General features: G+C 40.5%; 10 protein-coding genes, 1 long non-coding RNA gene and 1 pseudogene across 37 annotated transcripts in view; 6 read left to right on the top strand and 6 right to left on the bottom strand.

Moving 5' to 3' along the window:
* The window catches only part of LOC137137841 (Fc receptor-like protein 5), a 38,710-nt gene extending 27,320 nt beyond the window's left edge, over positions 1 to 11,390 (bottom strand). Inside the window, exons 1-6 of one of the 2 annotated variants that reach the window (XM_067524595.1) lie at positions 11,133 to 11,390; positions 9,217 to 9,252; positions 8,127 to 8,390; positions 7,802 to 8,047; positions 4,947 to 5,108; positions 4,399 to 4,665 (exon numbers count right to left, since the gene is read on the bottom strand). In XM_067524595.1, the coding sequence (XP_067380696.1) occupies positions 4,658 to 4,665; positions 4,947 to 5,108; positions 7,802 to 8,047; positions 8,127 to 8,390; positions 9,217 to 9,252; positions 11,133 to 11,163 (747 nt within the window). In that variant the 5' untranslated portion in view covers positions 11,164 to 11,390 and the 3' untranslated portion in view covers positions 4,399 to 4,657. Of the gene's footprint in view, positions 1 to 4,398; positions 4,666 to 4,946; positions 5,109 to 7,801; positions 8,048 to 8,126; positions 8,391 to 9,216; positions 9,253 to 11,132 lie in introns of those variants that run through there. The other variant, XM_067524593.1, reaches the window with a different exon arrangement.
* Positions 11,391 to 12,303: 913 nt separating this feature from the next.
* LOC137138207 (sodium channel regulatory subunit beta-3-like) lies at positions 12,304 to 21,043 on the bottom strand. 4 transcript variants are annotated; one of them, XR_010915909.1, is made up of 4 exons: positions 16,099 to 20,858; positions 15,611 to 15,692; positions 15,357 to 15,518; positions 12,304 to 15,098 (listed from the first exon to the last, which is right to left on the bottom strand). XR_010915909.1 is itself a non-coding variant. In XM_067525239.1 (3 exons), exons 1-3 carry the CDS (start codon positions 20,936 to 20,938, stop codon positions 14,812 to 14,814), a joined length of 522 nt encoding a protein of 173 aa, XP_067381340.1. In that variant the 5' UTR covers positions 20,939 to 21,043; the 3' UTR covers positions 12,304 to 14,811. The 4 variants fall into 4 exon arrangements, 2 of the variants coding, with proteins under 2 accessions (XP_067381340.1, XP_067381339.1); XR_010915908.1 differs by having other exon boundaries at positions 15,357 to 15,692; XM_067525239.1 differs by lacking the exons at positions 15,611 to 15,692; positions 16,099 to 20,858 and adding an exon at positions 20,866 to 21,043.
* A 7,265-nt stretch (positions 21,044 to 28,308) lies between these two features.
* On the top strand, positions 28,309 to 35,959 carry LOC137137817 (low affinity immunoglobulin gamma Fc region receptor II-like). Its single transcript, XM_067524512.1, has 9 exons — positions 28,309 to 28,418; positions 30,070 to 30,105; positions 32,691 to 32,954; positions 33,034 to 33,279; positions 33,353 to 33,406; positions 33,580 to 33,723; positions 34,615 to 34,695; positions 35,065 to 35,154; positions 35,549 to 35,959. Exons 1-9 carry the CDS (start codon positions 28,388 to 28,390, stop codon positions 35,626 to 35,628), a joined length of 1,026 nt encoding a protein of 341 aa, XP_067380613.1. The 5' UTR covers positions 28,309 to 28,387; the 3' UTR covers positions 35,629 to 35,959.
* An 8,444-nt stretch (positions 35,960 to 44,403) lies between these two features.
* Positions 44,404 to 48,117, top strand: LOC137137855 (coxsackievirus and adenovirus receptor homolog). The gene is made up of 3 exons (XM_067524637.1): positions 44,404 to 44,751; positions 46,153 to 46,479; positions 46,738 to 48,117. The coding sequence occupies exons 1-3, from the start codon at positions 44,679 to 44,681 to the stop codon at positions 46,950 to 46,952; spliced, it is 615 nt and encodes a 204-aa protein (XP_067380738.1). The 5' UTR covers positions 44,404 to 44,678; the 3' UTR covers positions 46,953 to 48,117.
* Positions 48,118 to 55,426: 7,309 nt separating this feature from the next.
* Positions 55,427 to 69,100, top strand: LOC137137815 (polymeric immunoglobulin receptor-like). 5 transcript variants are annotated; one of them, XR_010915779.1, is made up of 7 exons: positions 55,427 to 55,638; positions 59,839 to 60,171; positions 60,304 to 60,636; positions 60,879 to 60,926; positions 66,084 to 66,119; positions 66,931 to 67,248; positions 67,342 to 69,099. XR_010915779.1 is itself a non-coding variant. In XM_067524505.1 (6 exons), exons 1-6 carry the CDS (start codon positions 55,524 to 55,526, stop codon positions 67,017 to 67,019), a joined length of 954 nt encoding a protein of 317 aa, XP_067380606.1. In that variant the 5' UTR covers positions 55,427 to 55,523; the 3' UTR covers positions 67,020 to 69,100. The 5 variants fall into 5 exon arrangements, 3 of the variants coding, with proteins under 3 accessions (XP_067380606.1, XP_067380605.1, XP_067380608.1); XR_010915780.1 differs by lacking the exon at positions 67,342 to 69,099 and adding an exon at positions 62,938 to 63,039 and having other exon boundaries at positions 55,428 to 55,638; positions 66,931 to 67,005; XM_067524505.1 differs by having other exon boundaries at positions 66,931 to 69,100.
* A 5,785-nt stretch (positions 69,101 to 74,885) lies between these two features.
* On the top strand, positions 74,886 to 87,090 carry LOC137137808 (coxsackievirus and adenovirus receptor-like). Of its 2 annotated transcripts, XR_010915778.1 has the most exons (7): positions 74,886 to 75,142; positions 79,584 to 79,916; positions 80,049 to 80,381; positions 80,699 to 81,025; positions 81,272 to 84,443; positions 85,407 to 85,442; positions 86,502 to 87,090. XR_010915778.1 is itself a non-coding variant. In XM_067524476.1 (5 exons), the coding sequence occupies exons 1-5, from the start codon at positions 75,028 to 75,030 to the stop codon at positions 81,454 to 81,456; spliced, it is 1,293 nt and encodes a 430-aa protein (XP_067380577.1). In that variant the 5' UTR covers positions 74,886 to 75,027; the 3' UTR covers positions 81,457 to 87,090. The 2 variants fall into 2 exon arrangements, 1 of the variants encoding a protein (XP_067380577.1); XM_067524476.1 differs by having other exon boundaries at positions 81,272 to 87,090.
* Positions 87,091 to 87,731: 641 nt separating this feature from the next.
* Positions 87,732 to 90,495, top strand: LOC137137818 (Fc receptor-like A). The gene is made up of 5 exons (XM_067524513.1): positions 87,732 to 88,143; positions 88,472 to 88,507; positions 88,776 to 89,039; positions 89,119 to 89,364; positions 89,877 to 90,495. The coding sequence occupies exons 1-5, from the start codon at positions 88,113 to 88,115 to the stop codon at positions 90,302 to 90,304; spliced, it is 1,005 nt and encodes a 334-aa protein (XP_067380614.1). The 5' UTR covers positions 87,732 to 88,112; the 3' UTR covers positions 90,305 to 90,495.
* Positions 90,496 to 93,209: 2,714 nt separating this feature from the next.
* LOC137137805 (carcinoembryonic antigen-related cell adhesion molecule 1-like) lies at positions 93,210 to 109,100 on the bottom strand (annotated as a pseudogene).
* Positions 109,101 to 113,544: 4,444 nt separating this feature from the next.
* LOC137137844 (uncharacterized) lies at positions 113,545 to 249,466 on the bottom strand. Of its 6 annotated transcripts, none has more exons than XR_010915794.1 (9): positions 249,300 to 249,466; positions 235,204 to 235,530; positions 232,507 to 234,961; positions 232,007 to 232,042; positions 230,806 to 231,394; positions 230,573 to 230,731; positions 230,354 to 230,484; positions 114,546 to 114,632; positions 114,228 to 114,258 (listed from the first exon to the last, which is right to left on the bottom strand). XR_010915794.1 is itself a non-coding variant. In XM_067524604.1 (6 exons), exons 1-6 carry the CDS (start codon positions 117,642 to 117,644, stop codon positions 114,191 to 114,193), a joined length of 675 nt encoding a protein of 224 aa, XP_067380705.1. In that variant the 5' UTR covers positions 117,645 to 117,745; the 3' UTR covers positions 113,545 to 114,190. The 6 variants fall into 6 exon arrangements, 1 of the variants encoding a protein (XP_067380705.1); XR_010915795.1 differs by lacking the exon at positions 249,300 to 249,466 and adding an exon at positions 237,837 to 238,006; XR_010915793.1 differs by lacking the exons at positions 114,228 to 114,258; positions 114,546 to 114,632; positions 249,300 to 249,466 and adding exons at positions 229,498 to 229,672; positions 237,846 to 238,006 and having other exon boundaries at positions 230,319 to 230,484.
* Positions 123,845 to 137,704, bottom strand: LOC137137867 (programmed cell death 1 ligand 1-like). 4 transcript variants are annotated; one of them, XM_067524659.1, is made up of 4 exons: positions 127,441 to 128,330; positions 124,818 to 125,144; positions 124,382 to 124,546; positions 123,845 to 124,338 (listed from the first exon to the last, which is right to left on the bottom strand). In XM_067524659.1, the coding sequence occupies exons 1-3, from the start codon at positions 127,526 to 127,528 to the stop codon at positions 124,401 to 124,403; spliced, it is 561 nt and encodes a 186-aa protein (XP_067380760.1). In that variant the 5' UTR covers positions 127,529 to 128,330; the 3' UTR covers positions 123,845 to 124,338; positions 124,382 to 124,400. The 4 variants fall into 4 exon arrangements, with proteins under 4 accessions (XP_067380760.1, XP_067380762.1, XP_067380758.1 ...); XM_067524661.1 differs by lacking the exon at positions 127,441 to 128,330 and adding an exon at positions 137,519 to 137,704 and having other exon boundaries at positions 123,845 to 124,546; XM_067524657.1 differs by having other exon boundaries at positions 123,845 to 124,546; positions 127,441 to 128,327.
* Positions 166,896 to 178,445, bottom strand: LOC137137846 (uncharacterized). 10 transcript variants are annotated; one of them, XM_067524609.1, is made up of 8 exons: positions 171,468 to 171,611; positions 170,982 to 171,017; positions 169,781 to 170,369; positions 169,662 to 169,706; positions 169,373 to 169,528; positions 168,511 to 168,621; positions 167,750 to 167,836; positions 166,896 to 167,401 (listed from the first exon to the last, which is right to left on the bottom strand). In XM_067524609.1, exons 3-8 carry the CDS (start codon positions 169,986 to 169,988, stop codon positions 167,334 to 167,336), a joined length of 675 nt encoding a protein of 224 aa, XP_067380710.1. In that variant the 5' UTR covers positions 169,989 to 170,369; positions 170,982 to 171,017; positions 171,468 to 171,611; the 3' UTR covers positions 166,896 to 167,333. The 10 variants fall into 10 exon arrangements, 7 of the variants coding, with proteins under 7 accessions (XP_067380710.1, XP_067380712.1, XP_067380708.1 ...); XM_067524611.1 differs by having other exon boundaries at positions 169,781 to 170,344; XM_067524607.1 differs by having other exon boundaries at positions 170,982 to 171,608.
* LOC137137888 (uncharacterized) lies at positions 226,755 to 261,651 on the top strand. Its single transcript, XR_010915846.1, has 2 exons — positions 226,755 to 227,019; positions 260,713 to 261,651. It is a non-coding gene; the product is annotated as an uncharacterized lncRNA (long non-coding RNA).
* Positions 261,652 to 288,358: the final 26,707 nt, after the last annotated feature.

The raw sequence follows: 288,358 nt of genomic DNA, 5'->3' as shown, positions 1-288,358 counted from the left end.
CTTTATTGAGGACAAATACATTTTCACATACATGTTACAGTGACATCAAACCATTAGCTGTGGCCACCACAGGGTGGCTCCCTTCACTGTATTGCACAAGGACCCACCTAGTGGGGAGCATGTGATTTGATCCTGCAGACTTCTGCATGTCACCCTATGCTCTGCTCACTGAGCAACCAGGCCACTTAGTTTTCACTATGAGCAGATCAACAGGTTACATGCTTAAAATCACATGCTGTCATTATCATTCACTGAATGATGGTATCACACAAAGTTCAATAAACCCACTGAAAGAGCAAAGCATGCTAGAACACACAGTGCTGAATGTCACATTTGTTTAAGCTGGTATCAGCTTCTGCAAATCGTGCTCATACATGTCTTCAAGTTTCAAGGTGAACTGAGAAAAAACAATTTCTGATATGGGGCAGACTTTAATCATTCAAGAGGCCTTGTTGAGGCATTTTTATCAAGTTCAAATCTGAGAGCAGAGACTTAGCACAATGTTATTCCCAATATCACCACTGAGTGGCTCTAAAGTGAATCAAATAATTCCACACATAAAGGCTTTAATCTCCTTAACACCATTATGTTTGAATTTAGATTTAAACTTATTTAACATGTTTTCCTTCTCTCTTTTCTGGAGCCAAAGACCTGATTATATCTGACATTTGCAAAGGTCAAAAGCTCATACTCTCACTCCGCCCACCTCATGTTCGATCCTCCTGTTCTTTCTGTTAATCTTCATGTTTAGGTTTTTCTACTTTTTGATGTTTAAACCTCAATACTTCACTCAGCCTGGTTTATATTGTTGCTGTTTTTATGTTCAGCCTCTTTATTTCATCCAGAAACACCATGTACATATAAAAAGTGGAATTCCTTGGTTCTATTTTGAAAATATAACCCAAACTAGTAGCAGCTGTCAACGTGTTGGCTGCAGGCAGGCAAACACATGCAGGCTATTGTTCTCTGCCATGCTGTGTGCAAGAGGTTTGCAAGACGGAAACTGACTGCACCAACCTGCAAACAGAGGCTGGAGGTGTAAACCACAAATGTACACGTACAAAATGAAGTTTGCTGGTACAATGCCAACAGTGACATAAAGAGATAAACACTAAGAACAAATATAAACTCTGTTTACATGCAGCTTTTTGAATGATAGTTGGTAAGTTTAGAGATGTTTGCATGAATCTGTAGAGTATGTACATTAACTAATCTGTTCGTGTGTGTGTGACCCTGGTCCTTTTGTGTGGAGGAGACCCAGTGGAAGGGTGGTAACTCAGGAACACAGGAGCTGGGTTCAAATTGTTCTACTGTGGTGTGGATAGGAAGAGAAATGGTGTTGGATGATTTTGAAGGAAGAGTATAGTAAGAGTGTATTGGAAGTTAAGACTGTCTAATAGAATCACAAGTGTGAAACTGGAAATCAGAGGAGTAATGATAAGTGTCAGTGCATGTGCCCTGCAGGTTGGTTGTGAGATGGAGGAGAAAAGAGATTTTTGGAGCAAGTTAGATGAAGTGGTTGAGGGCACTGCCAAGTGATTAGAGTGGACTACAACTGACATGTTGGTGAAGGGAACAGAGGTGATGAGGAGGTGATGGGTAGGCTTGGTGTCAAGGAGAGTAATGTGGAAGGGCAGATGGTGAATACATATGTTAAGAAGAAGGAGGAGCACAGGGTGACCTACAAGAGTGGAGGAAGACGCACATGTGGTATGAGGAAAGAGACAGGATGAAAAGAATTGTGATAGTAAGCAAAATGAGCAAAGTAGACAAGTATACAAGGAGATGTGAAGCAAAGTGAAGACAGAGGTGAGTGAAGGCAAAGGAAAAGGGATATGATGAGATGTTCTGTATATAACGCTGAACATTAAAGAAGGAGAAGAGGACTTGTATAGTCAGGTACCAAGCTGGCAGGAAAGTGATGCAGGTTAGGGTGGTAAAATATGCAGATGGAAATGTGCTGACAAGCCAGGAGAGTGTGTTAAGAAGGTGGAGAGAGAACGTTGATGATGGTCACGGGTGCAAGGTGCTCACCTGAATCACTGGGAGCAACTTGTGGTTTAGTGCCTTGCCCATGGACACTTTGACATATAGCCAGGAGGGTGTCGTGCGTTGAACCACTGACCCTGTTGTGGAAAACTGCCTTACCATCTGAGTTACAGTCACCATGTTGGCCCTGAGATAGACTGGTGATTTGCCCAGAGTTTAACCGGCCTCTTGCCCTATGACAGCTGGATGAGGCTCCAGCTCCCGAGACCCTAAACGGTGTAAGCGGCTACAGATAATGTCTGGATTGATGGAGATGGCAGTAGAGTGGTTAAGCAGATTGTTTAACAAAATTCTGCATAGTGAAAGGATGTTCAGGGAGTAGACGTGTACTACGATTTTCAACAACAACTGAGATTTACATTGAAGAAAAGTGTGGGGCGATGCTAACTTAACCTTATAATAATAAGGCACATTCAACTAGTACAAAAATGTCCAACGAGTGTATAAAAAACATAAAGTAAAATAATGAAAATTGTAATGGTGCAAAGGTTTGCACTGCCCTTGACAAATTAAAATATAATTGAATGAATTTCGGAAGAAGAAATATTTGTACTAGCTATTGTAATTGTGCATTAAATGCTATGTTGATGAAAGGAAAATGTCTCTTTACTCTATTTTCCATTTCAAAGTTAATGCGTTCTAAAGCTTTTGCAGGTTACCAACCATTATACAGACGACTACCAAGTTGAAAAATACTGTTGCTGCTATGCAGAGACACCTCCTCCTTGATGAGGCCTTGGACCAGCTACACATGAAGGTAAGATAAGTAAACAAATGGAGGTGATGTGGGACCGACTTCAGGTGCTTGATAAACACTGTAAAAGGTATAAAGTTAGACTGACAGGTTAGAAAGAGAACACGGCTGAAGTATTATCTGGCATTATTCATCCAAATCAGGTGTGGTTTATGAAAAATAGATCCTCCTCTGACAGCATTAGCAAATTACTGCTTCTCATGTGGTTGAGTCACATATAACTGTCCCAAAAAGTGCCATCTGTTTGGATGTTGAAAAGGCATTTGATAAGGTGGAATGGGTATTTTTTTTCATCTTCTCTTTTCATCCTGTAGCACTTAGATTTGGTCCTTACTTTTCCAAATGGGTTAAGATACCATACAAGTAACAGCTAAACCCTTTGTTAATAACATTCATTAAAACATTAGCATTATCATATTAACATTATCCATATCAAATGATAAAGGGTTTAAAGTGGGTGGTAAAGAACACAGTAATTACAGACCCTCTGACATCTCTGCCTCATCTGATAAGTACTATTGAAACATCTTCAAGATTATTTGGTTGTACTATGACCCCTCCCCTTTAGCCCTTCCTGCCTGCATTTTCTCTGCAGAAGACTGTTGTTTAGCTCATACTGTGAAACCTGTATCTCTCTCAATCATTCTCTCTCTCGTAGGAACAACACTTCCAAGTTTTGCTTTATTTTTATTTTTTCCTCATTTGACAAGTAACACACATCATACATTTCATCTTTCAGTCATCCTGCTTACACTACTGAGAGTCCCATACCACACACTCAATAAATGATAGTTTTTTTCATGGTTTGATTGTTTCCCCTTCTTTGTTAAAAGCTTTGAGCCAGTTTGTGACATTATTAACTGGAAGTCAGATGAAGTCAGATGAAGTCAGAGGCCATACCACTTTCAGATTCCTAAGGGCATTAAGTACTACAAAAAATGAAAGCAAACATACATACATACATATTGGTGAAGGATGCAATTTGTTCTTCCTATTAACATTTTAAAGAAGATACTTGGATTAAATATGCCCAGTACTAGTTAGAACTTGTGACTCAGTGTTGGTGTAATTCATATATCACCATTAGGTCACTAGGTCAAATAATAATACCTGCTCACAATGACAATACTAAGATTCTAATGTTTACCAGGTGCATTGTCACAGATTAGCATGTAGCAGTAAACACATTTGTCATTAGTTTACAAGCATGAATCAAAGTATAAGTCACATTAAAAGTCAGAGGATAACCACATTTATTACAATTTATTCTGTGGGGAACCTGATTTGAAGTATGCTAACCTGCATCAAGGTAGTGGAAGAAGAGGTGGACATTGCTCTAGGTCCACATCAACAAATAAGAAAAATACACATGCAAAGCTCTGCATTTACTCCATTATCACTTTAATTTCCTTTTTACTGATTAACAGGAAAACAACAATAAAGTACAAACAGCTATTTTGTACAGCATTTTTTATACATGATTGCTATTAAAGGTGCTTCACCTCAGCATATAAACACATTAATCAATACTGTAAAATAATTTCAAAAATAAGACAAATCCCTCACTTGAAGTCAAGTGAAAGTGGAGCAGTTGTTGGTTCACCACAGCCTCATTTCTGTAACATTATGTAAGAACAACACAAAACCCATATGATGGAATTCATAGTAAACTTATAAAGACATTAATGTATAGTTTTAATACACATTACATAATACATACATCTACTGTATATTAATAATGTGCACTGTCATGAATGTCATGAATAGCTCCATGTAAAACTTATGTTCAGTGGTGAATGCCACTTTACCAGCATCATCCTCAGCCAATCCTTCTGCTGGGTTTTAGGAAACTATTTATAAGACTGAAAGAGAGAAAAAGGATGATTTTCTTCTAATATCTACTTGTTTTGCAGACCTTGGGCGTGTTTATTGATTACATATAGTAATTGATCTGTAACAGTTAGAACATGGAACAGTAGTTAAAAAGGTAAAATAAAAATTCTTTTTAGTAAATGGATTTTAATATTTTCAACATCACCCAGCTTCAAGTTAAATGATTTGGAACAACTGTGTTGGAGTGTTACAGAACCTTTAAGTGGCTTTTTGATCAGGTGATTGATTAATGAGTATTTGTGAGTGTTACCTGTGGGTCTGTGTCTATACAAAGACACCATGAGGAGAGTGGAGATGAAGTATGGACAGAACACCACCAAGTGGAGGACAGGTCTAAACCCAAGCTGGAAGGAGGTGAAGACAGAGGGTGGGGCTGCAGAGGTTGGTGGAACTGCTGGGACTGATGGTTTTTCTGTTAAGAAAAATTTGGTCAGGTCAAAATCTGGATCAGTGTAACCCCCCACTCAAAACAACTGCACCCATTCAGCCCTCTACATCTCAGCTGGGTGGTTTTTGCCAAATTTTTAGGCAAGTTAGGTATTAGTGGTTTCTGCTTGCAGCGTATGTGGATGTTTCTGTTTACCTGCTCTGTGCATCTGCTCTCTTTAGTGTTTCAGGGAGTCTAGAAAAATTACATGCACCTGACAAATCAGTGGCAGCTGGTCCCCCTACAGAAGACCTTTCCTCAATGTGTCTCTGTGACTAAGCAGCATTGTTTTCTCTTTGCTCTGAACCTTTGACCCTAAGTACTTAAAGTCCTGCACCTTCTTCACCTCTGCTCCCTGTAACCTCACTGTTCCACCTGGGTCCCTCTCATTGACACACATGTATTCTGTCTTACTGCGGCTAAGCTTCATTCCTCTGTTTTCCAGAGCAGACCTCCACCTATCTAGATTTTCCTCCACCTGCTCCCTGCTCTCACTACAAATCACAATGTCATCTGCAAACATCATAGTCCATGGAGATTCCTGTCTAACCTCATCTGTCAGCCTGTCCATCACCAGAGCAAACAAGAAGGGGATCAGAGCTGATCCTTGATGCAGACCCACCTCCACCTTGAACTCCTCTGTCACACCTACAGCACCTCACCACTGTCTTACAGCTCTCATACATGTCCTGCACCACTCTAACATACTTCTCTGCCGCTCCAGACGTCCTCATACAATACCACAGCTCCTCTCTCGGCACCCTGTCATACGCTTTTTCTAAATCTACGAAGACACAATGCAACTCCCTCTGACCTTCTCTGTACTTCTCCATCAGCATCCTCAAAGCAAATACTGCATCTGTTGTTCTCTTTCTAGGCATGAAACCATATTGCTGCTCACAAATGTTCACCTCTGCCCTTAGCCGAGCTTCCACTACTCTTTCCCACAACTTCATTGTTTGGCTCATCAGCTTTATTCCTCTGTAGTTGCCACAGCTCTGCACATCTCCCTTGTTCTTAAAAATGGGCACCAGTACACTTCTCTTCCAGTCCTCAGCATCCTCTCACTCTCCAAGATCTTGTTAAACAAACTAGTCAGAAACTCTACTGCCACCTCTCCTAGACACTTCCATACCTCCACAGGTATGTCATCAGGACCAACTGCCTTTCCACTCTTCAATTCAATACGCTACAATTTAAATTATTTTTTTCAACTCATAAATCTACACTCAGTACCCCATAATGACAAAGTGGAAACAGAATATTAGAAATGTCTATACATTTATTTAACGGGAAAAGAAATTATTAAAAAATGTTTAAAAAGTGAAATTTCCCATGTACATTAGTATTCAGCGCTTTGCTGAATACTGAATAATTGCTGAATGATTTTGTAACGACTCTTGAAATTTAGCTCAGCTGCCTCCCATTTCCCTTGATCGTTCTTGAGATGTTTTTACACCTTGACTGGAGTCCACCTGCTATAAATCAAGATGATTGGACATGATTTGGAAAGTTCAAACATCTCTCTATAGAAGGCCTGCTGACAATGCTCACTGTACTGTAACAAAAACCTTGAGGTCAGCGAGACTGCCTGCAGAGCTCAGAGACAAGATTATTGAAAGGCACAGATTTGAGAAAGTCTAAAAGAAATTGGCAACACAGTGGCCTCCATAATTCTCATATGGAAGAAGTTTGGCACAATCAGGACACTTCCAAGAGCTGGTTGCTCGGCCAAACTGAGCAATCAGGGGAGAAGAGCCTTAGGATAGGTGACCGAGTATCTGATGGTTACTCTGACTTAAATCCAGAGTTCCTTTGTCGAGGTGGGACAAAGTTCATGAAGGACAACCAATACTGCAGCCCTCCTCTGATCTGGGCTTTATAGTAGATTGGCATTATACTTTTTGGCCTCACAACTAAACATTATGTGTGGAGGAAACTAGGCACCGCTCATCAACTGCACATTACCATCCCTACAGTGAAGCATGGTGGTGGCAGCATCATGCTGTGGGGTTGTTTTTTAGCAGCAAGGAGTGGGAGACTGGTCAGGGTTAAGGGAAAGATGAATGGAATAAAAAGTACAGAGATATCCTCAATGAAGACCTAGTCCACAGTGCTCAGGACCTCAGACTGGATTGAAGGTTTATATTGGAATATGACAACAATCCTAAGCACAGCCAAGACAACACAGGAGTGGCTTAGGGAAAACTCTGTCAATGTCCTAGAGTGGCCCAGCCACAGCCCTGATTTGAACCATATTGAACATCTCTGGAAAGACCTGCAAATTGTGTCCACCAACGGTCCCCTTCCATCCTGACTGAGCTTGAGAGGATTTTTAAAGAAGAATGGCAGAAAATCCTCCAATCCAGGTGTATAAAGCTTTTTGTGTCATATCTAAGAAGACTCATGGTTGTAATTGCTGTCAAAGGTGCTTTAACAAAGTAGTGAACCATGGGTCTGAATCCATACATGTGATATTTCAGTTGTTTGTTTTAAATAAAATTAAAGACATTTCTACTCTCTGTTTTCACTTTATCATAATGGGGAACTGAATGTAGATTAATGAGAAAAAAATTATCAGGCTGCAACATAACAAAACTTAAAAAAGCAAAGGGGGTCTTTCCTATTGCGCTGTATGATAGATGGAAAAGGTGGATAAAATTAATGAAGCTCCTGACCTGTGACGTAGATCCAGCTGGGTGGAGACTCTCCATGACTGCTGATGTGACACTTGTAGAGGCCTTCATCAGACTTGGTAACATGGTGGATGGTCATGTGACCTGTAGGCTCAGTCCCAATAAAGACATCATCTTTAAAGAATTTAGCTGGGAGCTTGGAGGGAGGCCTCTTTGTTTGACAGCGCAGAGAGACATTATGTCCCTCCATCACAGGGAGGACAGGACTCTGCAGGATCACTGCTCCACCTCAACACAGAGACAAACTACAGCATTTCATCCATTTCCACACAGCTTCATCAACACTAACTCCACAGTCTGATCTTACCAGTGACAGTGATGGTGATGCTGTTACTGGTTGATCCCTCTCTGGACTCACACCAGTAAACTCCACTCTCCAGTGGGTCCATGTAACTGATGTTACAGGCTGAACCACCTACTTTTCCCCAACCGTCTCCACACTGAGACATCTGTTGTCTGGTTGTGGTCCGCCTCACTGTCCAACCAGCAGAGCTGTCATCCTCCTCACAGCTCAGAGAGACAAAATCATCTTCAAACAGCTGAGAGAAGCTGGGAATCATAGTCAGACGAGCTGTGGGGGGAAATTGGAGGATACAAAGCATATACATGCATTTGGTGGACTTTACAAAATGTCAAGAAATATGTTGGAAAATGAGCTTCATTTTGAGTGTAATGCTGTATGTTTGTTCTGAGGCATGAAGTTTAGGCTACACTTGTCTGAGAATCATCATGTTTTCAAGTTTCCTTAGTTAATACAAGGAAATCAGTGAGTTTTCTGTATGTCCAATGGTACAAAACAAAAACTGTCAATAGCTAATTTGGCATATTTAATGTTTCAAAATGTAAATATAGGTTAAAAATTAGGCCAAGTTAAAGCCCACAGTGCAATGTTGCGGAACTAACACAGCACAAAAGTAAAGACATTTACCAATTAATATTTAATAATTTCTTTAAAGTTTAATTAATTTGTCGCTATCTGAGATAAAAATGGCATCATGGTTTGGATAACATAATTTAATTCTCAATTTTAAATAGGCCATTTGAAGATTTACTGAATATAATAATAAATATCAATTTACTTGTTTCATTTTCAACATAATGTTTTGGAAAATGTTACATTAAACGTTTTTACTTGTGTGACCAACTTCTACAGGAAACAGGAAACGTCGTGCTGCTGTTGATACAGAGTCACACTGTGAGCTACAAGTTGAACATCGTTTATAGCCTATTTATTCACATTTTGGAAAACTAAGTCCACTCAATTAGCTATCGACAATTCTGTTTGATTTTAGACTTTCAGAGGGTAATAACTCAAAGTCATAATTATGAGATCCATATCTCAAAATCACGAGATCCATCAATCAGTGAGTTTAACAGTGTGATATAAGGTCACTAACCTTGGTTTGTTGTGCAGCACAGCAGTGAGGTCACAGCTAAAGAGAAATGACACAAATGTTCGTTTGAGATTTTACATAAAATAAGACAGTGTGAACACAGTGACACAGCAAAGAAGCAAAGAAGTATTTTATAAAGCAAAAAGTCCTAAGAGGGAGGTGGATGGGGTGGTAGGATGATACAAGAGAGAGGACCTTCACACAGTTGACCGGGCATCAACTCCAGCGTGAGATGTTGTGCACTTAAATGATAATTGTTGCACGTTACCTTCAATTCAATTCAACTTTATTTATATAGCGCCAATTTACAACAAAGTCATCTCAACTACACAAGTTTGTGGAGGCAACCCAACAATTCCCCCTTGAACAAGCCCTGGGCAACAATAGAGAGGAAAAACTCCATTTAATGGAAGAAACCTCCAGCAGAACCAGGCTCAGGGTGGGCAGCCATCTGCCTTGACTGGTTGGGGTGAGTGGAAAGTGAAGAGAGAAAAAAAAAGCAACAAAACATCGGGCAGGTTGGTAGGACCAGTAGCTGCACACTAGATAACACACAGCTCTAAAGCCAGGGACACCTGCAGAAAGGGACAGAGAGAGAGACAGAGGGGGAGAAGCACAACTACGGGAGAGAGAAGACACAAAATTAACAGCATACAGTGATGACAAATAAATGTATAGAGAGAAAGAGGAGGGGAGCTCATTGCACTTGCAGGAGTCCCAACACTCTAAACCTATAGCATCTTAAGTAGGAGCTAGTTCAGGCTGACTGAGCAGTTTTAACTATAAGCTTTATCAAAAAGGAAGGTTTTAAGCCTAGTTTTCAAAGTAGAGAGGGTGTCTGCCCCCGAATCTTCATGCTGATTATAGTAAGGAAATATGTGTCATGTTGTACCTGCATGTTGGTATTTACCATTTAGATTTTATGTTTTGTTAACTTGATGTTACCCTGAACTTGTTTTCCCTAACCCAGTAGTGTGTGTCCACTGTGATGCCCAAAGCATGTGATGCACTGGGTTACAGGAAGCTAGTTCAGACATCCCACTCCACAAAACATTTTACAGCTCCTCTGACAGGATCCAGGGCAATACTACTATCCTATAGGTCCTTTTCAATGTTACAACAATGGTTGTAACATTGTAACATGTAACAAAACACATTTTTTTTAAGCACAGAAACAATGGCCAAGGCAAATTTGCATGTTAAAAAACTGCAATAACTGCCTGCTTCTCTCACACCAGCTTGATGGAGTTGATTGTGATCCATCTGGCCAAGACATAACCAAGACTATTCCAGCAGCTATTTTTTTCTCAGATAGTTCTTACACAACCAGGGAGAATGGTTGGGGTCATTGTCTTGCTGCAAAATGAAGTTATCCCCAATAAGTCGTTGCGCAGAGGGAATGATATGACATGCAGTGTTAGGCAGGTATCTATCATCTCTTCATGAGCTCTGTGTTCTTTGATTGGATTCATCTTAAATCCACTGTTCGTTCATATAGGCCCAGTACAACTTTTTCTTCTGATTTGTCAAGTACGTTTTATTTTCTTTGGCAACTCTGCCCATGAGACCAGCTGAGCTGTCTCCTACGTACAGTGTCTGTTCACACTGCTTTCTCTCTTATTTATTCAATGATGCAGCCAATTTAGGAGCAGTGAGACATTTCTTGGATATATCTCATAGAGAATTGACTTCTTTTCTCAAGACGTATTGACTGATGATTTTCTAATGATTGTTGTTTTCGTTTGGTCGTTTTTAGTTGTACTTTACTCTGAAAATGACAGGTCACTTTAACAATGGAAGAAAAGCTAAATATAAACTTATGTTATTGGTTTAATGAACAATTAACTGAGTTTCTGGTAAAACTGATCAGTGTTATATTATTGCGAAACTTCAGACATAAACACACTGAGTGTACTTACAAAGCAGCCACAGTAGAGTTGTTTCCTTCATCCTTCTATTTCACATCAAGTTAAACAGTCCACTGTGGTTGGAGCCGTCAATGTTGTGGTTCTGCAGATGCAATTTTAAAAAAATCCTTTGTTCAGTTGCAATGATGCAGAAAAACTAAGTGAATTGAATCAGAAACAAATTCCAGGAATTTAAAAGCAAAGCAACTACATCAGAATCTAAACGTGGCCGTGTGATGCCTTCTCTAACAGTCAACTTACACTGAATAGCACAGGTGTGGGTTGCTCAGTCTTCCGGTTAACATTTCTTTGTCAGTCTGTTGCTTTTCGAGCTGAACTGTGCTTAGAAAAAGATTTAAATGCTCTGTGTATCTATCAGTAAGCTAGACAGCAGTTTCACCATTTTCAGACTTTGGATAGGTGAGAATCTTATGTCCAGTGTTCAGAATGATTGAACTTTATCTATGTGTATCTGTACAAGTCTCTCACAATGAGAAGTATTTCTCAATTTATTATTCTACGCTTGGTTCAAGAGGCGCACATGGTAAAGATGCTCTATTCATGGTAATGTGGTTTTGTATGAACACTAGCCTGAGAGATTTTGGCTGGAAAACATGTTTTCATTTCAAAAGTTGTATGTCCTTTTATTTTTTGTAGTTTTCATGGTGTCTAATGAGAAGAGAGAGAGTGAGGTGCTCTGTCAATGTAACATTTGGCATTTTTACTACTTGAAATGTGGATTGAGTTCACAGTGAAACCCATGAAAGAGGAACCACAAGTTCGGCAAACATTTAGTTTGACATTGAGCACATAACACTTTTATTATGAACACACAATAACAGAAAACCTTTTTAATATAATGTCATTTTACACACAGCAAACTACAAAAACACACATAGAATAAAATGACAAGCTGAGCAGTAACACGAAGCAGCCAGCAGGTGGCAGGACATCATGACCAGAGTATGGGATCAGTAATGAAAACATGAAGCAGGAAGAGTCTTTTTATTACAGGACGTCTTATATTCGACTTTTTCACACACTCCTGGAATGAACAAACTAATCTCACATGATTATATGAAAAGATAAAGTGAGATGTCACTGTGCTAAAAAATGAACATTTAAAATTTTGTCAGACGTCACTCTGACACTTTATACGGGACTGATCTTGTTATGATCAATCCTGTTACAAACCCTACATAATATTTGTGCCCAGACTTTTTTTTTTTCTTTCAAACTGTGACTGTCTGGTTAAACTGCACTGCTTTAACCTGGAGCTTCATGTTGTATTAAATTATTTTAGTCTATTAAAATAACAAATATTCTTCTCTCACTTGGCCACAATAACTCCACAGATGAAACAACCATCTAAGCCACAGGAGTTTAGAGTTGATTCCTGCAGCATTAGAAGCACATCCACCAAATGTAAAACACATCTGAACTGTCTTCACAATCACGCAGCCTGTTTATGTAGAACAGAATCACACAGCAGCTGTATAAACCGATGGATTCAGACATTTTGTTTCCATCTTCCTGGGTGTTGTTTGGGTTTTGTTTCCTTTTGGTTTTATTCTTTATATTATTTTTTCCTTTCATACACTCAACACACCACTGATGTCAGTGACTTAAATAGTTATTTACCGTGTGTTAAGTTTAAGAAAAGTTTAAAAGTCCTGTGTGGTCGTCTCTTCATTGTCTTTTGTCATCGCCTCGATCCAGCACCTGCCATCTCCTGCTGACACCTTTTGTTTTTTTTGTTCAGACTTTTTTGTTTGACTAAAGCTGGACAGAGGCGACACAAACAGTCCCAAAGAAAATGTCCCCAAAGCAGCTGAGAGACTTCAGATCAGTAACTTCACTGGAGATGAAGATATTTGAGAAACTGATCAGGACTCAGCTGCTCTGAAACACCTTGACACAGGGTAACACAGTAGTAGATGATACAAATGTAACTTTATTCAACTGAGCATCATCTTAAAAAAAAGTATTTATCCTATTTTTTATATAGAAGTTTATATTTGTATTTAATAGAACTAATCACTTATTTTATGTCTTACAATGCTTTTTAAATTGTGATGCCCATGTTGTCAGATGGACTGTAGACTGTTTTTTCTTTTAGACCAACACTGAGCAGAGATTTTACACAGATTTTGGGAAAAATTCAGCCTGTTTTCATTCCCAAGACGTCTATGTGTTGCAGTATTGTTCTACATTTTTATCAAAACTGTGTTTATTTTACAATGGAGATCTTTGCAGCAAAAGAGCATAGAAAATATGATTTACTACAATTCGAACTTCATTACAGCTGAAATGAAACAAAAACAGGCTTGTTCTTGTCCTGTTTTGTTAAAATGATCACACAGACTTGTTCTTACACAATCACTTTCTTATATGGAACATTTCCAAAACTAAAGACATGTTGATGCAGGGAGTGGTAGCAAACAGCAAAGAGACGTAGTTATTATATATTTATACTGATCAGAAACTGAGCTTAAGAGTTTTTCAGCTGCTACTTTAAGTCAGTTATTAAAATATGGTAGTTTTATTTGTATCTTGGCCACACACTGAGCTGGCTGATCGTAAATGGTTTTACAAAAAGTTAACAACCAAAATCTGAACTCCAGATGTGTGTCTGAGTCCAGGATCCAGATCAAACTGTTCAGTCATGACCTGTGAGGGAAACTAAAGCAGTGAAGGCGACAACATTGGCTCTGTAGTTTGACTGCTCAGCAAAAATAGTAGTTTAAAAAAAATTGCTTCAAATAACATGTTCACATCAAGAGAAATTCCCTGCATCCCATCACTTTCACTTTTGATTTCTATGAGAGCAACTGAACTTGGCACAGAGTCTTTGTCCTGAGGCATCAGGAAACTTGTAGGGTGAATGGAGAAATACAGTAGATATTCTTACTGTTTATCAGCTTTTTCTCTCTGTGTGTGTTTTGCCTGGATTTCCTATTCAAAACAGTGTCATCATCAGGTTACAGGAGCAGCAGGTTTTATTCTGCTGCAGCTGCTCACACAGATCTGAGAGATTCAGTGAACAGATTAAAACCTCTTTTCAACAAGTCATAAAACTCCAGATTCTAGTCTTGTTTATGTTTGATAAAAAATACAGTCAGTTTTTTAAAACAAGTGTTGACAGTGAGAAAAAACACATGTTGACGAGGCCTTAAACAGCCTTAGATTCTCAAAGAACTTGTCTTGCTCAGGACACTGACTCATTTAAAGCGTGGACATTTCTTACTTTGTCCTCTGTGAAATGCTCCTGTCTTCAGTTAACACACTACAAACTCTGCAGGACTGTTCACATGAGGCAGAAGAAAAACCACCAGGTGGAAACTTAAACACCTCAGCAGCTTCTTAAATCAAATGAACAGGGAATAAATGTGAGTCTGTCCAAACATTCAAGGTAAAGTCTGGTTTTCATTGTTACAAGTGTAACAGTCAGAGATTCTGAGCTGCTCAAGTTCAGTTTCTTCCTCAGCTTTTCTCACTTTTCCTTCTTCCTTCATTTGAGTTTTCTGTGAGTCCTAAGTTCTTTATAGATCAGAAAACAAACAGCAAACACTGACAGACCGACATTAACATCTGTGTCTCCTCCATCCTCAGTTTGTCCAGCTGCATCTGCTGTCGGAACAGAACCAGATGTGAAGTTTTTCTCTTCAAACTCCTGCTCTGAGAAATCCACTCATGTCTCCACTGGGGGTTCCACCTCGTCCTCCTCCTCCTCCTCTTTCTCCTTCTTCTCTTCTTCCTTCAGTTTCTTTGAAGGTTCAGGATTTAAATCTTGAAGCTCATGATCAGCTGCTTCATCAACAGGAGGTTGGTGATTCTGCTGACTGGGTCTTCTGTACATCTTAAATCTAACACCAAAAACAACAACAACAAGAAATGCTATACCAACTAACAGACCCACTCTCAGTCTACCTTGTCCACCCTTGTCTCCTCTATCCTCAGTGTGTCTCGCTGCATACCCTGTGAGAAGAGAATGAGATGTGAGGTGTCAGGTAGGTGATGAATCCATTTCCTCTTCAAACTCCTGTCAGACATTATCTACTGCACTTTGATCCCATCACTCATAGCAGCTGTTTGCTACAAAGTCTCATCAGCAACATCTTTAGAAAACACAAACATCTGATCTGTGATGGTTCACTCTCACATCAACAACCAGGAAGCAGCTTCACCTCTGATCCACACACACACACACACACACACACACACACACACACTCACCTGAGTCTTTGATTATCAGGTTTGTGGTGTTGAGGAACTGAGGTTTGCTTCCTTTGTTTCCAACATAACACTCATATGTTCCAGTGTCATTGATGGTGATGTTCTTTAGAATCACAGAAACGTCTCCGTCCTTCATCTGTGGATCTCTCAGCTCCAATCGACCTTCAAAAGATGGATGCTGTAAGTCTTTTTGTATCTGATTGTCTTTGAACAAGAAAACGCTGCCCTCTGACTTCAGGTCTGGTCTTATCCACCTTAAGATCACAGTGTCAATGTCAACATCTCTGGGACCTTGACACTGAAGAGTGACATTCTCTCCAGGCTTTGCGTTTATCTCTACCAGAGAAAAACAGAAAGTAAATATCATTGAAAATATTTTACTTTAATCAATTTATATTCAAACAACTCTACAGACTAAACACTGAATAGTGTTTAAATATTTGCGATTCTAAATGTGAAATTAAACTTACAAGATTAAGGCTGCAATTTTTACACAGGCACACACACACACACACAATACAGGACATACTTAGGAGCAGAAACATCCCCAATACTGATCCACAGTTTAAATTAATCTCCATCAACTACATAATTTCCTCCTGTGTGATTAAAAACTACAGTCAGCTGTTTAAAACAACTGTTGACAGTAAGAAAAATACAGAAAAAAAAAAACACATGATGAGGAAGAGTAACATTATACAACAGCAAATATTAGAAATAATTAATACAACGCTTAACTAACCATCCACTGTGGATACAGACCGCTGTCAATCATATCCTGGCAACATGAAATGTCCCACTCAGCCTTCAGAGAAAGACCTCACACCACACAATTCTTATCTTCCTTCCCCTGAAAATCTGCTGTAACTTTTCTAGAAAAGTAGAACCTATGGTGTCAGGTGAGTGACGTTAAAACCTTAGATGATCTGCGGGAGTTTAAACATCGGCTCCCTGACAAAATTGTGATTTAATTTAAATTCAACTTTATTTATATAGCGCCAATTCACCACAAAGTCATCTCAGGGCACTTTACAGAATAAAGTCAAGATTATAAAGATGTATAAAGAGAAACCAACAATTCCCACTGGAGCAAGCTATAGGCAACAGTGGAGAGGAAAAACTCCCTTTAACGGAAGAAACCCCGAGCAGAACCAGGCTCAGGGTGAACGACCATCTGCTTTGACCGGTTGAGGTGAGTGGAAAGTGGAGACAGAAAAGAACAGAACAACAAAAAGCAACAACAAAACATCAGGCAGGTTGGTAGGACCAGTAGCTGCACGCTGGAAGACACACAGCTTCAAAGCCGGGGGACACCTGCAGAAAGGGACAGAGAGAGGGGGACAGAGAACGACAAAGACAACTACGGGAGAAAACAGACAGAGTTAATGTCATACAGTGGTGACAATTGTGGGGTGAGAGGAGAGAGGGACAAGAAGAGGAAAGGAGCTCAGTGCATCGGGGGGGTGGGTCCCCCAGCAGTCTAAGCCTTTAGCACCATAATTGTAACTAACTATAAGCTTTATTAAAGAGGAAGGTTTTAAGCCTAGACTTAAAAGTAGAGAGGGTGTCTGCTTCCCGAATCTGAACTGGGAGCTGGTTCCACAGCAGAGGAGCTTGATAGCTAAAGGCTCTACCTCCCATTCTACCTTTGGAAATTCTGGGAACCACAAGTAGGCCGGCATTCTGAGAGCGAAGTGGTCTACTGGGATGATATGGAGCTATGAGGTCTTCTATATATGATGGAGCCTGACCATTCAGAGCTTTATATGTAAGAAGCAGGGTTTTAAATTCTATTCTACATTTAATGGGAAGCCAATGGAGAGAAGCTAGTGAAGGTGAAATATGATCTCTCTTGCTAGTTCCAGTCAGCACTCTTGCTGCAGCATTTTGGATTAATTGCAGGCTCTTTAGGGAGTTACTGGGACATCCTGAAAGTAGGGAATTACAGTAGTCCAACCTAGAGGTAACAAATGCATGGACCAGTTTTTCTGCATCCCTTTGAGACAGGATGCTCCTAATTTTGGCAATGTTCTGTAGGTGGAAGAAGGCTGTTCTAGAGATTTGTTTTATATGTGAGGTAAAGGACAAATCCTGGTCAAAAATAACTCCAAGGTTCCTTGCAGTAGTACTGGAGGCCAGACTTATGCCATCTAGTGTAACAATATGGTTGGACATCATATCTCTGAGATTTTTGGGCCCAAATACTTTGACTTCAGTTTTGTCTGAGTTTAAAAGTAAAAAATTGTGGGACATCCAGGCCTTTATGTCTTGTAGGCTTGAAGCTTTATTAACTGATTATTTTCATCTGGTTCCATAGATAAATATAGTGTTTATAGTGTTTTCTAATTATGTTGCCTAAAGGAGACATATATAAAGTAAAAAGTATTGGTCCTAAAACAGAGCCTTGTGGAACTCCATAGCTAACCTTTGTGTGCATGGAGGATTCATCATTAACATGAACAAATTGAAATCTATCAGACAGATAAGATTTAAACCAACCTAGTGCAGTTCCTGTAATTCCAATTTCATGTTCCAGTCTCTGTAATAAAATGTTATGATCAATGGTATCAAATGCAGCACTAAGATCTAACAGAACAAGTATAGAGATGAGTCCATTATCTGAGGCCATGAGAAGATCGTTGGTGACTTTTACCAGTGCTGTTTCTGTACTATGATGAACTCTAAATCCTGACTGAAAGTCTTCATACAAATTATTCCTATGAAGGTGATCACATAATTGTTTTGCAACTACTTTTTCAATTATTTTAGAAATAAAGGGGAGATTAGATATTGGTCTGTAATTGGCTAAAACACCTGGGTCAAGACAGGGTTTTTTAAGTAATGGTTTAATTACAGCTACCTTATAGGCCTGTGGTACATAGCCTGTTTCTAAAGATAGATTGATGATATCTAATATGAACATATCTATTAAGGGTAAAGCTTCCTTGAGCAGCTTAGTTGGAATAGGGTCTAGCAGACAGGTTGTTGGTTTAGATGAGGTAATAATTGAAGTTAGCTCAGAGAGATCTATGGGTAAAAAGCAGTCTAACAGGGATTTGGGGCCTTATCCATGATTCTAGCACTGCTCTACATGGAGATCTATCTGTAATATTTGGGGGGAGGATCTGGTGAATTCTTTCTCTAATAGCTACATTTTTATTCATAAAGAAAGTCATGAAGTCATTGCTGCTCAAAGTTAAGGGAAAACTAGGCTCAACAGAACTATGGCTCTTAGTCAGCCTGGCTACAGTGCTGAACAGAAACCGGGGGTTGTTCTTGTTTTCTTCTATTAATGATGAATAATATGCTGTTCTGGCATCACTGAGAGCTTTTTTGTACATTTTACACTATTTTTCCAGGCTAAATGAGATTCTTCTAAATTTCTGAAACGCCACTTCCTTTCTAACTTTCGTGTTTCCTGTTTTAAGTTGCGTGTTTGTGAACTATACCATGGAGATCACCTCTGCTGGTTTACTGCCTTCTTTTTCAGAGGGGCAACACTATCGAGTATTGTAAGTAGTGAGGCTGCAGAATTGTCAACAAGATAATCTACTTGTGCAGGAGTAACATTAAGGAGACTACTTTCCATGGTATTAACATATGGTGAAGCAAATGATGAAAGAATAATTTCTTTAAATTTGTTGACAGCTTTTTTACTTAAGCATCTGCTATAGTGGAATTTTTCCCTAACTGCTGTATAGTCCGTTATTGTAAATTCAAATGTTATTAGAAAATGGTCAGACAGAAGAGAGTTGTGAGGAAATATGGTTAAATTATCCGCTTCAATTCCATACGTAAGGACAAGGTCTAACATGTGACTAAAACAGTGAGTGGGTTTATTTACTTTTTGGGAAAAACCAGTTGAATCTAATAATGAATTAAACACAGTTACTGTCAGCATCTACATGAATGTTAAAGTCACCCACTATAATGACTTTATCTGTACTAAGCACTAAATCAGATAGAAGATCAGAAAATTCAATCAAAAACTCTGAATAAGGGACTGGAGGACGGTACACGATAACAAATAATAGTGGTTTTTGAGTTTTCCAGTTTGGGTGTGAAAGGCTAAGAGTAAGACTCTCAAATGAGTTATAACTATGTTTAGGTCTAAGATTTATTGATAAGCTACAATGGAACTTTGCTGCAACTCCTCCACCTCAGTCTGTGCTTCTAGGAACATGATAATTAATATGACTCATTTAAACTGACATATTCTTCCTGCAGCAACCAAGTCTCAGTGAGACAGAATAAATCGAATTGATGATTGTTTATTAAGTCATTTACTAACAGAGATTTAGAAGAGAGAGATCTGATATTTAATAATCCACATTTAATAGTTTTGGGGTTTTGTTCTGTAAGAGGAGTAGTCTTAATTTTTATTAGGTTATTATGATTAACTCCTCTTGTTGTCATATTTACTTTATGTAATTTAGGTCGGGGAACAGACACAGTCTCTATAGGTATGTGGGAGTTGTGGGGGGGTGACGGTTGTAAGGACACTGGAGAGAGACGTGTAGGACTGGATCTCTGCATCCTAGGCTCAACTCTGGATTGTCATACTTTTGGTTGTCTAATAAAACCAGCCATATTTCTGGATAAGAAAGCTGCAGCATCTAAAGTAGGATGGATGCCATCTCTCCTAAATCAGCCCAAAAACGTTTCCAATTGTCTATGTAGCCCACATCGTTTGCTGGACACCACCTAGACAGCCAGCGGTTGAATGACGACATGCGGGTGTACATGTCGTCACTGGTCAGATTTGGCAGGGGACCAGAGAAAATTACGGAGTCCGACATTGTTTTTGCAAAGTTACACACCGATTCAACATTCATTTTAGCGACCTCCGATTTACGTAATCGGGCGTCATTAACTCCCACGTGAATAATAATATTACTATATTTACGTTTATCCTTAGCCAGGAGTTTCAAATATGATTCAACGTCGCCCGCTCTGGCCCCAGGAAGACATTTGACTACGGCCGCTGGAGTCTCTAACTTCACGTTTCTGACTATGGAGCTGCCAATTACCAGAGTTGGTTTCTCAGCGTCTGTGTCGCTGAGTGGGGAAAATCGATTAGAAACATGAACCGACTGGTGGTGAACCTCGGGCGTCTGTTTAGCATTAGATCTCTTACGAACCGTCACCCAGCCGGACTGGCTTCCCGGCTGCTCGGGAACTGCCGGGGGACAGCTAGCAGGGGCTACGCTAGGTCGGCCCGCACCAGCTACCGGGGCCTGACTAGCGGAGTTGTTTTCCATGGTGCGGAGCCGTGCTTCCAATTCCGTGAGCCTCGACTCCAAAGCTGCAAAAACCTTACACTTATTACATAAACCATTATCACTAAAGGAGGCAGAGGAAAAACTGAACATGAGACACACCGAGCAAGTGAGAGAAGGAGAGACAGAGGGAGACAGAGAAGCCATTGCTAGCGGACATTTAAAGTTCGTTTTTTTTTTTTGCTCCTTTTTAGTAAGTAGTTCTATAAGTCCTCCCACAACCAGCTTACCTTCAGAGCCAGAACATTTCAGGAAACATGTGATCAGACACACAAATACGATCCATTTTGAAGCACACATCATTTCTTCTTTTTCTTCTACTATTTAATGACTGTTACATTCAGAACAAACTCCTTTTGCTGAAGAAGGCTGAGGTGTATTTGAAAACCAGTTTCATTTTCTGTTTACACGTCATAAAACTGTGGGAGGGCAGGTCATGTGATTACAGTGAAGTATAGGCAGCTTATCTGAAAAGAGAAGCAGCAGCAGTATGAATCAGGAAGAAACAACAGAATATAATTTATGCATCATTACTGCAGTGACACAGTAGCTATTCAAATATTCAGCCCTCTATCAGAGAGTATGACGATGCAGTGAAGATCACGTCTCTTCAGTTAAGCAGCTGATGCTCCTCAACCTTCTTCTTCATCAAGTCTCACAATCTGGATTCTTACTCACTTCCTCACTATGTGAAGTCATGTTGTATGAGACACAGTCCAGGTCAAAAATGAGGTAAAAAAAAGAAAGTTGTACACATACATACAATTTCACAATCACACTAAATTAACACACCGATTGTTGAAGTGAACTACAGAGGTGATCACCTCATTAACAATCTCTGATCTCTGCACAAAGTAACACAAAGTAGCTAAGCAGCAAAGAAAACCCTGCAAATGCCTGATCAAACATGTTTCATTACTGACAGCAGAACAATCAGATCACTGCGCTGTTGAGTCTCAGGTTACAGAGTGAAAATGCTTCAGTCCACTGTAGAGTTGTGTTTTATTGAACATGAACATTAATCTAGACATAAAACTTTCATATACATTCAGCTGCTCTGCTGTGAGGGAATAATGCAGCTTACAAGAAAGAACAAAAATCAAACTATTGTACTAATATTTGAGCTATGTAAAATTTGTTCAATACTGCTGTTATGACCGCTGTCATTATTATATTATCATTATTATAATTATTATTCGGGATTTCTTTTTTGTCGTCTCTCTCTTTTCTTCCTTGGGTTCTTGGTGTGGGTGTGTCTAAGGGATGGGCCACAGGTGCTGTCCATGGATTGGCCCATTGGAATAATCGTGGACACCTGATTGGACAAGGAGGTACTACACACCTTCATATACACCAGATGACAGCAGCTCTGCCACTTCCAACCGCCAAAGCATTCTGTTACTGACTGTGAGAAGGACTTGTGATTCATGTAGATATGTCTGTTAAACATGTAAAGAAGTTTGTATATAATTCACTGTAAATATTGAGCACCAGGTAGCCACAGTAAGAGTAAGAAGCCCTTTTATTTTACTCATGTTTCTCCTGTTTTGGGTTAGTAGTTTAAGTTATTCATCCTTATGTCTGGTATGTTGTGGTTTAGTTTAGCTGGGTAACGTAGGGTGGGTGTTAGAGCTTTCTAGAGCTTGTTGTTTTGGGCACTGCTCACCTCTGAAGTTAATGAATTGCTACCAATTGGGATCTGGAACAGTGGGAGAGCACGTTCTGTTATGTCTAGGTTCCTCTAGACCAGGGTCATAACACTGCAATAGAAAATCTTTTGCGTTTACAAACACCTCCCTTCAAGTTCTGTCAAATATTGCATAAGCATACTGGAAAAAATAAAACAATTGTAGAATTTGCACCTATGCAGTTCACTTCAGATTCTATAAAACATTACTAAAAATATGTAATTGTAAAACAAAACCAATGCAAATGTAAAAGCCCACAATTTCCAGGAAACAAACACTACAATTAAAGCAATTCTGATGATGATGGACTGCGGAAAATTTCAGCAGCCTAAATGTTGCAGTGATCTGGTTTTCTTTGTATTCACATTTACCTCACGTTGTCTGACCAAAAACATCAGCCTGTCAACAACATCACATGTTAAAACATTTCCTCTAGTGCTGGAAACTCTCTGAAAGGTTGGTTGAAGGGAAACAGGTAATGTTTTGCAAGTTTCCTCATTCTAGGAGAATTTAGACTTACATCACTGTCCACATCAAGTAGCTCTTAATCTCTTTTTCAGTCACATTGTGCAGACCTGCAGACACTTTCTCTAAATTATTAATAACTGCAAAATACTTTTTTTGTCTTTTCTGCTGCCTCTCTTGAGCTTTGGGGTGAATTGGGTGATGGGTCAGCAGGCAGGAGGGAAAGTGAGTGTAACATGACTAAATCTCCTGCAGGTAACCAGAGAACAGAAGCAGGTAGAATATCTTACTGTGACTTGTTTGTCCTGGAATACTATCTCTTTATGTGATTCTTCAAAAAAATCCTTAATTTCAGATGAGCTGACTGAGCAGTGACAAGAAATTGCCAGCAGGAGGCAGCACATCACCTCTTCAGCACCAGCAGAGCAATTCAATGTCTGAACATTACAGCTGGGAGCCAATTTTTAATTCCCCCCTCCGCCCAATATTTTGACAAAAACATTTCATGAAAGAACATTTGTACCAACTGAATGTATACAAAACTAATTAGTTTACATTAATTATAACTGCAAATACATTGTTAATTGTAGGGAATACAGGGCCTAGTGAAAAGGGAAGAGAGGGACATTTTTAACATGGATCTGATCCAAAATGATGTGAGGAAATTCTTTACATACAATGGCTGTTTTGGAAAGTTTAGAAACTGTCATCTGCCAACAGCTGACTGATGGTTCATCTGTGTGATTATGTTAAAATAAATGGGGCCTTTCTTACCAACTGCTGGAGAAAAAAACAACAACACACTAACATACCAGAAATAGGAAGTGGAATTAACTTCTGCACCGGTGACCACGCGTGTTGGTCTCATGTCATATCAAGTTGTACAATGGACCAAACATGCCTATAGCTGCTGCTCTGTAAGTACAATTTGTACTCTTAAATATTTTATAGAATATCAGCTCAGTTGTAGAAAAGTGGTAAATAGTCATGATAAATAGGACAATGGAAGATGATAAATCAAATGAGATTTGAAATAAGATTATATTGATCAGCACTGAGAAATCAGGCAACAAAAATACAGTAAACTTCATCACTAACATGTAACAATAACTAATACATACAAGCTCAGTGAGTCTCTTTTATCTAATATACAGTTTCACAATGTTGTGTCAACACTCAGAATAACCTGGTTGTCATTTCTCATCAGTTGTGTGCTCGCTGCTGTGCTGCTCAACAAACCAAGGTCAGTAAACTTATAATGTTCATGGCAGAAGAAAAGTTCAAGATGATCAGAAAGAAACAGTTTCCAAATGAGGTTGTGTTAAAATGGATGTTGCTGAAGAAAATGCAGCCAAACAAACACAGTGCAAATATTTAGCAGGACCACTGGTTTGCTGCAGAGCTCTTGGTCAGTGTAAAAGTGTAGATACAGTATGTACATCTATACACCCAGAGGCTTTTAGTCATTTAGCAGACGCTTTTATCCAAAGGTACAAAAAGTGTTCACATTTCACAGAGATGCAAGTGCAAGAAATAGCAGAATTTTTGCAAAGGAAGATGCGGAAGAGTTTTTTGAATATTGGGAGAGAGTCAGCTGAGCGTGCACAGTTTGGTAGCTCGTTCCACCATCGTGGGATCATTGAGCTGAAGAGTTTTGCTTGGTGTCTTCTATGCGGTGCTGGGACCACCAGACGTCGTTCGTTGGCAGACCACAGCGGGCGAGAAGGATTGCATTTTGGATCATCTGCAAGGGTTTGATTGTGGATATCGGTAACCCCATCAACAAAGCGTTGCAGTAATCAAGACGAGATGTGACCAGCGCCTGTATAGTGAGTTGGGTTGTATATTCCGTGATGTAGGGTCTGATCTTCCTGATGTTGGACAGACCAAATCTGCTGCCCTAGAGACGGAGGAGATGTGGTCCTTAAAGCTCAGTTGGTCATTGATGATGACCCCCAGATTTCTGGCCGATTTAGTAGATCACTGTAGATCCAATGTTGATGCTGATGTTACGTTGTGTCGAAGGTCTGGCTGGGAAGACAAGGACTTTGGTCTTGGAGAGGTTGAGTTGAAGATGTCTCTCACTCATCCAGGCTGAGATGTCTGAGAGACAGGCAGAAATGCGCGATGAGACAGTGGAGTCATCCGGTGGAAAGGACAGGAAGAGCTGTGTGTCATCAGCATAGCAGTGATAGGAAAGACCATGTGAGTGAATGATGGCACCACAAGTCTGCAAACATGTTAGGGTCATGTTTTTTGACTTCTAAAGTGTTTATTGCCAACAAATTGGACTGAGCTAAGAACATTGAAGCCGACTATAAGAAGAGCCAGAGCCTCTATTTTCTGAACCATGCTGAGGATGGTTTATGAGTCTGTGGCTGCCATTGTGATTCTGTTTGCTGTTGTTCTAGGGCAGTGGACTGCAGCTGCAAACACTAACAGACTCAATAAACTGATCAGAAGGGCCTGTGACATTGTCGGGATTGAGCTGAACAGTATAACAACAGTGTCAAGCAGAAAGATTCTTTCCAAGCTGCGAGTGATAATGGAGAATGGTTCCCATCCTCTGCATGACATGCTGGTAATGCATAGGAGCATCTTTAGTGCAAGACTGAAAAGGCTCAGTGCAATACAACTCCTCCCTCTGAGATCAGATACTACATTTTTAACTTTTAATTTTAATTTTCTTATCATTTCATATTTATATGTGAAGTTCTTAAGCACAATTTCCTACTCTTGCATGGAGCATCTGGGAAGAAGGCAATTTTCCCTTTGGGATTAATAAAGTATTTCTGATTCTATTTCTATATCTGAAATAATAGGCAGACATGGCATATAAGTACGATATAATTGTTAGCAGTTATCATTATTACAGAACTGCCTCTGGTATCACAAAGTTTCTTTTATTTACTTTGACCTTTAACATGAGCTAACTTGACTAACTAACTTAGCAGAGCAGCGTTATGTGTCCACCTTTGCTTGAGTCAACAAAAGTCCACTTGTTAGCTTAGCTAGCAAGCTGTAGTAAACTGATGACAGCTGTGTTCGACTAAGCTAACTGTCGAGTTATGGATGCTAAGTTATGAAATTTAGATACAAAGAAACTTGGACATGTGAACTATAAATCACTATGTTGTATTACTGTAATTTATTTTGCTATGTGCAGTGTGGTGCGGTGTGTATTTCATTATATTGTCCATATCTTAAGCATATTGATTTTAGGATGCATATATTTATGCCTAAGGGCCCCGACAGACTTTAGGATCACCACTGGGTAGGACGGCATAATTTATTCAAATAAAAACCTTCAGTAAATGAAACGCTACAATTTGTTCCACTTTTTTTTTTTTTCAGCTATGGAAACCGAGCATGAAATAGTCTGTAGATCATGCAAGTTGTAGCTGTTGGTATCACGTTTTGTATTAAGGCGGAATTGAAGAGACTGAGAGGGAGTAAACTTATAAACCACTTTATTATAATGAGAGAAACTCAAGGGTTAACAAAAAGTTCTCCTAAGAGGACAATTTAAAAAAGGCATATGACAGGCTAAACACAGACTATAAACAGGATACAAAGGTGAGGAAGCACAACGTGGAAGTGGGAAAACAGTGAAATAGTGTTACCTTTATTTTGAAATTTTTCTCACAACCGTAAACTTAAATTAACACTAAGAAATCTTAGCTACTAACAGAAACACCAAATTAACACTCGGGGAAAAAGACTAAAGAGAACACAAATACACCCAGCCTCAGACCAAAGTGGACGGAAAACTGAGTCCACTTAGACACTTTTTAGAAGCTGAAGGATAGAAGGGTTGTTGTGGCTGAGTTCAGGAGGTGTGGTGACTAACCACCCACTTGTGATGGGGTATGGCACCTGGGTCCCCGCGGGAGACCTCGTCACCTGTCTCATTTTAATTATCCTGGGCTACTTCCTATGCTGTCCACCCACTTATAGTTCCTCTCTGCAATGTTGCACCACCCTCCAGCCCACCTGCTCTTACGACCTCACCTAACTACTGCTGCCCTCTGCGGCTTCCAGAATGCATCTCTTCATCTCCACCTCTCCAATCCCCATCTTACCCATCCCTTGGTAGCATCAATCCTAACTACAGCTGACTTGGCCAACATCAACTACGCCCACAACACTGGCCTCACCTCAGCTCTGAGTAGCAAAGCTTATTTGCAGCTGAATAGTGCAGTGAGATGAACTGATGTAAAGTTATGGTTGTGATGTTTCTTTTGCTGACTGGCTGTATCATAACAAGCAAATACAGCCAATGAGAAACCACCAATAAAAGTAGCTGGGTACTGGCTGATCATGGATTTGTGTTAACCACAGTGAGTTTGTCTAATCACTAACTGTCTGTTTGTTCATCATTTAGTCTGATTTGTCACATAACCTAACAACTGAACAATAACTGGTGGAGTCTATTAGCAGCCTCCACACTAAACATGGGTTCACACCCTCAAACAAACTTTGTGTCATTGTGTTTCACTTTTCACTGTTGGGATATTTGGTGTCCGTGTTAAACTATGTCGAGGTTTAGTTTGTTGATGTGAACTTATGTTAAAATGGCTGCTATAAAGAAACATCCCAGGTGTCAGTCCACCATTTTACCAACGGTGAGAACAGTTTATTCTACAATACATGATTGATGTACATGATCAACTGTATTGATGAAATAAAAATGAATGAAACCATAACAGCTGACCCAAAGAATATAGTCTGATGATGATAATTATTGTTATTATTCATATAACTTTTGCTGCTCATTTTATAAATGATTGTAAACTCCAGAATATTCTTTAAATCTTAACAAAATATTACCTCAGAGAGAAAAGAAGAAGAACAGGAACAGACGGTTTATCATATAAATCCTACACATGACTTTCCCAGCAGATGGCTCCACTTCTATTGGAGTCGTTTGACAGCATGTGAGTCAGTGCACTTTGAGTTTACAGTAAGTCAACGTTTGATGACTTTAACCCCCAAACTTTATAAAGACTTACCAAATGAACTATAAGCTGTATAGAAATGAAAGCACTTGGTGTTAAACTCCTTTGAGTACTGTGTGACACAATGCAGAAACACTAGTTATCTTTTTAGCAGTGTGCATTGGAAGGAGGCAGCGAAGAAGTGAGAAGAAGTTAGATTGTCCACCCAGTGAAGCAGACACAAAGAAGGAGGCGTGCGGGGGTTATGATGATGTATGTTATAATGAGGGGGGTGAAAGTTCACGTCACCCCAGCATGTCCAACCCTGAGTCAGCCTCTCTACCTCCTTCCAACACCAACATTAAGCATCAACATTAAGATGACTAACGTGTTTTTAAAGACCAAAAGCATTTTTGTTCAGGTGAATGTTTTCACTGGTGGCATTCAGTCAAATTTGAGATCAAGGTTTGGCAGAACTCTCCATATATTCTGTCTAGGCTTTGAGAAAATATTGACTCTTCTGTGAGATGACATTTAACCTAATAAGGTCTTTCTCACCAACCACTATAAAGCAGATAACACACCAACAAACTCACCTACAAAGAGGAAGGAAGTGAAGCTGTGAACAAACAGTTTTTCAGCTCATATCACCAACTGCTACAATGGATGAAACATCTCTGCAGTGGCTGCTCTGTAAGTACAATCTCTAATTCAAATCATTACAATCATAGTTTGTCATATTTATACTATGAGCTGTAAAAGAACGGTGGTGAGATAAACATTGATAAATGATTAAGAGGTCAAATTAGAATAAGATTATTGATTAGAATTAAAAAAGATGATATAAAGTAAAACAAGCCAATTGTTATTTAAAGATCATAAGGTATAAAGTTACATTTTAAACTTATTATTCTTCTCTTCAAATTAAAAGAAGACAAAGTTAAAACCATAAAGCAGGAAACGTACAAGAGGTTTCAGAGACTGAAAGTTAGTGTTAGTGTAAAATGTTGTTTATTTGGAAAAGTGAAACTTTTGCTGTTTGAATAAAAATTACAAAATAATGCTTAGAATATTTTAGAACCAAATTAATTGTAATTGCTTTAAAAAAACGATTTCATACAGCAGTTTAGCTGTGACACACATAAGAACATTTCCTGTAGCACTTTACATTAACAGCTCAGTAACAATAAAGTAATGAGGTAACATTTTGATAATAACAAGCTAATGTAGGAAACACTTTACTATTTCCTATGTAGCATAATAACAGTGAAACATTGTCCTACTCAAAATCATGGTAATATCACATTAAATCAAACACCAAGAGCTACAGCAAATGTATATTTTAAAACAGTCCTGATAGTTTCTGTGTAATAACCACACACTAAATGTAGATGAGTGATGTGACAGCTTCCCAGAAGTGAAGCCACCTTAAGTCACAGTAACAGTAAAGTAAAGGTAATAAACCCTGCTACCTGCACATGACACAAATACATTAATAAATAAAATACATTTTAAAAAATCCAACAAACACATAAAATAATTCATTTAAATAAGACTTTTAGACAATATAATAAGAATTCAGTAGCAGGTTTTTTATGTAGGAACTTTTGTAGCTGAATGTGTATTAAACATTATGTTGAGTAAAGTATTTGTTTTGCTTTTTCATTATTTCAGAATAAAGGTCTGCAAACTTTAGCATGTAACATACACACAGAGGTGTGTGTCTTGTATTCTTCTGTCTCTGCTGGTAGAGTGAGAGCTGCAGGTTTAGTGTGGAGGCTGCTAATAGACCAGAACTTGTGCAGTTATTAAGTTATGTGACAAATCAGGTTCAATGATTAGTGTAACAGACAGACAGCTGGTTTACTATAAAGACATGTTGAAGTGTCCTCGGGCTGAAGTTTGTCCCGGTGGGACAGGTGAGCACCTTGTGTGACAGTCACCATAGTGAGTGTGTCTGAGTGGATGAATCATATAAGCACTGTGAGCAGAGCTGACGTTACTGTTTCTCCTTTATACTTGTTTGAATAGTGTTTTAATGAACTACTTTTATTGGCTTTTTACCAGGTGAGATGTATTTGCATGTGTTATATAATAATAATATGATATTAGGAGCTGCCCCACTCTCTGTTAGACACAGTGGAAACACTACAACTTTAACATCTGATACATCTTCAAGCCCAAGTTCACAATCAGTCAGCATTAATACTCAGACACACTCACACAGGTGAAGCAACAGGTCACCAAAACAGGAGCCACATTCATGGTGTTAAAAGGAATTAGTGTTAACGCTGGCAGTAATATTAAAGCCAATAATTACAGACTGGATATGATCTCTCTTTAGTTGTGACGTCTCTGCTGTGCTGCTCAACAAATCAAGGTTAGTAAACTTGTCCTCTTCTTATCTAAAGCAGGTAAAGGGACACTGTGCTGCTTCTGATTTTTGCTCCTCAGCCTTCATTCCGTTTGGATAATATCTGTTGTGAAAAACTGAAAAAAGATGCTTAGTTCTCATCAGGGTTGAGCCTGTGTTTTAACTGTAGAACAGCAGTTTATGACACATGGACTTATGGACACACTTGTGTGTTTTTTTGTGTTATTTGTAGGTTTTATTCAATCAAATGGTTGTAAATGGGTCATAAAACACAAAAAATAACTATTTATTTTTAAGCATATTTCAGCACTGAATAATGGTCAAATCGAATTTGCATGTGTTTCATTAACAATATCAGCCCTTGAAACAATCACTGCCTGATAAGTCTTTGTTACATAAACCTTTTTATGTATTGTTTTTTCCTTGGAAACTGTTCTCATGAGTCCACCTGACCTGAGTTTCCTACTTAAAGTGTCTGTGCACACTGGTTTCTCTCTTTTTTTGTGCAACAATTCAGGTGCAGAGAGTCGTCTATTTCTCAAGGAGGACATAAATAGTAAATAGTTGTCTTCCCGGGCAGATGCACTTTGACCTTTCACTGTACCTTCTGTCCTGATTGGATCCAGTGGCAGCATGTCTGTGGAGACTATAGTTTACATCTTTTAAACCAAATCTTTAATTACTTGGTGTGACCTCGAATATCCTGAGATACTCAGTCAAGATTAAATGTATAAATTAAGCACAGAGGCTTCAATAAAGAGGCCACAACAGTCAGTGTGGGTCAACTGCTGTAACAGATATTTAATAAAAACAAAACAACAATATTAAATCTTAAAATCAAGGAAAAGAAGAAGACAGTCATACTACAGCTGGGAGACCAAGCACCAACTGGCAGGGGGCTGGAAATATCCTAAATGTGAAGTAACCACACAACAAACCATACAAACACTGAACCTGCAGTATAACAGTGAGTGAACTCCCAATGTACCAACCACACCCATGGGTGGAGGCCCCAACCCACCACAGTACAAGAAACAAGAGAAGGATTAAAACTCAACCAAACCACAAACCACAATGTACAACAATACTAAAATAAATGACAGTCAGTGCTCTGCCTGCAAACAAGCAAAGCACTGTTACAATATGTGTAAGGAAATAAACACATTGTATATTTTTATATAAAATCAAACACCAGACCTTAAACCAGGTGATAAGACTGCTCCACTCGTTAATCTCTAAAAGTTATGACAGACCCACTTCAAATATTGTGCCTTTCTAGGTTATGTAACGATGTCAGATGTGAAGCAATAAAACCCTTTTATTGCAGCTTCTTGTAGATCTTGTGACCCCAGGACCCACTATCTACTACAAAGTCCATTGTTTTGGGCCTGATCTTAAACAGTCCTCTAAACATGACCCAACCTGTGACTTCTTGTCCTCTTCAATAAGCCTGTTTTGGTTGACTGTTTGCTAATTATCTAACCATATGATTAAATGTGCTCTATTCCCCCACACTACCTGCCACAATGGCCACATCTCGTAGAGACTTTCCTTCATTTCTCAAGATAAGTAAAGTTTCTAAGCAAATCTGTTTTTGTTTGGTCAGTACATGTACAACTATCCGATTGGATAAAACCATCAAAACATCATAACACATGAACATATTTTCAAAATATAATTAATTTCTGTATTCTGTCCAGAAATTGGCATAAATGAAAGTTCCCCAAAGTCAGTACTGGTGTAGAAAGTTTGCTACTTGGACTCAGAGACTTGCTACATGACTGGGACACTTTCTCATTTTATATCTCTGCCACTGGTGATAAAACTCTTGTGTTACTGACAGTAACCTAATAGAACTTGTGTAATAAAATGAAATGGTTATCAGACCATTGCAACCCTAACTACCAGCTTTTCTTGTAAAATGAGTCAAAAACACGTATAAATGATTATTTACTTTGTAATTCCACAAACAACACATGTATCTTTGTGCAGAACAAAAACGTTCAGGTTTCATTTTACAGTTACTAACTTTAGAACGACTAACCAATCCTGATACAGTACATGAATAGAGTAACAAATGATGATAATGCAGCTCTGAAGTCCTTGGATGCAGTGTTGTAAACAGTCTGGATATCATGGGACAAATGTGAGAACACTTGTTACAACCATAATGCACCTGAGACTTGACTTGGACTTGGTTTCATCCACAGAATCTGATTTGACAAAGGGGCTTTGTACAATGTTGGCACAACAGCATAATGTAACACAAAAATAAATATTAAAATATTTTTTAATGTCACATAAAAATATTAAAACTTGTTTTCTGTTTTGTCCCTTTCAATTATGTTTAAAAATGGACTAATTGCAGCTGTGTTCTACAGAGACATATTCATTCCTATAGATGATATTTGTGTTGATTCAGGAAAGCAGAACCCTATGATTTCTATGTTAATTAGAGAGGAAGATCATTTATTTCATTGTAGACAGAATTTAATTCAGCTGAGAGGTAAAATAAGTAAATAAATAATATGTCTGGGATTGTTGAGTTTTATTTGTAACATGATGTTAACTACATGCTGAATTCCTCACAGCTCGTCTGACTGTGAGTCCCAACTTCTCTCAGCTGTTTGAAGAAGAATCTGTCTCTCTGAGCTGTGAGGAGGACGACAACTCTGCTGGATGGACAGTGAGGAGGAACACAAGCAAAAGACAGATGAGTCAGTGTGGAGATGGTTGGGGAACATTATCTGGATCTCTGTGTGATTTCAGCTACATTGACCCATTGGACAGTGGAGTTTACTGGTGTGAGTCCAGAGAGGGATCAACCAGTAACAGCATCACCATCACTGTCACTGGTAAGATCAGACTGTGGAGTTAGTGTTGATGAAGCTGTGTGGAAATGGATGAAATGCTGTAGTTTGTCTCTGTGTTGAGGTGGAGCAGTGATCCTGCAGAGTCCTGTCCTCCCTGTGATGGAGGGACATGATGTCTCTCTGCACTGTCAAACAAAGAGGCCTCCCTCCAAGCTCCCAGCTGATTTCTATAAAGATGGCTCCCTCATCAGGACTGAGCCTACAGGTCACATGACCATCCACCATGTTACCAAGTCTGATGAAGGCCTCTACAAGTGTCACATCAGCAGTCATGGAGAGTCTCCACCCAGCTGGATCTACGTCACAGGTCAGGAGCTTCACTTTGATTTCAACACTTATTTCATCCACATGTTCACCTGAACAGGTGATTCTCTCTACAGAAAAATCTACAACACCTTCTTCACACAGTTGGATCTCTGTCAAGCACCAGGAAGGTAAAGAAAATCAGTTTTATGTTTCCTGTATTGATGTTGTCAACTTTCTGCAATATTAAGTATTCACAGTAAAAAATAATAATTATTTTTAATTAAATTTTACAACTTTCAAAATGTAAACCAGGTAGATATAGTTTTTAGTAAATTGCGTCATTATTTCTGCTTCATTTTAGAGAAACCCACCATCTCACCATTACCAACATCCCAATCGTCTCCACATCTCTATGTGTTGTTGTCTGTTCTATCTGTCTTGGGTCTGGTTCTACTGGTGATACTGGTTCTACTGATGAGACGATGTGTTCAGAGGAAACTTAAAGGTGAGACACAAACATCTGGTTCTTACGCTGTTTTCTGTTTGAAAAGGTGGAAACTTTCCTTTCTGATGACGTCTACATTCACAAAAATTGCAAGTTGCCATCAATTCTCTTAAATTATCAATTAAGTTACTATAAATTCTCTTCGTAAAAATATGCTCAATAACTTATCTTCATATGGAGCAGTGTGGTCAGCACAGAGCAACACTGACAGCTTTTAGAGTGAGCTTCACCTTTCTAACCAGTCAGAGAAGGATAAAACCTTGGGCATCACATACAAGGCTACCTTGTGTATGTACTGTACTGTTTTACAGATGAGTCTAACAATATTACAGTGAATAACACTTTACTGTAAGTGAACAAACCTCTACAATACACTGCATTCATATCTGATATATTACATTTTTTCAAAGCAACAACAAATTTCTTCTTTATTTCATAAATAAATAATCACCACATCATAGTCTGATGTGTTTTAGGTTTATTCTTTTTTTGTTCTGCTTAACGTGTCAGTTTGTTCTGTTCTCTGTGTTGAATCTGCTAATGGACGCTAACAGCTCTGTGGTTGTTTCAGTTTCCTGTTATAAAAATACTTCAGCTAAATTTGAAGTGCAGATGTTTCACTGCAGGACGGTTCATGAAAAGAAAGAGTTGAAATATATCACAACATGTACAGGACATTTCTGCATCTCTGGACTATACACACAATGTATTTTACCAGAAATATGGAAACTGTTTTAGTGTTTGTTTAATGTGGTTAAAAACTGCATTATATTTCTGCACTATTACACAGTTTTTCTTTTTAACTTTAACTGCAGTATTTGTAGCAGTAGTTTTACTTAATGGTGTCAGTACTAGTATTTAGACTAAAGTGATCTGTATGTGATTTTACAGACTGTGGTCCAGCAGCAGTGACAACAGAAGATGTCAGTTATGGACAAATAGTCATCAAATCAACACCCAGACGCTCAGCAGGTCTTTGTTATAATCATTATTAAATTATTAATACAGAGTCAACAAAGCATTAGAAGCATTTCACTGTTGGAGCTGCTTGAGGTGGTGATAGTTTTATTTTACAGGTATTTAGTTTAGACCAGATCAATCTGAGGGGTTGTTTATTTGGTCTTTGGGTATTAAACTTTCTGCTGTTTTTAACATCCCTAATAAATCTCCATATAATTATATATATTTTATATGAAAGACACTGAAATTATTTGACATAGCAATGGTAGCAATAACTGTGGTACTGCTGCTTTTAGAAGTAGTAGTAACACTATCAGTACAAATTGTAGAATTACTGGTATCAGTTGTTGTAGTAAGTTTATCTGTATGTGTTTTATTCAGCAGAAACTGATCCAGCTGCAGTTTATTCAGCGGTGAGATCAGAAGACGTCAGTTATGGACAAATAGTCATCAGACCAAACAGGAGCAGAGGTACATTTACCCTTTACTTTTTGAATATTGGACATTGGACAGGGAAAAAGGACATCTGGGCTGCTTTGCTTAACCCTCATCTGTGCCCTGAATAAGCTGCATTACAGAGTAAAATTAATATAGTTCAACAGAGGAAAGAGATTTTTGAACCTTCAGTCATATTTGGTTGAATTATGGAGGCACATATGCTTTGTACTGATGAACAGAATGAAGGTCATCACTCTGGACAAACCTGAGAGACAGCCATGCTAGTCCAGCTACCTCATGTTGGTTTTATTACCACTTCCTGTACTTCCTGTTTCTCTGCGTGAACCTGAGAACTTATTTAGATTTAACAAACCTTTCTTTCCAACATTGTCTCATCTTTTTTTGAATTGTGTGTGTTTGTGTTCAGACTTTCCTCCAGAACCAGAGGTCGTCTACTCTTCACTGAGGTCGAACTTCACACCTTCACTGCTCCAGTCAAACCACTGACAATACACTTCCTATTATTTGTAAGTTTCTCATAGTCCATGTCAGTGTTCAGTGCCACAAGAAAAGACAAGGTTCATTACTTTGTAGACAGCAATGTCCATATTCTGGACAGAGAAGATTGTTACTCTAAAGTGAAGAAGCCTTTCTGATGAGGTGAAACATTTTAAGGAACTACAATCAAGTTTGTTTGCCACTGAACAGCACTTCTGGGATGACTATTACCTGGATGACCAAGAATCTTCACACATAAGATTTATGAAGTTTTGGATCCTGCTTTTGTAGCAGTCCTCGTGTTTCTTTGAGGGTTTATTAAACTTTAGTTTCAATTGTTGTTTGTGGTTTCACTAAGTTGTCAGATGGAAAATTTGACATGTTCTGGTTTGGTTGTGGGTAACTAATAACATGTAGAGAACAAATGTTCAGAAACCGCAGCTGCAAACTAAACAGCATGGACGTCATTCAGCAGTGGGAAACTAGGCCCTTGGTGACACCACTCAGCCTTGTTGCTAATTTACTGTGCTCAGAGAGCTGCAATGGAAGAAAAAAAAAAGTGGCCTACAAACCAATAGACCCTGTACACAGGGTCTATTAAATTAAAGAAAAGGCTGTAAACTGTCTGAGTTTAAAAAGTGTGAACCTTTAATTACATAAACGTTTAGACAATTTAGACTTTAAAGTTTTTTTTATCTCTCAGTTAAAAAGCTTCTTAAACCCCACACATCACATACACAACACAATAAAATGTTAATGTTTAGGCTAATAGAGTTACAGTATGTTAGAGTAACATTAAAGTATTTAAAGTTCACCTACCATTTCAAATTCCCACATGGTGATACCAGTAACAACATAAATTCTTCTGTAGCAGCAGAGCACACTTCATGACCAGAGCAATATTTAGGTCGATTTTATTGATACAAACTAACCACATTCATTACCATTTATACATATTTCTCAAATTTCTCTATCACCATCACTGTGGAACATGCAGAATACTGAAATGTAACATACCAGAACACATTTTTGACGTTCAGACAAGCTGAAACTGGGTCTCACATTTTCAGTCTTGAGCATTTGTGGCGTAGTGTGACCAGGTCTGAAAAATGCTGAAGGACGCTGAACGTCATCCTAGAGTTGAATGCACATATTAAATTCATGTTCATCTGACTTTTACTGTAATTTATAAACTCACTGGCCGCACAAGTTATACTGAAGTGTATTTTCTTATTCTGCCACCTGCTGGACAGTTTGTGAGCAGTGATTAATTTTACCCAGTTACATGATGCTGCATTAGGGTCCCTGTGTGTGTGGGACCTCCAGTTGAAAATGGTGACTTAATATAATTCCAGGACGTGGAGGAGGATTTTACTACTATTTTTGCATGCAGTTTTGTTTGGACAACACTGTCCATATCTAAACCTTCCCCACAGAATCACACTGATTTGTAGGTCAACAGGTCAACACTGTTGGTGATGATGTGAGGAAAAAGACATGTTTAAGTCCAACAGTTGGCTATATAAACAGAAAGTACAAGGGTACAGCAGTAAATATATATCATCACTCAAGCTCATTCTTAATTACTTTTGCCAGTAACATGTAAAAGAAATGTCAGTAATATTATAGTTACTCCCTCCAAAAACAACTCGTTATGTTACTTTTGTTGTCACCACCACACCGATTCATTTGAAATCTGACATTTAAGTTTGTATTTATCGTGTTTGCACATGTCACTACTAGCAGCACCATAAGCAGTGAGTGGATGTGGTAGATAACTAAGTTATTTTGATTTCATCAGGACAAAAAGTGATAAAAACATTACTGTAACATCTAAAATATGTGCAGCTAACTAGACGCTTTCCACTTTAATAAACTCAACATCAAAATATTTTAAAAGTCTTATTAGCACAGCACAACTATGTGAAAGTCATGGAGATGCACACCAACAAAATGAGCCCTCTGCTGTAGCCCTTCACAGACTAAACTAAAACTGGATTTAAATCACTGACAGCAGCTACAACAAATAAAAAGGACTAATGAAACTTCTGGCTGAAACTGTGATGGCTGTACTATTTACCCTGTCTTTTCCACCCTTTTGAAAAGTAATGTAATCGCAAGGCAACACAAGCCAGTGTCTTCTTGTGCCAGTCCAAAGTCTGGATAAATGCAGAGGGTTATGACAGGAAGTGCATCCGACGTAAAACACATGGCAAATGAAAACATGCAAATCATGAATTTTACTCCGAATCTGAATTCCATACCGGATTGGTCAGGGCCCAGGTTAACAATGACCGCCACTGGTGATGTTGACCTACAGGGTGCGGGTGGAAATTGGGGTACTGTTGGTCAAAGAAGGAGAGGAGGAAGGTGTGTTTGTAGGCAGAGAGAGAAGAGGAAAGCTAAGAATGTAGGACTGACAGTAGGGACTTTGAATGTTGAGATTAGAAGCAGGGTTCAAGTTGTTCTACCATGGGTCAGATAGGAAGAGAAATGGAGTAGGAGTTATACTGAAAGAGGAGTTGGTGAGGAATGTTCTAGAGGTGAAAAGAGTATCAGACATGTTGATGAGTCTGAAGCTGGAAATTGAAGGGGTGATGTTCAATGTTGTTAGTGGTTATGTCCCCCAAGTAGGATGTGAGTTAGAAGAGAAGGAGAAATTCTGGAGTGAGTTAGATAAAGTGATGCAGAGCATCCCCAGAGGTGAGAGAGTGGTCATTGGTGCAGATTTCAATGGACATGTAGGTGAAGGGAACAGAGGTGATGAGACTGTTATGGGCAGGTTTGGTGTTCAGGACAGGAACACAGAAGGACAGATGGTGGTAGAATCTGCAAAGAGGATGGAAATGGTTGTAGTGAACACTTGGTAACATATAAGAGAGGAGGTAGAAGCTCTCAGGTGGACGACATCTTGTGTAGACGTTGTAATCTGAAAGAGATCAGTGACTGTAAAGTGTTGGTAGGGGAGAGTGTAGCCAGACAACACAGGATGGTGGTGTGTAAAATTAGTCTGGTGGTGAGGAAGATGAAGAGGACAAAGGCAGAGCAGAGGATTAAGTGCTGGATGTTGAAAAAGGAGCTGAGATAGACTCTGGGTGGTCAGGAGGTGCTTTCAGATGTCTGGACCTCTACAGCTAATGTGATCAATGAGACAGGTAGGAGGATACTCGGGGTGTCATCTGGACAGAGGAAAGTTCAGGAGTGTATACAGAGAAAGAGGTTAGCTAAGAAGAAGTGGGACACTGAGAGGACTGAAGAGAGTAGACAGGAGTACAAGGAGATACAGCGTAAGGTGAAGATAGAGGTGGCAAAGGCCAAACAAAGAGCATATGAGGACTTGTATGCTAGGTTGGACACTAAAGAGGGAGAGGTGGATTTGTACAGGTTGGCCAGACAAAGAGATAGAGATGGGAAGGATGTGCAGCAGGTTAGTGTGATTAAAGATAAGGATGGAAATGTATTGACAGGTGCCAGGAGTGTGATGGGAAGATGGAAGGAGAACTTCCATCTTCCAACTTGATGAACGAGGAAAATGAAAGGGAACAAAGAGTAGAAGAGGTGACTGGTGTGGAGCAGGAAGTAGCAAAGATTAGTAAGAGTGAGGTGAGGAGGACGTTGAAGAGGATGAGGAGTGGAAAAGCAGTTGGACCTGATGACATACCACATCCACGTCTGCATCAAGGATCAGCTCTGATCCCCTTCTTGTTTGCTCTGGTGATGAACAGGCTGACAGATGAGGTTAGACAGTAATCTCCATGGACTATGATGTTTGCAGATGACATTGTTATTTGTAGTGAGAGCAGGGAGCAGGTGGAGGAAAATCTAGAGAGGTGGAGGTCTGCTCTGAAAAACAGAGGAATGAAGCTTAGCAAGACAGAATACATGTGTGTCAATGAGAGGGACCCAGGTGGAACAGTGAGGTTACAGGGAGCAGAGGTGAAGAAGGTGCAGGACTTTAAGTACTTAGGGTCAACGGTTTAGAGCAACGGTGAGTGTGGAAAAGAGGTGAAGAGGCGAGTGCAGGCAGGTTGGAACGGGTGGAGAAAAGTGTCAGGTGTGTTGTGTGATAAAAGAGTATCAGCGAGAATGAAAGGAAAGGTGTTCAAGACGGTGGTGAGACCAGAGATGTTGTTCGGCTTAGAGACAGTGGCACTGAAGAAAAGACAGGAGACAGAGCTGGAGGTAGCAGAGCTTAAGATGTTGAGGTTCTCTTTGGGAGTGACGAGGATGGACAGGATCCGGAATGAGGACATCAGAGGGACAGTGTCACGGTTTTGGTTAGAGGATGGACCCAAAAGAGGAGACGGTGTGAGTGTTAGAAAACAACTAGTGGCTTTTATTGACAGAGACTTGAAAATGGCAAAACAGAAATCGCTCCTAACAGGAGGGTACAGAAAACAGGCTCAGACAAAAGTAACCAGAGGCCCAGAGCGTGAGGGGAGTTAACTCAGTAAAAGATAAGATAATAATAACTAATAAACAGGATAGATAAACTAAAACCAAATGACATGGTATTACAGTAACTGATGAACACAAGGGATACGGTAGGACATTCACAGGAACACACCAAAAGACTAAATAGGATGCTGGTAAAAAACAAACTGCTAAACAAAAATTAACCCACCTGGTAACTACGTAGGGTAAAACGGAACATGAACCAAACACCCTGGAAGAAAAGGATAACCAAATTAACAGAGTCGGGGGGAGCACGGAAACTAACACAGGAGACTTAAGGGGAGGCAGACACGAATAAACTGAACATAAAGGCCCTGATAAACTAAAGAATGCAAAGCATACCAAAAACACAAAACCCAGGACCAGACTAGCAGAGAAAACTGGAGATTAAACCTACACACAGAAATCAACAGTAGGCAAACCTAAAACACAAAAACCCGAGAGCAACAGCCAGGGAAAACAGGACTAAAACAAGAAACACTGATTGAGAACCAAAAGCAAACCTCAGACCAAAGGGGAAAGCTGCACAGGGTCCAGAATACAAGAGTCCAAAAAGAAACAAGAGTCCATGAAACACATTCAGCTTTACCTAGAGTCCAAAGTCCACTGGGGGGGTTGGTGAGGGTAATAATGACAGCAATGACAACGGTAACGACGAGCATCTGGCAGGGAAGACTGAACTTAAATAGAGGAGGGAACTGGTGCAAACCATCAGGGACAAACGAAGGCAAAGCTGGGGAAAAGAACCAAGGCACAGGAAGTAGGGAGAAGGGCCACAAAATAAAAGTCCAGGAACAGGAAGTGCACTGAGATCCTGACAGACAGTTCATGTTAGATGTTTCGAGATAAAGTCAGAGAGGCCAGATTGAGGTGGTTTGGACATGTTCAGAGGAGAAACTGTGAATATATCGGTAGAAGGATGCTGAGGTTGGAGCTGCCAGGCAGGAGGTCTAGAGGAAGAACAAAGAGGAGATTTATGGATGTAGTGAGGGAGGACATGAAGTTAGTTGGTGTGAGAGAAGAGGATGCAGAGGACAGAGTTAGATGGAGGCACATGATTCGCTGTGGAGACTCCTGAAAAGGGAACAGCTGAAAGTAAAAGAAGAAGAAGATCCTTTGGCAAAGTAATATAAAGGGTAATGCAAGTTATCTATCTATAGATGAATATTTTACTGGGTTTGGGACCAACACACTGGACAGGGGGGTTTGGGTCTTACACCACAGGCCCCATGGTCAGTATGTGGATACTCTACCAACTCGGCCACATGATATGTTAAGAGTTATTAGAATTATTGAGAACAAATACATTTTCACACACATGTTACAGTGGGATTAAACCATCAGCTGTGGCCACCACACGGTGGCTCCCTTCACTTACTTGCTCAAGGACCCACCTAGTGGGGAGCATGTGATTTGATCCTGCAGACTTCTGCATCTCACTCTGTGCTCTACCCACTGTGCAACCAGGCCACTTAGAATAGTTGGGTTTTAGGTTTTCCAGCCCTAATTGCTTCCTCCCTGCCTCTTCGTTCCTCTTGTCCGTCTAATGTTTTTCATGTTCGATTCTTCTGTTCTCTCTGTCAACTTTCATGTTTTTTGTCTAGTTTACTCTCTTCTAATTTCAAAATACAAGTTGCTGGTAAACAGTGAAACGTAAATGGTAAAATGTTGCTGTTAAAACTGATGTTAGACCAGGAGATAGTGTGTAGGCAGGCATGCACACATATGCAGGCCATTGTTCTGTGCCATGCAGTGTGCAAGAGGTTTGTAATACGGAAATTGACTGCACAAAGCTGCCAAACAGAGGCTGGAGGCCTAAACAAATGTACACGTACAAAAGTTTACTGGTAAACCCAACTGTGATGTAAATGCTAAGAACAGATACAAACTCTGATTACAAGCAGCTTTTTGAATGATAGTTTGTAAGTTTAGAGATTTATGCATGAATGTATCTGTATATACTTTAACCAATTTCTGGGTGTGTGTGTTCAGATCGGTCCTGGATCTGAAGACCATGTCAGTGAGGTAGATGAGGTCAGAAGTAAAGTCCAGGATGAAAGAGAAGATCACTTAGTCCGTCTGCAGCTCCTCAAAACACGCCCTGAAACACACACCCTGTTTAGACAAATATACCGACAATCAGGTTATGAATCAACACAGTTTCATGTGCAGTTTTCGTCTGTGACCTACTTTCCAATAACAACTCCCTTGTCCTGCTCCTTGACTGCACCTGGCTCCTCCTCCATGTTTTGTAGAGAAATGTTGAGCAGGGTTGATCTGGAAGTGGGTTGAGTGACCAGTGGTGCAACTTTAGCAATAGAGGGTTTGTTTCTCTGATTCTCTCAGAAAACAGACTAAAACCTCAACAGAAACTAAAACAACATCTATCTTGTGTAGAAAGGACAACTTTGGTCATTTTCTAAAACTGTAGTATTGTCCACGATCACCATACAGATGCTAACACCAAAACTTAATCTTCTCCACTCACACTGGGTCAGTTGTCAGTCTGCAGGCTGGATTTACTTGTTGTTGATCCCATAGGCCTCCAAACTATTAGAAACACATCGGCCTGACTCACCACACCTCTGAGCGACATATTTTTTATTCCGACCTTTGTAAATATTGTCCCACACTCTTTGGAGTTTTTGAAATTCAATCGTAAATTCTGTGTATGTGTAGTTAGTTTACACCTGTTTTGGACACAACATGCCGCCATGGAGGACTGGGAGTTGAACCAGTGACCTTACCCACTGAGTTGCAGCTGCCCTACTTTAGCTACATCCTCCCAAAATGGGCTGTTAAATTTCCATCAGTTAGCTGAAACACTGTGATCATTCACAGAAATAAATGTTGTTCTGAATATGTATGAGAGGATGTGAGCAGTCTGTTTAAAGGTTGGACATTAGTAACGAGGATAACACCACTGATAACTGGGGGCATGACATGAGAATTACCATTTCAGAGGTGCTAAGTACCTGTCAACAGTGGTTAGGAGGAACAAACCACACATTGCTATATGTAGCTAGACCTGCTGGACTGCTGCAGTACAACTGCTCAGTGTCTTGCACAGAAAAGGCTGGATCTGATTCACCTGATGACATCCTTGGGAGAGTCAGGTAAGGTTTTTACTACTGCATTAAGTCGGCTTAAACTGACTTTATGGAAAACCTGAGGGGTAACAGGAAGGTGTCATGAAGGCCTCTCTGCTCAGTCAAATTAATGTCTAAGCTTTGCCTTTAGTTTTTCAGACAATTAGAAAATCTCACACAAATGTTCTAACCATAGCTTTAGTAACTTTTGGCTAAATGTCAGTGGAAAAAATGGTCAGGGATTCAAACTGGGGACCTTCTGGCTGTGAGACAGCCCTAAACACTCCACCCCCATGCTGCTTCTCCAGCTTATATTCTTTGGTATAGGATCTTAGCTGTAGCAGCGTTCTGAAATTGGCTGTAATTTAAATTGTTTTAAAATCTCATCTCGTGCTACACTGACTAATGTCCAATAGATCATTTTCCTTATTAATTAAAATAGGTTATTTGGAAACAGTGTTTGCTAATTTACTAATTCTTCATGTAATGCATTAAGTAGATGTTAATATTACTCAGAAAACCTTATATTTTATACATGTTTCTTTTCTCTCAAATCAAAATAAAACAATTTGAGTATTGGTTGATCGGTATCTCAGACACTTGATTTGCCTTTATTGTAAAAGTCACATGACATCATTAGACTTACTGTGGCTGCTACACTAAAAGGATTCACAATTAAATATTATAAATGGTTAAAAAAACTTTTAACTCAGAATGGTAAAAATAAAGCGCTTTACACTGCTTCTTATTCACCCACTCACACTCACAAATACACACACACTTCGATGGGGGAGCTGCTATGCAGCTGGCCAACACTCACAGGGAGCAACCAAGTTGGGGTTCAGTGTCTTGCTCAAGGACACTTTGACATGTGACTGGATGGGCCGGAGATTGACCCAGCTGCGGGATTGGTGGACTGCTCTACCTCCTGCACTACAGTCACCCCAGAATGAAATAGCACATGAAGTAAATTTAAATTTGCCAAAATAAAACTTTTATTAAAGTTTGTTGCTTTCAAATATTTGTTTATGGCAAATACTTTTATATTAGTGTGACACAAAAAGGAGCTAAATTCCTCTTAAATATTAACATGTTTTTCTCTGGAGCCTATTTATAATTATTTTTAATATTTTGATTGATTGTTTTTTACCTTATTGTGTTTTGTCTTTTTGTGGTTGTGGATTATTCCATGGTGTGAATATTTCTATAGGCATTGTATTACTGTTGTAATGATACATATAATATGTTCAGTCATATTCTTCCAGTCTCATGTTTCAGTTTGGATCTTCAGAAGCTGCGTATCAGACTTGACGCTGCATGTTTTCTCTTCAGGTGTGTTTCCTGGATTGTTACTGTAAATCACATGACCTGTCCTCCCGCCCTCACACAGGTTGACTTCAGGTACACAGAGAGTGAAACTGGTGGTAGTTTTCGAATACACCTCTTAGCTTTCTTCAGGAAATGGAGTTTGTTCTGGATGGTAACAGTCATTAAATAGTAGAAGAAAACAAGAAAATGATGTCTGCTTTGAAAAGGACCATATTTGTGTGTCTGCTCGCATGTTTCCTGAAATGTTCTGTCTCTGAAGGTGAGCTGGGTGTGGGAGGACATACAGTACTAGACGTGTTTCATTCATTCATTTTCATAGGAGTAAATAGGTTAAATAAGATCTTTCCCCTAACAGTGGGTTTAGGTAGGACATTACATGCAGCCTTGATGTTATTGTTGTTTTTCATCTTTTGGTTTAATGGCTTATGACCATTACTCCATTAGGGCACTGTAGACCTGCCACTGGGATGTGAGGCAGAGTTAGTTAGTTGTTAGTTTTACTGAATGTACTGCAGTGGATGAATTATGTTGTGATACAGTGAAGAAAAAATGGGATCCTACCTAAAAAAAGTTAGGAAAAATAATAATAATAAATACATGAAGAGTTTTGCACTGTCTCTGTGTCTCTATCAGCTTATTTGAGTAATTCTGTACTCACAGAGGTAAAGCAGTACTCCTCTACTGTCAATTGTCCAAATGTGCTTATTATGTGAAGTTGCATAAACTTTCTCTACAAAACACATTTGCGGTTGTTATGTAAATGTTTGTCTTTTAGTTTGTTTGTTTTTTTTGTTGGTGTTTATTGTCTTCTTCCCCACTGGAAACAGTCTGGGGTAAAAATGTATTATTAATATTTGTACCACAGCTCTTTAACTCTTCCCAACCAGCATCTGGACCTTTATGTCAATCACTGTCATTTTCAATAAATGTGAGTTAATCTCAACATGTTAAAACCATATTAGAAGCAGGTGTTTTATATACTATCCCATTCAGATAAATTAAATAAATTGCTGTGATTGAGTTTCTTCGCCTGATCAGAAAGGAATCATGCCACTCAATGAACCATTATCAGCTGTATCCTTATAGAATATATGGTTTAATATGGTTTAGGATATTGTTTCCCCATGTCCCCACCTAGAGGGGAAGTAGAGGGAAGTTAAACAGACATTTACATCATAACTGCATGTTCAACATAGGTAAACAATGTTCTCATCAATGTTCAATGTTCTCATTTAAAGCAAATCTGAGATTTTAACACATTTAGAGTGTAACTGACAAATGTGGACATTTCACTAATAATGTTTTTTAATTAAATTATTAAATAATTTATGTTTTTTCAGATCATGGGATGTTCTACGGTCAATTTAAATACAATAATAAAATCACAAACTTTTAAACATAATTTAGTGTTTAGTCTGTAAAACTGTTTGAATATACAAAGTCAACACTGATGATACTGGAACATATCAGTGTTATGTTAAAAATGGAAGCAGCTCTGAGCTCATCAACACCATCACCCTGAAAGTCACAAAATCAGGTGTCTAAACATACAGTATTTTAGTGTTTAGTTGGTAAAACTGTTTGAATATAAAATGTTTAAAATCATATTTTTTCTAAAGAACTTTTTTTTTACTAATTTTTACATTCTGTTTTTCTCTAGAAGAGAAAAACGTGAAGACTGGAGATAATGTCATTCTTCAGTGTCAAGGTCCCAGAGATGCTGACACTGTAATGTTAAAGTGGATCAGACCGGATCTAAAGTCAGACGGTTATGTCTTGTACTTCAGTGACCATCAGGAACAGAAGCAACACCAACATTTTCATGGTCGAGTGGAGCTGATAGACCCACAGATGAAGGACGGAGACTTTTCTGTGATTCTGAAGAACGTCAACATCAACGACACTGGAACATACGAGTGTCGTGTTGGATACAAAGGAAGCAAACCTCAGACCATCAGCACCACCAAGCTGACAGTTATTACCTCAGGTGAGAGAGTGTGTGTGTGTGTGTGTGTGTGTGTGTGTGTGGATCAGAGGTGAAGCTGCTTCCTGGTTGTTGATGTGAGAGTGAACCATCACAGATCAGATGTTGGTGTTTTATAAAGATGTTGCTGATGAGACTTTGTAGCAAACAGCTGCTATGAGTGATGGGATCAAAGTGCAGTAGATAATGTCTGACAGGAGTTTGAAGAGGAAATGGATTCATCACCTACCTGACACCTCACATCTCATTCTCTTCTCACAGGTGCTGATGAGCATGGAGGAGACAAGGATGGAGGAGACAAGGGCGGAGGAGACAGGGATGGACATGTTGGACTGATAGTGGGTCTGTCAGTTGTTGTTGTTCTTGTTGTTGTTGCTGGTTTTATGATCTATGGAAGATGCAGAAGACTCAAGCAGAATCAACTTCCTGCTGAAGCAGCTGATCATGAGCTTCAATATTTAAATCAAAGAAACTGAAGGAGGAAGAGGAGAAGGAGGAAGAGGAGGAACCCCCAGTGGAGACATGAGTGGATGTCTCAGAGCAGTCGTTTGAAGAGGAAAACTTCACATCTGGTTGTGTTCTGATGCAGCTGGACAAACTGAGGACGGAGGAGACACAGATGTTAATGTCGGTCTGTCAGTGTTTGCTGTTTGTTTTCTGATCTATAAAGAACTTAGGACTCACAGAAAACTCAAATGAAAGAAGAAGGAAAAGTGAGAAAAGCTGAGGAAGAAACTGAACTTGAGCAGCTCAGAATCTCTGACTGTTACACTGGTAACAATGAAAACCAGACTTTACCTTGAATGTTTGGACAGACTCACATTTATTCCCTGTTCATTTGATTTAAGAAGCTGCTGAGGTGTTTTAGTTTCCACCTGGTGCTTTTTCTATTGCCTCATGTGAACAGTCCTGCAGAGTTTGTAGTATGTAGGACAAAGTAAGAAATGTCCACGCTTTAAATGATTCACTGTCCTGAGCAAGACAAGCTCTTTGAGAATCTAATGGTGTTTAAGGCCTCGTCAACATGTGTTTTTTATCACTGTCAAAACTTGTTTTAAAAAACTGACTGTAGTTTTTAATCAAACAGGAGGAAATAGAACTAATTTAACTATTAATCCACATTAGGTCTTGAATCAGACACTCAGTTTAACTTAAGACACAAATAGGTTCTTTTCAGTTGCAAAGTTAAATATTTTTTCTCTGACTCTAAACTACAGTAAGAAATGGTGCTAATTTAATTTTAATCAGTATTTTTATATACAAACAGATCCAGCAGCTCAGTCCTGTAGCATTAATCTCATATTTAATGTTTGATCTACTTTAACTTTCAAACTGATGCGACTCAACTTTCTTCTGCTGATTGTTATTTCAGGTTAAATGAAGAATTTAACACAGACACAGAGTTGATTTTGTTTTTTAATTACATTGACAGTTTCAAATTTCTCTGCTGTGCAGAGTTTTCCAAGTATAAACACTGAACATGTTTCTGTATTTCTGATCCAGTATTTGTATAAATGTAGATGTTGAACAAGCTCCACATTTGGTTTGTTCCTGTAAGTTGTTAACCAGAACTTGTCTGACCTGTTGAACAGGTTGATTCAGACCTGATCTGATGTGAATAATAAACAAACCACAACATGATGAGGTTTGATCACTGTATAAGTCCAGACTCATATTTATCTAATGAAACCAGTTAATGAAAAAGTCAGAGTTCAGCTGTTTCTATCAAACTGAACTAAACTCAGCCCTCTACACCCTCCATGATACATATTTTGGTTTTTGACTTTCCGTAGATCACAGGACACAGAGGTCATCAAATAAAACTGTTAAGATGATGATCTGTCAATGAAAATCAATAAAACTGGAGACAATAGACAGTAAATTTACAATTGAATTAGATCTTAATCTCTGGTTTTAAAATAGTTCAGTCAAACATTGTCTTCTACTGTCATATTCTGAGTGTAGTCACTGCATCATAAATCCATATTACATAGTGATTTTAATCAGACCTTCAGTCTGCAGTTTGTTTTCAGGTGGGAGTTCAGGCCTCAAATAACTGTGGGAATAAATGAAGTCACAAGTGAAGTCAAACAGTTTCTACACTGAAATCAGTTAGAAAACACTGATCATAAGAGTTGAGTTTTATTTCCACCTGAACCAAACTGCTGCAGCTCAAACTGATATTTATCACTGACAAACCTGATAATGATGTAAGTCAGCAGATGATGCTCAGAGGAAACATTAAAGAGAAAAGGAGGAAAATGGAAAGAATTTTTACAAACGTGGTAAATTTCTTTGCTTGTCGTTATTTTATCTTCCTGATGAGCAGAATGATCAGTATCCAGCACAGTGAAAACATCTACAACATAATGGCCTCTGCTTCACATAATATGCTGCCTGGAGCCAATAGGGTGCAGGTTTCGTCAGACTCCTGTCTCTGTATTTATACATAACATTTATACATAAAAGTAGCATCAAACATAAACAAGACTAGAATCTGGAGTTTTATAATTAGTTGAAAAGAGATTTTAATCTGTTCACTTAATCTCTCAGATCTGTGTGAGCAGCTGCAGCAGAATAAAACCTGCTGCTCCTGTAACCTGATGATGACACTGTTTTGAATATCAAATCCAGGCAAAACACACACAGAGAGAAAAACCTGATAAACAGTAAGAATATCTACTGTATTTCTCCATTCACCCTAGAAGTTTCCTGATGCCTCAGGACAAAGACTCTGTGCCAAGTTCAGTTGCTCTCATAGAAATCAAAAGTGAAAGTGATGGGATGCAGGGAATTTCTCTTGATGTTAACATGTTATTTGAAGAAATTTTTTTTAAACTACTATTTTTACTGAGCAGTTAAACTACAGAGCCAATGTTGTCGCCTTCACTGCTTTAGTTTCCCTCACAGGTCATGACTGAACAGTTTGATCTGGATCCTGGACTCAGACACACATCTGGAGTTCAGATTTTGGTTGTTAACTTTTTGTAAAACCATTTACGATCAGCCAGCTCAGTGTGTGGCCAAGATACAAATAAAACTACCATATTTTAATAACTGACTTAAAGTAGCAGCTGAAAAACTCTTAAGCTCAGTTTCTGATCAGCATAAATATCTAATAACTACGTCTCTTTGCTGTTTGCTACCACTCTCTAAACAACATGTGTTTAGTTTTGGAAATGTTCCATATAAGAAAGTGATTGTGTAAGAACAAGTCTGTGTGATCATTTTAACAAAACAGGACAAGAACAAGCCTGTTTTTGTTTCACTTCAGCTGTAATGAATTTTGAATTGTAGTAAATCATATTTTCTATGCTCTTTTGCTGCAAAGATCTCCATTGTAAAATAAACACAGTTTTGATAAAAATGTAGAACAATACTGCAACACATAGACGTCTTGGGAATGAAAACAGACTGAATTTTTCCAAATATCTGTGTAAAATCTCTGCTCAGTGTTGGTCTAAAAGAAAAAACAGTCTACAGTCCATCTGACAACATGGACATAACAATTTAAAAAGCATTGTAAGACATAAAATAAGTGATTAGTTCTATTAAATACAAATATAAACTTCTATATAAAAAAATAAGATAAATACTTTTTTTTAAGATGATGCTCAGTTGAATAAAGTTACATTTGTATCATCTACTACTGTGTTACCCTGTGTCAAGGTGTTTCAGAGCAGCTGAGTCCTGATCAGTTTCTCAAATATCTTCATCTCCAGTGAAGTTACTGATCTGAAGTCTCTCAGCTGCTTTGGGGACATTGTCCAGCTTTAGTCAAACGAGTAACAAATGTGTGGCAGTGTGTAAATGGCCTGATGAGGATAAAAAGTCTGAACAAAAAAAACCAAAAGGTGTCAGCAGGAGATGGCAGGTGCTGGATCGAGGTGATGACAAAAGACAATGAGGAGACGACCACACAGGACTTTTAAACATTTCTTAAACTTAACACACGCTAAATAACTATTTAAGTCACTGACATCAGTGGTGTGTTGAGTGTATGAAAGGAAAAAATAATATAAAGAATAAAAACAAAAGGAAACAAAACCCAACCAACACCCAGGAAGATGGAGACAAGTTCATCTGGTTATACAGCTGCTGTGTGATTCTGTTCTACATAAACAGGCTGCGTGATTGTGAAGACAGTTCAGATGTGTTTTACATTTGGTGGATGTTCTTCTAACGCTGCAGGAATCAACTCTAAACTCCTGTGGCTTAGATGCTTGTTTCAACTGTGGAGTTATTGTGGCCAAGTGAGAGAAAAAAGCAGTGCAGTCTAACCAGAAACTCACAGTTTGAAAAAAAAAAAAAAGTCTGTACGTTTGTAACATATAAAGTGTCAGTCAGAGTGACGTCTGACAAAATTTTAAATGTTAATTTTTTAGCACAGTGACATCTCACTTTATCTTTTCATATAATCATGTGACAGACGAAACATTAGTTTGTTCATTCCAGGAGTGTGTGAAAAAGTCTAATATAAGACGTCCTGTAATAAAAAGGCTCTTCCTGCTTCATGTTTTCATTATTGATCCCATACTCTGGTCATGATGTCCTGCCATCTGCTGGCTGCTTTGTGTTACTGCTCAGCTTGTCATTTTATTCTATGTGTGTTTTTGTAGTTTGCTGTGTGTAAAATGACATTATATTAAAAAGGTTTTCTGTTATTGTGTGTTCATAATAAAAGTGTTATGTGTTCAATGTCAAACTAAATGTTTGCCGAACCAGTGGTTCCTCTTTCATGGGTTTCACTGTGAATTCAATCTACATTTCAAGTAGTAAAAATGCCAAATGTTACAATGACAGGTAAGTGTCACAGGTAAATAAAGTGGACGACTCCAACATGAGGTCAGGAGTCAGTAATGACACTATTGGAAAAGTTCAAGTTACTGGAGCCACAGATGATACGATGTGAAGGGCAAAGAGAGAATCTTTGTTAGGTGAGTACAGGTATCAGCAAACAGGTGAGCGAGGCAGAGAACAGGCAGAAGGTGAAGTCAGTGCAGAATGAAAGAACAGGAAACAGGACAAATACACACCTGACTGTAAAGAGACTGAGAGTCTAAATAAGTCAGGGAGGTGGAGACAGGTGTGTTTATGTGTGTGTGAGGCAGCTGACTGGCAGAGAGGCCAGAAAACACTAACAGACTGATGATGTGCAGCTACACACTGTAGTCACTTCCTGACTGCATTTCACTGGTTAAAGCAAAAGTTTTCAGACATGCAGATGCAACATCACCTGCAGCTCATTTCCTTAAGTTACAGGACATTTAACATGATTTCTAAAGTCAGTGTTTTGGGATTTTTATCAATCGTTTATTATGAAGCTGTAAATTATTTAAAGTTAAGTTCTCAGTCCTGATGTTCTTCTGTAGCTTCTACATCATGGTCTGGTCTGTGGCTACTGCCTGTTGTCTGCAGTGTCTGGTTTTAAAACATGAACACTTTTACGTTGCTGCATCTAAAGTAGGTTTTTCTGCTGCAGAAGAAACCACAACAATACAAAAAGCAGGAGGCGTCTTGATTTGAGTAAAACCTGATGAAACTATAGATAAACTGTATTATCACCAAGTGTCAACATGGATGAAGTGTCTTTACTGTGGCTGCTCTGTGAGTACATCTGCTTTTAGATCTCAGCAGGGATTTGATTTGATTTACCCACAAATCCATTTTTTATATCTGTCACAGGAAATAATTAGCAGGTTTAGCTTTCAAGAATCTTCCTCAATCACTTATGATGTTTTGATGATGTTTATGTTTTTACAAAGATTCTACAAAGGTTTTTTTTTCTCTTTCAACTACATTGACACTTTATAAAGGGTCATTCCACCTATTTATTCATCTGTTGCTTCCTAACACAAAGATGCAAAAATATGTCAACAACGTTTATGTCAACGAGCAGCATGATAATTAGTAAAATGATGTTTGTAGAACTAAAGGTTCAGGATGTGAAGTGAGTAAATGTCAGAATTTAGAAAAAAAGTTAAATTATACTTAATGAAAGTCAACAAGTGGTTGTAAAATACTGAGAACATCTGGTTTGAAGCACAAGAGAAAGTGCTGTTTCCTGCTCCTTCAGCACAGCACAGTGTTTTCTCTGTTGTCTTATTTGCTGAGTGTGAATCCACAAACTAACTTGTCTTTCTCTTTAGCTGTGACGTCAGTGCTGTGCTGCTCAAAAGACCAAGGTTAGTAAACTTCCTCTGTTACACTGTGAAACCCTCTGATTGCGTCTGAGAAATCACTTGTTTCCTCACTGAAAACTCAGCTTCTCTTATTAACTTCACCATCGTTGCTAAATGATTCTTTATTAACGTTTTCTTGGTCCTAAACAAGAATCATATGCAGTGAAGAACACAACAGTGAGCAGCCACACAAAGAGATGTTTATAATAATGAATTATTGATATGTCAAATGACAGATCTGCCAAAATAAAGTATATATAGTGTAAAAAGAATCGGTAAAATGAGCCTTACTTTCAATACAAGATAGTGATAAAAGCATCAAATGTGAATAACAAACCATGTGGTTAAAATTTAAAAAGAGTAATTTGTCTAAAAATTTAATTAAAAGGATTCACACATTACTTTAAGTCGTTTCTGCTTTTATTTCAGACCAAGCTGTGTAGTGGTGTAAAGACTGTGTTAAAATCAAAGTGTTTTCTACAGATTTCCAACACGTTCTCATCTCACAGTGTCAGATATTGACGCTTCCTAAGGCATCAAATTGTGCTGCTTTGGCATGAAATATGGAAGCACCGGGGTTTCTTATTAACTACACTGAAGGCTCCGAGCGTCCATGGGCACCTTCAGCCTCAGCATGAGGCACAGAAGGTCTTGACAAATTGATGCTTTTTAATGCATCAGGAATGAGAATGGACTGAGTTTTGTTACTGATTCTAACTTCATGCTTTTCTCTGATTTTTTTCTGTTTATATATAAACCACAAGACATAAAAACAAAACCAGGAGAAGACGTCACCCTTCAGTGTCAGGGCCCTGGAGATACTGACATTACTGTGTTAAAGTGGACCAGATGATTACGTCTTCATCTACAGAGAGAAGTGCTCCTATGAAAACTACCAGTATGAGTCTTTTCACATTTGAGTGGAACTGAGAGATCCAGAGATGAAGGACGGAGACTTTTCTGTGATTCTGAAGAGCGTCACCATCAATGACAATGGAACTTATGAGTGTTATGTTGGAATCCCAGGAAGTTACCCAAAGGTCTTCAGCATCACCCACCTGAAGGTTGATTCATGTGAGTTTGAAGTGCAGCTGCTTCCTGATTGTGAATGTGAGATTTGGGTCAACCAGGTCACATTACAATGTTCCAGATTTCAGATTCTGGTCCTTCTGACACAGCTCAGTAAAGATCATTGTCTTCTCTTTGACAGTCCCTCACTCTGCTCTGTTTTTTCTCTCTTCTTCAGTCCAGATGAACATCACAGCTGAACCTGGACACACTGTCACTCTGCCATGTCAAGTTCCAAAACACAAAAACATCAAAGTTGCAGAGTGGATCAGACCAGATCTGATGCCAGATTATGTGTTTTGGTATTAAAATGGACGATCTGATCCAGACTTCCAGCATCAATCTTTTAAGAACAAGGTGGACAGAGACGCCTCTGTTATTGTGAAGAATGTAAAGACTGATGACACTGGGACATATAAATGTGGGGTCGTCCAGAGAGAAACAAACCAATGGACGAGCATCATCAACCTAACTGTTCATCCACCAAGTGAGAGTGTTTGTGTGTGTGTGTGTGTGTGTGTGTGTGTGTGTTTCCTGGAGCTGTTACAATAAGTGCATCCAGAAAGTAAAGGTGTACTTATTAAATAATTACATGATGGGTTTGAATACTTATGGTCTAATTACTGTGTAGCTACAGTTAAGAAGAGGTTGAGAGGCTCCACTTTAACCCTTATCCGGCCGGTGTGATCAAGTCACACGCAAAGCGCCAAAGATGCTCGATCACATTTGTTCAATTTCCCAAATTAGGACACATCTAGCAATGCTTTGTGTGTCGAATGTTCTTGAATTTAGTTTTTTTTTTTTTTTTTTGCTGAAAAAAGTCCACCCTCTGGTGAATCTGCTGATGTCAAACTCAGCAGGAAGAACGTTTCTTGTGTGGTCGTAGATCCAGTGTGTTATTACAGTATTTCAAAATGGAAAAAATGTTCTGCTGAAACAAATGACATGGTGAAAATAAATGTGAAATATAAAGGTAAAAGTATTCAGAAACCACCAGATATATCCTAGAGTTCTGAGGGTTGAATTTGTTGTACCTACTGTATAACAACAGGTAACAAACAGGTTTAGATATATTCATTTTTGAGAAAATAAATAGCAATTATGCTTTTATTTTTATTACATGTAAAAGCATTTTAAATCAGTTGAACTTTAGTTTAGTATTTTAAACAACTTATTGATAATAATAATTAAATATCACATGATAGCAGTGTGTTAGCACTGCTGCCTCTTTTTTTCCAAAATTAAATCTAAACCCCTTTGTTACCTGTAGTTACACAGTAAGTATTCACAGCTATTATGTAATTATTTTATAAGTACTTTTAACTACAAAATACTCAGACTGTAGGTATTATCTTATTCTCGGCTTGTTATCCTGTCATCCACACAGTTTGCTTATTGTTATCAAGCAACAACAAATAGATACTGTGGAGGTTTACTGTTGTTACTAATAGGTACGTTTGCTGTACTCACCCTGTAAGTCACGAGCTGTGATCTAAAGCGTTACCCAGATTTTCTCTGTTGTTGATTCAGTGTTGATCTCACTTCAACCTCCTTCTTGCAAAGTCCTGGTTTACTAATACATCATGTCGGACAGGTCTGGATCATCAGGGGCTTCTTAACAGACAGGATTCTACATCTTTTTACAGCTCAGGTGCTTATGCAAAGTAAATTCTCACAATTTCCTGTTGCGTGTGTGTTTTATCACGTGGCTCTATTTCCGTCATAGAGTTTGAGTGCAAAGACAGACAGGAAAAAGGTTCTTCACAGGACAAGATCATCTCAACCCTTCACCAACAAATGAAGCTGGATTATCTAAAGTTTTTCAAAGAGCAGAAGGAGAAGATGGCTACTTTGAAATGGACGCTATTTCTGTGTCTGCTCATATGTTTCTTTACCAACGGCCTGACTGAGGGTAAGCTGCACACGCAGATACCGGAAATCTGAGTTTGTTCACCGAGCTGAGAGAAACTGTTTTTTCTGTGATAATGTCCAGGTCCAGGTTCTGGGAAACTGCATGTTTCTGGTAGTGAAGTGTATTGCAAGAAAACTAAATCCTGCTTGATGATTTTAACTTAACAACCTTGTCGTCTCTTCGCGTCTACCGACCACGAGGCAGCTCCTCCATTTCCTCAAAGCTAAAGTCGATACAAAATGTAAATGTACTTTTAGAGTTTTTGAGATTTAAGGAGGCCAGAATCCTCAGAAGAGATTAAATTATTTCCTGAACTAACTACTGTGCTGCTGGGTTCTGTTTGAATCAAACACCAATGTGTGTTCGTGTAATGGCGGAAAAGTGGTTGTTTTCATTCGTTGGTTTAATGGTGGACTTCCCCTCATTGAGTGGCGGTGCAGCCAGAATAGCGCTGGTCCTTACTCACTGTAGTCCACTTCAATTTAACATCTATGATGTCAGATTGGTAGTACAAACGTGTTATTTACGAGTCAAAATGATTTTGGAAATATTTAGCTGAACTTTCCGTGAACAGCTCTACTTCCTGAATCTTTGTGTAAGAGAGAACAATGTGGTGTAGTTTAAATCACATATTGTGGTGTGTATGTGTGTACAGGTGGTGGGAGTCACAGTACAGCTTTAGTTAGTTTGAGTTTCAGTCAAAGAAAGTGAACCTACATCTACATTGAGCTGAGTATTTTACCATCGACACTGGGACATGGGTTCGTTCTAGTCGTAATGAGTTTGTGTAGCAGCCTCAGAAAACCAGCAAAGAAGAAACGTTATATTGTCTCTGGTTCCGCATTATTTATGTGAAGCAGGTAGAAAGAATTTTATAAGTTTTGGCCTTTCAAAGAAAAAAAAGTCTTAACATTTCACTTATATATTATTCCACTTTTCTACAATTTGGACTCAGATGTTGGTTTGGGGAATTTAGGGACTGTCTTTTAAACACGGGCTGTATGTTGTGCTATTAGGCTCAGAGTGCTGTTCTCCAAGAGACATTTAATGACTAGGAAATGTTCTTGTCTCCGTCCTCTGACAATCATCTCTTCACAGAGTTGGCTGGAGTGTTGTTTTGTCTTCATGCTGTGGATTTTGTCCAGGATGCTGATTCACCAGTACCTGGACCTTCCAGATACATGTGTATTTATACTACAAGCCTTTAAAAACAGTCACAGTCAGCTGATCTCCAGTTAACTCACTGGGGGACTTTTTTGTCAAAAAGCTAAATTAAATCAAACTTGAATCGGTTTTGTAATAAAAGGTGTCACATAAGTAAAACCCTCTTTCTTCCTCACTGACAGTGATGTAGGTTCCTCTGCTGCAACAATTATAAAAATGTTTCTTTGCTCAGTTGCACCAAAGAGAAATTATGAAACTCAAAAGCACAACTGCATATTGGATGTGTTTGCAGTTTTAGGTATTTCTAAACCTGAAATTGTTCAGACAGTTTCATAAAAAAAACAAATTACCTTCAAACACAGATTTTAGAAATCATTTTAAAAAGCTGTATCTTAAGGAAGTGGTTGTGGTTTAGTTTACAGGATGTTAGACACCTGTCTTTCTCCTGCACACTTTGTGTCTGCAGGAAGTGGATTTTAAATGAATTTATTCAAGTGTCAGACACAACATCGTCTCTGTGGATGTGAACAACATGCTATTGTTAGTGAGCCCAAATATTCAAACTCAACATCTCATACACACAGTGAAGGCAGAGACAGGACCCAACCCCAGACAAGGAGGTACAGTGGAACAGTTGTTAAGTTTAAAATGGTGCAGAAACAGGTTTCCATAAAGTCCAGGTAAACAGGGACAAAATGCAGAGGTCAAAACCAGCAGGCAGATCAAAACCTGAGCATAGACACAGAATTGTGGGGAGTTTGATGTATTTGTGACAGGTTTCAGCACTGGTGTCCTCATCAGTGGTGGGGACTCAAAAGACATGAGTGTAAATTACATTAACTGCATCATAATGTCTGATATATATTATAATTATAGAATAGTCAGAAAGTCATGATGTTGCGGGCAGTTTGGGTGATTTTCAGTTCAGGTGTTGTTTAAATGGTTCCCAGTGTTTCTTAAAATGCCTGACTCCTCTATTCTACAGTGTGTGTGGGTGTGATGTGAGACAGGAAGAGACAATGCAGCCACCTGAAGTTATCTGAAGTCATTTTCTGAATTTAAACTTAATCTCACAGTCTCAAGTTTGTCCAGGAAGCAAAAAGCCTTCAAAAAAGCAGGAAAAGAAGGAGAAGAAAACGTCTTCAAGAAGGATCTTGTTTGTTCATTCCTTAAAAAGACTCATGAGCAAAAGTGACCAAGGTCGTACATTTGTTGGGGGTGAAATTAGCCTGAGTCAGACCTGGTGGCAGGGTTACTGGGAAAAGGGGGCATTTGATTTAGGGAGGTGGACACAATAATTTGGTGTTTTGAATTGCTCTTTGAAACCCAGTCCTACAATTGGGCCTATAGTCTTACAGATATACAGCCTAAAGGTCTTAATAGTTCTTCGAGGCTCCGTGTGTAGTTTTAAGGATAGTATGGTTTGACTGACATGAAGTTGTCCACACACTGTATGAGAAGTTTCTCCTTCTAAAGACAGCAGGGAACATGTGCCAGAGTGGGCAGCAATTCTGTGCGACCACTCAGCATGTTTACCTATATTCAGACAAGACAATGTGTTCATGAAGCCCACTGCATCACATTGGTGGGCATGGGGGGCACAAAGGCTCTGAATTGAGCCAGAAAAACTTTGGTTTTACATTAAAACAAGTTTACCAAGTTTACCATCACCATACTATTACAATCAGTGTATAGCAGGTAAAGCCATTTCTGGAATCTTTTGCCAAAACCTAGATGGGATAGAAAACCCTTTACATATAGATGACTTATGCTGCCAAATGCTTTCTCCAGATCTTGCCCCATGATACTAAGTGGGATGCTACACTCCTGACAATAAAGGAAACTTTGGTTAAACAACACATGCAACAGTATTGATAGTAATAAATATCAAGCAGATAAATAAATGATCAGCCATTACTTTTTCTTGTGACTGCGTGTGGATGACCTGGACTATGAAGCACTTAGTGTGTAAAGGGTGTGCGGTGGCTTATCAAGTCTGAAGCCTTTATGTGGTTTGACTGAACTTAAGTGATAAAACCTGTTTTGAAATCTAAATATAGTTAAAATGAAAATGTAATTGTATTTTCAACAATCCCTATACAGACACAAAAACCAACATTTAATTCTCTACTCATGTTTAGTGTCTCACCATTAACATGTTCATATACTTGATGGTGGTTAACAGAGCAGAGGTCACATGCACAGTTACTATCTTAGAGAAACACAGGATGCTTCCTCACAGCTTTTGAGGCTCTTTAAAAAAAAAATGCTACATCTAAATTTTATTTTAGGCAGAAACATGTGACCCTCTGAAGTACTGTGGCTCACTGACATGTTTTGAACTGTTTTTGTTAATGGAGCTCTGTGACACTGACAAAAGAGCTAAGTCAGGTTCAGGAGTCGTACAAGGTACATGGTCAGTGGACTTATAGTTTGTTATAGTCTCTGTGTGGGGATTAGTCACAGTAACACAAATATAGAAAGTTTCTTTAAAAGTCCCACAGCACGTTAACTGGAGATCAGCTGAGTGCAGTGACTGTGTTTTAACAAATTGTAGTATAAATGCACAAGTATCTGGAAGGTCCAGGTACTGGTGAATCAGTATCCTGGATAAAATCAGCAGCATGAAGACAAAACAACAATTCAACCAACTGTGTGAAGAGATGATTGTCAGAGGATGGAGACAAGAACAGACTTGAGTCTGCGACTTGGACTTAAGTTGCACACAGGCAGACTTGTCTTCAAATGACTTGGGACATTGACACACACAAGAAAATGTGCGAAATGCTGAGTCATTATTATTAGTATTGTAAATAAATTGACACATGTATAAATCTGCCTAAAGCAGACTGTCCTCAAAAAGTGAGTGACCACAGGAAAAACAACACAGAGAGGACACCAAGACACAGGACTCCTCTGAAGGACTTCCTGTATAAAAAAGTATTTAGTCTGTACAACCATTTGAAATTGCTCAAAAGAAAAGTGTTTCCTAAAGACCTGTAACACTGAATATTTTGTTTTTTATCTTTTTTTCAGAGATTCAAGCTAAATCTGGAGACGATGTCATTCTACACTGTCGTGATCCCAGCAATGCCAACATTTTAGTACTAAGGTGGATCAGACCTGACCTGAAAGCAAAGGGCTACGTCTACTTCTTCAGAGAGAGTCGGTCGTATGAACAGTACCAGTATCCATCTTTTCATGGTCGAGTAAAGCTGAGAGATCCGCAGATAAAGGACGGAGACTTTTCCGTGATTCTGAATCATTTTAGTATCAACGATACTGGAACATATGAGTGTTATGTTGGAAGGAACAACACAGGAAGTGACCCTGAGATCATTAACATCATTCATTTGAAGGTTAAAGCAGGTGAGTTTGAAGTGTGCTTGTGTTTTGGTTATTGATGTGAAAGTTTGGAGGAGTTAACAAATCTAATGTGCTACCCTGGAGGTGTGGAGATCTAAAACTCGCCAACTCTCTGCTGTGTGTTTTCTTCTTCAGATCAAGAAGACATCACAGCTAAGTCTGGAGACCATGTGACTTTGCCGTGTCATGTTCCCCAAAACACCCAAATCTTAGTTGTAGAGTGGATCAGACCTGATCTGGAGCCAGAATATGTATTTTTATATAAGAACGGCCAGTCAGATCCAGACCACCAGCATCCATCTTTTAAGAACAGGGTGGAGCTGAAGGACAGTGGGATGAAAGATGGAAACCTGTCTGTGATTCTGAAGAATGTGACGATTAATGACACTGGAACATACGAGTGTCACATCTACCAGAGTCAGAGAAACCACACGATGAGCATCATCAACCTGGATGTTCATCAACCAGGTTAGTGTGTGTTTGTGTGTGTGTGGATCAGAGGTGCAGCTGCTTCCTGGTTGTTGATGTGAGAGTGAACCATCACAGATCAGATGTTTGTGTTTTCTAAAGATGTTGCTGATGAGACTTTGTAGCAAACAGCTGCTATGAGTGATGGGATCAAAGTGCAGTAGATAATGTCTGACAGGAGTTTGAAGAGGAAATGGATTCATCACCTACCTGACACCTCACATCTCATTCTCTTCTTACAGGTGAGGCAGCTGGACACAGTGAGGATGGAGGAGACAAGGGTAAACAAGGTAGACTGAGAGTGGGTCTGTTAGTTGGTATAGCATTTCTTGTTGTTGTTTTTGTTTTTGGTGTTAGATTTAAGATTTATAGAAGACCCAGTCAGCAGAATCACCAACCTCCTGCTGATGAAGCAGCTGATCATGAGCTTCAAGATTTAAATCCTGAACCTTCAAAGAAACTGAAGGAGGAAGAGGAGGAACCCCCAGTGGAGACATGAGTGTCTCAGAGCAGGAGTTTAAAGAGAAAAACTTCACATCTGGTTCTGTTCTGTTCTGATGCAGCTGGACAAACTGAGGATGGAGGAGACACAGATGTTAATGTCGGTCTGTCAGTGTTTGCTGTTTGTTTTCTGATCTATAAAGAACTTAGGACTCACAGAAAACTCAAATGAAGGAAGAAGGAAAAGTGAGAAAAGCTGAGGAAGAAACTGAACTTGAGCAGCTCAGAATCTCTGACTGTTACACTGGTAACAATGAAAACCAGACTTTACCTTGAATGTTTGGACAGACTCACATTTATTCCCTGTTCATTTGATTTAAGAAGCTGCTGAGGTGTTTTAGTTTCCACCTGGTGCTTTTTCTTCTGCCTCATGTGAACAGTCCTGCAGAGTTTGTAGTGTGTTAACTGAAGACAGGAGCATTTCTCCAGCTGCTGACAGCTGCACAGAGGACAAAGTAAGAAATGTCCACGCTTTAAATGATTCAGTGTCCTGAGCAAGACAAGTTCTTTGAGAATCTAATGCTGTTTAAGGCCTCGTCAACATGTGTTTTTTCTCACTGTCAACACTTGTTTTAAAAAACTGACTGTAGTTTTTAATCAAACAGGAGGAAATAGAACTAATTTAAAATATTAATCCACATTAGGTTTTTAATTAGACACTCAGTTTATCTAAAGACACAAATAGGTTATTTTTAGTTGCAAAGTCAAATATTTTTTATATCAGTATTTTTATATACAAATAGCAGCTCAGTCCTGTAGCATTAATCTCATATTTAATGTTTGATCTACTTTACTTTCAAACTGATGAGACTCAACTTTCTTCTGCTGATTGTTATTTCAGTTAAATGAAGAATTTAACACAGACAACCAAACTGCTGCAATTCTAATTAGTTAACATTACTTAAAAAAAGCATGCAAAGCATTTGCCTTGAAAAAGCAAAGTAAACTGGAACAGGGCTTGTATTTTGTACTTACAAATACTTATCAAGTGTGGTAAACTCACAATTTAGTGTACACAACTAACAAAAAAGTGTACAGCACTTGGAACTTCACTTAACTACTAACTCAGCATGGAGGACTCCAAATGACTATTTCAAACAACAAAATCATTTCAAGTTAAATGTGCTGTGGACTGTATTACAAAGTTGCAGTTACTTGATTTACTTGGTAAAACCATGCAAACTGATTAAAAAAAACAGTAAGTGGTACTTGTGTAGCTTCAGTCCTTCAAACATCCATTTTATGCTAATGAGAAACAAGTTCCATTTTCCTAAAATACATCTACACATGACATATTAAGGTAATGACACAGTTCAACTCTGATTTCTTTTTATTTTATTTTTAACCTTAAACTGACATTAAACTTTAAAAGTAATTTTCATAACAACTGGCATGGAGACCCGTGTGGATGTTAATACCGTTGGTTTTACTGACGTGACTTCGGTTATTTGTCCTTCACTCAGTTTTGAAAGAAGAAAATATATAAATATAACATTACACTCATTGTGTAAAATATGCAATTTCACTGCTTAATAACAACAAAACTAATTCACTATTAACACACTCTCTTGCCAGACTTCAACATGGTTCTCTATGAATGCTATGGCCTTTATAATAGATTTTATAAACGGGAATAATCCGTATGGTCATGTGTTGCTGCTAACCAGAATTTTTTTATTGCACATTTCCCAACTGGGCTACTTATGCCAACTTTGGGAAAACAGAAAAGTATGAACCTTTTAAAACCAGGACTTCTAGCATTTGTTTAAAACTGTTTGAATATGTTCTATCATGATTCAGGAGGACGGAAGGTGGTGGGAGGAAAGTTTACCGTCAGCAGCATGGTATGTTTACCGTCTAAACATACCTGAAGACGTTTTGCCAAAGAAATACAAGGCAGTGGTAGGTAGCTAACATTAGCTCTGCAAGATTAGAAATGACAGTGCTGTTTACCAAACATCATTTACGCTAGATACTATATGCTCAATCAGAAAAAAATTCAAACATAAAATAAATTGTTGTTACTTGATTACTTATCTTATTATCCTCCAAAAAGCAGCCAGAGACTTCATGTAAGAGTCAAAATCCCAGCTGTCTGTCCTTCTCCCCCCAACCATGTATTCGGACTCCGCGCCAAATCCGTTAAACGTTAAACCACGCAACTTGAGCAAGCACGTGCAAAGGTTACTGAACATTGGCTACTGCACATGCGCAGAATTTCTTCTGCCTTCTTTAAACTATTAACAATTTTAGTGCATTTCTGTTTCCTACTGGTGAAGAATTGTCATTGCGTGCTTCACTCAAAAACTTAAATCGTTTCATCACCCTGTAATTAACTCTCACTAAATAAATCCTAGTGAAAAGTGCATATTGTTGATGACTGAGTAAAGTTAACAAATTTTTCTGAGTTAGGAAAGCTGAATTTACAGTGAAGGAAACATTAAGGACAAAAGGAGGAAAATGGAAAGAATTTTTACAAAGGTGGTAAATTCTTTTGCTTGTAGTTATTTTATCTTCCTGATGAGCAGAATGATCAGTATCCAGCATAGTGAAAACATCTACAACATAATGACTTCTGCTACTGATCTGAAGTCACTCAGCTTTTTTGGGGACATTGTCCAGCTTTAGCAAACGAGTAACAAATGTGTGGATGTGTGTCAATGGCCTGATGAGGTTAAAAAGTCTGAACAAAAAAAACAAAAGTTGTCAGCAGGAGATGGCAGGTGCTGGATCGAGAAGATGACAAAACACAATGAGGAGACGACCACACAGGACTTTTAAACATTTCTTAAACTTAACACACGGTAAATAACAAAACTCTGAACTATTTAAGAAAAATATATTACAAAGAACAAAACCAAAGGGAAACAAAACCCAAACAACACCCAGGAAGATGGAGACAAAATGTCTGAGTCCATCGGGTTGTACAGCTGCTGAGTGATTGTGAAAACAGGTCAGATGTGTTTTACATTTGGTGGATGTTCTTCTAACGCTGAAGGAATCAGCTCTAAACTCCTGTGGCTTAGATGGTTGTTACATCTGTGGAGTTATTGTGGCCAAGTGAGAGAAGACGTTAACACAACGTGAAGCTCTAGGTTAAGAAGTGCAGTTTAACCAGACAGTCACAGGTAGATGGTTATGGGATTTTAAAAAAAATCTTAGCACAAATATTCAGTAGGAAGTAACAGGACTGACGATAAAAAGTGGTGTCAGTCAGAGTCACATCTGACAAAATTTTAAATGTCAATATTAAAAATGGTTAACCTGTACAGAAAAATACAGATTATTCAAATAACAATGCATCAAATTCAGCTTTCATTTACATTTTTCAGGTCACAGAAATACAACACAGTTTTTCCCCACAGCCGTACTCAGTTAACAACCTGGGGGTCAAGTTCAACCAGTTTAATCCCCGGCTCCTCCGGTCACATGTTGAAGTGTCCTTAAGCAAGACACTGAACCCCACCTTAGTTGCTCCCGGTGAGTGTTGGCCAGCTACATAGCAGCTCCACCATCAGAGTGTGAGCGTGTGTGTGATTGTGAGTGTGAATGGGTGAATAAGAAGCAGTGTGAAGTGCTTTGAGTCCCAATGGGTAGAAAAGTGCTATATAGGTGATGTGCAGACCATTTACCATTTACGACTCCAACAAAACGTCAGGAGTCAGTAATGATACTATTGGAAAAGTTCAAGTTACTGGAGCCACAGATGATACGATGTGAAGGGCAAAGAGAGAATCTTTGTTAGGTGAGTATCAGCAAACAGGTGAGCGAGGCAGAGAACAGGCAGAAGGTGAAGTCAGTGCAGAATGAAAGAACAGGAAACAGGACAAATACACACCTGACTGTAAAGAGACTGAGAGTCTAAATAAGTCAGGGAGGTGGAGACAGGTGTGTTTATGTGTGTGTGAGGCAGCTGACTGGCAGAGAGGCCAGAAAACACTAACAGACTGATGATGTGCAGCTACACACTGTAGTCACTTCCTGACTGCATTTCACTGGTTAAAGCAAAAGTTTTCAGACATGCAGATGCAACATCACCTGCAGCTCATTTCCTTAAGTTACAGGACATTTAACATGATTTCTAAAGTCAGTGTTTTGGGATTTTTATCAATCGTTTATTATGAAGCTGTAAATTATTTAAAGTTAAGTTCTCAGTCCTGATGTTCTTCTGTAGCTTCTACATCATGGTCTGGTCTGTGGCTACTGCCTGTTGTCTGCAGTGTCTGGTTTTAAAACATGAACACTTTTACGTTGCTGCATCTAAAGTAGGTTTTTCTGCTGCAGAAGAAACCACAACAATACAGGAAGCAGATTTGATTTGAGTAAAACCTGATGAAACTATAGATAAACTGTATTATCACCAAGTGTCAACATGGATGAAGAGTCTTTACTGTGGCTGCTCTGTGAGTACATCTGCTTTTAGATCTCAGCAGGGATTTGATTTGATTTACCCACAAATCCATTTTTTATATCTGTCACAGGAAATAATTAGCAGGTTTAGCTTTCAAGAATCTTCCTCAATCACTTATGATGTTTTGATGATGTTTATGTTTTTACAAAGATTCTACAAAGGTTTTTTTTTCTCTTTCAACTACATTGACACTTTATAAAGGGTCATTCCACCTATTTATTCATCTGTTGCTTCCTAACACAAAGATGCAAAAATATGTCAACAACGTTTATGTCAACGAGCAGCATGATAATTAGTAAAATGATGTTTGTAGAACTAAAGGTTCAGGATGTGAAGTGAGTAAACGTCAGCATTTAGAAAGAAAAGTTAAATTATACTTAATGAAAGTCAACAAGTGGTTGTAAAATACTGAGAACATCTGGTTTGAAGCACAAGAGAAAGTGCTGTTTCCTGCTCCTTCAGCACAGCACAGTGTTTTCTCTGTTGTCTTATTTGCTGAGTGTCAATCCACAAACTAACTTGTCTTTCTCTTTAGCTGTGACGTCAGTGCTGTGCTGCTCAAAAGACCAAGGTTAGTAAACTTCCTCTGTTACACTGTGAAACCCTCTGATTGCGTCTGAGAAACACTGACAGACACATTAGTGTGAGCAGAAATCATAAATGCTAAACTCTGATCAATTGTTTCCTCACTGAAAACTCAGCTTCTCTTATTAACTTCACCATCGTTGCTAAATGATTCTTTATTAACGTTTTCTTGGTCCTAAACAAGAATCATATGCAGTGAAGAACACAACAACAGTGAGCAGCCACACAAAGAGATGTTTATAAAAATGAATTATTGATATGTCAAATGACAGATCTGCCAAAATAAAGTATATATAGTGTAAAAAGAATCTGTAAAATGAGCCTTACTTTCAATATAAGATGGTGATAAAAGCATCACATGTGAATAACAAACCATGTGGTTCAAATTTAAAAAGAGTAATTTGTCTAAAAATGTAATTAAACGGATTCACACATTACTTTAAGTCGTTTCTGCTTTTATTTCAGACCAGGCTGTGTAGTGGTGTAAAGACTGTGTTAAAATCAAAGTGTTTTCTATACATTTCCAACACGTTCTCATCCCACAGTGTCAGATATTGACGCTTCTTAAGGCATCAAATTGTGCTGCTTTGGCATGAAATATGGAAGCACCGGGGTTTCTTATTAACTACACTGAAGGCTCCGAGCGTCCATGGGCACCTTCAGCCTCAGCATGAGGCACAGAAGGTCTTGACAAATTGATGCTTTTTAATGCATCAGGAATGAGAATGGACTGAGTTTTGTTACTGATTCTAACTTCATGCTTTTCTCTGATTTTCTGTTTATATATAAACCACAAGACATAAAAACAAAACCAGGAGAAGAAGTCACCCTTCAGTGTCAGGGCCCTGGAGATACTGACATTACTGTGTTAAAGTGGACCAGATGATTACGTCTTCTTCTACAGAGAGAAGTGCTCCTATGAAAACTACCAGCATGAGTCTTTTCACATTTGAGTGGAACTGAGAGATCCAGAGATGAAGGACGGAGAATTTTCTGTGATTCTGAAGAGCGTCACCATTAATGACAATGGAACTTAAGAGTGTTATGTTGGAATCCCAGGAAGTTACTCAAAGGTCTTCAGAAGTGCAGCTGCTTCCTGATTGTGAATGTGAGATGTGGGTCAACCAGGTCACACTACAATGTGCCAGATTTCAGATTCTGGTCCTTCTGACACAGCTCAGTAAAGATCATTGTCTTCTCTTTGACAGTCCCTCACTCTGCTCTTCAGTCCAGATGAACATCACAGCTGAACCTGGACACACTGTCACTCTGCCAGTGGAGTAGATAATGTCTGACGGGAGTTTGAAGAGGAAATGGATTCATCACCTACCTCACATCTCACATCTCATTCTCTTCTCAAAGGTGCTGATGAGCTTGGAGGAGAAAAGAATGGACATGTTGGACTGATAGTGGGTCTGTCAGTTGTTGTTGTTGTTAGTTTTATGATCTATAGAAGATGCAGTAGACTCAATCAGCAGAATCACCAATGTCCTGCTGATGAAGCAGCTGATCATCAGCTCCAAGAACGGAATCCTGAACCTTCAGAAAAACTGAAGAAGGAGGAGGAACCCAAAGTTGATGTCTTACACTCTTGAACAACAACAGCGTCATCATATAATCATCAAAATTTAAAGAAATAACACTTGAAATATATCAATCTGTGTGGAATGAATTTACACATTATACAAGTTTCATTTCTTGAATAGAATTAGTGACATACATCAACTTTGTGTAGATATTCTAATTATTTGACCAGCACCTGTACATGCTTTGTCTTGAAGTGTTTGCAGAACTGCTCCAAGGTCAGTTATTGTCTAACAGCAGACCATCCCACACTGTAGTGACCCAGAGTCACTTCATGCTCACAGCTGCTTATCAAAGTGCTGGAAAGGGAAAAGATTTCCAGAAAAGGAGAAAAGTGCTGGGAGCAGTAGCCTGAGTGTGGAAAATGTTCTGCCCAGCAACAGAAAGTTATAAAACTAATGTGTGATGTATGAAGTTTAGAACTGCATAGGATGGAGAACTGAAACTCTTTCGATGTTCTTCTCTCTTGCAAGATAATAAAACCCTATAAGACGTCCTGGATGTTGAAGCTTCTTTACTGATTAGACTTGAGGTGTCTAAGACCAGATATTGTCACTTTTGCCATGACACCATTTGGTTTAATGTATTAGTTTATATACAAATATTTAAATTATATGAATGCACATTGTGATTTTTCACTCAAATAAAATCAAAACAATATTTAAAAAATTCTGCACCATACGAGGCTGTAATTCACAGTAAAATCTGTGTAACTTGAGTAAAAAATATCCTTGTCTTGGGGTTAAACCATGACCTGTAGAGAATATGTGTAAATTTGTTATCACACACTACTACCACCAATTCTATTAGTTTTCCATCTAGCTGGCAGAATGGAGTTTAGCTGTGTGGACAATTGTCAAATTAATACCTACCCCAATGTTATTTGGTAAATACTTACTCCATCTACCAACAGTTCACATGTCCTGGCTACCAAACAGGAAGTGGGAGGTCTGGAAGGTTTTTATAGTAGGGGGGAAATTAGATTGTACCATCCTGGGGTAAAATAGAGGGGAGTTTTGTAATTTTATGAGAAAAGTGTCTTAAAAGTGTCCTTAATAACATTTATTTTCAACCTTCCCAGGTAAGATAAATTAGGCTTCAGGTCTATAAGGCCTGGAGTAGAAGTCAGTGATGGGATAATTGAGGCTTTCGGAAGCTTTGAACCAGTTAAAATAATTGACTCAGAAAATGATTCGGTGTTTTGAAACATTTGAATCACCAATTTGGCGACATCTGCTGGGGTAATGTGTGTAGATCTCATGGAAACATGGTGATTAAAACATTTAGAGAACATACTATCTTTAAAGACTCTGTACATTTTTTAATTTTGCAAAAAAAAAAAAAGTGTGGTGCTTTCAGTCATTTGTAAATAAACTAAATGAGCTACCAAACTCTGCCCCCTCAGCCACCTCTCTCCTACTAGATAAACTAATCATAAGTAGCTCATCGAAACCTCAGATCAAATGTTCCTGTGTGCTAAACTCAATGCTGTGCCCCCGCGCTGCAGTTGTGCGCGCCCGTTATTCTCAATGAAACAGGCGCATTTCACTGAGAACAGGAGGCCACTGCCATTTACAGAGTTACACGAACTATACATCCCTGAAACCGTTACTTCATTGGCTGCGGAATGTTACGTCATCACATGAAACTAACAGGATTGGTTAGCCCGAAATCGTCTTTGCCTACGTAAACTGCATCATTCACTGTTCGGGACTATGATTGGTTTATAGGTCCCCTGAAGGGCCAATCCGTGTCGCAGAAACATAGATGTGGGCTTGTTTGAATCCAGAAAGTTCGCCCATTTCAAAATGGTGGCAGTTGAGACGTTTACTTTTCATATGCACCCAAAATAAAGAAAAATAACTATTTCTGACAACGACTGAACAGTGAAGAACTGGGTTTAAGGCTTTATTTCTCTTGGACATCATAGTTTTTGGACTTAAAGCTTGGTGCCGTTTTATTCTTTGGAGTCTCGCGGAGACAATGGTTTGCAGCCCGTGAGGATTCAATAACGTTGTGTCCCTGCAAACCTCATAAAAATTAAGCGACGGCAATACGCAACTTATGAAGTCTTGTTACTTTCTGAGAAACTGTTGTTGCGGTGCTTCTTTAATCTTAGATCGCTTTATATCACTGGACTCGTGAGGTTTTCTCCTTCCTTATAGTTTGTGGAGTTGTGTTTGGGACAGACCGGGGACCCCGGGAAATATCTTAGCTGGTTGGGTCTTTGTACTGCGGGCGACCCAGGTGGCGCTCAACACGGTTTTAATTCCAAATGTAAATGTGGATGTAACAATTGTGAGTCATATTGATATTTGATTGCAAGGCATTGTTATTTTTATGCACGTGATACTTTGATTTGGGAATGAACTAAACATTTTAGTGGAAGAAATCTATATTAAGTGGCCTCAGATTGTGGAATGAGATGCTCATGTGACTGGGGACATATAGACAGATGAGGAAAAAGTTGTTCTTAGGAGTTTTGATAGAGAAAAATAATTAGTTTTAATATTTTTCGGATTCTTACTTCTTTTGCTTCTCTCACAGGGAACAGGTGTTGCAGGGATAGAGAGATATTTATTGTAAGTTTATACAAATCCATAATGATGCATTTTAGTAAACTGGATTGCACAAAAAAAAACTTGAAAATGAAGCTTGATGCATCGTTTCATTTCCGCTCATCACTGGTAGAAGCTCCTCCAGAGATTTTGTTTTGCTTCAGGTCAGAGGTCGACCTGCTGCTAGCTGCCCAGTAGCAATGGGCCTAGCTTAGTTTTTCCTTCTGTAGAGTTCATTTTTCTTATTTAGTTTGGACCAGTCTTAGGTTTATTTTGTTGTAGTTTTTTTTGTCTGGATCACTGTAAATAAAGTCAAGTATACTCCTGCCTCCCTGTGTTTGTGTGTGTGTGTGTGTGGGGGGGGTCTTCACCACTCTGCCAAACCTTACAATCCATATTAAGATCTTACAGCCCACATTTGGTTTAGAACGACGGCCCTAAACTCTCCTTGGTCTGTCATTCAGGAACAGCACCACATCTGAACCTCAACTTGGTCATCAGTGAGCCAATATTTTCTGACCTGTCAAAAGTGCTCCCTGCCTCTCGCAGGTAAAGCTCCAGCCTTCCCCCAAACATTAGCCGGATTTTAGTTTCATGTTCATCACATGTGATCATAAAATCACTACACTGTAAATAAATCTGCTATTGTGGCTTTGATCTGTTACTGAATTTGACGGCTTCTGATATTGGTAATATCTTAACATAGACATTTGTGTTTACCTAAAGTCTAAAACTATTGACTAAATGATAAATTAAAACAATGTAGTTTTTTCATATCCTTGAACCTGTTCAGCATCCAGGTAAGTTTAAGCCCTGCATCAGAAAGTCCCCGTGGTTCCTCATATTTGCATTACAAGGAAAGACAATTGACATGAGACAAGCATCTTCTGTGATAACAAACATACACGAGAATGTCTTTGCTGTTAAAGAAACATGTTTTATGCAAATTACAAACTGAGATGAGGCTTTATTTATTCCACCCTTAAAAAAAGGCATTTTTAACATTGTATTATTAAAATATAATTAATCACTCAAAGTGCTTTACACTGCTTCTTATTCACCCATTCACATTCACAATCACACACACATTCACACACTGAATGAGCTGAAGGACGGAGACGCATCTGTTATTCTGAAGAATGTAAAGACTGATGACACTGGAACATATTAGTGCCAGGTCGTCCAGAGAAGAACAAACCAATGAATCCACCTGACTGTTCATCCACCAGGTGTGTGTGTGTATTTGTGTGTGTTTTTCTTGGAGCTGTTACAATAAGTGCATTTGAATTGCTTTTCTTTTCCACATTTTGTCCTTTTACAGCCTTATTCTAAAATTTATTAAATTCATTCTTTTCCTTAAAATTCTACAAACAATGCACCAAAATGACAATGTGAAGGAAGTTTGTTTGAATTCTTAGCAACTGTATTAAATATAAACAAAAAAAAATCACGTCTATATATTCACTGCTGCTTCAATAGTTTGTTGAAGGAGCTGATCGCCAGTTACAGCCTCAAGTCTTTTTGAGTATGATGCTCCAAGCTTAGCACCTATTTTTGGGCAGTTTCTCCCACTCTTCATTGCAGTGCCTGTCATGGCAAAAATGACAATATCTGGTAGAACGTCAAGTGTACTCAGTAAAGAAGCTTCGACATCCAGGATGTTGAAAATAATACAGTGTAGGTATTTTGTAGTAAAGGGGTACTTATTACATAATTACATGATGGGTACGAATACTTAAGATCTAATTACTGTGTAGCTACAGATAAGAAGAGGTTGAGAGGCTCCACTTTAACATTTATCTGGCCGGCGTGATCAAGTCCCACGCAAAGCGCTACAGATGCTGGATTCTTTTTGGCGTGTCGAAAGTGCAGATATCAAACCTTATGGCAGTTTTTGAATGGTGCCGATAGATTTAAGATTCAAAGTGCTGTCATGTGCACAGACAGAAAGCATGTTTCCCTGCACAATGAAATTCTTACTTTGCCGTCCACAATAAATGCCGTCTGTATAAAAAATAAGGATAACTAATGGTAACAAAAAATAGTAATAGTAAAGTAAAATAAAATAGAAAAATATAAGAGCAATAAAGGCAATAAAAGTGAGGTAGTGCAGTTCTGATAAATAATGGATGTGCAAAAGAAAAAATGTAAAGCAATGTAAACAGTTATGTCCATGGTTGCAAACTCCTGTCAGCTGTTTAGGAGTCTGATGGCAGAGGGGAAGAAAGAGTTCTTCAGTCTTGAGGTTCTGCATTTCACACTTCTGTACCTCCGTCCTGAGGGTAGAAGTGTGAACAGTCCATTCTGGGGGTGCGAGGGGTCTTTACATTTACATTTACATTTAGTCATTTAGCAGACGCTTTTATCCAAAGCGACTTACAAGTGAGGTACAAGGCAGCAAAAATCTAAGTCAAGGAGAAAACGTCAAAGCAAAGTCCTGAAAAGTGTTCACAGATCAGGAGATGCAAGTGCAAGAGAGCAGAAATTTTTTTTTTTTTTTTTTTTTTTTTTAGAGATTTAAGTGCATAGGAAGATGTGGAAGAATTCAGTTTTCAGCAGTTTTTTGAATGAGAATGAGAATCAGCTGAGCGTGCAGAGTTTGGTAGCTCGTTCAACCATCGTGGGATCATTGCGCTGAACAGTTTTGCTTGGTGTCTTCTATGCGGTGCTGGGACCACCAGACATCGTTCGTTGGCAGACCGCAGCGGGCGACGTCTGGTGGGTCTTTGAGTATGGACGCAGCTCTCCTGTGGACTCTGCTGTGGTAGATGTGGTGGACCATATAGTGATGCAGTTGGTCAGGACACTCTCAATGACGCAGCTGTAGAAGTTGAGCTGAGGATCTTAGGCGACATGTCAAACTTCCTCAGCCTCCTCAGAAAATGCAGCCGTTGTTGGGTCTTCTTAACCAGCTGCGTGACGTGAGGTGTCCAAGTGAGGTCCTCACTGATGTGGACACCCAGGTATGTAAAGCTGCTCACCTTCTCCACTTCAAGCTCCCGGATGAACAGTGGCTGATGAGTTCTCCTCTCCTTTCGCATGTCCACTATCATCTCCTTCGTCTTGTCCGTGTTGAGGGTGAGGTTGTTGTCTCCACACCATGACACCAGACTGGCCACCTCCCTCCTGTAGGCTGCCTCTTCACCGCCAGCAATGCGTCCTATCACTGCGGTGTCGTCCACAAACCTCAGGATGATGTTGTTCTTGTGGGAGGCGACACAGTCGTAGGTGAACAGGATGTAGAGGATGAGGCTGAGTACACAACCCTGTGTAGGTTTGTGATGATACTGGCTGAAGTCCTGTTACCAATCCTTACAGACTGAGGCCTGCCAGTCAAGACGTCTAGAAACCAGTCACAGAGGGTGGGGTGTAGACCAAGTGTGGACAGTTTGTGGGTGAGTTTGTGGGGAATGACCGTGTTGAAGGCGGAAGTCAATGATAGACCATGGAAAACCAGAGTTATGGTAGATGATTCACATTTGTTCAATTTCCAAATTAGGAAGCATCTAGCAATGCTTTGTCTCAATTGTTCTTGACTCTTTTTTTTTTCAGCATGAATCTGCTGATATCAAACTCAGCAGGAAGAACATTTCTTGTGTGGTCGTAGATCCAATGTGTTATTACAGTATTTCAAAATGGAAAAAAATGTCTCACATATGTGAGGTTCTGCTGAAACAAATGACATGGTGAAAATAAATGTGAAATATAAAGGTAAAAGTATTCAGAAACCACCAGATATATCCTAGAGTTCTGAGGGTTGAATTTGTTGTACCTACTGTATTACAACAGGTAACAAACAGGTTTAGATATATTCATTTTTGAGAAAATAAATAGCAATTATGCTTTTATTTTTATTACATGTAAAAGCATTTTAAATCAGTTGAACTTTAGTTTAGTATTTTAAACAACTTATTGATAATAATAATTAAATATCACATGATAGCAGTGTGTTAGCACTGCTGCCTCTTTTTTTCCAAAATTAATATATCTAAACCCTTTTGTTACCTGTAGTTACACAGTAAGTATTCACAGCTATTATGTAATTATTTTATAAGTACTTTTAACTACAAAATACTCAGACTGTAGGTATTATCTTATTCTCGGCTTGTTACCCTGTCATCCACACAGTTTGCTTATTGTTATCAAGCAACAACAAATAGATACTGTGGAGGTTTACTGTTGTTACTAATAGGTACGTTTGCTGTACTCACCCTGTAAGTCACGAGCTGTGATCTAAAGCGTTACCCAGATTTTCTCTGTTGTTGATTCAGTGTTGTTACATTGTTGATCTCACTTCAACCTCCTTCTTGCAAAGTCCTGGTTTACTAATACATCATGTCAGACAGGTCTGGATCATCAGGGGCTTCTTAACAAACACGATTCTACATCTTTTTACAGCTCAGGTGCTTATGCAAAGTAAATTCTCACAGTTTCCTGTGTGTGTGTTTTATCACGTGGCTCTATTTCCGTCATAGAGTTTGAGTGCAAAGACAGACAGGAAGAAGGTTCTTCACAGGACAAGATCATCTCAACCCTTCACCAACAAATGAAGCTGGATCATCAGAGGCTTCTTAACAGACATGATTCTACATCTTTTTACAGCTCAGGTGCTTATGTACAGTAAATTCTCACAGTTTCCTGTGTGTGTTTTATCACGTGACTGTACTTTTGTCAGAGTTTGAGTGCAAGTATAAAGACAGACAGGAAGAAAGTTCTTCACAGGACAATATCATCTCAACCCTTCACCAACAAATGAAGCTGGATCATCTAAAGTTTTTCAAAGAGCAGAAAGAGAAGATGGCTACTTTGAAAAGGACCCTATTTCTGTGTCTGCTCATATGTTTCTTTACCAACGGCCTGACTGAGGGTAAGCTGCACACGCAGATACCGGAAATCTGAGTTTGTTCACCGAGCTAAGAGACACTGCATTTTCTGTGATAATGTCCAGGTCCAGGTTCTGGGAAACTGCATGTTTCCCAACACATATTTCCGGTAGTGAAGTGTATTGGAAGAAAACTAAATCCTGCTTGATGATTTTAACTTAACAACCTTATCGTCTCTTCGCGTCTACCGACCACGAGGCAGCTCTTCCATTTCCTCATAGCTACAGTCGATACAAAATGTAAATGTACTTTTAGAGTTTTTGAGATTTAAGGAGCCCAGAATCCTCAGAAGAGATTAAATTATTTCCTGGACTAACTACTGTGCTGCTGGGTTCTGGTTGAATCAAACACCAATGTGTGTTCGTGTAATAGCGGAAAAGTGGTTGTTTTCATTCGTTGGTTTAATGGTGGACGTTCCCCTCATTGAGTGGCGGTGCAGTCAGAGTAGTGCCGGTCCTTACTTACTGTAGTCCACTTCAATTTAACATCTATGATGTCAGATTGGTAGTACAAACGTGTTATTTACGAGTCAAAATGATTTTGGAAATATTTAGCTGAACTTTCCGTGAACAGCTCTACTTCCTGAATCTTTGTGTAAGAGAGAACAATGTGGTGTAGTTTAGATCACGTATTGTGGTGTATATGTGTGTTTACAGGTGGTAGGAGTCACAGTACAGCTTTAGTTAGTTTGAGTTTCAGTCAAAGATAGTGAACCTACATCTACATTTAGCTGAGTATTTTACCATCGACACTGGGAAATGGGTTCGTTCTCGTCGTAATGAGTTTGTGTATTAGCCTCAGAAAACCAGTGAAGAAGAAACGTTATATTGTTTATGGTTCCACATTATTTATGTGAAGCAGACAGAAACACTTCCTCAATTATATATTAATCAACTTTTCTACAATTTGGACTCAGACGTTGGTTTGGGGAATTTAGGGACTGTCTTTTAAACATGGGCTGTATGTTGTGCTATTAGGCTCAGAGTGCTGTTCTCCAAGAGACATTTAATGACTAGGAAATGTTCTTGTCTCCATCGTCTGACAATCATCTCTTCACACAGTTGGTTTAATTGTTTTTTTGTCTTCATGCTGTGGATTTTGTCCAGGATACTGATTCACCAGTACCTGGACCTTCAAGATACATGTGTATTTATACTACAATCCTTTAAAAACAGTCATTGCACTCAGCTGATCTCCAGTTAACTCACTGGGGGACTTTTTTGTCAAAAAGATAAATTAAATCAAACTTGAATCGGTTTTGTAATAAAAGGTGTCACATAAGTAAAACGCTCTTTCTTCCTTACTGACAGTGACGTAGTTTTACTCTGCTGCAACAATTACAAAAAATGTTTCTTTGCTCAGTTGCACCAAAGAGAAATTATTATGTGTTTGCAGTAGTAAAGTATTTCTAAACTTGAAATTGTTCAAACAGTTTCATAAAAAAAACAAAAAAAATTACCTTCAAACACAGATTTTAGAAATCATTTTAAAAAGCTGTATCTTAAGGAAGTGGTTGTGGTTTAGTTTACAGGATGTTAGATGTTGCTGGTTTGCCATCAGCAGACGTCTGTCTGTCTGCTGCACACTTTGTGTCTGCAGGAAGTGGATTATAAATGAATTTATTCAAGCGTCAAACACAACATCGTCTCTATTGATGTGAACAACATGCTATTGTTAGTGAGCCCAAATATTCAAACTCAACATCTCATACACACAGTGAAGGCAGAGACAGGACCCAACCCCAGACAAGGAGGTACAGTGGAACAGTTGTGAACTTTAAAATGGTGCAGAAACAGGTTTCCATAAAGTCCAGGTAAACAGGGACAAAATGCAGAGGTCCAAACCAGCAGGCAGATCAAAACCTGATCATAGACACAGAATTGTGGGGAGTTTGATGTATTTGTGACAGGTTTCAGCACTGGTGTCCTCATCAGTGGTGGAGGACTCAAAAGACATGAGTGTAAATTACATTAACTGCATCATAATGTCTGATATATATTATAATTATAGAATAGTCAGAAAGTCATGATGTTGCAGGCAGTTTGGGTGATTTTCAGTTCAGTTGTTGTTTAAATGCTTCCCAGTGTTTCTTAAAATGCTTGACTCCTCTATTCTACAGTGTGTGTGGGTGTGATGTGAGACAGGAAGAGACAATGCAGCTACCTGAAGTTATCTGAAGTCATTTTCTGAATTTAAACTTAATCTCACAGTCTCAAGTTTGTCAAGGAAGCTAAAAGCCTTCAAAAAAGCAGGAAAAGAAGGAGAAGAAAACGTCTTCAAGAAGGATCTTGTTTGTTCATTCCTTAAAAAGACTCATGAGCAAAAGTGACCAAGGTCGTACATTTGTTGGGGGTGAAATTAGCCTGAGTCAGACCTGGTGGCAGGGTTACTGGGAAAAGGGGGCATTTGATTTAGGGAGGTGGACACAATAATTTGGTGTTTTGAATTGCTCTTTGAAACCCAGTCCTACAATTGGGCCTATAGTCTTACAGATATACAGCCTAAAGGTCTTAATAGTTCTTAGAGGCTCCTGTGTGTAGTTTTAAGGATAGTATGGTTTGACTGACATGAAGTTGTCCACACACTGAATGAGAAGTTTCTCCTTCTAAAGACAGCAGGGAACATGTGCCAGAGTGGGCAGCAATTCTGTGCGACCACTCAGCATGTTTACCTATATTCAGACAAGACAATGTGTTCATGAAGCCCACTGCATCGCATTGGTGGGCATGGGGGGCACAAAGGCTCTGAATTGAGCCAGAAAAACTTTGGTTTTACATTAAAACAAGTTTACCATCACCATACTATTACAATCAGTGCTGGGGCGGCTGTAGGTCAGTTGGTAAGGCAGTCGTCCACGGACCACAGTGTAAGTGGTAAGTGGTTCGATCCCTGGCCCTGGCTATATGTCAAAGTGTCCCTGGGCAAGACACTGAACCCCTAACAGCCCATTCCCTCTCCAGCTGTGCAGTGCTGGTCCAAGCCCGGTAGAAATTGGGGAGGGTTGCGTCAGGAAGGCGTAAAAACTGTGCCAAATCAACATGCGGACAATGATCCGTTGTGGCGACACTGAACTCACGGGATAAACCAAAAGGACAAAAAAAAAAAAAATACCATTACAATCAGTGTATATTCCATTTCTGGAATCTTTTGCCAAAACCTAGATGGGATAGAAAACCCTTTACATATAGATGACTTATGCTGCCAAATGCTTTCTCCAGATCTTGCCCCATGATACTAAGTGGGATGCTACACTCCTGACAATAAAGGAAACTTTGGTTAAACAACACATGCAACAGTATTGATAGTAATAAATATCAAGCAGATAAATAAATGATCAGCCATTACTTTTTGTTGTGACTGCGTGTGGATGACCTGGACTATGAAGCACTTAGTGTGTAAAGGGTGTGCGGTGGCTTATCAAGTCTGAAGCCTTTATGTGGTTTGACTGAAATTAAGTGATAAAACCTGTTTTGAAATCTAAATATAGTTAAAATGAAAATGTAATTGTATTTTCAACAATCCCCATACAGACACAAAAACCAACATTTAATTCTCTACTCATGTTTAGTGTCTCACCATTAACCTATTGATATACTTGATGGTGGTTAACAGAGCAGAGGTCACATGCACAGTTACTATCTTAGAGAAACACATTCACATTCATACATTTAAATTTTATTTTAGGCAGAAACATGTGACCCTCTGAAGTACTGTGGCTCACTGATATGTTTTGAACTGTTTTTGTTAATGGAGCTCTGTGACACTGACAAAAGAGCTAAGTCAGGTTCAGGATTCATACAAGGTACATGGTCAGTGGACTTATAGTTCGTTATAGTCTCTGTGTGGGGATTAGTCACAGTAACACAAATATAGAAAGTTTCTTTAAAAGTCCCACAGCACGTTAACTGGAGATCAGCTGAGTGCAGTGACTGTGTTTTAACAAATTGTAGTATAAATACACAAGTATCTGGAAGGTCCAGGTACTGGTGAATCAGTATCCTGGATAAAATCAGCAGCATGAAGACAAAAAAACAATGCAACCAACTGTGTGAAGAGATGATTGTCAGACGATGGAGACAAGAACAGACTTGAGTCTGCGACTTGGACTTAAGTTGCACACAGGCAAACTTGTCCTCAAAAGACTTGGGACATTGACACACACAAGAAAATGTGCGAAATGCTGAGTCATTATTATTAGTATCGTAAATAAATTGACACATGTATAAATCTGCCTAGAGCAGACTGTCCTCAAAAAGTGAGTGACCACAGGAAAAACAACACAGAGAGGACACCAAGACACAGGACTCGTCTGAAGGACTTCCTGTATAAAAAAGTATTTAGTCTGTTTGAAAATTGCTCAAAAGAAAAGTGTTTCCTAAAGACCTGTAACACTGAATATTTTGGTTTTTATCTTTTTTTTTTCAGAGATTCAAGCTAAATCTGGAGACGATGTCATTCTACACTGTCGTGATCCCAGCAATGCCAACATTTTAGTACTAAGGTGGATCAGACCTGACCTGAAAGCAAAGGGCTACGTCTACTTCTTCAGAGAGAGTCGCTCGTATGAACAGTATCAGTATCCATCTTTTCATGGTCGAGTAAAGCTGAGAGATCCGCAGATGAAGGACGGAGACTTTTCTGTGATTCTGAATCATTTTAGTATCAACGATACTGGAACATATGAGTGTTATGTTGGAAGGAACAACACAGGAAGTGACCCTGAGATCATTAACATCATTCATTTGAAGGTTAAAGCAGGTGAGTTTGAAGTGTGCTTGTGTTTTGGTTGTTGATGTGAAAGTTTGGACGAGTTAACAAATCTAATGTGCTACCCTGGAGGTGTGGAGATCTAAAACTCCTCAACTCTCTGCTGTGTGTTTTCTTCTTCAGATCAAGAAGACATCACAGCTAAGTCTGGAGACCATGTGACTTTGCCGTGTCATGTTCCCCAAAACACCCAAATCTTAGTTGTAGAGTGGATCAGACCTGATCTGGAGCCAGAATATGTATTTTTATATAAGAACGGCCAGTCACATCCAGACCACCAGCATCCATCTTTTAGGAACAGGGTGGAGCTGAAGGACAGTGGGATGAAAGATGGAAACCTGTCTGTGATTCTGAAGAATGTGACGATTACTGACACTGGAACATACGAGTGTCACATCTACCAGAGTCAGAGAAACCACACGATGAGCATCATCAACCTGGATGTTCATCAACCAGGTTAGTGTGTGTGTGTGTGTGTGTGTGTGTGGATCAGAGGTGAAGCTGCTTTCTGGTTGTTGATGAAGTTGTTTACATGTTGGACACACAACATTACGTGTCAGCATGTGAATAGAACAAATCAATCACAGATCCTTTGTAAACTTCATGTCTGCTGTTTGAATGTAGTTTTATGTGGAGAGAACTTTGGTTTAAATACAGTATGTTTCAGTGTTTAGTCTGTTTGAATATTAACTGCTCTCAATTTTTCCTGTTTTTATCTATTTCACTGATCTTGCTTCCTGCTCTTTTCTTAATTTTTCCCTGTTTTTGTTTAGATCTAAAAGTTGAAGGGAAACCTGGAGATAATGTCACTCTTCAGTGTCAGGGGACAGAAGATTTTACTAAATTTAAGTGGAAAAAAACAGACCTGAAGTCAGAGTATTATGTCTGCTTCTTTAGCGATAAGGAGTTACATAAACGGTACCAGCATGAATCCTTTCAAGATCGTGTTGAGCTTAAAGATCCAAACATGAAGAACAGAGACGCATCAGTGATTCTGAAGAACATCAACATCAATGATGCTGGAACATATGAGTGTTATGTTGGATATGGAGGCAGGTCTGAGCTAATCACCACCATCACCTTGAAAGTCATAGACTCAGGTGAGTGTGTGTGTGTGTGTGTGTGTGTGGATCAGAGGTGAAGCTGCTTCCTGGTAGTTGATGTGAGAGTGAACCATCACAGATCAGATGTTTGTGTTTTCTAAAGATGTTGCTGATGAGACTTTGTAGCAAACAGCTGCTATGAGTGATGGGATCAAAGTGCAGTAGATAATGTCTGACAGGAGTTTGAAGAGGAAATGGATTCATCACCTACCTGACACCTCACATCTCATTCTCTTCTTACAGGTGCTGATGAGCGTGGAGGAGACAAGGATGGACATGTTGGACTGATAGTGGGTCTGTCAGTTGTTGTTGTTCTTGTTGTTGTCGCTGGTTTTATGATCTATGGAAGATGCAGAAGACTCAAGCAGAATCAACTTCCTGCTGAAGCAGCTGATCATGAGCTTCAAGATTTAAATCAAAGAAACTGAAGGAGGAAGAGGAGAAGGAGGAAGAGGAGGAACCCCCAGTGGAGACTCATGTCTCCACTGGGATGTCTCAGAGCAGTCGTTTGAAGAGGAAAACTTCACATCTGGTTGGGTTCTGATGCAGCTGGACAAACTGAGGATGGAGGAGACACAGATGTTAATGTCGGTCTGTCAGTGTTTGCTGTTTGTTTTCTGATCTATAAAGAACTTAGGACTCACAGAAAACTCAAATGAAGGAAGAAGGAAAAGTGACAAAAGCTGAGGAAGAAACTGAACTTTATCAGCTCAGAATCTCTGACTGTTACACTGGTAACAATGAAAACCAGACTTTACCTTGAATGTTTGGACAGACTCACATTTATTCCCTGTTCATTTGATTTAAGAAGCTGCTGAGATGTTTTAGTTTCCACCTGGTGCTTTTTCTTCTGCCTCATGTGAACAGTCCTGCAGAGTTTGTAGTGTGTTAACTGAAGACAGGAGCATTTCTCCAGCTGCTGACAGCTGCACAGAGGACAAAGTAAGAAATGTCCACGCTTTAAATGATTCAGTGTCCTGAGCAAGACAAGTTCTTTGAGAATGTTCTGCCCTCTGTTTGAGTGCATTTATAACTGCTAAAAACCCTTTACATAGCTTTGTGTATAGCATTTTGTGATCAGCAGTGCCCCCCTGAGTAGTAGGTTTATAGCCTGGATTCCCCTGAGAGTTACTGAAGCTAGTGATGGGAAGTTCGGCTCTTTTCTTCTCTTTCGACTCCTGAACGGCTCTTAATTTAGGATTTTTTTATAGGCCTTTATTTTACCATAACTTTGCAAAACCTCATGGTTTGTTTGTTGAAAACCCTTTCATGTGCAGTGTTTTTATGAGAATCCTTATAATTGCCTAATTTTGTGCATTTATTCTGTTACAAAACCATTTTTTTGTTTAATATTTAATCAAACATTTTATTGCACAAATTAACAACAAAACAGCAAATAAATCCACAGAGCACAGTTGCTCACACAGCACCACTTTGTCCTCTACTTGACACTCTTACTAGCTCCTCTGCCAGGTTTTCTGCAGTGTGTCTGTCTGTGAATTCAACGCAGTCCAGAAGGAAAGATGTCATCTTGAAATTTTCAATGAAATGCCAAGTGACAGCCATGAAAGAGCAGGTTGTTCTGGAGGTCCAGCAGTCAGTTGTCAGGCAAACTGATGGAGCTTTTTTCACCCTTTCTTGCCATAATGCGCGTTCTGTGTCACCAACATTATCTGGACTTTATCCTGCAAGCCCCCTAGTACAATGTCCATATTATGTGTGAGCCCATGTGTCCAGCACACTGCTTGGCTCTGATCTGCTGTAAACAGAACTGTTTCCCACAGCCTAAACTTTTCCACCATGTGGTGCCTCCTGTACACTGTGCACTGGAATCAAGCGTGAGGACGCTTCTCACTCGGGCTGTGTCCCACTGTGTGTTACATGCTTTATTTGTGGCAGAGAGTCAACAAGGTACTGAAAACTGTCCTTAGAGATATGATACCATCATGCAGTTGCTGTAGATTTGGCGGCTGCACGTGCATAATGTGAATCTCCCATTGCACTACATCCCAAAGGTGCCAGAGGTGCTGTACTGGATTAAGGCCTGATGACTGTGGAGGCCATTTCAGTGCACACTGTTTCCACCACACTATTAAACCATCAGCAAAGCAGGATGGATCCATATTTTCATGTTGTTGACACCAAAATCTGACCCAATCCTCTGAATGTAGCCTCAGTTTCCCTTTCTTAGCTGTCTATCGGCACTTGGTGTGGTCTTTTGCTGCCTTGGACCTTCTGCTTGAAGGTTGGACATGTTGTGTGTTCTGCACACCTTGGTTTTAATGAGTTACTTTTGCCTTTTTATCAGCTCAGTCCAGCCATTATCCTCTGAACACTGGCATCAACAAGGCATTTTTACACATAGACATGCTGAGAACTGGATATTTTTTCAGTTTGACACCATTTTCTGTGAACCCTAGAGATGGCTGTGCATGAAAATCTGACAAATCTAAGAGTTTGTGAAAACGATATAAAAGGAGGAAACTGAAATTCTACCAAAAATATCTAATCAGACATTTTAGGCTACGTTTCTTTTAAATTAGTCAATTGGAGCAACTCACTTTACCTTTCTGTTACACATTTTGCATCTCATTTAAAAATGGTAAGAGAAGAAAGATTCTTTTAAATCAGCATAATAATTAAAGCACATTAAACTAGTGTGCTCCTTTACCAGAAATTAATTTTTGATTAGTTTATCGAGGGGGACGCAAACTGTTGTGCTGATATGATTCATTACTTTTCTATAACTTTTTTATGAACTCCTTGATCAATTTTCTTACTTCTGATGATGAATAAACATTTGTACTTCCTAAATATGCATTAACATTATGTTAGAGTTAAGTCTGCATCACCTCACAAAATGTTGCACTATACTGTATGTTGTCTATAGACAAGTCACACACATATGCAGCCAGCAGGTGGCAGCACATCATCACAACAATAGTGGAGCAGTAAAAAACATGAATAATAATTACTGGATGTCACTGTCTGATTGTTTTGGATCAGACACCAAGAATGAACAAATCATGACTTCACTGCATCGTGTTGTATTGTTCACTATGTAACAGCTTCCTAACAACTCTCAGGTTGTCTCTGTTAGTATGAGCTGACAACAACGATCTGATGTATTATTGCAGCTGATGTTCAGTTTGTAGGGCTGAGCAGGGTCATACATTCATACAAACTAACTGGATAAACCTCCTTTGGCAATAATAACCTCAAACTGCCTCCTGTATCTGTGGATTGGACTTACACAACTTTCAGTTTGTCCTGCTTTAGCGTCTTCTGAGCTCCACTGCAGCAGGCCAACAGAGGAAACAGTGGCTTTGCACCTCTGAGTCTTTTTTTGTTTGTTTGTTAGGTGTCATGTCACAAAGTGGTATAATGGGACTAACATGTCTTCAGTCACTGATCTGTAAGTAAAACATGTTCTGTTTCAACAATAACAAGCTTAGCACACGTGCTGTGATGAAGAGTCATGAAGATGAGATCGTTTAGGCTGAAAGAATTGACAGAGGTGTTGACCAGACAGGATGATCACTGCATGAAAATCATTTTACCGTAACAAGGTTTTAAAGCAGGAAATGCTTTAAACACTTTGACTACATCATAGCATTATTGTAACAAAGTCCACATTATGAAGTCACAAATGACCAATATGTGATCAAGAATATGTCTCAGTGGCTTTATTTCAGATACTGTATCAAAACATTTACCATTTGAAAAAAAAAAGGTTTTTTTCTTTTTCTTCAAGGTTTTTTAACTTTATAACAGGACAAATGTAATGAGTGACTTTGCAAATAAATTTTATTAGTGTTAAATTATTCATAAAGGACAAGGATTCAGACAATATGCAGTATTTACTTTTATGTATATATTATTTAAGTATATTAAACCACTAATATGTGACATGTCCACATGCAGCAGAAAATAACCAACTGCAGCTTCCTTAGAAGAGCAACCAGTACTTCCTGTCCAAAAGTTGTCTTTTTCAGTTAGCATGTGATAACTGGATTCGATACTTTGAGAACACGGACCAGCTACTGTTCTTCCACTGCAGACAATCATCACTATGCACTTACAGGAAACAGAAAAACAGAGAATTCAATTGCAGCATCACGTTGCCATTGTCATGTTGGTGTTAACCACTGAGCTGCCACGTCAGCCTTTTTTGCTACACATGCAAGTGAGACCACAGCATCACATATTTAATGTCTCTGATTTCAATTATCAATCAATTGACTTGCCAATGAATTTATAATTTATTCGATAATTCATTACTTCATTTAGAAAGCAAATATTATTACAGTTTACAATACAATTTTTTGTACTTGTGTTTTTGTCACCAAAGCCTCAAATCAATCCCATTTCTCTCTAGCTGTGTTTTCCCTGCTGAGCTGTGCCACAAACCAAGGTTAGTAAACGTCTTCTATCATAGTCCGAAATTCACCGACCGTTCATTTTATTTCAGTTTCATTTATATAACACCAACCAAAACCATCTCAAGGCACTTTAGATAAGACTTACCAGACTTTACAGGATTAAAGAGAGAACGCCAACAAACCCCCCTCGAGCGAGCACTAGGCACCAGCAGACAGGAAAAACTCCCTTGTGTCTGATAAACACTAAGAGACAAATTTGTGCAGAGGAAATGAAACATTACATTATGTCGTCCTTTGTGTAAAGGTACCAGGATCAGGTCATTCAGACAGATTGGTAACTGGACACACGTTGTAGCCTGATGCATTTTGATTTTAATTGTAAATCTACACTGTTGTTTGGACATAATGATAGATCACTTTGGTCCAGTATCAAGGCTCTTGGTTGACCTGTTGACATCCCTGAGGTAGACTGGCCCTGTGTCCTAAGTTCAGCTTTCGCTCCTTTTCTCCCCTTCCTCACTGCTTCTCTCTAGCCTCACGGCAACAGATGATCTACATCATTAGGGCTCATCCCTCCACCAACTGCCAGATCACAGCTTGACTTTGTGTCACCTGTACAATGTTGTGCCCATAGACATCTGCTCCAATGATTTCTTTAATTTCACCTCCATCAGACTCTTTGTTCTTGTTTAAACCTTGTAGGAATCTTCTGTTCTTGTCTTTAACTATCCCTTTTTTGGGCGTCTTCATGTTCGGTCCTTTGCTTGTTTACTTTACATCCCTCCTGGTCTCGTCTTGAATTTGGATCCAAACAGTAAAACTATTGCAGACAAAGAAAGTTCTTTAAAAACCCACTTTACTCAACTGTTAGCTTGCTCACCTTGCTCGAGTCCACGTTAAAAAAACTGAGCTAAAAATGAAACAGATGCCTGGAGTTATTATATTGCTTTGGCTAAACTAGCAAGTTCACCCCAATAAATGTTTTCTACTAGAACTGCAAATGTTACTCCTATTGTCAGGCGACTCCTAGAATATGTTAGTGGCTTCAGTTTTAGGAGTTTAAACCTTCTCTGAACCTCTTGCCCCACTAGCTCTTCTGACTTTGAGTCCAAGCAGCTCTCAGGTATTTGAAGGACAGTCTGTGTCTCTGATCTGTGAGGAGGACGACAGCTCTGCTGAATGGACAGTGAGGAGGAACACAACTAAAGAAACCAGAGCTGAATGTGGACCTGGTTGGGGAGAACGATTTGTTTCTTCGTGTAAAATCAGTTACGTTGACCCATTGGACAGTGGAGTTTACTGGTGTGAGTCCAGAGAGGGATCAACCAGTAACAGCATCACCATCACTGTCACTGGTAAGATCAGACTGTGGAGTTAGTGTTGATGAAGCTGTGTGGAAATGGATGAAATGCTGTAGTTTGTCTCTGTGTTGAGGTGGAGCAGTGATCCTGCAGAGTCCTGTCCTCCCTGTGATGGAGGGACATGATGTCTCTCTGCACTGTCAAACAAAGAGGCCTCCCTCCAAGCTCCCAGCTGATTTCTATAAAGATGGCTCCCTCATCAGGACTGAGCCTACAGGTCACATGACCATCCACCATGTTACCAAGTCTGATGAAGGCCTCTACAAGTGTCACATCAGCAGTCATGGAGAGTCTCCACCCAGCTGGATCTACGTCACAGGTCAGGAGCTTCACTTTGATTTCAACACTTATTTCATCCACATTTTTAACTGAACCTGTGGATTCTCTCTACAGAAAAACCTAAAACCACATCTCCAGCTTCCCCTGCCTCCTATTCCCTCCATCTTGTGTACATACTGGTCCTCCACCTTGTGGTGTTTTTTCCATATTTTATCTCCACTGTCCTCGTGGTGTCTTTATATCAACACAGATCCACAGGTAACACTTTGAATCATTCAGTGACCTACAAAAAACTCATCAATCAGTTATTTCCCCTTTTTCAATACTGTCTGTGAACTCCATCTAAATGTTATGACAAACTCCTCTCACAGGAAATGATTTACCCATCTCAATGGAAATAGCAGCTGCCACCCAGAACATGGATGAGGCTGTGGTCATCACCACTGAGCATCACTTCTGAGCTGAACAGATCAGAGACCATAGAGTTTACTGTTATGTTTATGTGGTGCCGATTAAAATCAACCTTAACATAAAATTATTGTTTGGTGTTTAAATTGTTTCTTTACTACTTAGACTTGTGGTTTGGTTGTAGCCCATAATGCACTAGTTTTCAACTTCGTATCTGATGCTACAGTATTTACCCAGGTTTTGTAGAACCTTTGCCTTATGTATCTGTTAGTGTGGCTTGATAAGTGACTTAATTCAATTGACAGGGACAAATATTACACATTATAAAACAACAAGTTCCATCATCTGTTATAGATACCGTCTGTAAATGGAAATAAAATTAATACTCCAAGGTGTAAATTGTATAAAATGAGATCATAGTAGTAGAAAATACTGTTGATTTTTAATCCAGGTTGCAGACTGATAGACATTCCCCCATAAATTGGGGGTTTTAGTGATGGTTGGGGATTGTTGAAGGCGTTATTCATTTAGTAAACCAAGGGCCTCTTTTAACACCGAGACACATGGAGAAGTGTAAGTATCTGCTTCTCTTTTATTTGGTATCTGTCTGAAAAGCGGACATTGGGGACTGCAGCAATTTCTGGCGTTCACACAATGGGACAAACACGTCTTCGGTGTCTGATCTGTAAGTAAAACATGTTTTGTATAATGTTCAATAATTACAACCAATGAATAAAAATACCCATTTTATATAGCAGTAAAAAGAATGAAATGACAAACAAATGGACTTTTTTGGGATCCACCCAGTGACATGAAGTATAATGTTGTGTCTCGAGGGATCTGTTTAGTAACTGGTGTTAGATTTATGAATAGAACCCCATGAAATTAAGTTTGGTAATCTTGAAGTAATTCTGATTTAATCTGTTTGATGTTTTCGTTCTGATCACTGCTTCTCCCTTTCCACAACACACCAGTCACTGTCGCTTCAAATAACACGTGTTCTTTCTCTTTAGTTGTGACTTCACTGCTGTGCTGCACATCAGAGCAAGGTTGGTACCTCCTCTAGCACAGATTAGCATTAAACTGGGAGGTGACATGCTTGTATTGTTTTCATTTTTATTAAATTGCAAGAGTCATGAATCACTTTATATTATTGTGAGTATATTCGGTTTTGTTCAGTATATTCAGCAATTTGTAGAGCTGCATCACCTTCTGAAGGCGAAAATAAATTACAAAGTCCACATTATGTTAAAAAAATATGACTAAATACAGAAAAATGAACAATGTTTTTACCTCTTATATATCTTTTCCTTTCAGCTCATCTAATTGTAAGTCCGAACAGCTCTCAGCTGTTTGAAGGACAGTTTGTCTCTCTGATCTGTGAGGAGGACGACAGCTCTGCTGGATGGACACTGAGGAGGAACACAACTAAAGAAACCAGAGCTGAATGTGGACCTGGTTGGGGAGAACGATTTGTTTCTTCGTGTAAAATCAGTTACGTTGACCCATTGGACAGTGGAGTTTACTGGTGTGAGTCCAGAGAGGGATCAACCAGTAACAGCATCACCATCACTGTCACTGGTAAGATCAGACTGTGGAGTTAGTGTTGATGAAGCTGTGTGGAAATGGATGAAATGCTGTAGTTTGTCTCTGTGTTGAGGTGGAGCAGTGATCCTGCAGAGTCCTGTCCTCCCTGTGATGGAGGGACATGATGTCTCTCTGCACTGTCAAACAAAGAGGCCTCCCTCCAAGCTCCCAGCTGATTTCTATAAAGATGGCTCCCTCATCAGGACTGAGCCTACAGGTCACATGACCATCCACCATGTTACCAAGTCTGATGAAGGCCTCTACAAGTGTCACATCAGCAGTCATGGAGAGTCTCCACCCAGCTGGATCTATGTCACAGGTCAGGAGGTCACATGTTTTCTCTACCCTAGACTGGAGACTTTGAAACTGTGAAGAGTCTCAGCAGCTGTTGTGTAGTAAAGTTAAAAGAAGTGAGACATGAGGTGAAGATTCAGGTGGAGGTCAAAGGCATTTTAAACACAAACACATGTTAGCTGTTGTAGTTTGGCTGTTGATCTGAGCAGTCACTAACAGACTGTCCAAGACACAGACCACAGAGGTAAACAGAAACTTAAAAACACTTGGTGATATCATATTAAATACTTAGACTTGGAATCATCATTATTCCCAATCTTCTAATACATATGAATGTCCATAAATCCAGTTTTCACAGTAATATAGTGCTACTTTGCATCTGTGGTGCAAACTTTACATAAGGATGGTTGACAGAAAGTAAAAAGGTTAGAAAATTCTCCTATGATCCTATGGAGATAAGAAAACAGCTGTGAAACAGTCTGATGGAGGGTTTCAGTGAACCCTGATCCACACATTCAAGTAACTTTTTCTCTACAGGTCAGTCTGCTTCTTCAAACACACCCACCTCTGCATCTGCACCACCGACAACACCCCTGCCCACCTCTGGAGCCTCACCATCTACAACACCCTTACCCATCGCTGCACCCCTGTCATTTACAACACCTCTGCCCACCATTGTATCCCCATCCCATGCAACACACCTGTCTACTGCTGGACCCCCACCACCAATAACACCACTGCCCACCTCTGGAGCTTCACCATCTACAACACCATTGCCCACCATTGTATCCCCATCCCATGCAACACACCTGTCTACTGCTGGACCCCCACCACCGACAACACCCCTGCCCACCTCTGGAGCCCTGCAATCTGCCTCATACTCTCTCCAGTTTACAATTGTCTGCCACCTAGTGGTGTCTGGTCTGTACTCCACTCTCCTCACAGACCTACAATTAAGACTCTGAACTAAACATTCACCCTTTCAAATACTGAACAAACAATCCATCTGACCACAGTTGGAAAGTAAGTGAGTTGTGCAATAATAAAAATTTGTATGAGCCCATAAATGTAATGTACTGATCATTTTTTTACATTTTCAACACGTCCCTGTTAAGTTGTTGTTTCTGAAACATTAAAGGCTGATTACTACACCCTATTATCTATTATTTGATATTTTTATCTGGTAAGGTGGTAACAAAAAACAAATTAGAGACAACTGTTCCTTTGTCTATATCAATGGGCAGAAACACAGAAACCAATCATGATAATTCTGAGAAGCACAGTGAGTTTTGCAGAAAGGATTATGTAACACGCACATTTCCCTAGAAGCGAATTTCCAAAGACAAATCCACATCTGTTTTTAAACCAAAAGAAGAACTAATGAGTAAAAAGAAGAACTGATAAACAGCTTTTGCCACATGAGTATAGTCACACACTTTTCAAACTGCCAATGTTTCTCTTCAACACTCTATTTTCTATTGTTCCTGCTGTAACGGCTCTATAACACAAACAGCAGGGAAAAAGATACAAATTGTGACCTGTTTGGCTTTCGAAGGTGATGTTTGTCCAGACATGAGACTAACTCTAATTTTGGCCATTTGTTTGAGATGATAAAACGCTGATTTAGTTAATGACATTGATGTGGCTGCTGAAGCTCTGAGCACTGTTGGGCTTATTACCAAAACTCTGTTACTCTGTTCAAAGTTAATATTATTACTGTACCTCTAATTCCCTGACATAAGTAACTCATTATAATACTTGTTTCAAGAGGTCATGGTTTGAAGGATGGACAGAGAGTCAATAGTGGAAATGAACATTTTATTCATCACATATGCAACCATAAGCTTTGTTAGTTCTTTGTTGCTTGATGCAGCTGCTATTGTTAATTCAAATCCAGTTTTAGTAAACCTGAGTGACGTCAGCATAACCGTGAGAATAAGTTATAGGCATGAATGACTTGACTTTGAGGGAACAAGTTGAACAGGACTTTTACCCATAAGGTTGAGTTGAAAATAACCGAACATGTGTACTATTTGTGTAACTAAGTGATGGGTCAAATATGAGTCAACATCTAGTCCACATATACCACATGTCTTTTAAGTGTAAAATGTATGAATGTACTTCCCCCAGTGCCCAGTGAAACGTCAAAAAGACCTAAAAACTGAAAGCACTACAGCGAACTTTGAAACTTGTTTATGTAATGTTAAAACACAAGTTGTAGTTAATGGACTCACCTATGAATATTGTTCTGATCCTTTCACTGTTTGTCTTAACAGGCCTCCAAAAATAACTTTATACTCCATATACTGTAGTAAATAGAGACAAAAACAGCATATTTTTAGTGAACAGTAAGAGAAACAATCTCACTTCATTCAGATCAATTCAGATCATAAATCTTCAAAACAGGAAATACAACAATACTATGAAATTGTTAAATGTAAAACATTAACACCATTAGGTGCTTTTATGACTGATTGATGTAAAAGGGGCTGTGGACAAGATTCAGCATATGTGCTGACCAATCTATTCAAGTTACAAACCCATGCTACTTTCATGTAGGTCCAATGTCACTGTAGGGGTTTAGAGATTTCAGCCTCTCCCAGGTATTTCACCAGGTTGGTCCCAAAAGACTGTATTTAATGTACTGGCTGCTTTTAATGTACTAAAACTACACATCTATACGCATGTATATATATACGCTGTATATGGCCTTGTAGTCACAAAATCCAGAGTCCAAACGTGACATACAGTTGACACATTGTAACTAGGGGTTTGTGATATCATCATTAAAATCTCCAGATCTTATTTTTTGTCAATAAGTACACAATATTAACAAAATGTGAAACATTATGCATTGCAGGACCCAAAACCCAACCTTTTTTAGAGAGGCACGGCAGAGTAAAACATCAGGGTACTTGTTCTTCGCCGATGTGAATATGTGAACGCGGGACCAAAACAAAACACATGTGGCTGTGGATTGGACGGTAGAGTGAGTTGTCTACTAATTGAAGGGCTGATGATTTGGTCTTTGGTTCCTCTTTGTATGTTTTAGTTTTCCTCTGGAACCTAACTGAAGCCCAGTTTTCCCCCAGTCAGTGGGCCACTAGTTGTAAAGTGGTGACAATAGTGTCCGCAAGTAAAATTTCTTACAGAAATGTATTGTATGATAATGTGAAGTACAATAAAGTGAAAACAGTTTCATGTTTAATGTGGATCTGACATGTGGTTTTACTTCATTCTGTGTCACAAGACTCATTGTTTCGGCTACAGTGTGTTTACGGATATAGAAAATGAAGTGTCACTTTCAAGAGAAAGGGGAATTTGAACTGAGCACATTCTTATCATTGATAGACAATCTTTTACACTTTTTGTGTGACTTTGAAAGGAAATGAAAAATAAATGTACATGTTGTAACACGACTTTCAACAAACCACAAACATATGAATAAGTAACAATAACGTCAGTCTGATTTTTGTTTTACAGGATGCTCTGAAATTAGACCCAGTCAGCTTCTTCTGTCTGCAGGATGAATGAGTGGCTCAATGTTTTCTGTGCAGAATTCATAGTATTTCTACACACATTGATGTAAAAATACATCATACAGTCAAATTATGTCACGGTTTACATTCATCCTGTCAAACCCTTCATCCCATTTACTTCAGAAATGATCAAATGTGTCCATATTAGTTAAGACCAAGGGTTTTGGTTATAAAAGCCAAAAGTTTACCTTATAAGTCTCAATTTAAAGAAATACTGAGGTTCATAATGTTAAAATCAGTATAAAATCAGTTCATCTTAACTAAGAGTGTCATACAAGTGCAAGGTCATACATTCAATGTGCAATTTCTCTTGTTCCAGCAGTTTTCTGTAGCAATATCTGAGTAATCTTGGCAACAAGTGTGAAGAAGAAACATCTTAAAGGTGGAACAGATCTGACCACAAATGGTCTCAAAGTGGCTCAAGCGTACGGAACTTATGCCGATTTTACACTTCAGACATTTTGTTCTGTAACAGCACCAGGGAACAACCATTCAGAAGTTAACAGAGCTGAGGCGTTTGACAAATGTTGAGCTTCACTGTCTTCATAAGTTTCTGAGAGATCACTAAACTAAGAAAATGCGATACATTTTTATTTCACTATTTTGTCTCATTCACCACCCTGACACAAAAACTCACTAAAGACTTGGTTTGATAAAATCTACAAACTAGGTGTTTTACTAAAATTGTTTGAAAAACTGAAACTAGGCCAATCAGGTTTACTTTTTTTCACATTTTATCATATGATGTAGCCACATGCTGTTGGTTACAGTCCACCAACCTGTTCAGGTGATGTGGCTGCTTTTGATTCCAGCTTAAATTCCACTGAAAAGCTTGTAGAGAGAAACCAAACATGAATCTTGCTCACATTGTCAGTACAGATAGAAAATAAATTAATAATAATTTTGTGTTTTCAAAAAACTGTTAGACTGTACATGTCAAAAAAGAAAAAGAAATATCACACAAACTGTCATGATCAGGCCCTTTAGTTTCACTTCCTGTCCCGGACTTTTATTTTGCAGCCATTGTCCCACTTCCTCATCCCAGTTTATTTTTCTTACCACTCATTGTTTTCACCTGTTCCACTGGCTATTTAAACCCAGCTCTTGCCACATTTCCCTGCCAGAGCATCTCTCTGTATGACCTCAGTGAGCCTTTTTGGCCAGTCGCTACATTTGTGGTAATCTGTCCACAATCACCTGTCTGAAGTATGAAAATAGAATACTAGCAAAATTATTTGTATGTGTACATACAAATCTGTAACTGTAAATAATATTTGTGTGTATGTAAATAATAAAATGTAAATGTATAACTTGTCTAAAATGTCTAAATTTCTGGCTTTCAGCAATCACACTAACTAGAATGGACATTTCCTACAGAAAATGCGTGTGATTGCTGAAAGCCAGCTGCTGCAGCCATCGCCAAATCTGCAGCTCTGAACATTGTAGAAGTGACAGCACTCGAACAAAACAATAAGAATCATTTACAGTATGTCCAGCGGAGCAATAGAGGCAACACTGTAACATGTGAAGCATTTCATCATGGGACAGCTGTCAACAACGTTTCATCACATTAGCATGTGTAGTTTTTGAGATATTGCTGTATGATGCTGTGAGATTGGAAAGTCTGACCCACTTAGAAGTGACAGCACATGAAACAATGAAGAAGTTTTCAATTGCTATTCACCAACTCTCCAGCAGATGGCAGCGTGTCCAAAGGAATCAACTTATGCCATCTTGCCCACTCAACACAAATGAAGTTCTGAAGATAAGATGACAAAATAAAAGCGCCCCCAATGGAGAAAAGACGTATTCAGGGCAGTGTTCTGCACGTATGTGTAAAGTTTCATTGCATTAGCTTTAAAAAAAGGATCAAAAAAGTGGCAGTACCACGAACGTGGTAGTACTAAAGACATTGTACGATACACAATTGAAATCAGTAAAAATATTACAAAACGAGTTATATAACTGACCACACGGTTTGGCTATTACCTGTCTGTCATTTGCCTACCTGCTAAGTGGCTGCCTACTGTCTGTCTGTCTGTCTGATCAGTCTGCCTGCTTACTCATCACGTTGCTGGCCTGTAACCCGTCCTTCCAAACTCCACCCGGACTCCTACCCCATGTACTCTGTGTTGTAAGTCCCCACGACTTAATACTTCTGGATAAAATATTTGGACAGTATTGGATTGTATGTGTTGTTTTGGCCTAGATTAGAATTATTGTTCTTACTGTTTTGGATGAAATGAATGACTATTACAATCACTTTGGACCAAGTTTAATTTTGCTGATGTGGACTTTGGACCCTGTTACCCTGTGTGTGTCTTAACTCCCTTGCTCACTACTCACCTTCCATCCCTAAACCACCCCCTGTGTGCCTCCTTCCTGGTCCCCCCATTTTGTCTGTCTCCCAACTTACTCACCTGTCCCTCCAACTGCACTCAGTATTCTTTTCCATGTCCTGCTGACGCCACCAACAAGTAAAGCCCCTTTGTGGTTATCTGCATCTTTCCCCCTGAAGAAATATATTATACTCTTCTCTCTCTTGTTCTCGGTGCTCAGTCTGATGGAGTCAACTTAAAATAACACTTTACTAAAAACATTTCAAAAAATATTTAGAGATCAATGAGCTTTGAACTGAGAACCAGAGAGACTGGGGACATCTGAAATGTTAGGACATTGACACATTTTTGACAAATGTACTGTAGCATAGAAAGACAGAAGACTAAATTCTCCTGCTGTTCTTCCTGCATTGTTGGTTCTGGTCTGGTTTTTTCTCCATGTTGAACTGGTCACTGACTGGTCAAGACATTCAGGCAACATTTTACACCCGATAGATGTCTTTTTTTTTATTTTATTAGGAGCTATAGTTGTGCATTTTGAGTCTTTTTCCATTTTGTATACTTCACAAAACCAAAACCACCAACAACTACTATCACACCAACTATCACAGTGACTGTCAGTCCAACATGTCCATCCTTGTCTCCTCCGTGTTCATCATGACCTGTGAGAAAAGAATGAGATGTGAGGTGTGAGGTAGGTGATGAATCCATTTCCTCTTCAAACTCCTGTCAGACATTATCTACTGCACTTTGATCCCATCACTCATAGCAGCTGTTTGCTACAAAGTCTCATCAGCAACATCTTTAGAAAACACAAACATCTGATCTGTGATGGTTCACTCTCACATCAACTACCAGGAAGCAGCTTCACCTCTGATCCACACACACACACACACACACACACTCACCTGAGTCTATGACTTTCAAGGTGATGGTGGTGATTAGCTCAGACCTGCCTCCATATCCAACATAACACTCATATGTTCCAGCATCATTGATGTTGATGTTCTTCAGAATCACTGATGCGTCTCTGTTCTTCATGTTTGGATCTTTAAGCTCAACACGATCTTGAAAGGATTCATGCTGGTACCGTTTATGTAACTCCTTATCGCTAAAGAAGCAGACATAATACTCTGACTTCAGGTCTGTTTTTTTCCACTTAAATTTAGTAAAATCTTCTGTCCCCTGACACTGAAGAGTGACATTATCTCCAGGTTTCCCTTCAACTTTTAGATCTAAACAAAAACAGGGAAAAATTAAGAAAAGAGCAGGAAGCAAGATCAGTGAAATAGATAAAAACAGGAAAAATTGAGAGCAGTTAATATTCAAACAGACTAAACACTGAAACATACTGTATTTAAACCAAAGTTCTCTCCACATAAAACTACATTCAAACAGCAGACATGAAGTTTACAAAGGATCTGTGATTGATTTGTTCTATTCACATGCTGACACGTAATGTTGTGTGTCCAACATGTAAACAACTTCATCAACAACCAGAAAGCAGCTTCACCTCTGATCCACACACACACACACACACACACACACTAACCTGGTTGATGAACATCCAGGTTGATGATGCTCATCGTGTGGTTTCTCTGACTCTGGTAGATGTGACACTCGTATGTTCCAGTGTCAGTAATCGTCACATTCTTCAGAATCACAGACAGGTTTCCATCTTTCATCCCACTGTCCTTCAGCTCCACCCTGTTCCTAAAAGATGGATGCTGGTGGTCTGGATGTGACTGGCCGTTCTTATATAAAAATACATATTCTGGCTCCAGATCAGGTCTGATCCACTCTACAACTAAGATTTGGGTGTTTTGGGGAACATGACACGGCAAAGTCACATGGTCTCCAGACTTAGCTGTGATGTCTTCTTGATCTGAAGAAGAAAACACACAGCAGAGAGTTGAGGAGTTTTAGATCTCCACACCTCCAGGGTAGCACATTAGATTTGTTAACTCGTCCAAACTTTCACATCAACAACCAAAACACAAGCACACTTCAAACTCACCTGCTTTAACCTTCAAATGAATGATGTTAATGATCTCAGGGTCACTTCCTGTGTTGTTCCTTCCAACATAACACTCATATGTTCCAGTATCGTTGATACTAAAATGATTCAGAATCACAGAAAAGTCTCCGTCCTTCATCTGCGGATCTCTCAGCTTTACTCGACCATGAAAAGATGGATACTGATACTGTTCATACGAGCGACTCTCTCTGAAGAAGTAGACGTAGCCCTTTGCTTTCAGGTCAGGTCTGATCCACCTTAGTACTAAAATGTTGGCATTGCTGGGATCACGACAGTGTAGAATGACATCGTCTCCAGATTTAGCTTGAATCTCTGAACAAAAAAGGTTAAAAAACAAAATATTCAGTGTTACAGGTCTTTAGGAAACACTTTTCTTTTGAGCAATTTTCAAACGGTTGTACAGACTAAATACTTTTTTGACAGGAAGTCCTTCAGAGGAGTCCTGTGTCTTGGTGTCCTCTCTGTGTTGTTTTTCCTGTGGTCACTCAATTTTTGAGGACAGTCTGCTCTAGGCAGATTTATACATGTGTCAATTTATTTACGATACTAATAATAATGACTCAGCATTTCGCACATTTTCTTGTGTGTGTCAAAGTCCCAAGTCTTTTGAGGACAAGTTTGCCTGTGTGCAACTTAAGTCCAAGTCGCAGACTCAAGTCTGTTCTTGTCTCCATCCTCTGACAATCATCTCTTCACACAGTTGGTTGCATTGTTTTTTTGTCTTCATGCTGCTGATTTTATCCAGGATACTGATTCACCAGTACCTGGACCTTCCAGATACTTGTGTATTTATACTACAATTTGTTAAAACACAGTCACTGCACTCAGCTGATCTCCAGTTAACTCACTGTGGGACTTTTACAGAAACTTTCTATATTTGTGTTACTGTGACTAATCCCCACACACAGAAAAAAAATGGTTCTTAAACGGTTCTTCAGAAGCCTGGATGGTTCTTTGAAAATCCATGCAGGCTTAAAGAACCATTTTTGTTGGTCAGTGGTTCTTTGGCTCTTACAAATGGTTCTTTGAAGGAGTAAAGGTTCTTCATTCTTAGCTATTTGGGTTATTTTATGGTGGACAATGGTATAAACATTCATTGAACGTTTAATACTTTATCTAGCTACCTAAAAGTGGAATTTAACACTAAAAATAAAAAAAAAAACTCCTTGGAAAACAATCCTTGGAAATTCATAGGCCATCCAGCAGTATTTAAAGTAATAATCAGCTTATCTCTATCATTACCAGCTGACATATTAATGAATCAATAATGTTATTCCAATAAAACAACATTCATTTATGTGATGTCTAATGTCACAAAAGTAGTTTGAGCTAATAATATTGTACTTTTACTTAAGTAGCATTTTGAATGCAGGACTTTTCCTTATAGTATTTATATACTGTGGTATTACTACTTTTAATAAAGTAAATGATCTGAGCGCATCTCCAGCCACTAATTCATTATTAAGTGTACTGCCAGAGAGAGAGAGAGGGATTACGTCATACCCAGGCTGCCACAGCTACCCGGGCTGCGCACGCGATAAAAAAGAAGAGGTGCGCACACGCAAACTGTCAGCGAGTTACGAGAACTTTCTTCCAAATTAAATTTCTTGGTGACGGCAGTTACTGTCATCGGTATTTGTACTGCGGTTTTTCCACTGGTACGTGTTGTTGTTTGTTAGCGTTCAATGTAATACGTTTGCTAAGCTTCCTGTAGTGTTAGCTGCTAAATGCTGCTACAAGTAACTTTAACGTTACATATTTGGAAAGTAACGTTAATGTCAACACATCAAATGGCACCTGAAGTTGTTTTTGTAATAACTATATTTCAAAGACTGTCGCTGTGTTGTTTGCTTATAGGTGACCTGTTGTCAATATTCTAAAAAAAATCGCACCAGGAGCCTTTTTTTCATTAGTAACACTGCTGCATTGTTTTTATTCAGGTGCCTCGTAGGAAAATTCCGTAGAGCAGGTTTTGAATACTGGAATACAGCAATGCACTGACTACAGCAGATTATGTGCTTTTTAGAATAATACAAGTATTTTGAATAGCTAAGATTCATTGGTTCTTAACCCTGGTCCTATTTTCTAGTTTCTGATTGACATAAAACACCAATGATGCCCTTCCTGACACAACCCTCCCCAATTTCTTCTGAGCTTGGACCGGCTCTGCACAGCTGGGGAGTGGAATGGGCTGTTAGGGGTTTAGTGTCTTGCCCAGAGACAACATATAGCTGGGACCGGGGATCGAACCAGTGACCCTGTGCTCAGACAGTACTAGGGTCAACAAACACAAAGGCATTACATGATTGAGTTTTTGCATAAATAATAATTGATGTTTGAAATTATGTTTTTTTAATTTTTGGTACTATTTTGCTACTGCATGATATTATGGTAGAATCCTAATATATTGTTTTCATTTTAGGTTCTTGAAGAGGCATCAACTTTGCCTAAAACGGCTGTGGACAAAACAGTCAGAGGATTCAGTAAGCTGGCAAACAAGCTTGTGTCCATAGCACCAAACAGTGAACTCAGTCGTCTCTGCCTACAGTCAGTTGACAACAGCCAAACAGACACAGAAAGAAATGATAAGCAAACATGTTAATAACATCCTAGAATGATTTTTCAGCTTCATCCCAAATGCCACTTTTTACGGCTCTGACATGAACATCTGATAGGAAATGTCTTTTAATTTGCCAGCCCCAAGGCCTCTTAATCTTGATCTGTAACAGGAAGTTGACAGGCTAACATTAAGCTTTTGGATTGTTTTTCCCAAATTCTGGACTTTAAACCTATTGAAATAATGTTGATCATGCTTAAGAATCAGGTCTGTGCCACAAAAGCAACACATTTTATTTAGCTCTACCAAAAGAAGAGTTGTTAAATATCTAACCAGAGTTCTACCACAAGCTTGGTTATGGCTACATATTAAACATGTTTGTTGTATAACTCATCTTCATAGCATAACTCTTCAAAGAAATAATTTAAATCCTAATGTTGTCATGACAGTCATGCCCATGATGAGTGTATGTAAACTTTCATTCACTACTGTTTACAGTATCCAAAATGTGTAAAGGCTCTTCTCCTGCCCTGTGATCTCTACATTGGTTCATTTTTAGGTCAGATGGTGAACACAGCGATACTTTTATAAAATTATATTGTATGGAGCTATGAGTGTGATTTGTCATTTATTGTTTCAGGATCCACTCACCCACAATTGTCCTGAGCCCCAGAATGACAGCACTGAGCTCAATGTCCAGATGGATGGACACAAAATGATATTGGACATTGGGGAAGTAAACATTTCTCTGGCTCTGAGTATTGCGTTGTCCCTTTTACTATGTCTACAATGTTGCCTATCCAGGTCCGCTGAAAAATACTATTTGGAAGTATTTGTTCTGAAGCTTGAAACTTTGACGACAACTGCACCAATAGCTGTGCAAAGACTGGCAAATGCACTTAATGTGTCCTAGTCTCCTAGTTCCAGCAAATTTTAAGAAGAGCCTTGCATTGTCCTGAAATGGACTAATCTTGAACAATAATTCAAACATGAAAGTCTTAAAACAGAAAAGCTGTGATATATAATTAATTGATTGGTAAGTTCATCTTTAGATAATAATTCTGCAACTGTTTTAATTTTCATATTAAAGTTGATGTTTAAATTTTCATGCAAAATGAAATTTTATATTTTGCTGTTTCTTAAACTGTTTTTTTAACAAAAGAAAATATTTGTGGAGGCCACATTAGATTCCAGGATGTATTTTTTGTTAATTTATTTATTGTTAAAAGGTGCTAGATAGATCAACCTAAAATATAAATTCTTGTTTTAGTACTAAATAAGTTTTATATTATACTCATGAGATCTTACTTTATTTGTATGTGGTGCATTTTAAAAAATATATATATAAAAGGGTTTGCATATAAAAAAAACAGTGCAAGCCAAAGTTGAAAATGTGTTCTGTCATGTTTTACTGTGAATTTATGAATTCCCTGTATATGACAGCTTGGACTGCCAATATGTTAATAGCTGTGCTGAGGGTGGAAATTGTTTTATTGTTTCTGTGTATGCTAAGTATGATCAGTAAACTTTTTACATCAATGTTCTTGTACTTATTTTACCTAACACATCAATTCATGATATATTTTATTTTGAAAGGTTTCTTAAAATTGGTTCTTCAAAGAACCATTTTTAGAAAAGTTATTTAAGCAACCATATAAAGTTCCTTAAAGAACCTGTTTTTGGTAGTTCTTTGAGGCACCTTTAGGGGTTCTTTGAAGAACCATCTTCTGAAAGGTTCTTAATGGCACCATTTATGGTGCCTCATAGAACTATTGTTGGATGGTTCTTTGAGGCACTTTTAAGGGTTCTTCAGTGAACCACTGATAAAAATGGTTTTTCAAAGAACCATTTTCTAAAAGGTTCTTTGTGGGACCAAAAATGGTTCTTCTATGGCATCAGTCTCAAGAACTATTTTTGGTTCCAGTTAGCACCTTTATTTTTCTGTGTGCACACAGAGACAATAACGAATTATAAGTCCACTGACCATGTACCTTGTATGACTCCTAAACCTGACTTAGCTCTTTTGTCAGTGTCACAGAGCTCCATTAACAAAAACAGTTCAAAACATATCAGTGAGCCACAGTACTTCAGAGGGTCACATGTTTCTGCCTAAAATAAAATTTAAATGTATGAATGTGAATGTGTTTCTCTAAGATAGTAACTGTGCATGTGACCTCTGCTCTGTTAACCACCATCAAGTATATGAACAGGTTAATGGTGAGACACTAAACATGAGTAGAGAATTAAATGTTGGTTTTTGTGTCTGTATGGGGATTGTTGAAAATACAATTACATTTTCATTTTAACTATATTTTAGATTAGATTTCAAAACAGGTTTTATCACTTAATTTCAGTCAAACCACATAAAGGCTTCAGACTTGATAAGCCACCGCACACCCTTTACACACTAAGTGCTTCATAGTCCAGGTCATCCACACGCAGTCACAAGAAAAAGTAATGGCTGATCATTTATTTATCTGCTTGATATTTATTACTATCAATACTGTTCCATGTGTTGTTTAACCAAAGTTTCCTTTATTGTCAGGAGTGTAGCATCCCACTTAGTATCATGGGGCAAGATCTGGAGAAAGCATTTGGCAGCATAAGTCATCTATATGTAAAGGGTTTTCTATCCCATCTAGGTTTTGGCAAAAGATTCCAGAAATGGCTTTACCTGCTATACACTGATTGTAATAGTATGGTGATGGTAAACTTGGTAAACTTGTTTTAATGTAAAACCAAAGTTTTTCTGGCTCAATTCAGAGCCTTTGTGCCCCCCATGCCCACCAATGTGATGCAGTGGGCTTCATGAACACATTGTCTTGTCTGAATATAGGTAAACATGCTGAGTGGTCGCACAGAATTGCTGCCCACTCTGGCACATGTTCCCTGCTGTCTTTAGAAGGAGAAACTTCTCATACAGTGTGTGGACAACTTCATGTCAGTCAAACCATACTATCCTTAAAACTACACACAGGACCCTCTAAGAACTATTAAGACCTTTAGGCTGTATATCTGTAAGACTATAGGCCCAATTGTAGGACTGGGTTTCAAAGAGCAATTCAAAACACCAAATTATTGTGTCCACCTCCCTAAATCAAATGCCCCCTTTTCCCAGTAACCCTGCCACCAGGTCTGACTCAGGCTAATTTCACCCCCAACAAATGTACGACCTTGGTCACTTTTGCTCATGAGTCTTTTTAAGGAATGAACAAACAAGATCCTTCTTGAAGACGTTTTCTTCTCCTTCTTTTCCTGCTTTTTTGAAGGCTTTTAGCTTCCTTGACAAACTTGAGACTGTGAGATTAAGTTTAAATTCAGAAAATGACTTCAGATAACTTCAGGTAGCTGCATTGTCTCTTCCTGTCTCACATCACACCCACACACACTGTAGAATAGAGGAGTCAAGCATTTTAAGAAACACTGGGAAGCATTTAAACAACAACTGAACTGAAAATCACCCAAACTGCCTGCAACATCATGACTTTCTGACTATTCTATAATTATAATATATATCAGACATTATGATGCAGTTAATGTAATTTACACTAATGTCTTTTGAGTCCCCACCACTGATGAGGACACCAGTGCTGAAACCTGTCACAAATACATCAAACTCCCCACAATTCTGTGTCTATGCTCAGGTTTTGATCTGCCTGCTGGTTTTGACCTCTGCATTTTGTCCCTGTTTACCTGGACTTTATGGAAACCTGTTTCTGCACCATTTTAAACTTAACAACTGTTCCACTGTACCTCCTTGTCTGGGGTTGGGTCCTGTCTCTGCCTTCACTGTGTGTATGAGATGTTGAGTTTGAATATTTGGGCTCACTAACAATAGCATGTTGTTCACATCCACAGACACGATGTTGTGTTTGACACTTGAATAAATTCATTTATAATCCACTTCCTGCAGACACAAAGTGTGCAGCAGACAGACAGACGTCTGCCGATGGCAAACCAGCAACATCTAACATCCTGTAAACTAAACCACAACCACTTCCTTAAGATACAGCTTTTTAAAATGATTTCTAAAATCTGTGTTTGAAGGTAATTTGTTTTTTTTATGAAACTGTCTGAACAATTTCAGGTTTAGAAATACCTAAAACTGCAAACACATCCAATATGCAGTTGTGCTTTTGAGTTTCATAATTTCTCTTTGGTGCAACTGAGCAAAGAAACATTTTTATAATTGTTGCAGCAGAGAAAACTACATCACTGTCAGTGAGGAAGAAAGAGGGTTTTACTTATGTGACACCTTTTATTACAAAACCGATTCAAGTTTGATTTAATTTAGCTTTTTGACAAAAAAGTCCCCCAGTGAGTTAACTGGAGATCAGCTGACTGTGACTGTTTTTAAAGGCTTGTAGTATAAATACACATGTATCTGGAAGGTCCAGGTACTGGTGAATCAGCATCCTGGACAAAATCCACAGCATGAAGACAAAACAAATATTCAACCAACTCTGTGAAGAGATGATTGTCAGAGGACGGAGACAAGAACATTTCCTAGTCATTAAATGTCTCTTGGAGAACAGCACTCTGAGCCTAATAGCACAACATACAGCCCATGTTTAGAAGACAGTCCCTAAATTCCCCAAACCAAAGTCTGAGTCCAAATTGTAGAAAAGTGGATTAATATATAAGTGAAATGTTAAGACTTTTTTTTCTTTGAAAGGCCAAAACTTATAAAATTCTTTCTACCTGCTTCACATAAATAATGCGGAACCAGAGACAATATAACGTTTCTTCTTCACTGGTTTTCTGAGGCTGCTACACAAACTCATTACGACTAGAACGAACCCATGTCCCAGTGTCGATGGTAAAATACTCAGCTCAATGTAGATGTAGGTTCACTTTCTTTGACTGAAACTCAAACTAACTAAAGCTGTACTGTGACTCCTACCACCTGTACACACATACACACCACAATATGTGATTTAAACTACACCACATTGTTCTCTCTTACACAAAGATTCAGGAAGTAGAGCTGTTCACGGAAAGTTCAGCTAAATATTTCCAAAATCATTTTGACTCGTAAATAACACGTTTGTACTACCAATCTGACATCATAGATGTTAAATTGAAGTGGACTACAGTGAGTAAGGACCGGCGCTATTCTGGCTGCACCGCCACTCAATGAGGGGAACGTCCACCATTAAACCAACGAATGAAAACAACCACTTTTCCGCCATTACACGAACACACATTGGTGTTTGATTCAACCAGAACCCAGAAGCACAGTAGTTAGTTCAGGAAATAATTTAATCTCTTCTGAGGATTCTGGCCTCCTTAAATCTCAAAAACTCTAAAAGTACATTTACATTTTGTATCGACTTTAGCTTTGAGGAAATGGAAGAGCTGCCTCGTGGTCAGTAGACGCGACCAGACGATAAGGTTGTTAAGTTAAAGTCATCAAGCAGGATTTAGTTTTCTTGCAATACACTTCACTACCGGAAACATGCAGTTTCCCAGAACCTGGATCTGGACATTATCACAGAAAATCCAGTTTCTCTCAGCTCGGTGAACAAACTCAGATTTCCAGTATCTGCGTATGCAGCTTACCCTCAGTCAGACCGTTGGTAAAGAAACATATGAGCAGACACAGAAATAGCGTCCATTTCAAAGTAGCCATCTTCTCCTTCTGCTCTTTGAAAAACTTTAGATAATCCAGCTTCATTTGTTGGTGAAGGGTTGAGATGATCTTGTCCTGTGAAGAACCTTTTTCCTGTCTGTCTTTGCACTCAAACTCTATGACGGAAATAGAGCCACGTGATAAAACACACACGCAACAGGAAATTGTGAGAATTTACTTTGCATAAGCACCTGAGCTGTAAAAAGATGTAGAATCCTGTCTGTTAAGAAGCCCCTGATGATCCAGACCTGTCCGACATGATGTATTAGTAAACCAGGACTTTGCAAGAAGGAGGTTGAAGTGAGATCAACACTGAATCAACAACAGAGAAAATCTGGGTAACGCTTTAGATCACAGCTCGTGACTTACAGGGTGAGTACAGCAAACGTACCTATTAGTAACAACAGTAAACCTCCACAGTATCTATTTGTTGTTGCTTGATAACAATAAGCAAACTGTGTGGATGACAGGGTAACAAGCCGAGAATAAGATAATACCTACAGTCTGAGTATTTTGTAGTTAAAAGTACTTATAAAATAATTACATAATAGCTGTGAATACTTACTGTGTAACTACAGGTAACAAAGGGGTTTAGATTTAATTTTGGAAAAAAAGAGGCAGCAGTGCTAACACACTGCTATCATGTGATATTTAATTATTATTATCAATAAGTTGTTTAAAATACTAAACTAAAGTTCAACTGATTTAAAATGCTTTTACATGTAATAAAAATAAAAGCATAATTGCTATTTATTTTCTCAAAAATGAATATATCTAAACCTGTTTGTTACCTGTTGTTATACAGTAGGTACAACAAATTCAACCCTCAGAACTCTAGGATATATCTGGTGGTTTCTGAATACTTTTACCTTTATATTTCACATTTATTTTCACCATGTCATTTGTTTCAGCAGAACGTCACATTTGTGAGACATTTTTTTCCATTTTGAAATACTGTAATAACACACTGGATCTACGACCACACAAGAAACGTTCTTCCTGCTGAGTTTGACATCAGCAGATTCACCAGAGGGTGGACTTCGTTTTTCAGCAAAAAAAAAAAAAAAAAACTAAATTCAAGAACATTCGACACACAAAGCATTGCTAGATGTGTCCTAATTTGGGAAATTGAACAAATGTGATCGAGCATCTGTAGCGCTTTGAGTGTGACTTGATCACACCGGCCGGATAAGGGTTAAAGTGGAGCCTCTCAACCTCTTCTTAACTGTAGCTACACAGTAATTAGACCATAAGTATTCAAACCCATCATGTAATTATTTAATAAGTACACCTTTACTTTCTGGATGCACTTATTGTAACAGCTCCAGGAAACACACACACACACACACACACACACACACACACAAACACTCTCACCTGGTGGATGAACAGTTAGGTTGATGATGCTCGTCCATTGGTTTGTTTCTCTCTGGACGACCCCACATTTATATGTCCCAGTGTCATCAGTCTTTACATTCTTCACAATAACAGAGGCGTCTCTGTCCACCTTGTTCTTAAAAGATTGATGCTGGAAGTCTGGATCAGATCGTCCATTTTAATACCAAAACACATAATCTGGCATCAGATCTGGTCTGATCCACTCTGCAACTTTGATGTTCTTGTGTTTTGGAACTTGACATGGCAGAGTGACAGTGTGTCCAGGTTCAGCTGTGATGTTCATCTGGACTGAAGAAGAGAGAAAAAACAGAGCAGAGTGAGGAACTGTCAAAGAGAAGACAATGATCTTTACTGAGCTGTGTCAGAAGGACCAGAATCTGAAATCTGGAACATTGTAATGTGACCTGGTTGACCCAAATCTCACATTCACAATCAAGAAGCAGCTGCACTTCAAACTCACATGAATCAACCTTCAGGTGGGTGATGCTGAAGACCTTTGGGTAACTTCCTGGGATTCCAACATAACACTCATAAGTTCCATTGTCATTGATGGTGACGCTCTTCAGAATCACAGAAAAGTCTCTGTCCTTCATCTCTGGATCTCTCAGTTCCACTCAAATGTGAAAAGACTCATGCTGGTAGTTTTCATAGGAGCACTTCTCTCTGTAGAAGAAGACGTAATCATCTGGTCCACTTTAACACAGTAATGTCAGTATCTCCAGGGCCCTGACACTGAAGGGTGACGTCTTCTCCTGGTTTTGTTTTTATGTCTTGTGGTTTATATATAAACAGAAAAAAATCAGAGAAAAGCATGAAGTTAGAATCAGTAACAAAACTCAGTCCATTCTCATTCCTGATGCATTAAAAAGCATCAATTTGTCAAGACCTTCTGTGCCTCATGCTGAGGCTGAAGGTGCCCATGGACGCTCGGAGCCTTCAGTGTAGTTAATAAGAAACCCCGGTGCTTCCATATTTCATGCCAAAGCAGCACAATTTGATGCCTTAAGAAGCATCAATATCTGACACTGTGGGATGAGAACGTGTTGGAAATCTGTAGAAAACACTTTGATTTTAACACAGTCTTTACACCACTACACAGCTTGGTCTGAAATAAAAGCAGAAACGACTTAAAGTAATGTGTGAATCCTTTTAATTAAATTTTTAGACAAATTACTCTTTTTAAATTTTAACCACATGGTTTGTTATTCACATTTGATGCTTTTATCACTATCTTGTATTGAAAGTAAGGCTCATTTTACAGATTCTTTTTACACTATATATACTTTATTTTGGCAGATCTGTCATTTGACATATCAATAATTCATTATTATAAACATCTCTTTGTGTGGCTGCTCACTGTTGTGTTCTTCACTGCATATGATTCTTGTTTAGGACCAAGAAAACGTTAATAAAGAATCATTTAGCAACGATGGTGAAGTTAATAAGAGAAGCTGAGTTTTCAGTGAGGAAACAATTGATCAGAGTTTAGCATTTATGATTTCTGCTCACACTAATGTGTCTGTCAGTGTTTCTCAGACGCAATCAGAGGGTTTCACAGTGTAACAGAGGAAGTTTACTAACCTTGGTCTTTTGAGCAGCACAGCACTGACGTCACAGCTAAAGAGAAAGACAAGTTAGTTTGTGGATTCACACTCAGCAAATAAGACAACAGAGAAAACACTGTGCTGTGCTGAAGGAGCAGGAAACAGCACTTTCTCTTGTGCTTCAAACCAGATGTTCTCAGTATTTTACAACCACTTGTTGACTTTCATTAAGTATAATTTAACTTTTCTTTCTAAATGCTGATATTTACTCACTTCACATCCTGAACCTTTAGTTCTACAAACATCATTTTACTAATTATCATGCTGCTCGTGGACATAAACGTTTTTGACATATTTTTGCATCTTTGTGTTAGGAGGCAACAGATGAATAAATAAGTGGAATGTCCTTTTATAAAGCAACAATGTTTCACAGTGTCAATGTAGTTGAAAGTTTGTAAAGACAAAAGATCAAAACATCATAAGTGATTGAGGAAGATTCTTGAAAGCTAAACCTGCTAATTATTTCCTGTGACAGATATAAAAAATGGATTTGTGGGTAAATCAAATCAAATCCCTGCTGAGATCTAAAAGCAGATGTACTCACAGAGCAGCCACAGTAAAGACTCTTCATCCATGTTGACACTTGGTGATAATACAGTTTATCTATAGTTTCATCAGGTTTTACTCAAATCAAGACGCCTCCTGCTTTTTGTATTGTTGTGGTTTCTTCTGCAGCAGAAAAAACTACTTTAGATGCAGCAACGTAAAACTGTTAATGTTTTAAAACCAGACACTGAAGACAACAGGCAGCAGCCACAGACCAGACCATGATGTAGAAGCTACAGAAGAACATCAGGACCTGCTTGGTGTGTTCACTGATCATCACTCAGTGTTTGTGGACTGAGACCTTAACTTTAAATAATTTACAGCTTCATAATAAACGATTAATAAAAATCCTAAAGCACCGACTTTAGAAATCATGTTAAATGTCCTGTAACTTAAGGAAATGAGCTGCAGGTGATGTTGCATCTGCATGTCTGAAAACTTTTGCTTTAACCAGTGAAATGCAGTCAGGAAGTGACTACAGTGTGTAGCTGCACATCATCAGTCTGTTAGTGTTTTCTGGCCTCTCTGCCAGTCAGCTGCCTCACACACACATAAACACACCTGTCTCCACCTCCCTGACTTATTTAGACTCTCAGTCTCTTTACAGTCAGGTCTGTTTTTGTCCTGTTTCCTGTTCTTTCATTCTGCACTGACTTCACCTTCTGCCTGTTCTCTGCCTCGCTCACCTGTTTGCTGATACTCACCTAACAAAGATTCTCTCTTTGCCCTTCACATCGTATCATCTGTGGCTCCAGTAACTTGAACTTTTCCAATAGTATCATTACTGACTCCTGAGCTTTTGTTGGAGTCATACATGGTAAATGGTCTGCACATCACCTATATAGCACTTTTCTACCCATTGGCACTCAAAGCACTTTACACTGCTTCTTATTCACCCATTCACACTCACAATCACACACACACTCACACTCACACACCGATGGGGGAGCTGCTATGCAGCTGGCCAACACTCACCGGGAGCAACTAAGTTGGGGTTCAGTGTCTTGCTCAAGGACACTTCGACATGTGACCGGAGGAGCCGGCGATTAAACTGGTTGAACTTGACCCCCAGGTTGTTAACTGAAAACTGTGTTGTATTTCTGTGACCTGAAAAATGTAAATGAAAGCTGAATTTGATGCATTGTTATTTGAATAATCTGTATTTTTCTGTACAGGTTAACCATTTTCAATATTGACATTTAAAATTTTGTCAGACGTGACTCTGACTGACACCACTTTTTATCGTCAGTCCTGTTACTTCCTACTGAATATTTGTGCTAAGATTTTTTTTTTAAATCCCATAACCATCTACCTGTGAGTGTCTGGTTAAACTGCACTTCTTAACCTAGAGCTTCATGTTGTGTTAAATTATTTTAGTCTATTAAAATAACAAATATTCTACTCTCACTTGACCACAATAACTCCACAGATGTAACAACCATCTAAGCCACAGGAGTTTAGAGCTGATTCCTTCAGCGTTAGAAGCACATCCACCAAATGTAAAACATATCTGACCTGTTTTCACAATCACACAGCAGCAGTCTGATAGAAACAGCTGAACTCAGAGTTTTTCCTGAAACTGGTTTAGTCTGGACTGTTACAGTGAACAAAAATCATCATGTTGTGGTTTGTATTTTGACCAGATCAGATCAGATCAGATCAGACCTGAATCAACCTGTTCAACAGGTCAGTCAAGTTCTGGTGAACAAGTTACAGCAACAAACCAAATGTGGAGCTTGTTCAATATTTACATTTATACAAACCCTGGATCAGAAATACAGAAACATGTTCAGTGTTTATACTTGGAAAACTTAAAAAAAGAGAACAGCAGAGAACTTTAAAAAAAATTCATTAGCACCATTTCTTACTGTAGTTTAGAGTCAGAAAAATATCTGACTTTGCAACTGAAAAGAACCTATTTGTGTCTTTAGTTAAACATCGTAACATTTTGTAGATTTGAGACAAATCTCTACAGAGGTTTGTTTGGTTTTAACTTGGTGAGGAATAAATCTCCACTGAACAAATCAGGTGACAATATTACTACAGTCACTTCATCTGTATGTAGTATGTTTACTGTATATTACAATAGATTAGTTCCACAGTCTTAATAAAACATGAGAGTGGTGATACTTTACATTTTACTGAGTGTCTGATTAAAAACTACAGTCAGTTGTTTAAAACAAGTGTTGACAGTGAGAAAAAACACATGTTGACGAGGCCTTAAACAGCATTAGATTCTCTATACTGTCCTCACAAAGAGTGGAACTTGTTCTATGCTAGACAGTTAGCTAACATGGTGAGTGTGAAGTCCTCCAATAAGCACAAGGCCTAACTTTTCTTGAATGTTTTTAATGAAGGCTCACTCTTCGTTTCTCTTGCTTTATTTTACTCACTTATTCACTGTAAAACTGAACACAAACAACAATAGAAATGAAAACAACATAACTTACATCTTACAGGCACAATCCAAGGTTTCAAACATTGAAACAAAAAAATGCTGAGTCACAACAGCAATGAGCACCACAATTTACCATATAGCTCCAAATAACGATTTTAAAGCAAAATAATAATGCAGCAACCACAGTATGTTTACAGCATAAAAAAGGGTAATAAACAAAATACTTACGGACAAATAATGTCCAAGGCTACAACGTTATAAAGAAATTTAGCGGCAGGCGATCAGTCACGCTCTCTGCTCTACTGTGCTTCAGTTAGTGATGTGTCATGAGCAAAAGATGCAGCTCTGAGAGCCGATGATTTGTAGTGAATCAGAAGAGCCGGCTCTCTGAAAAGAGCCGAACTTCCCATCACTACGAGCTGCATCACTGGGTGGTTATGGGGCCTGCAACACTTCCTGCCGGAAGACTCTACAACGCATAGCGAGAGCAGCTGAGAAGATCATTGGTGTCTGTCTCCCCTCCCTGCAGGACATTTATGGAACCCGTCTCACCCGCAAAGCCCTCTGCATTGCGGGTGATCACACTCACCCGTCACACAGCTTCTTCAGCCTGCTGCCATCAGGGAGGAGACTGCGGAACCTACAGGCCAGGACCAGCAGGTTGAAGGACAGCTTCATCCATCAGGCTGTCAGGAAGCTGAACTCGCTCCGGAACTTGCCCCCCTTCCCTCTTCTGCCTCAGGCACAGAACTATAACCCCCTACTACCTCACATGTAAACTTAATTTAAAGAACTGCTCTTGAGCCCTCTGCACTTTTACCAGTCTGAATAAGCCATTTTTTTTGCACTAATTCTGTTACTTGCACTGATGTACACTTTACTAGTTTGCACTCCATGTGCTTTGCGCTGCTTTTACTTTTACTTTATTTTACTTTTTATTGTACTTTTATTAGTATACTCACCAATGCCCTTATTGTATAGTTGAATTGTATAGTGTATTTTATATTTTTATATTTATGTGATCTAGATCTTAGGCTCCACTGTTAGAACTACCTGTTAGCACCATGGATCCGAGAGAAATGCAATTTCAGTTCCCTGTATGTATGTATGTACTGTACATGTGGAAGAACTGACAATAAAGCTTGACTTGACTTGAGTTTCACATTTTATTCAGTACATTTTAAATTTGAGTTCTGTGACCAGCAGGTGGCAGAAGATGCTGCTCGTCTGCACAGGACACAGCAGAAGAGCAGGTTCAGGCTTTGCTTGGTCTGTATTAACACTTCTTGCACATACTTGCAGTATCACTGTGGAGCCAAGTTGCTACTTGTCACATTTTTCTACGAGCTGCCAAGTTGCTGTTATGACCTCAAGTGAGTGAAAGTTCATCAAAGGTCACTGGGCTGCAATCGCTAATGTGATGTTGATTATTTCCTTTCATTAGTTTCTTTGTGAGACAGTTGGTTCTAACTTGTCTCTCTGGTGCCACAGTGTTCACTGAAACATGACTAATGTTTGACAGGTTTCGGTGCAGAAATGCTGCAAAGGAAGAATAGATGTTGTGGTTTGGAGCTCGCCAACGATTCACCTCACAAACTGACCATGTGTCACTGCTGCTGTATTTCTGTATTTGATGGTTTAGTTTTGTGATGAGTTGATTCTTTAATTCCAGAAACAGAACTTTACACCAGCACCTGAGTCATAAATATATTTAAATAAATGACTCTGCTGAAATGGTTACTCCACTTTTTTTAAATAACCTAATGTCCTAATTCATTTTTTGAGGCGTGTTTTTACCTACAGTAATAAAGCATTTTGGTAAAAATCAGAGATATCAAGCCCCTTAGTCCTAAAATGTATCATATATAACATTATCTGACTGATGTGAGTTTCATCATGCAAGGTGGGGGTGACACTTTATATTACACCTACAAGCTGGTGTGAATATTTTGTGCGTTAGAAGAAGTACAGGAAACTGCTGTTACAAAGCTAAGACATGTGCATTTGGGGGTCAGCATGTGAGATTGTACTTTTTAGATGTTATTGTACATAATTACAAAGTACAAATAGAGTAACTGCTCTTTAATAACAGTTACAATGTGATATGAAATAAAACCAAACGACTGTACATGTGGTTCCATGTTGATTAAATGAAACAACATACTAAACATGTAGCTTGTACTTGAGTGAGTTAGTATTTTACTGACTGACTGTTTAGTATTTTAAACATGTCCTGTAAAACTAAACTACTTTATAGTTACAGCTATAAAGACACGTTCTTCTTCTAAATCTTCCAGCAACAACCACAATGTAGAACAGCAAACTATATTAGAATAAATAATAATTACAATTATTTCATTTGTTAGAAACACTTTATTCCTGCCTGAATGGTGTAATGAAACATGATTAGTATCAATCATAAACAATTTTACACATGCAGTTATTAAATGAGTAGTAAACAGGTATTAAAAGTAAAAATGAAATAAAAAATATTTATATAAAATTGCAGTTTATTTATAGATGTTCACACCAATACTCCCATTGCTGCAGCTCATCTACAAACCAACAACAGCCTGAGGGTTAATAAAAGTACAGGAAATAAAAAAAATTAACACAAAATGGCGGAAAGAACTTAATCAAATTGGTTAAGTCGAGTTATTAGAGATTTAAAAATGGAATAATGATATAAAATTATGAGAACAACCAACCAAACATGTAAATAGTTTGAAAGAATATATGTGTCTGGTGGGAGGAGCTGTGTGAACCAGTAGCAGGCAGCAGGTCTGTGTCAGTGATCAGACTAAAGGTGTGAAGGTGTCGATGTTGACCTCACTGAAGAGTAGACAACATCTGCTTCTAGAGACAACTCTGAACACACACACACACACACACACACACACACACACACACACACAGAACCCAACAGGAAGTGTTTGTGAGACCAACAAACAACCCAACAGTGTCAGACTAACGTCTCTTTCTGCTTTGTAGAACATGCAGTGTGTCGTATTATCTGTTGCCTAAATCAAGACAGTATTAATAAAAGTGCTGCTAAAAACATAAATGGTGCAATAAGTACATTTTATTATGGGACTATTTACTAAGTGGTGAGTCCTGATTCTGATAGGAATATTAAAACTAAATAGCAGCTTTACCTCTGCTCCTGTTTGGTCTGATGACTATTTGTCCGTAAGTGACGTCTTCTGTTCTCACTGTTGAGTAAACTGCAGCTGGATCAGTCTCTGCAAAATAAGATACAGATCACATTACTTTAAGTACTACAGCTGATACCAGTACTGTTAGTTCATTTACTGCTCTGCTACATTAGGATTCATTTTCTTATAGAGATTCGAAAAGTTCAAGTTTTTTCTTTTTTAACACCTCTGATGTGCTTGACAGTCTATAATAAAACTGGAGAGCTGCACGACATTTTGTTACAAGCATTTGACACATTTAACCACATTACAAACAAACTCAATGCAAAGTGTCATCAGCTGAAGCAGAACATGCAGTGAGAAACCAAACCAGCTTCAGGTCAGAGCTCACTTCAAGCAGCAGGAGGAAGTAAAAAACTAAATAACTATAATGTTAAAGTTTGAGATTCGAGGTGCAGAAAGCACAAAGCCTTGGATCTGTCTTTGTCCAAAACCAACTAAACACACATCAGTGAGCCCTATTTGTACTGGATCACATGTTCCTGTATCACCATGAACACACACCCTTGTTCTATTCACTCAGTTCCACATTCACAGTCCTGCTGATCGATCGGCTGCTGAAAATAGTTCTGTGGAAACTCTCAACTTCCTCCTGTTTGATACAATCTGCAGTAGCTGTTTTAGGAAATTGCTGAGAGAATGTTGAAGTCAAACACATTTGAAGAGCGACGAACACATTTTAAGATTAAAAGAGACGTGATTAGCCGCAGGATGAATTAACATTTACAGACTAGCTCTTTGACACGTACGTTCAGGTGGTAGTTAAGGTTGGTAGGCAGCTTCTCTACCAACAAAGACTGTCTGTACTTCATATGTTACTCAACAATCATGTTGCTTTTGGTCACTTCAGTGAAGTTAAGTGTCTATAAGAAAAGTAGTGAATGGTACAAACTACTGTTAGTGCCGTGTTCCACTGTAGTGATGATTATAATAATAGTATTAAAACAACGGGAACATATTATAAAAATAAGAGATGCACAACACCAGTGACATAATAGTCGTCATGGTAGCAGCACATCTGAATCCCAAAGTTCACATTTAGTAGCAGCATGGAGTCACTGCACAAACATTGGACCAATGGAGAAACAGTTTTATTACTGTGCAAATTTCTCCAATTTGCAGATTAGCTTGAGTGACATCCAGGAGAAAGATTCTTCCTACAGTCAAAGAACAGGAGCTACATTCTACTTTACATCAGTTTGGACAGGGAGAGACAGTGTCTGAAAGCTGCAATGTTCAAGACATGTCACATGATAAAGAGACACTGTTGATCTGGAGCAATGTAATGGGGAAGTGCAGAGTGAGCTACAGCTAATTTTAACAGCTATGAAAACAGTTTCTGGACAAGACACTGAACCACTAACAGCCCATTCCCATCCCCAGCTGTGCAGTGCTGGTCCAAGCCCGGTAGAAATTGGGGAGGGTTGTGTCAAGAAGGGCATCAGGTGTAAAAACTGTGCCAAATAAACATGTGGACAATGATCCACTGAGGCAACACTGAACTCACTCTTAAAAATAAATAAATAAAAAATTAAAGAAGCTTCATGACCACATCAGAAAACACATAAAAAAACATCACCTTTGCTTCGTCTGCTGGACTTTTGTTGGTGATGTTTATGACGCCGTATTTTGACGTCACTGTATGTGATGTCATCTGTGATGGTCTCTGCTCCGACTGTCATTTCATCAGCTGCAATGAATCAAAGTATAATTTACTAACATTGTTATCAGACACTTTATGAAAGTCAAATGGCATTTTGACCCTTTGGGGATGTTTAGAAGCCCCCTGGCTGCTGTGTTGGAGGTCTCTCTAGAAAATGAGAGGGTCTCTGAGACAGAGACTCTGACTACACTTGAACGCACTAAAAAGCAGCTTTTGCCTTCTACAAATCTATGAATAATAATATTTTTACTAAGACTAACCATGTAGTTCTGGGCCTAAACCTCACAAAGTTGACTTTATCCCTCAATGTAATAATAATCTAGAGTTCATGATGACACAGAGGGTCCAGTGTAGCAGCCACCAGAGAAACCTCTTATATAGAGACACTGTTTGATCCTATTGAAAAGAACTCTGGCAGCTATAATGGGTTTGCTATTTCAGCAGATTCCTACTATGCTGCTATGGGTTGAATGAGAGGCTTGGGACAAACAACCATTATAAGCATTTAGTTTCTGACTTGATGGATGTTAAGATGCAGGTGGAGGGAGAAGGACATCTGTTTGAGGGGGAGACTGACAAGACGATCAGTGTAACATCAATAGAAGAAGTAGCCATTGTACCAGACCACTGTGGTACCTGTCTCCACAAGAGCAGGAAAAGATGGAATCAATAGTCAATTGGAGCTTTTGATTTAATTAAGAGAAATAGAATTTCCACTCTAAAACAAAACTAAATGTAAAATCAGGATTTTTGTGTATCACCTTTCTGTTTTCTCTGAACATGTTGTCTCACCAGTAGAACCAGTAATGTCAGTAGAATCAGACCACAAACAGGTGCTACACAATACGACACATAGAGAAGGTTCAATTTGGTTGATGAAGTGGAAGTAACGTTGGATGCTGTGGTGGAGGAGTTTTCTAAAATGGACCAAAAGAAAAATAAAATCTAATTGGCAAATATTTCATTTTCACTTATGACCAGATAATGCAGAAACTTGCTGAGCTCAATACAGAAAACTCCAGAGAGTCAGTTGATTTTTCTCTTGCTCACCTGTGACGTAGATCGAGCTGGGTGGAGATGTGGTTGTAGGTTTTTCTGTAGAGAGAATCACCTGTTCAGGTGAACATGTGGATAAAATCAGTGTTGAAATCAAAGTGAAGCTCCTGACCTGTGACGTAGATCCAGCTGGGTGGAGACTCTCCATGACTGCTGATGTGACACTTGTAGAGGCCTTCATCAGACTTGGTAACATGGTGGATGGTCATGTGACCTGTAGGCTCAGTCCTGATGAGGGAGCCATCTTTATAGAAATCAGCTGGGAGCTTGGAGGGAGGCCTCTTTGTTTGACAGTGCAGAGAGACATCATGTCCCTCCATCACAGGGAGGACAGGACTCTGCAGGATCACTGCTCCACCTCAACACAGAGACAAACTACAGCATTTCATCCATTTCCACACAGCTTCATCAACACTAACTCCACAGTCTGATCTTACCAGTGACAGTGATGGTGATGCTGTTACTGGTTGATCCCTCTGTGGACTCACACCAGTAAACTCCAATCCAACACCAATTCGACAACGTTGCTGATTATACAGAAAAACCTATTTGATTTTCCCCAACCACCTCCACACTGTAGCATGGTGTCTATAGTTGTGTTCCTCCTCACTGTCCAATTAGCAGAGCTGTTGATGTCCTCACAGGTCAGATTAAAGGACTGATCCTCAAAGAACTGAGCACTGTTGGGACTCACAGTCAGATGAACTGTGAGAGTTTCAGTGCATTTGAGGAAAAATGGTAGAAAGTAACAATAATCAGACCAACAACAATGTCATACAGTAGTATTAGCAGTATAAATAAAGTATTTGGTCTTAAGTGTCCACTGAGTAACAGTCCATGAAGATACTTTCTTTAGTTTTCATTAACTTATAAAGAGGAAGTTTAGCAGTGTTTCAGATTCAAGTTACTTTAAAAAACAACATGTTTTCATTATGTGTATTGACTCCATTCATTTTAACTAGTTCATTAAAAGTTAGCATCTGTTCTACATGTGCAGAGTGAACTTAAGCTGCATCTTTAGTCTTTTTGTTTACAATAATACCCAAGTGTCTTCATGAACTCTTGGTTTATAGCCAATATTTAGCTTGTTTTCTCCAATGCAACCGCAAGGGGGCACAAGCCAGTGTCTTCTTGTGCCAGTCCCAAGTCTGGATAAATGCAGAGGGTTGTGGCAGGAAGGGCATCCGACGTAAAACACATGCCAAACCAAACATGCGAATCGTGACAAAGACTTCCATACCGGATCGGTCGGGGCCCGGGTTAACAACGACCGCCACCGGTGCTGTTGACCTACAGGGTACCGGTGGAAATTGGACTACTGTTGGTCGAAGACGAAGAAGAAGAGGAGGAAGGTGTGTTCGTAGGCAGAGAGAGAAGAGGAAAGCTAAGAATGTAGGACTGACAGTGGGGACTTTGAATGTTGGTACTATGACAGGGAAGGCTAGAGAGTTGATCGACATGATGCAGAGAAGGAAGGTGGACATACTGTGTGTCCAGGAGACCAGGTGGAAAGGTAGCAAGGCTAGAAGCTTAGGAGCAGGGTTTAAGTTGTTTTACCATGGGTCAGATAGGAAGAGAAATGGAGTTGGAGTTATATTGAAAGAGGATTTTGTGAGGAATGTTCTAGAGGTGAAAAGAGTATCAGACAGGTTGATGAGTCTGAAGATGGAAGTTGAAGGGGTGATGTTCAATGTTGTGAGTGGTTATGCCCCACAGGTAGGATGTGAGTTAGAAGAGAAGGAGAAATTCTGGAGTGAGTTAGATGAAGTGATGCAGAGCATCCCCAGAGGTGAGAGAGTTGTCATTGGTGCAGATTTCAATGGACATGTAGGTGAAGGGAACAGAGGTGATGAGACAGTTATGGGCAGGTTTGGTGTTCAGGACAGGAACGCAGAAGGTCAGATGGTGGTTGACTTTGCAAAGAGGATGGAAATGGCTGTAGTGAACACTTTCTTTCAGAAGAGGCAGGAACATAGGGTGACGTACAAGAGCGGAGGGAGAAGCACTCAGGTAGACTACATCTTGTGTAGACGCTGTAATCTGAAAGAGATCAGTGACTGTAAAGCATTGGTAGGGGAGAGTGTAGCCAGACAACACAGGATGGTGGTGTGTAAAATGATACTGGTGGTGAGGAAGATAAGGAGGACTAAGGCAGAGCAGAGGACAAAGTGGTGGAAGTTGAAAAAGGAAGAATGTCGTTTAGTTTTCAGAGAGGAGCTGAGACAGACTCTGGGTGGTTTGGAGGTGCTTCCAGATGACTGGACTACTACAGCTAATTTGATCAGGGAGACAGGTAGGAGGGTACTCGGTGTGTCATCTGGAAAGAGGAAAGCGGACAAGGAGACTTGGTGGTGGAACGAGGAAGTTCAGGAGTGTATACAGAGAAAGAGGTTAGCTAAGAAGAAGTGGGACACTGAGAGGACTGAAGAGAGTAGACAGGAGTACAGGGAGATACAGCGTAAGGTGAAGATAGAGGTGGCAAAGGCCAAACAAAGAGCATATGAGGACTTGTATGCTAGGTTGGACACTAAAGAGGGAGAGGTGGATTTGTACAGGTTGGCCAGACAAAGAGATAGAGATGGAAAGGATGTGCAGCAGGTTAGGGTGATTAAAGATAAGGATGGAAATGTATTGACAGGTGCCAGGAGTGTGATGGGAAGATGGAAGGAGTACTTTGAAGAGTTGATGAACGAGGAAAATGAAAGGGAACGAAGAGTAGAAGAGGTGACTGGTGTGGAGCAGGAAGTAGCAAAGATTAGTAAGAGTGAAGTGAGGAGGACGTTGAAGAGGATGAAGAGCGGAAAGGCAGTTGGTCCTGATGACAAACCTGTGGAGGTATGGAAGTGTCTAGGAGAGGTGGCAGTAGAGTTTTTGACTAGTTTGTTTAACAAGATCTTGGAGAGTGAGAGGATGCCACAGGACTGGAGGAAAAGTGTACTGGTACCAATTTTTAAGAACAAGGGAGATGTGCAGAGCTGTGGCAACTACAGAGGAATAAAGCTGATGAGTCACACAATGAAGTTGTGGGAAAGAGTAGTGGAAGCTCGGCTAAGGGCAGAGGTGAACATTTGCGAGCAGCAATATGGTTTTATGCCTAGAAAGAGTACAACAGATGCAGTATTTGCTTTGAGGACGCTGATGGAGAAGTACAGAGAGGGTCATAGGGAGTTGCATTGTGTCTTCGTAGATTTAGAAAAAGCGTATGACAGGGTGCCGAGAGAGGAGCTGTGGTATTGTATGAGGACGTCTGGAGTGGCAGAGAAGTATGTTAGAGTGGTGCAGGACATGTATGAGAGCTGTAAGACAGTGGTGAGGTGCTGTAGGTGTGACAGAGGAGTTCAAGGTGGAGGTGGGTCTGCATCAAGGATCAGCTCTGAGCCCCTTCTTGTTTGCTCTGGTGATGGACAGACTGACATATGAGGTTAGACAAGAATCTCCCTGGACTATGATGTTTGCAGATGACATTGTGATTTGTAGTGAGAGCAGGGAGCAGGTGGAGGAAAATCTAGAGAGGTGGAGGTCTGCTCTGGAAAACAGAGGAATGAAGCTTAGCCGCAGCAAGACAGAATACATGTGTGTCAATGAGAGGGACCCAGGGGGAACAGTGAGGTTACAGGGAGCAGAGGTGAAGAAGGTGCCGGACTTTAAGTACTTAGGGTCAACGGTTCAGAGCAACGGTGAGTGTGGAAAAGAGGTGAAGAGACGAGGCAGGTTGGAACGGGTGGAGAAAAGTGTCAGGTGTGTTGTGTGATAAAAGAGTATCAGCGAGAATGAAAGGAAAGGTGTTCAAGACGGTGGTGAGACCAGCAATGTTGTTCGGCTTAGAGACAGTGGCACTGAAGAAAATACAGGAGGCAGAGCTGGAGGTAGCAGAGCTTAAGATGTTGAGGTTCTCTTTGGGAGTGACGAGGATGGACAGGATCAGGAATGAGTACATCAGAGGGACAGCTCATGTTAGATGTTTTGGAGATAAAGTCAGAGAGGCCAGATTGAGGTGGTTTGGACACGTTCAGAGGAGAAACTGTGAATATATCGGTAGAAGGATGCTGAGGTTGGAGCTGCCAGGCAGGAGGTCTAGAGGAAGACCAAAGAGGAGATTTATGGATGTAGTGAGGGAGGACATGAAGTTAGTTGGTGTGAGTGAAGAGGATGCAGAGGATAGAGTTAGATGGAGGCACATGATTCGCTGTGGCGACTCCTGAAAGGGAGCAGCCGAAAGGAAAAGAAGAAGATTTAGCTTGTTTTCTCCACCACAGCCAGAGAACATCATACAACAGTTTTTCCCAGGGTGAGGAGGACTGAGCAGGACCAGTACATTATTCTTCATGTGTAAAATCAGCAGTTTGACCATTTAACAGCTGATGAATATTGGATGACAAATGTACCAACCTTGGTTTGTTGAGCCCCACAGCAGTGAAGTCACAACTACACAAACACAAAGAGAAAAGACAGTCGGCTAATTTGGAGATTTGCATGTAGAGTATTTACTTACAGTAACATTTCATTAAATATGGATGTGGATGTAAAAAGTGGGTTTACAGACAATAGGGTGAATATTTATATGATTGTTTGAGACGCATTAAAATGAAATCTGGTTCTTAGTTTCAAACACCTTCGTTTCAAGATTGTACTGATCCAAATAATAGAAGTACTCGTTCAGATACGTTACAATACACAGTTGCTGATATGGATATTTGAATTTCTGTGTTTTTATTTTTACAAATGATACATTTATAATTATTATATTTCATCTATACTGCATATAAATTCTATTTGTTTAAATATGGTCATGATGCTGCTCTGGATCATTTTATTTTAAATCTCATTTCATGTTTGATACCATAACCTTTTCTGTCATGTTGTGCTGTATCTCATCACCACTACTTTTATGAAGTTCAGCATAGATTTAACAAATACAGACTGTACTTACAGAGTAGCAGCTGGATACATCGTTGGTCCATTGTACAACTTGATGAGACGTCTGCACTTAGTTTGGTAACAGCTGCTTTACCCGCTTCCTTCCTTTTAGTCGGCAAGAAGTTGATGTGATGTCTCCAGCAGACGACAGTAAAGAACCACCCCAGACATACTGACATCACTACTTATATAAACCAATCAGGTAAAACATTATGACCAGCTGTGCAGTCTGATACAGTGGCTCTGCCATGAGTTCTACTTTTACAAGCTTATGATTTCTCAGTTTTTAGGTTAAAACTGTCAGAAAGGTGATAATTATTGAGGTCAAAGTGGGTCGTGGAGTTCTACTGCAGTGCATGATAAGAAGAGGTGGTTCTAATGTTTTAACGCCACATTCATTTTAAATAGTTTGGCCAGAACATAGTTTAAGAATAACAATAAAAACAAAAGCATACGTGTCTAAAATAAACTAAAACAACTGACAGTTCACTATTATTCAATATTAATTAATTACGAGTGAAACAAGATGGAATAGAAGCATTAATGGCATCATTCATTCTGTACAAAATGTTTGTCTTGTGTTCCAAATTAAAATGGAAACACAGAAAAGATTGTTTCCATATTGTCTGACAGAGTTGCAGAGACGTTATATGAAGAGTTGATAAATGAGGCCCCTGAACTGAACCAAACCACCCATGGAACTGTTCCCTGTGTCAACCAGCAGGTGGCAGAACTGGATAATAACAGTTCTATGTGAGTTCAGCTGATAGCAGCTGTCTTCATCTGTTTCCTGCACATACAGGACAAATTTGTTGGTACAAACCATGTTTTTCTAAAATAACATTAAACCCACTAAATCCAGAAAGTAGAATTCTTTTTATCAAAGAAATCAAACTCTGACTTTGCTTTTGATTTTTAATTGATAAACAACCACAGTACAGGGTCAGAGGCCTGGACCGGACAGCTGTGCCAAATGAAAGAACATCTGTCTGCACCTAACTGGATAGAAAAACAAGGTCCAGCCTCTTACCACTAAACAATTTCTCAAAAGGACGTCAAAACTAGTGCCCACACAAAAGCACATGGCCAAGATGGCAGCAAACAAAAGAAAGCCTCCAGACCAGGCCTGCAACTTTTCCAACTGTCTTCAAACAGTGGTGGCCCTGAACACACATCTGTCCTCTTCACAAAGCCAGAGCCCCTCACACACAGTCTCTCAACCTTTTATAGACTCTGGATGCTGATTGGCTCCCATCAATACAAACGAGCCAAAATGGTGGAATCCTGCTAAAGTACACTGCCCCCTATGTCCCTGACACGAAACAATGATCACATTACAATAAAGAGGATTGTTACAAAAGTTACTAATAAAGGAGAAATTGTTTGCGTCTCACTCAAAAACCTTTAGAACTGACTGTCTCTGCACTGCTGCCATGTTTAGTGTGTCTGGGTCACAGGACAATTTGCCAGCATCTCTACACATTCAGTTATGAAAAACACACAAATCTCTTGTTTCACACTGATGAAAACTGTTCGGGAGATTTGATTATCAACATCAACAACACATTTAAAATCACCAAATACAGTGAGGCTCCCGTTCATGTTCAGTTGTGGGAAAGTTTAATTCAGAAAATGTCAAGAATAGAAGCAGGTTTTCACAAGGAATCATTCAGGACACAGACAAGTTCTTCTTTGCTTTACACTCAATATAGAAGCTGCTTTAATTAATATACTCATATCAATTTTTAGCATATTTGTAGCCATTCTAATGATGAAAGGAATATGTAATATGTATTTTGCATTGAATCAAACCCACTTTTGCACCATGTACGTCCAAAGTCATTCAGATGAAGACTGTGATTCTAAAGTTAGTGTCTTTTCTTCATGTGCTTCCTCATTTGAACTAAAACATTCAGAAACATCCATAGATACTGTGTTTTAATAGTGTAGTGTTTTAAATTACTGATTAATAAGTGCACTTAGTAAGTCACATATAATTATAATAAGACTGATTCTGATCTTAGAAACTTCTGCTAAAGTAACGACTAATTGAGTTTACAGGTATTTGTACAGTGTTTATGTATCACATGCTACATTGGCTGTAAGAGATCTGAGACATTTTACAGCTACATCTGTCATTCACCTGCACTTTCAGCAGGTTAGTATGAATTCTGCTCTGTGGATCTTTTTCTAAAGATCAGAAAAGCAACAACACCAACAGCAACAAGAATCACACCAACAACTGACAAACCCACTGCCAGTCCAACATGTCCTCTGTTGTTTCCATCTGATTCTGTTTCATCACCTGTGAGAAGAGAATGAGATGTGAGGTGTGAGGTGTCAGGTAGGTGATGAATCCATTTCCTCTTCAAACTCCTGTCAGACATTATCTACTGCACTTTGATCCCATCACTCATAGCAGCTGTTTGCTACAAAGTCTCATCAGCAACATCTTTAGAAAACACAAACATCTGATCTGTGATGGTTCACTCTCACATCAACAACCAGGAAGCAGCTTCACCTCTGATCCACACACACACACACACACACACAAACACACACACACACACACTCACCTGGTTGATGAACTGTCAAAGTGACTCTGTTGATGAGTTTAAAACGGCCTCCTTCTCCAACATAACACTCATATGTTCCAGCATCATTGATGTTGATGTTCTTCAGAATCACTGATGCGTCTCTGTTCTTCATGTTTGGATCTTTAAGCTCAACCCGATCTTGAAAGGATTCATGCTGGTACTGTTTACGTACCTCCTTATCACTAATAAAGTAAACATAATACTCTGACTTCAGATCAGGTTTGTTCCACTTTAAAGTTGTAAACTCTTCTGTCCCCTGACACTGCAGAGTGACATTATCTCCAGGTTTCCCTTCAACTGTTAGATCTGAACAAAAACAGGGAAAAATCCAGAGAAAAGCAGGAAGCAAGATCAGTCAAACACTTCTTTAGGAAACATTGAGAGCAGTTAATATTCAAACAGACTAAACACTGAAACATACTGTATTTAAACCAAAGCTCTCTCCACATAAAACTACATTCAAACAGCAGACATGACGTTTACAAAGGATCTGTGATTGATTTGTTCTATTCACATATTGACACGTAAGGTTTTGTGTCCAACATGTAAACAACTTCAAATGTCCTGTACAAAGGTGAATATATGTTTTTTTCTTAATATATTGACTGAATAATTGTCTTTGTGCGTTGGTCCTGAGAAAGACTGGAGACCTGTCCAGGGTGGACCCTGCCTCTCAGCCAATGACAGCTGGACACTGAACAGAATAAGTGGTTAAGACAATATATGGATACTTCACCTGCATGACTTTGTATGCTTAGTTAGTGTGATTGCTGAAAGCAAGCTATTATTATTATTATTATTATTATTATTATTATTGTTGTTATTATTCCGTATTCTTCTGCCCGTTTTTCGGCGTGCTGTAAGTCCTAAATGCTAACAGCTGCAAACATGGTTCCAACTGTAATATGTTAAACATGGTAGGGAGAGGTGTGCTCACTACCCTGTGTGCTGACAGCTAATGTACTGTAATTATTATGAATATTAATACATTTTTTTTGAATGGAAAGTCTATGGGAGTGATGTTTAAACTGCAATATCTCAAAAACTACACATGGTAGCATGATGAAGCTTTGTGTACTGCTGTCCCAGATGAAGTGCTTCACATGTTACAGCGTGGGCTCTATAGCGCCACCGTGTGGTCATTAATATAACTCGTCTTTTAACTCCTAAATTTTTTTTTTTTTCTGATTTCACTTCTATATTGTACAGTGCATTTAGTACTAGCGGCCGTTCACAGTACTGCGGCTTTTTTAATCTTTTTTTTAAGCTAATGCAATGACTGACTTGAATGAAACTTTACAAATATGTGCAGGACACTGCACTGTTAAACGTTTCTCCATTGGGGGGCGCTATTGTGGGTGCTTTTATTTTTGGTATTTTATCCTCAAAACTTCATTAGTGTTGAGAGGGCAAGATGGCAACAGTTGATTCCTTTGGACAGGCTGCCATCTGCTGGAGAGTTGGTGAATAGCACTTGAAAACTTCTTCATTGTTTCATGTGCTGTCGCTTCTAAGTAGTTCAATTTCTCAAAAACTACACAAGCTAACGTGATGAAACTTTGTGGACATCTGCCCCGTGATGAAATGCTTCACATGTTACAGTGTTGCTCGACTGCTTTGTTCGACTGCTGTCGCTTCTACAATGTTCAGAGCTGCAGATTCAGCGATGGCTGCAGCAGCTGGCTTTCAGCAGTCACACGCATTTTCTGTAGGAAATGCCCATTCTAGTTCATTTTACTCTGCTGCTTTCAGGAAATGTGCTGAAACAAGATGAACTACAGATGGGATCAAATCACTTTTTTCTGAGCTTTCTGTGCTTTTTCTTGAGTCGCAGTTGTTCACTTTGAGTAAATAATGTGTCCAGTCTTTACAATTAAAGACTCATTCATATCATTGAAACTTTGTACAATTTACAGTAAGTCCTCTCAAATGAGACTGAAAGGACGTATGCTGAATCCAAAGCTTAATTTGACCCTATCATTTGTAATCACCTACACATTTATCGTTCTATTCCTCTTTATATCCCGGATAAATAAGACAATAAGTACAAATATCTAGTAGTTCTCAAGCAATAGTCAAATAATCAACAAACAGGAAGACAGCTTTTCAATAATCAATTTGTTCCTCCTAGATACAAAGTCATGTTATATTACATTCTCGTACTTCAGCACGATATTTTTAAACATCTTCTTAAACCATAAGAGTGTCACATGTTTTTAATTCATCCTCAAGTTTGTTCCATAAATTCAGCGTTTGCGTTTGTAGCGTCTGCATGTAGGTGACTACTGAACGTGTCCCTGAGAGTCAGCAATGATCCCCAGCAAAACCCTTGTATGTGTTAGCATACTTGGCCAATGAAGCTAATTCTCTTCCTTTCTGTTTGTACCTGTCCACTCACGTCTTCCGCTTTCTGTTCGTTTCACGCAGGTTCAGAACGTTCATGCTTATACTTGGTGTTTCTCTGTGTCCAATTGTCCCTTTTCAGTCTAGACGAAGCAGTAGTTTCTTTACCGTCGGTTTGATGTGTCAACGGCCTAAATTAGCTTCAATCTGATCAACCCACAGCAGATTTGTGTTTCCAGTATATAGTTTAAGCACTTACACAACCTACCTGCTGAGGCAGAATGGATCAGCCAACACGAGCAAAGAAGGCACACGAACAAAATCCACCTTAAAGTGACGTTAGACATGTTTAGTTTGACATTCGTCTTCGTCGTATGCTCCTGTCTTTTGTTTCTCTATCAACAGCGCTCAGACTACGCAACAAGATGGTGAACGTTAAACGTCCACAATGTTATTTTTACCCGGAAGTTGGTTTTACTGGAAAGCGACTAGGTACTATGATCTTTACCGGTAGGTTCCCACAGCTAATCGCTTGGATGGTAAGATTTGGAAAAGCCCAACTGTCGAACACTGCACGAGTTTGTTTTATGGTTGATCTTCTGCTAAGGTCCACTACTTCCCGCCGACGTCACCAGTTCGTCATCGTTCTGCGACGACAAGGGAGTGAAAAAAAACTTTTCCAGAGATCCGATCCATTTCCATCCATCCATTATCTGTAACCGCTTTCTCCCCAGCTTTGCAGGGGGTCTGGAGCCTATCTCAGCTGTTATGAGGCAAGAGGTCCAGGGTCCACCCTGGATAGGTTTATGTCAGGGTCAACACAGAGGGACATACACAGACAAACAACCCTATGTATAACATATTCACACTCAGACTCATCAATTAATCTAACATGTATGTCTTTGGACTGTGGAAGGAAACTGGAGGAAACCCACACAAACATAGGTAGAACAATCAAACTCCACACAGAAAGGCCACGGTCGGTCAGGGACGCAAATTCACATCTTTCTAGCTGTGAGGTGATAGAGTTAACCAGATCACCATGTTGCCCCGATCCGTTTTAAATATTAAATAACATGTCACCAGAAAGCTCCACAGGTGATCTCTGTGCGCTTCCTGTCACAACCCTCCCATTTTCTTTTTTTTTTTTTGTCTGGGCTCAGCACCAAGGTGACCCTTGGTGGGATTTGAGCCCACTGCCTTCTGCATCCAAACCCAACATTCTACCACTGATCCACCACTGATCCACTTGATACATAACTACATTTTTATTATTTTATTGTTTTATTTTATTAACGTCAAATATGTGCACTCTTAGGTCTTCACATCTGTGCAGACTACTTTAAAAATATTTACATCCGGGTTAAAGAACTAATGCTGACAGAGAAAGTTTTGACTTTAATGAACTGTAGCCTGTAATCATCAAAATAAAAGCAAAAAAGCCATTAACTTTACATGTAATGAATATAAATGTATTACCACTTTTAATACATCTACAGGACCAGTATAAACAGTAAAATGCACTTTTCATTTTGACAAATAATGATTAAATAAAATATGGTTTTGAAGTTCTGCAATAGTATGTTGGAGGGCAATTTGTATCTAAATAGAACAGGATTGTAAATCTAAATGTAGGATGAAATAGGTTTTAAAGGACAGGGACCAGAATCCAAACCAAATCATAGGGAGAGGTGTACTGACATCACTACCACTGTATTAAATGTATGGAGTATTACTTTTAAAAATAATGTCTCTACCAACAGGGGTTTTCTCTGTGTGGACATTGTGTCTTGGAAGTATAGGTAAATTAAGTGTATGTATAAGTGTATAGATAACATCACTAATGACGTCACAAGTTAAACGTTAAAAAATGGCCTTTGAAATTTGCCTAACAGTTGTCAAGGAAAAGATGTTTGTTTTGGACAGTGTATAAATGAACTGGAAGAGCAACAAGGTAGTAGTGGAAAGTTGAGTGTGTGTAGCTGTGGAGGTACACGGTTTCTTACTGTGTTCTGTGGAATTATTTTGTGGAACTTGTTTTGTGGACTTTTTTGGTTTTCATCTCAGTGTTTTTCTGTGGAACTACTTTGTTATCAGCTCAATTGTGGAATGTAGAATTTAATAAATGGTCAGTGTTTGTCATACAATGATCTCTGAAGTGGATAATTGTTGGACCTCCGGACACGAGAAAGTCTGCCTCCACATTAGTAAGAAACCATCTCTGCTTGGATTAAACACGTGGATTAACATTCGGTGAATAATGGAAGGGGAAGCTGATCCAGCCATAGTGGCAAAAACAGACAAACCCAACTCTCAAGGTCATTGACAGTTCTTTGCAAAGTTGGATAAATGCTAGAAAGGCCAAGTTGGAAGCTGATGGAAAAAAAGAACAAGACACTTTGTTTAATGGATGATGATTACTGCGTGGAGGAGGTGAACCCAAGACTCTTCATCAGAGCATTTGACCATGGGGTGGAGAGTAAACCAGAGAATGACTGAATGAATTTTTCTGTCCTTTCGGCTTATCCTTGACTCTATTTTTCAGAGCAGTATACAAGTGAGCAACCTAGAGAGAAGAGTGCAACGTTGTTTTCACATGGAACTGGACCAAGGATACAAAAAGCCAAAGAGACTTATAGCAATGAATATAAGATCTCTGTAGCCTACATGGATAAGACCTTAGGTTGGCAAACACTTAAATATGGTGATAGTGAGGCGCTCAACTCATGATTGAAAACTCAAGAAATAGGACTGTTAATTGGAAGTAATCTTGCAAAAGCTATGGAACCAGTACAGTTCATACCCAGAATCAACAATGATCCTTCTTCAGTTTGAACTATGCTGGGATGGACAGTGAATGGGCCACTGAAAGAAAGTGGCTGCAACAGAACCAAAAATGAAGTAGCATAGGCTGTGTCAAATCATATATCTGTAGCCAAGCTAGAGGATCTGTGGAGTCAGCAGTTCAATATGACTTTCCTGAGGGTGGTCAAGAGGAGGAGCAGGAGATGTCTAAGGCTGATCGTTTGTTTTTGGTTAAGTTACACAATCTGCTAGAATGGTAACTGGACACTACTGCATTAGTCTTCCATTAAAGGACATGGATGTTAAAATGCTAATCAATCGTGCCATGACAGTACATGTGGACAGAATGCTAAGGAAGGAACTGCAGCTACCACTGGATGTCTCCATATATTGGACTGATAGTACATCAGTGCTAAAATACATTAGCTACAGTCATGGCCAAAAATATCGGCATCCTTGCAATTCTTTCAGAAAACGCAACTCTTCTCTCAGAAAATTGTTCCAATTGCAAATGTCTTGGTTTTTACATGTGTTGTTTTTGTTTGCACTGGAACAACACGAAAAAAAACTGAGAAAAAAATTCAAACATGATCAAAATTCACCCAGAACTCAAAATTATTGGCACCTTGTCAAAATTGTAAGAAATAATTGTTTTTCAAGTATGTGATGCTCCTGTAACTGCTCCTGTGGCAACAAACAGCTGTGGGCAATATAGTAATCACACTTGCAGTCAGTTAAAATGGAGAAAAGTTGACTTTGGGTTGTGTGTCACACTGAGCATAGAGAAAAGAAAGAAGTGTAAACAGGTGTCTGTGGATTTGAGAGAAACAATTATGGAAATACATGGACAATCTCAAGGCTACAAGTCCATCTCCAGAGATCTTAATGTTCCTGTGTCCACTGTGCACAATATCATCTGTCACAGCACCCGCTCTCCCATCCTCCACTCTCCCTGTCTGTTTTGTGTGTTCGTGTGTTTGTTTCCCCCTAGTGCACCTGGACTGAAGCGGCAGCCACACCTGCAGGCAATCATTCGCCCTAATGACAGCAGCTCATATACGAGTCTCCTTCACATCACAAGTCGCCAGATCGTCGCAGTAACATCCATGATACTCGAGTGCACCAGGCTCTTTAAAACCCACCAGTATAGTATTACTAACCTGCTCTCTTTGTCTCCCTGCCCCAGAACCTCCGGCTGCCCTGCTTCGTCCAGAAATCCCCTTCGACTCCTCGTCTCCACGGCACCTAATCCCACGGTCACCATTTGTCCTTCTCCCGTGACTCCCCGCTCCATCGCTTCCCCCCTGCACCGGGTTTTAAGCTCCTTTGATCAGGCTCTCCTTCCCCGGACATCGCTCTCCGTCAGCGCCCCCTTTCCCCCGTTTCTACCCATGGTACCTATCCCCAAATAAACCATTCTAACCTTTCTAACAATCTGGTTCCGTCTCTCTTTCTGGGTCCACTAATATTGACAGCACTTCGTAAGTGTGACAGAACAATATGGCCACTAAATGCACCCAGCAGACACGAACCACAACACGTGGTCTCCAGCCAGGGTGCTCTTCTGTGCCAGCATGACCAGCAGTTGCGGCGAATCGAGGAAGGGGTGGATCGTTATACCCAGCAGCTCTCACAGGTGACTGACACACTTAATGCTCTGTGCTCTCATGTAACCATCTCTGCTGCCTCCCCCGAGCCTCCACCACCCCCGCAGCCGCCCGCTGCTCCCGCGATCTGCGAATCTTACGTGCCTCCCCCCGAGCCCTTCTCTGGCGACTTGGACAAGTGTCTTTCGGCGGATTTCTCAGTGGAGTTCCGGGTGCTTGCTACAGAGGCCCGATGGGACAACGCTGCTCTGCGGGCGGTTTTTCGCCATGGTTTGACCGACCTGGTGAAAGATGAGCTGGCACGCAGGAATCCTCCTGATTCCCTGGACAAGCTAATTAATCTAGCCATCCGTGTGGACAACCACATCCGAGAGAGAGGACAGAAACCAGCGCCCCCCCCAGGACCTGTGCACTCCCCCTCCTCCCAAGAGCCCCGTTTCCCCTGGGTTCAGCTCTATGGATCTATGCCTTCTGCATCCAAACCCAACATTCTACCACTGATCCACCACTGATCCACTTGATACATAACTACATTTTTATTATTTTATTGTTTTATTTTATTAACGTCAAATATGTGCACTCTTAGGTCTTCACATCTGTGCAGACTACTTTAAAAATATTTACATCCGGGTTAAAGAACTAATGCTGACAGAGAAAGTTTTGACTTTAATGAACTGTAGCCTGACAGAAACCAGCGCCCCCCCCAGGACCTGTGCACTCCCCCTCCTCCCAAGAGCCCCGTTTCCCCTGGGTTCAGCTCTATGGATCTGGCTCGTGCTCTCCTGTCCCCCACTGAGCAACAACGCTGGTTTCGAGCTGGTGAGTGCATTTATTGTGGTTCCTCCAGACACTTTATCGCCCTATGTCCCTTACGGCCAAAAAGGAGGGCCTCATCAGGGAGTCTGGGGGTCCTGATGAGCGGAGCAACTTCTACCGACAGTCCCCAGACCCGACTGACAGTCACCACAACCCTGTCTCACCCGTCAGTGTCCCTCCCCCTACAGGCCCTGGTTGACTCTGCTGCTGAACATAACCTGCTCGACAACTCTTTAGCTAAACAGTGGTCACCCCCCCTTATTCCGCTGGACCAGCCCCTAAAAGTCAGAACTCTAGATGGATCAGTAGTCACAGAGATTACACATAAGACGGCCCCTCTGCACCTGTTAGTTTCTGGGAACCATCACGAAAACACATCATTTTTCCTTATGCATTCACCTGACAATCCCATGGTTCCCTACATACATGACTCCCCACTTTGCTTCACCTAGTTTGAAATCAATGTCTAGCTTATCTGGTGTCATAATAGCACACCACCTAAAAGCTCCTCCTACCCCTGCTTGCAGGCTCCTCCCACTTGACCTTTCAGTTTTTATTTTATTTTATATTATTGGTTGGGTTTTCCCATGATGCATTTAATTTCTGGTTTCTGTTAAGCCTGCATGTCAAAAACAACAACCATATAACTTGCTCCCATGGTTCTGGGCTACTCCTGGCTAAGGAAACACAATCCCCACATTGACTGGTCCTGCAATAAAATAATCGGCAGGAGAACATCTTGCCACAACTCTTGTCTCCTCTCACCTCCTTTCCCCGATTGCCGCTCTCCTCCCGCGGACACCTCTCCCACACCGGACATGTCTCTCATTCCCCAGCCTATCATGACCTCGCCCCAGTCTTCAATAAAGAGCCCTGTCACTCCCTCCCCATCGCCCATTCGATTGTGCTATCGAACTCCAGCCTGGAGCGCCATTACCCACAGGTCACCTTTACAACCTCTCTCGCCCCGAAAGGGAGGCCATGGAGAAATACATAAGGGAGTCTTTACAGGCCGGCCTCATCCGCCCATCTTCCTCCCCTGTCGCCGCTGGTTTTTTCTTTGTTAGTAAGAAGGATAAGACCCTCCGTCCATGCATAGATTACCGGAGGTTAAACAACATAACTGTCAAGAACAAATACCCTCTCCCTCTGCTTAACTCTGCCTTTGAGTCTCTACAGGATGCAGCCATATTCACTAAGCTAGACCTCCACAGCGCCTACCATCTGGTCCGAATCCGCGAGGGGGATGAGTGAAAGACAGCGTTCAACACACCACTGGGTCAGTTCGAGTATCTGGTAATGGCTGTCGGTCTGACTAATGCTCAAGCGGTTTTTCAGTGCCTAAGCAACAGTGAGCTTCGTGACTTCATCAACAGGTTTGTTTTTGTTTACTTGGATGACATACTAATTGTCTCATGCAATCTCCACGAACACCAACAGCATGTCCGGCAGGTTTTAAAGAGGCTACTGGAAAACAGACTCTTTGTCTCATGTTTCATGTCAAAACTGTGTCATTCTTAGGATTCTTATTGGTGAGGGAGAGGTGAGGCCCGACCCCGAGAAGACACGCCATCACGGAATGGCCAAGACCTGGAACCAGGAAACAGCTGCAACACTTCCTGGGGTTCGCCAACTTCTATCTATTCATTAAAAACTAAAGCACGGTCGCCACCCCCCTGACCAAACTAACATTCCTAGTCGCCCCGTTCCACTGGACTGAGAAAGCAGAAGGCGCTTTCACCCGAACTGTTCGCCTCTCAGCCCATCCTGTCTCAGCCCGACACCTCTCGCCAGTTCGTAGTCGAGGTGGATGCCTCAGAAGTCGGCGTGGGCGACGTTCTCTCCCAGCGCAGTGAGGGTGACCAGAGGCTGCCTTGTGCCTTCTTCTCACGCCAATTATCCCCTGCAGAGCGGAACTATTCTGTTTGTAATCGCATGCTCCTGGCGATCAAGCTGGCACTGGAGGAGTGGCGCCATTAGCTAGAGGGGGCGCTGCAACCATTTATCATCTGGACCGACCATAAAAATCTCGCTCACCTCAGGACTGCCAAACGACTCAACTCCCACGGCCGAGCAGCAGGAGCCCGATCCCGGCACCGGACCCCCTGGTCTCCTATTTGTCCCACCTCGGGTTCGCTCCCAGGGGAAGGAGTCTCCATCCCCAGCAGTTCTCTTCTCTGGTCTCTGTAACTCTGACCCCACTGCAAAAGCCGCAGGTCATTATTCTGTCTTAACTCTTGACTTGTTTGTTTGCTTGCTTTGTACCTGCCTTGTGCTGTCATATGACTAAAAGTTAAAATGTAAATGTAATCTACTATGTTTGCACAGTTCTAATCCTGTATTTTGGAATGTTTAGAGCAAAATAATGCATGAAGCTGTCCACTGTTTTGGTGCCATTGTAAGCAACAGTATCCATCATTTTATTGCACTGCACTAAATGGTCCATGGTTTTTGTTAACAAATTAAACACTGCTTTCGATTTCTAATCAATAGTTAGTTATTTTAATCAATAAGGAGACAATCGAGCCTTAGGGCCTCGAGCCTGCTAGGCCATAAGAGAAGTGTGGGTCTTCACTATCAAAGTCAGATGTTCACAACAGATTATGAGCTATGAGGAATCAGCAAACTCATCAGTGTGTAGGAAATAACAAAATGCATTTCTCATCCTTTTCCTCTTTACTAATCATTCAAAGCTTACTGACCCTTCAGTAACACCTGACCTTTAGTATTTTTAGGACTCTAATGCAGAGCCAAAAGTGTCAACAAGTGGTTGAGAAGTGATACATTTTTCAGAATTCCGTGAAGTGCTGTTGCATTTAGCTTAAATAAAGTTAGCCAGCAACATTCCCCTGTAGAAGACACTAAAATTACAACCTACTCCTTGATCAGTTGGTTTCTTTTATAACTAAGCTCAAATCCCCCACAAAATCAACCTCTTACCTTCGCTGTTTATGAAGAGACAGGTGAATGAAGGGAAAATGTTCCATTTGCAAACAAAAACTTATATAAAATTGTTTTTAAAAAAAAAAAGCAGGCAAAAGGCTGAGCAGAAAAAGATCCTCATGACCAGAACTCTAGGATCAAAGATACTGAGTCTGGTTTCTGTCTTTTCCACCAGTATCCATGAAAATACAGACCCTATAACAAAGTGCCCAGTAGGAACAAAAGACGTGTCTCTGAAAATATCATACACCTCTTTAGAGGGTGTGTGTGTGTGTGTGTGTGAGAGAGAGAGAGAGAGAGTGATGGTGTGTATGTGCGTATAAGACAACAGTGTGTATTAAACTTCAACATTGACACACATCTCTGTCTTGGACATGAACAGAATGTAGCAAAGGAAGAATAATCATTACTAATCGTGTATTAAGGTTATATATTTAAAATACTAAATAAATAACCTTTTAAACTTTATTTATGCCTTCAGTCCAATGTTTCCACACTTCCCCTTTATCAGCAGACATTGTAAGAGGCCCCTTTAACAGGAAACAAAACGACAAACACACATCCTTCCCAACTGAACACATGTAAATTAAGTCTAACGGTTCTTCAACAGAGACTAACAACAGACTTCATCTTAAATTTATCTCACAAGTTTTATTAATCTTTCTCTTTGATGAGACATAATGAATCCAACACAGCACAGGTTTGTGAAAGTGTGTCATGGCTGCATCCAAAGAGGTTTTAGAAGACAATAAACCAAGAACAGCTGTTGGTGCTCACCAGCATTACAAAAGTATTTTTAAGGAGTCTGGACTCCAACTATCAGGCAGGTCTTGTACACATGGAGAACATTTATCACTGTTACACTGCTCAGGAGCAGGCGACCAACAAACATCACAGCAAGAACAAAGTGTGTAGTAGCCAGGAAGGTCACAAGGAACCCAAAGTACACAGTGATGCTTTTCTTCAGCAGGGTTGGGGAAGCTGGTCAGAGTTAATAGGAAGATGGATGGAGTCAAATAAAGATCAATCTTAGAAGAAAACCTGTTAGAGTCTGCAAAAGACTTGAGACTGGGGAGGAGATTCACCTTCCAGCAGGACAACAACCCTAAACATACAGCCAGAATCCAGACCTAAATCCAATGAGAATCTGTGGCTGTTCACAGATGCTCTCCATCCTATCTGACTGAGTCTGAGCTATTTTGCAAAGAAGAAGGCAAAGTATTGACTCACAGGCTGAATACAATAGCAAACATTTGCAGTCTCTTTAGCAACAGCAGCGCTGCCTGTAGGAATAGCTGGAGGCAATGTGCCAGGCTGCCCCTGTTGCTGGGCAACGGGTTTGACTGACAGGCCAGGCACACAGCACACAAAACATGATATGAAATAATGCATGGAGCAGCAATAAAGGACAAAATCAAGTGATGAAATCGCGACTTCTAAGAGAAAGAAAGTATGAACCCGTGTTTACTTTGAGTATAGCTTCTTTAATGATCTTGACTTTTCATTATTCGAGTTCTGCACTCATTATCAGTTCATTGTTCAAGCTGCCATTTTGTCCAAATTGGCTTGTTATTCAATGCAATATGTAAAATAATATACAAGTGCTTTTTTTTATAAATACAGATATTTATTATGGGTTTGTTTTTTTCTAAATGAACAAACCAGTAACACAAAAAGAAACCATTCAAGTACCATTCTGCACCCGTTTAAACAAAGGAAATGAATAATTATGTTTGATTTAAATGGTCTGCAGTTGTTGACAAGACAGGGACTGCTAGCAAGGTAAATATTGGATCTGTTATATTATTTACATATTTTTCTCCTGTATAGTTTATGAAAACTCTTTATGACCAATAACATGGAATCACAAGGACACATTTTGCAACTGTACTTCCGCTTTTTCCATTCATCACAGAATAAATGTGACATTTTCGCACTGTCGATCTCATTTTACCTTTGAAACTAACCCTCGTGTCCAACATGGGCCCTGTTTAGTCCAATGACATTTTAATTTTCTTGTGGCACAAACGTCTTGCTCACAAATTCTACGACATGAGATGCATGAGACAAACACAAAGAACAAAAAGTAGCTGACAGCAACAGGACATAGAGACACCAAATAGTTAAAGTTAGAGAAAGTCAAAGCCATCAGATAAGGAACTCTACCTGATTCCAGAGCGTGTTGAAGTTTAACGAGTAGTGCTGCATGTCTGGTACTCACCATAGGGACACAGAAACTCTTTAAAATGCCAAAGAGTTAGAAATTCTGAAAAACTCAACACTCCATGAATGAATGAATTTTCCAAAGGTGAAAAGCGTTTTCTTATCTGTCCAAGCAGAACAACTTAACACCTCCTTTCAACAGTTTCCCTAACAGACACCAGTAAAAACGTCAGTTGGTAGGAGGAAGTTGAGTTTCTTTTTTTCTTTTTTTTCTTAAGTGCAGTGGTTTAATGTAAAATGGTTGGGTTAGATTTACCAACTAAGATTTTAGTTTAAAAAGTTTGTCTCTTTGTCAAGTCCCTTCTGCGTTACATGCTGATGCTTAGGTTACAACTTCAAGTCGGTGATTGACACTCTGAGCTTTAAGTTTAGTTAAATGAAAACACTAAAAGCAACAATGAGTCGTCTCTGCTCTGTGTTACTGTTTGTCTGCAGCATGGATTAGTTCACCTGCAGTGCTGTGAATACTTATGTACATGTCATTTGTTTCATTTTGTATTTTTAAGACATTTGCAAAGATTTTAAACAAACTTCTTTCACATTGTCATTATGGGCTATTGTTTGTAGAACTTTGAGGAAAATAATGAATTTGATCCATTTTGGAATAAGGCTGTAACATAACAAAAGGGGGAAAACGTTCTGGAGGCACTGTCTGCTGTAGACTTTCATTATTGTCCAGAAACTATTAAAAACACACCAACCAGACCCACTGCTTCACTGGGTGACATGTTTCTCCATTTCAAAACCCACTGTGTAAAATAAAACAACAACTATAGAAAGTTTTAGTGTAAATCATCCTTTAATGATTGACCTCAAGCTGCTTCTTCCACAGCCACAGAATTCCCACATTCACAACCAGCTCAGAACCAGGTGAATTGTTGGCCAGCTTGGTAACAGCAACTCAAGGTGCACACAGCTAGGTGTCAACTGACCCGGAAACAGGAACAGGATCAGTCCCAGAACCAGACGAGGCGTCAGTTTCTTTTTTCGGCTTCTAAAAGATTAAAGGCAGTCAGGTTCTATCCCAGCTCACATTGGATAAGAGACCATGTACAAACTTAACAAGTGACAATTCTATCACAGGGTAGAGACAGAGATGAGCACTAATACTCACTAATTAACAATATGTAGCTTCCAGTTAATCTGGTCTGCAGATCTTTGCATCTCCAAGCACCTGAAGACCAACACAGACACTGGGAGAACATGCAAACTCATAAGTCACCTGTGTAAAGTTGTGTCTGACTTTGTGCTGATATATATGAATTTGTGTGTGGTCCTCTACCTCCTGTTATCTGACATGTATAAAAAACTGCATATCAATACAATGTCTAACTATATATTTGCACTAAAGATATTTCTGTTCAGCATAGATACTGTAACAAGACTGACTTGTTGGTCAGTCTCCATTTGTGGACATGGCCTTTACATACATCATACCTGCTTTTAAAATCTTGACTGCAACAAAATTTACTTTTTATAGGTGGAACAGAGGAGCCCAGTTTGTAAACCTCATGTACCCTAATCCATTAAATAACACAGAAGCAACACAAATTACTGCAGCACAATAGTGAACTGAGGATTTAGGTTGGGCCCCTTTTCTTAAGTCAAGTCCCATTAGAAGTGTGTTTCACACTATCAGTAAGATTGTAGGAGGTAGAGAAGAACAAGGACTTTGCATGGCAGCCACTGCCATTGGTGTGTGAGTGTGTGTGTGAATGGGAATCATCATTGTAAAGTGCTTTGGATAAAAGTATTATATAAGTGGTCATTTACCGACGAGTGTTCATCACTGAAGCCTGTTCTGCCTCCTGCTGCTGAGGGCAGGTAATGTGTAACTGACAGAATAAAATTCAGAAGCTGTTAAACAAAGGAGATTAGATCACTTAAGATCAACAAGTCAACAGGACAAACCCACATATAGAGGCCGGGGTCATGTGCTTGTTTTTTATGTTTAAACCAGGTAAAACTAAAACGTCCACCACACTGATCAGTTGTGTTGTGTAGTTGTTTCTTATTAGAATTGACTTAAAGTTCTTTGCTGTAACAAGTCAAATAAAAATAAGAATAATAATTTGGCCACTGGACGTCGTCATTTTGACTTTATCACATGGTTTGAGCCACTGAAATGTTATTTTTATTTATGTGATTTAGTGCTTTAGAAACTAGTTTCACCATCACTGACAGTGTCTTTCATTGTTACCTCAGTCTCTCCAGGCCTCCCAGAGCTAACTACTTATGTTTGTTTGTACCTTGTTGGGGAATATAGGACCAAATATAGGACCACAATGCAACAACACCATCTAGTGTTACTTCTAGAAAACTGCAGTAAATTACAGTGAACAGCCATGAATTACAAGATCAGCATAGGAGTGTACAGGACTAATTTAAATGGTAAATCAGAGTTCAATTTAAACATGTTTCAATTTTTTGTCAGCTGACTTCCTGATTTTGATTCAAAGCCTCCTCTTATATTTCACACAAACTACAAAGTACTGGTGAGATTTGCAGTACTTGCAAAAATATAATTTAAATGTACTTTGTTTTGCAGAGAATCATCCAGCTCAGAAAGTGTGTTGTCCTCAGTCACATTTAATGTTGAGTGATGTCTACAGTCAGATCTGGTTAGAACAGCTGCTAATGCTCCTACAAGTTCCCTCAAAGGCAGCACCAGCAGATGGAGGTTCGATAGAAACTGATTTAAAGAACTAGAAGAACTCTGCTCCTCTGTAACTGATCCAGAATATATAATGGAAAAGTTTCAACACTTTTAGCTTTTCCCTTAACAGGTCACCACAGTGGAACATGTGCCGCACGTTCCACAAGGTCGCCCTTGGTGGCTGGGTGGGGTGGGATTTGGACCTGCTGCCTTCTGCATCCCAAACCAATGCTTTACCACTGAGCCACCACATACATTTACTAATTAATCTCCATTATCATCGGTTTTGCACCGACCTAAAAACAATGATGATTTAAAGGAGCTGTCCCCCCGCAGCTGATTCTACCTGAATCATCCAGCAGGTGGCAGCACATCATCATATTCACATGGTCTGATTCCAATATTGGAGGAAAAGTGTGAATCAGATCTGCCTGTTTAGTTTCTGTCTGTTTCTCTGCTCATGTTATTTTCTGTTTTCTCTCTGTGTGAAAACCACTGTGGTTCTGACTGTGACTTGAAGACTGTAACTGAACGATGACGACTGATTAGAGCAGAGTGAATCATTATTCAGGTAGTTGTGGATTTCTCTTCTGACATTGTTGTTAAAATGTGATGAAGCTGATCAGATGGAAGAATGAGACATGGTTTTGTATTAAAGTGCACACTCAGCATTAACCACACACAGGTGCTGTACATCAATGCAGAGAAGTGTTTTCTCCTCACTGTCAGAATCACTGGGACAACTGTGGACTGAAACTTGGCAAACACTCAATTACAATAAGTTTAAAGCATATTTCCGTCGTATAGCAGATTTACGTTAAGCTAACAAAGACAAATGAGCAACTTAACACAGAAATGTAAATGTCTTACAAATTTATATAAATCATAAAACCAACCTTGTTGCCACTTTCAACTGGAGCTAAACACAAAAAGACACTGTCCGTAACCGTCTCCTTAATGTCTTTAGTCTCGTTTTATTTGTCTGTCTGTTACCTTTTACCATCTTCTACCGTTGTTAAGTTTTGCTTTTATTACGTGTTGGCTGTCCTTTCAAAATAAAACACTTGGCGTCTTACAGGAAATTATAAAAATAAAAGCCACAAAACAAATCACAAAGGTTTGAACTGAGCACATTAGCAGGAGAAAAACAACATTGTGAGGACGTTACACTCCCACCAAATCATGGGTGTTTGATTACCAGTGAACATAAAACACTTTATAATAATATACTCAGCAACAAGAATATTTAACTATAACTATGTTTAAGCAGACCCTAATAACAGAACTAGCTTATGAACTGGACGTTCCTCCACGGATACTTTGCTGGGCGGGAGCCTTTTTTAATTCAGATTTTTATCTCCTAGAACAATCTTGACTCTCCTGACTAGTCCATCTTTATCTGTTACAGTCTCTGTAACTCTTCCTAGTCTCCACTCTGCTCTTGGTGAGACTTCATCTGTGTCTCTAACTACATCACCTACTTGAATGTTTTTCTTAGGTGTGTGCCATCGCTGTCTGACAGTAATGCTGTGGAGGTACTCCTTCCTCCAGCGACTCCAAAACTGCTCTGTCATGTGTTGCACTTGTCGCCATCTTTTTTGTCCATACAGATCCTCTTTAACAAAGTTGCCTGGAGGAGGTAGTGCTGGTGTGGATTTCATGGTAATGAGGTGATTAGGAGTGAGCAGTTCCAGGCTGTTTGGATCATTCAGATTGTCCACAGTCAGTGGGCGGCTGTTGACTATTGCCATCGTTTCATACAGTTCGGTCCGTAGAGAGGCATCATGGAGTCTACCAGAGGAGAGTGAGAGAGTGAAGCTGAGGATATTTCTTACAGTTTTAATCTGTCGCTCCCAAACTCCACCTGCTTGACTTGCATGGGCTGCATTCATTACAAAGTCACATTGCTTTGAAGCCAGGAAGGTTATCAGCCTCTTTGCATCAACTTCCTGTAAAGCTTTGCTGAGTTCATTTTTGGCACCAACAAAATTAGTCCCTTGGTCAGACTTAATTTGTCTCACTGAGCCTCTCAATGCAATAAAGCATCGCAGACCATTGACGGATGCATCAGTTGACAGATCCTCCAGCATCTCTATGTGATGGCCCTGGAGCAAAAACAAGTAAAGAGCAGAACATGTCGTGTTCTTTTCTACCTTCTTTGGTCATAAAAGGCCCAAAACAGTCCATGTCACAGTATGTGAAAGGCGGAGATGGTTCCATTCGTTCTGTAGGTAGATCACACATTCTTTGTCCTTCCACAGGTCTCCTTAATCTCCAGCAAATCACACACTGGTGAATGTAGGATGTAACAGCTCTACTCATACGTTGGATCCAATAACTTATCTATTTTCTATCTTATTTCATTGAGGGTGAATCCCTTTCCCTGATGTCCAACCCTTCCATGGTAGTATGCAATTATCAGTTTTTTTGCACCTTAAGAACACGATCTTGGTCAAGAAAGACATCAAGCTGATGCTGCCAATTGTTGCTTGGCAGCTGATTTCTCTTACTTGTTGTTCTTATTTCTTCCTCGTATGTCTTCTTCTGGAGGTCTTTGATTATGATGCTCTCTGCATGATTCTTTTCCCACATATCACATAGGGGGTGGAAACAAGGCTAGAGCCCTGCTGAATGTAAAAAGGTCACTTTCAACATTCCAGTGAATCCTAATGCTCTCTCTATTTGCATGCCATCAAAGGCAAGGTTCTTTTTTGTAATGTCTGTTGCATGTTCTGATGTGGGTTTACTTTGCAGAACAGCACTGTTGTTTGACACAAACTTGTGTAGACGTAGACCCTTAGCACATATTTCACATGCCTCCTTTGCCAGTTCTATGGCCTTGAAAACACTCTCGGTACTTGTAACTCCATTATCCAAAAAACAAAAACAAAACAATGAACTTGACTCCTGATGGACATAAGAGACTGTTTTCTTTGGCTAGATGTTTCAGCCCATAGTTTGCCATAGCTTTGTCTGGCCATATCGTTAGTCAAGTTTGTTCCAGGCATCTTGGTACAACTCTCCATCATTTCTGTAGAAGGTCCCTTCAAGGCATTTACAAGCTGGGCCACTAACATATGTTTTGAGGTAATACAACTTATCAGCAGGAGAAATGCCTTTTCGATCTATAAGTGACATGAAACAGGTTTTCCATTCAGTGAAGGGGATTAGCTCACCAGTGAAGCAGCTCACGGAGGCGACATCTTTCCCTTTCTGCATCAAAGTCTCCATCAATGCCAGTTAGTCTTTCATTTGGGATTTTAATTGTGTCACTGGTCACTGCCTCACATGAATCTACCTTTCGTCTTAAAATCGGTTGTTGGTGTTATATAATCTCTAATTTCAGCGTAGAGTTTCATGATGTCGTCCTTCTCTTTCTCTAAAATGTCTGCAATTGTTGTGCGTTTCAGTGATGTCTGACTTTAGTTCTTAATTTCTTCCCTTTTGTAAGTGGCCATGCTTTCACCTCCTCCACGCAGTAATCATCATCTATTAAACAAAAGATCTTGTTCTTTTTTCCATCATCTTCCAACTTGGCCTTTCTTGCATTTAACCAACTTTGCAAAGCACTTTCCATGACCTTAAGAGTTGGCTTTGCCTGTTTTTTTTCCTTTCCATTATTCACTGTCACAATTTTGGTTAAGGGTGGACCCAAGTAAGGAGATTGCAGATAACAAAGGGCTTTTCATGACAGAGACTTAAATGGTGAACAGAAGTCGCTCCTAACAGGATGATACTAGAAACTGGATTCAGAACAGATACAGACTAAGACAACTAACCACAGGACCAGCACACAAGGGGAGTTAACTTAATAGAATCTAAGATGACAACAGGGTGGACGCTGAAATCAAGAGGGGAACAGAATTTACCAAAATAAACACAGCTAAGGCTCAGGGACAAGTTAGGCGAGGAAATTAAAGAACAAACACTAAACAATCACTCAGGAGAAAACAAAGGCTACTAAATAAATAAAGTACAGATAAACGTTAAACTACTAAAGCAGGTAAACACAAGGAGAAGACTAAGGAGACTAACAGGAATGAAAAAAGGACACAAACTACTGAACAAATGAACACACGTAGTAATGACTAAAGTAAAACAGAGCACGACTTAAAAAACACAGTGGAAGGGAAAGATACCAAAGTAACACAGGAACTAAGGGGAGGCAGACACGAACAAACTGAACATAAAGAACCGGCAAACTGAAGAACACAGGCGCAGATCTAAACACGAAAAAACCAGGATCAAAACAAGCGGAAAAAACTGGACACTGAATTCAACAGAAGGCAAACCTCAGACCAAAAACAACACAAAAGCACAGAGTCCAGGATTAAAGAGTCCATGAAGCCAAGAAGGTCTAAGAAAAACAAATTCAGGTTTTTCCAAAAGTCCAGAGTCTACTGTGGGGTTGGTGAGGTAACAACGACAGCAATGACTAAGAGGATCTGGCAGGGGAGTGAAGGGAAGACTGAACTTCAATAGAGGAGGGAACAGGTGCAAACAATGAGGGACAACGAGGGTAAAGCTGGGCAAAAGAACCAGGGACAGGAAGTAGGGAGAAGGGGCCACAAAATAAAAGTCCAAAACCAGGAAGTACACTGTGACCATGACATTCACTGAATATTAATCTACGTGTTTAATCCAAGTAGAGATGGTTTCTCACTAATGTGGAGGCAGGTTTTCTCATGTCCGGAGGTCCAACAATTATCCACTCCAGAGATCATTGTATGACAAACACTGACCATTTATTAAATTCTACATTCCACAATTGAGCTGATAAAGTAATTTCACAGAAAAATACTGAGATGACCAAAAAAGTCCGAGTTCTACTAAATAATCACAAAGAACACGGTATGAAACCATGTACCTCCACAGCTACGCACACTCAACTTTCCACTACTACCTTGTTGCTCTTCCAGTTCATTTATAACACAAATGAAATCACAATTTAAAAACTTCATCGTGTATTTACTTGGATTATATGTGTGTAAAAAAATAAGAAAATCAGAAAGGGGCAAATACTTTATAACAGCACTGTGTAAAAACTTTCTACATGAAAAGGTTTTTATTCTGTACTGTTTAATTATTGTTCCATACATCACCTGTTGTGTAGAGGTTTGGGGAGATGCTTGTAAAACTCAGTAAATGTATATTTGTACAGCAGAGAGCTGTAAGAATTATCAGTAGATGTTCTTATCAAGGACCTCAAACCATCTGTTTCTCAAAGCAGTGTTAATGACATTTGATAATAGACTTTAAAATTGCAAATTGTTCAGATATAATCTACAAAGGAAGTAAAAAATTGCTACCAAAGAACATAGAAAATATATTTCAAGAGAGAGTATGTTTAGGAAAGTCAGAGCCAGTACAAATTTGAAAAGCACATGTGTTTCACTCAGAATGGTGAATTTATGGAACAAACTTGAGGATGAATTAAAAACATGTGACAATCAAATGGTTTAAGAAGATGTTTAAAAATATTGTGTTGAAGTACGAGAATGTAATATAACATGACTTTGTATCTAGGAGGAACAAATTGGTTATTGAAAAGCTGTCTTCCTGTTTGTTGATTATTTGACTATTGCTTGAGAACTACTAGATATTTGTACTTATTGTCTTATTTATCCGGGATATAAAGAGGAATAGAACGATAAATGTGTAGGTGATTACAAATGGTAGGGTTATAATTAAGCTTTGGATTCAGCATACGTCCTTTCAGTCTCATTTGAGAGGACTTACTGTAAATTGTACAAAGTTTCAATGATATGAATGAGTCTTTAATTGTAAAGACTGGACACATTATTTACTCAAAGTGAACAACTGCGACTCAAGAAAAAGCACAGAAAGCTCAGAAAAAAGTGATTTGATCCCATCTGTAGTTCATCTTGTTTCAGCACATTTCCTGAAAGCAGCAGAGTCAAATGAATGACAGTAAAGAGCAGCAGTAAGTGACATGTCTGAGCATCTGAGAACAAATCTGCAGCTTCTTCTAAATCACATAATAATGATATGATCATAAAAAATAACTAAGCATACAAAGTCATGCAGGTGAAGTATCCATCTATTGTCTTAACCACTTATTCTGTTCAGGGTCCAGCTGTCATTGGCTGAGAGGCAGGGTCCACCCTGGACAGGTCTCCAGTCTTTCTCAGGGCCAACGCACAAAGACAATTATTCAGTCAATATATTGTAGTGATATTTATATTAATAATGACTAAGAAAAAAACATATATTCACCTTTGTACAGGACATTTGAAGTTGTTTACATGTTGCACACAAAACCTTACGTGTCAGTATGTGAATAGAACAAATCAATCACAGATCCTTTGTAAACGTCATATCTGCTGTTCAAATGTAGTTTTATGTGGAGAGAGCTTTGGTTTAAATACAGTATGTTTCAGTGTTTAGTCTGTTTGAATATTAACTGCTCTCAATGTTTCATAAAGAAGTGTTTGACTGATCTTGTTCCTGCTTTTCTCTGGATTTTTCCCTGTTTTTGTTCAGATCTAAAAGTTGAAGGGAAACCTGGAGATGATGTCACTCTTCAGTGTCAGGGGACAGAAGAGTTTACAACTTTAAAGTGGAACAAACCTGATCTGAAGTCAAAGTATTATGTTTACTTTATTAGTGATAAGGAGGTACGTAAACAGTACCAGCATGAATCATTTCAAGATCGGGTTGAGCTTAAAGATCCAAACATGAAGAACAGAGACGCATCAGTGATTCTGAAGAACATCAACATCAATGATGCTGGAACATATGAGTGTTATGTTGGAGAAGGAGGCCGTTTTAAACTCATCAACAGAGTCACTTTGACAGTTCATCAACCAGGTGAGTGTGTGTGTGTGTGTGTGTGTGGATCAGAGGTGAAGCTGCTTCCTGGTTGTTGATGTGAGAGTGAACCATCACAGATCAGATGTTTGTGTTTTCTAAAGATGTTGCTGATGAGACTTTGTAGCAAACAGCTGCTATGAGTGATGGGATCAAAGTGCAGTAGATAATGTCTGACAGGAGTTTGAAGAGGAAATGGATTCATCACCTACCTGACACCTCACACCTCATTCTCTTCTCACAGGTGGAGACACAGAAGGAGATGACAAAAATGAAGGAGACAAGGATGGAAATGTTGGACTGAAAGTTGGTCTCTCAGTTGTTGCTCTGCTTGTTGGTGTTGTTGGTGTTGTGATGTATAGAAAACGTAAAGGACCCAAAGAGGAGACTTCATACAAAGCTGCTGATGATAAAGACACTGACCATCAGTAGGTGTAAAATGTCTCCTCAGTTTCCTCAGTGACTAATTCACTGATGCAGGACAAACAGCAGTTCAGGCTTCAGCCTTTTTCTTTTTATCCCACAGTAAATTTTTACTATCAACAATGTGATGATGCATTTCTTAACATTTCTTCCTCAGTCTCTGTGTTTCTCAGCTCTAAACAGACAAGTGTCATTTTAAACTTGACTCAGTCATTTACTAACTCAGTCTGAGGAAACAGTGACTCTTTGTTTTTCTGCAGGACAGTGAAAGTGGACAGAGACATACAAACCAAAGCTTCATGTTTTATATATTAAGGCTGTTACATGATGTGAATATGAAGATCACTGTTTATGATCCTGTTTGTTTCACCTGATGTTTGTCATCTGACACATCACAAACTGATATTATTCTCTGTCAATCAGTATTAAAGTCAGAGGCTGCTTTTAAATTAGCAACTGCAGCAGCTGTTTGTAAATTCAGACTAGTTTTAATATTTGTGTGTTATTAACTGCAGATTTATGAATTATAATAAGTTCAACCACGATCATCAAACAAGCTTCAGTTAGTGGGAGAATCAAATGTTTCCCTCTGAACTACACAGTTACTAAATGTGCTGTGCATATTATTATGTTTTGTCTGTGGTTTTACTAATGTATTTGCATAGTGTGTGTACATATAGAAATACTTACAAATGCACAGAAGTTTTAACTGGACTCAGTAAATCATTTGTTTGACTAAGAACTGAAAGATTTAAAGCCACAGTAGTTGATGACTTTACAAACAGCTGCAGCAGCTCAGTCCTGCAGAGAGAAACTTTAGTGACTGACCATCTTTTACTGTCAAACAGCTGATCTGTGTGATTTAGTTTAACCTGATTCCTCAGATTAAAGATTTTAACAGTTGTTCAGTCACTGACCAGAAACACAGACTTGTTTTATGTTAATGTTAATGTTTGTCTTCTTTGACATGTGGAGTCCACAACACATTTCTTTGTAAATTATTTTTAATTGTATTTTTTTCTACCAAGCTTCATGTTTACTTTCTCTCTAAAAGCTGTTTTGCAGAATCTAACACATCACCTGAACAGGTTGATTCACACAACACTTAAAATCTACAAACTAGGTGTTAATGAAAGGAGTCATTAATGAATATTTATGTCAGCAGGGCAGTTAAAATGGAAATGAGAACTATTTTTCTGATCAATATAAAAAACTAGAATACTAGAATAAATTAATAAGGCTTTTTATGAAATAAGAGTCGGATGGAGACACAAAATTCCTCTCAAACAACATGAATGTTCTTATAAGAAAAATGAAATGTTCTTAAATAATAATTTTGGTTGTTTGTGTTTGAGCACTGAGCTGTGTGAATGTAATGGTCCTATTGTACATGAGAGACACAGACTGGGACTAGTTCTGTGATGTAAAGTCAAACGAATGCATCAAATCACATGTTAATCATACTGTTTATGACTAGTGGATATTCAATTAATTCCATTTTCATTTAGATTAAGTCCACCACTCTGCTCTGGGTTCACATGAGCTGCCTACAACATGAGCATGTTTAACGTTGAAGGCTGCACCAGTGGCTTCAAGTTCATTTAAACTGCTGCTTTCTGTTCCTTAACTCAGCCTCTACACTGACCATGTAGACATGTCCTGGTTGTTTTGTGGCCTGAAGCTGGTGATAAAGTACTTTTACTGCGCTGGGACAAAATCAGCAGCTGAGAATAGAAACCTGGAGCAATCTTGGATCTAAAAGTATTGCAGCTTGATGTTGGATCCATCACCATTAAAACTGACAATGAAGCAGCAACTCCACCTTTACATTAATGTAATGTATTGAGTGAGCAATATCTGACTTTGATATTTGCTCTGACTTTGCTAGACCCTATTCCAACTAAGTTGCTCAAGGAAGCTTTACCCTTAATAGATACGTTTATATTAGATCAATCTATCTTTAGAATCAGGCTATGTACCACAGGCCTATAAGGTAGCTGTAATTAAACCACTACTTAAAAAACCCTGTCTTGACCCAGGTGTTTTAGACAATTACAGACCAATATCTAATCTCCCCTTTATTTCTAAAATAATTGTAGTTGCAAAACAATGATGTGACCACATTTATAGGAATAATTAGTATGAAGACTTTCAGTCAGGATTTAGAGTTCATCATAGTACAGAAACAGCACTGGTAAAAGTCACCAACGATCTTCTCATGGCCTCAGATAATGGACTCATCTCTATACTTGTTCTGTTAGATCTTAGTGCTGCATTTGATACCATTGATCATAACATTTTATTACAGAGACTGGAACATGAAATTGGGATTAAAGGACCAATACTTTTTACTTTATATATGTCTCCTTTAGGCAACATTATTAGAAAACACTCCATAAATTTCCACTGTTATGCTGATGATACCCAGCTATATTTATCTATGGAACCAGATGAAAATAATCAGTTAATAAAGCTTCAAGCCTACAAGACATAAAGGCCTGGATGTCCCACAATTTTTTACTTTTAAACTCAGACAAAACTGAAGTCATAGTATTTGGGCCCAAAAATCTCAGAGATATGATGTCCAACCATATTGTTACTCTAGATGGCATATGTCTGGCCTCCAGTACTACTGCTACTAATCTCTAGAACACCCTTCTTCCACCTACGGAACATTGCCAAAATTAGGAGCATCCTGTCTCAAAGTGATGCTGAAAAACTGGTCCATGCATTTGTTACCTCTAGGTTGGACTACTGTAATTCCCTACTTTCAGGATACCCCAGTAACTCCCTAAAGAGCCTGCAATTAATCCAAAATGCTGCAGCAAGAGTGCTGACTGGAACTAGCAAGAGAGATCATATTTCACCTTCACTAGCTTCTCTCCATTGGCTTCCCATTAAATTTAGAATAGAATTTAAAACCCTGGTTCTTACATATAAAGCTCTGAACATTCAGGCTCCATCATATATAGAAGACGTCATAGCACCATATCATCCCAGTAGACCACTTTGATCTCAGAATGCAGGCCTACTTGTGGTTCCTAGAATTTCCAAAGGTAGAATGGGAGGTAGAGCCTTTAGGTATCAAGCTCCTCTCCTGTGGAACCAGCTCCCAGTTCAGATTCAGGAAGCAGACACCCTCTCTACTTTTAAGTCTAGACTTAAAACCTTCCTCTTTAATAAAGCATATAGTTAGTTATAGTTATGCTGCTATAGGCTTAGACTGCTGGGGGACCCACCCCCCAATGCACTGAGCTCTTTTCCTCCTCTTGACCATCTCTCCTCTCCTCTCACCCCGCAATTGTCACCACTGTATGTCATTAACTCTGTGTGTTCTCTCCCGTAGTTGTCTTTGTCCTCCTCTGTCCCCCTCTCTCTGTCCCTTTCTGCAGGTGTCCCCCGGCTTTGAAGCTGTGTGTCTTCCAGCGTGCAGCTACTGGTCCTACCAATCTGCCCGATGTTTTGTCGTTGCTTTTGTTGATCTGTTCTTTTCTCTTTCCCCTTTCCACTCACCCCAACCGGTCAAGGCAGATGGTCGTCCACCCTGAGCCTGGTTCTGCTGGAGGTTTCTTCCGTTAAAGGGAGTTTTTCCTCTCCACTGTTGCCTATGGCTTGCTCCAGGGGGAATTGTTGGGTTCTCTTTATACATCTTTATAGTCTTCAGTTTCACAGCCAAAAATCACCAAATCCATTTTCCCATGAACGAAAACCGAACTTTTTTCTGCTCCTCGTTCCTCATCTGCATCCACTCTGCACTGTGCAGACACAGGGGGCGGAGCTACTCCACACTACACCTGTTCAGACTCTGCAGACAGGTAACGATTCCACTACATGTCATTATTCAAACCAAACGCGATAAAATACACTCTGAGAATTGTCGCCTTTATGTTGACAAGGTTACACAACCTTTACCCTATAAATACTGAAACTGAAAGTATTAACACTTGTCTTTAAAATAAAGTCCCTTTAAAACACCCTCTTATCCACCAAAATGGCAAACAGAGGACAGAACACTTGTGTCCCGAACACTGCACAACCGCATTGTGACCCCATGTCGAGCTAGTTAATAGAAATCAAAGATCAGACAGCTCTTATTATTTTTACATCACTATCCCTAAAGACAGAGTTAGCTGAACTTTGTTTTCAGAACACCCACAATAACAGTTGCAGTACACCGTATTGGCCACTCCTATACCCAGCACTCTCCCTCACGGTGCCAGCCAACATATACACCACGTATAACAGAACACACAGAACTACCCATAATTCCCACAGGGCTCAATGTGCCAGCCCCTCACACTAATCCACTAGCTGGGCTGTTAAACTATTACAATATAAATCATTCCTACCAAGAATGTGAACACAACTCTCACTCCAGATAAACAAGGACCGGATGGCCTCTAGAAAATACCCTGACGGAGTCCACAAAACACGTGACTGTCTGTGCATGCTCCCACACCCCCTCCTGTAGGCTTGTAAGAATAAAGGTTTGGTCCACTGTTTCACAGCCAGGGAGATCTGCATAGTTCCTCCCAGATCTGAGGCTTAACATTTGGTTGAAGCATCCTTCCCAGAACTCTGTCATAGGCTTTTTCAGGGAGTCTGACCAGTGTGATACCTCAGTATTCGGAGCACACCTTCCAGTCCCCTTTCTTAAATATGGGAACAACCATCACAATTTGCCACCAAAAGTTACTGCTTTTGTCCTCCATGTGACATTAAACTGGCGTGTGAGCGAAGACAGCTGACAATTCTCCCACCCCCAGGTGTTTGTATCCACAACTACCTGATCTGCCTCCCCTCTGGCCTGCCCATCTGTTGCTTTAGGAAACCCAACCATGCTCAAAAGGCCTCCTTCAGCTTTATGGCCTCTATTACCGCTGATGGTAACCAAGATGTCACCACAACAGGCACCAAAAACCTTCTGGCCACAACTCAAAGTGGCTGCTTCCACACAACAGGATTTAAACACAGTCCAGTTGGAGTCCATGTCTGCAGGACTACTGGAGAAATTCTTTTGAAGATGGGAGTTAGAGCCAGGCATTTCCAAACACCTTTACTACGTTTGGATTCACCATCTCTGTCCGACAGTCTCCCGTATTAAAAGCAGACAGCTGAAGTGGTTCAGGCATCTTATAAGAATGCTCACCATATATTATATTTTTGTTAAAATTACCACTTTTCATCAAAGGGCATTTGTCAAGACATGTCTGTAAACTACATAGACATAAAAAACTCTTTTGGGTCTTTTTTTAAATATATGTGTTTGTACATTATTGCAAAACTTCTTTATTCACTTATAAATGTAGCATGTGACCTGGTGTTATAAGATTCTGTGTTGTCATTGCATGTTATTGCATCTTGTTCCGTGGTAAAGACAATTTTGTTAAAATAAAGTTTAGGTCTGAATATATATTTGAGTGTTAGTATTAGTAGCTCTGTTTCAATATTAACTGATGAAAAAATATTTAAATGTTTTCTAAAGATTATTACTGATATTTGCTTTTTCTTTTAAGAACCACACAAGAAGCAACAAGACAAACACACCTGAGCTCATCAGCAACATCACTCTGAAGGTCAACACCTCAGATGAGTGTTTATGTGTGGAAACTGTTTTCTGGGTCTCGCCCTTTGTACATAATTAAAAAGAACCAGGATCAAATGTTGGATGTTGTATCCTGGATCAGGTTATCTGCTATGTTGGTTTCTTCTGACCCACTTAAGTAGTGGATTAGAAAAGTTGGATTTTATCATCTGGGATAACTGCTCACTGTTGTGGTTTTTGACTAGCTAGGGGCGGCTGTAGCTCAGTTGGTAGTTGGTATGGACCACAGGGTCACTGGTTTGATCCCAGCTCCCGGCTACATGTCAAAGTGTCCTTGGGCAAGACACTAAACCCCAAGTTTGTCAGGATCTTGTTGCACTTCCTGTCCCTGGACTTTTATTTTGTGTTGCCCTTCTCCTTACTTCCTGTCCCTGGTTCTGTTCACCCAGCTTTACCGTCGTTGTCCCTCATTGTTTGCACCTGTCCCACCCTCTATTTAAGTTCAGTCTTCCCTTCACTCCCCTGCCAGATCCTCGTCATTGTTAATGTGGTCTCTGCCATCGTGGTTACTGTCTTCCTCGTTGCCGTTATTATCCTCACCAACCCCACAGTAGACTCTGGACTTTTGGTAAAGCCTGAAACTTATGCTTCTCGAACTCTCGGGAAATCTGGACTCCAGCATCTTGGACTTTGGTATTCTGGACTCTGTGTTTCCTGTGTGGTTTTGGTCTGAGGTTTGTCTTTTGGTTAATTCAGTATTTTTGGTCTAGTCCCTAGTTTTCTCCGCTTGTTTTATCCTGGTTTTTTCATGTTTAGGTTTGCTTGTGTGCTCTTCAGTTTGCTAGTGCTTTATGTTGAGTTTGTTTGTGACTGCCTCCCCATAGTCCTTGTGTTTATGTGCTTTAGTGGTTTAACGTTTATCTGTGCCTTATTTATTCAGTAGCCTCTGTTAGTTCTTTCATTTCCTAGTCTAACTTATTCCCTGACCCTTAGCTGTGTTTATTGTGGTCATTCTGTTCCCCTCTTGTTTTCAAGTTAACTCCTTTCGTGTGCTGGTCCTGTTCACCATTTACATCTGTCAATAAAATCCCCTTATTTGCAATCCCTTTCACGGTCTCTTTACTTGGTCCCTCCCTTAACCTAAAACCCTGACAGTAGGATCTGGCCAAAATTGGGACCCTGAGACGTGTAAGGGGCAAATCATGAATCTGTCTGAAGCAATTGAGTTATGGCTTCAGGTAAGAGAGCAATCAGACTCTCAAGTTTATTGTTTTGAAGACCCCAGTCCTCGTTATTCAGTCAGGTACATCGACCCTTATTTTTTCAAAGGCCTTAGACGTAGGAGGATGTCCAAACCTCAGACCAAATTGCTTGTCCCTGACTGCCCTCAGTCTGCCCTTTTTCCAGAGTGTATTTCTGGGTCGGCTGACGCTCCCTCTGCCCCTGACAACCCCCCTGAGTCTGCCTCAGCTCCGCCTGCCCGCTGCCCACCTGTCCCTGTTCTGTTTTCTGGAGAAACCACTCCTCTGACACCTGCGATGTCGACCCCTGTTTCTGGGCTAGCTCCATGTCAGGTCGACACACTCCCTCACTCAGACTTGAGTGTCACAGACCAGTTTGCCACAGAGCCACAGGTAGCTAGATCCTCCCTGCGTAGGAAACGCTCAACCAGACATCGTAGGACCAGCCTCTCCAGCCCCTCCGAACCCCCCAGCCAGGAAACCCTCTCCAGCACCACCTCGGAATCTAGCACTCCGGCTAAATCGGCTCAGGAAGCTAGCGAAAGGGCTCAATTCAAGATCATCGATGATCTACTGACAGCTCTCTATGCCAAGCTGGAAGCCTCCCTCCATGACCCTGCTGCCAGCTGTGCTATAGTTCAGCGTATGGAGGACCTTATTCAGTCCCGGTCTTGGCTACAGGACACAGAGGCTGGTATCAGGTATCTGGCCAGGCTAAGGAACCTCCGGGCCACACTGGAGGGGAAGCAGCCTCCACTTGCCCAGATACACTCGCCTGTCCAAGTTGTGGTTCCCCCTGGACCTGAACCTGCTTCTACTTGCCCTGCTCCTGCCTCTGAACCTGATTCTGCTGTTCCTGCTCCTCTCACGGTTCCAGCTCCTGCCCCTGAACCTGATTCTGCTGTTCCTGCTCCTCTCACGTTCCCAGCTCCTGCCCCTGAACCTGATTCTGCTATTCCGGCTCCTGTCACTGTCTCAGTTCCTGCCTCTGGCCCAGTCAGCATCTCACCCGGCCCTGGCTCTGCACCTGTCCCTGTTTGCCCAGATCTGGTCCAGAGGTCTGGGTCAGCCACCACTCAACCTGCTCCTGTTCCGGGGCGCGTCGACGCCGCCACCTCAGTCCAACCCCCCGGGAGAGTCGACGCCGCCACTACGGTCCAACCCCCCGGGAGAGTTGACACGGCCTCTGGTGATTCTGCTCTGGCTGTTCCTGCCGCGGCGCCGAGGTCGGCGACCGCACGTCTGGTTCCTGTTCCTGTCGCGGCGCCGAGGTCGGCGACCGCTCGTCTGGTTCCTGTCGCGGCGCCGAGGTCGGCGACCGCTCGTCTGGTTCCTGTTCCTGTCGCGGCGCCGAGGTCGGCGACCGCTCGTCTGGTTCCTGTTCCTGTCGCGGCGCCGAGGTCGGCGACCGCTCGTCTGGTTCCTGTCGCGGCGCCGAGTACGGCGACCGCTCGTCTGGTTCCTGTCGCGGCGCCGAGTACGGCGACCGCGCGTCTGGTTCCTGTCGCGGCGCCGAGGTCGGCGACCGCTCGTCTGGTTCCTGTTCCTGTCGCGGCGCCGAGGTCGGCGACCGCTCGTCTGGTTCCTGTTCCTGTCGCGGCGCCGAGGTCGGCGACCGCTCGTCTGGTTCCTGTTCCTGTCGCGGCGCCGAGGTCGGCGACCGCTCGTCTGGTTCCTCTCCCTGTCGCGGCGCCGAGGTCGGCGACCGCTCGTCTGGTTCCTGTCGCGGCGCCGAGGTCGGCGACCGCTCGTCTGGTTCCTGTCGCGGCGCCGAGGTCGGCGACCGCTCGTCTGGTTCCTGTCGCGGCGCCGAGGTCGGCGACCGCTCGTCTGGTTCCTGTTCCTGTCGCGGCGCCGAGGTCGGCGACCGCTCGTCTGGTTCCTCTCCCTGTCGCGGCGCCGAGGTCGGCGACCGCTCGTCTGGTTCCTCTCCCTGTCGCGGCGCCGAGGTCGGCGACCGCTCGTCTGGTTCCTGTTCCTCTCCCTGTCCCGGCGCCGAGGTCGGCGACCGTTACTCCCGTCTCTGTTTGTCCTGTTTCTATGTGCCCAGGTCCAGCTCCCGATTCTAATCCTACTCAGGCGCCTGCCTTTCGACCGGTCAGTGCTCCGCCGGGCCCCGATGCCGATCCTGCTACAGCACCTGCCTCCAGGTCACTCGATGCCTTGTCCGGCCTCGACACAAGTCCTGCTACGGCACCTGCCTCCGGGTCGCTCGCCGCCTCGCCCAGCCTCGACTCTGGTCCGGGCTCTGTTCCTGTTCTGGTTCCTGCTCCTGGCGCCGGGTCGGCCGTGGTCCGGCCTGGCTCTGATCCTGTTCTGGTTCCTGTTCCTGGCGCCGGGTCGGCCGTGGTCCGGCCTGGCTCTGTTCCTGTTCTGGTTCCTGCTCCTGGCGCCGGGTCGGCCGTGGTCCGGCCTGGCTCTGTTCCTGTTCTGGTTCCTGCTCCTGGCGCCGGGTCGGCCGTGGTCCGGCCTGGCTCTGTTCCTGTTCTGGTTCCTTCTCCTGGCGCCGGGTCGGCCGTGTTCCGGCCTGGCTCTGTTCCTGTTCCAGGCGCCGGGTCGGCCGTGTTCCGGCCTGGCTCTGTTCCTGTTCTGGTTCCTGCTCCTGGCGTCGGGTCGGCCGTGGTCCGGCCTGGCTCTGATCCTGTTCTGGTTCCTGCTCCTGGCGTCGGGTCGGCCGTGGTCCGGCCTGGCTCTGATCCTGTTCTGGTTCCTGCTCCTGGCGCCGGGTCGGCCGTGGTCCGGCCTGGCTCTGCTCCTGTTCCAGGCGTCGGGTCGGCCGTGGTACGGCCCACTCCTGACCCTGCTTCTGTTCCTGGTTCCGGGCCAGCCAACACTCCTTCTGGTCAATCTACCAGCCCTCCACTACCGGGTATCAGCCGACGTCGCCGGCCTCCCGTCCGGCTCACCAATGGGCCTCCCGTCCGGCCCCCGGAGGGCTTCTGCCGTCGTCGCCGGCCTCCTGTCCGGCCCCCGGAGGGCTTCTGCCGTCGTCGCCGGCCTCCTGTCCGGCCCCCGGAGGGCCTTCGCTTCTGCCGTCGCCGCCGGCCTCCTGTCCGGCCCCCGGAGGGCTTCTGCCGTCGCCGCCGGCCTCCTGTCCGGCCCCCGGAGGGCTTCTGCCGTCGCCGCCGGCCTCCTGTCCGGCCCCCGGAGGGCTTCTGCCGTCGCCTCCTGTCCGGCCCCCGGAGGGCTTCTGCCGTCGCCTCCTGTCCGGCCCCCGGAGGGCTTCTGCCGTCGCCGCCGGCCACCTGCTCGGCTCCCTGCTGGGTCTCCTCCTGTCGCCGCCGGCCACCTGCTCGGCTCCCTGCTGGGTCTCCTGTCACGTCCTGGAGGGCTTCAAGCCCGCCTCCGGTCCCCCGCCACCCACCCTGGCCCTCCTCCGGACCCCCACCGCCCACCCGGCTCAGCCTGGACCTTCTGGCCTTTTAGGGCTGTCTGGAATCCAGCCCTTGAGGGGGGGGCTCTGTCAGGATCTTGTTGCACTTCCTGTCCCTGGACTTTTATTTTGTGGCCCCTTCTCCTTACTTCCTGTCCCTGGTTCTGTTCACCCAGCTTTACCGTCGTTGTCCCTCATTGTTTGCACCTGTCCCACCCTCTATTTAAGTTCAGTCTTCCCTTCACTCCCCTGCCAGATCCTCGTCATTGTTAATGTGGTCTCTGCCATCGTGGTTACTGTCTTCCTCGTTGCCGTTATTATCCTCACCAACCCCACAGTAGACTCTGGACTTTTGGTAAAGCCTGAAACTTATGCTTCTCGAACTCTCGGGAAATCTGGACTCCAGCATCTTGGACTTTGGTATTCTGGACTCTGTGTTTCCTGTGTGGTTTTGGTCTGAGGTTTGTCTTTTGGTTAATTCAGTATTTTTGGTCTAGTCCCTAGTTTTCTCCGCTTGTGTTATCCTGGTTTTTTCATGTTTAGGTTTGCTTGTGTGCTCTTCAGTTTGCTAGTGCTTTATGTTGAGTTTGTTTGTGACTGCCTCCCCATAGTCCTTGTGTTTATGTGCTTTAGTGGTTTAACGTTTATCTGTGCCTTATTTATTCAGTAGCCTCTGTTAGTTCTTTCATTTCCTAGTCTAACTTATTCCCTGACCCTTAGCTGTGTTTATTCTGGTCATTCTGTTCCCCTCTTGTTTTCAAGTTAACTCCTTTCGTGTGCTGGTCCTGTTCACCATTTACATCTGTCAATAAAATCCCCTTATTTGCAATCCCTTTCACGGTCTCTTTACTTGGTCCCTCCCTTAACCTAAAACCCTGACAAAGTTGCTCCCGGTGGGTCAGGTGAGCACCTTGCATGGCAGCCACCACCATCGTTGTGTGTGTGTGTGAATGGGAATCAACATTGTAAAGATCATTTACCATTTAAATCAAACGACAGTCCGAGGCTGGACTTGAAACCTTTGGGTGTTCTGGTTTTGCAAGCTTCTATCAGTTGGACTGTTCAAATGCTCAGTCTGTTCCATCTCCATGTTTAGGTCATTTAGTGTCTTTTCTGTAAGAAGATAAAGTGGAAACTGATTGAGGAAACCTGGCTCCAAACACTAGTCACATTCGTACAGCGTTGACTTGAGATGGATCTGATAAATAGGAGGATTTGCAGCTGTTTACAGTTTTTAAAAGACATGTAAGGACTTACATCAGAAAAGTGTTTTCTGTGTAACAGGCTGCATCAGTGAAGGAATTAATGAAGTCATAACACAGTAGCGTGGATGGAAAGATACTGATCAATGATGATGACATGAAGATTAGAAGTAAATTAAAAATAATATACTGTAAGGCTGTATAATGTAATGAGTGGGTGACTGGTCTCGTTCTAATGTGGTAAATAAACAGTGGCAGAACATTAACTCAGATTCCCTAACTGTCCGCCCGACTTCCCCAAGAAACAACTGTTTCCTGCCTTGACATTTGATGTTTGATGACATTGACTGTTCACATACATATCCAGAATTTATGATTCATGTGTTACACTGCTGTGTATTACACCACACAGTTTAATGTGAAAAAGTGACTTACCTGCATATTTGTTACATAATGCTCCCACCAAGACAAGAGCAATGAGACCAACACCCACTCCAGCACCTACTTTCAAACCGTTGTTGATACCTGCAGAAAAAAGTTCAACTACTGAGTTTATCATTTTCAGCATTTTACAACTTCTCTATTTTGCTGTTTATTTAATATGCTACTTGAGGGATTTTGTGCTAAATTATTATCACAGCTGCGTGATTTTCGCTAAGCAGTCCAACATTTACTACCATGGGTTCTCAATTCCAAAACAGCAGTCGTAAACGTAAAGCATGTGTAGCAGTTAAGGAGTTACTTACCGACTTCTGGCAATCTCCTGACCTGTGACGTAGATCCAGCTGGGAGAAGACTCTCCAGGTCCATTGGTTGTGGTTGGAGATGTGGTTGCAGGTTTTTCTGAGGAAAGAATCGAACTGTTCAGGTGAACATGTGGATGAAAGAAGTGTTGAGATCAAAGTGAAGCTCCTGACCTGTGACGTAGGTCCAGCTGGGTGGAGACTCTCCATGACTGCTGATGTGACACTTGTAGAGGCCTTCATCAGACTTGGTAACATGGTGGATGGTCATGTGACCTGTAGGCTCAGTCCTGATGAGGGAGCCATCTTTATAGAAATCAGCTGGGAGCTTGGAGGGAGGCCTCTTTGTTTGACAGTGCAGAGAGACATCATGTCCCTCCATCACAGGGAGGACAGGACTCTGCAGGATCACTGCTCCACCTCAACATAGAGACAAACTACAGCATTTCATCCAGTTACACACAGCTTCATCATTAGTGTCATTTCACATTATTACACATAACTTAATTTATGGACATCTAAGGCTTGATTTCTTTTCATGTGTGGGTTGTTACCAAAATCTGGTGAACATTTTATGTCAATAACCTTTAGAAATATATTCGGTGCAATGTCCGCATTACTGCTGATACTGCACCAATCTGCCTGTCAATCTCACAGTCCATTTTACCCTCACTCGTGCACAAGACCCCTCAGAGACCTCCACCTGCTATATAGATGAACATTCTTCCATGTCTTCAGACTCTGCCTCCTCTACAGAGGGCATGTTGGCCAGGTTCAGGAGCTTCTCAAAGTGTTTCTTCCACCAGCTGATGACATCTTCCCTTCGGGTCAGCTGTTCTGCTCCCCCTGCTGAGTGCAGCCTGGGCCAAACCCCGCTTTTTCTTTTTGAGTTGTGCAATTGGTTGTTTTTTTATTTTTATTTTTTTGGAACTTCCTTGAGGCCAAAAGTCCTTCTCAATGGCCTCTCTGATGTCTTCCCACACCCCCATTACAGATTTTGGGTTTACCAGGTCCATCTGGCATCCTTCCCACCACCTGATCTAACGTGCCACCAGGTGGTGATCAGTCACACGTAATCCTGACAACATGAAGGGCTACTGAAAAATGTCCTATTTCTGAGGTCTGAAATTTCAAATTTCTGAAGGCGACAATTCTCAGAGTGTATTTTATCGTGTTTGGTTTGAATAATGACATGTAGGGGAATTGTTACCTGTCTGCAGAGTCTGAACAGGTGTAGTGTGGAGTAGCTCCGTCCCCTGTGTCTGCACAGTGCAGAGTGGATGCAGACGAGGAACGAGGAGCAGAAAAAAGTTCGGTTTTCGTTGGTGGGAAAGTGACTTTGTGGTTTTTGGCTGTGAAATACTTGGCCAAAATGTGGTCTCGCTTCTCATACCGTGGAGACACAAGGTGGTGGATGTGCTGGGACTCTTCTCGGTCAGTGAATTGTTCAGTAGAAGTATTTGGAAGCAAATTCATAACAGCTAACGGCTAATGGTTAATGGCTAACGCCGTTAAGTTAGCGCTACTGTTTTAAAGTTGTGAGGCTTCAGAGAAGTTCTGTGTTTTGCTCCTTTGAGGAAGAGAGAAACTTATTCATGTTTCTGGAATTTTTTTTTTCTTTCTCTAGTGTAAATTAATTATACTGTAAAGAAATGCGCTGTGTTTAATTTTGTTCTTAATGCGGCAGGTAGACGCCAGGACTCAGGTAGAGGTGGTGTCAAGAGACGAGCAGCAAACTGATTAAGAGACAAATGTGACGCAGGTGTGAGAAGCTGGCTGCTGCTCATTCTGCTGTGACTGTTGAGATGTTTCTGTTTGTGGTTTTAGTAAGTTACATTTTATACTTTTGTGTTTTGTATTTTAATGTATTGTAACGGTCTGGCTAGTGGGTTAGTTTGGGGGCTGGCACAGTGAGCCCCGGGGAATTATGGGTAATAGGCATGTTAGTAGTTGCCATGACTGTGGCAGTTCAAGGTAATGCCTTTTGGACTGTGCAATGCCCCCGCCACCTTTGAATGGTTGACGGAGCAGGTTCTCAAGGACATTCCACGGTGCCGCTGCGTGGTCTACCTGGACGACCTGCTGGTGCACGCCAAGGGCTTCGAGGACACCATCAGCAACCTCGCAGGAGTCTTCACGGCCATACGTCAGGCTAGACTGCGGCTCAACCCAGCAAAATGCCACTTGCTGACCAGAGAGACTCAGTTCCTGGGGCAAGTGGTCAGCGAGCGTGGGGTGACCACGGACCAGGCAAAGGAGGCCGCAATTAAGGAGTGGCCCCAGCCAACCACCACGAGCGAGCTGATGAGTTTCCTTGGCCTAGCTTCCTACTACAGGAGGTTTGTGAAAGACTTTGCCACCATCGCCAGTCCCCTCCACCGAGTGACTGAGAAGGGCCGGCGGTTCGAGTGGTTGGAGGCCTGTTCGGTGGCTTTCCAGCGGTTGAAGACAGCCCTCTCAGAGGCTCCTGTCCTGGCGTACCCCGACCCCCAGCAGCCGTTCATTGTGGATACAGATGCCAGTGGAGTGGGGATCGGAGCTGTACTCTCCCAAGGAGGAGAGACAGGAGAAAGAGTGGTTGCCTACTACAGCTGCAGTCTGAGTCGGCCTGAACGCAACTACTGTGTCACTAGGTGAGAACTGTTGGCGGTGGTCCTGGCTGTACGACACTTCAAACCGTATCTTCTTGGCACCAGGTTCACCTTGAGAACCAACCACGCCTCTCTGAGAGGGCGTCAGCATTGCCATGCTGTCGCCCTCTCCCGATGCCCCTGTCTTTCATACGAGTGTCGCTACTGTCGTCGCCATGAAGAACGAGAGCTGGGGCCATCAGCAGCTGCGGCACAGCCAGGCGTCACCGCCGGGGAGGGGGAGCCATTCAGCAGAGGGCAGCTGCGGCAGCACCAAGAGACTGATCCGGTGCTGGCTGAGGTTCAGAGCTGGCTGGAAACTCGACAACGACCGGAATGGCCGGCCATTTCAGCAAATGGGCCAGAGATCAAGATAGTTCACTCGCAGTGGGGCAGCCTGGAGCTCTGCGATGGTATCCTCTACCGGCGGTGGTGGGCGCCAAGTGGGGGGGTTGACCGCCTGCAGCTCCTGGTCCCCGGCGCTCTTCGGTCGGAGGTACTCCGGTGGGTCCATGGGTTGGCCGGGGCTGGCCATTTCGTGAACTCCAAGACGGTGCGCCGTCTGTGACAGCGTTTCTACTGGCCAGGCTGCCGCCAGGACGCCGAGCTTCACGTCCACTGCTGTGACGACTGCACAGCGCAAAAAGGACCCACCCAGCGCTCTTGAGGGCCGCTTCAGCAGTACCTGGTTGGGGCGCCCATGGAGAGGGTCGGCATCGATATCCTGGGCCCTTTTCCCACTAGTGAGGCTGGCAACCGCTACATCCTGGTTGCAAGGGACTATTTCACAAAGTGGCCCGAGGCGGATGCAGTGCCGGACCAGACTGCCACCACAGCGGCTCAGCGCCTGGTAGAGGACATGTTCTCTCGGTTCGGGGTCCCGGACGAACTGCACAGTTACCAGGGGCAGAACTTTGAGAGCCGGCTGTTTGCTGAGGTCTGCCAGCGGCTTGGGGTGAAGAAGACCCGTACCACGCCATTCCACCTTCAGAGCGATGGACTGGTGGAGCGGTTTAATAGCACCCTGTGGGCCTACCAGACTGCTGTCCAGGAGTCCAGCCAATGTACCCCAACCGCATTGATGTTCGGGCGGGGGACTCCAGTGGACTTGGTTTTCAGGCCACCCCCGGAGCCTGAAATTGTTGGGGGCCCAGAGTTGGATTATCTCAGGCGGCTCAAGGAGCGCCTTAGTGTGGTTCATCAGCTGGCTCGAGAAGGGGACGCTGGGGTCCGACAAAAGCGGGCGTACGATGGACAGTGCCATGGACACCCTTTTTCTGTACTGCCCGTTGAGGAAGCTGGGGCTCTCACCAAAACTCACCAACCACTGGCAGGGGCCCGGAGAAATCTTGGACCGGATCTCTGAGGTGGTGTATTGGGTCCGCATGCCAGGGCGAGGTCGGAGGGTAGTGCTGCATAGAGATCGGCTGGCACCATACCGTCCTCGGTCTCCTACTCCGGTGAATGAACAGGAGGACAGTCTTTTGTCTGCCACTCCCCGTGCCAGCATGGACAATGATGGACTCGGGACTGAGTCTGGCACGGCAAGTGGGCCGCTACAAAGACCGGCGCGTGTTCGACTCCGGCCGGGACAGTTAAGAGACTTTGTTGTGGGGCTTTGGAGTGACTGAGGGTTGTGGGGACACTGAACCCTCTTGGGGGGGGGGGGGGGGGATGCTGTCTGGCTAGTGGGTTAGTGTGGGGGCTGGCACAGTGAGCCCCGGGGAATTATGGGTAATAGGCATGTTAGTAGTTCTATGTGTTTAAAGTGTTTAATGTGCATGATTTGTGTTAAGATTAGTGTTAGTAGGTGTGTTCAGACATTCTGGTTTTGTTATATGTGATGTATGTGTTGGCCGTGAGGGAAAGTGCTGTGTATCGGAGCCTTCACGGTGACCGGCCACTGTTGGTGTTTTCAAAAATAAAGTTCAGCTATCTCTGTTGTGAGAGGTAGCTGTAAAAAGGCAATAATTGTCCTATCATTGTTTCCTATAAAGCAGCTTGAGACACTTGGAGTCGTGTGGTGTATGGGGCACAAGTGCTCTTCCTGCCATTTAGACAAGTTGCTCTCGCATTAGCCTGCTAGCATCCATGCTAGCCGATTAGCTAGTTAGCTAAGTCAGTGAGGGTTAGCTTCCGCTTCGCCGCCTCCCACAGTTGCTCCCATAAGCCGTTGGGGCTCTACAGTATGTAGTCGAAGCAGGTGCTTAAATGTCCTGAGGTATTGTTTTTTAATATTTGTAGTGGGTCTGTCATAACTTTTAGAGGTTAACGAGTGGAACAGTCTTATCACCTGGTTTAAGGTCTGGTGTTTGATTTTATATAAAAATATAAAATGTGTTTATTTCCTTACACATATTGTAACAGTGCTTTGCTTGTTTGCAGGCAGAGCACTGACTGTCATTTATTTTAGTATTGTTGTACATTGTGGTTTTAGTTTGTTAGGTTGTTTTGGATTTGGTTGACTTTTAATCCTTCTCTTGTTTCAGCCATGGGTGGAGGCCATCCTCTAAGCATCAACGGTTCTACTGTGGAGAGGGTGAGCAGCACCAAGTTCCTGGGTGTGCACATCACAGAGGACCTCTCATGGACCGACAACACTGCAGCACTGGCCAAGAAATCACAGCAGCGTCTCTACTTCCTCCGCAAACTGAGAAGAGCCAGATCTCTGCCCCCCATCATGTGCACCTTCTACAGAGGCACCATCGAGAGCATCCTGACGAGCTGCATCACTGTGTGGTATGGGGCCTGCAACGCCTCCTACCGGAAAATTCTACAACGCATAGCGAGAGCAGCTGAGAAGATCATTGGTGTCTGTCTCCCCTCCCTGCTGGACATTTATGGAACCTGTCTCACCCGCAAAGCCCTCTGCATTGCGGGTGATCACACTCACCCGTCACACAGCTTCTTCAGCCTGCTGCCATCAGGGAGGAGACTGCGGAACCTACAGGCCAGGACCAGCAGGTTGAAGGACAGCTTCATCCATCAGGCTGTCAGGAAGCTGAACTCGCTCCGGAACTTGCCCCCCTTCCCTCTTCTGCCTCAGGCACAGAACTATAACCCCCTACTACCTCACATGTAAACTTAATTTAAAGAACTGCTCTTGAGCCCTCTGCACTCTGCCACTTTTACCAGTCTGAATAAGCCATGTTTTTTGCACTAATTCTGTTACTTGCACTGATGTACACTTTACTGGTTTGCACTCCATCTGCCATGTGCCTTGCGCTGCTTTTACTTTTACTTTATTGTACTTTGTATTGTACTTTTATTAGTATACTCACCAATGCCCTTATTGTATAGTTGAATTGTATAGTGTATTTTATATTTTTATATTTATGTGATCTAGATCTTAGGCTCCACTGTTAGAACTACCTGTTAGCACCATGGATCCGAGAGAAATGCAATTTCAGTTCCCTGTATGTATGTATGTACTGTACATGTGGAAGAACTGACAATAAACCTTGACTTGACTTGAGTTTCACATTTTATTCAGTACATTTTAAATTTGAGTTCTGTGTCCAGCAGGTGGCAGAAGATGCTGCTCGTCTGCACAGGACACAGCAGAAGAGCAGGTTCAGGCTTTGCTTGGTCTGTATTAACACTTCTTGCACATACTTGCAGTATCACTGTGGAGCCAAGTTGCTACTTGTCACATTTTTCTACGAGCTGCGAAGTTGCTGTTCTGACCTCAAGTGAGTGAAAGTTCATCAAAGGTCACTGGGCTGCAATCGCTAATGTGATGTTGATTATTTCCTTTCATTAGTTTCTTTGTGAGACAGTTGGTTCTAACTTGTCTCTCTGGTGAAACAGTGTTCACTGAAACATGACTAATGTTTGACAGGTTTCGGTGCAGAAATGCTGCAAAGGAAGAATAGATGTTGTGGTTTGGAGCTCGCCAACGATTCACCTCACAAACTGACCATGTGCCACTGCTGCTGTATTTCTGTATTTGATGGTTTATTTTTGTGATGAGTTGATTCTTTAATTCCAGAAACAGAACTTTACACCAGCACCTGAGGCATAAATATATTTAAATAAATGACTCTGCTGAAATGGTTACTCCACTTTTTTTAAATAACCTAATGTCCTTATTCATTTTTGAGACGTGTTTTTACCCACAGTAATGAAGCTGTTTGGTAAAAATCAGAGATATCAAGCCCCTTAGTCCTAAAATGTATCATATATAACATTATCTGACTGATGTGAGTTTCATCATGCAAGGTGGGGGTGACACTTTATATTACACCTACAAGCTGGTGTGAATATTTTGTGCGTTAGAAGAAGTACAGGAAGCTGCTGTTACAAAGCTAAGACATGTGCATTTGGGGGTCAGCATGTGAGATTGTACTTTTTAGATGTTATTGTACATAATTACAAAGTACAAATAGAGTAACTGCTCTTTAATAACAGTTACAATGTGATATGAAATAAAACCAAACTACTGTACATGTGGTTCCATGTTGATTAAATGAAACAACATACTAAACATGTAGCTTGTACTTGAGTGAGTTAGTATTTTACTGACTGACTGTTTAGTATTTTAAACATATCCTGTAAAACTAAACTACTTTATAGTTACAGCTATAAAGACACGTTCTTCTTCTAAATCTTCCAGCAACAACCACAATGTAGAACAGCAAACTATATTAGAATAAATAATAATTACAATTAATTCATTTGTTAGAAACACTTTATTCCTGCCTGAATTGTGTAATGAAAAATGATTAGTATCAATAATAAACAATTTTACACATGCAGTTATTAAATGAGTAGTAAACAGGTATTAAAAGTAAAAATTAAATAAAAAATAGTTATAAAATTGCAGTTTATTTATAGATGTTCAGACCAATACTCCCATTGCTGCAGCTCATCTACAAACCAACAACAGCCTGAGGGTTAATAAAAGTACAGGAAATAAAAAAATTAACACAAAATGCCGGAAAGTTCTTGATCAAATTGGTTTAGAAGAGTTATTAGAGATTTAAAATGGAATAATGATATAAAATTATGAGAACAAACAACCAAACATGTAAATAGTTTGAAAGAATATATGTGACTGGTGGGAGGAGCTGTGTGAACCAGTAGCAGGCAGCAGGTCTGTGTCAGTGATCAGACTAAAGGTGTGAAGGTGTCGATGTTGACCTCACTGAAGAGTAGACAACATCTGCTTCTAGAGACAACTCTGAACACACACACACACACACACACACACACACACACACACACACACACACACACACACACACACACACACACACACACACACACACACACACACACACACACACACACACACACACACACACACACACACACACACACACACACACAGAACCCAACAGAAAGTGTTTGTGAGACCAACAAACAGCCCAACAGTGTCAGACTAACGTCTCTTTCTGCTTTGTAGAACATGCAGTGTGTCGTATTATCTGTTGCCTAAATCAAGACAGTTTTGATAAAAGTGCTGCTAAAAACATAAATGGTGCAATAAGTACATTTTATTATGGGACCATTTAATAAGTGCTGGTACCTCTTCTCCTCTTTGGTCTGATGACTATTTGTCCATAACGGACGTCTTCTGTTCTCACTGTTGAGTAAAGTGCAGCTGAATCAGTCTCTGTAAAATAAGATACAGATCACATTACTTTAAGTACTACAGCTGATACCAGTACTGTTAGTTCATTTACTGCTCTGCTACATTAGGATTCATTTTCTTATAGAGATTCGATAAGTTCAAGTTTTCTTTTTTAACACCTCTGATGTGCATGACAGTCTATAATTAAACTGGAGAGCTGCACGACATTTTGTGACAAGCATTTGACACATTTAACCACATTACAAACAAACTCAATGCAAAGTGTCATCAGCTGAAGCAGAACATGCAGTGAGAAACCAAACCAGCTTCAGGTCAGAGCTCACTTCAAGCAGCAGGAGGAAGTGAAAAACTAAACAACTATAATGTTAAAGTTTGAGATTTGAGGTGCAGAAAGCACAAAGCCTTGGATCTGTCTTTGTCCAAAACCAACTAAAAACACATCAGTGAGCCCTATTTGTACTGGATCACATGTTCCTGTATCACCATGAACACACACCCTTGTTCTATTCACTCAGTTCCACATTCACAGTCCTGCTGATTGATCGGCTGCTGAAAATAGTTTTGTGGAAACTCTCAACTTCCTCCTGTTTGATACAATCTGCAGTAGCTGTGTTAGGAAATTGCTGACAGAAAAAATAAATAAAAAATTAAAGAAGCTTCACTAACACATCACAAAACAAACAAAAAAACTTTACCTTTGCTTTGTCTGCTGGACTTTTGTTGGTGATGTTTATGACGCCGTATTTTGATGTCACTGTATGTGATGTCATCTGTGATGGTCTCTGCTCCGACTGTCATTTCATCAGCTGCAATGAAGCAAAGTATAATTTACTAACATTGTTATCAGACACTTAATTTATGAAAGTCAAATGGCATTTTGACCCTTTGGGGATGTTTAGAAGCCCCCTGGCTGCTGTGTTGGAGGTCTCTCTAGAAAATGAGAGGGTCTCTGAGACAGAGGCTCTGACTACACTTGAACACACTTTTGCCTTCTAAGCCTTCTACAAATCTATGAATAATAATATTTTTACTAAGACTAACCATGTAGTTCTGGGCCTAAACCTCACAAAGTTGACTTTATCCCTCAATGTAATAATAATGTAGAGTTCATGATGACACAGAGGGTCCAGTGTAGCAGCCACCAGAGAAACCTCTTCTATAGAGACACTGTTTGATCCTATTGAAAAGAACTCTGACAGCTATAATGGGTTTGTTATTTCAGCAGATTCCTGCTGCCTTAGAAGAGCTATTTCAAGACTACTATGCTGCTATGGGTTGAATGAGAGGCTGATTATGAGCATTTAGGTTCTGACTTGATGGATGTTAAGATGCAGTTGGAGGGAGAAGGGCATCTGTTTGAGGGGGAGACTGACAAGACGATCAGTGTAACATCAATAGAAGAAGTAGCCATTGTACCAGACCACTGTGGTACCTGTCTCCACAAGAGCAGGAGAAGATGGAATCAATAGTCAATTGGAGCTTTTGATTTAATCAAGAGAAATAGAATTTCCACTCTAAAACAAAACTAAATGTAAAATCAGGATTTTTGTGTATCACCTTTCTGTTTTCTCTGAACATGTTGTCTCACCAGTAGAACCAGTAATGTCAGTAGAATCAGACCACAAACAGGTGCTACACAATACGACACATAGAGAAGGTTCAATTTTGTTGATGAAGTGGAAGTAACGTTGGATGCTGTGGTGGAGGAGTTTTCTAAAATGGACCAAAAGAAAAATAAAATCTAATTGGCAAATATTTCATTTTCACTTATGACCAGATAATGCAGAAACTTGCTGAGCTCAATACAGAAAACTCCAGAGAGTCAGTTGATTTTTCTCTTGCTCACCTGTGACGTAGATCCAGCTGGGTGGAGATGTGGTTGTAGGTTTTTCTGTAGAGAGAATCCAACTGTTCAGGTGAACATGTGGATGAAATAAGTGTTGAAATCAAAGTGAAGCTCCTGACCTGTGACGTAGATCCAGCTGGGTGGAGACTCTCCATGACTGCTGATGTGACACTTGTAGAGGCCTTCATCAGACTTGGTAACATGGTGGATGGTCATGTGACCTGTAGGCTCAGTCCTGATGAGGGAGCCATCTTTATAGAAATCAGCTGAATGATTGGAGGGAGGCCTCTTTGTTTGACAGTGCAGAGAGACATCATGTCCCTCCATCACAGGGAGGACAGGACTCTGCAGGCTCACTGCTCCACCTCAACACAGAGACAAACTACAGCATTTCATCCATTTCCACACAGCTTCATCAACACTAACTCCACAGTCTGATCTTACCAGTGACATTGATGTAAACGCTGTTACTGGTTGATCCCTCTCTGGACTCACACCAGTAAACTCCACTGTCCAATTCGACAACGTTGCTGATTTTACAGAAAAACCTATTTGATTTTCCCCAACCACCTCCACACTGTAGCATGGTGTCTATAGTTGTGTTCCTCCTCACTGTCCAATTAGCAGAGCTGTTGATGTCCTCACAGGTCAGATTAAAGGACTGATCCTCAAAGAACTGAGCACTGTTGGGACTCACAGTCAGATGAACTGTGAGAGTTTCAGTGCATTTGAGGAAAAATGGTAGAAAGTAACAATAATCAGACCAACAACAATGTCATACAGTAGTATTAGCAGTATAAATAAAGTATTTGGTCTTAAGTGTCCACTGAGTAACAGTCCATGAAGATACTTTCTTTAGTTTTCATTAACTTATAAAGAGGAAGTTTAGCAGTGTTTCAGATTCAAGTTACTTTAAAAAACAACATGTTTTCATTATGTGTATTGACTCCATTCATTTTAACTAGTTCATTAAAAGTTAGCATCTGTTCTACATGTGCAGAGTGAACTTAAGCTGCATCTTTACTCTTTTTGTTTACAATAATACCCAAGTGTCTTCATGGACTCTTGGTTTATAGCCAATATTTAACAATCCAAAGCCAATTTCTTTTTGAACTATTGTTCCCTTAGAAATCACATCACTACACTTTGCTCTCACTTGCAGAATATTGTCCATATAGGCCCAGAGAAACCAGTAAGAGTTCAGAGTAAACATACTTTGAAATATTAGGATGTGTGTAATTCACATATTATTCGTCATGTGTAAAATCAGCAGTTTGACCATTTAACAGCTGATGAATATTGGATTACAAATGTACCAACCTTGGTTTGTTGAGCCCCACAGCAGTGAAGTCACAACTACACAAACACAAAGAGAAAAGACAGTCGGCTAATTTGGAGATTTGCATGTAGAGTATTTACTTACAGTAACATTTCATTAAATATGGATGTTACACATTAAAATTAAATCTGGTTCTTACTTTCGAACACCTTTATTTCAAAAGGTTACTGATCCAAATAATAGAAGTACTCGTTCAGATACGTTACGATACACAGTTGCTGATATGGATATTTATATTTCTGTGTTTTTATTTTTACAAATGATACATTTATACTTATTATATTTAATCTATACTGCATATAAATTCTATTTGTTTAAATATTGTCATGATGCTGCTCTGGATAATTTTATTTTAAATCTCATTTCATGTTTGATACCATAACCTTTTCTGTCATGTTGTGCTGTATCTCATCACCACTACTTTTATGAAGTTCAGCATAGATTTAACAAATACAGACTGTACTTACAGAGTAGCAGCTGGATACATCGTTGGTCCATTGTACAACTTGATGAGACGTCTGCACTTAGTTTGGTAACAGCTGCTTTACCCGCTTCCTTCCTTTTAGTCGGCAAGAAGTTGATGTGATGTCTCCGGCAGAAGACAGTAAAGAACCACCCCAGACATACTGACATCACTACTTATATAAACCAATCAGGTAAAACAATATGACCAGCTGTGCAGTCTGATACAGTGGCTCTGCCATGAGTTCTACTTTTACAAGCTTATGATTTCTCCGTTTTTAGGTTAAAACTGTCAGAAAGGTGATAATTATTGAGGTCAAAGTGGGTCGTGGAGTTCTACTGCAGTGCATGATAAGAAGAGGTGGTTCTAATGTTTTAACGCCACATTCATTTTAAATAGTTTGGCCAGAACATAGTTTAAGAATAACAATAAAAACAAAAGCATACGTGTCTAAAATAAACTAAAACAACTGACAGTTCACTATTATTCAATATTAATTAATTACGAGTGAAACAAGATGGAATAGAAGCATTAATGGCATCATTCATTCTGTACAAAATGTTTGTCTTGTGTTCCAAATTAAAATGGAAACACAGAAAACATTGTTTCCATATTGTCTGACAGAGTTGCAGTTTGTGTGCGTGTTATTTCAATGAATCCACAATTTTACTGCTTTACCACAGAGAATGTGTTGGTTCACCTGCTCAGAGGAAGTTCTACATTTACACACAATTTAAAGCACAAGAAAAACTCTGACTGCTCTCAGAAACGTTATATGAAGAGTTGATAAATGAGGCCCCTGAACTGAACCAAACCACCCATGGAACTGTTTCCTGTGTCAACCAGCAGGTGGCAGAACTAGAAAATAACAGTTCTATGTGAGTTCAGTTGATAGCAGCTGTCTTCATCTGTTTCCTGCACATACAGGACAAATTTGTTGGTACAAACCATGTTTTTCTAAAATAACATTAAACTCATTAAATCCATAAAGTATAATTATTTTTATCAAAGAAATCAAACTCTGACTTTGCTTTTGATTTTTAATTGAAAAACAACCACAGTACAGGGTCAGAGGCCTGGACCGGACAGCTGTGCCAAATGAAAGAACATCTGTCTGCACCTAACTGGATAGAAAAACAAGGTCCAGCCTCTTACCACTAAACAATTTCTCAAAAGGACGTCAAAACTAGTGCCCACACAAAAGCACATGGCCAAGATGGCAGCAAACAAAAGAAAGCCTCCAGACCAGGCCTGCAACTTTTCCAACTGTCTTCAAACAGTGGTGGCCCTGAACACACATCTGTCCTCTTCACAAAGCCAGAGCCCCTCACACACAGTCTCTCAACCTTTTATAGACTCTGGATGCTGATTGGCTCCCATCAATACAAACGAGCCAAAATGGTGGAATCCTGCTAAAGTACACTGCCCCCTATGTCCCTGACACGAAACAATGATCACATTACAATAAATAGGATTGTTACAAAAGTTACTAATAAAGCAGAAATTGTTTGCGTCTCACTCAAAAACCTTTAGAACTGACTGTCTCTGCACTGCTGCCATGTTTAGTGTGTCTGGGTCACAGGACAATTTGCCAGCATCTCTACACATTCAGTTATGAAAAACACACAAATCTCTTGTTTCACACTGATGAAAACAAACTGTTTGGGAGATTTGATCATCAACATAAACACATTTAAAATCACCAAATACAGTGAGGCTCCTGTTCATGTTCAGTTGTGGGAAAGTTTAATTCAGAAAATGTCAAGAATAGAAGCAGGTTTTCACAAGGAATCATTCAGGAGACAGACAAGTTCTTCTTTGCTTTACACTCAATATAGAAGCTGCTTTAATTAATATACTCATATCAATTTTTAGCATATTTGTAGCCATTCTAATGATGAAAGGAATATGTAATATGTATTTTGCATTGAATCAAACCCACTTTTGCACCATGTACGTCCAAAGTCATTCAGATGAAGACTGTGATTCTAAAGTTAGTGTCTTTTCTTCATGTGCTTCCTCATTTGAACTAAAACATTCAGAAACATCCATAGATACTGTGTTTTAATAGTGTAGTGTTTTAAATTACTGATTAATAAGTGCACTTAGTAAGTCACATATAATTATAATAAGACTGATTCTGATCTTAGAAACTTCTGCTAAAGTAACGACTAATTGAGTTTACAGGTATTTGTACAGTGTTTATGTATCACATGCTACATTGGCTGTAAGAGATCTGAGACATTTTACAGCTACATCTGTCATTCACCTGCACTTTCAGCAGGTTAGTATGAATTCTGCTCTGTGGATCTTTTTCTAAAGATCAGAAAAGCAACAACACCAACAGCAACAAGAATCACACCAACAACTGACAAACCCACTGCCAGTCCAACATGTCCTCTGTTGTTTCCATCTGATTCTGTTTCATCACCTGTGAGAAGAGAATGAGATGTGAGGTGTGAGGTGTCAGGTAGGTGATGAATCCATTTCCTCTTCAAACTCCTGTCAGACATTATCTACTGCACTTTGATCCCATCACTCATAGCAGCTGTTTGCTACAAAGTCTCATCAGCAACATCTTTAGAAAACACAAACATCTGATCTGTGATGGTTCACTCTCACATCAACAACCAGGAAGCAGCTTCACCTCTGATCCACACACACACACACACACACACACACACACACACACACACACACACACACACACACACACACACACACACACACTCACTCACTCACTCACTCACCTGGTTGATGAACTGTCAAAGTGACTCTGTTGATGAGTTTAGAACACTTATGTCTCCAACATAACATTCATATGTTCCTGAATCATTGATGTTGATGTTCTTCAGAATCACTGATGCGTCTCTGTTCTTTATGTTTGGATCTTTAAGCTCAACCCGATCTTGAAAGGATTTATGCTGTAACTGTTTATCCAACTCATTATCTCTAATGAAGTAGACATAATACTCTGACTTCAGGTCAGGTTTTTTCCACTTTAAAACTGTAAACTCTTCTGTCCCCTGACACTGAAGAGTGACATTATCTCCAGGTTTCCCTTCAACATTTAGATCTGGACAAAAACAGGAAAAAAATTCAGAGATAAGCAGGAAGCAAGATCAGTCAAACACTTGTTTATGAAATATTGAGAGCAGTTAATATTCAAACAGACTAAACACTGAAACATACTGTATTTAAACCAAAGCTCTCTCCACATAAAACTACATTTAAACAGCAGACATGACATTTACAAAGGATCTGGGATTGATTTGTTCTATTCACATGCCGACATGTAATGTTATGTGTCAAACATGTAAACAACTTCAAATGTCCTGTAAAAACGTGAATCCTGAGTTGTGCATACACACATTGGTTTGATGAGATGCGTAAAGTTTACAAAGAATTGATAATACATGATTTGTTCTGGCTCAGTCTTAAACATAAAGTCACATTTGACATTGTAGCAACTCTCTATCTTGAAATCTATTTTCTATGTACTTTGATAGCAATATTTTACTTCCTTTATTTATTATATCTGAGTGAGTTTGCTGAGCGTGCAGAGTTTGGTAGCTCGTTCCACCATCGTGGGATCATTGCACTGAAGAGTGTTGCTTGGTGTCTTCTGTGTGGTGCTGGGACCACCAGATGTCGTTCGTTGGCAGACTGCAGCGGACGGGAAGGATTGTAGACCTGAGTGAGTGAGTTGAGAAGCGGGAGGTGTCGAGTTAACCACCCTGTGACCAAGAGACAGAGCTTTGAACCTGATGCGAGCAGCTACAGGAAGCCATTGTAGAGATCTGAAGAGTGGGGTGACATGGGTCTGATTAAAAATGAGGGGAGTTGCTGTGTTTTGGATCATCTGCAAGGGTTTGATTGTGGATACCAGTAACCCCATCAACAAAGCGTTGCAGTAATCAAGACGAGATGTGACCAGCGCCTGTACAATGAGTTGGGTTGTATATTCCGTGATGTAGGGTCTGATCTTCCTGATGTTGTAGAGAGCAAATCTGCTGCTCTAGAGACTGAGGAGATGTGGAACTTGAAGCTCAGTTGGTCATTGATGATGACCCCCAGATTTCAGGCCGACTTAGTGGGGACAATCACTGTAGATCCAATGTTGATGCTGATGTTGTGTTGTGTTGAAGGTCTGGCTGGGAAGACAAGGACTTCAGTCGTGGAGAGGTTGAGTTGAAGATGTCTCTCTCTCATCCAGGCTGAGACGTCTGAGAGACAGGCAGAAATGCGTGATGAGACAGTGGAGTCGTCCCATGGAAAGGACAGGAAGAGCTGTGTGTCATCGGCAAAGCAGTATATTCAGAAAAACGAAGAAGACCAAGAAATGAACCCTGCACCACACCGGTAGAGAGGCTATGAGAGTTAGAAACATGCCCCTGCCAGGATACCTTGAAGGTTCATCCCGTTAGGTGAGAACAAAGCCAGGCTAGAGCTGATGCAGAGATGCCTAAGTCAGAGAGTGTGAACAAGAGGATCTGACGGTTCACAGTGTCAAAGATCAAGAAGGATTAAGACAGAAGATTGACCTGTGGCTTTTGCAGCTCGAAGAGATTCCACAACAGCCAGCAGTGCTGTTTCTCTGGAGTGACCCCTCTTGAAGCCAGACTGGTTGATATCAAGTAAGTTTTTCTCGGAAAGAAAGTCTGAGAGTTGATAGAAGACTGCTCGTTCCAGGGTCTTGGCCAGAAATGGAACAAGGGAGACAGGTCGGTAGTTCTCCACAATGGAGGGATCAAGGGAAGGCTTCTTGAGCAGTGGGGTAATCTGGGCCTGCTTGAACGAGGTTGGAAAAGTCCCGTTGTGAGAGATGTGTTGATGATTCATGTAATAGCTGGCATTAGTGCGGGTGCAACTACTTTAAGGAAAGTGGAGGGATCGGATCCAGAGAGCAGGTGGTCGCATGGTTAGAGAGGAGGAGGGGGGATACGTTGTGCTCTGTCAGAGTTGAAAGTGAAGAAAACAATGTAGTGTTGGAAGAAGTTAGCAGGATTCTATAATCTGGAGGAGAGAACTGTGAGCTGATGGCTGCCACCTTATTAGTAAAGAAGCGGACAAAGTTGTCTGCAGTGAGAGAGGTGGATGGAGGAGGTGGAGGTGGGTAGATGAGTGAGTTGAAAAATGGAGAACAGCTTTCTGGTGACCGAGGTGTTGCTGAGTTTCTCCTGGTAGTATTCAGTCTTTACCCTGGTGAAACTGTGAGAAAAAGATCCAAGCAGATCCTGATACTCAGCAAGAGCAGATGGAGTCTTGAAATTGCGCCACTTCCTCTCAGCACTGTTGAGCGTGATCCAGATCCAGTCGGTGACCCATATTTCATTAACACTGCTTTAAGGGTTTTCCGTAAGAACATCTACTAATAATTCTTGCAGCTCTCTGCTGTAAAATCTAAATTTGATTACTGAGTTTTACAAGCATCAATTGTGTATGTTATTATACAGAAGTAGACACTGACTCATTTTATGTCTTTACACTAAATGTCTTAAAATTTTGAATTTGCCACTGGGAAGGAAGTAAAAGAGGAGAGAAGCTTCTTTATGGTAGAAGATAAACAGGACTCAACATTAACACTTTCCCACTTGCCCAGCGGAAGTAAACTCTGTTCAGGAAATTTGAAAGCATCATGCAGTGGCACGATTGAGCAAGTATGATGATATTCTGATGATATTCTGCAGTTTCCCAAACATTCATTTATTGGTGTAAAGGGGAAAGTGCTACGTAAATTACTATTTTTATTATGTTTATATGAGAACAGTTTCTCCACAGACCCATATACAGTACATCCAGAAAGTTTTCCCAGTGCTTCACTTTTTCCACATTGTTATGTTACAGACTTATTTTAAAATTGATTAAATTCATTATTTTCCTAAAATTTCTATAAACAATAAACCCTAATGACAACCTGAAAGAAGTTTGTTCTTTGCAAAATTAATAACAAATATTTACTTTTTTTTTTTTTTTTAATAAATTTGATTTGAATTAAGTTTGAAAGATTTCAAACAAACTTCTTTCACATTGTCATTATGGGGTATTGTTTGTAGAATTTTGAGGAAAATAATGAATTTGATCCATTTTGGAATAAAGCTGTAACATTAACAAATATGGAAAAAGTTAAGCACTGGGAAAACTTTCTGGAAGACCTTTAATTGCAAAGACAAATGACCAAAATGTGGGTTTTGCACAATATGTGACTTTTAATGTCAAGCCCTGGTATAATATGATTATACTTGTGGTGAGGGGCATTAGACCGTCTGTATGTAGGTCACTACTGAACGTGTCCCTGAGAGTCAGCAATGATCCCCAGTAAAACCCTTGTATGTGTTAGCATACTTGGCCAATGAAGCTAATTCTCTTCCTTTCTGTTTGTACCTGTCCACTCACGTCTTCCGCTTTCTGTTCGTTTCACGCAGGTTCAGAACGTTCATGCTTATATTAGGTGTTTCTCTGTGTCCAAATGTCCCTTTTCAGTCTAGACAAAGCAGTAGTTTCTTTACCATCAGTTCCATGTGTCAACGGCCTAAATTAGCTTCAATCTGATCAACCCACAGCAGATTTGTGTTTCCAGTATATGGTTTAAGCACTTACACAACCTACCTGCTGAGGCAGAATGGATCAGCCAACACGAGCAAAGAAGGCACACGAACAAAATCCACCTTAAAGTGACGTTAGACATGTTTAGTTTGACATTCGTTTTCGTCGTATGCTCCTGTCTTTTGTTTCTCTATCAACAGCGCTCAGACTACGCAACAAGATGGTGAACGTTAAACGTCCACAATGTTATTTTTACCTGGAAGTTGGTTTTACGGGAAAGCGACTAGAGACTATGATCTTTACCGGTAGGTTCCAACAGCTAATCGCTTGGATGGTAAGATTTGGAAAAGCCCAACTGTCGAACACTGCACGCGTTTGTTTTACGGTCAATCTTCTGCTGAGGTCAACTACTTTCCACCGACGTCACCAGTTCGTCATCGTTCTGCGACGGCAAGTTTTCCAGAGATCCGATCCATTAGCGATGGGAAGTTCTTTTGGCTCAGCTCCCAAAGAAGAGCCGGCTCTTAATTTAGGATTTTTTGTAGGTCTTCACAGGTCACACAGCACCACTTTGTCCTCTACTTGACACTCTTACTAGCTCCTCTGCCAGGTTTTCTGCAGTGTGTCTGTCTGTGAACTCAACGCAGTCCAGAAGACAAGATGTCATCTTGTAATTTTCAATGAAATGGCAAGTGACAGCCATGAAAGACAAGTTGTTCTTGAGGCCCAGCAGTCAGTTGTCAGGCAAACTGATGGAGCTTTTTTCACCCTTTCTTGCCATAATGCCCGTTCTGTGTCATATAGTTTAGGTAATGTTGTTTGGGACAATGTTCTTCTACTGGGTAGATTGTATGTGGATTTTAAAGTTGAAATAAAAATTTTAAAACCTCTGTCCTCCACAATGGAAAAGGGTTGGAAATGAGTAGCTATCATTTTAGCAACTCTTCATCAATGCTGTGCTGTTTGGATGGGGTCATCACTTTGGTTATACCTGCATGTGTGGGGAAGCCAGTAGATGCTGCTGCAGTTGCTGTTTTTTTGGGATGAGACACACCAGGATCTGTAGATGTGTGGCAGCTTGCCCTCTCTCCTCTAACTGCACTGTAGGATGGACAGTTCTCATATGTCTATGCAGGTTTGTGGTGGAACCGGCTCTTAAAGTAATTTTCATCTTGCAGTGAACACACTCTGCTTTGCTGTTTCCATTATCTTTAAACTGGAGCCAGATGCTGCTTCTCTTTCGGGTGTCACTCATAGTTTCAACTACGCCAACTCACACACTCTCCTCACCGTAGAACAACCAAACTCCACACAGAAAGGCCACGGTCGGTCAGGGACGCAAATTCACATCATCATCGAGGCGGAAGAATTAACCACATCACCATGCTGCCCCAATCCCTTTTAAATATTAAATAACATGTCACCTGATAGCTCCACAGGTGATCTCTGTGTGCTTCCTGTCACAACCCTCAAATGTGACGTTAATGTGCACTCTTAGGTCTTCACATCTGCGCAGACTACTTAATATAAAATATTTACATCCGAGTTATATGTGGCAAAAATTGATCCACCAAGTTGATGTCAAAGAACTAATGCTGACAGAGAAAGTTTTGACTTTAATGAACTGTAGCCTGTAATCATCAAAATGAAAGCAAAAAAGCCATTAACTTTACATGTAATGAATATAAACATTTTATCACTTTTAATACATCTACAGGACCAGTATAAACAGTAAAATGCACTTTTCATTTTGACAAATAATGATTAAATAAAATATGGTTTTGAAGTTCTGCAATAGTATGTTGGAGGGCAATTTGTATCTAAATAGAACAGGATTGTAAATGTAGGATGAAATAGGTTTTAAAGGACAGGGACCAGAATCCAAACCAAATCATAGGGAGAGGTGTACTGACATCACTACCATTGTATTAAATGTATGAATTATTATTTTTAAAAATAATGTCTGTGCCAATGGGGGTTTTCTCTGTGTGCACATTGTGTCTTGGAAGAATAGGTAAATTAAGTGTATGTATAAGTGTATAGATAACATCACTAATGACGTCACAAGTTAAACGTAAAAAAACGGCCTTTGAAGTTGCCTAACAGTTGTCAAGGTAAAGATGTTTGTTTTGGACAGTGTATAAATGAACTGGAAGAGCAACAAGGTAGTAGTGGAAAGTTGAGTGTGCGTAGCTGTGGAGGTACATGGTTACATACCGTGTTCTTTGTGATTATTTAGTAAAACTTGGACTTTTTTGGTCATCTCAGTATTTTTCTGTGGAACTACTTTGTTATCAGCTCAATTGTGGAATGTAGAATTGAATAAATGATCAGTGTTTGTCATACAATGATCTCTGGAGTGGTAATTGTTGGACCTCCGGACACGAGAAAGTCTGCCTCCACATTAGTGAGAAACCATCTCTACTTGGACTAAACATCTGGATTAACATTTGGTGAATAATGGAAGGTGAAGCTGATCCAGCCATAGTGGCAAAAACAGGCAAAGCCGACTCTTAAGGTCATGGATAGTGCTTTGCAAAGTTGGATAAATGCTAGAGGATCTGTGGAGTCAGCAGTTCAATATGACTTTCCTGAGGGTGGTCAAGAGGAGGAGCAGGAGATGTCTAAGGCTGATCGTTTGTTTTTGGTTAAGTTACACAATCTGCTAGAATGGTAACTGGACACTACTGCATTAATCTTCCATTAAAGGACATGGATGTTAAAATGCTAATCAATCGTGCCATGACAGTACATGTGGACAGAATGCTAAGGAAGGAAATGCAGCTACCACTGGAGGTCTCCATATATTGGACTGATAGTACATCAGTGCTAAAATACATTAGCTACAGTCATGGCCAAAAATATCGGCATCCTTTCAGAAAACACAACTCTTCTCTCAGAAAATTGTTCCAATTGCAAATGTCTTGGTTTTTATGTGCTTAATGTTTTTGTTTGGACTGGAACAACACAAAAAAAAAAAAAAAAACTGAGAAAATTCAAATTTGATCAAAATGCACACAGAACTCAAAATTATTGGCACCTTGTCAAAATTGTAAGAAATAATTGTTTTTCAAGTATGTGATGCTCCTGTAACTGCTCCTGTGGCAACAAACAGCTGTGGGCAACATAGTAATCACAGTTGCAGCCAGTTAAAAATGCAGAAGCACAGAGAAAAGAAAGAAGTGTAAACAGGTGTCTGTGGATTTGAGAGAAACAATTATTGAAAAACATGGACAATCTCAAGGCTACAAGTCCATCTCCAGAGATCTTAATGTTCCTGTGTCCACTGTGCACAATATCATCTGTCACAGCACCCGCTCTCCCATCCTCCACTGTCCCTGTCTGTTTTGTGTGTTTGTGTGTTTGTTTCCCCCCAGTGCACCTGGACTGCGGCGGCGGCTACACCTGCAGGCAATCATTCGCCCTAATGACAGCAGCTCATATACGAGTCTCCTTCACACCACAAGTCGCCAGATCGTCTCAGTAACATCCATGATACTCGAGTGCACCAGGCTCTTTAAAACCCACCAGTATAGTATTACTAACCTGCTCTCTTTGTCTCCCTGCCCCAGAACCTCCGGCCGCCCTGCTTCGTCCAGAACACCCCTTCGACTTCTCGTCTCCACAGCACCTAATCCCACGGTCACCGTTCGTCCTCCTCCCACGACTAGCCGCTCCATCGCTTCCCCCCTGCACCGTGTCTCAAGCTCCTTTGATCAGGCTCTCCTTCCCCGGACAATCTCCTCTTTGCTCTTCCTCTAGACCTCTAGGCCTCTTCACCTCTTTTCCACACTCACCGTTGCTCTGAACCGTTGACCCTAAGTACTTAAAGTCCTGCACCTTCTTCACCTCTGCTCCCTGTAACCTCACTGTTCCACCTGGGTCCCTCTCATTGACACACATGTATTCTGTCTTACTGCAGCTAAGCTTCATTCCTCTGTTTTCCAGAGCAGACCTCCACCTCTCTAGATTTTCCTCCACCTGCTCCCTGCTCTCACTAAAAATCACAATGTCATCTGCAAACATCATAGTCCATGGAGATTCCTGTCTAACCTCATCTGTCAGCCTGTCCATCACCAGAGCAAACAAGAAGGGGCTCAGAGCCGATCCTTGATGCAGACCCACCTCCACCTTGAACTCCTCTGTCACACCTACAGCACCTCACCACGGTCTTACAGCTCTCATACATGTCCTGCACCACTCTAACATACTTCTCTGCAGCTCCAGACGTCCTCATACAATACCACAGCTCTTCTCTCTGCACCCTGTCATACGCTTTCTCTAAATCTACGAAGACACAATGCAACTCCCTCTGACCTTCTCTGTACTTCTCCATCAGCATCCTCAAAGCGAATACTGCATCTGTTGTTCTCTTTCTAGGCATGAAACCATATTGCTGTTCACAAATGTTCACCTCTGCTCTTAGCCGAGCTGCCACTACTCTTTCCCACAACTTCATTGTGTGACTCATCAGCTTTATTCCTCTGTAGTTGCCACAGCTCTGCACATCTCCCTTGTTCTTAAAAATTGGTACCAGTACACTTTTCCTCCAGTCCTCAGAATCCTCTCACTCTCCAAGATTTTGTTAAACAAACTGCCTTTCCGCTCTTCATCCTCTTCAACGTCCTCCTCACTTCACTCTTACTAATCTTTGCTACTTCCTGCTCCACACCAGTCACCTCTTCTACTCTTCGTTCTCTTTCATTTTCCTCATTCATCAACTCTTCAAAGTTCTCTTTCCATCTTTCCATCACACTCCTGGCACCTGTCAATACATTTCCATCCTTATCTTTAATCACACTAACCTGCTGCACATCCTTCCCATCTCTATCTCTTTGTCTGGCCAACCTGTACAAATCCACCTCTCCCTCATTAGTGTCCAACCTAACATACAAGTCCTCATATGCTCTTTGTTTGGCCTTTGCCACCTCTACCTTCACCTTACGCTGCATCTCCCTGTACTCCTGTCTACTCTCTTCAGTCCTCTCAGTGTCCCACTTCTTCTTAGCTAACCTCTTTCTCTGTATACACTCCTGAACTTCCTCGTTCCACCACCAAGTCTCCTTGTCCACTTTCCTCTTTCCAGATGACACACCGAGTACCCTCCTACCTGTCTCCCTGATCAAATTAGCTGTAGTAGTCCAGTCATCTGGAAGCACCTCCAAACCACCCAGAGTCTGTCTCAGCTCCTCTCTGAAAACTAAACGACATTCTTCCTTTTTCAACTTCCACCACTTTGTCCTCTGCTCTGCCTTAGTCCTCCTTATCTTCCTCACCACCAGCATCATTTTACACACCACCATCCTGTGTTGTCTGGCTACACTCTCCCCTACCAATGCTTTACAGTCACTGATCTCTTTCAAGATGTAGTCTACCTGAGTGCTTCTCCCTCCGCTCTTGTACGTCACCCTATGTTCCTGCCTCTTCTGAAAGAAAGTGTTTACTACAGCCATTTCCATCCTCTTTGCAAAGTCAACCACCATCTGACCTTCTGCGTTCCTGTCCTGAACACCAAACCTGCCCATAACTGTCTCATCACCTCTGTTCCCTTCACCTACATGTCCATTGAAATCTGCACCAATGACAACTCTCTCACCTCTGGGGATGCTCTGCATCACTTCATCTAACTCACTCCAGAATTTCTCCTTCTCTTCTAACTCACATCCTACCTGTGGGGCATAACCACTCACAACATTGAACATCACCCCTTCAACTTCCATCTTCAGACTCATCAACCTGTCTGATACTCTTTTCACCTCTAGAACATTCCTCACAAAATCCTCTTTCAATATAACTCCAACTCCATTTCTCTTCCTATCTGACCCATGGTAAAACAACTTAAACCCTGCTCCTAAGCTTCTAGCCTTGCTACCTTTCCACCTGGTCTCCTGGACACACAGTATGTCCACCTTCCTTCTCTGCATCATGTCGATCAACTCTCTAGCCTTCCCTGTCATAGTACCAACATTCAAAGTCCCTACTGTCAGTCCTACATTCTTAGCTTTCCTCTTCTCTCTCTGCCTACGAACACATCTTCCTCCTCTTCTTCTTCGTCTTCGACCAACAGTAGTCCAATTTCCACAGGTGCCCTGTAGGTCAACAGCACCGGTGGCGGTCGTTGTTAACCCGGGCCCCGACCGATCCGGTATGGAAGTCTTTGTCACGATTCGCATGTTTGATTTGGCATGTGTTTTACGTCGAATGCCCTTCCTGCCACAACCCTCTGCATTTATACAGCAGTTCCTTTAATCCCAAATCCATGTTCCAGTCTCTGTAATAAAATGTTATGATCAATGGTATCAAATGCAGCACTAAGATCTAACAGAACAAGTATAGAGATGAGTCCATTATCATTATCATTACCAGTGCTGTTTCTGTACTATGATGAACTCTAAATCCTGACTGAAAGTCTTCATACAAATTATTGTATGAAGGTGATCACATAATTGTTTTGGAACTACTTTTTCAATTATTTTAGAAATAAAAAAATAAAGGGGAGATTAGATATTGGTCTGTAATTGGCTAAAACACCTGGGTCAAGACAGGGTTTTTTAAGTAGTGGTTTAATTACAGCTACCTTATAGGCCTGTGGTACATAGCCTGTTTCTAAAGATAGATTGATGATATCTGATACAAACGTATCTATTAAAGGTAAAGCTTCCTTGAGCTTGTTTAGATGAGGTAATAATTGAAGTTAGCTCAGAGAGATCTATGGGTAAAAAGCAGTCTAACAGGGATTGGGGCCTTATTGATGACTTATTGATGAATGTTATACATGAAGAACTAGCTGTAATATTTGGGGGGAGGATCTGGTGAATTCTTTCTCTAATAGCTACAATTTCATTCATCAAGAAAGTCATGAAGTCATTGCTGCTCAGAGTTAAGGGAAAACTAGGCTCAACAGAACTATGGCTCTTAGTCAGCCTGGCTACAGTGCTGAACAGAAACCGGGGGTTGTTCTTGTTTTCTTCTATTAATGATGAATAATATGCTGTTCTGGCATCACGGAGCTTTTTTGTACATTTTTAAACTATTTTTCCAGGCTAAATGAGATTCTTCTAAATTTCTGGAACGTCTGGCTAAGGAAACACAACCCCCACATTGACTGGTCCTTCAATAAAATAATCAGCTGGGGAACCTCTTGCCACAATTCTTGTCTCCTCTCAGCTCTATTCCCCAATTGCCGCTCTCCTCCCGTGGACACCTCTCCCACACCGGACATGTCTCTCATTCCCCAGCCTATCATGACCTCGCCCCAGTCTTCAATAAAGAGCCCTGTCACTCCCTCCCCATCGCCCATTCGACTGTGCTATCGATCTCCAGCCTGGAGCCCCATTACCCACAGGTCACCTTTACAACCTCTCTTGCCCAGAAAGGGAGGCCATGGAGAAATACATAAGGGAGTCTTTACAGGCCGGCCTCATCCACCCATCTTCCTCCACTGTCGCCGCTGGTTTTTTCTTTGTTAGTAAGAAGGATAAGACCCTCCGTCCATGTATAGATTACTGGGGGTTAAACAACATAACTGTCAAGAACAAATACCGTCTCCCTCTGCTTAACTCTGCCTTTGAGTCCCTACAGGATGCAGCCATATTCACTAAGCTAGATCTCTGCAACGCCTACCATCTGGTCCGAATCCGCGAGGGGGATGAGTGGATGTCAGCAGCCCCAGCTGGTCCACCTCTGCCACTCCCAACCAACCCAGTATTCTATACACGACTCCCAACTGGACTTACAGGGAGCTCCGCACTTTGTTTTTGTGGATTTGGATATTTCTGTAAAGAATTGTAAATATAACTCACTGTACATTATTGAGCACCAGGTAGCCACAGTAGGAGTGAGAAGCCCTTTTTTTGTTACTACCTTTGTTTTGGGTTAGGAGTTCAGGTTAGATACCCTGTCATTTGTTTTGTATTTATTTGGTTGTGTAGGTCAGACAGGGATGGTGTTTTGTTTTTGTTTGTTGTTCTGGGCATTGCTCACATCTGAAGTTAATAAAATAGCTACGTATTACAACTCTTGGTCTGGTTTTGCTTGGGAATGGAAGCAGTGGTGTTATGTCTAGGTTGCCCTGGTCCAGGAGCATAACATGATTGAACATGTCAAAACTGTGTCATTCTTAGGATTCTTATTGGTGAGGGGGAGGTGAGGTCCGACCCCGAGAAGACACGCGCTGTCACGGAATGGCCAAGACCTGGAACCAGGAAACAGCTGCAACGCATCCTGGGCTTCGCCAACTTCTATCGCTGATTCATTAAAAACTACAGCACAGTTGCCGCCCCCCTGACCAAACTAACATCTCCAGTCACCCTGTTCCACTGGACTGAGAAAGCAGAGGGCGCTTTCACCCGACTTAAAGAACTATTCGCCTCTCCGCCCATCCTGTCTCAGCCCGACACCTCTCGCCAGTTCATAGTCGAGGTGGATGCCTCAGAAGTCGGCGTGGGCGCCCTTCTCTCTCAGCGCAGTGAGGGCGACCAGAGGCTGCCCTGTGCCTTCTTCTCACGCCAAATACCCCCTGCAGAGTGGAACTATTCTGTTTGTGATCGCGAGCTCCTGGCGATCAAGCTGCCACTGGAGGATTGGCGCCATTAGCTAGAGGGGGCGCCGCAACCATTTATCATCTGGGCCGACCATAAAAATCTCGCTCACCTCAGGACTGCCAAACGACTCAACTCCCACGCCCCAGCAGCAGGAGCCCGATCCCAGCACCGGACCCCCTGGTCTCCTATTTGTCCCACCTCGGGTTCGCTCCCAGGGGAAGGAGTCTCCATCCCCAGCAGTTCTCTTCTCTGGTCTCTGTAACTCTGACCCCACTGCAAAAGCCGCAGGTCATTATTCTGTCTTAACTCTTGACTTGTTTGTTTGCTTGCTTTGTACCTGCCTTGTGATAAAAATGTCTGTCATATGACTGTAAAATGTAAATATAATCTACTATGTTTGCACAGTTTTAATCCCCTATTTAGGAAAGTTTAGAGCAAAATAATGCATGAAGCTGTCCACTGTTTTGGTGCCATTGTAAGCAACAGTATCCATCATTTTATTGCACTGCACTAAATGGTGTAAGGTTTTTGTTAACAAATTAAACTCTGCTTTAGATTTATATCTAACATAGTTATTTTAGTCAATAAGGAGACAATCAAGCCTTAGGGCCTCGAGCCTGCTAGGCCATAAGAGAAATGTGGGTCTTCACTATCAAAGTCAGATGTTCACAACAGATTATGAGCTATGAGGAATCAGCAAACTCATCAGTGTGTAGGAAATAACAAAATGCATTTCTCATCCTTTTCCTCTTTACTAATCATTCAAAGCTTACTGACCCTTCAGTAACACCTGACCTTTAGTATTTTTAGGACTCTAATGCAGAGCCAAAAGTGTCAACAAGTGGTTGAGGAGTGACAAGTTTTTCAGAATTCAGTGAAGTGCTGTTGCATTTAGCTTAAATAAAGTTAGCCAGCAACATTCAACTGTAGAAGAAACTAAAACTACAACCTACTCTTTGATCAGTTGGTTTCTTTTATAACTAAGCTCAAATCCCCCACAAAATCAACCTCTTACCTTCGTTGTTTATGAAGAGACAGGTGAACGAAGGGAAAATGTTCCATTTGCAAACAAAAACTTATATAAAATTGTTATTAAAAAAAAAAAAAGCAGGCAAAAGGCTGAGCAGAAAAAGATCCTCATGACCAGAACTAGGATCAAAGATACTGAGTCTGGTTTCTGTCTTTTCCACCAGTATCCATGAAAATACAGACCCTATAACAAAGTGCCCAGTAGGAACAAAAGACGTGTCTCTGAAAATATCATACACCTCTTTAGAGGTGTATTAAGGTTATATATTTAAAATACGAAATAAAATTTAAACTTTATTTATGCCTTTTGTCCAATGTTTCCACACTTCCCCTTTATCAGCAGACATTGTAAGAGGCCCCTTTAACAGGAAACAAAACGACAAACACACATCCTTCCCAACTGAACACATGTAAATTAAGTCTAACGGTTCTTCAACAGAGACTAACAACAGACTTCATCTTAAATTTATCTCACAAGTTTTATTAATCTTTCTCTTTGATGAGACATAATGAATCCAACACAGCACAGGTTTGTGGAAGTGTGTCATGGCTCCATCAGAAGAGGTTTTAAAAGACCATAAACCAAGAACAGTTGTTGGTGCTCACCAGCATTACAAAAGTACTTTTAAGGAGTCTGGACTCCAACTATGAGGCAGGTCTTGTACACATGGAAAATATTTATCACTGTTACACTGCTCAGGAGCAGGCGACCAACAAACATCACACCAAGAACAAAGTGTGTAGTGTGAGGGAAATTTCAAAATCTAGGTAGAAGAACATTGTTCCAAACAACAATACCTAAACTATATGACACAGAACGGGCATTATGGCAAGAAAGGGTGAAAAAAGTTCCATCAGTTTGCCTGACACCTGACTGCTGGGCCTCAAGAACAACTTGTCTTTCATGGCTGTCACTTGCCATTTCATTGAAAATTACAAGATGACATCTTGTCTTCTGGACTGCGTTGAGTTCACAGACAGACACACTGCAGAAAACCTGGCAGAGGAGCTAGTAAGAGTGTCAAGTAGAGGACAAAGTGGTGCTGTGTGACCTGTGAAGACCTACAAAAAATCCTAAATTAAGAGCCGGCTCTTCTTTGGGAGCTGAGCCAAAAGAGCTTCCCATCGCTAATGGATCGGATCTCTGGAAAAGTTTATTTTCACTCCCTTACCGTCGCAGAACGATGACGAACTGCTGACGTCGGCTGGAGTAGTGGACCTCAGCAGAAGATCAACCGTAAAACAAACGCGCACAGTGTTTGACAGTTGGTCTTTACCAAATCTCATCATCCAAGCGATTAGCTGTGGGAACCTACCGGTAAAGATCATAGTACCTAGTCGCTTTCCCATAAAACCAACTTCCGGGTAAAAATAACATTGTGGACGTTTAACGTTCACCATCTTTTTGCTTTGTCTGACCGCTGTTGATAGAGAAACAAAAGACAGGAGCATACGACGAAGACGAATGTCAAACTAAACATGTCTAACGTCACTTTAAGGTGGATTTTGTTCGTGTGCCTTCTTTGCTCGTGTTGGCTGATCCATTCTGCCTCAGCAGGTAGGTTGTGTAAGTGCTTAAACCATATACTGGAAACACAAATCTGCTGTGGGTTGATCAAATTGAAGCTAATTTAGGCCGTTGACACATGGAACTGATGGTAAAGAAACTACTGCTTTGTCTAGACTGAAAAGGGACATTTGGACACAGAGAAACACCTAATATAAGCATGAACGTTCTGAACCTGCGTGAAACGAACAGAAAGCGGAAGACGTGAGTGGACAGGTACAAACAGAAAGGAAGAGAATTAGCTTCATTGGCCAAGTATGCTAACACATACAAGGGTTTTGCTGGGGATCATTGCTAACTGTCAGGGACACGTTCAGTAGTGACCTACATGCAGACGCTTCAAGAATGACAACACAATACGAAGGCAAATCCAGGTGCTGTGTGTGTGTGTGTATCGTAAACTAAAGCTGCGTTGTGTACTTGTTTAGTCCTGTAGGGATGTTGTGGTTGAGCAATAGTATCTGCAGTGTAGCAGTAAGTATGAGGTCAGCTGTTAACGACAGTGATGACCTGAGGAAAGACACTTCAGACGTCTGGTGGTTTTGACAGAGAGCTTTGTAGAACTGTCTCTAGAGGGGAGAAGCAGGAATAGGTTGTATCCTGGGTGGGAGAGGTCAGGGGTGATTTTCTTTACCTGCTTCCTGGTTCTCAGTGTGAGCAGGGGAGAACTAAGGATTCTTAATGACATAAGTGTTGGTCTAATGCCCCTCACCACAAGTATAATCATATTATACCAGGACTTGACATTAACAGTCAGTGCTTAACTTTTTTCCACATTTTGTTATGTTATAGCCTTATTCCAAAATGGATCATATTTATTATTTTCCTCAAAATTCTACAAACAATACCCCATAATGACAACGTGAAAGAAGTTTGTTTGAAATCTTTCAAACCTATTCAGTCAAATCAAATTTTGTAAAAATAAAAAAATGAAAACCTTATACGTGAAGTTCTAGCAGCTGGTTTTAAAAGCAAACTTTTCATTGACGGATTGCATTAGATACTGAGAGGAACTTTTTCAATACAATAAATTGTGACTGTGAATATTATAATGACAATCAATTCAAAGAAAAATCCAATCCATCTATAATTTTAATCATTGAAGCCTGAATATGAATTTCATCAGTGTAGCACATCATTTCAGTCAGTTTAACAGAAACTCAGTTGAACAACCAAACATTGAAAGATTTTGAAGATGTTTTTCATTAAAATAATTACTAAAAAGGGTGGAGGTGTAACTTCATATGTGGGTAAAATGTTGAAATGCCAGGAAATCCAGTCAGTGTTAATCCAATTAAGGAGTGTGTTACTGTAAAATTATCTCTGAAAGAATCACAAAATATGATCAGTTGTGTGTACAGAGCACCGGGCTCTAGTATTTGTACATAGGTCCAGGCCTGGACAGGTTTTTTACATTAACAAATGAAATAAAAACTGCATCTTGTATTTACTCAGGTTATTAGTGTGTATATCAAAACTGAATCGTTTAGTGTGAAAAATATGCAAAAAACCCCCAAAAACATCAGGAATCTGCAAAGTCGCCTGAAACTGTAATCAAATTTAGATTTTACTAATATTTTAATAAATTGTACAAAGTCTCAATGATATGCAATGATATGCAATGATATGCAATGATATGCATGAGGAATGTTCAATTAGTTGTAAAGACTGGACACATTGTTTACTCAAAGTGAACAACTGCGACTCAAGAAAAAGCACAGAAAGCTCAGAAAAAAGTGATTTGATCCCATCTGTAGTTCATCTTGTTTCGAGTCCCTACAGGATGCAGCCATATTCACTAAGCTAGATCTCTGCAACGCCTACCATCTGGTCCGAATCCGCGAGGGGGATGAGTGGATGTCAGCAGCCCCAGCTGGTCCACCTCTGCCACTCCCAACCAACCCAGTATTCTATACACGACTCCCAACTGGACTTACAGGGAGCTCCGCACTTTGTTTTTGTGGATTTGGATATTTCTGTAAAGAATTGTAAATATAACTCACTGTACATTATTGAGCACCAGGTAGCCACAGTAGGAGTGAGAAGCCCTTTTTTTGTTACTACCTTTGTTTTGGGTTAGGAGTTCAGGTTAGATACCCTGTCATTTGTTTTGTATTTATTTGGTTGTGTAGGTCAGACAGGGATGGTGTTTTGTTTTTGTTTGTTGTTCTGGGCATTGCTCACATCTGAAGTTAATAAAATAGCTACGTATTACAACTCTTGGTCTGGTTTTGCTTGGGAATGGAAGCAGTGGTGTTATGTCTAGGTTGCCCTGGTCCAGGAGCATAACATGATTGAACATGTCAAAACTGTGTCATTCTTAGGATTCTTATTGGTGAGGGGGAGGTGAGGTCCGACCCCGAGAAGACACGCGCTGTCACGGAATGGCCAAGACCTGGAACCAGGAAACAGCTGCAACGCATCCTGGGCTTCGCCAACTTCTATCGCTGATTCATTAAAAACTACAGCACAGTTGCCGCCCCCCTGACCAAACTAACATCTCCAGTCACCCTGTTCCACTGGACTGAGAAAGCAGAGGGCGCTTTCACCCGACTTAAAGAACTATTCGCCTCTCCGCCCATCCTGTCTCAGCCCGACACCTCTCGCCAGTTCATAGTCGAGGTGGATGCCTCAGAAGTCGGCGTGGGCGCCCTTCTCTCTCAGCGCAGTGAGGGCGACCAGAGGCTGCCCTGTGCCTTCTTCTCACGCCAAATACCCCCTGCAGAGTGGAACTATTCTGTTTGTGATCGCGAGCTCCTGGCGATCAAGCTGCCACTGGAGGATTGGCGCCATTAGCTAGAGGGGGCGCCGCAACCATTTATCATCTGGGCCGACCATAAAAATCTCGCTCACCTCAGGACTGCCAAACGACTCAACTCCCACGCCCCAGCAGCAGGAGCCCGATCCCAGCACCGGACCCCCTGGTCTCCTATTTGTCCCACCTCGGGTTCGCTCCCAGGGGAAGGAGTCTCCATCCCCAGCAGTTCTCTTCTCTGGTCTCTGTAACTCTGACCCCACTGCAAAAGCCGCAGGTCATTATTCTGTCTTAACTCTTGACTTGTTTGTTTGCTTGCTTTGTACCTGCCTTGTGATAAAAATGTCTGTCATATGACTGTAAAATGTAAATATAATCTACTATGTTTGCACAGTTTTAATCCCCTATTTAGGAAAGTTTAGAGCAAAATAATGCATGAAGCTGTCCACTGTTTTGGTGCCATTGTAAGCAACAGTATCCATCATTTTATTGCACTGCACTAAATGGTGTAAGGTTTTTGTTAACAAATTAAACTCTGCTTTAGATTTATATCTAACATAGTTATTTTAGTCAATAAGGAGACAATCAAGCCTTAGGGCCTCGAGCCTGCTAGGCCATAAGAGAAATGTGGGTCTTCACTATCAAAGTCAGATGTTCACAACAGATTATGAGCTATGAGGAATCAGCAAACTCATCAGTGTGTAGGAAATAACAAAATGCATTTCTCATCCTTTTCCTCTTTACTAATCATTCAAAGCTTACTGACCCTTCAGTAACACCTGACCTTTAGTATTTTTAGGACTCTAATGCAGAGCCAAAAGTGTCAACAAGTGGTTGAGGAGTGACAAGTTTTTCAGAATTCAGTGAAGTGCTGTTGCATTTAGCTTAAATAAAGTTAGCCAGCAACATTCCCCTGTAGAAGAAACTAAAACTACAACCTACTCTTTGATCAGTTGGTTTCTTTTATAACTAAGCTCAAATCCCCCACAAAATCAACCTCTTACCTTCGTTGTTTATGAAGAGACAGGTGAACGAAGGGAAAATGTTCCATTTGCAAACAAAAACTTATATAAAATTGTTATTAAAAAAAAAAAAAAGCAGGCAAAAGGCTGAGCAGAAAAAGATCCTCATGACCAGAACTAGGATCAAAGATACTGAGTCTGGTTTCTGTCTTTTCCACCAGTATCCATGAAAATACAGACCCTATAACAAAGTGCCCAGTAGGAACAAAAGACGTGTCTCTGAAAATATCATACACCTCTTTAGAGGTGTATTAAGGTTATATATTTAAAATACGAAATAAAATTTAAACTTTATTTATGCCTTTTGTCCAATGTTTCCACACTTCCCCTTTATCAGCAGACATTGTAAGAGGCCCCTTTAACAGGAAACAAAACGACAAACACACATCCTTCCCAACTGAACACATGTAAATTAAGTCTAACGGTTCTTCAACAGAGACTAACAACAGACTTCATCTTAAATTTATCTCACAAGTTTTATTAATCTTTCTCTTTGATGAGACATAATGAATCCAACACAGCACAGGTTTGTGGAAGTGTGTCATGGCTCCATCAGAAGAGGTTTTAAAAGACCATAAACCAAGAACAGTTGTTGGTGCTCACCAGCATTACAAAAGTACTTTTAAGGAGTCTGGACTCCAACTATGAGGCAGGTCTTGTACACATGGAAAATATTTATCACTGTTACACTGCTCAGGAGCAGGCGACCAACAAACATCACACCAAGAACAAAGTGTGTAGTGTGAGGGAAATTTCAAAATCTAGGTAGAAGAACATTGTTCCAAACAACAATACCTAAACTATATGACACAGAACGGGCATTATGGCAAGAAAGGGTGAAAAAAGTTCCATCAGTTTGCCTGACAACTGACTGCTGGGCCTCAAGAACAACTTGTCTTTCATGGCTGTCACTTGCCATTTCATTGAAAATTACAAGATGACATCTTGTCTTCTGGACTGCGTTGAGTTCACAGACAGACACACTGCAGAAAACCTGGCAGAGGAGCTAGTAAGAGTGTCAAGTAGAGGACAAAGTGGTGCTGTGTGACCTGTGAAGACCTACAAAAAATCCTAAATTAAGAGCCGGCTCTTCTTTGGGAGCTGAGCCAAAAGAGCTTCCCATCGCTAATGGATCGGATCTCTGGAAAAGTTTATTTTCACTCCCTTACCGTCGCAGAACGATGACGAACTGCTGACGTCGGCTGGAGTAGTGGACCTCAGCAGAAGATCAACCGTAAAACAAACGCGCACAGTGTTTGACAGTTGGTCTTTACCAAATCTCATCATCCAAGCGATTAGCTGTGGGAACCTACCGGTAAAGATCATAGTACCTAGTCGCTTTCCCATAAAACCAACTTCCGGGTAAAAATAACATTGTGGACGTTTAACGTTCACCATCTTGTTGCGTAGTCTGAGCGCTGTTGATAGAGAAACAAAAGACAGGAGCATACGACGAAGACGAATGTCAAACTAAACATGTCTAACGTCACTTTAAGGTGGATTTTGTTCGTGTGCCTTCTTTGCTCGTGTTGGCTGATCCATTCTGCCTCAGCAGGTAGGTTGTGTAAGTGCTTAAACCATATACTGGAAACACAAATCTGCTGTGGGTTGATCAAATTGAAGCTAATTTAGGCCGTTGACACATGGAACTGATGGTAAAGAAACTACTGCTTTGTCTAGACTGAAAAGGGACATTTGGACACAGAGAAACACCTAATATAAGCATGAACGTTCTGAACCTGCGTGAAACGAACAGAAAGCGGAAGACGTGAGTGGACAGGTACAAACAGAAAGGAAGAGAATTAGCTTCATTGGCCAAGTATGCTAACACATACAAGGGTTTTGCTGGGGATCATTGCTAACTGTCAGGGACACGTTCAGTAGTGACCTACATGCAGACGCTTCAAGAATGACAACACAATACGAAGGCAAATCCAGGTGCTGTGTGTGTGTGTGTATCGTAAACTAAAGCTGCGTTGTGTACTTGTTTAGTCCTGTAGGGATGTTGTGGTTGAGCAATAGTATCTGCAGTGTAGCAGTAAGTATGAGGTCAGCTGTTAACGACAGTGATGACCTGAGGAAAGACACTTCAGACGTCTGGTGGTTTTGACAGAGAGCTTTGTAGAACTGTCTCTAGAGGGGAGAAGCTGGAATAGGTTGTATCCTGGGTGGGAGGTGTCAGGGGTGATTTTCTTTACCTGCTTCCTGGTTCTCAGTGTGAGCAGGGGAGCACTAAGGATTCTTAATGACATAAGTGTTGGTCTAATGCCCCTCACCACAACTATAATCATATTATACCAGGACTTGACATTAACAGTCAGTGCTTAACTTTTTTCCACATTTTGTTATGTTATAGCCTTATTCCAAAATGGATCATATTTATTATTTTCCTCAAAATTCTACAAACAATACCCCATAATGACAACGTGAAAGAAGTTTGTTTGAAATCTTTCAAACCTATTCAGTCAAATCAAATTTTGTAAAAATAAAAAAATGAAAACCTTATACGTGAAGTTCTAGCAGCTGGTTTTAAAAGCAAACTTTTCATTGACGGATTGCATTAGATACTGAGAGGAACTTTTTCAATACAATAAATTGTGACTGTGAATATTATAATGACAATCAATTCAAAGAAAAATCCAATCCATCTATAATTTTAATCATTGAAGCCTGAATATGAATTTCATCAGTGTAGCACATCATTTCAGTCAGTTTAACAGAAACTCAGTTGAACAACCAAACATTGAAAGATTTTGAAGATGTTTTTCATTAAAATAATTACTAAAAAGGGTGGAGGTGTAACTTCATATGTGGGTAAAATGTTGAAATGCCAGGAAATCCAGTCAGTGTTAATCCAATTAAGGAGTGTGTTACTGTAAAATTATCTCTGAAAGAATCACAAAATATGATCAGTTGTGTGTACAGAGCACCGGGCTCTAGTATTTGTACATAGGTCCAGGCCTGGACAGGTTTTTTACATTAACAAATGAAATAAAAACTGCATCTTGTATTTACTCAGGTTATTAGTGTGTATATCAAAACTGAATCGTTTAGTGTGAAAAATATGCAAAAAACCCCCAAAAACATCAGGAATCTGCAAAGTCGCCTGAAACTGTAATCAAATTTAGATTTTACTAATATTTTAATAAATTGTACAAAGTCTCAATGATATGCAATGATATGCAATGATATGCAATGATATGCATGAGGAATGTTCAATTAGTTGTAAAGACTGGACACATTATTTACTCAAAGTGAACAACTGCGACTCAAGAAAAAGCACAGAAAGCTCAGAAAAAAGTGATTTGATCCCATCTGTAGTTCATCTTGTTTCAGCACATTTCCTGAAAGCAGCAGAGTCAAATGAATGACAGTAAAGAGCAGCAGTAAGTGACATGTCTGAGCATCTGAGAACAAATCTGCAGCTTCTTCTAAATCACATAATAATGATATGATCATAAAAAATAACTAAGCATACAAAGTCATGCAGGTGAAGTATCCATCTATTGTCTTAACCACTTATCCTGTTCAGGGTCCAGCTGTCATTGGCTGAGAGGCAGGGTCCACCCTGGACAGGTCTCCAGTCTTTCTCAGGGCCAACGCACAAAGACAATTATTCAGTCAATATATTGTAATGATACTTATATTAATAATGACTAAGAAAAAAACATATATTCACCTTTGTACAGGACATTTGAAGTTGTTTACATGTTGGACACAAAACCTTACGTGTCAATATGTGAATAGAACAAATCAATCACAGATCCTTTGTAAACGTCATGTCTGCTGTTTGAATGTAGTTTTATGTGGAGAGAACTTTGGTTTAAATACAGTATGTTTCAGTGTTTAGTCTGTTTGAATATTAACTGCTCTCAATATTTCATAAAGAAGTGATTGACTGATCTTGCTTCCTGCTTTTCTCTGGATTTTTCCCTGTTTCTGTTCAGATCTAAATGTTGAAGGGAAACCTGGAGATGATGTCACTCTTCAGTGTCAGGGGACAGAAGAGTTTACAGTTTTAAAGTGGAAAAAACCTGATCTGAAGTCAGAGTATTTTGTCTACTTCATTAGAAATAAGGAGTTAGATAAACAGTTACAGCATAAATCTTTTCAAGATCGGGTTGAGCTTAAAGATCCAAACATGTTGACACAGGGAACAGTTCCATGGGTGGTTTTGTTCAGTTCAGGGGCCTCATTTATCAACTCTTCATATAACGTCTCTGAGAGCAGTCAGATTTTTTTCTTGTGCTTTAAATGTGTGTGTAAATGTAGAACTTCCTCTGAGCAGGTGAACCAACACATTCTCTGTGGTAAAGCGGTAAAATTGTGGATCCATCGAAATAACACGCACACAAACTGCAACTCTGTCAGACAATATTATGGTTGTAGAATAGTAGCTAAATTATTTGTGTGTGTAAAGTGATATGTGTGTATTGGAAGGTTTTAATTGCCCTCAGCTAGGACTCCCAGGCTCAGCCTTACAGGCCGAGTACGGTTCAGCTCACAGTGAGCCTTACAATCAGCGCTCAGGCTGCAGTGAAGATCACTGAAACACTGGGGCTGGTCAGTAAAGCCATTGTCTAACAGAGGAGAGCAGAGCCACCGCCACAGTCCCTCAGGTGAGTCTCACCTTTACCTGTCTTTGAGACGCCGTGGTGTTTGGCTCTTGACTTTCTCCTGCTCAGCCAAACAGTGTTTCTAGTGTTTCTGTACTGTTAGCTACAGCAGATAACGTTAGCTGATGCAGGCAGGTCAACAGCTACAGCTAGTGTAGCTAACAGCTAACAAACTGTGGGAGCTAACTTTACACTAAAAGTGCTGTTCAGTGGCAACTGCACTTGTGCTTGAACAAGCTTTTCAGAGGAGAAGGGACACGTCTTGGAGACCTACAAGCAGAAGTCCAGTTTCCACTGAACAGCACTTTGGGATAACCATGACCTGGATCACTGAGAATTACCACAGACCAGCAACTTTACTGATTTTTACAACATGATCGTCAGCTGTTGTGCAGCTCACAGGGTTTTAACTCCTACAGTGTCACGTGCAGTGACTAGATCTGTGTTTAGGTAACCCGGTCATTGCAGCTTTTATGGCCGTTAACTCATCACTGAGTCTTTGCAAACACAGAGGGAATTTACTGCTGTGTTTTTGGCCGCTGTTTACATCCCCCCACGAGCTAACTCCACGGCAGCACTCAGCAAACTCTATGACGTCATCAGCGCGTTAGAAACGGCTCATCCTGACGCTGTTTTTATTGTTGCTGGCGACTTCAACCAGTGTAGTTTACGGACTGTGTTCCCCAAATACCACCAGGATGTGGACATTCCCACCCGTGATAAGAACACTCTGGACCATGTTTACAGCAACATACGTGGTGCATACAGGGCTGCACCCCGCCCCCACTTCAGACACTCAGATCACATCTCTTTGTTCCTGTACCCTACTTACAGACAAAGACTGAAACAAACACACCCTGTCACCAAACAGGTTAAACTCTGGACCCCAGAGACTGAGAGCATCCTGCAGGACTGTTTTGCTCTGACAGACTGGGATGTGTTTAAAGCTGCAGCCACTGTGGAGGACTCTTCTGTCAGCGAACAGGATTATGCTGAGTATGTGATTGGGTACATCAGCACTTGTGTCGATAACATCGTGCCCACCACACAAATCGGGATGTTTCGAAACCAGAAGCCCTGGATAAACAGTCAGGTACGTCACATGCTACATGCTCGCTCTGTTGCATTTAGATCAGGCAATGAGACCGAGTACAAAGCTGCGAAGTACGGACTGAGAAAAGCCATCACAGCGGCCAAGAGGCAGTAGAGAGAAGCTGGACAGCTTCTATTCTACTGCTGACTCGGGGCGGATGTGGCAAAAACTGCAGCACATCACAGATTACAGGACCAACACCAACATCACTTCAACACATTCTACACCCACTTTGAGGCCCCCAGCTACACTGCAGAGAGGGGGCTCACACACACCTGGACCAACCCAACCCCCCTCCCCTCGACCAACCGTATCAACAACCCAGGTACACAAAGCTCTGAGGAAGATCAACCCTTGCAAAGCAGCAGGACCAGACAACATTCCTGGGTGGGCCCTCAGAGCATGTGCCAACGAGCTGGCTGATGTTCTCACCTCCATCTTCAACCTCTCCCTCAGCCAGTGCACCGTTCCTTCGTGCTTTAAGACCACGACCATCGTCCCCCTGCCTGAATAACTACAGGCCAGTGGCACTCACTCCAATCATCATGAAGTGTTTCAAGAGAGTGGTGCTGGCCCACATTCAGAGCAGCATACCAGACACTATTGACCCCCTGCAGCATGCCTACCGGCCCAACAGGTCCACCTCAGATGCAATTGCTGCTGCCATCCACTACTCCCTCTCTCATCTGGAAAATAAGGATTCATACCTGAGGATAGTCTTCATAGACTACAGCTCCGCCTTCAACACGGTCATCCCCCACAAACTGTCCACACTTGGTCTGCACCCCACCCTCTGTGACTGGCTCCTAGACTTCCTGACTGGCAGGCCTCAGGCTATCAGGATTGGTAACAGGACTTGAGTCAGTATTATCACAAACATCGGCACTCCACAGGGTTGTGTACTCAGCCACATCCTCTACACCCTGTTCACCTAAGACTATGAGAATAGAGAGGAGATCGCATCAGCCACTGTTCATCTGGGAGCTTGAAGTGGAGAGGGTGAGCAGCTTTAAATACCTGGGTGTCCACATCAGTGAGGACCTCACTTGGACACCTCACGTCACGCAGTTGGTCAAGAAGGCCCAACAGCGGCTGTATTTTCTGAGGAGGCTGAGGAAGTTTGACGTGTCGCCTAAGATCCTCAGCAACTTCTGCAGCTGCGTCATTGAGAGTGTCCTGACCAACTGCATCACTGTGTGGTACAGCAGCACTACTGCCATGGACCGTGTTAAAGACTGCGCAGAAGATCACCAGGACTCCACTGCCCTCTCTGTAGAGCATCTACCACTGCAGAGTCCACAGGAGAGCTGCTTCCATCCTCAAAGACCCCTCCCCCAGCACAGCTGACAGGAGTTTGCAATCATGGACATAACTGTTTACATTGATTTACATTTTTGCTTTTGCACATTTATTTTTTCAGAACTGCACTACCTCACTTTATTGCCTTTATTGCTCTTATTTATTTTTTGCTCTTATTTTTCATTTTATTTTTTTCTATTTTTATTTTGCTTTACTGTATGACATTTAGTGTGGACGGCAAAGAATTTCATTGTGCAGGGAAACATGCTTTCTGTCTGTGCACATGACGATAAACACTTCTTCACATCTTTGAATTGAATCTTGAATGTCGCTGAGCACAATTAACCTCACATCCAAAATGCTGTCATCAACGAACATCATATTTCAACACCAAGAAAACTGTCACTCAGACGTAACCAACTGTATAAAAAATAAAATATTACCAACATGTGACTTTATGACTCTGATATTTCCTTTTATTTGGCATAAAGCAAGTTAACATTATAATGAAAGGAGGGACATGTGGTTACTGTGTGGATTGTACCACATTAGTTTCTCCAAAGAAATGATCACAAATGCTGTAATATGATTAAATTGCTGCATAGAATGACAGTAATGCAATACACAACTATACATATCCATTATATTTTAGTAGTATTTGTATATGATACAAATACACCAATAATAACCTTTCAGCATTTCCAAACTGGTTTACTGACTGTAGCTCCTCTATTCCACCTGGGAAACAGCCTTTTTACATATATGTACAGACATGTATCATTCATTGAGTCCAAGAGGGACATCTGATCATGAGGCTCCATGATGAAAACACTTCTGTGTAGTTGTAGGGTGACTGGACTTGTATTTTTTGGATGCAGATTGTTCACCAAAATAAATGTTTAACGTAACAAGTGATTTGTGTCCTGTTTGTAGGAGGGTCCTTCATGGGAAAGCTGATGCTGAAACTCGCTCACCCTGACATCTTCTTCATGGAGGATGGATTAAGGAGGCTGCGCACAACTGCACCTTATAAACTGGTGATAACCAACCAGGATAAAACTGGCAACAGGTTAGAAGACACACCGTACAGTACAGCTATAACTTGTCCCACATTTTTATTGTTTTGCCTGTGTGGTTTATGCTATTTAACATGAAAGGAGATTAAAGGCTCTTTTCTTTAATTTCACATCCACGCTGGTTCATACACAGCTAATGCTGCCAGGGAATTTGTTATGGCCCACGAGTGAGATGACCTTCACTTCCAGGGTCACCTGACCTCAGTTCTGCTGCACAGGTGTATGCAGGCCAATGGCTAATGTTACCAAGTATCTTTTGAACCTAAATCTCTAATAGCTGTTCTTTGTGGCTCCTATAGTTGTGTCTGTTCCTTCCAAAGGCTGAGCTTAACTACCTCTCTTGTAACAAACTTTTCATATACATTGTTTTTACGGCAACTGGTTAAATAAAAGGCAAAGTTTTAGGGCAAGTTATATGACTTTTGTGGCAAAGTTTAGGAGGCAAAAGGCAGCTCACAGTCTAGGTTATGGTGAGTTTAACCAGCAAGAAGGAGAAACACACACAGGAGAACGGAACTACACTCCAGAGTGGGCCAAATCAGCTTGACAAGGTTTAACTGGATATGGTGTCTTTTAACCACTCAGCTCAGCAGCTGAATTCACACAAAAGGACAAAGAATTGACTCAATGCAAATCAACCTTCAGAACATACATGCAGGTGAATACACAGTGGTCAGGAATCTAATTAGCAAGTCTCTGAGGCTACTATGTGTTCCCTGCTGGGACAGCTTCCTGATGAAGCCCTGGTCTAAAGAAAAAGCAGAGTTCAAAGAATGCATGTGGTCACCATAAACAGGCATCGTGCATTTGTTGGATGCAGAAAATTTCTCCCAAAATGACATCATTACACTTATACATATGCTTCTTAATCGAACTAATCTTACAATGTACAGCAATTATTGAAACTCTCCACGTGCTAACGTTAACTAATTCCACATTTTACCTATTTTAGCTTCGTTAGCTTAGCAGTTAAACATTAGCAATGGCTTCTCTGTCTCCCTCTGTCTCTCACTTGCTCGGTGTGTCTCATGTTCAGTTTTTCCTCTGCCTCCTTTAGTGATAATGGTTTATGTAACAAGTGTAACGTTTTTGCGGCTTTGGAGTCGAGGCTCACGGAATTGGAAGCACGGCTCCGCACCATGGAAAACAACTCAGCTAATCAGACCCCAGTAGCTGGTGCAGGCAGACCTAGCGTAGCCCCTGCTAGCTGTCCCCCGGCAGTTCCCGAGCAGCCGGGAAGCCAGTCCGGCTGGGTGACGGTTCGTAAGAGATCTAATGCTAAACAGACGCCCGAGGTTCACCACCAGTCGGTTCATGTTTCTAACCGATTTTCCCCACTCAGCGACACACCCGCTGAGAAACCAACTCTGGTAATTGGCAGCTCCATAGTCAGAAACATGAAGTTAGAGACTCCAGCGGCCGTAGTCAAATGTCTTCCTGGGGCCAGAGCGGGCGACGTTGAATCATATTTGAAACTCCTGGCTAAAGATAAACGTACAGTAATATTATTATTCACACGGGAGTTAATGACGCCAAATCGCAGGTCACTAAAATGAACGTTGAATCGGTGTGTAACTTTGCAAAAACAACGTCGGACTCCGTAGTTTTGGCAGGGGTCCATTTATTTCATTCATACAAACAAATGCAACACCATGAAGAATTTGGCCACTGGACGTCGCCATTTTGACTTTATCACATGGTTTGAGCCACTGAAATGTTTTTTTACATTTACATTTAGTCATTTAACAGACACTTTTATCCAAAGCAACTTACAAGTGAGGTACAAGGCAAAAAAATCAAAGTCAAGGAGAAAACATCAAAGCAAAGTCCTATCAGAAAAGTGTTAACAGTTTACGAGATGCAAGTGCAAGAAAGAGCAGAAAGGATTTTTTATTTTTATTTTTAAATATAGATATAAGTGCATAGGAATATGCAGAGTTCTGTTTTCAGCATTTTTTAAATATTGGGAGTGATTTTGCTGAGTGTGCAGAGTTTGGTAGCTTGGAGTTGAGGTAAGCAGGAGATTTATTTATGTGATTTAGTGCTTTAGAAACCATAGTTTCACCTTCACTGACAGTGTCTTTCATTGTTTCCTCAGTCTCTCCAGGCCTCCCAGAGCTAACTACTTATGTTATGTTTGTTTGTAGCTTGTTGGGGAATATAGGACCAAATATAGGACCACAATGCAACAACACCATCTAGTGTTACTTCTAGAAAACTGCAGTAAATTACAGTGAACAGCCATGAATTACAAGATCAGCATAGGAGTGTACAGGACTCATAATTTAAATGGTAAATCAGAGTTCAATTTAAACATGTTTCAATTTGTTGTCAGCTGACTTCCTGTTTTTCATTCAAAGCCTCCTCTTATATTTCACACAAACTACAAAGTATTGGTGAGATTTGCAGGACTTGCAAAAATATAATTCAAATGTACTTTTTTTTGCAGAGAATCATCCAGCTCAGAAAGTGTGTTGTCCTCAGTCACATTTAATGTTGAGTGATGTCTACAGTCAGATCGGGGCGGCTGTAGCTTAGTTGGTAAGGCAGTCGCCCCTTGGTGGCTGGGTGGGGTGGGATTTGGACCTGCTGCTTTCTGTATCCCAAACCAATGCTTTACCACTGAGCCACCACATACATTTACTAACTAATCTCCATTATCATCGGTTTTGCACTGACCTAAAAACAACAATGGTTTAAAGGAGCTGATTCCCCCGCAGCTGATTCTACCTGAATCATCCAGCAGGTGGCAGCACATCATCATATTCACATGGTCTGATTCCAATATTGGAGGAAAAGTGTGAATCAGATCTGCCTGTTTAGTTTCTGTCTTTTTCTCTGCTCATGTTATTTCCTGTTTTCTCTCTGTGTGAAAACCACTGTGGTTCTGACTGTGACTTGAAGACTGTAACTGAACGACGACGACTGATTAGAGCAGAGTGAATCATTATTCAGGTAGTTGTGGATTTCTCTTCTGACATTGTTGTTAAAATGTGATGAAGCTGATCAGATGGAAGAATGAGACATGGTTTTGTATTAAAGTGCACACTCAGCATTAACCACACACAGGTGCTGTACATCAATGCAGAGCAGTGTTTTCTCCTCAGTGTCAGAATCACTGGGACAACTGTGGACTGAAACTTGGCAAACACTCAATTACAATAAGTTTAAAGCATATTTCCATCGTATAGCAGATTTACGTTAAGCTAACAAAGACAAATGAGCAACTTAACACAGAAATGTAAATGTCTTACAAATTTATATAAATCATAAAACCAACCTTGTTACCACTTTCAACTGGAGCTAAACACAAAAAGACACTGTCCGTAACCGTCTCCTTACTGTCTTTAACTCGTTTTATTTCTCCGTCTGTTACCTTTTACCATCTTCTACCGTTGTTAAGTTTTGCTTTTATTACGTGTTGGCTGTCCTTTCAAAATAAAACACTTGGCGTCTTACAGGAAATTATAACCCACCGAGCAAGTGAGAGAAAGAGAGACAGAGGGAGACAGAGAAGCCATTGCTAATGGATAACTGCTAAGCTAATGAAGCTAATATAAGTGAAATGTGGAATTTGTAAACTTTAGCTGGTTATGTTTTGCAAAAGCAGGTGCTTGTGTAATACAAGCGTATGTTACGACTAAGTATTAATTCTTGTGTGAAGAAATCACTTATTTAAGTAAAAATAACAGCTACAATTAATCAGTAAACAGTCCTTCGGTAGAAACCCAAGAGTGTGCAGAAACAGGAAGTGACGCAATACGCTTACCGCACGAGGAGCCGATCCCGAGTGATGACTACAGCAGACACCGAAACACACACAGAAAACAATGCTTTAAAAAGTTTGAACTGGGCACATTTGCAGGAATAAAAACAACATTGCAAAAACTGTTATCAAGTCAAGTGTTCTTTATTGTCAGTTCTTCCACATGTACAGTACATACATACAGAGAATTGAAATTGTATTACTCTCAGGACCATGCTGCATACAGGTAACACTAACAGTGGAGCCTAAAAATCTAAATCAAATATACAATATAAAATACAACTATACAATAAGGGCCTGTTAAAGAGTAATAAAAATAAAAATAAAGTAAAATTAAGTAACATAAAGCAACGCAAGGCACTTGGGAGAACTAGTGAACAAACAGTGCAGATAAAAAGGATTTTAGTGCAAAAACAAAGCTTATATAGTCTGATTAACGTGACAGTTTAGACTGACTGAAGAGGTAGTCGAATGATGTCAGTTCTATCTTGAATGAGGTAGTGTTCTGTTGAATGAGGTTCATAGTTCTGTGCCTGGGGCAGAAGAGGGAAGGGGGGGCAAGTTCGGGAGCGAGTTCAGCTTCCTGACAGCCTGATGAATGAAGCTGTCCTTCAGTCTGCTGGTCCTGGCCTGTAGGCTCCACAGTCTCCTCCCTGATGGCAGCAGGCTGAAGAAGCTGTGTGACGGGTGAGTGGGATCACCCGCAATGCAGAGGGCTTTGCGGGTGAGACGGGTTCCATAAATGTCCTGGAGGGAGGGGAGAGAGACACCAATGATCTTCTCAGCTGCTCTCGCTATGCGTTGTAGAGTCTTCCGGCAGGAAGTGTTGCAGTCCCCATACCACACAGTGATGCAGCTCGTCAGAATGCTCTTGATGGTGCCTCTGTAGAAGGTGTACATGATGGGGGGCGGAGCTCTGGCTCTTCTTAGTTTGCGGAGGAAGTAGAGACGCTGCTGTGATGTCTTGGCCAGTGCTGCAGTGTTGTCCGTCCAGGAGAGGTCCTCTGTGATGTGCACAACCAGGATCTTGGGGCTGCTCACCCTCTCCACAATCGCACCCTTAATGGTTAGAGGAGTGTGCTGGGTGAGCGCTCTCCTATAGTCAACAACAATCTCCTTCATCTTCTCCACATTCAGAGAGAGATTGTTGTCACTGCACCACCCGGCCAGGCGTCTCACCTCGCTCCTGTAGTTTGTCTCATCTTTGTTGTTAATGAGACCCACCACAGTCGTGTCATCCGCAAACTTAATGAAGAGGTTGGAGTTGTGTGATGGTGTGCAGTTGTGGGAAGGGTGGGAAGTGAAGAGAAGGGGGCTCAGCACACATCCTTGGGGGGCCCCAGTGTTCAGTGTGATGGTGCTGGATGTGTTACTGTCGACCTGAACTGCCTGAGGTCTTCCTGTCAGAAAGTCCAGAAGCAAGTTGCACAGCGTGTAAGTTGTGCAAGTGTTGAGCCCCAGCTGGACCAGTCTCTGAATGAGTTGTTGAGGGATGATAGTGTTGAATGCTGAACTGAAGTCTATGAACAGCATTCTGACGTATGAGTCCTTTTTATCTACGTGTGAGTGCTGAGTGGACGGCAGTTGTGATGGCATCATCGGTCGAGCGGTTGGACAGATATGCAAATTGGAAGCGGTCCAGGGAGATGAGGAGGGCAGACTTGATGTGGCTCATGACTAGCCGTTCAAAGCACTTCATGATAATAAGAGTAAGTGGATGCGTGAGTAATGTTAAGCATGGTTTGTCAGGCATCCTGTGTTCAAGTACAGAAGATCAGCCTCCGCTTCTCCACAAATTTCCTTCAACATAGCAAATGATTACAAAAATCTAATTTAAAACATCTTTCCTCCAACAGGTGGTGGCCTAGGTGACCCCCTATGGGGCCTAAAAACAGCCCTGGTGGTTTTAGTTCATTAAGTCACTGCTGGTTTGTTTCAAACACATGATTTATTGAATCAGGTTAAACTGCTACATGTACATGATTTGTAAAGTTATTTTATTTACATGTGTTTAGAGGATGTTTCCACCAGATTCACACATTATACAGTTTTATTCCCAAATCAACCAAGAATAACAACATTTAATATTCAATAAATATGATTTTCAGTAAATGCTTGGTACAGTCACACATGGTACAAACAGGAAGGATACATGTTCTGGTTTAGCAGCAGAGTCTTTAACATAAAGAAGAGGACTGAGGTAAGTAAGAAGACATTATTAGGCTAAAGACATTATTGATATGTCAGCAGTTCTCAGAGGGCCATCAATCAACAGGCAGAATGTCTGTCTGAGGTTCTGTCCAGTCCTGTTGGTTCAGGTCTGCTGGTTTCTACATGTTCAACTGGAAACAGCAGCAGGACTCTGACAGATTCAGGAGAAAACAGCTGAGAGACACTTTACAACAGCTGTAGTTCAGATGTTTCAACAACAGGAAGATTGTAAAAACTCTGTTCTGACAGTTTTTTACGTTTTCTATAGATCAGAAAACCAACAGCAACAACAACAACAACTGAGAGACCAACTTTCAGTCCAACATTTCCATCCTTGTCTCCTCCACGCTCATCACCACCTGTAAGAAGAGAATGAGATGTGAGGTGTGAGGTGTCAGGTAGGTGATTGTTAGGGTTTGTTAATTGTTTCCAACATTAAATGTAATGCTTGTATGTTGTCATTAGTGACACCATGTAGCTTTGCCTTTGATAGTTGCCTTTGTAGTTTACCTTTAAAGTCTGTTGACCAGTGGTCAAGGAAACAATGCAACGCTATATTATCATTATGTGATGAATTGCATTTTTCATTGGCCTATTACTTATAAGGAGTTGTTTTTCTGCATTGAACTCTCTATTTGCTTTGATATTTGTTTTCCAATAAATAGTGTGGACAAGGAAGAGCCCGGTGGAGTTGGCTGAGTTTGGGTGAAGTGTTAAGTCACTAAGACCCCGCCGGGCTCCCCTTGTGCAAGTAAAAGAGAAAAGTCGACTCGTTTTGTTATTTCACCGTTGTTGAACTGTATCTCCAGGTGTAATCAGCGCTGTTGTGGTTGTTAGAACCCAACATTTAATTGGTCCTTCGAGCCGGATCCAGAGTGAGGGCAGTCATCGAGGAGGGAGACGACACACCAAAGTCGGTCGACCGCCAGACGTCTAGGAACGCCCGCTAAAAGACCCAGGACATGAATTCGTGGCTGGGCCGGTGTTTTTACCTGTCCGATCCTCCCTCGCTGGGTGTCACCCGAAGGGATCCAGGAGGCAGTTCCGGTGAAATAACGAAGTAAGTAAAAGTGTGACTGTGAATTCGGATTCTAAAATTGGTGAGCTTTGCGGGAAGAGAGCGTAGTTGTCTCCGCTGAAAGGGAGATGAATTGACAAAAATTCAAAAAAATTAGCCTGCCTACGAGGGGGATGCAAAATATATGGATAAATTTAGACCAGGCAGCACTAGTTATTTACCACGATGGGAAAAGAGACATCAGTTTGATGCCATTCGCATCTACCGCCCCTGGACAGACGCTGAATGTACTGAAGATTGTAAAAGTTTAGGTAACCCGTATACAGATGTAGACTCATGGATAACAAATCATAAACTCCTCGTGTTATCCTACAACCTAGATGGTTATGAGGTAGAACAGACGTTCAAAAAATGTCTCACCTTTAATTGGGGAAGAGTAAAGGGTACATATACAGGAAACAATGCTGCTGGAGTAAAACTCGCAGCAGGGACTGCGGACTTACTAGCCCAGACTCAGGGGGTGTATGACCGAATGGGCGAAGCGTTTAAACGAACTCCAGATAATGCTAAAATTTCCCAATGCACACAAAAGGACTCAGAAGATGTTTTGGAGTACAGAGGCAGACTCGAAGAAGTTTTTAGACAACACAGTGGTCTAAATGATAATGGTAATGCTAATGGCCCATACCAACAGCAACTAAAACAGGCTCTTATGAATGGGTTCCTGCCACCCATTTCAGATTTCATAAGGAAGCACAATGTCAATCATCGTACAGATGATGTTCCACACAGTATGAATTATGCCCAACATGCCCAAGAAGTGATAAAAAGAAAGAAAAAGAAAGCTACTGCTACAGCACAGACATTCTTTGAAGATTCATGGGAAATGGGAGAAACCTTCCTTCAGGGGCCAAGTAGAGGACATATGAGACGAGGTAGAGGGGGAAGGCGAAGTTCAGGAGGAGGTAGTGCATGGGGAGGAGCTAATAGAGATCAGAAAGATGAAAATTGTTGGAACTGTGGTAAACCGGGACATCTTGCACGACACTGTAGATCCAGACGGCCTGACGAATATAACCATTATCACCAGCGAGACATTTGTCTATTCTGTCCACCTTAATGTCACAGCCTCACATAACTGTTAAAAGATGCAATATCCTGAAACCTTCTTCACTTATTCCTAATGAAGATGAGGGTAACACGCACAATTGTGTAGAGTCAATAGAAGAACAATGCAAACCCCGACAAGACCTAGAAGACAGTGAGACTTGGTTTGTTGATGGTTCATGTACCAAGACAAATCTAAGAACCAATCTCTACCGATGTTTTGAGAGACATGCAAAAACATTCACCCGACAAAGAGAAACAAATGCGGTTGAAACAAGGAGCTACTATCCATAATGGCACCTACTACATTAACAACAAGCGCATCCTTCCGAAAAACCTTTTTAAAAGAAAAAAACAGCAGCTATTTTGAGCCATGGGCCTTGCCATGTCTAAACAGGAGGGATGGTGGGGGTAGTAGAGCAGCATTTCCATGCGCATGGATTTAATGCTTATTCAAAAAATTTTGTAGAGCTGGTCTCACATGCTCTAAGCACAATGCTCAGGGGAACGACAGACCTAAGAGAGGAAAATTCCCACAAGCAGAGCACCCATTCCAGTTTTTGCACATGGATTTCATTGAATTAAACAAATGCAATAACTACAAGTACTGTCTAGTGCTGATATGCCCGTTTTCTAAGTGGGTAGAAATAGTACCAAGCAAAAATGCAGATGCACTAACAGTAGCTAAAGCCCTGTGCAAACTCATCACACCTGATCATGGCATTCCACAAAGACTGTACATCGACAATGGTCCTCACTTTGTGAATGAAGTACACAAAAGAACAGCAGAGAATTTAATAGAATTAAAAAAATCACTGTTCATACCATCCACAAAGTGCAGGGCTAGTGGAAAGAACGAATGGCACTGTAAAGCTAAGGTTAAGAAAAACCATGGAGCAGACAGGGAGAACTTGGCCTGAATGCATTGATCTTGTCAAGCTGTATATGAGAATTACACCTACAGGGAATGGCCTGACTCCCTTTGAGATTATTTATGGTTGACCATTCACACTACCTGTGTTCATGGATGATGACACAAAAGCTGAGGAAGAGCACACCTTAGCAGATTGGATGCTCAAGTTATTGAAAAGTAAAGAAGTTATGAGTGCAAATAATCTGCCAGACACTGTTGTTTCTTTGCAGGAAAACCAAATTGAACCTGGAGATCTGGTGCTGATCAAAGTCATCAAAAGGAAGTGCTGGTCCAACCCTCATTGGGAGGGACCCTACAAAGTCATCCTGTCCACACCAACTGCTGTGAAAATTGAGGAGAGAGCCACCTGGATACACCGTAGCCATTGTAAAAGAGTGACCTCACTGGCCTGCGTCGAGTAGCAGTGGAAGTCCGGCTACAAAGGGTGGGAGAATAAAACTCCTGGTCTCAAACCGGTGAAGAAGTCAACTGATCTGCGCTCAACAACCATGGTGGAAACTCATCCTGGCTATCGTCCTGGCAGGTACACTCTTACTCATCTTTCAACAGAAGGAGCCAAGAGGAAACCAATCACGGAGATGGACACACCTGCATCTAGATGAACGGGACTGGATGGACTTGGAACCAAAGCTTCCTTGGGAAACCAACGCTTGGTATCGTTATGTCAAAACATTAGCTACGTCATAATAAGTCAAGCTGTTATGTATGTTCTGTAATGCCACATTCATCAACCCAAATGTCTCTCATTGCACGGGCCATGAATTACACTCAGTTTGTTCGAAATGGTTTTTTAAGATTGCAATGGATTGCAGAAGGACAACCGGATGGGTGTAAGGGCACTAGGGTCATTGAGGCCGATAACACCATATCATGCAATGAGAGTACACCTTGGTTTCTTACGACTTACATTAATAGAACCGTCTGCTCAACCATGTTCATGGTAAACCTAAATTTAACTGTAGGAGGCCGTATTCCTCCTCAAAAGGTACTTATAGATCAAGAAAGATTGCCTTTCTGTAACTCAAAAAAGAAATCCAAGGGGTTCCCATTGTGTTTCTCCCAAGATGAACGCTCAGTACCAGTAGGTGACCTCAAACTGAATCTATGCTGTATGATACAAATAAAAGCTAAATGGGGCCCAGGGGCAGACACGGGTTTCTCTAACGGAACATTTTTAACTGAGGGAGGTTGGTGGATATGTGGCACCAACACATATGCCACTTTACCTGCTAATTGGACCGGAGTATGTGCTCGCATAATGGTAACAGATCAATTTAAACACTGGTCTCAGGGAGAGAAAGTTACTCTCACATTATTCCCACAAGTAGGGGTGGCGAAAAACACGTTGAGGCTAGAAACTGTTGATTACCGATTTCAAGCGTTTGTGAAACAATCTATTAAAATAGATGAAGGACAAAACAGAGAAATAGATGCCTTAAGACTCATGACGCTTCAGAACAGGATGGTATTGGACCTCCTGACTGCCTCTGAAGTAGGAGTCTGTGTAAAACTAGGAACAGCCTGCTGTACATATATACCTGATGAAGTACACACAAACATTTCTGAAGCCATGAATGTGTTAAAGGATTTGCAAAAGGTGATGTCCCAGGACCATGCCGCAGCAGAACCAAATTGGCTGTCGTGGTTCCTGTCTGGGTCCTGGTGGCAGAAGTTATTTAAATTGTTGACCCCATTTTTGATTATACTGTATTTATACCCTGCCTAAGATCAAAAACCTTTTCTAACTGTACTGTTGCAAAGAATGGATGTTGAAGACCCGAACCTGGGTGAGTCCTGCAAAACATTACAGGAAACTAACAATGGGTGCATGTATGATGATAATGCTATGTAAAATGAAACTGGTACTGAAAATAGGAAACTAAGTGGTACACATGTAGAAGATAACTTAGCAGGATCACATACTGATAAACAGGAGGGAATGTTAGGGTTTGTTAATTGTTTCCAACATTAAATGTAATGCTTGTATGTTTGTGATGTGTCTATGCACTGATGATGTCATTAGTGACACCATGTAGCTTTGATAGTTGCCTTTGTAGTTTACCTTTAAAGTCTGTTGACAGTGGTCAAGGAAACAATGCAACGCTATATTATCATTATGTGATGAATTGCATTTTTCATTGGCCTATTACTTATAAGGAGTTGTTTTTCTGCATTGAACTCTCTATTTGCTTTGATATTTGTTTTCCAATAAATAGTGTGGACAAGGAAGAGCCCGGTGGAGTTGGCTGAGTTCGGGTGAAGTGTTAAGTCACTAAGACCCCACCGGGCTCCCCTTGTGCAAGTAAAAGACTAAAGTCGACTCGTTTTGTTATTTCACCGTTGTTGAACTGTATCTCCAGGTGTAATCAGCGCTGTTGTGGTTGTTAGAACCCAACAGTGATGAATCCATTTCCTCTTCAAACTCCTGTCAGACATTATCTACTGCACTTTGATCCCATCACTCATAGCAGCTGTTTGCTACAAAGTCTCATCAGCAACATCTTTAGAAAACACCAACATCTGATCTGTGATGGTTCACTCTCACATCAACAACCCGGAAGCAGCTTCACCTCTGTGACTGTGATGGCCACAGCCTCGGACACACCCTAAGTTTGTTTGGTAATGTTTTCACTTACCTTTTTCCTTAAGTTTAGTTTCTTGTTATTAAGTTTAAGTTGTATTAATATAATTTCTCTTTTTCTTGAGTTATCATTTTGCTGGTCCGGGCGTGTAAAAGATTGGATTGAGGCCTTTTTCAACTTTAAATACTTCCTACTGGGCCTGGATTGTACCAAGTACCCCGTTTGATGCAGGGAGGGGAAAATATGGGGAATATGTTTCTTTAGACGTTATAGGTTATTAAATGTTGTTTGGTTCATTATTTTATTATTGCTTTTTCATATTTGAGTAATGGGATGATGTTGGTAAACTGTTTGTCTAGAGTTTGTTTATAATTTGTCCAGTTGTTGTTATGTCTACCCCTCGTGTGTCATATTGGTTTGGCCAGCCAGTATATATGTTGCCCCTTGTGTGTCACTCAGGTTAGGTCTGTTTTGTCTCTGTTGTGATTAGAACTTATGTTGTAATTTCAGTTTAAGTTCAGCTATCTTTTGTTGACCTCTTTTAGGGCCCACATTTTGTTAATTGAAATTTCTTTGTATATGTTACATTTGGGTAAATAAAACCCATTTTCTTTTGTAACGTTACTCCTGTGTCCTGTGTCTACCTGCTCGGTCCCTGACAGTGACCTTTGTGATCTGTTGTTGGTCTGAACACATTAAAAAGCAGCAACTACAGTATTTAATTTGATTTGCAACAGCAGCTTTACATATATGCAGACATGTCACTTATATCCAATATGTAACCAGAAATGCTGATGTGTTTCCTGATACGTCCCCATTGTAGAAAAAGATGTCATCGATGCAAGTCATGGTGCTTATTTTGGTAAGAGCCTGGCAGATCATGAGAGTTGGTAGAGTTCTACTTCAGTTATAGAGGTCAACCAATAGGCACAAGTTAGGGTTATGTTAATTATTTTGGTATTTGACATTGTTGGGGGGTTTTATTGGTTCTGAAGTACCACACAGATTTTTTAATGCATGGGATACTGAAATGATAATTACACCTTTGTGGTACTTTGCAATTAATTTAACATGTGCACCAGTTTAAGTAAGGTGTTTATAATTCAAGTGCAAGGTTTCTAGCACCAGCCCTGTATTTCATGCAGCAGATGTTGGTGGTGTGTTGTATAGCTTTCAACACCAGCTGGTGCTTTATGGGAGTTGAGAAGCTGTAGTAGTGGTACTTTTGCTGTGATTAGAGTTGAGACTGAGAAACTACTAGCTTTAGCAACAGAGGGGAAGTGTGTTGGTGGCCTGCAACAGACCTTTAGTGGTTTGTTTTAAAATGCAGTAATAAATGGGCCTGGAACATTCCAAACCACAAAAGTTCCATCAGTCTCCCACTAATTATTAGCGTCTCCCTGAAATCTGCAAATTATATGCATTTTCCTGTAAATTTGACATTTGCTCTGTTATTGTGGACCTAGAATTGCCTTCATACATGTTTCAGAGGAAGTAACGCTTGATTCATTGTCCTGTGTTGAAGCTACACTGAGGCTACACCTTTGTTGTGAGCATTTATACTTGTGCGCTGGTGATACTGTGTAGATCAAATGTAGAGGAGACATTTTTAAGACCAAAGCACAGACATGCAACACTAAACACTTACAGAACATGTATTATAGATCCTATCATCTAGAGAGACGTTAGAAACACTACTTCAAGTCCATAGAATAAGATGATGAAGGATAATTGTTTCTTTTTTAAAGGGAAACTGATTTAATCACTTTACATTTATGTAAATGAATTCGGAGGACAAGTTGTCTTGAGCCGTACTTCTCTTCTGAAATTTAGCAGTATTGACTCAGATTTCTTCCAACACAAGTCAGCAGCTGCAGAAAACACTAAATTGCAAGACTTGAAGGACAGGACGGCTGCTTTGGAGGCAGAGTACACTGCACTAAAGGAGGCAGAGGACTAGTTAAACCCATGGAACAAAAGAGAGCAGATTTCTCAATCTGCATTCTTCTCTGTACTTGGGAATCGAAGCCCAAGTGCTGCTCCAATTTAGTGTTTGCAGAACCAATAGGAGGAAAATGCTCATGCAGTGCTTGTTTTAATGAGGATGCTCTGGGATCTAACCAGTTAACATCCACAGGGAGAACAGACTCATCTCAGTAAGCTGTGTAGTAGATTTAATAGCTCTGTTGTCTTCAATCTATTGCTGCCAGTTTGTCTGAAAGCAAGATTTACACCTTCTATATTGGATACTGCACATTGCCATGGACTCACACAAATCAATATAGAAATACATCCATCCATATACGCGCAGTGGCCACTTTATTAGGTACATCTGTATAATTAAATACAATGTAAAACAGCAGCTCTGCCATGAATTCTACAGTTTTTTAGGTTGAAACTGCCAGAAAAGTGATGATTCTACTGTGTTTATTATTGAGGTCAAAGTGGGTAATGGAGTCGAGTATATTATGAGTAGACGTGGTTCTAATGTTCTGGTCACTCTATTTGCTGGTAGAAACATGGTCATTAGGCACAAAAACAGTCCTCGGACTTCACCAAAGCCCCTGAATCTTGAATCCTAAATTGTTTATTGTTGGTAATGTTGACTCCATTTTCAATGTTTCTGTAAAGAAGATCTTATAAAGACAAAGATGAAGGCTGAAGATGCAATAACTGAAAAATAAGTAGTAAACTAAGTAAACTTTTTGCTTTCCATTTCTTTGTTGTCCTGCACATTTTGGGTCCAATACATCCCTACCTCTAAAACTCTGATACTTATAATGGCTGACAGTGATTTGGAAGACACATACAAAAAAAGACTGAAATGATCCAATATCAAGTCTCGTGTTACTTTGAGCCTACTTTTACTGATTTTTTTACAGAGGTAGAGGGCAGAGAGGTAGTAGACTGATGTAGACAAGTCAACCAACCTTTGTCTGGCGTAAAAGCTCAGCCAAAAGGTGACTTTCTCCTAAACAGGTCCATCAGGTTTGGCAAGAAATGGTCAAGTGCATCAAAGAAGTTCTCTAGTAGATTTTCCCCCACTACTGTACAGAACTGGTAACAAGCATGGAACATAAAACATAGTCAACCTTGTAGAAGTGCATGATCAAATGGATCAAAATCTGTGACCATGGGAATGTCCAACCATCATACCGCTCAGGAAGGAGACAGGCTATGTGTCCCAGAGACAAACGTGCTTTGGTGACTAACATGCGCATAAACCCCAGATCAAAAGCAACTCAACTTGTGAAGATGCTGGGTGAAGCTGGTGAGAGAGTTTCATTATCCACAGTGAAACGAGTCCATGGGCTGAAAGGCCACTCAGCGAGTAAGGAGCCATTATTCAAAGGCAACATAGAAAAGCTTGGTCATACTGACCATCGTTCCACTTGGCTTGAAGAGGAATGGGCCAAAATTCCAGCAAATGATTGTGAGAAGCTTATGGAAGCATATCCATAACATTTGACCCAAGTCATAAAGGCAACTTCTGACTTTAAAGAAAGTAAGAAAAGATTTTTAAACATCATCTCATCATTCTGGCATTTAGCAAATGTTTATTTGTTTATCTTTACTGACAGTCAGAGGAAACAAAGTGTGTTTTTCTATACAATGTATGTAAAATTCTGGTTTCAGATACTTTATTGATGAATCTGTGCTCTGTTTCTCACTCACACACACACACACACACACACACACACACACACACAAGCTAAGGTTATTGGGAGCAATGCCTGCATCAAGCTGCAGCAAAGAATGTTGGAATCATATAATTCATATAGCAAAGTGGTCAAAAACAAAATGTCTCTGCTGAAAATTGTATTTAACATTAACTTCGAACACACTAGGCCTTTAAATCATTTCAGTAAACACACAAACCTGGCTTTCTGTGAGCAGAGCTGACCATTGATGGACAATCTGGCTTCACTTTGCCAACTTCTTTTCTCTGAAGAGCAGGAACAATGGATCCATTTGGCTTCGTCCTGAGTAAAAAGGTGAACAACATCATGTCAAACTGGTTGAAACAACGTTTCTCACTGCTCACCAACAGCCCGATTGAGTGATAAGGTGCTAACATTAAGTTAACTTAATGCTGCAGTCGACCAACAGATAAGAATGTTCATCAGAAAGTTTGTGGCACGTGACTGAGAAGAACGAATAGGGACCTAACAGGCGACACGTGTCCTGTCGAACTGGTTTGGTACCTGATTCAGTGGTTTATAAGGAAGAGAATCAATGATGGGATTCGTTCTGTGTTTTGGTGGTGATTTTAGGTGAGAGGCTCTCTTCCTAAATAAAAAACTAATAAAATAACCAAATATGCATAATGTGTTTATTTTTACCTGTTAATAAGCATTTTCATAAGCACTTTTCTCAGGTTATAAGTATAGTATACTTGTACTGCATATAAGTTACAATATAATAATAAACGTATAAACGTACATGTTTACTGGTTAATTTATTACATAAGCACGTGGAGGAAGGGACATCACAGATTGGGTTGTATTATATACACTCACCAGCTGAGGCAGGATCACCAGAATGGTAAATCGACTAATTGAGTCCATGGCTCAAAAGCCCTTTGATTTAAAAAAATTGGGTAATTCAGTTAGCAGAAGGTCTCAGTCAGTGCTCACACTGTTTTAAAGGAACACCCATGTTTCAATTTTGTAGTATATATGCAGTTTTGCCTTACTGGAAAGGGGAAGGGACAATGTTGGTGCTAAAAGTTTTATACAAGTATGGTGTAAAAGGCATCATAGAATTCTAAGAGCAACTCAGGCTTGATCAACCCTGTGTCATCTCTGAACCTATTCCGTAGGTGGCTTACACAGCCGAAGGTAGGGGTTAAGGCCTTGGGTAAACCCGTGTCAGGGTTTTGTGGTGGATACCAGTTGTCCCGATGTTTGGCTGAACTTTTGAAAAGTATTAGCTGAATTTTGGGGAAATCTAGGAAGGGTGGATGTAGGATGTGTATTAATGCAACAGATTTATATTTCACCAGAAATCAACCAATTTCTTTTGATTGATGTTTTATTTTAATATGTGTTTGTCTCTGTGTATTATATAATTTTTGAGGGAGCATTTTGTTTTATGTATTTTATTTTCTCTACGTGACCTTTGACCAGTCAGTGATGTCACTTCCTGCAAATTCGTGCTGCTTTCCTCAGTCGGCCAGTGGTCTTGCTGAGGAGAGGTCCATGTAGGAGCTTGGTCAAATGAAGTTGCTGTACTGAGGTTTTATTTTATTTTACACAGAATTGAGAGAAAATAAATTCCCTTCTGGTTGGCAAAACGGCTGTGGTCCTCACTTCATTGCCCATCATGCGCAACACAATGCAGGTTTTCTTCCATTGAGAGGTGTGAGGCAAGCGGGCCGGCTACATTTATTGCCAACTTTTTACTTTGCTTATTCCTTTTCTTTTCAGTTTCAATCTTACTTCTTTCTTTTTAACTTTTTTCTTTGTGAATTCAAGTTTCCCTGGAATTATGTTTTATTTCTATTCTTTTTTTCCCTTTGTTTCTTTCTCCTTTTTGTTCGTATTTATCTCTCTTCTTGCTCTATTTGAAAGTCTTCACCTTTGGCTCAGCGTTTGCGGCTTTGAACGTGCAAACGCCTCCACTCTCGGCAGCTTCCCATGTAATTTCCTCAGAAGTTGCCTTTTCTAGTTAAGTATATGTTCTTTCTGTGAGGGAAATTTCAAGATCTAGGTAAACCTGTTTCACTGTTTTCACACTTCTCACAGACCCAGTATCAAACCTGCTTACACCAATGCCTCCTCACCTTTTGCTCCCCAGCAAGACATCATGTCTCTGGCCCCACAAAGAAGTGTTAGGTAGATATCAACTATAAAACTACCTACACCTGAACATTTGCTTCCTAGAAGGGAGCCCACGGGAACCAGCACAAATCATCAATCTCAAGGACTTAAAAGACAATGAAGACAAAAGGACAAAGTAACATGAACTTGCTAATTAAGACTCCTGACCACATTGTATGAAGGTTGATTTGCATTGACTCATCCCTTTGTTCTTTGTGTGAACCCAGCTGTTGAGTTGTATGTATAAAAGGCTGGACAACCTACACATCTTGGTCAATCAGATTGACCCACTCATGAGTGTAGCTCTGTTCTGCTCTGCATGTTTCTCTATTTGATGATTAAATTCACCATTATCGTTCACTTGTAAGTTGCCTTTTGCCTCCTAACTTGCCTTACAGTTTTTGCCACGACATGTAGTATCCAGGAAGGTCACAAGGAACCCAAAGTACACAGTGATGCTTTTCTTCAGCAGGGTTGGGGAAGCTGGTCAGAGTTAATAAGAAGATGGATGGAGTCAAATAAAGATCAATCTTAGAAGAAAACCTGTTAGAGTCTGCAAAAGACTTGAGACTGGGGAGGAGATTCACCTTCCAGCAGGACAACAACCCTAAACATACAACATACAACACACAGCCAGAATCCAGACCTAAATCCAATAACAATCTGTGGCTGTTCACAGATGCTCTCCATCCAATCTGACTGAGTCTGAGCTATTTTGCAAAGAAGAAGGCAAAGTATTGACTCACAGGCTGAATACAATAGCAAACATTTGCAGACTCTTTAGCAACAGCAGCGCTGCCTGTAGGAATAGCAAGAGGCAATGTGCCAGGCTGCCCCTGTTGCTGGGCAACGGGTTTGACTGACAGGCCAGGCACACAGCACACAAAACATGATATGAAATAATGCATGGAGCAGCAATAAAGGACAAAATCATGAGATGAAATCGCGACTTCTAAGAGAAAGAAAGTACGAACCCGTGTTTACTTTGAGTATAGCTTCTTTAATGATCTTGACTTTTCATTATTCGAGTTCTGCACTCATTATCAATTCATTGTTCAAGCTGCCATTTTGTCCAAATTGGCTTGTTATTCAATGCAATATGTAAAATAATATACAAGTGCTTTTTTTTATAAATATAGATATTTATTATGGGTTTGTTTTTTCTAAATGAACAAACCAGTAACACAAAAAGAAACCATTCAAGTACCATTCTGCACCCGTTTAAACAAAGGAAATGAATAATTATGTTTGATTTAAATGGTCTGCAGTTGTTGACAAGACAGGGACTGCTAGCAAGCTAAATATTGGAAATATTCATATTTTTCTCCTATATAGTTTATGAAAACCCTTTATGACCAATAACATGGACTCACAAGGACACATTTTGCAACTGTACTTCCCCTTTTTCCATTCATCACAGAATAAATGCAACATTTTCGCACTGTCGATCTCATTTTACCTTTGAAACTAACCCTCGTGTCCAACATGGGCCCTGTTTAGTCCAATGACATTTTAATTTTCTTGTGGCACAAACGTCTTGCCCACAAATTCTATGACATGAGATGCATGAGACAAACACAAAGAACAAAAAGTAGCTGACAGCAACAGGGCATAGAGACACCAAATAGTCAAAGTTAGAGAAAGTCAGAGCCATCAGATAAGGAACTCTACCTGATTCCAGAGCGTGTTGAAGTTTAACGAGTAGTGCTGCATGTCCGGTACTCACCATAGGGACACAGAAACTCTTTAAAATGCCAAAGAGTTAGGAATTCTGAAAAACTCAACACTCCATGAATGAATGAATTTTCAAAAGGTGAAAAGCGTTTTCTTATCTGTCCAAGCAGAACAACTTAACACCTCCTTTCAACAGTTTCCCTAACAGACACCAGTAAAAACGTCAGTTGGTAGGAGGAAGTTGAGTTTCTTTATTTTTTTCTTAAGTGCAGTGGTTTAATGTAAAATGGTTGGGTTAGATTTACAAACTAAGATTTTAGTTTAAAAAGTTTGTCTCTTTGTCAAGTCCCTTCTGCGTTACATGCTGATGCTTAGGTTACCACTTCAAGTCGGTGATTGACACTCTGAGCTTTAAGTTTAGTTAAATGAAAACACTAAAAGCAACAATGAGTCGTCTCTGCTCTGTGTTACTGTTTGTCTGCAGCATGGATTAGTTCACCTGCAGTGCTGTGAATACTTATGTACATGTCATTTGTTTCATTTTGTATTAAGACATTTGCTAAGATTTCAAACAAACGTCTTTCGTGTTGTCATTATGGGCTATTGTTTGTAGAAATTTGAGGAAAATAATGAATATCACATACGGGGTGGAAACAAGGCTAGAGCCCTGCTGAATGTAAAAAGGTCACTTTCAACATTCCAGTGAATCCTAATGCTCTCTCTATTTGCATGCCATCAAAGGCAAGGTGCTTTGTCGTAATGTCTGTTGCATGTTCTGATGTGGGTTTACTTTGCAGAACAGCACTGTTGTTTGACACAAACTTGTGTAGACGTAGACCCTTAGCACATATTTCACATGCCTCCTTTGCAAGTTCTATGGCCTCGTCAACACTCTCAGTACTTGTAACTCCATTATCCAAAAAACAAAAACAAAACAATGAACTTGACTCCTGATGGACATAAGAGACTGTTTTCTTTGGCTAGATGTTTTAGCCCATAGTTTGCCATAGCTTTGTCTGGCCATATCGTTAGTCAAGTTTGTTCCAGGCATCTTGGTACAACTCTCCATTTCTGTAGAAGGTCCCTTCAAGGCATTTACAAGCTGGGCCACTAACACATGTTTTGAGGTAATACAACTTATCAGCAGGGGAAATGCCTTTTCGATCTATAAGTGACATGAAACAGGCTTTCCATTCAGTGAAGGGGATTAGCTCACCAGTGAACACTGCCGGCTCACGTGAGCAGCTCACGGAGGCGACATCTTTCCCTTTCTGCATCAAAGTCTCCATCAATGCCAGTTAGTCTTTCATTTGGGATTTTAATTAGGTCACTGCCTCACATGCATCTACCATTCGTCTTAAAATCGGTTGTTGGTGTTATATAATCTCTCATTTCAGCGCAGAGTTTCATGATGTCGTCCTTCTCTTTCTCTAAAATGTCTGCAATTGTTGTGCGTTTCAGTGATGTCTGACTTTAGTTCTTCATTTCTTCCCTTTGGTAAGTGGCCATGCTTTCACCTCCTCCACGCAGTAATCATCATCTATTAAACAAAATATCTTGTTCTTTTTTCCATCAGCTTCCAACTTGGCCTTTCTTGCATTTAACCAACTTTGCAAAGCACTTTCCATGACCTTAAGAGTTGGCTTTGCCTGTTTTTTTTCCTTTCCATTATTCACTGTCACAATTTTGGTTAAGTGTGGACCCAAATAAGGAGATTGCAGATAACAAAGGGCTTTTCATGACTTAAATGGTGAACAGAAGTCGCTCCTAACAGGATGATACTGGAAACTGGATTCAGAACAGATACAGACTAAGACAACTAACCACAGGACCAGCACACGAGGGGAGTTAACTTAATAGAATCTAAGATGACAACAGGGTGGACGTTGAAATCAAGAGGGGAACAGAATTTACCAAAATAAACACAGCTAAGGTTCAGGGACAAGTTAGGCGAGAAAATTAAAGAACAAACCCTAAACGATCACTCAGGAGAAAACAAAGGCTACTAAATACATAAAGTACAGATAAACGTTAAACTACTAAAGCAGGTAAACACAAGGAGAAGACTAAGGAGACTAACAGGAATATAAAAGGACACAAACCACTGAACAAATGAACACACATAGTAATGACTAAAGTAAAACAGAGTACGACTTAAAAAACACAGTGGAAGGGAAAGATACCAAAGTAACACAGGAACTAAGGGGAGGCAGACACGAACAAGCTGAACATAAAGAACCGGCAAACTGAAGAACACAGAAGCATATTTAAACACGAAAAAACCAGGATCAAAACAAGCAGAGAAAACTGGACACTGAATTCAACAGAAGGCAAACCTCAGACCAAAAACAACACAAAAGCACAGAGTCCAGGATTAAAGAGTCCATGAAGCCAAGAAGGTCTAAGAAAAACAAATTCAGGTTTTTCCAAAAGTCCAGAGTCTACTGTGGGGTTGGTGAGGTAACAACAACAGCAATGACTAAGAGGATCTAGCAGGGGAGTGAAGGGAAGACTGAAATTAAAAAGAGGAGGGAACAGGTGCAAACAATGAGGGACAACGAGGGTAAAGCTGGGCAAAAGAACCAGGGACAGGAAGTAGGGAGAAGGGGCCACAAAATAAAAGTCCAAAAACAGGAAGTACACTGTGACCATGACATTCACTGAATATTAATCTACATGTTTAATCCAAGTAGAGATGGTTTCTCACTAATGTGGAGGCAGGTTTTCTCATGTCCGGAGGTCCAACAATTATCCACTCCAGAGATCATTGTATGACAAACACTGACCATTTATTAAATTCTACATTCCACAATTGAGCTGATAACAAAATAATTTCACAGAAAAATACTGAGATGACCAAAAAAGTCCAAGTTTTACTAAATAATCACAAAGAACACGGTATGAAACCGTGTACCTCCACAGCTACGCACACTTAACTTTCCACTACTACCTTGTTGCTCTTCCAGTTCATTTATACACTGTCCAAAACAAACATCTTTACCTTGACAACTGTTAGGCAACTTCAAAGGCCGTTTTTTAACGTTTAACTTGTGACGTCATTAATGATGTCATATATATGCTTATACATACATTTAATTTACTTATACTTCCACGACACAGCATCCACCCAGAGAAAACCCCCGTTGGCACAGACATTATTTAAAAAAAAAATAATACTCCATACATTCAATACAATGGTAGTGATGTCAGTACACCTCTCCCTATGATTCTGTTTGGATTCTGATCCATGTCCAGCTCTATTTACATAAAAATTGCCCTTTCCAACATACTCTTTTAGAACTTCTAACCTTAGCCTGAGCCTAGTCTCACCCTACATACAGTGACCCTTAGAATGCGATGAGGTTAATCTTTTTACCCGAGGCATTATTTCTTACTGTAGAGAAAAGAAACACCAGATGCAGATCCACTCTAAATTTTACACAACAATCCTCAGATATAGAAAAGTGAATAATACAGGTCAATACTGGTTGTATTTTTCCTACACAGCTTTCAATAAAAACATATTTAATTTAATCATTATTTGTCAAAATGAAAAGAGCATTTTACTGTTTATACTTGTCCTGTAGATGTATTAAAAGTGGTAATATGTTTATACTCAATACATGTAAAGTTAATGGCTTTTTCAGTTTCATTTTGATGATTACAGCCCCCAGTTCATTAAAATCAAAACTTTTTTGTCAGTGTTAGTTATTTGACATCGATTGTGTCAATTATTGCCACATATAAGTAGAATGTGAATATTCTGTGCAGATGTGAGGATTTAAGTGCACATTTTTGACATTAATAATAAAAATGTCTGTATTTGGCATGAATGTAGTTTCGTATCAAGTCAGTCAGTACAGCAGTAAACTGGTTTGATGACTGTGTTGAGTCTCTGTTTTGTGGATACGGGGGCCTGGTCGTTCCGTGGTAGAACATTGGGTTGGGATGTAAAAGAAATCCCACCCCGCCCAGCCACCAAGGCTGTCGAACCCGAGCCTGGAAAAATTAAAAATTAAAAATGGGAGGGTTGTGACAGGTAGCGCATCCGGTGTAAAAACTCATGCCAAATCAACATGCGGAACTTGTTGCTCTGTGGCGACACCTGAAGAGACAAGCCGAAAGCTGTTGATCTGTCTTCATGTGGATATACAAATTGACACAAATCACCTGTGGAGTTTTCTGGTGACTTTTATTTAATATTTAAAACGGATCGGGGCAACATGGTGATGTGGTTAACGCCATCACCTCACAGCTAGAAAGATGTGGATATGCGTCCCCGACCGACCGTGTGTTCGATTGTTCTACCTGTGCTTGTGTGGTTTTCCTCCAGTTTCCTTCCACAGTCCAAAGACATACATGTTAGATTAAATGGTCAGTCTGAGTGTAAATATTTTTTACATAGGGTTGTTTCTCTCTGTATGTCCGTCTGTGCCCCTCAGGGTGGACCCTGGACAAACTGTGACTGTGAATATTATTCTGAGGATCAAATCAAAGAAAAACCAATCAGTCAACAATTTTAATCGTTGAAGCCTGAATATAATTTCATCAGTGTAGCACATCATTTCAGTCAGTTTAACAGAAACTCAGTTGAACAACCAAACAATGAAAGATTTTGAAGACGTTTTTCATTAAAATAATTACTAAAAACGGTGGAGGTGTAGCTTCATATGTGGGTAAAATGTTGAAATGCCAAGAAATCCAGTCAGTGGTAATCACATTAAAGAGTGTGTTACTGTAAAATTATCTCTGAGAGACTCAAAAATAGGATCAGTTGTGTGTACAGAGCACCAGGCTCTAGTATTTTCACATAGGGCCATGCAGGTTTTTCACCTTAACAAATGAAATCACAATTTAAAAACTTCATCTTGTATTTACTTGGATTATATGTGTGTAAAAAAATAAGAAAATCAGAAAGGGGCAAATACTTTATAACAGCACTGTGTAAAAACTTTCTACATGAAAAGGTTTTTATTCTGTACTGTTTAATTATTGTTCCATACATCACCTGTTGTGTAGAGGTTTGGGGAGATGCTTGTAAAACTCAGTAAATGTATATTTGTACAGCAGAGAGCTGTAAGAATTATCAGTAGATGTTCTTATCAAGGACCTCAAACCATCTGTTTCTCAAAGCACTGTTAATGACATTTGATAATAGACTTTAAAATTGCAAATTGTTCAGATATAATCTACAAAGGAAGTAAAAAATTGCTACCAAAGAACATAGAAAATATATTTCAAGAGAGAGTATGTTTAGGAAAGTCAGAGCCAGTACAAATTTGAAAATCACATGTGTTTCACTCAGAAGGGTGAATTTATGGAACAAACTTGAGGATGAATTAAAAACATGTGACACTAAAATGGTTTAAGAAGATGTTTAAAAATATCGTATTGAAGTACGAGAATGTAATATAACATGACTTTGTATCTAACAACAAATTGATTATTTAAAAGTTGTCTTCCTGTTTGTTAATTATTTGACTATTGCTTGAGAACTACTACATATTTGTACTTATTGTCTTATTTATCCGGGATATAAAGAGGAATAGAACAATAAATGTGTAGGTGATTACAAATGGTAGGGTTATAATTAAGCTTTGGATTCAGCATACGTCCTTTCAGTCTCATTTGAGAGGACTTACTGTAAATTGTACAAAGTTTCAATGATAGGAATGAGTCTTTAATTGTAAAGACTGGACACATTATTTACTCAAAGTGAACAACTGTGACTCAAGAAAAAGCACAGAAAGCTCAGAAAAAAGTGATTTGATCCCATCTGTAGTTCATCTTGTTTCAGCACATTTCCTGAAAGCAGCAGAGTAAAATGAATGACAGTAAAGAGCAGCAGTAAGTGACATGTCTGAGCATCTGAGAACAAATCTGCAGCTTCTTCTAAATCACATAATAATGATATGATCATAAAAAAATAACTAAGCATACAAAGTCATGCAGGTGAAGTATCCATCTATTGTCTTAACCACTTATCCTGTTCAGGGTCCAGCTGTCATTGGCTGAGAGGCAGGGTCCACCCTGGACAGGTCTCCAGTCTTTCTCAGGGCCAACGCACAAAGACAATTATTCAGTCAATATATTGTAGTGATATTTATATTAATAATGACTAAGAAAAAAACATATATTCACCTTTGTACAGGACATTTGAAGTTGTTTACATGTTGGACACAAAACCTTACGTGTCAATATGTGAATAGAACAAATCAATCACAGATCCTTTGAAAACTTCATGTCTGCTGTTTGAATGTAGTTTTATGTGGAGAGAGCTTTGGTTTAAATACAGTATGTTTCAGTGTTTAGTCTGTTTGAATATTAACTGCTCTCAATGTTTCCTAAAGAAGTGTTTGACTGATCTTGCTTCCTGCTTTTCTCTGGATTTTTCCCTGTTTTTGTTCAGATCTAAAAGTTGAAGGGAAACCTGGAGATAATGTCACTCTGCAGTGTCAGGGGACAGAAGATTTTACAGCTTTAAAGTGGAACAAACCTGATCTGAAGTCAAAGTATTATGTTTACTTTATTAGTGATAAGGAGGTACGTAAAGATACGTAAAGGTACGTTGGAGATGGAGGCAGTTCTGAGCTCATCAAGAACATCACTTTGACAGTTCATCCACCAGGTGTGTGTGTGTGTGTGTGTGTGTGTGTGTGTGTGTGTGTGGATCAGAGGTGAAGCTGCTTCCTGGTTGTTGATGTGAGAGTGAACCATCACAGATCAGATGTTTGTGTTTTCTAAAGATGTTGCTGATGAGACTTTGTAGCAAACAGCTGCTATGAGTGATGGGATCAAAGTGCAGTAGATAATGTCTGACAGGAGTTTGAAGAGGAAATGGATTCATCACCTACCTGACACCTCACACCTCACATCTCATTCTCTTCTCACAGGTGGTGGACCGATTGGACTGACCGTCGGTCTCTCAATTGATGGAGGTCTGCTTGTTGTTGCTGGTATTATTGGTTTTGTGATGTATAGAAAACGTAAAGGACTTAAAGAGGAGACTTCATACAAAGCTGCTGATGATAAAGACACTGACCATCAGTAGGTGTAAAATGTAAAACCTTTACATTAATGTAATGGATCGAGTGAACAATATCTGACTTTGATATTTGCTCTGACTTTGCTAGACCCTATTCCAACTTGACTAAAAAAAAAACTCTTTTGGGTCTTTTTTTAAATATATGTGTTTGTACATTATTGCAAAACTTCTTTATTCTCTTATAAATGTAGCATGTGACTTGGTATTATAAGATTCTGTGTTGTTATTGCATGTTATTGCATCTTGTTCCGTGGTAAAGACAATTTTGTTAAAATAAAGTTTAGGTCTGAATATATATTTGAGTGTTAGTATTAGTAGCTCTGTTTCAATATTAACTGATGAAAAAATATTTAAATGTTTTCTAAAGATTATTACTGATATTTGCTTTTTCTTTTAAGAACCACACAAGAAGCAACAAGACAAACACACCTGAGCTCATCAGCAACATCACTCTGAAGGTCAACACCTCAGATGAGTGTTTATGTGTGGAAACTGTTTTCTGGGTCTCGACCTTTGTACATAATTAAAAAGAACCAGGATCAAATGTTGGATGTTGTATCCTGGATCAGGTTATCTGCTATGTTGGTTTCTTCTGACCCACTTAAGTAGTGGATTAGAAAAGTTGGATTTTATCATCTGAGATAACTGCTCACTGTTGTGGTTTTTGACTAGCTAGGGGCGGCTGTAGCTCAGTTGGTAAGGCAGTTGACCACAGGGTCACTGGTTTGATCCCTGCTCCCGGCTACATGTCGAAGTGTCCTTGGGCAAGACACTAAACCCCAAGTTGCTCCCGGTGGGTCAGGTGAGCACCTTGCATGGCAGCCACCACCATCGGTGTGTGTGTGTGTGAATGGGAATCAACATTGTAAAGATCATTTACCATTTAAATCAAACGACAGTCAGAGGCTGGACTTGAAACCTTTGGGTGTTCTGGTTTTGCAAGCTTCTATCAGTTGGACTGTTCAAATGCTCAGTCTGTTCCATCTCCATGTTTAGGTCATTTAGTGTCTTTTCTGTAAGAAGATAAAGTGGAAACTGATTGAGGAAACCTGGCTCCAAACACTAGTCACATTCGTACAGCGTTGACCTGAGATGGATCTGATAAATAGGAGGATTTGCAGCTGTTTACAGTTTTTAAAAGACATGTAAGGACTTGCATCAGAAAAGTGTTTTCTGTGTAACAGGCTGCATCAGTGAAGGAATTAATGAAGTCATAACACAGTAGAGTGGATGGAAAGATACTGATCAATGATGATGACATGAAGATTAGAAGTAAATTAAAAATAATATACTGTAAGGCTGTATAATGTAATGAGTGGGTGACTGGTCTCGTTCTAATGTGGTAAATAAACAGTGGCAGAACATTAACTCAGATTCCCTAACTGTCCACCCGACTTCACCAAGAAACAACTGTTTCCTGCCTTGACATTTGATGTTTGATGACATTGACTGTTCACATACATATCGAGAATTTATGATTCATGTGTTACACTGCTGTGTATTAAACCACACAGTTTAATGTGAAAAAGTGACTTACCTGCATATTTGTTACATAATGTTCCCACCAAGACAAGAGCAATGAGACCAACACTCACTCCAGCACCTACTTTCAAACCGTTGTTGATACCTGCAGAAAAAAGTTCAACTTCTGAGTTTATCATTTTCAGCATTTTACAACTTCTCTGTTTTGCTGTTTTTTTAATATGCTACTTGAGGGATTTTGTGCTAAATTATTATCACAGCTGCGTGATTTTCGCTAAGCAGTCCAACATTTACTACTATGGGTTCTCAATTCCAAAACAGCAGTCGTAAACGTAAAGCATGTGTAGCAGTTAAGGAGTTACTTACCGATTTCTGGCGAGATCGTGGGCTCTGGCATGTTGAATTTGTGTTTATTTGCAGGGTAAAAAGAGAAAAGAGAGAAATGAAATAAATAAGACAAAAATGGTTTCCTAAATTCTTTGTCGCCTTTGTTAGGCCTCTGCCTGTGCACACTCTACACACAGTTCTAGTTAGTTAAGTCCCTATACACGGGCTTAAAGTCCTTGTGTGTGTTTGTGAGAAAAAAGGGTTAGAGTACACGGGGTTAGAGTAAAATAAGAAAAGTAAAATAAAAAGTGTATTGACAGAAGAACAAGTAGGAACAGAGTAAGTATGGAAGGTGAATTTGATCGTGAATTGCATGATGAAGGGTGGGGTCCCGGCAACAAAGTGGGACAGTGGAAGCCAGTTACAGAGCAGCTACATGTTTCTCCATTTCAAAACCCACTGTGTAAAATAAAACAACAACTATAGAAAGTTTTAGTGTAAATCATCCTTTAATTTTTGACCTCAAGCTGCTTCTTCCACAGCCACAGAATTCCCAAATTCACAACTGTAATTATATTAGGTTACATCAATAATCTGACATATAGAAAAAACTGCCTTGAATTAAAGCTGAAAGTCTTGATTTTGAGAGGAGTTATGTGAACCAGCAGGTTGTCGTCAGTTGTCGACGTCAGCGTCTGGAGACACAAACACAAACAGTTCAAACAAGATGAGAAAGACTTTCTTCTTCTCTTCATGCAGAGGCTGCACAGGTTACATTACTTGAAATAAAACTGATATCACTACTGATAGTACATTTACTGCAAATGTTGACTCTTGTAACAATAGTAATAATTGTAGAGAATCGATAAGATCAGCAGGATGCTAGTTTTTTCTTTTTTAACACCTCTGATGTGCATGACAGTATATAAAAAAAGTGGAGAGCTGCACGGCATTTTGTTACAAACGTGACAAACTCAATGCAAAGTGTCATCAGCTGAAGCAGAACATGCAGTGAGAAACCAAACCAGCTTCAGGTCAGAGCTCACTTCAAGCAGCAGGAGGAAGTAAAAAACTAAACAACTATAATGTTAAAGTTTGAGATTCGAGGTGCAGAAAGCACAAAGCCTTGAATCTGTCTTTGTCCAAAACCAACTAAAAACACATCAGTGAGCCCTATTTGTACTGGATCACATGTTCCTGTATCACCATGAACACACACCCTGGTTCTATTCACTCAGTTCCACATTCACAGTCCTGCTGATTTTAGGAAATTGCTGACAGAAAAATGAAGAGAGATTTGATAAAGTAGATAAAAAAGATAAATAAGATAAAAAAACCCACATTTGATAAGGAACATTTTAATGGGCTCAGCTCACTGATCACACTGGATCACTTCAGAAGTCTGTGGTGACTCAAGTCATGACTTCATCATAGTCATCAGCCAATTCGTGCTCAGCTGGGGTGGGCGAGAACGTCACCATGGAGACGGGCAGATGATTTCCTATGACTGGAGGAGGAAAGAAAGAAAAGTAGTAAATGTATTAACAGTTAAAACAAAAGTTCTGTTACAGACAACTGTGACTGATGAATTTTACCTGTGAGCATCTTTCGATATAAAGACACCATGATGACAGCGCAGATGAGGAACTGACAGAACAACACCAGGTCCAGGACTGACCCCGAATAATGGAGGGAGGAAGAGGCAGGAGGTGATACTGTATATATGGGGGATGCAGATGTGGTTGTAGGTTTTTCTGTGGAAAGAATCGAACTGTTCAGGTGAACATGTGGATGAAATAAGTGTTGAAATCAAAGTGAAGCTCCTGACCTGTGACGTAGATCCAGCTGGGTGGAGACTCTCCATGACTGCTGATGTGACACTTGTAGAGGCCTTCATCAGACTTGGTAACATGGTGGATGGTCATGTGACCTGTAGGCTCAGTCCTGATGAGGGAGCCATCTTTATAGAAATCAGCTGGGAGCTTGGAGGGAGGCCTCTTTGTTTGACAGTGCAGAGAGACATCATGTCCCTCCATCACAGGGAGGACAGGACTCTGCAGGATCACTGCTCCACCTCAACACAGAGACAAACTACAGCATTTCATCCATTTCCACACAGCTTCATCAACACTAACTCCACAGTCTGATCTTACCAGTGACAGTGATGGTGATGCTGTTACTGGTTGATCCCTCTCTGGACTCACACCAGTAAACTCCACTGTCCAATTCGACAACGTTGCTGATTATACACAAAAACTTATTTGATTTTCCCCATTCACCTCCACACTGTTTCCTGGTGTCTATAGTTGTGTTCCTCCTCACTGTCCATTCAGTAGAGCTGTCGACGTCCTCACAGGTCACATTAAAGGACTGATCCTCAAAGAACTGAGCACTGTTGGGACTCACAGTCAGATGAACTGTGAGAGTTTCAGTGCATTTGAGGAAAAATGGTAGAAAGTAACAATAATCAGACCAACAACAATGTCATACAGTAGTATTAGCAGTATATATAAAGTATTTGGTCTTAAGTGTCCACTGAGTAACAGTCCATGAAGATACTTTCTTTAGTTTTCATTAACTTATAAAGAGGAAGTTTAGCAGTGTTTCAGATTCAAGTTACTTTATAAAACAACATGTTTTCATTATGTGTATTGACTCCATTCATTATAACTAGTTCATTAAAAGTTAGCATCTGTTCTACATGTGCAGAGTGAACTTAAGCTGCATCTTTACTCTTTTTGTTTACAATAATACCCAAGTGTCTTCATGGACTCTTGGTTTACAGCCAATATTTAACAATCCAAAGCCAATTTCTTTTTGAACTATTGTTCTGTTAGAAATCCCATCACTACACTTTGCTCTCACTTGCAGAATATTGTCCATATAGGCCCAGAGAAACCAGTAAGAGTTCAGAGTAAACATACTTTGAAATATTAGGATGTGTGTAATACACATATTATTCTTCATGTGTAATATCAGCAGTTTGACCATTTAACAGCTGATGAATATTGGATGACAAATGTACCAACCTTGGTTTGTTGAGCCCCACAGCAGTGAAGTCACAACTACACAAACACAAAGAGAAAAGACAGTCGGCTATTTTGGAGATTTGCATGTAGAGTATTTACTTACAGTAACATTTCATTAAATATGGATGTGGATGTAATAAGTGGGTTTACAGACAATAGGGTGAATATTTATATGGTTGTGTGAGACCAACAGTATAAAGCCAGTAAAAAGATAATAAATCAATAAATATTGAATACGACTTTAAATTAAACTAAGTCTTTGTAAAATCTTTATGTGATGTTGTCTCAGCGTGTTTTTAATTTTTTTTATTTTTACAAATTATATATTTATACTTATTATATTTCATCTATTTTTGTCCTTTCACCTTACCCCGTGAGTTCAGTTATTTTAAATCTCATTTCATGTTTGATATCATAACCTTTTCTATCATGTTGTGCTGTATCTCATCACTACTTTTATGAAGTTCAGCATAGATTTAACAAATACAGACTGTACTTACAGAGTAGCAGCTGGATACATCGTTGGTCCATTGTACAACTTGATGAGACGTCTGCACTTAGTTTGGTAACAGCTGCTTTACCCGCTTCCTTCCTTTTAGTCGGTGAGAAGTTGATGTGATGTCTCCAGCAGACGACAGTAAAGAACCACCCCAGACATACTGACATCACTACTTATATAAACCAATCAGGTAAAACATTATGACCAGCTGTGCAGTCTGATACAGTGGCTCTGCCATGAGTTCTACTTTTACAAGCTTATGATTTCTCAGCTTTTAGGTTAAAACTGTCAGAAAGGTGATAATTATTGAGGTCAAAGTGGGTCGTGGAGTTCTACTGCAGTGCATGATAAGAAGAGGTGGTTCTAATGTTTTAACGCCACATTCATTTTAAATAGTTTGGCCAGAACATAGTTTAAGAATAACAATAAAAACAAAAGCATACGTGTCTAAAATAAACTAAAACTGATAGTTCACTATTATTCAATATTAATTAATTACGAGTGAAACAAGATGGAATAGAAGCATTAATGGCATCATTCATTCTGTACAAAATGTTTGTCTTGTGTTCCAAATTAAAATGGAAACACAGAAAACATTGTTTCCATATTGTCTGACAGAGTTGCAGTTTGTGTGCGTGTTATTTCAATGAATCCACAATTTTACTGCTTTACCACAGAGAATGTGTTGGTTCACCTGCTCAGAGGAAGTTCTACATTTACACACAATTTAAAGCACAAGAAAAAATCTGACTGCTCTCAGAGTCGTTATATGAAGAGTTGATAAATGAGGCCCCTGAACTGAACAAAACCACCCATGGAACTGTTCCCTGTGTCAACCAGCAGGTGGCAGAACTGGATAATAACATTTCTATGTGAGTTCAGCTGATAGCAGCTGTCTTCATCTGTTTCCTGCACATACAGGACAAATTTGTTGGTACAAACCATGTTTTTCTAAAATAACATTAAACCCACTAAATCCAGAAAGTAGAATTGTTTTTATCAAAGAAATCAAACTCTGACTTTGCTTTTGATTTTTAATTGATAAACAACCACAGTACAGGGTCAGAGGCCTGGACCGGACAGCTGTGCCAAATGAAAGAACATCTGTCTGCACCTAACTGGATAGAAAAACAAGGTCCAGCCTCTTACCACTAAACAATTTCTCAAAAGGACGTCAAAACTAGTGCCCACACAAAAGCACATGGCCAAGATGGCAGCAAACAAAAGAAAGCCTCCAGACCAGGCCTGCAACTTTTCCAACTGTCTTCAAACAGTGGTGGCCCTGAACACACATCTGTCCTCTTCACAAAGCCAGAGCCCCTCACACACAGTCTCTCAACCTTTTATAGACTCTGGATGCTGATTGGCTCCCATCAATACAAACGAGCCAAAATGGTGGAATCCTGCTAAAGTACACTGCCCCCTATGTCCCTGACACGAAACAATGATCACATTACAATAAAGAGGATTGTTACAAAAGTTACTAATAAAGCAGAAATTGTTTGCGTCTCACTCAAAAACCTTTAGAACTGACTGTCTCTGCACTGCTGCCATGTTTAGTGTGTCTGGGTCACAGGACAATTTGCCAGCATCTCTACACATTCAGTTATGAAAAACACACAAATCTCTTGTTTCACACTGATGAAAACAAACTGTTTGGGAGATTTGATCATCAACATAAACACATTTAAAATCACCAAATACAGTGAGGCTCCTGTTCATGTTCAGTTGTGGGAAAGTTTAATTCAGAAAATGTCAAGAATAGAAGCAGGTTTTCACAAGGAATCATTCAGGAGACAGACAAGTTCTTCTTTGCTTTACACTCAATATAGAAGCTGCTTTAATTAATATACTCATATCAATTTTTAGCATATTTGTAGCCATTCTAATGATGAAAGGAATATGTAATATGTATTTTGCATTGAATCAAACCCACTTTTGCACCATGTACGTCCAAAGTCATTCAGATGAAGACTGTGATTCTAAAGTTAGTGTCTTTTCTTCATGTGCAGACAGTTAATCTGTTGTATGACCCATCTGAACCACTCATTTGAACTAAAACATTCAGAAACATCCATAGATACTGTGTTTTAATAGTGTAGTGTTTTAAAGTAGTGATTAATAAGTGCACTTAGTAAGTCACATATAGATTATAACAAGACTGATTCTGATCTTAGAAACTTCTGCTAAAGTAAAGAGTAATTGATTTTACAAGTATTTGTAGTGTTTATGTATCACATGCTACATTGGCTGTAAGAGATCTGAGACATTTTACAGCTACATCTGTCATTCACCTGCACTTTCAGCAGGTTAGTATGAATTCTGCTCTGTGGATCTTTTTCTAAAGATCAGAAAAGCAACAACACCAACAGCAACAAGAATCACACCAACAACTGACAAACCCACTGCCAGTCCAACATGTCCTCTGTTGTTTCCATCTGATTCTGCTTCACCACCTGTGAGAAGAGAATGAGATGTGAGGTGTCAGGTAGGTGATGAATCCATTTCCTCTTCAAACTCCTGTCAGACATTATCTACTGCACTTTGATCCCATCACTCATAGCAGCTGTTTGCTACAAAGTCTCATCAGCAACATCTTTAGAAAACACAAACATCTGATCTGTGATGGTTCACTCTCACATCAACAACCAGGAAGCAGCTTCACCTCTGATCCACACACACACACACACACACTCACCTTGTTGATGAACTGTCAAAGTAACTCTGTTGATGAGTTTAAAACTGCCTCCTTCTCCAACATAACACTCATATGTTCCAGCATCATTGATGTTGATGTTCTTCAGAATCACTGATGCATCTCTGTTCTTCATGTTTGGATCTTTAAGCTCAACCCGATCTTGAAATGATTCATGCTGGTACTGTTTACGTACCTCCTTATCGCTAATAAAGTAAACATAATACTTTGACTTCAGATCATGTTTGTTCCACTTTAAAGTTGTAAACTCTTCTGTCCCCTGACACTGAAGAGTGACATCATCTCCAGGTTTCCCTTCAACTGTTAGATCTGAACAAAAACAGGGAAAAATCCAGAGAAAAGCAGGAAGCAAGATCAGTCAAACACTTCTTTAGGAAAAATTGAGAGCAGTTAATATTCAAACAGACAAAACACTGAAACATACTGTATTTAAACCAAAGTTCTCTCCACATAAAACTACATTTAAACAGCAGACATGACGTTTACAAAGGATCTGTGATTGATTTGTTCTATTCACATACTGACACGTAAGGTTTTGTGTCCAACACGTAAACAACTTCAAATGTCCTGTACAAAGGTGAATATATGTTTTTTTCTTAGTCATTATTAATATAAATATCACTACAATATATTGACTGAAAAATTGTCTTTGTGCGTTGGCCCTGAGAAAGACTGGAGACCTGTCCAGGGTGGACCCTGCCTCTCAGCCAATGACAGCTGGACCCTGAACAGAATAAGTGGTTAAGACAATAGATGGATACTTCACCTGCATGACTTTGTATGCTTAGTTAGTGTGATTGCTGAAAGCAAGCTATTATTATTATTATTATTATTATTACGTATTCTTCCGCCCGTTTTTCGGCGTGCTGTAAGTCCTGAATGCTAAAAGCTGCAAACATGGTTCCAACTGTAATATGTTAAACATGGTTGGGAGAGGTGTGCTTACTACCCTGTGTGCTGACAGCTAATGTATTGTAATTATTATGAATATTAATACATTTTTTTTGAATGGAAAGTCTATGGGAGTGATGTTTAAACTGCAATATCTCAAAAACTACACATGGTAGCATGATGAAGCTTTGTGTACTGCTGTCCCAGATGAAGTGCTTCACATGTTACAGCGTGGGCTCTATAGCGCCACCGTGTGGTCAGTAATATAACTCGTCTTTTAACTCCTAAATTTTTTTTTTTTAATTCTGATTTCACTTCTATATTGTACAGTGCATTTAGTACTAGCGGCCGTTCACAGTACTGCGGCTTTTTCAATCTTTTTTTTTAAGCTAATGCAATGACTGACTTGAATGAAACTTTACAAATATGTGCAGGACACTGCACTGTTAAACGTTTCTCCATTGGGGGGCGCTATTGTGGGTGCTTTTATTTTTGGTATTTTATCCTCAGAACTTCATTAGTGTTGAGAGGGCAAGATGGCAACAGTTGATTCCTTTGGACAGGCTGCCATCTGCTGGAGAGTTGGTGAATAGCACTTGAAAACTTCTTCATTGTTTCATGTGCTGTCGCTTCTAAGTAGTTCAATTTCTCAAAAACTACACAAGCTAACGTGATGAAACTTTGTGGACATCTGCCCCGTGATGAAATGCTTCACATGTTACAGTGTTGCTCGACTGCTTTGTTCGACTGCTGTCGCTTCTACAATGTTCAGAGCTGCAGATTCAGCGATGGCTGCAGCAGCTGGCTTTCAGCAGTCACACGCATTTTCTGTAGGAAATGCCCATTCTAGTTCATTTTACTCTGCTGCTTTCAGGAAATGTGCTGAAACAAGATGAACTACAGATGGGATCAAATCACTTTTTTCTGAGCTTTCTGTGCTTTTTCTTGAGTCGCAGTTGTTCACTTTGAGTAAATAATGTGTCCAGTCTTTACAATTGAAGACTCATTCATATCATTGAAACTTTGTACAATTTACAGTAAGTCCTCTCAAATGAGACTGAAAGGACGTATGCTGAATCCAAAGCTTAATTTGACCCTATCATTTGTAATCACCTACACATTTATCGTTCTATTCCTCTTTATATCCCGGATAAATAAGACAATAAGTACAAATATCTAGTAGTTCTCAAGCAATAGTCAAATAATCAACAAACAGGAAGACAGCTTTTCAATAACCAATTTGTTCCTCCTAGATACAAAGTCATGTTATATTACATTCTCGTACTTCAGCACGATATTTTTAAACATCTTCTTAAACCATAAGAGTGTCACATGTTTTTAATTCATCCTCAAGTTTGTTCCATAAATTCAGCGTTTGCGTTTGTAGCGTCTGCATGTAGGTGACTACTGAACGTGTCCCTGAGATTTAGCAATGATCCCCAGCAAAACGCTTGTATGTGTTAGCATACTTGGCCAATGAAGCTAATTCTCTTCCTTTCTGTTTGTACCTGTCCACTCACGTCTTCCGCTTTCTGTTCGTTTCACGCAGGTTCAGAACGTTCATGCTTATATTAGGTGTTTCTCTGTGTCCAAATGTCTCTTTTCAGTCTAGACAAAGCAGTAGTTTCTTTACCATCAGTTCCATGTGTCAACGGCCTAAAGTAGCTTCAATCTGATCAACCCACAGCAGATTTGTGTTTCCACTATATGGTTTAAGCACTTACACAACCTACCTGCTGAGGCAGAATGGATCAGCCAACACGAGCAAAGAAGGCACACAAACAAAATCCACCTTAAAGTGACGTTAGACATGTTTAGTTTGACATTCGTCTTCGTCGTATGCTCCTGTCTTTTGTTTCTCTATCAACAGCGCTCAGACTACGCAACAAGATGGTGAACGTTAAACGTCCACAATGTTATTTTTACCCGGAAGTTGGTTTTACTGGAAAGCGACTAGGTACTATGATCTTTACCGGTAGGTTCCCACAGCTAATCGCTTGGATGGTAAGATTTGGAAAAGCCCAACTGTCGAACACTGCACGAGTTTGTTTTATGGTTGATCTTCTGCTAAGGTCCACTACTTCCCGCCGACGTCACCAGTTCGTCATCGTTCTGCGACGACAAGGGAGTGAAAAAAAACTTTTCCAGAGATCCGATCCATTTCCATCCCTCCATTATCTGTAACCGCTTTCTCCCCAGCTTTGCAGGGGGTCTGGAGCCTACCTCAGCTGTTATGAGGCAAGAGGTCCAGGGTCCACCCTGGACAGGTTTATGTCAGGGTCAACACAGAGGGACATACACAGACATACAACCGCATAAGATCAGCAGAAGATCAACTGTAAAACAAACGTGCGCAGCGTTCGACAGTTGGTCTTTACCAAATTTTACCATCCAAGCGATTAGCTGTGGGAACCTACCGGTAAAGATCATAGTACCTAGTCGCTTTCCAGTAAAACCAACTTCCGGGTAAAAATAACATTGTGGACGTTTAACGTTCACCATCTTGTTGCGTAGTCTGAGCGCTGTTGATAGAGAAACAAAAGACAGGAGCGTACGACGAAAACGAATGTCAAACTAAACATGTTTAACGTCACTTTAAGGTGGATTTTGTTTGTGTGCCTTCTTTGCTCGTGTTGGCTGATCCATTCTGCCTCAGCAGGTAGGTTTGGTAAGTGTTTAAACCATATACTGGAAACAACCATATGTATAACATATTCACACTCAGACTCATCAATTAATCTAACATGTATGTCTTTGGACTGTGGAAGGAAACTGGAGGAAACCCACACAAGCACAGGTAGAACAATCAAACTCCACACAGAAAGGCCACGGTCGGTCAGGGACGCAAATTCACATCTTTCTAGCTGTGAGGTGGAAGCATTAACCACATCACCATGTTGCCCCGATCAGTTTTAAATATTAAATAACATTTCACCAGAAAGTTCCACAGGTAATCTCTGTGCGCTTCCTGTCACAACCCTCCCATTTTCTTTTTGTCTGGGCTCAGGATCGGCACCAAGGTGACCCTTGGTGGGATTTGAGCCCACTGCCTTCTGCATCCAAACCCAACGTTCTACCACTGATCCACCAGGCTCAAGAGAGAGACACAACACAGTAATGAAATCAGTTTAGTGGTGAACTGACTGACTTGATACATAACTAAATTTTTATTATTTGATTGTTTTATTTTATTAACGTCAAATATGTGCACTCTTAGGTCTTCACATCTTCGCAGACTACTTAAAAAATATTTACATCCGGGTTATATGTGGCAAACATTGATACACCAAGTCGATGTCAAACAACTTGTTGGAGTTTGTTATATTTTCTATTATATTCTATATTATATTCTTTGTGTTGTTATCATTATGTGAAGAGTGGTAGGTCACAGGACTCATATGGCCAACTTGGTGTGATGTATACTATGCTACATTCCTTCTTAACGAATTTAGCCTTGGGACAGAGCAGGATGTGCATCCTGTTCTGTAAATCTTCTAGTCTGTTTAGTTTAGGGCCTGTATAGTAGGATATAAATCCTGTGTCCACATTCCTTCTTGGGTGAGAATATCTGGTTGTTCAGTAACCAGATGGTTTGACTTAAAGAAAAGTAATGTATGCATGAAATGTCCAATCACGTGAAGGCATACCCTTCTCTGTTCTGTCCTGTTTACAATAAAAAGAGCTTGCAAGGAGATACTCTTTGGAGTGGCTGTGTTCGGGTGAGTGCAACTGTCACTGAGACCCGCCGGCTCCCCTTGCAGCAAGTAAAAGACAAAGTCGACTTCTGTGTTTATTTCACTGTTGTAGAACTGTACTTCCTGGTGTAATCAGTGCTGTTGTGGTTATTAGAACCCAACAGAACTAATGCTGACTTTAATGAACTGTAGCCTGTAATCATCAAAATGAAAGCAAAAAAGCTATTCACTTTACATGTAATGAATATAAACATCTTATCACTTTTAATACATCTACAGGACCAGTATAAACAGTAAAATGCACTTTTCATTTTGACAAATAATGATTAAATAAAATATGGTTTTGAAGTTTTGCAAGAGTATGTTGGAGGGCAATTTGTATCTAAATAGAACAGGATTGTAAATCTAAATGTAGGATGAAATAGGTTTTAAAGGACAGGGACCAGAATCCAAACCAAATCATAGGGAGAGGTGTACTGACATCACTACCACTGTATTAAATGTATGGAGTATTACTTTTAAAAATAATGTCTCTACCAACAGGGGTTTTCTCTGTGTGGACATTGTGTCTTGGAAGTATAGGTAAATTAAGTGTATGTATAAGTGTATAGATAACATCACTAATGACGTCACAAGTTAAACGTTAAAAAATGGCCTTTGAAATTTGCCTAACAGTTGTCAAGCTAAAGATGTTTGTTTTGGACAGTGTATAAATGAACTGGAAGAGCAACAAGGTAGTAGTGGAAAGTTGAGTGTGCATAGCTGTGGAGGTACACGGTTTCTTACTGTGTTCTTTGTGATTATTTAGTAAAACTTGGACTTTTTTGGTCATCTCAATGTTTTTCTGTGAAATTACTTTGTTATCAGCTCAATTGTGGAATGTAGAATTTAATAAATGTTCAGTGTTTGTCATACAATGATCTCTGGAGTGGATAATTGTTGGACCTCCGGACATGAGAAAACCTGCCTCCACATTAGTAGAAACCATCTCTACTTGGATTAAACACGTAGATTAACATTCGGTGAATAATGGAAGGGGAAGCTGAACCTTCCATAGTGGAAAAAACAGACAAACCCAACTGTTAAGGTCATGGAGAGTTCTTTGCAAATTTGGATAAATGCAAGAAAGGCCAAGTTGGAAGCTGATGGAAAAAAAGAACAAGACACTTTGTTTAATGGATGATGATTACTGCGTGGAGGAGGTGAACCCAAGACTTTTCATCGGAGCATTTGACCATGGGGTGGAGAGTAAACTAGAGAATGACTGAATGAATTTTTCTGTCCTTTCGGCTTATCCTTGGCTCTGTTTTTCAGAGCAGTATACAAGTGAGCAACCTAGAGAGAAGAGTGCAACGTTGTTTTCACATGGAACTGGACCAAGGATACAAAAAGCCAAAGAGACTTATAGCAATGAATATAAGATCTCTGTAGCCTACATGGATAAGACCTTAGGTTGGCAAACAATTAAAGATGATGATAGTTAGGCGCTCAACTCATGATTGACAACTCAAGAAATAGAACTGTTAATTGGAAGTAATCTTGCAAAAGCTATGGAACCAGTACAGGTCATCCCCAGCATCAACAATGATCCTTATTCAGTTTGAACTATGCTGGGATGGACAGTGAATGGGCCACTGAAAGAAAGGGGCTGCAACAGAACCAAAAATGAAGTAGCACAGGTTGTGTCAAATATATCTGTAGCCAAGCTAGAGGATCTGTGGAGTCAGCAGTTCAATATGACTTTCCTGAGGGTGGTCAAGAGGAGGAGCAGGAGATGTCTAAGGCTGATCGTTTGTTTTTGGTTAAGTTACACAATCTGCTAGAATGGTAACCAGACACTACTGCATTAGTCTTCCATTAAAGGACATGGATGTTAAAATGCTAATCAATCGTGCCATGACAGTACATGTGGACAGAATGCTAAGGAAGGAACTGCAGCTACCACTGGAGGTCTCCATATATTGGACTGATAGTACATCAGTGCTAAAATACATTAGCTACAGTCATGGCCAAAAATATCGGCATCCTTGCAATTCTTTCAGAAAACGCAACTCTTCTCTCAGAAAATTGTTCCAATTGCAAATGTCTTGGTTTTTACGTGCTTAATGTCTTTGTTTGCACTGGAACAACAAAAAAAATTCAAATTTGATCAAAATTCACACAGAACTCAAAATTATTGGCACCTTGTGCAATAAATAATTGTTTTTCAAGTATGTGATGCTCCTGTAACTGCTCCTGTGGCAACAAACAGCTGTGGGCAATATAGTAATCACACTTGCAGCCAGTTAAAAATGGAGAAGCATAGAGAAAAGAAAGAACTGTTTTGATTCGAGAGAAACAATTATTGAAAAACATGGACAATCTCAAGGCTACAAGTCCATCTCCAGAGATCTTAATGTTCCTGTGTCCACTGTGCACAATATCATCTGTCACAGCACCTGCTCTCCATCAGCACCCCCCCAAATAAACCATTCTAACCTTCCTAACAACCTGGTTCCGTCTCTCTTTCTGGGTCCACTAATATTGACAGCACTTGCAAGTGTGACAGAACAATCTGGCCACTAAATGCACCCAGCAGACACGTACCACCTACAACGCGTGGTCTCCAGCCAGAGTGCTCTTCTGGGCCAGCATGACCAGCAGTTGCGACGAATCGAGGAAGGGGTGGATCGTTATACCCAGCTGCTCTCACAGGTGACTGACACACTTAATGCTCTGTGCTCTCATGTAACCATCTCTGCTGCCTCCCCCGAGCCTCCACCACCCCTGCAGCCGCCCGCTGCTCCCGCAATCTGCAAATCTTACGTGCCTCCCCTTGAGCCCTTCTTTGGCAACTTGGACAAGTGTCGGGGCTTCCTCCTCCAGTACTGTCTGGTCTTCACCCAGCAACCCCACACCTATGCCTCAGACGCAGGGAAGGTCGCCTATTTTATTGGGCTGCTCAGAGGACGAGCTCTCGAGTGGGCAGAGGTAGTAAGCTCGCTCCTGATTCCTTTCCACTTATTCATCAATGATTTGAGAAAAGCTTTTGATCACCCAGCGTGTTCAGAGAACGCAGCCCACAGGCTTCTCTCTCTCCGCCAGGGCTTTCGTAGTGTGGCGGATTTCTCAGTGGAGTTCCGTGTGCTTGCTACAGAGGCCCGATGGGACAACGCTGCTCTGTGGGCGGTTTTTCGCCATGGTTTGTCCGACCTGGTGAAAGATGAGCTGGCATGCAGGGATCCTCCTGATTCCCTGGATGAGCTAATTAATCTAGCCATCCGTGTGGACAACCGCATCTGAGAGAGAGGACAGAAACCAGCGCCCGCCCCCCAGGACCTGCGCACTCCCCCTCTTCCCAAGAGCCCCATTTCCCCTGGGTTCAGCTCTTCAGCGCCTCCGGAGGCACCCGCGGAGCCTATGGAGTTGGTTCGTGCTCGCCTGTCCCCCACCGAGAAACAACGCCGGTTTCAAGCTGGTGAGTGCATTTATTGTGGTTTCTCCAGACACTTTATCGCCCTATGTCCCTTACGGCCAAAAAGGAGGCGCTCATCATATATGCTTTATTAAAGAGGATGGTTTGGGTCTAGACTTAAAAGTAGAGAGGGTGTCTGCTTCCTGAATCTGAACTGGGAGCTGGTTCCAAATGAGAGGAGCTTGATAGCTAAAGGCTCTACCTCCCATTCTACCTTTGGAAATTCTGGGAACCACAAGTAGGCCTGCATTCTGAGAGCGAAGTGGTCTACTGGGATGGTATGGTGCTATGAGGTCTTCTATAAATGATGGAGCCTGACCATTCAGAGCTTTATATGTAAGAAGCAGGGTTTTAAAATTTATTCTAGATTTAATAGGAAGCCAATGGAGAGAAGCTAGTGAAGGTGAAATATGATCTCTCTTGCTAGTTCCAGTCAGCACTCTTGCTGCAGCATTTTGGATTAATTGCAGGCTCTTTAGGGAGTTACTGGGGCATCCTGAAAGTAGGGAATTACAGTAGTCCAACCTAGAGGTAACAAATGCATGGACCAGTTTTTCGGCATCACTTTGAGACAGGATGCTCCTAATTTTGGCAATGTTCCGTAGGTGGAAGAAGGCTGTTCTAGAGATTTGTTTTATATGTGAGGTAAAGGACAAATCCTGGTCAAAAATAACTCCAAGGTTCCTTGCAGTAGTACTGGAGGCCAGACTTATGCCATCTAGAGTAACAATATGGTTGGACATCATATCTCTGAGATAAATAATTCCTATGAAGGTGATCACATAATTGTTTTGCAACTACTTTTTCAAAGATTTTAGAAATAAAGGGGAGATTAGATATTGGTCTGTAATTGGCTAAGACACCTGGGTCAGGACAGGGTTTTTTAAGTAGTGGTTTAATTACAGCTACCTTATAGGCCTGTGGTACATAGCCTGTTTCTAAAGATAGATTGATGATATCTGATTTGAATGTATCTATTAACGGTAAAGCTTCCCTGAGCTTGTTTAGATGAGGTAATAATTGAAGTTAGCTCAGAGAGATCTATGGGTAAAAAGCAGTCTAACAGGGAGTGGGGCCTTATCGATGACTCTAGCACTGCTGTACATGAAGATCTATCTGTAATTTTTGGGGGAGGATCTGGTGATTTTTTTCTCTAATAGCTACAATTTTATTCATAAAAAAGGTCATGAAGTTATTGCTGCTCAAAGTTAAGGGAAAACTAGGAACTACAGAACTATGGCTCTTAGTCAGCCTGGCTACAGTGCTGAACAGAAACCGGGGGTTGTTCTTGTTTTCTTCTATTAATGATGAATAATATGTTGTTCTGGCATCACGGAGAGTTTTTTGTACATTTTTAAATTATTTTTCCAGGCTAAATGAGATTCTTCTAAATTTCTGGAACGCCTGGCTAAGGAAACACAACCCCCACATTGATTGGTCCTTCGATAAAATAATCGGCTGGGGAACCTTTTGCCACAACTCTTGTCTCCTCTCAGCTCCATTCCCCAATTGCCGCTCTCCTCCCGTGGACACCTCCCCCACACCGGACATGTCTCTCATTCCCCAGCCTATCATGACCTCGCCCCAGTCTTCAATAAAGAGCCCTGTCACTCCCTCCCCATCGCCCATTCGACTGTGCTATCGATCTCCAGCCTGGAGCGCCATTACCCAGAGGTCACCTTTACAACCTCTCTCGCCCAGAAAGGGAGGCCATGGAGAAATACATAAGGGAGTCTCTAGAGGCCGGCCTCATCCACCCATCTTCCTGCCCTGTCGCCGCTGGATTTTTCTTTGTTAGTAAGAAGGATAAGACCCCCGCCCATGCATAGATTACTGGGGGTTAAACAACATAACTGTCAAGAACAAATACCCTCTCCCTCTGCTTAACTCTGCCTTTGAGTCCCTACAGGATGCAGCCATATTCACTAAGCTAGACCTCCACAACGCCTACCATCTGGTCCGAATCCGCGAGGGGAATGAGTGGATGTCAGCAGCCCCAGCTGGTCCACCTCTGCCACTCCCAACCAACCCAGTATTCTGTACGCGACTCCCAACTTGACTCACAGGGAGCTCCGCACTTTGTTTTTGTGGATTTGGATATTTCTGTAAAGAATTGTAAATATAACTCACTGTATAATATTGAGCACCAGCCACAGTAGGAGTGAGAAGCCCTTTTTTTGTTACTTCCTTTTCTCCTGTTTTGGGTTAGGAGTTCAGGTTAGGCACCCTGTCATTTGTTTTGCATTTATTTGGTTGTTTAGGTCAGACAGGGATGGTGTTTTGTTTTTGTTTGTTGTTCTGGGCATTGCTCACATCCGAAGTAAATAAAATAGCTACGTATTACAACTCTTGGTCAGGTTTTGCTTGGGAATGGAAGCAGTGGTGTTATGTCTAGGTTCCCCTAGTCCAGGGGCATAACATGATTGAACATGTCAAAACTGTGTCATTCTTAGGATTCTTATTGGTGAGGGGGAGGTGAGGTCCGACCCCGAGAAGACACGCGCTGTCACGGAATGGCCAAGACCTGGAACCAGGAAACAGCTGCAACGCATCCTGGGCTTCACCAACTTCTATCGCCAATTCATTAAAAACTACAGCACAGTCGCCGCCCCCCTGACCAAACTAACATCTCCAGTCACCCTGTTCCACTGGACTGAGAAAGCAGAGGGCGCTTTCACCCGACTTAAAGAACTGTTCGCCTCTCCGCCCATCCTGTCTCAGCCCGACACTTCTCGCCAGTTCGTAGTCGAGGTGGATGCCTCAGAAGTCGGCGTGGGCGCCCTTCTCTCCCAGCGCAGTGAGGGCGACCAGAGGCTGCCCTGCGCCTTCTTCTCGCGCCAATTACCCCCTGCAGAGCGGAACTATTCTGTTTGTGATCGCGAGCTCCTGGCGATCAAGCTGGCACTGGAGGAGTGGCGCCATTGGCTAGAGGGGGCGCTGCAACCATTTATCATCTGGACCGACCATAAAAATCTAGCTCACCTCAGGACTGCCAAACGACTCAACTCCCGCCAAGCCCGTTTCAATTTATTCCTCACCTATCGCCCCGGGTCGAAGAACGTCAAACCCAACGCTTTGTCCCGCATCCACGCCCCCAAGACATCTTCCCATGATCCCGAACCTATCCTCCGCCTGTCATGTTTGCTGGGGGCCCTCACCTGGGAAATTGGACAGACTGTGCGCACGGCCCAGCAACAGGAGCCCTGGTCTCCTATTTGTCCCGTCTTGGGTTCGCTCCCAGGGGAAAGAGTCTCAGTCCACAGCAGTTCTCTTCACTGGTCTCTGCAACTCTGCCGCCACTGCAAAAGTTGCAGGTCATTCTTCTGTCTTAATTCTTGACTTGTTTGTTTGCCTGCTTTGTACCTGCCTTGTGATAAAAATGTCTGTCATATGACTGTAAAATGTAAATATAATCTACTATGTTTGCACAGTTTTAATCCCCTATTTTGGAAAGTTTAGAGCAAAATAATGCGTGAAGCTGTCCACTGTTTTGGTGCCATTGTAAGCAACAGTATCCATCATTTTAATGCACTGCACTAAATGGTGCATGGTTTTTGTTAACAAATTAAACTCTGCTTTCGATTTCTAATCAATAGTTAGTTATTTTAATCAATAAGGAGACAATCAAGCCTTAGGGCCTTGAGCCTGCTAGACCATAAGAGAAGTGTGGGTCTTCACTATCAAAGTTAGATGTTCACAACAGATTATGAGCTATGAGGAATCAGCAAACTCATCAGTGTGTAGGAAATAACAAAATGCATTTCTCATCCTTTTCCCCCTAACTAATCATTCAAAGCTTACTGACCCTTCAGTAACACCTGACCTTTAGTATTTTTAGGACTCTAATGCAGAGGCAAAAGTGTCAACAAGTGGTTAAGGAGTGACAAGTTTTTCAGAATTCCGTGAAGTGCTGTTGCATTTAGCTTAAATAAAGTTAGCCAGCAACATTCCCCTGTAGAAGAAACTAAAACTACAACCTACTCCTTGATCAGTTGGTTTCTTTTATAACTAAGCTCAAATCCCCCACAAAATCATCCTCTTACCTTCGCTGTTTATGAAGAGACAGGTGAAAGAAGGGAAAATGTTCCATTTGCAAACAAAAAGTTATATAAAATGTTTATAAAAAAAAAAAAAAAAGCAGGCAAAAGGCTGAGCAGAAAAAGATCCTCATGACCAGAACTCTAGGACATGAACAGAATGTAGCAAAGGAAGAATAATCATTACTAATCGCGTATTAAGGTTATATATATTATTATATATTTAAAATACTAAATAAATAACCTTTTTAAACTTTATTTATTCCTCCAGTCCAATGTTTCCACACTTCCCCTTTATCAGCAGACATTGTAAGAGGCCCCTTTAACAGGAAACAAAACGAGAAACACACATCCTTCCCAACTGAACACACGTAGATCAAGTCTAACGGTTCTTCAACAGAGACTAATAACAGACTTCATCTTAAGTTTATCTCACAAGTTTTATTAATCTTTCTCTTCGACGAGACATAATGAATCCAACACAGCACAGGTTTGTGGAAGTGTGTCATGGCTGCATCAAAAGAGGTTTTAGAAGACGATAAACCAAGAACAGTTGTTGCTGCTCACCAGCATTACAAGAGTATTTTTAAGGAGTCTGGACTCCAACTATCAGGCAGGTCTTGTTCACATGGAGAACATTTATCACTGTTACACTGCTCAGGAGCAGGCGACCAACAAACATCACACCAACAACAAAGTGTGTAGTAGCCAGGAAGGTCACAAGGAACCTAAAGTACACAGTGATGCTTTTCTTCAGCAGGGTTTGGGAAGCTGGTCAGAGTTAATAAGAAGATGGATGGAGTCAAATAAAGATCAATCTTAGAAGAAAACCTGCTAGAGTCTGCAAAAGACTTGAGACTGGGGAGGAGATTCACCTTCCAGCAGGACAACAACCCTAAAGACACAGCCAGAATCCAGACCTAAATCCAATAACAATCTGTGGCTGTTCACAGATGCTCTCCATCCAATCTGACTGAGTCTGAGCTATTTTGCAAAGAAGAAGGCAAAGTATTGACTCACAGGCTGAATACAATAGCAAACATTTGCAGACTCTTTAGCAACAGCAGCGCTGCCTGTAGGAATAGCTGGAGGCAATGTGCCAGGCTGCCCCTGTTGCTGGGCAACGGGTTTGACTGACAGGCCAGGCACACAGCACACAAAACATGATATGAAATAATGCATGGAGCAGCAATAAAGGACAAAATCAAGAGATGAAATCGCGACTTCTAAGAGAAAGAAAGTATGAACCCGTGTTTACTTTGAGTATAGCTTCTTTAATGATCTTGACTTTTCATTATTCGAGTTCTGCACTCATTATCAGTTCATTGTTCAAGCTGCCATTTTGTCCAAATTGGCTTGTTATTCAATGCAATATGTAAAATAATATACAAGTGCTTTTTTTTATAAATACAGATATTTATTATGGGTTTGTTTTTTTCTAAATGAACAAACCAGTAACACAAAAAGAAACCATTCAAGTACCATTCTGCAACCGTTTAAACAAAGGAAATGAATAATTATGTTTGATTTAAATGGTCTGCAGTTGTTGACAAGACAGGGACTGCTAGCAAGCTAAATATTGGAAATATTCATATTTTTCTCCTGTATAGTTTATGAAAACCCTTTATGACCAATAACATGGACTCACAAGGACACATTTTGCAACTGTACTTCCCCTTTTTCCATTCATCACAGAATAAATGTGACATTTTTGCACTGTCGATCTCATTTTACCTTTGAAACTAACCCTCGTGTCCAACATGGGCCCTGTTTAGTCCAATGACATTTTAATTTTCTTGTGGCACAAACGTCTTGCCCACAAATTCTAGGACATGAGATGCATGAGACAAACACAAAGAACAAAAAGTAGCTGACAGCAACAGGACATAGAGACACCAAATAGTTAAAGTTAGAGAAAGTCAAAGCCATCAGATAAGGAACTCTACCTGATTCCAGAGCGTGTTGAAGTTTAACGAGTAGTGCTGCATGTCTGGTACTCACCATAGGGACACAGAAACTCTTTAAAATGCCAAAGAGTTAGGAATTCTGAAAAACTCAACACTCCATGAATGAATGAATTTCCAAAAGGTGAAAAGCGTTTTCTTATCTGTCCAAGCAGAACAACTTAACACCTCCTTTCAACAGTTTCCCTAACAGACACCAGTAAAAATGTCAGTTGGTAGGAGGAAGTTGAGTTTCTTTTTTTTTTTCTTAAGTGCAGTGGTTTAATGTAAAATGGTTGGTTTAGATTTACAAACTAAGATTTTAGTTTAAAAAGTTTGTCTCTTTGTCAAGTCCCTTCTGCGTTACATGCTGATGCTTAGGTTACCACTTCAAGTCGGTGATTGACACTCTGAGCTTTAAGTTTAGTTAAATGAGAACTAGAACTTTGAGGAAAATAATGAATTTGATCCATTTTGGAATAAGGCTGTAACATAACAAAATGGGGAAAACGTTCTGGAGGCACTGTCTGCTGTAGACTTTCATTATTGTCCAGAAACTATTAAAAACACACCAACCAGACCCACTGCTTCACTGGGTGACATGTTTCTCCATTTCAAAACCCACTGTGTAAAATAAAACAACAACTATAGAAAGTTTTAGTGTAAATCATCCTTTAATGATTGACCTCAAGCTGCTTCTTCCACAGCCACAGAATTCCCAAATTCACAACCAGCTCAGAACCAGGTGAATTGTTGGTCAGCTTGGTAACAGCAACTCAAGGTGCACACAGCTAGGTGTCAACTGACCCGGAAACAGGAACAGGATCAGTCCCAGAACCAGACGAGGCGTCAGTTCCTTTTTCGGCTTCTAAAAGATTAAAGGCAGTCAGGTTCTATCCCAGCTCACATTGGATAAGAGACCATGTACAACCTTTACAAGTGACAATTCTATCACAGGGTAGAGACAGAGATGAGCACTAATACTCACTAATTAACAATATGTAGCTTCCAGTTAATCTGGTCTGCAGATCTTTGCATCTCCAAGCACCTGAAGACCAACACAGACACTGGGAGAACATGCAAACTCATAAGTCACCTGTGTAAAGTTGTGTCTGACATTGTGCTGATATATATGAATTTGTGTGTGGTCCTCTACCTCCTGTTATCTGACATGTATAAAAAACTGCATATCAATACAACGTCTAACTATATATTTGCGCTAAAGATATTTCTGTTCAGCATAGATACTGTAACAAGACTGACTTGTTGGTCAGTCTCCATTTGTGGACATGGCCTTTACATACATCATACCTGCTTTTAAAATCTTGACTGCAACAAAATTAACTTTTTATAGGTGGAACAGAGGAGCCCAGTTTGTAAACCTCATGTACCCTAATCCATTAAATAACACAGAAGCAACACAAATTACTGCAGCACAATAGTGAACTGAGGATTTAGGTTGGGCCCCTTTTCTTAAGTCAAGTCCCATTAGAAGTGTGTTTCACACTATCAGTAAGATTGTAGGAGGTAGAGAAGGACAAGGACTTTGCATGGCAGCCACTGCCATTGGTGTGTGTGAGTGTGTGTGTGAATGGGAATCATCATTGTAAAGTGCTTTGGATAAAAGTGTTATATAAGTGGTCATTTACCAACGAGTGTTCTTCACTGAAGCCTGTTCTGCTTCCTGCTGCTGAGGGCAGGTAATGTGTAACTCTGACAGAATAAAATTCAGAAGCTGTTAAACAAAGGAGATTAGATCACTTAAGATCAACAAGTCAACAGGACAAACCCACATATAGAGGCCGGGGTCATGTGCTTGTTTTTTATGTTTAAACTAAAACGTCCACCACACTGATCAGTCGTGTTGTGTAGTTGTTTTCATTAGAATTGACTAAAGTTCTTTGCTGTAACAATTCGAATAAAAATATTTGTAAAAACTGTTTCAATATGGTTTCAGATTTATTTCATTCATACAAATGTAACACTATGAAGAATTTGGCCACTGGACGTCATCATTTTGACTTTATCACATGGTTTGAGCTGCTGAAATGTTATTTTTTATTAATGTGATTTAGTGCTTTAGAAACTAGTTTCACCTTCACTGACAGTGTCTTTCATTGTTACCTCAGTCTCTCCAGGCCTCCCAGAGCTAACTACTTATGTTATGTTTGGTTGTAGCTTGTTGGGGAATATAGGACCAAATATAGGACCACAATGCAACAACACCATCTAGTGTTACTTCTAGAAAACTGCAGTAAATTACAGTGAACAGCCATGAATAACAAGATCAGCATAGGAGTGTACAGGACTCATAATTTAAATGGTAAATCAGAGTTCAATTTAAACATGTTTCAATTTGTTGTCAGCTGACTTCCTGTTTTTGATTCAAAGCCTCCTCTTATATTTCACACAAACTACAAAGTATTGGTGAGATTTGCAGTACTTGCAAAGATATAATTTAAATGTACTTTCTTTGGCAGAGAATCATCCAGCTCATAAAAAGTGTGTTGTCCTCAGTCACATTTAATGTTGAGTGATGTCTACAGTCAGATCTGGTTAGAACAGCTGCTGATGCTCCTACAGGTTCCCTCAAAGGCAGCACCAGCAGATGGAGGTTAGATAGAAACTGATTTAAAGAACTAGAAGAGACCTTTGAGTTGGTTTTGTCAGTCCAACTGCTGTTACAAAGACGACAAAGTGACCTGTTACCTGTGGAGCTGTTACCTGAATCATCCAGCAGGTGGCAGCACATCATCATATTCACATGGTCTGATTCCAATATTGAAGGAAAAGTGTGAATCAGATCTGCCTGTTTAGTTTCTGTCTGTTTCTCTGCTCATGTTATTTCCTGTTTTCTCTCTGTGTGAAAACCACTGTGGTTCTGACTTTGACTTGAAGACTGTAACTGAACGATGACGACTGATTAGAGCAGAGTGAATCATTATTCAGGTAGTTGTGGATTTCTCTTCTGACATTGTTGTTAAAGTGTGATGAAGCTGATCAGATGGAAGAATGAGACATGGTTTTGTATTAAAGTGCACACTCAGCATTAACCACACACAGGTGCTGTACATCAATGCAGAGCAGTGTTTTCTCCTCACTGTCAGAATCACTGGGACAACTGTGGACTGAAACTTGGCAAACACTCAATTCCAATAAGTTTAAAGCATATTTCCTTCGTATAGCAGATTTACGCTAAGCCAACAAAGCGAAATGAGCAACTTAACACAGAAATGTAAATGTCTTACTAAATTCTATAAATCATAAAACCAACCTTGTTGCCTTTCAACTGGAGCTAAACACAAACCGTAACCGTCTCTTTAATGTATTTAGTCTCGTATTTGTCTGTTAACTTTTACCATCTTCTACCGTTGTTAAGTTTCGCTTTTTTATTACGTGTTGGCTGTCCTTTCAAAATTAAACACTTAGCGTCTTACAGGAAATTATAAATTAAAAGCCACAAAACAAATCAAAGGTTTGAACTGGGCACATTAGCAGGAGAAAAACAACATTGTGAGGATGTTACACTCCCACCAAATCATGAGTGTTTGATTACCAGTGAACATAAAACACGAATGATTTTTACTGATAAAACAGACCTTTGTAATATACTCAGCAACAAGAATATTTACAGTCAGTCATTTACTGCACCATGTTTAAGCAGAACCTAATAACAGAACTAGCTTATGAACTTGACGTTCCACTGCAGATAATTTGCTGGGTTTTAGCCCTTTTTTTTTTAAGATTTTTATCTCCTAGAACAATCTTGACTCTCCTGACTAGTCCATCTTTATCTGTTACAATCTCTGTAACTCTTCCTAGTCTCCACTCCGCTCTTGGTGAGACTTCATCTGTGTCTCTTACTACATCACCTACTTGAATGTTTTTCTTAGGTGTGTGCCATCGCTGTCTGACAGTAATGCTGTGGAGGTACTCCTTCCTCCAGCGACTCCAAAACTGCTCTGTCATGTGTTGCACTTGTCGCCATCTTTTTTGTCCATACAGATCCTCTTTAACAAAGTTGCCTGGAGGACGTAGTGCTGGTGTGGATTTCATGGTAATGAGGTGATTAGGAGTGAGCAGTTCCAGGCTGTTTGGATCATTCAGATTGTCCACAGTCAGTGGGCGGCTGTTGACTATTGCCATCGTTTCATACAGTTCGGTCCGTAGAGAGGCATCATGGAGTCTACCAGAGGAGAGTGAGAGAGTGAAGCTGAGGATATTTCTTACAGTTTTAATCTGTCGCTCCCAAAGTCCACCTGCGTGACTTGCATGGGCTGCATTCATTACAAAGTCACATTGCTTTGAAGCCAGGAAGGTTATCAGTCTCTTTGCATCAACTTCCTTTAAAGCTTCGCTAATTTCATTCTTTGTCCTTCCACAGGTCCACTTAATCACATCACACACTGGTGAATGTAGGATGTAACAGCTCTATTCACAGTCCAACCCTTCCATGGTAGTGTGCAATTATCAGCTTTTTTGCACCTTAAGAACACGATCTTTGTCAAGAAAGACATCAAGCTGATGCCGCTTGGAAGCTGATTTCTCTTACTTGTTGTTCTTATTTCTTCCTCGGATATCTTCTTCTGGAGGTCTTTGATTATGATGCTCTCTGCATGATTCTTTTCCCACATATCACATAGGGGGTGGAAACAAGGCTAGAGCCCTGCTGAATGTAAAAAGGTCACTTTCAACATTCCAGTGAATCCTAATGCTCTCTCTATTTGCATGCCATCAAAGGCAAGGTGCTTTTTTGTAATGTCTGTTGCATGTTCTGATGTGGGTTTACTTTGCAGAACAGAACTGGTGTTTGACACAAACTTGTGTAGACGTAGACCCTTAGCACATATTTCACATGCCTCCTTTGCAAGTTCTATGGCCTCGTCAACACTCTCAGTACTTGTAACTCCATTATCCAAAAAACAAAAACAAAACAATGAACTTGACTCCTGATGGACATAAGAGACTGTTTTCTTTGGCTAGATGTTTTAGCCCATAGTTTGCCATAGCTTTGTCTGGCCATATCGTTAGTCAAGTTTGTTCCAGGCATCTTGGTACAACTCTCCATTTCTGTAGAAGGTCCCTTCAAGGCATTTACAAGCTGGGCCACTAACACATGTTTTGAGGTAATACAACTTATCAGCAGGGGAAATGCCTTTTCGATCTATAAGTGACATGAAACAGGCTTTCCATTCAGTGAAGGGGATTGGCTCACCAGTGAACACTGCTGGCTCAGGCATAGGAGGTCTGTTCATTGAAATACTGTCCTGAACAGCTTGTGCCAGTAGAGTGACTTCAGGAGGTGCTGAAAATATGGCAGTGTTGGATGGATGTGATGTCACCTGCTCAGTCTTAACTGGCTGAATGTCAGTCATCTGAGTAATTTCTCTGTCGTATTCTTCCAACCTGGCTCTAGCTGCCTTTACATCCTTTCCAGCCTGCAGACGTTCCAATTCATACAGTTGAATTTCCAATTCTTTCTTGTGCTGTTCCTCTAGGATTCTTATCTTTTCCTTCTGTTTGGTTTCCTCTAGAAGGATGTTATACTCTGCTTCCTTTGCAGCAAGCTCTGCTGCTGCATCTGCTCGCTTTGCTGCAACGTAGGAAGATGAGGAGCTATGGGTGATGTTTGACTGTGCAGCAGTAGAACCATGAATGGAAAGGGAATAGTCTTGATTGAGCAGCTCACGGAGGCGACATCTTTCCCTTTCTGCATCAAACTCTCCATTAATGCCAGTTAGTCTTTCATATAGGATTTTAATTATGTCACTGGTCACTGCCTCACATCCATCTACTTTTTATCTTAAATCAGTTGTTGGTGTTATATAATCTCTCATTTCAGCGTAGAGTTTCATGATGTCGTCCTTCTTTCTCTCTGCAATTGTTGCCGTGTGCGTTTCAGTGATGTCTGACTTTAGTTCTTCATTTCTTCCCTTTTGTAAGTGGCCATGCTTTCACCTCCTCCACGCAGTAATCATCATCTATTAAACAAAATATCTTGTTCTTTTTTCCCCCCCATCAGCTTCCAACTTGGCCTTTCTTGCATTTAACCAACTTTGCAAAGCACTTTCCATGACTTTAAGAGTTGGCTTTGCCTGTTTTTTCCTTTCCATTATTCACTGTCACAATTTTGGTTAAGGGTGGACCCAAGTAAGGAGATTGCAAATAACAAGGGGCTTTTCATGACAGAGACTTAAATGGTGAACAGAAGTCGCTCCTAACAGGATGATACTAGAAACTGGATTCAGAACAGATACAGACTAAGACAACTAACCACAGGACCAGCACACGAGGGGAGTTAACTTAATAGAATCTAAGATGACAACAGGGTGGATGTTGAAATCAAGAGGGGAACAGAATTTACCAAAATAAACACAGCTAAGGTTCAGGGACAAGTTAGGCGAGAAAATTAAAGAACAAACCCTAAACGATCACTCAGGAGAAAACAAAGGCTACTAAATAAATAAAGTACAGACAAACGTTAAACTACTAAAGCAGGTAAACACAAGGAGAAGACTAAGGAGACTAACAGGAATATAAAAGGATACAAACTACTGAACAAATGAACACATGTAGTAATGACTAAAGTAAAACAGAGTACGACTTAAAAAACACAGTGGAAGGGAAAGATACCAAAGTAACACAGGAACTAAGGGGAGGCAGACACGAACAAACTGAACATAAAGAACCGGCAAACTGAAGAACACAGAAGCACATTTAAACACGAAAAAACCAGGATCAAAACAAGCAGAGAAAACTGGACACTGAATTCAACAGAAGGCAAACCTCAGACCAAAAACAACACAAAAGCACAGAGTCCAGGATTAAAGAGTCCGTGAAGCCAAGAAGGTCCAAGAAATACAAATTCAGCTTTTTCCAAAAGTCCAGAGTCTACTGTGGGGTTGGTGAGGTAACAACGACAGCAATGACTAAGAGGATCTAGCAGGGGAGTGAAGGGAAGACTGAACTTCAATAGAGGAGGGAACAGGTGCAAACAATGAGGGACAACGAGGGTAAAGCTGGGCAAAAGAACCAGGGACAGGAAGTAGGGAGAAGGGACCACAAAATAAAAGTCCAAAACCAGGAAGTACACTGTGACCATGACATTCACTGAATATTAATCTGTGTGTTTAATCCAAGTAGAGATGGTTTCTCTCTAATGTGGAGGCAGGTTTTCTCATGTCCGGAGGTCCAACAATTATCCACTCCAGAGATCATTGTATGACAAACACTGACCATTTATTAAATTCTACATTCCACAATTGAGCTGATAACAAAGTAATTTCACAGAAAAACATTGAGATGACCAAAAAAGTCAGAGTTCTACTAAATAATCACAAAGAACACGGTATGAAACCGTGTACCTCCACAGCTACGCACACTTAACTTTCCACTACTACCTTGTTGCTCTTCCAGTTCATTTATACACTGTCCAAAACGAACATCTTTACCTTGACAACTGTTAGGCAACTTCAAAGGCCGTTTTTTTAACGTTTAACTTGTGACGTCATTAATGATGTCATATATATGCTTATACATACATTTAATTTACTTATACTTCCACGACACAGCATCCACCCAGAGAAAACCCCCGTTGACACAGACATTATTTAAAAAAAAATAATACTCCATACATTCAATACAATGGTAGTGATGTCAGTACACCTCTCCCTATGATTCTGTTTGGATTCTGATCCATGTCCAGCTCTATTTACATAAAAATTGCCCTTTCCAACATACTCTTTTAGAACTTCTAACCATAGCCTGAGCCTAGTCTCACCCTACATACAGTGGGTTAAACCCTTGGAATGCGATGAGGTTCATCTTTTTAACCGAGGCATTATTTCTTACTGTAGAGAAAAGAAACACCAGATGCAGGTCCACTCTAAATTTTACACAACAATCCTCAGATATAGAAAAGTGAATAATACAGTTTATGCTCAAAGAAAAATAATCAATACTGGTTCTATTTTTCCTACACAGCTTTCAATAAAAACATATTTAATTTAATCATTATTTGTCTAAATGAAAAGAGCATTTTACTGTTTATACTGGTCCTGTAGATGTATTAAAAGTGGTAATATGTTTATACTCAATACATGTAAAGTTAATGGCTTTTATTTTTTTTATTTTTTTTATTTTGATGATTACAGCCCCCAGTTCATTAAAATCAAAACTTTTATGTCAGTGTTAGTTCTTTGACATCGATTGTGTCAATTATTGCCACATATAAGTAGGATGTGAATATTCTTAAAGTATTCTGTGCAGATGTGAGGATCTAAGTGCACATTTTTGACATTAATAATAAAAATGTCTGTATTTGGCATGAATGTAGTTTCGTATCAAGTCAGTCAGTACAGCAGTAAACTGGTTTGATGACTGTGTTGAGTCTCTGTCTTGTGGATACGGGGGCCTGGTCGTTCCGTGGTAGAACATTGGGTTGGGATGTAAAAGAAATCCCACCCCGCCCAGCCACCAAGGCTGTCGAACCCGAGCCTGGAAAAATAAAAAATAAAAATGGGAGGGTTGTGACAGGTAGCGCATCCGGTGTAAAAACTCATGCCAAATCAACATGCGGAACTTGTTGCTCTGTGGCGACACCTGAAGAGACAAGCCGAAAGCTGTTGATCTGTCTTCATGTGGATATACAAATTGACACAAATCACCTGTGGAGCTTTCTGGTGACTTTTATTTAATATTTAAAACGGATCGGGGCAACATGGTGATGTGGTTAACGCTATCACCTCACAGCTAGAAAGATGTGGATATGCGTCCCTCACCGACCGTGTGTTCGATTGTTCTACCTGTGCTTGTGTGGTTTTCCTCCAGTTTCCTTCCACAGTCCAAAGACATACATGTTAGATTAATTGGTGAGTCTGAGTGTGAATATGTTATAGATAGGGTTGTTTGTCTGTGTATGTCCGTCTGTGCCCCTCAGGGTGGACCTTGGACAAATTGTGAATATTATTCTGAGGATCAAATCAAAGAAAAATCCAATCCATCAACAATTTTAATCGTTGAAGCCTGAATATAATTTCATCAGTGTAGCACATCATTTCAGTCACTTTAACAGAAACTCAGTTGAACAACCAAACAATGAAAGATTTTGAAGACGTTTTTCATTAAAAGAATTACTAAAAAGGGTGGATGTGTAGCTTCGTATGTGGGTAAAATGTTGAAATGCCAAGAAATCCAGTCAGTGGTAATCACATTAAAGAGTGTGTTACTGTAAAATTATCTCTGAGAGACTCAAAAATAGGATCAGTTGTGTGTACAGAGCACCAGGCTCTAGTATTTTCACATAGGGCCATGCAGGTTTTTCACCTTAACAAATGAAATCACAATTTAAAAACTTCATCTTGTATTTACTTGGATTATATGTGTGTAAAAAAATAAGAAAATCAGAAAGGGGCAAATACTTTTCAACAGCACTGTGTAAAAACTTTCTACATGAAAAGGTTTTTATTCTGTACTGTTTAATTATTGTTCCATACATCACCTGTTGTGTAGAGGTTTCCGGAGATGCTTGTAAAACTCAGTAAATGTATATTTTACAGCAGAGAGCTGTAAGAATTATCAGTAGATGTTCTTATCAAGGACCTCAAACCATCTGTTTCTCAAAGCACTGTTAATGACATTTGATAATAGACTTTAAAATTGCAAATTGTTCAGATATAATCTACAAAGGAAGTAAAAAATTGCTACCAAAGAACATAGAAAATATATTTCAAGAGAGAGTATGTTTAGGAAAGTCAGAGCCAGTACAAATTTGAAAAGCACATGTGTTTCACTCAGAAGGGTGAATTTATGGAACAAACTTGAGGATGAATTAAAAACATGTGACAATCAAATGGTTTAAGAAGATGTTTAAAAATATCGTATTGAAGTACGAGAATGTAATATAACATGACTTTGTATCTAACAACAAATTGATTATTGAAAAGCTGTCTTCCTGTTTGTTGATTATTTTACTATTGCTTGAGAACTACTAGATATTTGTACTTATTGTCTTATTTATCCGGGATATAAAGAGGAATAGAACGATAAATGTGTAGGTGATTACAAATGGTAGGGTTATAATTAAGCTTTGGATTCAGCACACGTCCTTTCAGTCTCATTTGAGAGGACTTACTGTAAATTGTACAAAGTTTCAATGATAGGAATGAGTCTTTAATTGTAAAGACTGGACACATTATTTACTCAAAGTGAACAACTGCGACTCAAGAAAAAGCACAGAAAGCTCAGAAAAAAGTGATTTGATCCCATCTGTAGTTCATCTTGTTTCAGCACATTTCCTGAAAGCAGCAGAGTAAAATGAATGACAGTAAAGAGCAGCAGTAAGTGACATGTCTGAGCATCTGAGAACAAATCTGCAGCTTCTTCTAAATCACATAATAATGATATGATCATAAAAAATAACTAAGCATACAAAGTCATGCAGGTGAAGTATCCATCTATTGTCTTAACCACTTATTCTGTTCAGGGTCCAGCTGTCATTGGCTGAGAGGCAGGGTCCACCCTGGACAGGTCTCCAGTCTTTCTCAGGGCCAACGCACAAAGACAATTATTCAGTCAATATATTGTAGTGATATTTATATTAATAATGACTAAGAAAAAAACATATATTCACCTTTGTACAGGACATTTGAAGTTGTTTACATGTTGGACACAAAACCTTACGTGTCAGTATGTGAATAGAACAAATCAATCACAGATCCTTTGTAAACTTCATGTCTGCTGTTTGAATGTAGTTTTATGTGGAGAGAGCTTTGGTTTAAATACAGTATGTTTCAGTGTTTAGTTTGTTTGAATATTAACTGCTCTCAATGTTTCCTAAAGAAGTGTTTGACTGATCTTGCTTCCTGCTTTTCTCTGGATTTTTCCCTGTTTTTGTTCAGATCTAAAAGTTGAAGGGAAACCTGGAGATAATGTCACTCTGCAGTGTCAGGGGACAGAAGAGTTTACAGCTTTAAAGTGGAACAAACCTGATCTGAAGTCAAAGTATTATGTTTACTTTATTCGCGATAAGGAGGTACGTAAACAGTACCAGCATGAATCATTTCAAGATCGGGTTGAGCTTAAAGATCCAAACATGAAGAACAGAGACGCAGTGATTCTGAAGAACATCAACATCAATGATGCTGGAACATATGAGTGTTATGTTGGAGATGGAGGCAGTCATCCACCAGGTCTGTGTGTGTGTGTGTGTGTGTGGATCAGATGTGAAGCTGCTTCCTGGTTGTTGATGTGAGAGTGAACCATCACAGATCAGATGTTTGTGTTTTCTAAAGATGTTGCTGATGAGACTTTGTAGCAAACAGCTGCTATGAGTGATGGGATCAAAGTGCAGTAGATAATGTCTGACAGGAGTTTGAAGAGGAAATGGATTCATCACCTACCTGACACCTCACATCTCACATCTCATTCTCTTCTCACAGGTGGAGACACAGAAGGAGATGACAAAAATGAAGGAGACAAGGATGGAAATGTTGGACTGAAAGTTGGTCTCTCAGTTGTTGCTCTGATTGTTGGTGTTGGTGGTGTTGTTAGTGTTGTGATGTATAGAAAACGTAAAGGACCCAAAGAGGAGACTTCATACAAAGCTGCTGATGATAAAGACACTGACCATCAGTAGGTGTAAAATGTCTCCTATCAGTTTCCTCAGTGACTAATTCACTGATGCAGGACAAACAGCAGTTCAGGCTTCAGCCTTTTTCTTTTTATCCCACAGTAAATTTTTACTATCAACAATGTGATGATGCATTTCTTAACATTTCTTCCTCAGTCTCTGTGTTTCTCAGCTCTAAACAGACAAGTGTCATTTTAAACTCGACTCAGTCATTTACTAACTCAGTCTGAGGAAACAGTGACTCTTTGTTTCTCTGCAGGACAGTGAAAGTGGACAGAGACAAACAAACCAAAGCTTCATGTTTTATATATTAAGGCTGTTACATGATGTGAATATGAAGATCACTGTTTATGATCCTGTTTGTTTCACCTGATGTTTGTCATCTGACACATCACACACTGATATTATTCTCTGTCAATCAGTATTAAAGTCAGAGGCTGCTTTTAAATTAGCAACTGCAGCAGCTGTTTGTAAATTCAGACTAGTTTTAATGTTTGTGTGTTACTAACTGCAGATTTATGAATTATAATAAGTTCAACCACGATCATCAAAGAAGCTTCAGTTAGTGGGAGAATCAAATGTTTCCCTCTGAACTACACAGTTACTAAATGTGCTGTGCATATTATTATGTTTTGTCTGTGGTTTTACTAATGTATTTGCATAGTGTGTGTACATATAGAAATACTTACAAATGCACAGAAGTTTTAACTGGACTCAGTAAATCATTTGTTTGACTAAGAACTGAAAGATTTAAAGCCACATTAGTTGATGACTTTACAAACAGCTGCAGCAGCTCAGTCCTGCAGAGAGAAACTTTAGTGACTGACCATCTTTTAGTGTCAAACAGCTGATCTGTGTGATTTAGTTTAACCTGATTCCTCAGATTAAAGATTTTGACAGTTGTTCAGTCACTGACCAGAAACACAGACTTTTTTATGTTTTATGTTAATGTTTGCTGTGACAGTTTGTCTTCTTTGACATGTGGAGTCCACAACACATTTCTTTGAAAATTATTTTTAATTGTATTTTTTTCTACCAAGCTTCATGTTTACTTTCTCTCTAAAAGCTGTTTTGCAGAATCTAACACATCACCTGAACAGGTTGATTCACACAACACTTAAAATCTACAAACTAGGTGTTAATGAAAGGAGTCATTAATGAATATTTATGTCAGCAGGGCAGTTAAAATGGAAATGAGAACTATTTTTCTGATCAATATAAAAAACTAGAATACTAGAATAAACTAATAAGGCTTTTTATGAAGTAAGAGTCGGATGGAGACACAAAATTCCTCTCAAACAACATGAATGTTCTTATAAGAAAAATGAAATGTTCTTAAATAATAATTTTGGTTGTTTGTGTTTGAGCACTGAGCTGTGTGAATGTAATGGTCCTATTGTACATGAGAGACACAGACTGGGACTAGTTCTGTGATGTAAAGTCAAACAAATGCATCAAACCACACGCTAATCATACTGTTTATGACTAGTGGATATTCAATTAATTCCATTTTCATTTAGATTAAGTCCACCACTCTGCTCTGGGTTCACATGAGCTGCCTACAACATGAGCGTGTTTAACGTTGAAGGCTGCACCAGTGGCTTCAAGTTAATTTAAACTGCTGCTTTCTGTTCCTTAACTCAGCCTCTACACTGACCATGTAGACATGTCCTGGTTGGTTTGTGGCCTGAAGCTGCTGATAAAGTACTTTTACTGTGCTGGGACAAAATCAGCAGCTGAGAATAGAAACCTGGAGCAATCTTGGATCTAAAAGTATTGCAGCTTGATGTTGGATCCATCACCATTAAAACTGACAATGAAGCAGCAACTCCACCTTTACATTAATGTAATGTATCGAGTGAGCAATATCTGACTTTGATATTTGCTCTGACTTTGCTAGACCCTATTCCAACTAAGTTGCTCAAGGAAGCTTTACCCTTAATATATATCATCAATCTATCTTTAGAATCAGGCTATGTACCACAGGCCTATAAGGTAGCTGTAATTAAACCATTACTTAAAAAACCCTGTCTTGACCCAGGTGTTTTAGCCAATTACAGACCAATATCTAATCTCCCCTTTATTTCTAAAATAATTGAAAAAGTAGTTGCAAAACAATTATGTGACCACATTTATAGGAATAATTTGTATGAAGACTTTCAGTCAGGATGTAGAGTTCATCATAGTACAGAAACAGCACTGGTAAAAGTCACCAACAATCTTCTAATGGCCTCAGATAATGGACTCATCTCTATACTTGTTCTGTTAGATCTTAGTGCTGCATTCAATACCATTGATCACAACATTTTATTACAGAGACTGGAACATGAAATTGGGATTAAAGGAACTGCACTAGGTTGGTTTAAATCTTATCTATCTGATAGATTTCAATTTGTTCATGTTAATGATGAATCCTCCATGCACACAAAGGTTAGCTATGGAGTTCCACAAGGCTCTGTGTTAGGACCAATACTTTTTACTTTATATATGTCTCCTTTAGGCAACATTATTAGAAAACACTCCATAAATTTCCACTGCTATGCTGATGATACTCAGCTATATTTATCTATGGAACCAGATGAAAATAATCAGTTAATAAAGCTTCAAGCCTACAAGACATAAAGGCCTGGATGTCCCACAATTTTTTACTTAAACTGAAGTCATAGTATTTGGTCCCAAAAATCTCAGAGATATGATGTCCAACCATATTGTTACTCTAGATGGCATAAGTCTGGCCTCCAGTACTACTGCAAGGAACCTTGGAGTTATTTTTGACCAGGATTTGTCCTTTACCTCACATATAAAAAAAATCTCTAGAACAGCCTTCTTCCACCTACGGAGCATTGCCAAAATTAGGAGCATCCTGTCTCAAAGTGATGCCGAAAAACTGGTCCATGCATTTGTTACTTCTAGGTTGGACTACTGTAATTCCCTACTTTCAGGATGCCCCAGTAACTCCCTAAAGAGCCTGCAATTAATCCAAAATGCTGCAGCAAGATTGCTGACTGGAACTAGCAAGAGAGATCATATTTCACCTTCACTAGCTTCTCTCCATTGGCTTCCCATTAAATATAGAATAAAATTTAAAACCCTGCTTCTTATATATAAAGCTCTGAATGGTCAGGCTCCATCATATATCGAAGATCTCATAGCACCATTTCATCCCAGTAGACCACTTTGCTCTCAGAATGCAGGCCTACTTGTGGTTCCCAGAATTTCCAAAGGTAGAATGGGAGGTAGAGCCTTTAGCTATCAAGCTCCTCTCTTCTGGAACCAGCTCCCAGTTCAGATTCGGGAAGCAGACACCCTCTCTACTTTTAAGTCTAGGCTTAAAACCTTCCTCTTTAATAAAGTTTATAGTTAGTTATAGTTATGCTGCTATAGGCTTAGACTGCTGGGGGACCCACCCCCCAATGCACTGAGCTCCTTTCCTCCTCTTGACCATCTCTCCTCTCCTCTCACCCCGCAACTGTCACCACTGTATGTCATTAACTCTGTGTGTTCTCTCCCGTAGTTGTCTTTGTCCTCCTCTGTCCCCCTCTCTCTGTCCCTTTCTGCAGGTGTCCCTCGGCTTTGAAGCTGTGTGTCTTCCAGCGTGCAGCTACTGGTCCTACCAATCTGCCCAATGTTTTGTTGTTGCTTTTGTTGCTCTGTTCTTTTCTCTCTCCCCTTTCCACTCACCCCAACCGGTCAAGGCAGATGGACGTCCACCCTGAGCCTGGTTCTGCTGGAGGTTTTTTCCGTTAAAGGGAGTTTTTCCTCTCCACTGTTGCCTATGGCTTGCTCCAGGGGGAATTGTTGGGTTCTCTTTATATATCTTTATAATTTACATTTACATTTAGTCATTTAGCAGACGCTTTTATCCAAAGCGACTTACAAGTGAGGTACAAGGCCGCAAAAATCTAAGTCAAGGAGAAAACATCAAAGCAAAGTCCTATCAGAAAAGTGTTCACAGTTCACGAGATACAAGTGCAAGAGAGCAGAAAGTTTTTTTTTTGTTGTTGTTTTTTTTTAAAGATTTAAGTCCATAGGAAGATGCGGAAGAGTTCAGTTTTCAGCAGTTTTTTGAATATTGGGAGAGAATCAGCTGAGTGGGCAGCGTTTGGTAGCTCGTTCCACCATCATTGGATCATTGCGCTGAACAGTTTTGCTTGGTATCTTCTATGCGGTGCTGGGACCACCAGACGTCGTTCGTTGGCAGACCGCAGCGGGCGAGAAGGATTGTAGACTTGAATGAGTGAGTTGAGGTAAGCGGGAGCTGTCGAGTTAACAACCCTGTAAGCAAGAGACAGAGCTTTGAACCTGATGCGAGCAGCAACAGGAAGCCAGTGTAGAGATCTAAAAAGTGGTGTGACATGGGTCTTTTTTGGCTGATTAAAAATTAGGTGAGCTGCCGCATTTTGGATCATCTGCAAGGGTTTGATTGTGGATATCGGTAACCCCATCAACAAAGCGTTGCAGTAATCAAGACGAGATGTGACCAGCGCCTGTACAATGAGTTGGGTTGTATATTCCGTGATGTAGGGTCTGATCTTCCTGATGTTGTAAAGAGCAAATCTGCAAGCCCTAGAGACTGAGGAGATGTGGTCCTTAAAGCTCAGTTGGTCGTCGATGATGACCCCCAGATTTTTGGCCGAATTAGTGGGGACAATCACTGTAGATCCAATGTTGATGCTGATGTTGTGTTGAATCAAAGATCTGGCTGGGAAGACAAGGACTTCGGTCTTAGAGAGGTTGAGTTGAAGGTGTCTCTCACTCATCCAGGCTGAGATGTCTGAGAGACAGGCAGAAATGCGCGATGAGACAGTGGAGTCGTCCGGTGGAAAGGACAGGAAGAGCTGTGTGTCATCAGCGTAGCAGTCATAGGAAAGACCATGTGAGTGAATGATGGCACCTAGGGATGAAGTATAGATAGAAAAGAGGAGAGGACCAAGAACTGAGCCCTGCGGCACACCGATAGAGAGGCTATGAGAGTTAGAAAGATGCCCCCGCCAGGATACCTTGAAGCTTTGTCCTGATAGGTAAGAACAAAGCCAGTCTAGAGCTGATCCAGAGATGCCCAAGTCAGAGAGTGTGGACAAGAGTATCTGATGGTTCACAGTGTCAAAGGCTGATGATAGATCAAGTAGAATTAAGACAGACGATTGACCTGTGGCTTTTGCAGCTCGAAGATATTCCACAACAGTCAGGAGTGCCGTTTCCGTGGAATGACCCCTCTTGAAGCCAGACTGGTTGACATCGAGGAGGTTATTCTTGAAAAGGAAGTCTGAGAGTTGCTTGAAGACTGCTCGTTCCATTGTCTTGGCCAGAAAAGGAAGGAGGGAGACAGGTCTGTAGTTCTCCACTACAGAGGGATCAAGAGAAGGCTTCTTGAGCAGTGGGGTAATCAAGGCCTGCTTGAAAGAGGTTGGAAAAGTCCCTGTTTTGAGAGATGTGTTGATGACTTGTGTAATAGCTGGCATTAGTGCAGGTGCAACTGCTTGAAGAAGAGTGGAAGGGATTGGATCCAGAGTGCAGGTGGTCGGATGATTAGAGAGGAGGAGGGTGGATACGTCATCCTCAGTCAGAATTGCAAATGATGAGAGCAATGCAGTGTTGGAAGAGGTTAGACGGACGTCATCATCTGGAGGAGAGAACTGTGAGCTGATGGCTGCCACCTTGTTGGTAAAAAAGTTGGCAAAGTTGTCAGCAGTGAGAGAGGTAGATGGCGGTGGTGAAGGTGGGTAGATGAGTGATTTAAAAGTGGAGAACAGCTTTCTGGTGTCTGAGGTGTTGCTGAGCTTCTCCTGGTAGTAATTGATCTTTGCCCTGGTGACACTGTGAGAAAAAAGTTCAAGGAGATTCTGATACTCAGCAAGGGCAGATGGAGTCTTGGATTTGCGCCACTTCCTCTCAGCACTCCTGAGCGTGGTGCGTTGATCACGGATCCCGTCAGTGAGCCACGGATTAGAAGGTGAAAGACGGGCAGGTCTCGAAGACATAGGACAGAGACAATCCAGACATGATGAAAGTGTATTGCAAAGACTGTCTGTGACTGCATCTGCATCGCAGATGGAAAGGTCCTGTGTTGGGGGCAGAGTTGCGGAGACCAGCGAGGAGAATCAATCCGGGTTGAGAGACCTGAGGTTGCGCCGGAATGTTACAAGTGTGGGGGAAGATTGCGAAGGTCTCGGGATAAGGACTGTGAGTTGAATGAAGAAATGATCCGATACATGCAGAGGAGTGACCAAGATGTTGTCTGTGGTGCAGTTCCGGGTGAGGATGAGGTCAAGGTTGTTGCCCGCTTTGTGGGTCGGAGGAGTGGAGACCAGATTCAGGTCAAATGTGTTTACAAGAGCGAACACATCAGCCGCCTGTGGTTTCTCTGGGTGAATGTTCAGGTCTCCCATGACGATGAGAGGAGTGCCATCTTGAGGGAAGTGGGACAGCAACATGTCCAGTTCATCGCAGAAGTTCCCCAGTTGGCCCGCTGGTCGATATATCACAATCACCATGACTGCAATTGGTGCTGTGATCCTAACAGCATGATATTCCAGAGAAGACAGATTGCTGAGTGGTGCTGTCGAGGAAAATTTCCAGGTGTCATTGATGAGGAGTCCAGTCCCACCCCCCCGGCCTGATGAGCGAGGAGTGTGAGAGAATGAAAAATTGGTGGCGAGTGCAGCTGGGGTGGCTGTGTTCTGTGGCATGATCCAGGTTTCTGTAAGTGCAAGCAGGTGAACAGCTGAGTGTGTAGCAAAAGCTGGAATGAAGTCGGCCTTGTTCACTGCAGACTGGCAGTTCCACAGGGCAAGAGAAAAAGAGGCTGGTGACAAAGTGGTCTGGGTGAGAGTGCGCAGGTGAGAAACATGTCGTCCCCTAGTAGGGCGCCATGTCCTACGTCTGCGAAGGAGAACAGGGATCTGCTGAAAACACATAGTAAAACAAAGAAAAGGCTTTTCGGAGTAGAAAGGGTTAATGTAGAGCAAAGTAGAGAAATAGAAGTAGAAGAAGTTTGAAATAAACTACCTAGTGTCCTCGTTCGGTGGACTCGCGCAGGTAGACTCGCTTGTCTTTACACCGTCGGTCTTCACACAAGGAGGGCTGAACAAGGGCTGACGCTTACGCTGAAGCTCCAGCCCAACAGGTGCCTTGAATATGGTCTTAATTGGCTACAGCCGAAACCGCCCCCTCGTTGAAACCAACCTACCTCTTGTGCCTTTGTTAGGTCAAAGGTGTGAACGCTTGGTGATTACTAAGCTGAAACTACCACCAACAACAGACCAAATATCCACTTCACCAGAAGAGCAAAAATTTCTACCTACAGTTCTTAACTATTACAAACAACCAGACTAAATCAGCAGACTCAAGAAAAATGACAGAAACTCAGCTACCTCTGAAACCAACAAACTAATTTCAAACAGTACTTACTAGTTGAGTATATCTCCTGTCCTAGCTTGGTGCTTGTCCTAATCTTGACTTTATCCTGTAAAGTGCCCTGAGATGACTTTGTTGTGAATTGGCGCTATATAAATAAAGTTGAATTGAAGTTGAATTGAAATCTTAAGAACAAATTTAAACACAGCGTATTTCTTTTCAATATAATACATTTCCACAAGAGAAACAAACAAAAAAAAAAATCCAGAAACATCAATAAGTTTCTGTCTTCCCAAAAGGACCAAGACACTGAACTTCTCTGAAGCCTCACAACTTTAAAACAGTAGCGCTAACTTAACGCGTTAGCCATTAACCGTTAGCTGCCATGAATTTGCTTCCAAACACTTCTACTGAAACGGTTCACTCACCGAGAAGAGTCCCAGCACATCCACCACCTTGTGAGAAGCGTTTTCCCATGAACGAAAACCGAACTTTTTTCTGCTCCTCGTTCCTCATCTGCATCCACTCTGCACTGTGCAGACACAGGGGGTGGAGCTACTCCACACTACACCTGTTCAGACTCTGCAGACAGGTAACGATTCCCCTACATGTCATTATTCAAACCAAACGCGATAAAACACACTCTGAGAATTGTCGCCTTGACAGGGTTACACAACCTTTACCCTATAAATACTGAAACTGAAATTATTAACACTTGTCTTTAAAATAAAGTCCCTTTAAACTCTCTTAAACACTCTTATCCACCAAAATGGCAAACAGAGGACAGAACACTTGTGCCCCGAACACTGCACAACCGCATTGTGACCCCATGTCGAGCTAGTTAATAGAAGTCAAAAATCAGACAGCTCTTATCATTTTTACATCACTATCCCTAAAGACAGAGTTAGCTGAACTTTATTTTTAGAACACCCACAGTAAGAGTTGCAGTACACCGTATTGGCCACTCCTATACCCAGCACTCTCCCTCACGGTGCCAGCCAACATATACACCACGTATAACAGAACTACCCATAATTCCCACGGGGCTCAATGTGCCAGCCCCTCACACTAATCCACTAGCTGGGCTGTTAAACTATTACAATATAAATCATTCCTACCAAGAATGTGAACACAACTCTCACTCCAGATAAACAAGGACCGGATGGCCTCTAGAAAATACCCTGACGGAGTCCACAAAACACGTGACTGTCTGTGCATGCTCCCACACCCCCTCCTGTAGGCTTGTAAGAATAAAGGTTTGGTCCACTGTTTCACAGCCAGGGAGATCTGCATAGTTCCTCCCAGATCTGAGGCTTAACAGTGGGTTGAAGCATCCTTCCCAGAACTCTGTCATAGGCTTTTTCAGGGAGTCTGACCAGTGTGATACCTCAGTATTCGGAGCACACCTTCCAGTCCCCTTTCTTAAATATGGGAACAACCATCACAATTTGCCACCAAAAGTTACTGCTTTTGTCCTCCATGTGACATTAAACTGGCGTGTGAGCGAAGACAGCTGACAATTCTCCCACCCCCAGGTGTTTGTATCCACAACTACCTGATCTGCCTCCCTTCTGGCCTGCCCATCTGTTGCTTTAGGAAACCTCTGGGCCAACCATGCTCAAAAGGCCTCCTTCAGCTTTATGGCCTCTATTACCGCTGATGGTAACCAAGATGTCACCACAACAGGCACCAAAAACCTTCTGGCCACAACTCAAAGTGGCTGCTTCCACACAACAGGATTTAAACACAGTCCAGTTGGAGTCAATGTTTGCAGCCTCCCTGGACTACTAGAGTTAGAGCCAGGCATTTCCAACACACCTTTACTACATGTTTGGATTCACCATCTCTGTCCGACAGTCTCCCGTATTCAAAGCAGACAGCTGAAGTGGTTCAGGCATCTTATAAGAATGCTCACCATATATTATATTTTCTTCAAATTACCACTTTTCATCAAAGGGCATTTGTCAAGACGTGTGTAAACTACATAGACATAAAAAAACTCTTTTGGGTCTTTTTTCTAAATATATGTGTTTGTACATTATTGCAAAACTTCTTTATTCACTTATAAATGTAGCATGTGACTTGGTATAATAAGATTCTGTGTTGTTATTGCATCTTGCACCAGGATCAAATGTTGGATGTTGTATCCTGGATCAGGTTATCTGCTATGTTGGTTTCTTCTGACCCACTTAAGTAGTGGATTAGAAAAGTTGGATTTTATCATCTGAGATAACTGCTCACTGTTGTGGTTTTTGACTAGCTAGGGGCGGCTGTAGCTCAGTTGGTAAGGCAGTTGACCACAGGGTCACTGGTTTGATCCCCGCTCCCGGCTACATGTCGAAGTGTCCTTGGGCAAGACACTAAACCCCAAGTTGCTCCCGGTGGGTCAGGTGAGCACCTTGCATGGCAGCCACCACCATCGTTGTGTGTGTGTGTGAATGGGAATCAACATTGTAAAGATCATTTACCATTCAGAGTCAGAGGCTGGACTTGAAACCTTTGGGTGTTCTGGTTTTGCAAGCTTCTATCAGTTGGACTGTTCAAATGCTCAGTCTGTTCCATCTCCATGTTTAGATCATTTAGTGTCTTTTCTGTAAGAAGATAAAGTGGAAACTGATTGAGGAAACCTGGCTCCAAACACTAGTCACATTCGTACAGCGTTGACCTGAGATGGATCTGATAAATAGGAGGATTTGCAGCTGTTTACAGTTTTTAAAAGACATGTAAGGACTTGCATCAGAAAAGTGTTTTCTGTGTAACAGGCTGCATCAGTGAAGGAATTAATGAAGTCATAACACAGTAGCGTGGATGGAAAGATACTGATCAATGATGATGACATGAAGATTAGAAGTAAATTAAAAATAATATACTGTAAGGCTGTATAATGTAATGAGTGGGTGACTGGTCTCGTTCTAATGTGGTAAATAAACAGTGCACACTGGCAGAACATCAACTCAGATTCCCTAACTGTCCGCCCGACTTCACCAAGAAACAACTGTTTCCTGCCTTGACATTTGATGTTTGATGACATTGACTGTTCACATACATATCCAGAATTTATGAATCATGTGTTACACTGCTGTGTATTAAACCACACAGTTTAATGTGAAAAAGTGACTTACCTGCATATTTGTTACATAATGCTCCCACCAAGACAAGAGCAATGAGACCAACACTCACTCCAGCACCTACTTTCAAACCGTTGTTGATACCTGCAGAAAAAAGTTCAACTACTGAGTTTATCATTTTCAGCATTTTACAACATCTCTATTTTGCTGTTTATTTAATATGCTACTTGAGGTATTTTGTGCTAAATTATTATCACAGCTGTGTGATTTTCGCTAAGCAGTCCAACATTTACTACTATGGGTTCTCAATTCCAAAACAGCAGTCGTAAACGTAAAGCATGTGTAGCAGTTAAGGAGTTACTTACCGACTTCTGGCAATCTCCTGACCTGTGACATAGATCCAGCTGGGAGAAGACTCTCCAGGTCCATTGGTTGTGGTTGGAGATGTGGTTGCAGGTTTTTCTGAGGAAAGAATCGAACTGTTCAGGTGAACATGTGGATGAAAGAAGTGTTGAGATCAAAGTGAAGCTCCTGACCTCTTTTTACTGCTATATAAAATGGATATTTTTATTCATTGGTTGTAATTATTGAACATTACACAAAACATATTTTACTTACAGATCAGACACTGAAGACGTGTTTGTCCCATTGTGTGAACGCCAGAAATTGCTGCAGTCCCCAATGTCCGCTTTTCAGACAGATACCAAATAAAAGAGAAGCAGATACTTACACTTCTCCATGTGTCTCGGTGTTAAAATAGGCCCTTGGTTTACTAAATGAATAACGCCTTCAACAATCCCCAACCATCACTAAAACCCCCAATTTATTGGGGAATGTCTATCAGTATGCAACCTAGATTAAAAACCAACAGTATTTTCTACTACTATGATCTCATTTTATACAATTTACACCTTGGAGTATTAATTTTATTTCCATTTACAGACGGTATCTATAACAGATGATGGAACTTGTTGTTTTATAATGTGTAATATTTGTCCCTGTCAATTGAATTAAGTCACTTATCAAGCCACACTAACAGATACATAAGGCAAAGGTTCTACAAAACCTGGGTAAATACTGTAACATAGCATCAGATATGAAGTTGAAAACTAGTGCATTATGGGCTACAACCAAACCACAAGTCTAAGTAGTAAAGAAACAATTTAAACACCAAAAAATAATTTAATGTTAAGGTTGATTTTAATCAGCACCACATAAACATAACAGTAAACTCTATGGTCTCTGATCTGTTCAGCTCAGAAGTGATGCTCAGTGGTGATGACCACAGCCTCATCCATGTTCTGGGTGGCAGCTGCTATTTCCACTGAGATGGGTAAATCATTTCCTGTGAGAGGAGTTTGTCATAACATTTAGATGTAGTTCACAGACAGTATTTAAAAAGGTGAAATAACTGATTGATGAGTTTTTTGTAGGTCACTGAATGATTCAAAGTGTTACCTGTGGATCTGCGTTGATATGAATACACCACGAGGACAGTGGAGATAAAATATGGACAAAACACCACAAGGTGGAGGACCAGTATGAACACAAGATGGAGGGAATAGGAGGCAGGGGAAGCTGGAGATGTGGTTTTAGGTTTTTCTGTAGAGAGAATCCACAGGTTCAGTTAAAAATGTGGATGAAATAAGTGTTGAAATCAAAGTGAAGCTCCTGACCTGTGACGTAGATCCAGCTGGGTGGAGACTCTCCATGACTGCTGATGTGACACTTGTAGAGGCCTTCATCAGACTTGGTAACATGGTGGATGGTCATGTGACCTGTAGGCTCAGTCCTGATGAGGGAGCCATCTTTATAGAAATCAGCTGGGAGCTTGGAGGGAGGCCTCTTTGTTTGACAGTGCAGAGAGACATCATGTCCCTCCATCACAGGGAGGACAGGACTCTGCAGGATCACTGCTCCACCTCAACACAGAGACAAACTACAGCATTTCATCCAGTTACACACAGCTTCATCATTAGTGTCATTTCACATTATTACACATAACTTAATTTATGGACATCTAAGGCTTGATTTCTTTTCATGTGTGGGTTGTTACCAAAATCTGGTGAACATTTTATGTCAATAACCTTTAGAAATAGATTCGGTGCAATGTCCACATTACTGCTGATACTGCACCAATCTGCCTGTCAATCTCACAGTCCATTTTACCCTCACTCGTGACCAAGACCCCTCAGAGACCTCCACCTGCTATATAGATGAACATTCTTCCATGTCTTCAGACTCTGCCTCCTCTACAGAGGGCATGTTAGCCAGGTTCAGGAACAAAGTGTTCCTTCCACCAGCTGATGACATCTCCCCATTGGGTCAGCTGTTCTGCTCCCCCTGCTGAGTAGAGCCTGGTTGTTTTTTTATTTTTATTTTTTTGGAACTTCCTTGAGGCCAAAAGTCCTTCTCAATGGCCTCTCTGATGTCTTCCCACACCCCCATTACAGATTTTGGGTTTACCAGGTCCATCTGGCATCCTTCCCACCACCTGATCTAACGTGCCACCAGGTGGTGATCAGTCACACGTAATCCTGACAACATGAAGGGCTACTGAAAAATTTCCTATTTCTGAGGTCTGAAATTCTAAATTTCTGAAGGCGACAATTCTCAGAGTGTATTTTATCGCGTTTGGTTTGAATAATGACGTAGTGGAATCGTTACCTGTCTGCAGAGTCTGAACAGGTGTAGTGTGGAGTAGCTCCGTCCCCTGTGTCTGCACAGTGCAGAGTGGATGCAGACGAGGAACGAGGAGCAGAAAAAAGTTCGGTTTTCGTTCGTGGGAAAGTGACTTTGTGGTTTTTGGCTGTGAAATACTTGGCCAAAATGTGGTCTCGCTTCTCATACCGTGGAGACACAAGGTGGTGGATGTGCTGGGACTCTTCTCGGTCAATGAAGCAAATTCATGGCAGCTAATGGTTAATGGCTAACGCCGTTAAACTAGCGCTACTGTTTTAAAGTTGTGAGGCTTCAGAGAAGTTCTGTGTTTTGCTCCTTTGAAGAAGAGAGAAATTTATTGATGTTTCTGGAATTTTTTTTTTTAGTGTAAATTAATTATACTGTAAAGAAATGCGCTGTGTTTAATTTTGTTCTTAATGCGGCAGGTAGACACCAGGACTCAGGTAGAGGTGGTGTCAAGAGACAAATGTGAAGCAGGTGTGAGAAGCTGGCTGCTGCTCATTCTGCTGTGACTGTTGAGATATTTCTGTTTATGGTTTAGTAAGTTACATTTTATACTTTTGTATTAATGTATGTAGTAGAAGTAGGTGCTTAAATGTCCTGAGATATTGTTTTATAACTTAAGTGGGTCTGTCATAACTTTTAGAGGTTAACGAGTGGAGCAGTCTTATCACCTGGTGTAAGGTCTGGTGTTTGATTTTATATAAAAATATAAAATGTGTTTATTTCCTTACACATATTGTAACAGTGCTTTGCTTGTTTGCAGGCAGAGCACTGACTGTCATTTATTTTAGTATTGTTGTACATTGTGGTTTTAGTTTGTTAGGTTGTTCTGGATTTGGTTGAGTTTTAATCCTTTTCTTGTTTCTCGTACTGTGGCAGGTTGGGGCCTCCACCCATGGGTGTGGTTGGAACATTGGGAGTTCACTCACTGTTATACTGCAGGTTTAGTGTTTGTATGGTTTGTTGTGTGGTTACTTCACATTTAGGATACTTCCAGCCCCCTGCCAGTGGGTGCTTTTACTTTCAATTTAGGATTTTAATATTGTTTTGTTTTCAGCCGTTATGGCAGCTAACCCACACTGACTGTTGTGGCCTTTTTATTGAAGCCCCTGTGCTTAATCTACACATTTAATCTTGACTGGGATAAACGAGGTCAATGATTCTTTCTATGCTATACAGGTGAGGTTTTTTTTTTGTTTTTTTTTTTAAATGTATAATTTTGTGAAGACTTCATCTAAGGATGCTGAGCCGATTGTATCAGGCTCTCTAGTGATGAACACCAAAGTAGAGAACTTGGATGAACAGTGAACTGTGGAAACCCTGCTTAAGTGGTAGGATAACTCCTGAATATATCTGCTATTCGGCACATGCTGCAAGGAGAGTGAGGAACTCTGGGTGTGAGATATACCGGCAATGGCCGAGTAAAACTTCCCGGGAGTTTTCTTTTGTCCTTTTGTTCTCTTAGTTTGGGCCCTATGTGTATATATGTATGTCAGTGTTTTTTTCCTGCTTTGTATTGTGTTGCTATTAGGATAAATTGATGTTCTCTAACGAGAGATAAAGAAATTGTTATTGTAATTGAAATAATACCTTGTTCTTAATAAATTATTAGTGTCTTGTGTCATTAGTTACTCACACTGCTCCAGTACTCGAGCCATAGCATCTGGTCCAAATCTCACATTGAGTGTTAGCTTTGATTTAAACAGTGTCCAAGACATATGGCCTCAGATCTGATGATATGACCCCAAAGTCAATCATTGACCTAAGGTGTTCTGGATCCAGGTACACTTGTAAACAACACTATGCTTTGTTATGGCCGACCCACGACTAGTACAGAAGTCCAATAACAAAGCACTACTCTGGTTCAGATCAGCCAGTCGCTTCCTTTTCAGTTTTCAGCAACCTTCAGTCGTGAAGAGGTTATCCCAGGGAGAACTCCAACACAGCAGCACTCAGCCAGGGACTTGTATCCCCACACCTGCCCATCCAATCCCTGTCTTTGGCATCGCTCAACCTCAGTTGGTAAGGCTGTTGACCATGGACCACAGGGTCAGCGGTTCGATCCCCGCTCCTGGCTACATGTCAAAGTGTCTTTGGGCAAGACACTTCCAAGTTGCTCCCGGTGGGTCAGGTGAGCACCTTGCATGGCAGCCACTGCCATCGGTGTGTGTGTGAATGGGAATCAACATTATAAATCGCTTTGGATAAAAGCGCTATATAAGCAACTATTTACCTTTTACTCGCTTATTAGTGACACTGATGGTGATGCTGTTACTGGTTGATCCCTTACTGGACTCACACCAGTAATCTCCACTGTCCATTGGGTCAATGTAGGCAATGTTGCACAAAGAGCCAACTCCTTTTCCCCAGCTGGTTCTACATTCAGCTCTGGTGTCTCTGCTTGTGTTCCTCCTCAAGGTCCATCCAGCAGGGCTGTCGTCCTTCTCACAGCTCAGAGACACAGACTGTCCTTCAAATAGCTGAGAGCTGCTGGGACTCAAAGTCAGAAGAGCTAGTGGGGCAAGAGGTTCAGAGAAGGTTTAAACTCCTAAAACTGAAGCCACTAACATATTCTAGGTGTCGCCTGACAATAGGAGTAACATTTTCAGTTCTAGTAGAAAACATTTATTGGGGTGAACTTGCTAGTTTAGCCAAAGCAATATAATAACTCCAGGCATCTGTTTCATTTTTAGCTCAGTTTTTTAACGTGGACTCGAGCAAGGTGAGCAAGCTAACAGTTGAGTAAAGTGGGTTTTTAAAGAACTTTCTTTGTCTGCAATAGTTTTACTGTTTGGATCCAAATTCAAGACGAGATCAGGAGGGACATAAAGTAAACAAGCACAAGAACAGAACATGAAGACGCCCAAAAAAGGGATAGTTAAAGAACAGAAGATTCCTACAAGGTTTAAACAAGAAAAAAGAGTCTGATGGAGGTGAAATTAAAGAAATCATTGGAGCAGAGGTCTATGGGCACAACATTGTACAGGTGACACAAAGTCAAGCTGTGATCTGGCAGTTGGTGGAGGGATGAGCCCTAATGATGTAGATCATCTGTTGCCGTGAGGCTAGAGAGAAGCAGTGAGCAAGGGGAGACAAGAAGCGAACTTAGGACACAGGGCCAGTCTACCTCAGGGATGTCAACAGGTCAACCAAGAGCCTTGATACTGGACCAAAGTGATCTATCATTATGTCCAAACAACAGTGTAGATTTACAATTAAATTCAAAATGCAGCAGGTTACAACGTGTGTCCAGTTAGCAATCTGTCTGAAAGACCTGATCCTGGTACCTTTACACAAAGGCCGACATAATGTAATGTTTCATTTCCTCTGCACAAATTTGTCTCTTAGTGTTTATCAGACACAAGGGAGTTTTTCCTGTCTGCTGGTGCCTAGTGCTCGCTCGAGGGGGGTTTGTTGGCGTTCTCTCTTTAATCCTGTAAAGTCTGGTAAGTCTTATCTAAAGTGCCTTGAGATGGTTTTGGTTGGTGTTATATAAATGAAACTGAAATAAAATTAACGGTCGGTGAATTTCGGACTATGATAGAAGACGTTTACTAACCTTGGTTTGTGGCACAGCTCAGTAGGGAAAACACAGCTAGAGAGAAATGGGATTGATTTGAGGCTTTGGTGACAAAAATACAAATACAAGAAATTGTATTGTAAACTGTAATAATATTTGCTTTCTAAATGAAGTAATGAATTATCGAATAAATTATAAATTCGTTGGCAAGTCAATTCATTGATAATTGAAATCAGAGACATTAAATATGTGATGCTGTGGTCTCACTTGCATGTGTAGCATAAAAGGCTGACGTGGCAGCTCAGTGGTTAACACCAACATGACAATGAGAACATGATGCTGCATTTGAATTCTCTGTTTTTGTTTCCTGTAAGTGCATAGTGATGATTGTCTGCAGTGGAAGAACAGTAGCTGGTCCGTGTTCTCAAAGTATCGAATCCAGTTATCACATGCTAACTGACAAAGACAACTTTTGGACAGGAAGTACTGGTTGCTCTTCTAAGGAAGCTGCAGTTGGTTATTTTCTGCTGCATGTGGACATGTCACATGTTAGTGGTTTAATATACTTAAATAATATATACATAAAAGTAAATACTGCATATTGTCTGAATCCTTGTCCTTTATAAATAATTTAACACTAATAAAATTTATTTGCAAAGTCACTCATTACATTTGTCCTGTTATAAAGTTAAAAAACCTTGAAGAAAAAGAGAATTTTTTTTTCTAATGGTAAATGTTTTGATACAGTATCTGAAATAAAGCCACTGAGACATATTCTTGATCACATATTGGTCATTTGTGACTTCATAATGTGGACTTTGTTACAATAATGCTATGATGTAGTCAAAGTGTTTAAAGCATTTCCTGCTTTGAAACCTTGTTACGGTAAAATGATTTTCATGCAGTGATCATCCTGTCTGGTCAACACCTCTGTCAATTCTTTCAGCCTAAACGATCTCATCTTCATGACTCTTCATCACAGCACATATGCTAAGCTTGTAATTGTTGAAACAGAACATGTTTTACTTACAGATCAGTGACTGAAGACATGTTAGTCCCATTATACCACTTTGTGACATGACACCTAACAAACAAACAAAAAAAGACTCAGAGGTGCAAAGCCACTCTTTCCTTTGTTGGCCTGCTGCAGTGGAGCTCAGAAGACGCTAAAGCAGGACAAACTGAAAGTTGTGTAGGTCCAATCCACAGATACAGGAGGCAGTTTGAGGTTATTAGGAGGTTTATCCAGTTAGTTTGTATGAATGTATGACCCTGCTCAGCCCTACAAACTGAACATCAGCTGCAATAATACATCAGATCGTTGTTGTCAGCTCATCACTAACAGAGACAACCTGAGAGTTGTTAGGAAGCTGTTACATAGTGAACAATACAACACGATGCAGTGAAGTCATGATTTGTTCATTCTTGGTGTCTGATCCAAAACAATCAGACAGTGACATCCAGTAATTATTATTCATGTTTTTTACTGCTCCACTATTGTTGTGATGATGTGCTGCCACCTGCTGGCTGCATATGTGTGTGACTTGTCTATAGACAACATACAGTATAGTGCAACATTTTGTGAGGTGATGCAGACTTAACTCTAACATAATGTTAATGCATATTTAGGAAGTACAAATGTTTATTCATCATCAGAAGTAAGAAAATTGATCAAGGAGTTCATAAAAAAGTTATAGAAAAGTAATGAATCATATCAGCACAAAAGTAGCCTAAAATGTCTGATTAGATAGTTTTGGTAGATTTTTAGTTTCCTCCTTTTATATGGTTTTCACAAAACTCTCAGATTTGTCAGATTTTCATGCACAGCCATCTCTAGTGTTCACAGAAAATGGTGTCAAACTGAAAAAATATCCAGTTCTCAGCATGTCTATGTGTGAAAATGCCTTGTTGATGCCAGTGTTCAGAGGATAATGGCTGGACTGAGCTGATAAAAAGGCAAAAGTAACTCATTAAAATCAAGGTGTGCAGAACACACAACATGTCCAACCTTCAAGCAGAAGGGCCAAGGCAGCAAAAGACCACACCAAGTGCCGATAGACAGCTAAGAACGGGAAACTGAGACTACACTTCTGAGGCTGGTGGTGGAAACAGTGTGAACTGAAATGGCCTCCACAGTCATCAGGCCTTAATCCAGTACAGCACCTCTGGCACCTTTGGGATGTAGTGCAATGGGAGATTCACATTATGCACGTGCAGCCGCCAAATCTACAGCAACTGCATGATTGTATCATATCTCTAAGGACAGTTTTCAGTACTTTGTTGACTCCATGCCACAAATAAAGCATGTAACACACAGTGGGACACAGCCCGAGTGAGAAGCGTCCTTCCAGTGCACAGTGTACAGGAGGCACCACATGGTGGAAAAGTTTAGGCTGTGGGAAACAGTTCACACATAATATGGACATTGTACTAGGGGGCTTGCAGGATAAAGTCCAGATAAGGTTGGTAGTTTCTCACTCGGACATTTACATTGTCACTGTCACTCTAGACAACAGCAGAATTTCAGGATTCCAGTGCATGTGTGAAAAGGGCTTTTGTTAGAGGTTCCATTACATTAGGATTAAAACATGAATAAAAACATGTTCTATTATATAGAAAAACTGTTTAATTCCCCACAATGTAGCAAACAGTATCACTTAGTAAATGAAAATCCTCCATATCCACCTTTGAGACTGTCAGTGCCTACATCAACAAGTGTATTGATGATGTAACTGTCAAAAAGACCATCACTGTACGGGCCAACCAGAAGCCATGGATGACAGGGGACGTCTACAGACTCCTGAAGACGCGGAACGCTGCCTTCAGAGCTGGAGATGAGTGGGCCTGAGAACAGCCAGGGCCAACCTGTCCCGTGGCATCAGAGAGGCTAAGAGACATTACTCCAGGAGGATCATCAGTTCAGCAACAGCAAAGACACTCAGAGCCTGTGGCAGGGAATACAGACCATTACTGACTACAGGCCCCCACCACAGACGTGTGACAGTAACATCTCTCTGCTGAACGAGGTGAACACCTTCTTCGCTCGCTTCGAAAAGCAAAACTGCTCCACTGCACAGAAGACTCCACCTCCTCCCGGTGACCAGGTGTTGATGCTGACCCCAGACAGCATGAGGAGATCCTTCAGCAGGAAGGATCAACCAACCTCTTCATTAAGTTTGCGGATGACACGACTGTGGTGGGTCTCATTAGCAACAACGATGAGACAAACTACAGGAGCGAGGTGAGACGCCAGGCCAGGTGGTGCAGTGACAACAATCTCTCTCTGAACGTGGAGAAGACGAAAGAGATTTTTGTTGACTTCAGGACAGCGCTCACCGAGCACACTCCTCTAACCATCAACGGTGCTACTGTGGAGAGGGTGAGCAGCACCAAGTTCCTGGGTGTGCACATCACAGAGGACCTCTCCTGGACCGACAACACTGCAGCACTGGCCAAGAAATCACAGCAGCGTCTCTACTTCCTCCGCAAACTGAGAAGAGCCAGAGCCCCGCCTCCCATCATGTACACCTTCTACAGAGGCACCATCAAGAGCATTCTGACGAGCTGCATCACTGTGTGGTTATGGGGCCTGCAACACTTCCTGCCGGAAGACTCTACAATGCATAGCGAGAGCAGCTGAGAAGATCATTGGTGTCTCTCTCCCCTCCCTCCAGGACATTTATGGAACCCGTCTAACCCGCAAAGCCCTCTGCATTGCGGGTGATCCCAGTCACCCGCCACACAGCTTCTTCAGCCTGTGGTTGTCCACCAATCTCACAGTTGTTGGTTCAATCCCCGGCTCCTCAGGTCACATGTCAAAGTGTCCTTGAGCAAGACACTGAACCCCAACTTAGTTGCTCCTGGTGAGTGTTGGCCAGCTGCATAGCAGCTCCCCCATCAGTGTGTGAGTGTGTGTGTGATTGTTAGTGTGAATGGCTGAATAAGAAGCAGTGTAAAGCACTTTGAGTGCCAATAGGTAGAAAAGCGCTATATAAGTGCAGAACATTTACCATTTAAATTCATGATAATGTAGCAAACACACATTTGAAAGCAGTTAGATAATAAAGAAATACTACGTGATTAATTATATTTTAATAATACGATGTCTGGGTAGATCCAAGGAGCAGGGTTAAAAATGTTTTTTTTTAAGGGTGGAATAAATAAAACCTCATCTCAGTTTGTAATTTGCATAAAACATGTTTCTTAACAGCAAAGACATTCTCGTGTATGTTTGCTAACACAGAAGATGCTTGTCTCATGTCAATTGTCTTTCCTTGTAATGCAAATATGAGGAACCACAGGGACTTTTGGGTAACTTCCTGGGATTCCAACATAATACTCATAAGTTCCATTGTCATTAATGGTGACGCTCTTCCGAATCACAGAAAAGTCTCCGTCCTTCATCTCTGGATCTCTCAGCTCCACTCAAATGTGAAAAGACTCATGCTGGTAGTTTTCATAGGAGCGCTTCTCTCTGTAGAAGAAGACGTAATCATCTGGTCCACTTTAACACAGTAATGTCAGTATCTCCAGGGCCCTGACACTGAAGGGTGATGTCTTCTCCTGATTTTTTTATGTCTTGTGGTTTATATATAAACAGAAAAAAATCAGAGAAAAGCATGAAGTTAGAATCAGTAACAAAACTCAGTCCATTCTCATTCCTGATGCATTAAAAAGCATCAATTTGTCAAGACCTTTTGTGCCTCATGCTGAGGCTGAACGTGCCCATGGACGCTCGGAGCCTTCAGTGTAGTTAATAAGAAACCCCGGTGCTTCCATATTTCATGCCAAAGCAGCACAATTTGATGCCTTAAGAAGTGTCAATATCTGACACTGTGGGATGAGAACATGTTGGAAATCTGTAGAAAACACTTTGATTTTAACACAGTCTTTACACCACTACACAGCTTGGTCTGAAATAAAAGCAGAAACGACTTAAAGTAATGTGTGAATCCGTTTAATTACATTTTTAGACAAATTACTCTTTTAAATTTGAACCACATGGTTTGTTATTCACATGTGATGCTTTTATCACCATCTTATATTGAAAGTAAGGCTCATTTTACCGATTCTTTTTACACTATATATACTTTATTTTGGCAGATCTGTCATTTGACATATCAATAATTCATTATTATAAACATCTCTTTGTGTGGCTGCTCACTGTTGTTGTGTTCTTCACTGCATATGATTCTTGTTTAGGACCAAGAAAACGTTAATAAAGAATCAGAGAATAGGAGAAGCTGAGTTTTCAGTGAGGAAACAATTGATCAGAGTTTAGCATTTATGATTTCTGCTCACACTAATGTGTCTGTCAGTGTTTCTCAGACGCAATCAGAGGGTTTCACAGTGTAACAGAGGAAGTTTACTAACCTTGGTCTTTTGAGCAGCACAGCACTGACGTCACAGCTAAAGAGAAAGACAAGTTAGTTTGTGGATTGACACTCAGCAAATAAGACAACAGAGAAAACACTGTGCTGTGCTGAAGGAGCAGGAAACAGCACTTTCTCTTGTGCTTCAAACCAGATGTTCTCAGTATTTTACAACCACTTGTTGACTTTCATTAAGTATAATTTAACTTTTCTTTCTAAATGCTGACGTTTACTCACTTCACATCCTGAACCTTTAGTTCTACAAACATCATTTTACTAATTATAATGCTGCTCGTTGACATAAACGTTGTTGACATATTTTTGCATCTTTGTGTTAGGAGGCAACAGATGAATAAAAATGTGGAATGTCCCTTTATAAAGCAACAGTGTTTCACAGTGTCAATGTAGTTGAAAGTTTGTAAAGACAAAAGATCAAAACTTCATCATAAGTGATTGAGGAAGATTCTTGAAAGCTAAACCTGCTAATTATTTCCTGTGACAGATATAAAAAATGGATTTGTGGGTAAATCAAATCAAATCCCTGCTGAGATCTAAAAGCAGATGTACTCACAGAGCAGCCACAGTAAAGACTCTTCATCCATGTTGACACTTGGTGATAATACAGTTTATCTATAGTTTCATCAGGTTTTACTCAAATCAAGACGCCTCCTGCTTTTTGTATTGTTGTGGTTTCTTCTGCAGCAGAAAAAACTACTTTAGATGCAGCAACGTAAAACTGTTAATGTTTTAAAACCAGACACTGAAGACAACAGGCAGCAGCCACAGACCAGACCATGATGTAGAAGCTACAGAAGAACATCAGGACTGAGACCTTAACTTTAAATAATTTACAGCTTCATAATAAACGATTAATAAAAATCCTAAAGCACCGACTTTAGAAATCATGTTAAATGTCCTGTAACTTAAAGAAATGAGCTGCAGGTGATGTTGCATCTGCATGTCTGAAAACTTTTGCTTTAACAAGTGAAATGCAGTCAGGAAGTGATTACAGTGTGTAGCTGCACATCATCAGTCTGTTTTCTGGCCTCTCAGTCAGCTGCCTCACACACACATAAACACACCTGTCTCCACCTCCCTGACTTATTTAGACTCTCAGTCTCTTTACAGTCAGGTCTGTATTTGTCCTGTTTCCTGTTCTTTCATTCTGCACTGACTTCACCTTCTGCCTGTTCTCTGCCTCGCTCACCTGTTTGCTGATACTCACCTAACAAAGATTCTCTCTTTGCCCTTCACATCGTATCATCTGTGGCTCCAGTAACTTGAACTTTTCCAATAGTGTCATTACTGACTCCTGACCCCGTGTTGGAGTCGTAAATGGTAAATGGTCTGCACATCACCTATACAGCACTTTTCTACATATTGGCACTCAAAGCACTTCACACTGCTTCTTATTCACCCATTCACACTCACAATCACACACACACTCACACACTGATGGTGGAGCTGCTATGTAGCTGGCCAACACTCACCGGGAGCAACTAAGTTGGACTTCAATGTCTTGCTCAAGGACACTTCGACATGTGACCGGAGGAGCCGGGGATTAAACTGGTTGAACTTGACCCCAAGGTTGTTAACTGAGTACGGCTGTGTTGTATTTCTGTGACCTGAAAAATGTAAATGAAAGCTGAATTTGATGCATTGTTATTTGAATAATCTGTATTTTTCTGTACAGGTTAACCATTTTCAATATTGACATTTAAAATTTTGTCAGACTTCCTACTGAATATTTGTGCTAAGATTTTTTTTTTTAAATCCCATAACCATCTACCTGTGAGTGTCTGGTTAAACTGCACTTCTTAACCTAGAGCTTCACATTGTATTAAATTATTTTAGTCTATTAAAATAACAAATATTCTTCTCTCACTTGGCCACAATAACTCCACAGATGTAACAACCATCTAAGCCACAGGAGTTTAGAGCTGATTCCTGCAGCATTAGAAGAACATCCACCAAATGTAAAACACATCTGTTCTCACAATCACTCAGCAGCTGTATAACCCGATGGACTCAGACATTTTGTCTCCATCTTCCTGGGTGTTGTTTGGGTTTTGTTTCCCTTTGGTTTTGTTCTTTATAATATTTTTTTCTTAAATAGTTCAGAGTTTTGTTAGTTACCGTGTGTTAAGTTTAAGAAATGTTTAAAAGTCCTGTGTGGTCGTCTCCTCATTCTGTTTTGTCATCTTCTCGATCCAGCACCTGCCATCTCCTGCTGACAACTTTTGTTTTTTTTGTTCAGACTTTTTAACCTCATCAGGCCATTTACACACATCCACACATTTGTTACTCGTTTGACTAAAGCTGGACAATGTCCCCAAAAAAGCTGAGTGACTTCAGATCAGTAGCAGAAGCCATTATGTTGTAGATGTTTTCACTATGCTGGATACTGATCATTCTGCTCATCAGGAAGATAAAATAACTATAAGCAAAAGAATTTACCACCTTTGTAAAAATTCTTTCCATTTTCCTCCTTTTGTCCTTATTGTTTCCTTCACTGTAAATTCAGCTTTCCTAACTCAGATAAATTTGTTAACTTTACTCAACATCAACAATATGCACTTTTCACTAGGATTTATTTAGTAAGAGTTAATTACAGTGTGATGAAACGATTTAAGTTTTTGAGTGAAGCACGCAATGACAATTCTTCACCAGTAGAAAACAGAAATGCACTAAAATTGTTAATAGTTTACAGAAGGCAGAAGAAATTCTGCGCATGTAGCCAATGTTCAGTAACCTTTACACGTGCTTGCTCAAGTTGCGTGGTTTAATGTTTAACGGATTTGGCGCGGAGTCCGAATACGTGGTTGGGGGGAGAAGGACAGACAGCTGGGATTTTGACTCTTACATGAAGTCTCTGGCTGCTTTTTGGAGGATAATAAGATAAGTAATCAAGTAACAACAATTTATTTTATGTTTGAATTTTTTTCTGATTGAGCATATAGTATCTAGCGTAAATGATGTTTGGTAAACAGCACTGTCATTTCTAATCTTGCTAAATGTTAGCTAGCTAGCATTAGCAGAGCTAATGTTAACTACCTACCACTGCCTTGTATTTCTTTGGCAAAACGTCTTCAGGTATGTTTAGACGGTAAACACCACTTTCCTCCCACCACCTTCCGTCCTCCTGAATCATGATAGAACATATTCAAACAGTTTTAAACAAATGCTAGAAGTCCTGGTTTTAAAATGTTCATACTTTTCTGTTTTCCCAAAGTTGGCAAAAGTAGCCCAGTTGGGAAATGTGCAATAAAAAAATTCTGGTTAGCAGCAACACATGACCATACGCATTGTTTCCATTTATAATATCTATTATAAAGGCCATAGCATTCATAGAGAACAATGTTGAAGTCTGGCAAGAGAGTGTGTTAATAGTGAATTAGTTTTGTTGTTATTAAGCAGTGAAGTTGCATATTTTACACAATGAGTGTAATGTTATATTTATATATTTTCTTCTCTTCAAAACTGAGTGAAGGACAAATAACCGAAGTCACGTCAGTAAAACCAACAGTATTAGCATCCACACGGGTCTCCATAATGTTCTTATCATTTTTCCATCACATGTGGGTTAAAACTGTACTGCAAACTCTGGCAATTGCACAAATTGACTTTTCTGGCCTCTCTTGGGTTATAATGACCTGTCAGTTTTAGCATCGTAATAGTCATGTGTAAATAGTTTGCTATATATGCACTATATCTCATATATAGCACTATATTGCACCTTCTCTTGAATTCGACCTGGCTGAGCCTTAAGACACAAACTAACCTTTCATAATCTGTAAATCTTCAGAAACCTGTTTATTGTCAGAGCTCCAGGATCTGCTGATTAGAAGTAAACCATAATTTGGATGCTTTGATCCCTTTAGGGTCCAAATGATTATTTTATCATTGTCATACAATTACTAAAGGTGTTTTATATTGAGTTAAAATTAAATGTTTAATTTACTTTTTTTTTAGCAGTAATGATGACGTTTTTGTAGTTTCCTATAATTGTTGTAAAGAACGCACATATCAAGAACGGGCTCTAAGCTACGCACCACTACACACTAAATGCAACTAGTGAATTTTTGTCCTTTTCAGAAGACATGCTCACATCAACTGCTGGAGGACTCTTCACTGAAAAGTACATGCTTACATCTTTTTTTTGTCCAAGAAAGGAAGTGTTGGAGAAACATAGTCAAAGTTTGTGCAGCACATTAATTCAGAGGTGTCTGTTCAAACCTTGTTATGTCTTTATTCTTATAAAGTGAAATATTTTTGATGAGTTGACCACAAATTGCCTTTTTGGGGGGGTCAGAATGGCAATTAAAGTCATAACTATGAATATCTGAGCAAGAAGAAAAAAAATACTTATATTACAGAAACTAAAACTAGAATAGAGAACAGCAAGAAGGTGAATGGGAACATGAAGTAAATGGGTAAGGAATGTGAACCAGCAAATATAATTAAACTGATGGGATAATGAGAACAAGAATAAACATAAAAACTATATCTTGAGCAAGAAAACACACATTTAAAACTTCATTTCAGATGCTAACTGACTTTTGAAAAACCTAAAGAGGATATACGACACAGTAAGAATATTTCAGTAAATCTATTTCTCCAGCTGCTGACAGCAGCTTTTTGTTTTTTGTTCAAACTTTTGATATGGGTCTGAGATATTTAGGGGAAAAACAAGCTATTTATTTGCTGGCAATACTTGTACAGTTTTACTGTACCTGAACAAAGGATGTCACACTTGAGCCCCTTCTACGTCCTCTGTTTAGAAGAAGCCCCCCCAAAGCCACATTTTTTGCTTTGTTGCAAATGATTGATTTGAATCACGGTTGTGAAGAGCAATGTCAGTTGTCCGAAGAAACTTAGTAATTCAGGGTCTCTGGGTTAGGGTTAACCTAACCCAGAGAATCCTGTTCAGAGGTGACTGGACTTGTTTTTAGTTTGCAAAAACTTTTCATCTTGCATTCTGAAGATTTAACTGGGCAGCCAGTTAAACAGAACCATGGAGCCAACAAGACAGGAGGTGAAATGATTTTTAAAAAGTCCAAGAATGTCCAATTGCTACTGAACAGCATTTCCTGGGACAGCAGTGTTAGTTGTTATAAAAGAGAGTTTTAATGTCAGTTTAAGGTTAAAAATAAAATAAAAAGAAATCAGAGTTGAACTGTGTCATTACCTTAATATGTCATGTGTAAATGTATTTAAGGAAAATGGAACTTGTTTCTCATTAGCATAAAATGGATGTTTGAAGGACTGAAGTTACACAAGTACCACTTACTGTTTTTTTTAATCAGTTTGCATGGTTTTACCAAGTAAATCAAGTAACTGCAACTTTGTAATACAGTCCACAGCACATTTAACTTGAAATGATTTTGTTGTTTGAAATAGTCATTTGGAGTCCTCCATGCTGAGTTAGTAGTTAAGTGAAGTTCCAAGTGCTGTACACTTTTTTGTTAGTTGTGTACACTAAATTGT

The sequence above is a fragment of the Channa argus genome, chromosome 12 (assembly GCF_033026475.1).
Source record: "Channa argus isolate prfri chromosome 12, Channa argus male v1.0, whole genome shotgun sequence".
Classification (NCBI taxonomy): domain Eukaryota; kingdom Metazoa; phylum Chordata; class Actinopteri; order Anabantiformes; family Channidae; genus Channa; species Channa argus.
This window is presented reverse-complemented; position numbering and strand designations above follow the sequence as displayed.

Bases quoted from the DNA above. Each gene is read 5' to 3' on its own strand.
- LOC137138207 (XM_067525238.1), bottom strand. From the start codon at position 20,938: ATGATGTGTGCTTCAAAATGGATCGTATTTGTGTGTCTGATCACATGT. The intron at 15,693-20,865 runs GTAAGCTGGTTG...TTTCTCTGGTAG, and splicing joins GAAATGTTCTGGCTCTGAAG to AGATAAACGCAAAGCCTGGA. The intron at 15,099-15,356 runs GTGAGTGTGTGT...CTCTTCTCACAG, and splicing joins CCTGATAATCAAAGACTCAG to GGTATGCAGCGAGACACACT.
- LOC137137817 (XM_067524512.1), top strand. From the start codon at position 28,388: ATGGATGAAACATCTCTGCAGTGGCTGCTCT. The intron at 30,106-32,690 runs GTTAGTAAACTT...AATTCCTCACAG, and splicing joins GTGCTGCTCAACAAATCAAG to CTCGTCTGACTGTGAGTCCC. The intron at 34,696-35,064 runs GTCTTTGTTATA...TGTTTTATTCAG, and splicing joins AACACCCAGACGCTCAGCAG to CAGAAACTGATCCAGCTGCA.
- LOC137137855 (XM_067524637.1), top strand. From the start codon at position 44,679: ATGATGTCTGCTTTGAAAAGGACCATATTTGTGTGTCTGCTCGCATGT. The intron at 44,752-46,152 runs GTGAGCTGGGTG...GTTTTTCTCTAG, and splicing joins GAAATGTTCTGTCTCTGAAG to AAGAGAAAAACGTGAAGACT. The intron at 46,480-46,737 runs GTGAGAGAGTGT...CTCTTCTCACAG, and splicing joins GCTGACAGTTATTACCTCAG to GTGCTGATGAGCATGGAGGA.
- LOC137137815 (XM_067524504.1), top strand. From the start codon at position 55,524: ATGAAGCTGGATTATCTAAAGTTTTTCAAAGAGCAGAAGGAGAAGATG. The intron at 55,639-59,838 runs GTAAGCTGCACA...TCTTTTTTTCAG, and splicing joins TACCAACGGCCTGACTGAGG to AGATTCAAGCTAAATCTGGA. The intron at 60,172-60,303 runs GTGAGTTTGAAG...TTTCTTCTTCAG, and splicing joins TCATTTGAAGGTTAAAGCAG to ATCAAGAAGACATCACAGCT.
- LOC137137808 (XM_067524476.1), top strand. From the start codon at position 75,028: ATGAAGCTGGATCATCTAAAGTTTTTCAAAGAGCAGAAAGAGAAGATG. The intron at 79,917-80,048 runs GTGAGTTTGAAG...TTTCTTCTTCAG, and splicing joins TCATTTGAAGGTTAAAGCAG to ATCAAGAAGACATCACAGCT. The intron at 80,382-80,698 runs GTTAGTGTGTGT...GTTTTTGTTTAG, and splicing joins CCTGGATGTTCATCAACCAG to ATCTAAAAGTTGAAGGGAAA.
- LOC137137818 (XM_067524513.1), top strand. From the start codon at position 88,113: ATGGGACAAACACGTCTTCGGTGTCTGATCT. The intron at 88,508-88,775 runs GTTGGTACCTCC...TTTTCCTTTCAG, and splicing joins GTGCTGCACATCAGAGCAAG to CTCATCTAATTGTAAGTCCG. The intron at 89,365-89,876 runs GTCAGGAGGTCA...TTTTCTCTACAG, and splicing joins CAGCTGGATCTATGTCACAG to GTCAGTCTGCTTCTTCAAAC.
- LOC137137844 (XM_067524604.1), bottom strand. From the start codon at position 117,644: ATGGAGGGACATGATGTCTCTCTGCACTGTCAAACAAAGAGGCCTCCC. The intron at 116,296-117,029 runs GTGATACACAAA...GATTCATTGCAG, and splicing joins TGTTCAGAGAAAACAGAAAG to CTGATGAAATGACAGTCGGA. The intron at 114,633-116,184 runs GTGATGTTTTTT...CTTATTTTGCAG, and splicing joins GTCCAGCAGACGAAGCAAAG to AGACTGATCCAGCTGCAGTT.
- LOC137137867 (XM_067524659.1), bottom strand. From the start codon at position 127,528: ATGTCTAACGTCACTTTAAGGTGGATTTTGTTCGTGTGCCTTCTTTGC. The intron at 125,145-127,440 runs GTAAGTGCTTAA...GTTTTTGTTCAG, and splicing joins TGCCTCAGCAGGTAGGTTGT to ATCTAACAGTTGAAGGGAAA. The intron at 124,547-124,817 runs GTGAGTGTGTGT...CTCTTCTCACAG, and splicing joins TTTGACAGTTCATCAACCAG to GTGATGAAACAGAATCAGAT.
- LOC137137846 (XM_067524609.1), bottom strand. From the start codon at position 169,988: ATGGAGGGACATGATGTCTCTCTGCACTGTCAAACAAAGAGGCCTCCC. The intron at 168,622-169,372 runs GTGATACACAAA...GCTTCATTGCAG, and splicing joins TGTTCAGAGAAAACAGAAAG to CTGATGAAATGACAGTCGGA. The intron at 167,402-167,749 runs GTACCAGCACTT...GTGTGTGTTCAG, and splicing joins CAGACCAAAGAGGAGAAGAG to AGTTGTCTCTAGAAGCAGAT.